Genomic DNA, 237,258 nt, shown 5'->3' on the forward strand with positions numbered 1-237,258 from the left:
ATCATTTCAGGATAGAAGAGGATCTTTTAAATAGACACAGAAAGTGCTAATCATAAAAAATAATAATAGAGAATTCTCTGGCAGTCCAGTGGTTAGGACTCCAGGCCCTCACTGCCGAGGGCCCAGGTTCAATCCCTGGTCGGGGAACTAAACTCCCACAAGCCGTGTGGCAAGGCCAAAACTAAAAAAATTTTAAAAATAGATAGATAGATAAATTTTAAAAAGCTAGCATTATTTAAATAAATAAATAAATATTAAATAACACTGAAATTAAGAACCTCTGCATATCCAATGACATCATTTAAGAAAAAAACAACATAAATATGAGAAAATATTTGCAACACTTATAACAGTGGACTTTCATCCAGAATACATATACTCCATCACAACAATATAGAAAAAGACAACCCCACAGAAAAATAAGCAAATGAAATAAAAAGGCATTTCACAAATAAACACAAATAACCAATAAAAAGATGAAAAAAGGCTCAATTTCATTAGTCATCAGGGATATGCAAATTAAGACTCCAATGATATACAATTTTAAGATACATGTAATGAGATACATATTTTATTATGCTTCACAACTTACGTGTGTTACATATACTCTGTTTGTTTGTTTGTTTGTTTGTTTATGGCCATATTGGGTCTTTGTTGCTGTGCACAGGCTTTCTCTAGTTGTGGCGAGCGGGGGCTACTCTTTGTTGTGGTGCACAGGCTTCTCATTGCAGTGGCTTCTCTGGTTGCACAGCATGGGCTCTAGGCATGTGGGTGGGCTTCAGTAGTTGTGGCACACGGGCTCAGCTGCATGTGGGATCTTCCCGGACCAGGGATCGAACCTGTGTCCCCTGCATTGGTAGGCAGATTCTTAACCACTGCGTCACCAGGGAAGTCCCTATACTCTTAAGTATATATCAAATAATTTATAAAAATAACACATACACACTATTATATATAAAAAAGATAAACAACAAGGACCTACTATATAGCACAGGGAACTCTACTCAATATTCTGTAATAACCAGTATGGAAAAAGAATCTGAAAAAGAATGGTTATATGTATAACTGAATCACTTTGCTATACACCTGAAACTAACACAACATTGTAAATCAACTATACGCCAATATAAAATAAAAATTAAATAAGTAAATGAATAAATAAATAATAAAAAATTAGTTGTAAAAGTCTTAGGAGGTCTTATTTCATTTTTGTCTTCCTGAGTTTTAAAATTAACTAGAATTACAAGACACCATGGGGTGAGTACACATGAGGTCATACTCACACCAGCTTTGTCTTATTTGGGGAGGATAAGTTCCTAGTTGACTTTAACTAGAGATTAGCACTGTATCTGGCAGAATTGCTAATGCAATCAGACTATTAACTCTGAACTTTCTTGTATTCATTCATTTATCCATACAGATGTGTTTACTGAGCACCAGTGATGTGCCAGACCTGCACTTGGCACCAAGGCTATAACAGAGAAGAAACATTGTTCCTGCCCTCATAGATCTTGCATTCCAGTGGAGAAGACAAAAGGAAAATTAACAGACAACGAATTAAATAATTATAATTTGTAATAAAGGGCTTCCCTGGTGGTTCAGTGGTTAAGAATCCGCCTGCCAATGCAGGGGACACGGGTTCAATCCCTGGTCCAGGAAGATCCCACATGCTGCGGAGCAACTAAGCCTATGTGCCACAACTGCTGACCCCACATGCCACAACTACTCAAGCCCGCACGCCTAGAGCCAGTGTTCCACAACAAGAGAAGCCAACACAATGAGAGGCCTGTGCACCACAACAAAGAGTAGCCCCCGCTCGACACAACTAGAGAAAGCCCACGCGCAGCAACGAAGACCCAACACCGCCGTAAATAAATAAATAAATAAATAAATAAATAACAATATGTAATAAATACTGGGGAAAATAAGCAACAGTGGTTAGAATGGGTCACTGAGAAGGTAATGTTTAAGTCAAGATCTAACTCAAAGAATGAGAAGCAAGAAAAAGCAAATCAGCCCTTCCCATCACAACTTGAACAACGTTTCCAATAGGAACTGTGCAGGACCATGTAAACAATGTTTCTATATGAAGCAGTTAAAATGATAATGTTCCTTTATTTGACAGACTGCTGCTTTCTCACCAAGGACATCCTCAGCACTACCTCATTCCTCCCACTTCCTGCTTCCTCAGATACCCAAATGCTGAAATGCTCCTGCTCTTTGACAGTATCCATTCCAAAACTGGTCCTTGGGACTTCCCTGGTGGTCCAGTGGGAAAGATTCCATGCTCCCAATGCAGGGGGCCTGGGTTCAATCCCTGGATGGGGAACAAGATCCTACATGCACGCTGCAACTAAGAGTTCACATGCCACAACTAAGAGCCTGCATGCCACAATTAAGAAGTCCAGGGCTCCCCCGGTGGCGCAGTGGTCGAGAGTTCGCCTGCCGATGCAGGGGACACGGGTTCGTGTCCCGGTCCGGGAAGATCCCGCATGCCGCGGAGTGGCTGGGCCCGTGAGCCATGGCCGCTGAGCCTGCGCGTCCGGAGCCTGTGCTCCGCAATGGGCGAGGCCACAACAGTGAGAGACCCACATACCGCAAATAAATTAAAAAATGTAAAAAAAAAAAAAAAAAAAAAAGAAGTCCACATGCCGCAACTAAACAAACAAAAAACTGGTCCTTGCTTCCCTAGCACAAGCTCAAATCCTGTAAGCCCCTTTCGACTCACTCTTACTGAGATGCCCAAGATCCTAGGGTGTATGGTTTCTCTTGCTGCAGCAAGCTAAGTATACCTAATTGTTTTTTAATCACGGATGTGTCCCTAATGGTCTGTGGTTGATAGGCCTTAACAGGAATTGTTAACCCAAAAAGAATGAGAGGAAGAGCATTCCAGAAAGAGGGAATTTAGGTGCAAAGATCCCAGAGGAAGAAAAGGCTGACATGCACTGAATTTAAACTGCTTTCAGAGGTACCAGGAAAAGGAAATGCAGATTTGGAGCGGGGACAATTGGTTAGGTATATGGGAAAAAAGAAAATTGGATCTCTACCTCACACCACACACAAAATCAATTACAGTAAAGACTGTAAAGTGAAAGACAGACAATTAAGACAGATAAGGCCTTTCCTATACCAGACCCATAGCTAGGAGTGGCAAGAGGAAGAGCATGGAGATAACAATTAGAAAAGCAAGAATTCGAATACAGTTTCATGGAAGCCAAGAAGGAAGGAAAAAAGCAACACTACTAAAAAGGAAGTTTCCAGGAAGTAGATTTCTAAATAAATTTGGAAGTGTTCCTATATAGGTTAAGTAGGTTAAGTCCTAGGACCTGAGTTTAGGTACTGCAAAATGGAGCTTTCTTAGAGGTAGACATGGGGTGCAAGCTCTCTGAACCTATATAGATAGTTTCTCTAAGGAGCTCTTCTTCCTAGGCCAGTGTGACAGGACAGGACTTGAGATTTCAACCTTGGAAAGAGATGCTTCCACACCCCTTAGAAAGCCACGCAGGAATCAGAGGGGCCCAGGGAAGTGGAGGTCACTGAGTCAGCACAGCACACCAAGGGCTCTGGAGTTCACAAAGGGCTTTGAGTCCAAGACCCAGCTAGTGATAAACTCCTTTGCCTGGTCTGACTCCTGTGCACAAATCTCCTTCTGTGCCCTAGCACTGGACTAGGTATGGCACCACAGAGTTCAAGATCCCAGGATCCCACTCTCTGTAACATTTACAAAGATTAGGTAAGTATATGCATAGCCAAATGGGACTTGGGCAAAGTTCTACCTGGAAAGGGCAAAACTCATACATCTGAATTAATGCCTCTCAGTAGTGGAAACCTGGTGCTAGTGCTCATTTCTAGAGCCAGACAGTCTCCCTTCACCAACAGGCAGGGTTTTAGCAAGTCTGCTGAAGGCTCTGTGATTGGTTAAGTGGCCAGCACCATGTTTACTACTTTCAAGTTCTCTGTCCTTCATCCTGGCTCATCCAGAGCTGAGTGGCCAGCATGTTATTAAACCTTAATAACGGTATGACTTTGGAAGACCTAGAGTTATGAGTTCAACCTCAGGACTGTGGTGAGTTTATAAAGGAAAAGACAGAGCAATAGGGAAGGTCCTTGCTACAGTGAAGATGGGTATCTTCTTAAACTGAAGTGGAGAAAAAAAATGAATGAAATTATCAAAAGCCCAAGAGACACAGAGGATTTTTTTTTTTTTAAGATCCCTTTAAATTTCCTTACAAAATGCCTAAAGCACTCTGATTCCAGGAATCATTTTACTTGGAGATAAAAGGTATGCTATTTAGCAAGTAAAAAGTCTTCAAAAATTTGGTCAGTGAAATGAACACTAGAGCAGAAGTTCTGGAAGGAAAAATATCAAAACCCAAGAAAAAAATCAGCTTAAAAAAAAAGGTTTTAGTAGCAATGTCAAAGCTAAAATAGCAAGAAAGATAAAGATCATGGGCAAAAGACATTCTGATCCAATAAACAATATTAGTCATTTCCTAGGAAGAGGTGGCATTGGACCAACTTAATAAGCAGGTGGAACTTTTAATCTAGCTGAATCTGCATGAACAGCGTAGGCAAACAAAGGAAGCAAAGTCAAGTCCTGATAACAGCAGAAAGCTGGTGATATAAAATGAAATATTTCCGCTTCCACTGGAGTGGCAAAAGTTGTTCCAGGCAAGGAGACAGCAGAGAGGACATATTTATTCCCCCTGGGCACCTGAGACACAGGATTAGAAATATCCTTACTAATTCAGAAACCTTTTAAAGGGCATTTGTTATTGGAGCAAATTGGGAATTAAGTGGAACCACACCCCCAAAAGACAGGAATCATAGGACTAAGAATTTTTAAAACAGGAAAAATAGCAGTAAAGGTATAGAGGTCAACACAAGGCTAAGAAACCTTTGGGATCCTGATGATGGAGAAGAGAATGAGCAGGACTCTGGAAATGGGGGAATGTTAGGCTATAAATCTGTTTAGAAAGTGGTCTGCTATAAAAGTAGGCTATCAGGTTCCTTAGAGAGCAAAGCTCCAACTAATGCAGTATTGGGGCATTCAGAACACAGGGGTTAAAGAGGAAACACAAACAGACATTTCAAAGTTTAAAAACCATGAGATGGAGGGAGTTCCCTGGTGGCCTAATGGTTAGGATTTCACTGCCATGGCCTGGATTGAATCTCTGGTCAGGGAACTGAGATCCTGCAAGCTGCACAGCTCCGCCAAAAAACAAAAACAAACAAACAAAAAAAAACATTAGATGGAAATGGACAAAGGGAAAGAAGCAGGCCTTAGGAAGTATAAGTAAGACTCCAAATTGCCACCACTGCACATGCCTAAATTCCATACAAAGGACTGGGCTATTTCAAATTGCCACACTCAGAAAGAGAAAGCAATTAGTATGATGTTGGAATTCATTTTCCCAGACAGGGATATAAGAGTGTCATAACCAACTTCTTGATAGATTTTTCCCAAATGAGTTTTGAACTTCCAGGTTATGGCCTCCAGTCAACTAGCAGAGATCAACTCTCACCAGTGTAAGACTAAATCACACACCTCCTATTTTTCTTCCTTCCATTTTGTTATCTACCCCCTTCCCTCAAATCACACCATGTCTTTAGGTGAGTAATACAAATGTGGCCCTAAATTGTATCTACTGAATCCAGGGAACATCATTTGTGCTACTGTATAAGAAAACTGGTGTTTACATTGCAAAACTGCTATAATGATAGCAGATTTTACTTGGCTTTTAAATTTTGTAGAAGTGGAGCTGGTTCTAAATATTCTGAAGTGCTCTCCCTGTTTATCCTCTAGAGTCTGGAAATACAGAACACAGAAAAGACTTTTGACTGGAGTAACCCACTTGCTGCTAAAGGAAGTATATGATCAGTCAATGTGGAAGACAGCCTCCCAACTGTGGATAATGAAGAAGGAAACTAGACCCCATACACCTGAATGTCCTTCTGAATGTGACTAAGTAGAAGAACTGGAGCTATATACAATTGGGGTCTTGAACTTTTCTGAGGAAAGAAGGAATTGCCTAGATAGTGGAAGAAAATTTATCAGTAAATTTTATAAGATAGCAAGAAATTGGGGGCATTTTCCTACCAACATAGTCTTATCTGGACTATGCTATTACCTGCTGTATAATACATTTACATTATCTAGTGAGCTTGGTATGACACTGATGCTGAGGATATTTCAAATGAAAAGTAAAATACAGAATGGCATATAATGTGGCCTTGTAATACATTTAATTAACATACTGTCCTGCTCCCTTGCAGAGGCTTCTGGGAGCACCAGTAAAGAGGCATTCACTCCCAAAGGTAGTAAGGGACTGATCTGGCCATCTGGTTGGTCCGTAGTAGAAATACTGAAAGGACAGATCCACTGGTGAGACACGCCCATGAAGATACAGTAAGGATGTTTCTGATTTATCCCACACAACACAGAGATAGAAACCAAAATATGAACAAAAAAGTTAGGAACACTGAGCTGTAAGCAAAACTCCAGGCACTACCTTCCCCCTTTCCACTACCAGAAGAAATACCAATTGTGAAGCTCAAGGATAATTATTCATCCTAGGAGCTAGAGGCCTGATCACTCTCCTGGGACGCCCTCCTTTGGAAGTCTCCCTTTTTCCCACTGGTCTCCCGGTAGGTCACTCCTTTTAGTGCTATAGCATTCGGTGCATATTCCCCTTTTAGTGTTAAGGCTCTTAAGCCACTACTTTGGGAAGGTGAAGGAAAAGGAAGGATTTGGACTCTGAAAAGGGGGTGATTAGACATAACACATTTCCTTGTTTACTGAACTGCCTAGTAAATTGAGTTGTACGAACAGAAATAACTCGAAACCCTTCTTTGAACTTCTTTCCCGGACCGTCAGTGTCATGGAAACATGTAATGGGAATTCACATCTATCACAGCCTCCTAGGTGGCAAGCGCTTTACCTCACCGATAACCCGGAGGCGGATACGATCCCTATCCCACTTACAGAAGAGGAAACCAGGGGTCGGAAAGGCTATCTCATCCAAAGGAACCGTGCTCATAAGGTGGGACTCCGGTGAAGTTCCCCAGTCTCCTGTGAGCCAGGAGCACCCTGGGCCCGAGCCGCCGTCCCCCGCGCCGCGCACGGCCGGAACCCCGGCCTTCACCCACGCGGGACACACTGACCTGAGGGCGGAGGGCCGGGAGGGACTGGGCCAGGCAGAAAGACAGACGCGCCGGCCTGCCGTCCGAAGGGAACCGGTGAGCGCAGAGAGCTCCTAGAAACTTTTTGGATAGCCACGCTCTGGCCGTTTCCGCCCGCCAAGGGAATCAAACCTCGCGCGCCGGAAGGGGCGGGGACGCAGCGGCGTCTGGGCGGTCGCAGCGAGGCGGGGCGCTGTCGCCCTAGGACAGCGAGCGGGACCAGGGAGTGGGATGGTTAAGAGGCTTCTGGAGCTTGCTGAGAGGTGAGTTAAGGCCTTGGTCTTCGACCTGGAGTGCCCCTCCCCGGAGGGCACGTGAAGATTTTCGTGGTGTCGTGAGCATACAAAGTTTTTACATAATTCAACTTTAAGTTCTCTTTCCTAAAATTGATTTGCAGAGAAGTCGCTAGTAGTCACAGTCTCATTTTCGTCCTCCCCTTGCCCAGTGGCCCTTCTCCCATCCAACAAAAGACAAGTATACCTCTAGTAAAAAAGTATACCTTTAGTAAAAATCTTACTAAAATATGTTGCCACGAGGAATAAAAACCCCAGGGGACAAATTGTCCATTAGATAGCTCAAGGTACCAGAAACACCTACCTAGCATCACAGGAGAAGTCCTTCTAATACGTTTTACTGTTTGGTCATTATTTATGTGACTTTCATGGGCTGCATGAATTACTACAATTGTAATGAAAATCCAGAAGGAAAAAAAAATTATAGCAAGAGGAAAGAAAAAAATATTAAGTATAAATTTATATATGTATTTTTTAAAGAGACTTTTTCTTAAAGAACGGTTTAGATTCACAGCAAATCGGAGGGGTACAGAGATTCCTCCTAAACCCTCTGTCCCAACCACATGCATAGCCTCCCCCATTATCAATATCCCCCACCAGAGTGGTACATCTGTTACAATTTATGAACCTATATTATCACCCAAAGACCACAATTTACATGAGGGTTCCCTCTTGGTGTTGTACCTTTTATGGGTTTAGACAAATGTATAATGACATGTCTCCACCATTATAGTATCATACAGAGTAGTTTCACTGCCCTAAATTTTTCTGCTCTGCCTACCTGTGAAGTGGAATAGTGTTATATGTGTATTTTTATTGCAATGAAGTGTGCTATTGCACTGGATAAAAGATTTTCAAGCAAAAAAAAAAAAAAATTAAACTAAGATAACATTCTGTGGAACCAAAATATGAGTTAGGAGAAAAAAGAGGGAAAACAAGCAAGTTAAAAAGTAAATTGTTTATTTTGTTCGTGTAATTTTTATCGGATAATAGTGGGTATCAAATCATTCTGGTATTTCCAATCCATTGCATATCTTTTAAGGACTTACAGCTTTACTTTCAGAGGTTTACAATAACCAGTTGTTTTAAAAATATTTACAATTTATCCAAAAATTAAAACCTTTGTGACTATTTAAAATTATAACAAGAGAATGCATGGTGGGAAGCCATTCAGTGTTTATAGCCTGGCCTCCAGCATTATGAGAATACAGCTGAAATGGAAAGGGCTGGATTTTGAAGATGACACCGCTGTAAAAAGCTTGGAGGCAGTGCGAAGGAAGCTTTGTGCAACTCTTGGCAGGAATGAGGGTTAGCAAGGCCTCCGTGGTTCACTGCTGCTAAGAAGGCGCAGCAGTACTGGTCGCCCTGCCATGAGGCAGAACAGCAGTCCCCAACCTTTTTAGCACCAGAGACCGGTTTCGTGGAAGACAATTTGAACATGGGACGAGAGGAGGGGTAATGCAAGTGATGGTTCAGGCGGTAATGCGAGTGATGCGGAGCGGCAGATGAAGCTTCGCTCTCAGTAGCTGGCCACTCACCTCCTGCTGTGTGGCCGGTACCGGTCTGCGCCCTGGGGGTTGAGGACCCCTGAGCTAGAATAGACGTCTCTATGGTCAAGTAGACACAGAGCCATTCCTCTCTTCCCCACCCAGTGGGGCTGCACATGAGCAGTAGCCACAGTATGGGAAAGATGGAGGAAGAGCAAAGAAGGAAGATCCCTTTGGTTCCAGAAAACCTCCTGAAAAAGAGGAAGGCTTATCAGGCCCTCAAAGCCACCCAGGCAAAGCAGGCGCTTTTGCACAAGGAGGAACAGAGGAATGGAAAAGGGCTCAAGTTTAAGCAACTAGAATGGTTTCTACATGATTCCTGGCAGCAGCTATGTGACAGGGTGCACCTCAGACGACTAGAAGTGAAACCTCATGGCTTGAAAGTGCCAGATAAATATTCTTTGGCCTTTGTTGTATTCATCCAAAGGATTAATGGGGTGAGTTCACTGGTGCAGAGGACCATTGCAAGACTTTGCCTGAATAAGATTTTCAGTGGTGTCTTTGTGAAAGTAACCCCTAAAACCATAAAAACGCTTTGTAGAGTGGAACCTTATATGACCTGGGGATTTACAAATCTGAAGTCTGTTTGGGAACTCATCTTGAAACGTGGACAAGCCAAGGTCAAGAACAAAACCATCCGACAGACGACACAGTGATTGAGGAGCACCTGGGGAAGTTTGGTTTCGTTTGCTTTGGGAGACCTCATTCATGAAGTTGCCTTCCTGAGGAAGAATTTTCAGTCGATCTCAGGGGTTTTGTGCCCTTTCCAACTCCCAGTGGCCCACCAGGCTACCAAGAATAGAGTGGGTTTCCTCAAGGAGGTGGGCTCACCTGACTATCGAGGAGAAAGCATCAGTCAGGTCATCCGGCAGCTGAACTAAACCCAGAATATTTGAAAGCACAGTGCATTTGGAAGCATGTGTTTTTGTTTTATGGAATTGTTACCCAGTATCTTCAAAAAAGATTATTTTCTACTATATCTTCAGAAACTGGAGGGGAAGTGTCAGGGAAAAGATGGTGATAGTCATGGCAGGCACTTTTCATCCCACGCCAGGTCCAAGGAAACATTCCTATGTATTTTCGGTGTTGGTCACCATCCACCTCTGAAACCAGCAAAAGACTCATGCCATGGACGAGGGATGCTTTGTCACATCTTCTATCCTGGGGTTTAATGTTGGTGAATGAATACCCAAGCATGAATACAAGACAGCAGTGGACCAACCCCAGGGACGTACTCGAGCCTAGGGGTTCCTAGGGCCTTGTTTTAGAAAGAATTGTAAGTACAGTTAGAAGAGCACAAAAGCAGTGCTCGGTTGTCTCTGCTGTGAGTCCATGTTCTAACTTCAGTGACAGCGTTGTGAGCTCTCAGACTTACACAGAGCTCTAAGTGTATATGATGGCTTCCTTATCCTTGCCTGCAGCTGGCTTAATGCTTTTCTTTAGCTCAGGATTTTAACCTGTTCTTGGATCTATGAGAAGGGAAGGACACTTTCCCCAGGAAAACATGCAGAAACTCCAATTCTGTCTTGGAAGTTTAGAGTATTTGTAGACCCTACTCAGGGACCCATGCACCTTATGTGAAGAAGTCCCGCACTATCAGGATTGGTCACCCAGGCTCTGACCTTCCTAGTCTCTTCTGGTTCCATGTCCTATGGAAGACCAGAGCTTACCAAGGTAGGTTTTTCCCTTCAAGCCAAATGAGTGTTTCCTTTTAAGAACATGGTGGTAGATTACTGAGTCCCTGTGCCATCTATGACTCAGGGAAATGGCCACCATTTAGTTCTTCCGGGCTTCAGGATGGAATTCTCTGGTTTCCCTGATGATCAGTCCTCTCCTTAAACCCAAATCAGGAAAGAGTGAACCATTTTCTTGGTTTGGCATGGATGAAATTAGCAATATTTGGTCTTTTAGGCTGCAGGCAAGCAACTTAATTGGACCCTTTCCTTATATATTCTAGACTCCAGAAGTATTGCCCTCTACCCTGCAAGTGATAATGTAGACCAACACTTGTGGAGATGTTAGACCTAAAAAGAGGGTCTGACACTGCTTGTGTTTGTCATCAGTGTCCACCCCTAAATGGGCCTTCCCTCTGCTCCTGTCACTCACTTAGTTGCCTCAACTTGCCATCTAAGCAGTTGGTGAGGGTGTGCCAGGCCCAGCTTAAGAGCTGAAAACATGCTTAACTATTGTGTCCCCTGGTCCTTTAAGATCAGCTCTGCTGGGGCTTCCCTGGTGGCGCAGTGGTTGAGAGTCCGCCTGCCGATACCGGGGACACGGGTTCGTGCCCCGGTCCGCGAGGATCCCACGTGCCGCGGAGCGGCTGGGCCCGTGAGCCATGGCCGCTGCGCCTGCGCGTCCGGAGCCTGTGCTCGGCAATGGGAGAGGCCGCAGCGGTGAGAGGCCCACGTACCGCAAAAAACAGAAAAAAAAGACCAGCTTTGCTGCAGTTTTGGTTCATGGGGCGCTCAAACATGTTACTGAGCCCAAGCTCATACTACTCGCCGCCCAACAGGCTAATAAATGGAGAGACGAGTTGTTGGGGCAAGGAATAGACACTTTATTCAGAAAGCCAGAAAACTGAGAAGATGGCGAGCTCGTGCCCCAAAGAACCATCTTGCCTGAGTTAGAATTCAGGCTTTTTTTTTTTTTTTTTTTCTCCAGGCTTCTTTTATACTGAAAGGGGAGGGCGTAAAGTCAAACACTTCCCGTCAGCCTCTGGAGGGGATGTGTTATTCGTTCACAGGTGAGCCTGGCCAGCTAAACAAAGGTATTTTAGCTTAATGCTCATTACCTGGGAGGCAGGGTTGCCAGAGATTGGCCGTTATGTATAATTTAAGCTTATAGGCAACATCCCTTTACTGATTAACTTGTACTAGAATACAAAATATTCTTCCCTATTACGAACATAGCTGTGAGATTGAATTGGAGGTATTAACAGTGCCTTAAAATGTGCCAGATTATGAGGTAATTAAATTGCTTGGCTCAGGAGTTAACCTGCCAGGATTAGATGTTACAGATGTCACTCTGATACTGTGAAACATTGTAAAATCAGATGACTTTAAAATGATGTGTCAAAAAGTAATGCGAAAAGAGCAGCTGTGAGTGTGGAAGCCCCGGGTTTATATCCTGGATCTGTCTTATACTAAATATGGGAATGTTTCCAGTCTTGCCTGTAAAATGGGGCTAATATAGTCAAGCCTGTCTGCCTCACATGGTTAAGAGTAGTAAGGAAAATTACAGTTTTTTTAACTTAGAATTCTATATAAATAAAGGAGGTTATAAAAATTATTACTAAAAGTATGGTGAGAAAATTTAGATATCTACTTAAAGTTTTTCAAACTTATGTTGAGTGTACATATTCAAAAGAGCTTGAGTATTACTGACTTAAGGAAAGTAATTAGGCTGCAAGACAAAACAGTCCAGTGCAAGGAGGCAGGGCTCTGAGCTGTGGAACCTGACCTGAAAGAAGTGCCTGCCCCTCTGTGAACCTGTTTCCTCAAATGGACAATAAGGAGATTGGATATGATTCTGCTGCTCCTTGTTTCTTGAGTCACTAACTGGGTGGGTCAGGCCATTTGGAATGTAACATCTCTACCAATAATAACACCATTAGCAGCAATAATAAAACCCTCTACAATTTTTTGAACGATTAATGTGCACTTACATGCATCATCTCTATAACCAAGTGTCTGCCTCTCTCACACAGGGTAATTCATGCTATTCATTCTTTTATCAGTCACCAGTGTCTACCCTATGCCTCACCCTGTTCAGGGCAATGCCAGAAAAGGGAAGAAAAGAGATGTGTCTTCTGCCCAAGGAATCTCAAAGACAGAATAGCCAGATCCATAGACAACCAACTTTAATAAAGGACCAGACAGAAGCACCAAATACAAGTGCACTCAGCCATGCTGTTTAGAGCTGGAAATGGGGAGCAATTAGTTCTGATCAGGGGATTGAGGTATTTTGTACTGGAGTTAGGCCTTGAAAAAAAAAGAAAAAGAAAAATTTGACGAGTGTAGAGCATTCCCCAGACAGGAGGAGCTCTATGTGCAGAAGCACAGAGGCAAGAAAACACAAGTCTCCTGGGAGAAAGGTATGTTGGGTGGAGCACAGGAAACAAGGGGTGTGGCAGGAAAGGAAGAGCCAGTAATCAGGGAACCCTTTGTGAAGGTCCTTGTGTGCCAGGCTAGAGTTGGGAGGGGTGCTAACCAGGAAAGGGAGATGAGCAGTTGTGCATTTCAGAGGAAGCCCACGCAGCCACTCTGCCAGCGTAAGAATATCCGAGCCTGGCAAGGCAAGGCGAGAGCTGTGCTTCTCTGGTGGTGGAATGAGTGCCTGATGTCGGCACCATTTGCGGCTGAGTCATCAGTAGGGACGGGAAGCAAAGGCTTCAGTCTGTTCATAGCAATGCTGTTTCTCTTCTGAGGCCAGTCAGGTTCGCACACCTCAGGCTACAAACCGTGCCTTGATTCTTATATCCAATCCAAGAGAAAATGGGAAGCCACATAAAGTTAAGTTTGGGGCCATAGTCCTACTAGAAAAGGAGATAGCTCCAAAAAACCTATTAAAAATATTTCAGGAATTTGAATTTGAAAACTACTTTGGGAATTTGCTAAATTTGCTAATTTCGATAATTAAATTATGGTTGTATAAGAGAATGTTCTTGTTCATAGGAAAACATGACAGTGGGGGAGAGGAGGAGGAGGAGGAGGAGGAGGAGGATGATAGGACAAAATGTAGAATTAGTGAATCTGGGTAAAGAGTATGTGGGAATTCCTTGTTCTGTTCTATCCTTGCAACTTGCCAATAACTTTGAAATTATTTCAAAATTAAAAGTAACCCAAGGGCTTCCCTGGTGGCGCAGTGGTTGAGAGTCCGCCTGCCGATGCAGGGGACACGGGTTTGTGCCCCGGTCCGGGAAGATCCCACATGCCGCGGAGCGGCTGGGCCCGTGAGCCATGGCCGCTGAGCCTGTGCGTCCGGAGCCTGTGCTCTGCAACGGGAGAGGCCACCACAGTGAGAGGCCCACGTACCGCTAAAAAAAAAAAAAAAAAAAAAAAATGTAACCCAGAAATGTCAGGAATATGTTTCTTAATTCCGTTTATCCCTTAGCACCTACCACAGGATCTTAACATTACTGTAAATAACAATGATTTATCTCTTGAGTTCCATTCTCTGCTAGGCACTACTAGGGGTTGTATACACGTTATTTCTAATCCTGCAGAGTAGGTATTCTTATTCCTATTTTACAAATGAGGAGACTGAAGTTCAAGAAGTTTAAGTATCTGATAAGAATAACAGCCAGGAATCCAAAGCCCAGGATTTTTCTGCTGTAATTCTCAGTTAATTTTTGTTTAATGAAATATGATAGAAGTTTGAATAATTTAAGGCACCATACAAACATAAGAGACTTTATGAATTACCGAGAATTATGATGAACACTCTGATCTAAAGAATACCCTCATCAATAGGAAAAGGCTAAATGTCAGTGGACTACTGTGCAACCAACTTTTCAAAAGAATTAGGTAATATACTGCCATTAGGGTTGCCAAAGAAAATGGCAACATGCTGGGACATATTTACACTAAGAAAATTATCCATTATCCAAAATTCAAATTCAACTGAACATCTTGCATTTTTATTTGCTATATTTGGCAACCCTAAACGCCATGAAACGATGTCTGTTTTCTAAGTGAACAAAATAAGCTACTGATATAAACAAAACACAGCCCCATTTTTGTTTAGAAAAATGTGTAAGTACAGGAAAATGTCTGGGAGGATATACTTTATAGTGTTAACATTCTGTCTAGAAAATGGAATTAGGATAAGGTATGGAAAGAAGATTTAGTGTTTACTTTCTATACTCTATTTTGTGTATTTTTAGTTGAAATCTTCATTGAGATAATTATAGATTTGTATGCAGTAGTAAGAAATAATGCAGAGAGTTCTGTTGTATGCTTTGCTCAGTTTCTCTCTAAATTGGAAAAAAAACACAAAACTCTTTTTTCTGTACTACTACTCACACTGAACACTTCTGACACCAGTTGGGTGTCTACAATTCAATTCAATTCTGACACTATCTACCTGAAATTGGCATTAGACCCCAATTGTTAAGAGCTTAGTCCCACAAAACTGCTCCCACTTCAGATGCCAATCTGGAATCCAGGCTTCCTGTACTTATGACCAAGCAGCTATAAATCATGGGTTCTCATGACCCCGTTCTTGAGTTCAATAACCTGCTAGAGCAGCTCACAAAATTCAGAAAAATTAGTTTATTTACTACATTACTGATTTATTATTAAAGGATACAACTCAGGAAGAGCCAAATGGAAGAGATGCATAGGGCAAGATGTATGGGAAGGGGCGCAGAGCTTCCATGCCTCTCCAGGACCGTCACCCTCCCAGCACCTTGATGTATTTAGTACCCTCTCCAAAAGCTTCAGTTAGGGTTTTTTACAGAGGCTTCACTATGTAGGCATGATTGATTAAAACTTCCAACCCTTGGGACCTCCCTGTGGTTAAGACTCCATGCTCCCAATGCAGGGGGCCCGGGTTCGATCCCTGGTCAGGAACCAGATCCTGCACACCACAACTAAAAGATCCCGCACACTGCAACTAAAGATCCCGCATGCCGCAACTAAGATCCGGCGCAGCCAAATAAATAATAAAATAAATAAATATTTTTTAAAATTCCAACCCTCTAATCACATGGTTGACTTTCCAAGCAAAAACCAGTCCCCCATCCTTAGGACCTTTCCAGGATCCTCCAGCCACTAGTCATCTCATTAACAACAAAAACACACTTACCACTTCAGAGATTACAAGGGTTTTAGAGCTGTGTGCCAGGAAAGGGGGAGTGGGGAGGGCAGACACAAAATATGTATTTCTTCTTATGTCACACACCACCAGTGGTAACATTTTGCAAAACAAATTCATCCAAGCTGTTGCATGCATCAATGGTGCATTCCTTTTTATTGCCAAGTAGCACTTCATGGTTGGATGTACCATAGTTTATTTAACCATTCACCTGTCAAAAGCCATCTGGGATGATCACAGTTTGAAGCTATTACAAACAAAGCTGCTATGAACATTTGTGTGCGGGTTATTGCATGCATTTTTAAACTAATTTTTAGATCTAAAAATAATAGATTATATAAAAATGTTATAACATCAATCTGACAAAAAATAAATAAATTGCAAAGCAAACAACAAACTGGGAAAGATTTATAATGTATACATAGACTGAATAAACTGGTAGCTGAGATGGCCTCTGGGGAACTGGTTGACCAGAGGAAAGGGAAGGAAAGGCTTCTCACCACTTTGGCTTTATACATTTTGAATTTTATACCAGGCTTGTCTATTACCCTTTCAAAACTGAATTGTTTTTCAAAGTAATACCTGCAGTTTAAACATAAATTGCAACAGGTATGATTACTTACAATTAAAAAAATCTTTTAATGAATGACCTTCTGGATGGAAAGAAAAAAAAAAGAAATCTGTATGTGGACAGTGGTTTCAGAGCTAGATAATCCTCTCCAAATGGCCTTCACTCCCAGAACCTGGGAACCTGGGAACCTGGGCAGGAAGTGTTGCTCTGATTGGAAATAACAGAATTTATGAAAATTACCAAAATTTAGAAACCTGGCCCACCCAAAGAGCAAGATTGTGTGTTGCCCATGAAATAAAGATGTTTCCCTCAAATCTTTACCAGGAGAACAAAAACCAGCCAAGTAAAAGGGTCACAATTATCAGAGAAACACTAATCCAGGAAAATAAGTTGTCAGTGACAAAAGTAGGGAAGGAGAAACAAAAGCAAAAATAAACAAATGAGACCTAATTAAACTTAAAATCTTTGCATAGCAAAAGAAACCATCAACAAAACAAAAAGACAATCTACTGAATGGGAGGAAATATTTGTAAATGATATGACCAGTAAGGGGTTAAGATCCAAAATATGTAAACAGCTCATACAACTCAATATCAAAAAGAAAAAAACCTGATTAAAAAATAGGCAGAAGACCTGAATAGACCTTTTTCCAAAGAAGACATACAGATGGTCAATAGGCATAGGAAAAGATGCTCAACATCACTAATCATCAGAGAAATGAAAATCAAAACCACAATGAGAGGGGCTTCCCTGGTGGCGCAGTGGTTGAGAGTCCACCTGCCGATGCAGGGGACGCGGGTTCGTGCCCCGGTCCCCACATGCCGTGGAGCGGCTGGGCCCATGGGCCCGTGGGCCCTGGCCGCTGGGCCTGCGCGTCCTGAGCCTGTGCTCCGTGACGGGAGAGGCCACAGCAGTGAGAGGCCCACGTACCGCAAAAAAAAAAAAAAAACCAAAACACAATGAGATATCACCTCACACGTGTCGGAATGACTATCATCAAAAAGGCCACAAATAACAAATGTCGGTGAGAATGTAGAGAAAAGAGAACTTTTGTACGCTGTTGGCAGTAATGTAAATTGGTGCAGCCATTGTAGAAAACAGTATGGAGGTCCCTCAAAAAACTAAAAATAGAACTACCATATGATCCAGCATTTCCACTCCTGGATATATATCCAAAGAAAGTGAAACCATTAATTCGAAAAGACACATGTACCCCAATATTCATAGCAACATTATTTACAATAGCTGATACATAGAAGCAACCTAGGTATCCATCAACAGATGAATGGATAAAGATGTGGTCTATATATATACACACACACACACACACACACACACACACACACACACACAATGGAATATTACTCAGCCATTAAAAAGAGTGAAATTTTGCCATTTGCAACAACATAGATGGACCTGGAGGGTATTATGCTTAGTGAAATAAGTCAGACAGAGAAATACAAATACTGTATGATATCACTTGCATGTGGAATCTAAAAAATAAAACTAGTGAATATAACAAAAGAGAAACTGACTCACAGATATAAACAGCAAACTAGTGGTTACCAGTGGGGAGAGGGAAAGGGGGAGGGGCAAGATGGGGATAGAGGATTAATAGGGACAAACTACCATGTATAAATTAAGCAACAAGGATATATTGTATAGCAACAGGGAATATAGCTAATATTTTATAATAACTTTAAATGGAATATGATCTATAAAAATTTTGAATCACTATGTTGTACACCTGAAACTATATTATATTGTAAATAACTACACCTCAATTTTTTTTTTAAGTGGAGAAGGAAAGGGACCTGAGTAGAGCATTGAGGAAAGAAGGCCAACTTCTAAGACATAAATACTGTGTATCCAGTCCCTGTGGGTGGAGGACTTGTCACCAGAGGAGAGACTGAGCAGGGCAGCAGGGCAGCAGGGAGAATTCTGAGCCCTTTCACAGCCAGAGGGGACTGTCCCACAGCAGCATCCCAGCACCTTGCCTCTAGCCTGCACACTCTGATCAATCTTCTGGGAGCTGAGAGTGGCCCACGTGTCTGTTGTCCTCCTGTGAAGGAACCTACAAGCTCTGGCTTTCTCTAGTAGTCTGGGAGTTTGGTGACTGCTGTGAACACCCCAAAACTGGGATCTTCTAAGTTTGTGAAGCCTGAGGTATAGTTCTCAGAAGAATGCATATTCCACCTCTGTGATCATACAGCGTTATGCTCACATCTCCAGTAGTCCACTTAGCACCAAGGCTCGTGGCCAACTGGTCGAGTGTTACTCCTCCAGAAAGACTCTGTAACTCTAGAGACCAGAGTCTGTGTCTATGTGGCTTATCCAGCCTAGGACACAGTAGGAGCTCAATAAACTTTCTTTTTGAAGTACTGTGTGTGTGTGTGTGTGTGTGTGAGGGGGGGGAGAGAGAGAGAGAGAGAGAGAGAGAGAGAGAGAGAGAGAACTCAGCTTAATTTTGAATTTAAATCCCCATTTTGCTAAAGGAGCAGAAACATAGTCTTTGGAGTCCACCCCTCAATTTCTCCCTCATCCCATTAAGATGATGGAGGTAAGCATCTGACCCTTGGTCATCAGCCCATGCCAGTGGCTCCTGCTACTGCTCTCATTCCTGACAGCCAGGCCTTCTGCCTGGAAGCTCTTTTCCCCTCTGTGCCATCTAAGAGTATGGGAATCGGTGCTCCCTCCTCCCAGGCTTCAGCTTTACCTCTTGGGGCTCTGTCCAGAAGGCAGGGCTTGTCCCTCAGAACGCCACTAAGGTTTCCATCATCAGGACTTCCCCTTTGTCTTTTCTTTTTTTCAGCCTCAGGGAAATCTCTTCTCTGTTTGAGGATGGGGTTCAGGAAGCCCTGCTCTCTCCCACAGAGATTTTGTCTATTCTTGGAGTCTTCTCTATGGAAATGCACACATTTTTGGACACCAAAGCAAGAGAGACTCCTTTGATTTTTCTTTCATCTCTGTCACATTCTTTCCATAAGGACAAGACAACAAAAAAGGCAGCACCTTGAATGAAGGAGGGTGTGGGGGGATGAGTTGAGGGGAGAGTAGTAAACCACATGGAGAAAGGAATATAGTTAAACATCACAAAAAATGTTATGTTATGTCATAACATAACAACTGAATACATAAACCATTAATGGAAAAGAATATAAAAAGAATGTATATATGTGTATAACTGAGTCACCTCGCTGTACACCAGAAATTAACTCAACATTGTAAATCAACTATACTTCAATTAAAGAAATAAATTTTTAAAAAACTCAATACATTTAAAATGGCATGTAAATAAATGAGCATCCACATCTGCCGAGGAAAAAGTGATATTGCGTTGTCTCCCAGCTCCCATTCAGCTGCAGCACTGTGCCCGAGAGCCGTGACCATCAGGAGAACTGGTCTTCTGGAGGGTCATCTTCTACAGTCACCAGAGCCCACAGGTCACCCTCCTTGGCTACAAACAGAATCTTAAAATAGCTTTAACTCTCTGTTCAGAAGCTATTCATGCCAGCCGGGATTCCCAGAATCTCTGAAGCTGGATTGGAGTGTGGAAAGCCCAACCTGTTCACTCCGAGGAATATTTCTAGGTTCAGGCAAGGCAGCAGATCCAAGAGCAGGAAGATTCAGACCAGTACTTTGGGACAAGATGGGCTGCAGCTGAGGCATTTTGCACCTGTCTGCTTGGCCTCTGTTGTGCACTCATTCCTCTGCAACAATTATTGTGGAGCCCTCCTTGCCATGAGTTCGTCACAGAAGAGCTTGCTTGGTTCTGCCTCCCCACCAGCAGAGCTGGCAGAAGACTCTGGGACGTGTGTAGATCTGAACTGAAGGAAAAATAGGAGGGCTGAGGTGAAGAAATGGCCGTGGCCACAGTAAGAAGGCTCATTGACAGTCTTATGAAACCTCCAACCCCATAGTCATGATACCACCATGCCCTTGAGAAGGGCTTGCAGATCCCTTAGGGGACCCTAGGGAGTTCACACACCTTCCACCCCCAAGTTCAGGAGGGGCCTGCACCAGGCTTGGAACCTTCAGAATCGGGGCCTGGATTCTAAGACACTCCAGTGAGCAAGCATATGACAAGTGCTTTCTGTGTATAGAGACAGAAATGAAAGTGATACCACTCACTCATTAACCCACTAGACAAATATCTACTGAGCGCCTGCAAGTCCCTGCTCTCAAAAAGCTTACCTTCTAGTGGGTGAGACCTTCTAGTGAAATCACATAAATAAGTGATTTCATTTTGGATTGTGACACATGCTGACTAAGAAAACTAAGTAGGGACAGGGGATAGAAAGTGATGCAGAGAGAGAGTTGCTGTTTTATTTTTATTCATTTTTATTGAGGTATAGTTGATTTATAATATTATACTAGTTTCAGGTGTTCAATGTAGTGATTTAGTATTTTTACAGATTATAATCCATTAAAAGTTATTATAAGATAATGGCTATAATTCCCTGTGCTATACAATATATCCTTGTTCCTCATCTATTTTATACACAGCAGTTTGTTTCTCTTAATCCCACATCCCTATCTTGTCCCTGCCTCCTTCCCTCTCCCCACTGGTAACCACTAGTTTGTTTTCTACATCTGTGAGTCTGTTACTGTTTTGCTATATATAGCAGCACTATTTACAATAGCCAAGGTATGGAAGCAACCCATGTGCCCATCAACAGACAAATGGATAAAGAAGACATGGTATATACATATACAATGCAATATTACTCAGCTGTAAAAAAAAAAAGAACGAATTTCTGCCATTTGCAGCAATGTGGATGAACTTAGAATATTATACTTAGTGAAATAAGTCAGAAAAATACTGTATGATATCACTAATACGTGGAATCTAAAAAATAAACTAATGTATATAGCAAAACAGAGAGCTGCTGCTTTTGATAAGTCCATCTGGAAAGGCCCCTCTGAGGAGGTGATGAGAGAGCAGAGGTGTGAAGGGCCAGAAATAGAGAGCCATGTGAAGATGGGAAAGAACATTCTACACAGAGGGAACAACAGAGACAGGTTCTGAGCAGGACCAGGCTTGGCATGTTCAAAGAAGGCCCACGTGCCTGGAATGAAGGCAGCAAGAGCAGAGAGGCTGGCAGATAGATGGGGAGGTGAGAGCCACCAGATTGCATAGGGCCCTGCAGCCCCATGAAGTACTCCAGACTGCATTCCAAGTGTGATGTAAAGTCACAACTGGGGAGTGATATGACTGATTTACATTTTAAAGACCAGAAGGCAGCTGTGTAGGCAATCAGCTGGAAATGGGAAGAGTTTAAGCAGTAAGACCAGTCAAGAAAGCTACTGCTGTCCAAATGGATGATGGTGGCTTGGATTTGGGTGACAGTAGTGGATGGTGAAAAGTTGTTGGGACACTGGATATATTTTGAAGGAAGAATCTTCTTGGGGAGTGAGGAGAAGAGAGGAGTCAAGGATAGCTCCAAAGTTTATGAGCTGAGCAACTGGGTGAATCGTGATATCATTGACTGAGATGGTTATATATAGGGGCTGGGAGGAGGTCTGGAATCAAGAATTCTATCTGAGGCTTTGTTAATTTTGGAACAGCAAGTAGGCAGCTAGATATGTGATTCTGGAACTCTGGAGATAGATTGAGACTACAGACAGACTGGGGAGTCATCCGTGCAGAGGTGGTATTTAAGCTCCAGGACTAGATGAGATGAGTAGGAAGAGAGTGGAGATGGAGAAGAGGTTTGTAAATTGCACACCAGGACATGCCACCACGATGTGGTCAGGAAGAGAAGGAGTGGCTGAGAAGGTACAAGGAGGAGCACATGGTGACTGGGAAGGCCTGGAGAGGAAGTGCATCAAAAGCTGCTAGGAGATTAAAAATAAGATGAGAACTGAGAGTTAACCATTTGCTAGGGAAGATGGAACCGGTGGTAACCTTTCAGAAAAGCGCTAAGGGGCTTGCCTCACTGAAGTCAACTGAGGAGAAAATGAAAGGTGAGGACAAGAGTGAAGAGAATGAGAGAATCCCAGCAGGAAACACGTGGCCCCTCCAGCTGCGCGGTTTTAAGAGCCATCTTAATGAAGATACTCTACTGAGGTAGGTGGAGTAAGAGTACTAAAGGGGAAGTTGAGACTCCCAGGGAATAGAATAGCAGGAAGCTGAGGCCTGAGGGGCAAGAGAGGTATTAACTGAAGCAGGGTGAAAAGCCATGGAAGAGGGGCCACCAGGCACAGAAGTTGTAGTTGAGGAAAGCAGCATTCGGAAACAGAGTGAGGTGGGGAAGAAGCCTGAAGAATAAATCGGGGTGAATTCAATTGGAAGTCATTGGAAGCCAGCAGGTAAGGCAACCTGGTGATAGAATCCACAGAAGCCAGCTTCCCAGAGCAGGGATGGGTGGAGAATGAATGGGGGTGGGGTATGGAAGGGAACACGAAAAAAATCAGTAGAGCTGTAAGCTGGGGGAGGACAGCAAGTACAGGTGACTCCAGTACAAACCAAAAGAGAAGGCAGCAGGCTGCAGAAATGGTAGAGAGGAAAAGCATAGACATCAAATCCTGGCCTCACCACTGTTTTACCATGGACACAGTGATTAGCATTCCTGGGAATTGTTAGAATTAAATGAGGAGACTTTCCTGGTGGTCCAGTGGTTAAGAATCCGCCTGCCAATGTAGGGGACACGGGTTCAAGCCCTGGTTCGGGAAGATCCCACATGACGCGGAGCAACTAAGCCCGTGCGCCACAACTACTGAACCTGCGCTCTAGAGCCCGTGAGCCACAATTACTGAGCCCACGTGCCACAACAACTGAAGCCCGCGCGCCTAGAGCCCATGCTCTGCAACAAGAGAAGCCACCGCAATAAGAAGCCCGCGTACCGCAACAAAGAGTAGCCCCCGCTCGCCACAACTAGAGAAAGCCCATGCGCAGCAACGAAGACCCAACACAGCCAAAATACATAACTAAATAAGTAAAATTTAAAAAAATAAAAATCATGGTGATTTAATGTAGATTCAATGAGGAAGACCTGTCCTGCCTTCTGGGATCTCTGCTGAAAAGTGTTTCTTGTTCTGCTGCTTGAACCTGTGGCTATGTGTGCTGTTACCACCTGGTGGCAGCATGCCCCAATCATGAGTTTCATTGGAGAGCCGACTCCTTTTAAAACGTTATGGACAGAAAGACAACCAGACATTATGGACCTCCTGATGAAGTGCACAGCACCACCTTTGAAGTAGCCTTGCCAAAAAAGCAGACCTGAGTCCAATTCAGGCTCTGGATCCAACTACCAATTTACAGAAAATACAGGGATGAAAGAGCCACGTTAAACAACCTCATGAGGATGCAAAGCAGCAAAACCAGAGTATGGAAATCTCTATGGGACAAATGCCTTAGTTTCTTAACAACAACAAAAACAAAAGGGCAAGGAAAAGACAAGGCTGGAAGAGGAATCTTCAGATTAAAAGAGACCAAAGAGGGCTTCCCTGGTGGCACAGTGGTTAAGAATCCACCTGCCAATGCAGGGGACACGGGTTCGAGCCCTGGTCCAGGAAGATCCCACATGCCATGGAGCATCTAAGCCCGTGCACCACAACTACTGAGCCTGTGAGCCACATCTATTGAGCCCGCATGCCACAACTACTGAAGCCGGCTTGCCTAGAGCCTGTACTCTGCAACAAGAGAAACCACCGCAATGAGAAAACCGTGCACCACAATGAAGGGTAACCCCCGCTCGCCGCAACTAGAGAAAGCCTGCGTGCAGCAATGAAGACCCAACGCAGCCAAAAAATAAATAAAGTAAATAAATTTTTAAAAAAAGGACTGAAGAGACAAGTTAACATATCACAATAAAAAAAGTGTTCAGGGAAATATGAATGCTGACTGGATTTTGAATAATATTAAGAAATCACTGTTGAATTGGGGGAGTGGGTTGGTCTGATGGTTATTTTTTTCAAAGGAAGTACTTTAATATCTCTCTTTTTTAAAAGATACATATTGAAATATAGGATGTATATTTGTAAAGATAGGATGTCTGATATTTACTTCAAAATAATCTGCGGAGGGCAAGGGGATGAGGAGCCAAAAGCAAAATTGGCTGTGAATTAATTATTGTTGAAGTTAAGTTATAGTACTTGGAGTTTCATTATTTCCTTGTGTTATGGACCGTATATGTCTTCCCAACATTCTTATGTTGAAGCCCTAACCCCAAATGTGATGGTATTAGGAAGTATTAGGAGATCATGAGGGTGGAGCCCCCACTAAGAGGGTTAGTGCTCTTATAAGAACAGGAGGAGACACCAGATCTCCCTCTTGTGAGGGTATAGAAAGAAGGCAGCTGTCTGCAAACCAGGAAGAGGGCCTTGACCAGAACTTGACCATGCTGGTACCCTGATCTCAGACTTACTAGCTTCCAAAACTGAGAAACAAATGTCTGTTGTTTAAGCCACTCAGTCTATGGTATTTTGTTAGGGCAGCACAAATATACGGTAGTTGTGGTCAGCAACATGTCAGTCACAGGGAAGCTTTTTAGAAATGCAGAGTCTCAGGCCCCACCCCAGACCTATGAGTCAGAATTGTAGTTTAACAAGCTCCCCAGGTGAATCATAGGAACACTTAATGCTTAAGAAGCATCAAATTACATTATTCTGGGTTGCCCTGGTGGCGCAGTGGTTGAGAGTTCGCCTGCCGATGCAGGGGACACGGGTTAGTGCCCCGGTCTGGGAAGATCCCACATGCCGCGGAGCGGCTGGGCCCGTGAGCCATGGCCGCTGAGCCTGCGCATCCGGAGCCTGTGCTCCGCAACGGGAGAGGCCACAACAGTGAGAGGCCCGCGTACCGAAAAAAGAAAAAAAAAATTACATTATTCTTTCTACTTTTGTGTATGTTTGAGATTTCCACAGTAAAAATATAAAAACTAAGAAATTATAAAAAGAAACTTTATAATGTATAGCAAACATTACATCAAAGATGCTCATTAAATATTGGTTGAGGTGAGCAGATGCTGCCCAGATAGCAAATATTTCTAATTTTCTTATCAAAAATAAGTGTATCATAATTTCAGTATGTTATGATTAAAAATACAGCACATATCAATATATTTGATCTTTGCAAAAGGCCTCTAAAGTAACCTTTTGTAACAGATTTCAGGGATGAGTAAAATAAAGTGTAGAGAGACCAAGTGACTCATCCAAGATCTCACAGGTTTTAAGTGGAAAAACTAGGACTTCTAACTCCAAAACCCATTTTCTTTCTACCACTACATCATAATTCTAGGAATTGAAATGTGTCCCAGGCTTTTGTAGTTTGTTTTTGTATAATTTGGTTTGGGTTTTAGTCTTATATATGCGTATTTTATTTATTTATTTATTTATTTATTTATTTATTTATTTATTTATTTATTTATTTATTTATTTTTGGCTGCGTTGGGTCCTCCTTACTGCATGCAGTCTTTCTCTAGTTGCAGCGAGCGGGAGCTACTCTGTTGTGATGCATGGGCTTCTCATTGCGGTGGCTTTTCTTGTTGCGGAGCACAGGCTCTAGGCACGCGGGCTTCAGTAGTTGTGGCACGTGGGCTTAGTAGATATGGCTTGCAGGCGGCTCTAGAGCGCAGGCTCAGTAGTTGTGGCGCACAGGCTTAGTTGCTCCATGGCATGTGGGATCTTCCCGGGCCAGGGCTCGAACCTATGTCCCCTTCATTGGCAGGCAGATTCTTAACCACTGTGCCACCAGGGAAGTCTCTATATGTCTATTTTTAAAGTTTCTTCTTATAGCATGGCTTGTTGGGCCACAATTATTTTTACTTCCCCCTTTGATCTCTACTGACGTTCTGCTGTGAATATAATACAGCTCTGGCTTTTAAATCTTACTTTATTCAAGAGACAATTATCTCAGTCCTTGAATTTATCTCATTCATAAGATCTTGAAACTTGAATACTAAAATGACGGAGTTATGAGAATGGCATCAGTGTTTCATGAATTTGTTTGTATGTTGAAATCACTTGGGGAACTTTAAAACTTCCCAATGAAAAAAAAACTTCCCAATGGCTAGAGTCTCTGAGGGAGGGATGCCGGCATAAATTACCCAGGCAATCCCAGTGGGCAGTCTGGTTTGAGAACCAGTGATCTAGCTATTCTCATTGGAAGCAATGCTACCTAGGGAACACTTCGGAAATATAGGGGGGAATTTTGATTACCAAAATATTAAAAATGGCTAAAATTTAAAACAATAAGTGATGGTGAGGATGCAGAAAAACTGGATCGCTCATACGCTGCTGATGAGAATGTAAAATGGTGCAGCTGCTCTGAAAAATAGTTGGGCGGTTCCTTTTAAAACCAAAAATGGACTTAACATATGACCCAGCAATTTCACTGTTAGGCATTTACCTCAGAGAAATGATAATTTATTTTCACACAGAAGCATGTCCATGAATGTTCATAGCAGCTTTATTCACAATAGCCCTAAATTGGAAACTGCCCAAGTGTCTTTTAATAGATGAATGGTTAAATAAACTGTGGTACATCCATACCATGCAAGATGGCTAATTTTATGTGTCAGCTTGACGAGCCACAGGGCACCCAGATTAAATGTTATTTCTGGGTATGTCTGGATGAGATTAGCATTTGAATTGGTGGACTCAAAGCAGATTACATCCCCCACCCCCGCATTTGGGTGGGCATCATCCAATCAACCAAGAGCCTAAACAGAACAAAGGCAGAGGGAGGACAAATTTACCCCTTTTTTCCTGCCTCACTGCTTGAACTGCTGGGACATCTCATCTCCTGTTCTACCCCTAGGATTTACACCATCAGCTCACCTGGTTCTCAGGCTTTGGGACTCTGACTGAATTACACCACTTGCTTTCCTGGGTCTTCAGCTTGCAGACAGCAGATTATAAGCCTTCTAGCCACCATAATTGCATGAGTCAATTCTTCATAATAAATCTTTCTTTCTCTCTCTCTCTCTCCCCCCCCCCCGGCGCTCTCTCTCTCTCACACACACATACATATCTCTATAATATATATACATATATATGTACATGTATATATATATATATATATCACTATACATCTCTCTATCTCTCTCTGTCTCTATTGTTCACCTGCCACCTCAAGGTGGCCTTGGGCAGGTCTCTGCAGCATCTTCCACTGCCTCAGCACCATCTGCCCAGCCCTTGACAATGTTCGGAACATGTCCTCATCCTCATGGAACTTGACTATGAAATGGGCAGGAATTAATGTGTCCATTTTACAGATAGATAAACTGAGACTCTGAGAGTTGCCTGCTCAAAGCGGCTGAGGACAGAGCAGAGAGTCTGGAGAAAGCAAGATGGGGATGAGGAAGATTTAAAAGTGTAAAGGTGAGGAGAGGAGGAGGAAAGTGTCATTGCTAACCCTCTGGTGGACCGTGATCTCAGACAGATCTCAGAATAATATATTATTGTTTTAACCACTGAGTTTTGGGGTGTTTGTTAGGCAGCAAGAAATAACTATTCTCAATGGCTCAAGGCATCCCCTGCTGGAAAGCAAATACTATTACCTTTAATAAAAAGGTATGGGTACCTTTTATAGGACAAATTTTCCAACATATGTATGTATGTATAATATATATATACCTAAACATCAAATTTCAACATATTTTGCATCGCCTCCAAAACTCTGGCAAATAGACTGCAAAGCAAGGACTGAGTAAACTTTGCAACAATACAGCCTTAAATAGTCGAGCCATTTCCAATTTTCATGATGTACATGCAAACTGTAATTGAAAGGACCATGGGTCTCAGCAGGCTTCCAAGTCAAGATTGGACTCTATCAACAGATTAATTCCAGCTTGGGAAACTGGGTACACAAATGGAATTCTTGAGAAAGACCTGCCAAGGCGATTTGCCTTATGAAATTCTTTTGGCCACTCCCATTGCTGTACTTTGTACCAGACCACCCATGTGGATATGCATATTTCATTGCAAGCCTTCCTGGAGATTGGAGACAAGCCACAGACACACCAAAAAGCACTAAAAACTAAGTACTACTGACTCCTCTCCAAATCACAGTTACCATTTAGGACGATAGCCTGAAAGGGAACTCCTAAGTTTTCACTGCTTTGTAGTGGCTTTCACCTGGAAAGAGAAGAGACATCCATAACTCACTAAGAGATACCCACTGTGAAGTATTCTTGGAGAACTGTGTGGATATGCAGGATAAATAACCCTAGGACTAGCTGTGTGAACTGGGAAACCTCAGAGTGGATCCTGCCTATAGGATTCCTTGCAGTCTTTACCTTACTTGTGATGGTGGTTTGCTGATGCCTACGTGGAAGATCTTCCTTCCGCCTCACTCACCTTCCCCAGCACACAGTGATGATGAACAGCAATTATCCCTAGAAAGGCATATCCATGGCCCAACAAATGCATAGGTATGTATTTGTGGATTCGTCTATCCCAACAGGGGAGAAAATGATGAGGAAAGCAGCCCCTTCCCAATGAAACACTGGAAAATATCATGCAGGCAAAACTCAGTTATCAAAAATATCTCTAATGTTTTGGGACTTCCCTGGTGGTCCAGTGGGTAAGACTCCGCCCTCCCAATGCAGGCGGTCTGGGTTTGATCCCTGGTCGTGGAACTAGATCCTGCATGCATGCTGCAACTAAGAAGCCCACATGCTGCAACTAAGAAGCCTACATGCTGCAGCTAAAGAGCCCACACGCCGCAAGGAAGATCCCACGTGCCACAACTAAGACCTGGTGCAGCCTAAATAAATGAATATTAAAAAAATAAAAACCTCTAATGTTTTACTCACCTGCACAAATACTATAATGCTTTTATAAGAATTCTAAATACTTTGTTGGACAAATAACTGATTTCTTTCAAATAAATGTTATTGCTGCTCTTTCAAAAAACCTTTTTAAAAAACAAAATAAGGCTTTTTATATTGGAAATTTTGAAATATATGTAAGAATGGACAGAATAATATAATGAACACATACACTCATCAACAAGCTACAACACTTATCAACTCATGGTCAGTCTGGTTTCATCTATACCCCTGCCTACTACCCTCCTGCCCAGATATTGTATCTTGTCTTATAAATATTTTAGACATCTCTAAAAATGAGAATTATTTTAAACCATAACCACAATGCTATTCTCACATGTAAAAAAGTTCATACAACTTTCTTAATATAATCAAATATCCAGAGTGCACATTTCCTTAATCATTGCATTTTTTTCCCAGTTTGCTCTAATCAGGATTCAAAGCATTAAGATCTATACTTTGTAATTGGTGGCAATGTTTCTTAAGTCTCTTTTAATATGTAATATTTAATTTTTCTTATTCTTTTTCTCTTGTGATTTTTAAAAGGAAATGGTACTATTTACCTATAGAGTTTGTAATCAAATAGTTTTGGTTTGGTTTGTTTTTTTTTTTTTTTGGCTGGGTTGGGTCTTCGTTGCTGCGCACGGGCTTTCTCTAGTTGCGGTGAGCAGGGGCTTCTCTTTGTTGTGGAGCACAGGCTCTAGGTGCGCGGGCTTCAGTAGTTGTGGCGTGCAGGCTCAGTAGTTGTGGCACACGGGCTTAGTTGCTCCACGGCATGTGGGATCTTCCCAGACCAGGACTCGGACCTGTGTCCCCTACATTGGCAGGCGGATTCTTAACCACTGCGTCACCAGGGAAGTCCTGTAATCAAATAGTCTTTTTGAAGTTTGCTAACTTTTGATTACAAGATGTGTAATTAATTACAGAGTGTCACAATGTCTCATCTGCCCTACCTGTGTCCAAGGGTTCTCCTCCAGTTCAGTAGTGTGATCACAAGGTACTTTTTGGAGGAGACTCTGAGGTTTTACTGCTGGATAAAAGAAGTCTCTATTTTGATGGGTTAAGGAATTAGAGCTTCATGATCCTAACCTCTGGCTGCAAAAGCAGCCATAAACAATATGTAGATGAACAGTTGTGTTTTTGTGTTTCAAAAAATTTTATGGACCTTGATTAATTCTTATTATTAGTCTCATTTTGACTTTTCTCAGTCATTTAAAATGTAAAAATCATTCTTAGCTCACAGACTTTAGAAAAACAGGCATTGTACTGGATTTAGGCCACAGGAAGGATTTGACCTACTGGCCATAATTTGCTGACCCTTACCCTAGATCATAACTTCTATACAGATTTTCCCAAATTTGAAATCTGGCTTTTGGGGGGATGGAACTTGGTAGTAAGTTACAAATACATGGGATGGCTCCACTTTAGCTTAAGACAAGAAATAAAGATAATTCTTACATCTCATTTTAACTGTTGGGTGGAGAATGTATCTAGAACTGAAAACTAAATCCTCAGTTTATTTCAAACATGATTATTATAGATGAGATGAAGTCTTGCGAGAATTATGAAGCCAGGAACGAAAAGCAACTGATCGTGGTCCACATTCTGCAGTTTGATACTTGATATTGCTAAATGAATAGAAATCTCCAGCTTCTCTAAATAACTTACCTATGTGAAAAAGACACCTAATATTCTGTTTAAATGAGCTTGATGGTTTAGCAAAGTAGCATAGCAGATGCCCAGTAATGAGTGAATGTCTTTGCTTTTAGAAAAGTGATTCTCAACCTTGGCTGCATTTTAGAGTCACCTGGAAAACTTCTACAACTCCAGATGCTGTGGCTGCACCACCATCATTTAATCACAGTCTCTGGAGATGAAAACTCTCCAGAGTTTTGGATAATTTGGATCCAATGTTGGGAGCTACTACTGTAGTATAATATTCAGAATTTCTGCTCTTTTTCCAGGCGCACTGTGTCATGTCCAATATCAAAAGACACAATTCTCAATGTTTACATGATCCTGTGTAGCCTAACTCCTAAGTAGATTCAGATTCTTTGATTATAGACACTTGGCCTTTCTTGCCTTGAACGCGTGTGCCAGCTCCAGGTGAACTCCAGGTGGGCTTCTGGATTCTGTATCTGTAACCTTGGCAACAAAGAATTCTACGTGTACAGATCAATTTAAAAAATAGCAAAAGACTTGAATAGACACTTCACAAAAGATCATATATGAATAAGCACATGAGAAGGTTCCCAACATCTTTAGTCATCAGGGAAATGCATATTAAAGCCAAAATGAGATATAATTTCGCACCCACTGACAATACCAAAAGACTAACAATGCTAAATATTGGCAAGGATAGAGCAACTGGAACTCTCATACAATGGTGATGAGAGCATAAAATGGCACAACTACTTAGATAAACTGCTTAGAGTTTCTTAACAAAGTTAAACCCTCACTTATCCCATGACCCAGCAATTCCACTCCTAGGAAATCAAAACAAATGTCCGCTAGAAATGTTCAAGAATGTTCATAGTAGCTTTATTCATAATAGTTCAAAACTGCAAACAACTCCAATTTCCATCAACAGGGAAATGGATAAACAAATTGTGCTACATTCATACAATGGAATACTACTCAGCAATAAGAAGGAATGAAAAATTAATGCACACAAAAACATAGATGAATCTCAGAAACATTATGTTGAGTGAAAGAAGCATGACACAGAATACATACTGTGTGATTCCATTTATATGAGGTTCAAAGAGAGGCAAAACTAATCTATGGTAATAGAAACCAGAGCAGTTGTTTTCTGGGGGATGGGGAGGTGCACAAGGATTGACTGGAAAGGGGCAGGGGAATGAGGGAAATTTTTGAAGTGACAGAAATATTCTAAAGCTTCATTGGACTGGTGGTTACCGTGTGAATACAACTGTCAAAACTCATAGAACTGGGGCTTACCTGGTGGCACAGTGGTTAAGAATCCGCCTGCCAATGCAGGAGAACACAGGTTCGAGCCCCGGTCCAGGAAGATCCCACATGCCGTGGAGCAACTGAGCCCATGCGCCACAACTACTGAGCCTGCGCTCTAGAGCCCGTGCTTCACAGCAAGAGAAGCCACCACAATGAGAAGCCTGCGCACTGCAAGGAAGAGTAGACCCCACTCGCCGCAACTAAAAGAAAAGCCCAGAAGAAAAGCCCGCAACGAGGACCCAACGCAGCCAAAAATAAATAAATAAACCTCATAGAACTGTATACTTAAGAGCAATGCATTTTATTGTATATACGTTATACCTCAACTTAAAAGTCACATAAGAAGAAGGCTGGAGGCCCTAAGACCACATATCATAGATTCTTGTCTCCAGGAGGCTTCTCGACCTTGGCTGAGGTGAAGATGGGCACGGGCTCTGAACAGCACTCTGACCAGGGCTGGGGTCCCAGAGCTTCCTCCCCACAAGGGCAAGGACCCAGAGGTGGCAAAGTGAAGGAGCGATTGGAGAATATCAAGTAGTGCCATTCTGCACACTGCAGTTCTGCTGGAGCACAGTGTATGTAAAGGGGAAGCTGGGAAACAGAAATGGCAAAGAGACCCTTGAATGCCAGGCTGAAGAGCTTGATCTTAACCATAGGTGATGCAGTCTGCTGGAGGTTTTGAGCAGAGAGCTTCTCAAATAAATGCCTTCTTCTTGAGGGTTTCACTGATTCACCTTTAATTCCTTCTTAATGCCTTTTTGAATTCAGAGGAATTCATGAAACTTATTAGCTGAAGTTCCTTCTTCTGGATTCTATCAAACTCATAACCTTATTCTTCTGACGATGAGCAAAAGCATGAAGGCTGCTGTTTGCTTTGGATTCAGACTTGTTTTATCCTTTTTCAACACCAGGGAGAAGCTTTCATGCAAATTTTCCCGAGGAGCTTACACTCTGGCTCCATTTTCCTCATTTCCAATTCACTACTCACACTCTGCAATCTTATTTTTCATTTCACTGTTCTTAAACCACTCTCACATAGAACCCCAATCCTGTTAATTAGGGCTCTGTATTAGTTCATCTAGCAACATGAAACAAATTACCCAATACTTAGTTTCATTAAAACAGTGATAATCATTTATTATCTTTCATGTTTTCTGTGGGTCAGGATATCAGATGGGGCACCACCAGAATGGCTCGTCTCTGCCCTTTGATATCTTGAGTCACAGCTGGAAGACTTGAAGACTAGAGGCTGGAATTAGCTGAAGGCTCATTCACTCACATCTACTGACTGATTCTGGTACTGATTCTCAGTACCAGCTGAGACCTTAGCTGGGATTGTTGGCGAGAACACCTACACGTGGCCTCTCCATGTGGCTTAGGGTTCCTTGCAATATAGTTGCGGCTTACAATGGCAAACAGAAAGAGAGAGGTGGAATCTGTACCTTTTGATACCTTAGCATAGGATCTCACACAGCACCACCAGGCCATACTCTACTGGTTAGGGCAGTCACAAGCCCTACCCAGCCTCAAGGGATGGGAACACAGACCCAGTCACATTGCAAGTAGAGAACGTACAGTGGGATAAATACATGGATACAGCCATCTTTAGGGAAAATAATCTGCTACACTCTTTCAGTTTTGTGTTATAGAAAACCCAAGACTAACTGGCTTAAACAAAGAAGAAATTTATTGAGTCACATACGTGAAAACTCCAGGGGTAGGGCTGACTCCAGGTAAGGCTTGAATAAGTGTTAAGCTATGTCATTTGAACCCAATTTCTCTTTTTTTTTTTTTTTTTTTTTTTTGCGGTACGCAGGCCTCTCACTGATGTGGCCTCTTCCGTTGCGGAGCACAGGCTCCAGACGCGCAGGCTCAGCGGCCATGGCTCACGGGCCCAGCCGTTCCGTGGCATGTGGGATCTTCCCAGACCGGGGCACAAACCCATGTCCCCTGCATCGGCAGGCGGACTCTCAACCACTGCGCCACCAGGGAAGCCCAAACCCAATTTCTCTTTATTCTCTTTAAGCCAGTTAGTCTTGGAGTTTCTGTAACATGAAACTGATAGAGTCTGTAGCAGACTGTTTTTTCCAGGGATGGCTGCATCAATATATTTATCCCATTGCACATTCTCTTCTTGCAATATGATTGATATGCCTCCCACCGAAGGGTGAGGTTATACTTCTCATACATCAGGAATTTATATTTCTCACATCATAAAACACCTAGAGTCACACAGCTACTGGTGTCTATCCAGTGAGCAACGATTCAGGACTGGTAGAGCTGTGATTCTCTTGATCTTTCTACTTTTTCTCACAAGATGGATGCCCCAGTTCTAGTCATCATGTCTGTCTAGACATTATGTCTCCTTTGCGTCACACATCGCATTGCCACTGCTTGCTATAAAGTAATCGGGAAAGTGAGTACAGGGCAGGGAGCAGGTAAGAGAGAAGAGGGATGGGAATGATGTTAGGTTATCCAACCCACAGTGCCACATCAACCCCAGACATGGAAACATGTCACCTTCATCTGAACAACATGGCTGCAAGTTTCTGCATGGCTGTCTCTTTTGTAACAAAATTGGAGTGCACTTACCATAAGAAGGCTAATAAGGTGCTGGATGGCAAACATGAGAAATAACCACTAACTCCATGTCCTTTTTTTAATTCTGAAAAAGTCTTTTCTTTCTGTGAGAAGCTAGAAGAAACTCTCATGACCTCTTGCTGGTAATTGCCAAATTCTGTAGAAATTTAACTAATTTTCTTATGGGATCTCTCTTTTGCATTTGATGCTGTTGGTTTCTCTCCTTTCTGCAACTCATTACTTCATTAAAACTCTGTTTCCTTGCTTCTGTGACACTGAGCTCTTTTGGTTGTCCTTGAACCCTTCTGACCATATGATTTATGCATTTGAGAGGCCCTTCTTCCTCACCCTGCCCCCTACCATGGACCTGACTGCAGCCGAACACCTTTCTTATTCTGTCTGCTCCCTTTTTTCATCAAGTTTCTTAACTAGACTACTCAGTTCAGACATTTCATTCTTATTTCTATAATAAGGAGATTTAAGGTTTTTAATCTTCCTGAAAGTAGAGATTTGGCCCATTCCCATAAGCTTTGTTATGTAGTGCTCTCCCTTTGGTAAATATCTAAATAGATTTTGCTTTCCTTGAATTTATTTTGTAATATGAATAATGCATATTCTGCTTTCTTTTTGTTTGGACTTGCCTGTTGTCTTTTCCTAAAGGTTATGTTTAATGTTTCTGCTCATTCATATGTTGCACACACTTGACTTAAACACACACACTTGACTTCCATCTAGCACACATATAGACCCGCTTTATTCTCTATGTTTATTAGTTTAAATACCAGTGGCACACACCCAGGGATTTCTGAACTTGTAGCCCACTACTGCAAACACTTTGGAGGCCCTTGATATACTTCATGGAAGAGATATTGAGGGAGCTGAATCAGGCAGGGTTCTTTAGTTGCAAGCAACAGAAATCAGCTCTGGCTAACTTAAGAAAAAATGATATGGGCTAGCTCACAGAAGAAAAGGAAAGGCTGAAGAATTGAACTCACCCATCACCCACAGGGAATGTTTCCCATCACCCCCAGTGAAATACTCAAATTCATTAAACATAGTGCAAAACAATACTTATTCCTTCCCCTGAGCCAGACACTGTTCTAGGCACCAGGTAGTCAGCGCAGAACATGATGGATATGACCCCTGCTTTTAAGACATGAATGTTTAGCATTGATCTAGACCCAAGGGTATGGCCCTCTTTTCCTGCCACTTTTCAACATACACCCTAAATCTCCAGCCATGCACTTCCTTGGTGCACCAGGTTCTTTAATGCTTCCGTAACTTTGATTATGCTTCTCTTGCTACCTGTCATGCCCTCTCCCACATCTTTACTTGGTGATCTTCTATTCAGTCTTCAAAAATCAAGCAAAATGTCACCACTGTTGGGAGGTTAATAAGTGACTCTCCCCTTTTCCCTGCTCAGTTCAGAACTATTTCAGATGTAGACAGAGGAACTGGCTGATTGAGAGTAAAATGTCATTTTTATTATTCATAAAGTCTAGGTTGGAGAACATGGCTTATGCTTGAGGCCAAATGACTTTGTTAATATTTGGCCCTGGAATTAGTCAGACTTTATTTCTTAATTTTTAAAATTTTATCTATTAAAAGTACTATTTCAAACATTATTTTAAAAATTAGTTTTACCTTATTTTATTAGTCATAGAAAAAAGCATTTGTTTAACCAATGATAATATTTTAGTGAGTACCATATATTGAATGTATTTTGCTGTTTTTAAAACTTTCAAAATAATTTGTGGTATAGATATTTGAAGGTCTATTCTCATTTCAGCTTTATTGGATATTTGTTTTGAGGCTGTCCTAGCTATAAAAGATGCTTCACAGCGATATGTAGATCCAAGACTTTGATATGTATATCGAAACCTGATTTCCTCTTTCAATTTTACACTCCTACTGCTTTTCGTTGAAATTCAGCTAATAAATTCCCATCTTCCTTTATGTTAATCAGTTTTTCCTGCAAACTATTTGCAAGATGTGGCATTACAATAATTCTAACAAATGAGTTTTTAAAAACCCGATGATGCTCTTTATCTCGAAGATTTTAAAACTGGTTAACCATTTTTTTCCCATGTTCTATGTGTGTATATGTAAATTTTATAGGTGACTCTCATTGATTTTTACAATAAAATCATGTTGTTACAGAAGATGCTTCTTCACAATCCTCTCTGCATTTACCTATTTAGTTTTTTCCCCAACTTTATTGAGGTATAATTGAGATATAATAAACTGTGCATATTTGTAGTGTACAATCTGATAGTTTTGACATTCCTGTATACCTATGAAACCATCAACACAATCAAGGTAATGAACATATCCATCATCACCCCTAAAAGTATCCCATACCCTTTTCTAATGCACCTCCTGCGCCTCTCCTCATTCAGCTCCCAGCAATCATTGATCTCCAGTAACACATGAGGTTTAAAGGAACAGTTCAGAATATCTGCCAGGTCCATGTGGGCTTGTGCCAAACAAAAAGCCCTGTCTGTGCTATTCCTTCCTCCAGACGCACCAGGCACAAGTCATAAGCCACTGCTTCTCTGTTTAAGGGGGTCCCTCCACTGGAATGCATGAAACCTGGGATAAGGAGGTTCCTTCCTCAGTAATCCCTGTGATGCTTTGCCCTCATCCTCATACAAAGTCCATAACTCTTCTGGACTCCCACTTTAAAAACACCTCTGTAAGAAGATGGAGGTAACATTACTCAGCAGAATTCCTGGAGGATTAGGAAAGGATTTGTTAAGACTGCTCTCTGTCAGACAAGCAGCTGGGAATAGGGTGTTAGAAAAGTGGGTTTTTAGAAGGTGGTGGAATGTCAGAGATGGAGCTCTCAGAGACAGCTTAAAGCTACATTTTATGTGATATCACCCCACCTGCATTTACTCTATGATAATAAGTCTAATTAGATTTTTTTATAGGTGTATTTATTTATTTTTGGCTGCGTTGGGTCTTTGTTGCTGCACGCGGGCTTTCTTTAGTTGCGGTGAGCAGGGGCTACTCTTCATTGCGGTGCGCAGGCTTCTCGTTGCAGTGGCTTCTCTTGTTGCAGAGCACGGGCTCTAGGCGCGCAGACTCCAGTAGTTGTGGCATGCGGGCTCAGTAGTTGTGGCTCGCGGGCTCTAGAGCACAGGCTCAGTAGTTGTGGTGCACGGGCTTAGTTGCTCCACGGCTTGTGGGATCTTTCCGGACCAGGGTTCGAACCCGTGTCCCCTGCATTGGCAGGCGGATTCTTAACCACTGCACCACCAGGGAAGTCCCGAAACTTGTTTTCTGTATTACCCAGGTTTTGCACTTCTAGGTCTGTATTTTTCTAACTCAACTGCTGGATTTCCCTAAAGGAAATGTGATACTGGATAGGGATGACATAGTGAAATTGTAAAGAAAAGCACTCCAATTTAAAAGATAGGCTGTGTTCCAGCTAAGGGAGGCAATTGGATCGGTCCTGGGCTTCCCTGTGCTTCCAGCTACAGTGATTCCTGGGACTGGTTCAAAAAGAAATACATTTCCTACAATCCTTCCACCTGCATGGTTCACTCTTACTGAGTTTCATGTTCTAAGGCCAGAGAAGAGAGTAGGGATGGAGGAAAGGAATGGGAGTGGAAGAAAGAGAGGAATGTTTAGATTCTCAAACTCAAATATTGTCAGAGCAGGGAGGGACCTTAGATAACACTCTAGTCCAATTTTCAAAAATCCTTTTTTTTTTACATTACAAAATTAAGATATACTTGTAACAGATTGCTATAAATAGCAAATAGACCTTCCTTCCTCTCCTGCCTTCATTTACAGGTGAAGAAACAGCTCATAGAGTAAAGTGACTATGCAATGTCATCTAGTGAGGGTGCAGGGGAAGTTTTCACAGAGACAGACACTGGGATTGAGCTGGATTATTTCCAGTAGAAATGGAAGAGCCTGGAATGTTGAGGAGAAGTTTTATTCAACTATCTCTTTTTATATCTGATAAGAGACTGGAAAGAAAAACAAAAAGACTAGGGCTGACTTTAAGTTATATATTGAGCGCTTATTACTATACTGTGCTCAGAGTTTTACATGCTATTTTACTTAATATTACCACTCCCCTGGGGAGGGGGTATAGTTATTCTCATATTAGAAATAAGGAAACTGGGGATCAGAGAGCTAATTAACTTGCCCAATGTCACACTACTAGAAATGTGGAGTAACTAGAATCCAGGTCTCTCTGACCCTCAAGTTTCAATCCTGTGTCACCTGTGTAAATTAAAAACAGGTGCCTCTGCCTCTGGGCACATGAAGCCCTGCACCAGAGCTCATGGATATGGGTACATCTGCTGTGCATGGGTCATGCATTGTGCTCCAAGCTCGTAGCCCTTAACCACTATGCAATAATGGTTTATCAAAAGAATGGTATTTTCATTATGGTGTCTGTATTTTTTCCTCTTTTTTTGTTAAAAAAATTTTAATTTGTATACAATTTTGAAAGCTTTCTTTCCATTTACAATTATTACAAAATACTGGCTATATTCCCCGTGTTGTACAATACATCCTTGAGCCTATCTTACACCCAATACTTTGTACCTCCCATTCCCTCATCCTTATGTTGCCCCTCCCCACCCCTCCCCATGGTAACCACTAGTTTGTTCTCCATATCTGTGAGTCTGCTTCTTTTCTGTTATATTCACTAGTTTGTTGTATTTTTTAGATTCCACATATAAGTGATATCATACAGTATTTTTCTTTCTCTGTCTTACTTCAGGATAAGCCTGCATTCATTCTGCAATTTCTCTCTTTCAATTTTTATTCTGAAGTGAGAGAATGGGAAATAGAGATACAGTACCTGTTGACATACTACAAGGAAAGGGAAGAGGGTCCTACTGCTCAAGACACAGTGGCACCATATCTTGGTCAGCAATGAAGAGAACCCTGGAGAACTGTGTTCTAGGGCTATCTTCCAGCATAAACTAGCTATTTGACTTGGGTCTTAGTTTTCTCATATGTAGAGTGGTACGAAGAAGGGATTGGACCAAATGAGTTCTGAGGTTCCTTCCAGCTGTAAGGTCTATGTTTCCAAGAATAGATAGAGGTGCCCAGTGGGAAGATGTTTTAAAATCAGCTAGAAACCTAACAAGAAAAAAAGAAGAGTAGAAGACAGGTAGACTACAGAGATCATCTAATCCAGTATCTGAAACATTGAAAGGTGGTATCTAGTCTCTGTAGAAATGAGCCCTTGCCTCAATGAGATAAGCCATAACATTTATGGCCAGTTCTGATAGTTAGAATTCCTTATAACGAGTCAAGGTCGCTTTCTTAGTCCTAGCTATGCCATGAGGACCACAGAGCCCATTTCAAATACACTTCCTCCGGACTTCCCTGGCAGTCCAGTGGTTAAGACTCTGAGCTCCCAATGAAGGGGGCGTGGGTTTGATCCCTGGTCAGGGAACTAAGATCCCGCATGTTGCACGGCACGACCAAAAATAAAATAGTCAAATACACTTCCCCAAGTTAGTGCTACAAATATTGGAAAAATAGTGAGTATACCTCCTCAGAGTTATCTCTTCTCCAGGTTAAATGTCCTCTGGACTGCCTCCCTCAAAGGACATGGTGTTAAGTCCCTTGACCCAGGCTCGTTCATTCAACAAACATTAGTCAAGCATATTACATGTGCCAGGTTCTGTGGAAGTAACTTAGAATACAGAAGGTGAATAAGATGCAGTCCCAGTACTCAAGGGGCTTAAATATGGGCCTGGTTCGTGGCACCCCAAAACAACTACATCAGTAACATCAAAGATCAATGATCACAGGTCACCATAACAAGTATAATAACTAAAAAGTTTGAAATATTATAAGAATTACCAAAACAGACACAAAGTGAGCTGTTGGGAAAATGGCGCCAATAGACTTGCTCAATGCACAGTTGTCACAAACCCTCAATTTGTAAAAAAACTCAGTATCTGCAAAGCACAATAAAGTGAAGTGCAATAAAACAAGGCATGCCTGTATTATCTAATGGGAATGACAGGCAAACAGAGAAGCTCCTAAACCATTGTACCAACTCTAGTAGAAAGTGTGCAAGTCTAGTGGGAGTCCAAGAGGAGACAGTCAATTCCACCCAGGAGGTCAGGAAGGTTCATGGAGGAGGTGAGACTTCTGCCTCCATAGGTCCATGTATAAATCATTTTGTCTTCCTTTTCATCTAAGGACTTTACCTCCTTCTGCCTTCTTTTCTTGGCATTTCTCTAACACATCCTTTTGGAGTGTTATGTTTCAGGAAAATTTTTTAAAATATATCCATCTAAAAAATATATATATATATATTCATCTGCCACCTTAGAAATGTTTTCATAAGAAAAAATCTAGCAGCTTGTGACAAGAATGACTATTTCAGCACATAAAGTCTGAGATAATTTCACCAGCTCCCATTTTTCTGACAGTCCATCTAACCTGGCTTCCTCTCTTTCATCATTCTTCTCTTTTTCTACCTCTCTCTTTCAGTCTTTCTCCCACTCTCCCTTTCAAGGCGTTTTTATATTCTCATAGTTATTCCTCACAACACAGCTTTTTAAAATAAATTCAGAGGGGTTAAGTGACTTGGTAGAGGGCACAAGCTGGGAAGTGGCAGAAGCAGGATTTGAACCTATCTCTTCTGATAAATATTCACATTCAATTACAGGAAATAGGTCACAAGGTTTTAACCTAACCCTTTGCTAATCCAAGAGTGCATATCTGAAAATCATAATCATTTCCATGACACACCAAAACTCAGGCCTAACTCTCCCATCTAGTTACCCTCTAACCTTCCTGAATAAAACATCCTCTCCTAACTGCTTTTAACCTGTTTCTACTAGATGTACATATATCCAACCATCCAATCATCACTTTCACATTAAAAGCTCATCTTCTCACAATGTCCTGAGCAGGTAAATTTATAAAAATACTTTATCTTATCTTGGAGGGATGCAGCATGATATGATAAATACAAAGTTTCCTAAACTTCAGTAATTTGTATACTTCTTTCATGATTTTTATCACATTCTGTTACCAGTTGCATGCCTTCTAAAAAATATTTTTATTTTAATTCATTCACCTTTCAACTTAAATTTTGAAGTAAACTTTAGATTACTATCTAATATCCCTATCCATAAAATCAAAGTTTAGTGTGCTTTTTATGTTTCCTAAACATTAAAATAAAGGCATAACTATTAGTATCCTTAAATGTTTGTTTGTCCTGAACTACTTAAAATAATCTGAGGAGCATGTTGGTAAAACCAGGGCTGTTGCATGCAAAAGTCTAAGGGTGCCATTTGCATCATGGTCACATCACAGCTGTTCAGGGCACAGCCTGTGGATGTACATGTTAACCCTGAGTAAACCTTGGGAACTTTAAAAATAGTGGAAAATAAAGAGAGTATTTAGTGGGAGCCTATAAACCTGTGCTCTAGCTGTGGCACTGCCACTGATTTGCTGTGTGACTGGAGGCAATCTTTCCACCTCTCTGGACTCCAGCTTCCAGATCTGAAAAATAAGGGGGTTGGATTGGAGGAGCTATAAAGTCCCCTTTTAGTTGCTATAATCCTTCTTTCGAGTAGCTCTAGTCATTTTGGATATAACTCTGGGGCTTTTCCTAGCTTTTAATCCCAGAGGAAAGCCTTGCTATTATTGTAATTCAGTCAAATGAGTACTTAGATACTGAGGAAAAGAATTTTCTTTGTCCTTTGCTTAGGAGGTAAGATCAGGTAAGTCTTCCAAGATGGGATTCATGTTGGGCAAGAGGGCAGCTCCAGGCAAAACTGTGGGTTTGATGTTATTGTACAGAATCAGATGCTATCACTATGGTTGTAGATATTGCTATTTGTGAACTTTTCCCCCTCTTGACTAGAGAGTAAACTCTTTGAAGGCAAGGACTGAAATCCTCATAGGGCATTAATGCAGTAGGATCTCAATAAATGTTTGAATATGGGAACAGAAGGGAAAGGAGAGGAAGGAGAAGGGAAAATGGGAGGGAAAGAAGGGAAAGGAAGGAAATGAGACCGAGGGCTTCCCCTTTTATTCCTTAGAGTAAGCTAAATCATTTTGGTTCATCACAGGAGTGACACCTAGATGTGAAGGGTATTTTTTCACTATTCCTGCTCCCTGTCTTAATTTTCAAGAATGCACTATTTCATATAGTGGAAATATCATGTAGGATGTTTTTCTAATCTTCACTATAGTTACGACTATTTTGAAATTTCCCTTATGTGTCTTTGACCTATTATTCATAAATGCACCCTATTTAAATGATTTAAATGCAATGCTAATGATTATATATTTCCATTAATTCATTCATTTATTCTAAAAATACTTTCGAACCCCTACTATGTGTCAGGAACCATGCTAGATATTGTTGAAAATATAATGATGAATACAATATGGTTCATGACTTCAAGGTTTTCATAGGCTATTTTGGGAGACAGGTAAATTAGAACAGACCTTGACATTTGTGAACTACTATTCATTGTTTCAACTATTCAATTCACAAACAGCCTCAAAGATCCATGACATGAATTTAATTGTATTGAGAATAATTACACTGATATTATGGGCTGTTGAAAGGATTAACTGAGATAATGCATTTTTAAGCACCTAGGATGCATCTATTTTTTAAAAAATAAATGTATTTATTTATTCTTTGCTGCACTGGGTCTTCGTTGCTGCACGCAGGCTTTCTCTAGTTGCGGCGAGCAGGGGCTACTCTTCATTGTGGTGCGCAGGCTTCTCATTGCTGTGGCTTCGTTGTGAAGCACAGGCTCTAGGTGCGCGGGTTTCAGTGGTTGTGGCACATGGGCTCAATAGTTGTGGCTCGCGTCTAGAGCAAAGGCTCAGTAGTTGTAGCATATGGGCTTAGCTGCTCCGTGGTATGTTGGATCTTCCCGGACCAGGGCTCGAACCCGTGTCTCCTGCATTAGCAGGCGGTTTCTTAACTGCTGCACCACCAGGGAAGCCCCCTAGGATGTATTTAAATCAAGAGCACTGTAAAAATCTTGTACAAGGGGACTCATGTGGCTAGCCAAGCCAAACACAGGGTAACTGGGATGGTTGCAAGGAGGAGGGACTATGGGCAGAATATCCATTCTCCAGTTTGGGGGAGAGATGACATATATACATATAACCAATAAAAACATGGAAAAATGGTAGAACATGAAAAAATATATGAAATCAATTGTAGGAATTGTAAAACATAAGTCACAGTCCAACTTCTTACATGGCACTATTTTTAAAAATCACAAAGTATTTATCAAGATTGAAAAGAAGGGGTTTCCCTGGTGGCGCAGTGATTAAGAATCCGCCTGCCAACGTAGAGACACAGATTCAAGCCCTGATCCGGGAAGATCCCACATGCCACGGAGTGACTAAGCCTGTGCACCACAACTGCTGAGCCTGCGCTCTAGAGCCCATGAGCCACTACTACTGAAACCCGCGCGCGTAGAGCCCACGTTCCGCTGCAAAATAAACCACCACAATGAGAAGCCCGCGCACTGCAACGCAGAGTAGCCCCTGCTTGCCACAACTAGAGAAAGTCCGCGTGCAGCAACAAAGACCCAACGCAGCCAAAAAAAAATAAATTAATTAAATATTTTTTTAAAAAAAAGGGTTGAAAAGAAGAAGCATGAGCACACTGGTGTAAATCCAGTGAAGATCATTCCTCCTGCCATTTCCACCTAGATAAAGTTCTGCTTCCCTGTCTGCACAAATATAGTTGTTCGTATCAATACTTACACAGCTTTGCATCACTTAGAACACAACTTTATGACTCATCTTATCTATCAATCTTTGTTAACTCTGATGACATTATTTGAAATTGTCAAAAGAAAACTTCTTTTTCCTCCTTTCATCAAAAATGTTCTGAGCAGCCTCTGTTCTCTGTCCATTTGTCTCTTTCAGCTCTTACTGTTTTTTTTTCCTGCTATTGCTTCTTCCTTGCCTCACCAGAATTGTTTGGTGAGGTTGCTCAGATAGAATGGGTCTCAGGACTTCCCTGGTGGCCCAGTGGTTAAGAATCCGCCTGCCAATGCAGGGGACACGGGTTCGAGCCCCGGTCCGGGAAGATACCACATGCTGCGGAGCAACTGAGCCCGTGCGCTACACCTACTGAGCCTGCACTCTAGAGTCCGCGAGCCACAACTACTGAGCCTGAGTGCTGCAACTACTGAGCCTGAGCGCTGCAACTACTGAAGCCAGCGCGCCCGGAGCCCGTGCTCCGCAACAAGAGAAGCCACCGCAATGAAGAGTATCCCCCGCTCGCCACTAGAGAAAGCCCGTGCACAGTAGTGAAGACCCAATGCAGCCAAAAATTTTAAAAAAAAATTTTTTTTTAAGAAAATAAAAAATTAGTGTCTCAGAGACTGGAGAGAGCAACTGGTGTCCTAGTGTGTTTGAAGGTTCAGGACCTTGGACAGCAACACAAGTGCCCTCCCCATTTAAACACTCATCATACTCTGCCTATACAGTCAATAATGAGCAGGAATCATAAATGTGTCTGTCAGGGACCTGCCATAAGACTCAATTTGATAAGTGTCATCCTAGCAGAATAAACAAAGTGCTGTAGGAGACTTAAAGAGGGAGAGATTTAACCTTCTTAAAGAATCTGAGAGGGCTTCCCTGGTGGCGCAGTGGTTGAGAGTCCACCTGCTGATGCAGGGGACACGGGTTCGTGCCCCGATCCGGGAAGATCTCACATGCCGTGGAGCGGCTGGGCCCGTGAGCCATGGCCGCTGAGCCTGCACGTCCAGAGCCTGTGCTCCGCAACGGGAGAGGCCACAACAGTGAGAGGCCCATGTACCGCAAAAAAAAAAAAAAAAAAAAAAATCTGGGAAAGTTTCATATAGAAGGTGATACCATACTGGGACCTCAGAGAATAACAGTCATAGTATACAGCTGTTTGAGCTAAAGTGGATCTCAGTTTTATACAAGTTTAGTTTAAAAACAAAGTTTTGCTTAGTGTTTCAGGAGTAGAAATGGCTACATACAACAGAAAACCTAAATAAATGACTTAAAAAACAAGGTAGAAGTTTGTAAAAAAGTCCACAGACAGTTGATATAGAGCTAATATGGAGAGTTCACAGTCATTAGAAACCCAAGATCCTTATGTCTTTCTCTTCCACTATCCTTAGTGGTTTCTTTTCTGAAGGGCAACTCATGACACAAGATAGCAGCTCAAACTTCAACTCTTCCATCTATATTCTAAGCAGAAATAAGAAGAGGGCAATAATGGTACCTCTATTATCTAAGTGAGCCTCTTTTAAGGTGATGTCCTGGAAGTTCACCCTACAACTTCCATTCACAACTCACTGGTCATCCCTAGCTACAAGAGAGATTGGGCAGGGGCTTCCCTGGTGGTGCAGTGGTAAAGAATCCGCCTGCCAATGCAGGGGACAAGGGTTCGAGCCCTGGTCTGGGAAGATCCCACATACTGCGGAGCAACTAAGCCTGTGCACCACAACTACTGAGCCTGCACTCTAGAGCCCGTGAGCCATAACTACTGGAGCCCGTGTGCCACAACTACTGAAGCCTGCATGCCTACAGCCTGTGCTCTGCAACAAGAGAAGCCACCGCAATGAGAAGCCCTCGACAACTAGAGGAAGCCCACGCACAGTAATGGAAGACCCAACGCAGCCAATAAATAAATAAATAAGAGATTGGGCAATGTAATATTTTGGATGGACACATTAAAGCCCATAACAAAATCAGAATTTTGTCAGTAAGAGAGAAGAGGAGAATAAATATTAGATAGGCAATCTGCAGTCTCTGCCACATTTAGTAAACCCCGTAAGTGACCTTGGGGGTCATGTTCCCTGTATCCCAGAGCCTAGCACAGTAAATGAAAATATGCATGAATAAACTGCATTTTGGGGAAATTGTGAGGTCTCTAATTCCTCATGGAGGGTTCTCCTCACTGCACTCTTATTTCCCAGAGTTTGTACTCACTGATCCTTGTTCCCCTCTGAAGTCACCCTGAGCAGATCTGCCTTTTTCTTACAGGGCAAACATTTAGATATCTGGAGACACTTCTCATGCCCTGTCCTCTTCCCCCCGATCTTTACTTTTCCAGGACCATGACCTCCACCCTCTCGGCCATTTCTCATAAGACACGACTCCTGGGTTCTCCCTTTCAATTTGGTTTTATGGCAGTTTTGTTCCAGCCTGAAGCCGGGAATGAATGAATCCATTTCAACCATAGGCAGGACTTAATTTCAGGTACTCTCTGGTCTCCAAACTGACTAAAATAAGGCCTTATAAATTATTTTATTAAATTTCCCTACAATTAAACCTCTTACAAAATAGATGGGGAAAAAATGGAGACACATGCGAAGTAAAACACCATCCTGAAAGCTGTTACTTGATATTCACAAAATATTACCTCCCCTGTGTTTTATATGAATAGCTCCTGGCATAGTAGAGATTTGCCTTTTGGTTCCAGCTCCAGGTGCTGCTTCCCTGCTTCCCGTGGGAGTTGATCATGCGGGTCATGTACCCCTATCTCTCTTCTCTTCAAAGCCTTGGGTCTCTCTGATTGAAACACTATTCACACACTGTACCATGGGGCTCGCACTCTCTACCCTGAAGAATCAGTGGGAGCTTTTCTAGAAGATACAGCCTCTAACCCAAGGCCTCAAATTTGCCTGATCTCCCATTAAACGTCCCACCCACCTTTGGGTCCAGCCTATCTTTCTGCTTCTGCATTCCTGGATTAACTCTGCTTTCACCTATTTTATGAATATATACACCCACTCATGTAACCACCACAGATCAAGACAGAATATTTATTGCTCCCTGGAAGGCTCCTTTGTACTTCCTTCCAGTCAATACCTACCCCTCAACAATTGCCACTATTCTGGTTAGTTTTGCCTGATTTTGAACTTCAGATCAGTGGAATTAGCCTGTAGGTACTTTTTTGTCTGCTTCTCTCCTTCACCATTATGTCAGAGAGATCCATCCATGTCGTGTGTAGCAGTGTTTTGCTCGTTTCCATTGCTGTGTCGATTGTGTCAAGTGATTCAAATATTTCAATTTGAGTCTAGTATGTGGCCAAGATTGAGAACTGTGGCTCTGGAGTCAGAAAAAACAGGGTTGGAATCCTATTTTCGTGACCTGGATTTGTTCCTGAAATGTCCATCAGCAGGTGCTCTTTGGGCTCGACTAGACATTTGGCCTCACTCAGTTACCATAGGCCTCATTTGGCATCACATTAACTAACAAGTGGCCAAGGTAAGAAACAGCATGCCAACAGGACAGCACCTGGTACTTCTCTTCAGCAGGAGTTCTTGTGGTAATCCAGCGGTTAGTCTTCTTTGGCTCCCCCGGCCCAAGGAGACAAAATCACACCAGTGAATGGGGCAACAGCCTTAGCTTAGAAATGCCCTGTCCCAAATAGGAATCAATCCCTTGTGTCCCACAGGCATAGCTCTCAGGTTCTCTGTGGGAGATGAACCTAGTCCCAAGAGTCACTGTGCTTAAGGTGGCCCAGAGCCATGGCTTCTCACCAGGTACTTATATATCCTGGGCCAGATGCACTTTACCAATCAGGGGTTATTTTTACTATAAGCAATGCTGCCTACTACTATAGCTGATATTGCACCTTTATTACACTTCCAGGGAGACAGAGCTGTAAAGTTAGCCCACATTTGTCCTAAGAGAAGGAGAACGTAAAATGCTCTATTCATACCCGCTTCAGCTGACATGCTGACCTTTATAGAATAGTTAACCAACAAGGTTAGGTCTGAAAATGTCCCTGTTCCTTGAGTTAAAATCAGTATTTGGCACATGAAGATGCTTAATAAATGTTTGTCAATGAGCAAATTAATGATAAATAACAACAAAACTACTTGACTTCTACGTTATCTTGGGCAAGTCTTACTTTCTGTTACATCCCTGCTACCTCTTTTGTAAAATGGGAATAATAATAGTTCTTATCTCTATAAGATTGTTGTAAGGATTAAATCAGATAAAGTATGTAAAAGATATTATGAACAGCTACACTTGAACTTTATTATTATAGATGGTGAGAGGAAGCTTAAAGAGAGAAAGGGATTTGCACCAGGTCACAAATGGTGGCAGAAATGCTCAGGTCTCCTGACTCCCAGCCCAGTGCCTGTCCATAATAGCACATGGCTCCTTACCCAGTTAATGTGTAGAAAATCATAAATCTCAAACCAATTAGTATTTTTGTCCAGGAGAGAAAACGTTTGTGAAGGTCGACTTTGCACGGCAGACTCGTCACCTGTCCTTCACAGAATACAGTCCATTCAGGGTACTTCTCCTAGCATTATGGGTGAAATCAAGATTTTTCTCAAGGGCATGAGAAAAAGTGAAAATTGTGTTCTTAGCTTGCTGCTGATTAGCAGACAAACGGCAAACAGAACCTCTAAGCATTCATTCTTGAAAGCTCTGGTTCCTTTTTCCTTTCCAACAGCCACTGCAGGGAGAGGGATGTAAAAAGCAATATGATCAGAATGTAACGAAGGAACAAATCTCACTAGGAGTCAAATACCATTGTTTTTTTTTAAAAAAAAAAAAAGGCACGATGGCAGAAGCCCAAAAATCAGAGGCTTCCCCCAGTGCTCTCTGAATCCATTCTTTTTAAGCTGTTAAAAACACCCTTAAAATAAACCTGCCATCTTGTGAGGACAGGAAGAAGGTTGCCTGTCTTTCCACCACCATCTGCAGGGCTAGCTCAGCTTTAGGCTTCCTTGAGCCACACTCCCCCGCCTCCAGCCTGTTCTTTACAACATGTCAGGGTGGGGTTGATTATAGTCTTTTTCCCTAACTTAGCAAAATTTAGTTCCAGTTAAAATTTGAAGTGAACCAAGAAGAGACCGTAGAGATTGTAATTCACTTCACAGTGCACTTTATTCTTGTAATTTCTCTTTCTCTAATAAAGTTGACCCTGGAACAACGTGGGAGTTAGCGGTGCCCACCCACCGCACGGTTGAAAATCCCTCTATAACTTATAGTCTGCGCTCCTCACCTGGAGTTCCTTCATATCCCAATTACTGTATTTCATATCTGCGGTTCCACGTCCACGGATTCAACTAACCGCTGATTCAACAGTGGATTTTATGGTATTTGAGAAAAAAATGCACATGTAAGAAGATCCTTGCAGTTCTAACCTGTGTTGTTCAAATGTCAACTGTAAGTTCTAACACTGTGCTTGATCCATTTGTATTTATCAGTCTGAGTTTGGCTCAGGTTAGTTTGTAAGTAGGTTCAGGGCTCGGGCTACGTCTAGCATTAGAGCTTGGTCTACTACTGGGGTCATGGCTCAGACTGTGGTTGGTGTCAGGGTTCACCGGGTAGCTGTGAGTAGGGCTCAGTCTGTGGTGGGCTATGAATGTAGTCTGTGATTAGGAAAGAGACCTGTCTGTGATCAGTATTAGGGCTCAGTCCGTACTGGAATCAGGTCTCAGCCTGCAGCAGAAATCAGATTTGTTTGTGGTGAGCGCTACAGTTCAATCCATAGCTGGGTTTATAGCAGGATAGGGCTCTCTTCCAGGAAAGAAGAGCAGGAAGCATTGATCAGGAGTAGGAAACATCCATTCAGGGGCTGTTAGACCAGAACACTGAGCAGATGGGGAACCAGAGAACCGAGGTGTGTCAGGGGGGATCAAGATTGAGTTGCGACCCCCATCAAAATGGCTTAAATTAAAAAGACTTACAGTACCAAGTGTGGGTGAGAATGCGGAGCATCTGAAACTTTCTTGTATTACGGGTAGGAGGATAAATTGTACAACAATATTGAACAACTGTTTGGCAGTATATATAAAGCTAAGTGTGCATATACCCTGTGGTTCAGCACTTCCACTCCTGGAATGAACAAACAACTGTTACATACAACATGGATAAGTCTCACAATATAGCGTTAAGCAAAAGAAGACAGACACCAAAGAGTAGATATTTTATGAGTCCATTTATGTGAAGTTCAAAAACAGGCAAAATTAAAAAAAAAAAAACAGGCAAAATTAATCTGCGGTGGCTAGGAGCCAGAATAGGGGTTATATTTAGGGGGTGGTATGTGCAGGAGATGCCTGAAGAAGCCTTCTGGAAAGATGGTATGGTATATATTTTGAACTGGATGGTGATTACACAGGTGAACATATATAAAAATTCACTGAGATGAACATTTGTACACTTTACCACATGTAAGTTATATCTCAATGTGAAAAAAAGAAACAATACAGAAGTGTGGTTGGTTAAAGACTAGCTGGGAGTTAATTCCACAGTCCTGACTTTTCTGCCATGACAATTGTGATGTTACTGCCATGGTTTGTTGAGCCTGGGGGGTAGGCCTGAGGGGTTTTGGGGATGAGAGGGTGCAGCCCTTGAAGCAACCGCATTGGGCAATAATGTAGTATAAAAAGCCTCAGACTTGGAGTCAGAAGTCCTGAGTTTGGATCTTAGCACTCTGCTTAGTATCTAATACAGTGGGAAGCACTGGTGTGTTGTAATCAGTCATGAGGTGAGTTACAAATTATTCATTGGTAATTATAAATCACTGAAGCTTTTAGGAATTTTCTCTCAATTTATTTGAATTCATAATACATGCACTTGATTTTTTTTTTTTTTTTTACATCTGATAGGAGGAGTATTTATTCAGTACATCATCACAAACCAGAATAATACAATAACAGTTCCAACAAAAGGTTCACATGTTTATTACAGAGCTACACAGTGAGCAGTGATGAGGAAAGCTCAAGAGGAGAGAGCATCAAACACAGGCAGCTGTTCCAGACACTAGTGATGTTCTGATAATGTGTGTGAATTCATATGTGAGGCTCATTATAGACCCAGCTTGGTTCTTCTCCAATGTCTTCTCTTAGAGTTGTACCTGATTTTATTACCAGTTTTCATTCGAATCCATTGGGGAATGGGACGATTCTGCTTTTGTTTCTTAGCCAGAAATCGCTTGATCCTGAAAGTCTTGTGAGAAGACATGGCGATGATCAAATCCAGCCGCAGATAGAATGGAGGACAAGAGAAAAGAGGATGCACTTGATTAAAAACAAATTAAATCTTATAAAAGAGTATACAGTGAAAGGTCCATTTTCCTCTCATCCTTGAGTCCGAACACCAGTCCCCCATTCTCTCTCTTGAGAGGCAACCATTGTCATCAGCTTCGTAAATACCCTTCCAGAGATATTCTATGCATGTTCATGAATGATTTCCTTGAAGAAAATCAGAGCAGTTTCAAGGTATGCATATAATAATGCTGCTTGCATACTGCATGCTTTATTTTCAAAACTGAATAAGGTTTTCATTATAAAAATAATACATGATTATTTACAAATCGTGTAAAGTAAAAGTGAATGCTCCCTCCATCCATTCTGCCACGTCTCACTCCTCAATTCCAGGGTTAACCACTATGAACGGTTTCCTATGTGGCCTTTCTGACAGCTTTAGGCATGTGTAAACATACATAGAATATTACTATAAATAGTAAATTTGCAATCTGATTTATTTTCATCAACAATATATCAAAGATATAGTTCCACATCAATTGCATATAGCTCTTCTTACCTTTCTTAAAGGCTGTGTAACATCAAATACTTTCCAAAGGTAGAGAAAGAGATGAAGATATGGCAGGAATTACATTGGGGAGTGTGTCCACCTGAAAGCATCATCTCTCAAAATGTTCCAGAAGAAAAAATGTTGAAAGCAGGTGATTTACTCCATTTGCGTCTCAGTTTCTCATCTGCAAAATGGAGACAATAATGAAAGCCCTGATTGCCTCACAAGATTGTCAAGAGGATTACACAGAAGGAGAATGAATGACAGAGTACTTCGAAAACTGAAAAGTGCTGTGCAGATGTGGGAGACTTATTCCTGGAAGGGAGAAGGAAGGGGCAGTAGTTCCAGGATCTAAAGTCTAACAACCACCACTAATAATAATTGCTTTTCCTGCCCTTCTTCGCCAAATGAACAGTTCATCTTTGCATAATAATTGTGAACATTTGTTAAGCTCTTACTTTGCCAGGCATTCTTCTTATATATATATACACACACACATATATATATATATATATACACACACACACACACATATATATGATATATATTATGAGATAGGTACTCTGATTATCTTCATTTGACTATGAGGCAATTAAGGCTGACTTGGTTGCCAAGTGGCGGTCTTATTTCTGAACTATGCCAAACTCTGTGCTATTCATTTTGAAGGCTTTTCCAGGCTTCAACTATGTGGTTGGGCTGAGACCTAGACAGTTAGGGATTATGCACTGAAGAAAGAAGGGGTTCATTCCACTGGTACTAAAACATAAAAAGCAACAAATGACTCAAAATCCTGGGTCTCATAGGTAGTCAGTCACACAGGTAGTCCATCACACAGGTGGTCACACTGCCGCCTGCTCCGAGACCTTTCTTTACTCCCCTCTGCTAAGTAAAAGCCAAGCTCCTAAGCCTGGTGTTCCAAATCTTCCTTAGTTCAGTCAAATAACCTTTCCAGGCCTTTGTTTTATACTACAGGAACTTCTAAACCTGTCGTTCATACCTTTTTGGGAACCTGTTAGAGGTTAAATTGTGTCCCCTTAGAAAACGTATGTTGAAGTCCAACACATACGTCAGAATGTGACCTTGTTTGGGAATAGCATCGTTGCAGATGTAATTCGTTATGATGAAGTCCTGCAGGAGTAGAGTGGACCCCTAATCCAATATGACCTATGTCCTTATGAGAAAATGACCACATGAAGAGACAATCAGGGAGAATGCCATGTGACCATGAAGGCAGAGGTTGGAATTATTGAGCTGCAAGCCAAGGAACGCCAAAGATTGCCAGTAAACCACCAAGGGCTAGGAAGAAGCAAGGAAGGATGCCCCTGCAGGTTTTGAAGGGAGAGTGGTCCATCCAATACCTTGATTTGAGACTTCTAGCCTCCAGAACCGGGAGACAATACATTTCTATTATTTTTAGCTGGCTGGTTTGCAATACTTTGTTACCACAGCCCCAGGAAACTAATGCAGAACCTCAGCCATTTAACCCCCTGATACTGCATCAAGCCAAGATGCATCAGGCCTTCTTTTTTCCTGTCCCATTCCTGTTCTCTCAGCCAGCCATAGCATCCTTGGCATTTTGCTAGTACAACACAGACAATCACAGCCATGACATTCCCCATCTCTTCTGGCAGGCAACACACCAATGGTCTGTTTACTTCCCGACACACTCTGCGCAGGGCCAGTCAGGTCCCCTGCCCCCTGCCTCTTCCTGGCTCAGGGCCAGCCCAGCCCCTCTGGGGAAACAGTAGATTGAAGCCCCCTCCTACGTTGCCTAGGTGACAGTGCCTGAGTGCCCTGGAGCCAAGCAGCTGTGGCTACAGGGAAGGGAGGGACCAAGGGAAGGGGGAAGGGAGGAGGAGGACTACAGGAAAGACCTAAGGAGAGTCCTTAAAAGTGGCTCTAGTACAAATGCAGAAGATGAAATTAAAACTGCCTCACCATAACCAGCCTTATAAGGCAAAATGCAAGATTTGAGATGGAGACGAAAGACTTTACTCAGAGGATTCTATACAGAGTTCAGCTCTGTGGGTCTTTGAGTCCAAACCCTGTTGAAGCCCATGCTTTGAGACCTTTTGACAGCATGAGAGATCAAAAGATAAAATTCAGGCAAATGGGGACTGGCATTTTGCATACTAAGAGCAAGTCTTCTATAAACTGCCTTAAGGTGCACAGTAAATGAAGAGAAAGATGCCTGTGATTTTTAGTTCCCCGTAAGTAATGCCTGCTGTGTGGAGGGAAACAGACAGGGTGCTGGTTAGTTGGGGAGGAACAAGAAGTTATACTTGCCCTCAAGGAGCACATTGTCCTTCCTTCAATAATTACTGCAGCAATGGACTTCTATAGTTGCATGCTGGAACATTCCAAGGCAATTTTTCTTAGTCCATGGGGTTAGGTAGGGCTTCAGGGGGGCATGGAACTCAGTCCTAATCAATCAGGTTAACACAGTGCCCTGGCCACAGATTTGTACAGAGGTGGGCACGCACCCAATCTTAGCCAATAATGAGTTGTGAGTCTTCTGCTAGGATTGCTGAGAGGAATACATGTTTTCTCTTCTGTGCTAGGAGCTACCATCACCATCCTGCCACCACATGGAATCTTGCATGAAGCCAACATGGTGGCAATCACAGCTGAGAGATGGAGGAAGATTGGGAGCTGATGACATCATTTGAGCCCCTGAATGAAGCCAATACATTCTATGTTTCTTAACGTGGTTTCTGTTACTTCCAATTCAAAATGTTCAATAAAAGATAAGTTAGAAACTCTTTTAACTGATTAACCAGATTAACCAATGCTTTTCATTCCCTATATAAAATACACTGATTTATGCCCTTGTATACTGAACACTCACAGCCAATGGCTGCTTTTCTGGTATTTTGTCCCCCAAACTGTTTATGTTAGTTGTATTTATTACTGCAATTTTGTTAATTAATTAAATATTAAGTAACTGCAGAAACACAAGTGCAAAAAGATAGACTTCCTGGTTCTATGAAAACTAAATTAAACGCTTTTGAAAGACTTGATATAAAGTATTTCAAAATTGCTTTGGGTTTAGATATGGATACACACATAGTTAAAAATGAAACAATAAAGATATGGATGGGTTTTACACTCATCTTTGGAAGGGTCTTTAGGTTCTTTTTCCCCTCTAAAGAGCCCAATGCTGGACATAGTGGATGATACATAGTGGATGAGGAGGAGACCATTAATTGTCTCATAAGAAGCCTTGCAGCTTTGACCTGGGACACTTGGAACATTTACTCTAGGGGGAGCCAGGCACTCTGTAAGAAGTCTATCTATCCTGAGACCACGGTGCTTTTAGGAAGCCCAAACTAGCCACATTGAGAGAAAAAGAGATGCCCTGTTAACTCCCAGCTATTCCAGCCATCTCAGCTTAGGGACCAGAAAAGTGAGTGAGGAAGCCATCTTGGATATCTATCCCAGTCGAGCTTTCAGATGACTCTAGCCCTAGCGAGAATCTGACTGCAACCTTATAAGAGATTCTGAGTGAGAAACATCCAACTGAGCCCAGTTTTCCCTCAGAATCATGAGAAATAATAATAACTTATTAATAATACGGTTGGTTTGTTATATAGCAGCAGATAACCAGTCCTTTGTGGATGAAAGGAAAGAGTTACAAGAAAAAGGAGGTGGCCTCTAATGTCAAATACCATCAAGAGATCATGGAGGATGAGAAAAGGCCATTGTGGTTAGCAACTGAGAAGTCATCATTGTCCTTTAAGCATTGCAGTTTCAATACAATGGTGGGAGCAGCAGCCAAACTGGAAGTGTTCTAGGGCAAGAGAGTGGTACGAAATTGATAAAATGGTAGATTGGTCTTTTTTCTTTCTTTCTTTTTTAATAGTTTAACATTCAGTGATGATCCTTGCCTGAATAAATTATCTTATTGGAGATTGCAAAATGGTGATTTTCCAATTCTATCAGTCCTTCTACATTTATTAGCTACATTCTTCTATAAAGGAGAGTTTTCCCTCATCAATTGGGAATGAACCTAATTTCTTCCAAAAATGGCAGGTTAAATGTTTCATTCTTTCTCTTTAATTATCAATTTCCTGACAAAGAAGTTGGTGTCATAGTATTTCCATTGGTGCAAATGAGTTTTTTTCTCCTTTCACTCGTTCTCTCTTTGAGTATCATTATGGACTCACATGTGGACTCATGTATCACATTTATTCAATGTGTTACAATCAATTACAGACCAAGTTAGTCTTTAAAGAAGTAATGGAGGATAGGGCTAAGAATGTGGTCAGAAAATTCCTGGAAGAATACACTGGTTAAAGAAATACACACACACACACTCTTATCCTTATCAGTAATCAAAAATGTAAATCAAAGCTATATAAAGGAGAAAAAACTATAACATATTCAATTCTGCTACTGGATATATAACCCCCCCAAATTCTCACAGGTCACAATAAGGGGCATATATGAATATATTCACAGCAGTATTGTTTTTGGTTGTTGGGAGTTGGAGACAATGTGGGTGTCCATAACTGAAGAAGTCCTTGAAAAAATGTGGTGGATAAGTACTATGCAGTAGTTAGAAGCAATGGACTAGATCTTAAAAACATGTTGCTGCAAGGAAGAAAAAAAGAAAAAATATATTTTATAATACTATCTACATAAGAAAAAAACACATGCATCTAAAACAATGGTACACATTTCAAATAAACACCTGCAGACAAAAGGATGTACACTAAACAGACTGGAATGTTTTCCTACAGTGAGAAAGGGGAATGAGGTTGGAAAATATGGATAAAAGAGAATAAAAAATAAATAAACTAATGTGAGAGGCTTTGCAAGTCAGGAATAAGATCAAGTTAATCCCCTCTATTTAAGTAAAAATAAATAAATGACTAAATAAATAAATTGCTACTACAATCATTCTGGAAAGTAAAATCTTTAAAAACATTGACCTAACAATTCCACTTTTAGGAATCTAGCCTAAGCAAATAGAAACTAACACTTGTTAGTGTTGTAACAGTGAGAAAAATGGTCAGCATGTGTTCCTTTGCCCTCACACACACCCTGCAATATATATCCCCAGGTGTTTCAGGGAAGCCTCAGAGGTGTTTCACAGGTGTTTGTGATATGCTTGTGAACAAGTGTAGTCACTGGTATTGGTACTTAAATTCATCATCTCCAGCTCCAGCCCCTTCCATTTGGCATTGCTATTTCCACTGCCTTTTCTGGGCACGGTTATGACTGTCACTGTCACTCATCTGGAGTCCTTCAGTTGCTAAGGTTTCAGAGTGTTATTCTGCAGCATAGCCAAGATTATCTTGCTCTTCTTTTGGTTTTACATATTAGAAGTCTATAATTGTGGGACTTCCCTAGTGGCACAGTGGTTAAGCATCCACCTGCCCATGCAGAGGACATAGGTTCGAGCCCTGGTCCAGGAAGATCCCAAGTGCTGTGGAGCAACTAAGCCTGTGTGCCACAACTACTGAGCCCGCGTGCTGCAACTACTGAAGTTCCTGTGCCTAGAGCCCATGCTCCAAAACAAGAGAAGCCATCGCATTGAGAAGCCTGCACACTGCAACGAAGAGTAGCCCCCCCTCACCCGCGCAAAGCAACGAAGACCTAATGCAGCCAAAAATAAATAAATAATAAAGTTAAAGTTAGTCTATCATTGTTACAAGTTTTCAGGAAATAACTCTTCCAGTATTTTCTTACAATCTCCCTCCTTTACCAACACGCCCCCAAATTTTTGCAAACCATGCTGGAAGACAAATGCAAGTAATAGATATGCTGGGCTGGAAAGTGAAATGGGAAATGTAAATCAAAACCACAATGAGATACAACTTCACATCAATTAGGATGGCTAGGCTAATATAAAAAATGGGGGCTTCCCTGGTGGCACAGTGGTTGAGAGTCCGCCTGCCGATGCCCCGTTCATGCCCCGGTCTGGGAGGATCCTGCATGCCGTGGGGCGGCTGGGCCCGTGAGCCATGGCCGCTGAGCCTGCGCGTCCGCAGCCTGTGCGCCCAGAGCCTGTGCTCCGCAATGGGAGAGGCCACAGCAGTGAGAGGCCCGCATACCGCAATAAAAAAAAAAAGGAAAGTAACAAGTGCTGATGAGGATGTAGAGAAATTGGAAGCTTTGTGCATTGTTGATGGGAATGTAAAATGGTGTAGCCACTGTGGAAAACATTTTGGTGGTTCCTCAATAAGTTAAGCATAGAATTACCATATGATGCACCAATTCCACTCCAAGGTAGAATTCAACAGAATGGAAAGCAGGGACTCAAGTAATACTTGCATACCAATGTTCATAGCAATATTATTCACAATAGCCAAAGGTGAAAGCAACATAAATGTCCATCGATGGAGGAATGGATAGACAAAATGTGGTGTATACATACAATGGTGTATTATTCAGCTTTAAAAAATGAAATTCTGATACATGCTATAACATGGTTGAACCTTGAAAACATTATGCTAAGTGAAATAAGCCAAAGTCAAAAGGACAAATATTGTATGAGGTACTTAGAATAGGCAAATTCGTAGAAACAGAAAGTAGAATGGAGGGAGGTACCAGGGACTCAGGGGAGGGGAGAGTGGGAGAATTATAATAGATACAGAGATTCTGTTTGGGATGATGAAAAAGTTCTGGAAATATATGGTAGTGATGGTTGAATATTGTGAATGTAGTTGCTATGGACCGAATTATGCACCACCCCCACCCCCCCACCCCCGCCCAATTCATATGTTGAAGTCCTAACCTCCCAATGTGATACGATTTGTAGATGCGGTCTTGGGGAGATTTTAGGTTTGGAGCTCATGAGGGTGGAGCCCTCAAGATGAGATTAATGCCTTTATAAGAAGGGACACCAGAGAGTTTGCTCTCTTTCTCCCCCCACCATGTGAGGACACAGTGGGAAATCAGCATCTATAAGCTAGGAAGGGAGCTCTCACCAGAAACTGACCACATTGGCATCTTGATGTTGGACTTTCAGCCTCCAGAACTGTGAGAAAATAAATTTCAGTTGTTTAAACCACCAGCCTATGGTATTTTGTTATGGCAGCCCGAACTAAGATAGTAGCTAATGCCACTGAGTTGTATACCTGAAAATCGTTAAAATGATAAAGTTATGATATGTATTTTTTACCACAATAAAACAAAATGGAAACAAAAAGTGAAAAGGGCAATTCTGGTATCTTTCCTCTCTTTGTAAATCTGCTGGTGCCAATCTTAGGACATTAGTAATTGTACAGTAGTGACCCTAGGCAACTCCCTCAGCCCTTCTGCCTTATATGAATGAGATTAGTGAGGATTAGAGAAATAAACTGAATTAACCAGGATCGTAGTTCTCTCTTCCCCATCCTGTATTCCCTACCTTCAGGAATGGCACCACTATCACCCAGTTGCCCAAGCCAAAAATCTGTCATCTTTGATTCTCTCTCACCTCCCTCAACAGCTATGTCTTGGTGATTCTACTACCTTAATATCTCTCTATTCCTACCATCTCTGCCTCAGTTTGGGTCACTTTCATCCCCTGCCTATTATGATAGCTTTTTACCTGGTTTTATTACCTCTCTTCATATTCCCTTCCAGTCTATTTTCTACAAAGCAGCCAGAGTCTTTCCAAAGTCTAATCTGATCATGTCACTCTCATTAAACCTTTCAATAGCTCCCTTTAGTTACTTGGGGTAAGTTCAAATGCCTCAACCCGGCACTCAAGACTCTTCATGGTCTTCTGGTCTATTCTTAACCCTCTAGTCTGATCTCTCAGCTCACCACCCAGGCTGTGCTCCAGCCCTATTAAACTTGCGGTTTCCTAAACACATCATGCTCGTCTCTCTTCCAGATCATTGCTGGAGGATGGAAATTTTCAGAGATAAAGGTCACAGGACACAAGGATGTCATCCATTCTTTCTTTAACTGTCAAGGTGAGGCAGCCCAGGGCCTGGCCTGGCCCTCTCCCTTGTTTCTTCCTGTCCTGCAAGGCAGCCTCAGTGGGCTTCTTTAGTTACTAGATCAAACTGCTTTCCTGCCCCTTTTCTTCTAGGGATGGTGGGCAAAACATGTGACCAAACTGAAGTTGTAAGAGCTGAAACTGGAGCTTGGGCTTTGGAGTGGAAATAGGCCTGATTTCATTCAAGGCTTGAGACCTATCAAAAGAGATAAGAACGCTATAGCTTATGGGCATTCTACAGTAGGCATTGGGAACCAAACCCAGCTAGTAATATGATGTTACCTGCCTTCTCTGCGACCAGAAAGTCAAGGGTGGGATTCAGGAAATACCAGGTGCTTTGGCTGATTATAATCTTAATGTCTTCCCCCAGTCTGCTCCACCTGGTAAACTCCTACTCATTCTTAAATTCTTAACTTCTAAGAATATATCTCACCAGCCTCCAAGGAGATGGTAAACTCTTTAAAGTCCTGGACTGTATCTCTATCAATGTATCCTAGTGTCTAGCATTGGTCACGATTGTATAAATGAAAAGATCATACACTTAGTTAAGTGTTAGGGTGTAATTTTAAATGTATGCTGCCGAAGATTCATCCCCACTTCTCTCATGCGGCCAGCCCACCACTGTAGCACCATGCCTTGTCAACTTGTAGCTCTCTCTCTACCTGCTCAGTCCCCAGTTGGTGGCTGCATGTTGGGAAAGGCTGAGCATCATATTTTATTGAAATGATCTATTCAGCAGTTTAGTTGCACTCCTACCCCCACGGCTGTACTTAGAGGCACTCCTAGTACAGGACTGAATTTATTTTGCTCCCCTATGGCTTTGATTTGAGAGTCAGAGAAACATGAAAGGAAAATGGGTTCAGTAACTAACATCAATCACATCCCAATCACATCCAAGGAGAGGAGGGTGCAAGGGGGTCATGAATCTGCAGAGTTCTTCTCTCATAAGAAAACTGTCAGCGCATCTCGAAAGCCTTTCTGCACCTCACAGTCTCTCCCTTTCTTGAGACTAGGCACAGCCGAGTTGGATGGCTTCCTGTCTTCTAACAACAAGGGGGTTTAAAGTAAGAAAGAGGAAGATAAAGTCAGAGAAAGAGGCGAGGGATCAGGCTGGCTTCTGCTCATAATTCAAGATGGGTCTCTAGACTCAGAGAAGGCAGCGCATCTGTTTCGTTTCTGCTTCTGCTACCCTCTCTGGGTCCACAGGGACTGATTTACCACTGAGACACAGCCCAAGAAGGGAAGGGAGAGTTTCTTTCCTAAGTGTCTGAAAAGGAAAAACTTTGAGGAAACAGCCAAGAGAGGGAGAGGAGAGAAGTCCGTGGCTCTAGAGTGGGGAGAAGTGGAGGAAGGAGGCCGAGGCGGCACAACCCGTGGAATGGGAGCCTGCGGGCGGGCGGGCGCGCCGGCGGGCAGCAGCTACCCGGGACAAGCCCCCGCCAAACTCGCGGGCGCCGATATCGGCGCCACAGGCAGCCGCGGCGGAGCCCCAGGCACCGCCGGGCCTGGGTGGCGCGAGGCCTTACCCCGGAGGCGGACCGGGGGCGGAGCAGCCCCCGAAACTGGGCTCTCCCGGCGGACGGCCCTTAGCCTCCCCGCCTCAGCAGCAGAAGATGCCCCACGGCGCCGCCCGCCCAGCCCGTGAGCCTCGGTCGGCCGAGGAGCTCGCCGCCCATTGGCGGCGGCGGCGCTGCGTCCCCACCCCCCCTCCGCGTCCCCGCCCCCTCCGCTGCCGCCGCCGCTTCCCGGCTCCTCCTCCTCCTCCTCCGGGAACCGCCTCCGTCGCTGCCGCTGCCGCTGCCGCCGCCGCCGCCGCTACCGCTGCCGCCGCCGCTGCTGCCGCCGCCGCCGCCGCCACCGCCACCGCCGCCACCGCCGCCGCCGGCCCGGGCCCAGCCAGCGCCCGCCGCGCCGGAGTCGAGTCGCAGCCGGAGCTGCTGCTCGCGGCCCCGCCATGAGCGGAAGCGCCGCCGCCGCGGTCGCCGCCGCCGCCGCCTCAGCAGCCGCGGCCGCCGCGCACTTCCAGCCTCAGTCGTCGTCTCCCAGGCCGGGCCCCGCCGAGCTCGGGCCCCCGCGCCGTCCGCGCCCCCTGCCGCCGCCTCCCCGGCCCGAGCCCGCTGCAGCCGGCCGCCTCAGCCCTCCGGGCCACGGGCCTCTCCGGGCAGGCGCCCAGGGTGGCGGCGCCTGCGGCCGAGCGCCGGGAGCAGGTACGGGGTCCAGGAGCGGGCCAGGCGGGGAGGGGCGTGGGTTGGTCTCGGGTGTGTGTGTTGGGGGGCCGCCCAGAGGCGTGTGGTCCAGCCGCCCGGCCCCGCGGCGGGGGTGGAGCGTTGTCCGGGTCAGGTTAGTCCGGCCCCGGAGCCCCTGTGAGCCCTGTGTCTCCGCTGCGCGGAGCGGCTCACAAAGCGTTTTCCCCCCTGGTGGGTAACCCCCTCCCCTAGGGTGGGCAGGGCAGGACCTCTCTAGGTCTCCTCTGGGCGGCGGAGGAAACGGAGGTTTACAGGGGGAAGTGACTTGCCCAAGGTCACATAGCCGGCGAAAGTCGTAACCTGGCTGGGACCCAGGGTCACTATGGGCCGGCGCGGGCCCGGAGCAGGGGGCGCTGGGAGGAGGAAGAGCCCCTAGCCCCGGAGAACCGAGAGAGATTGATCGTGGAGGAGGGGGCGCTAGGCCTCGGCCCCAGGCACGCCCACCCAGCGCTTTTGGGGCTGGCTTAGGAGAAAGGATCTCTTGCAGGCTGGGACGGAGGAGAGCGGCGGCTGATTTGGGGGATTCGTGGTGTCCTGGGGAGCCGCAGGGGGAGAGACTCCTGTGAGGTTGTCCTCTCTGGGAAGAGGGCTTTCTTGAGTGAGTGGGTCAGAGCTTCAGAAAGTTCTTACTGCGGGGACCATTTGGTCTCTGCCAGGCCACCTTTCCCACCACTGCACGGACGAAACCAATCCAGCTGGAATTAATAGGTGGGAGGCCTGCCTGCTTTTGTGGAGACGCCTGTAAGGTGTCTTTTTCACGAAATGGCCCGAGTTTCGTTCCTGCCCCAAACAAGTGTATATATGGCCCTAGTAAAGACGTTTCTGCCACAGAAAGCCAAATGAGGTTTTCCCAGGTGGTCTGGACCTGTCACACTTGGGGAACCCCCAGAGAAAGCACAGCTATCCCAGGCGTGAAGGGGTAGGAAGTGAGAGAATTGGGACAGGTCACCCACCTGCCTGGCATGGAAGAGGGCCATGTACTGCATGGGATTCCCGTTTTTCTTTTGGGTGGGTTGTTTTTATTGTGGATGCATCTTGGAAAGGGACTTGGGGTTCTAGAGGCAACGAGAGAGAGTAGTGTTATAGTCAGTGAAGAGGGTCCTGTGGAGTTAGAAAACAGAAGCTGTAGAATGGGGGAAAAGGAGGAAATTTAGTCATTGTGGGGGAAGGGAGATGGAAGGGAGATGAAAGGGAGGGGGACAGTGTCTAGTGTAGAGAAAAAGATTGGGCTGTTTTAAAGAGGGAGCCAAAGGTAATGAGCTTGAAAGGAGTCTGTTAGAGGTGGATGGTATCTTACAAGGTTGAGTAATAGGTATTGGTCTGCAATCACATCATTTTCTTTGAGTAAAGACAGTTGTAAGTACTTTTACATAATGTTTTGGGTACTCCCCATCCCCCCCATTCTCTCTCTTGTTCTAAGGCTGGGGGCCGTAGTATTGTCTTGGAAGTAAGCCTTGACAAAAGAGGGAAGGGAAAGACTAATTAGCAAATGCATTAATTAGGGCTCTTTGTCCAAGATGATTCCTTGTTTAAGTCAGCTGTTTTCTTGCTGCCCTCCGCACCTCAGCTTTCCAGTTGTGGTGGCTGTTGGCAAGGTTCTTTGGGAAGAGCTGCCCTGATTCAGACAAGATGGGTTAAATTTTTCTTAAAAACTGAGAAAAACATATTTGACAGATATATATATATGAAAATTTACTTCTCAAAGACTTAAAATCAGGGAACTGCAAATTGAAACATCAGTGACATGCCATTTCACACTCATCAGATTGGCAGAAATTAAATGCTGTGATAACCAAGTGTTAGTAAGGTTATGGGGAAATCACCTTTTATATACTGCTAGTGGGAATGTAAATAGATACAGTCACTCTGGAGAGTAGCATAGTGATGTCTAGCTAAAGGAGGGCAAGCAAATCCATTCACCTAAAATGCCCATTTCTGGGTATATACTTTAAGAAATCTTTGCACACTCGTCCAAGAAAATAAGTACAAAAGAAGTACAGGAATGTTTATTGCTGCTTAAATGTCCACCAATAGGGAAATACATAAATTGTTAGATAGTCCCACACAATTGAATATTAGAGCACTGTGAAAAATAAACTATAGCCACATGCATTAAAATGGTTGAATCTTACAAACATAACAGGGGCTGGGGGAGTAAATAACAGAAGAATTATTAGAGAATGTTTCCACTTGCATAAAATCTGAAAACATGCAAAATAATATTGTCTGTGTCTGTGTACATATGTAGTAGTAGTATAAAAACATTCATGGTAACAACTAACACCAAATTCAGAGTAGTGGTAACCTCTCAGGAGAGTGGGTGAGGAATGGGATTGATCCAGGGGTACACAGAGGGCTTTAGTTATATCTAGTATTCTATTATTAAACCTGAATCAGATAATTGCAAATTAAGATTTGCTTATCTTGGATGTAGGGTACAGAGATATTTAAATATTTTTCAGATGTTTGAAATATTTCTCAACATGCAAAATAATTTCTTGTTTACATAGCAGAGGGTTTTTGTCCCTTAATAGTGAAACTCTAGCTACAGCATCCAGCCCAGCACAGCCTGTTAGGCATGCTGGCTGATGATCCTTTTCTCACCCCATTCTGACCCGCAAAACCTAGTTTTGTGATGGATGACTTTTATTTTGGAACAGCTGATAGGCACGTGGAGGATTTCCCAGTCTTTCTAAACTTTCTGGTGGACCTAGGTCAGCAGTTTGAATTTTGTCAAAATATAAGTGCTCCAGGACATTCTGATCTGTCAAATGTAGGGAGGGACCCAGAAATCTGATTCTGAACATGTTCCCTAGTAGATTCTCATGCCCACTAAAGTTTGAGAACCACTGCCTTAAGGTTTCTTCTGACTCTGGGCTGTACTTCTTCTCAGCTTTGCCCAGCCTAGTCCCCAGGCTGCCTTCTGTTGCCCCTCCTGCATGACTGGGACTAATTTGACCCATGTGATATTTAGCTCTTTCGTAGGGCATAAAAGAGTGATAGGGTTGGAAGCCATTGAATGTTAAACCCTTCATAATCCAGGTTGTCTATTCCTCTTATTTTCATGCAGGTAGCTAAGGGGCCCACCACCCACCAGGGCTGTTTATCAGGTTTTATAAACTTTAACCACTTGTATCACTGTGTATGGTTTTATAGTCAGGATAGGAGCAAAAAAGTGTCTGACTGAGAAGGAAAACTAGCAAATTGGAGAAAGTAAACCCCCAAAGGTAAATGTATGTGATCATGCCTTTCTCTGCAGATGATAGTGATTGTTTGCATGTTTTAGCTTAGCACATGCGTTTGAAATTCAGCTATTTGAACCTGTAGTCAAAGATTGGGGGCTTTAGGAACAACATTATTCCTCTAGATGGAAGAGTTTCCTTTCTCTCAAATTTGCTAGTTTTCCTTCTTTGCTAGACCCTTTTTCCTCTGGTCCTAATATGTTTATGAATGAATTTATATTAACATGTGTGAGAATTTCTGGTAATGAAATTTGTGAAATGCTGTTTGTTGTTGGTGACGTTCTTCTTTTTGGAAACCTACTTTGGAGGTGCAGTTTTGCCCCAGGGCTGCTGATTAGGGTTGTATAGGTTGTTCTCAGCACTGGGTGCTTGTTTTGTTTCGCAAGTGGGAGTAGAAACCCATTTTGTGCTCCGCTTACCAAGATGAACACCTTGTGTGGAAACTGTGTCCCCTTAGTGGGGGCACCCTTTTCTAATCCTCACAAAGGTGCTCTGTGAACTAGCATGGCCCTGCGGCTTTGTAACTGTTGGTCCAGCTGTTACCCGTCCATACTCACCACAGGCTCTGTGAAGAGGGCTGGTCACTGCTAGGCCTGAGACTCCAAAAGAGTTTTCTCCATGTGAGCTTTTCATGGGAAAGGGCCTACCCCTGGCTTTTCATTACCATGCTCAGTTGAACCAAAGAGTTCAGCTCAAAATTGTAAAATTTGTTATGGGTCTGGAGAAATTGTACAGAATAAACAATTTGATAAATACCATTATTTATGGAAAGACAATGAGAAAGAAATCATTAAAAAGACAAAAGCATCTGGTAAGTGAAGGAGAGAAAGTAGCTACGCGCGCATTTGCTCATGCAGTCACATAGTGCTCACTTTGAGGGGGAAATACGATACTATTTTTCTCTTCCTATTTCCCCCTACACTAGTATTCCTGAATTTCTTAAGACCTCAGCCTTTTTAGCCAATTTTGAAAATATTTGCCCATTTGTATTTTCCATTAAGCGGTTGTTTACGCTTCCTGCTGTTTCATTTTTTCTTGGAGAGAGAGGAAGGGGGAGTGCTGAACCAAGGACAAGACTGGACTTCCTACTGCTTTTGCAAATAATGGCAGTGTGTTTTTTCAGAACAGTTGTCATGGAAGAGTGCTGTTCTGCGGGCTCAAGGGAGAGGTACAATTTGAAGTGGTTTCTATTGTCTTTTTTATTATTATTTTTAAACATGATTGAGGGTGATGGATAGAGGGTTCCATTGTGCTTTTGCTGCTGTCTTGAAGAAATTGTTTTTTAAAGAAAATGTATGTAAATAAAACTGAAAATGTTTAACAGAACTAGTCTTATGCCCACGCAAGGAGAATAAACAGTTCTCACCTATAAGCCTCACCCAAAGCAGTTTCAGGGTTTTTTTTCTGTTCTTAGTTTAAATGGATATTAGTGCTATTCTAGGGACTGCTTGGGACAGTTAACCATGTTGGGCAGGTGGAGGAGAATGATGGGATTATACTAGAGTTTATCAGTAGCCCCCTCCGGTCATGATATGGAAAGCTGTCACTGTATTGTCTGCTTTTGTGATAAAATATGTGTAGAAATGAGGGAGAGATTGTAAGTTTTGATATAACCATTTGACCCTGTTGAAAGAAGGGAAGAAGTGGTAAAGAGGAAGAAATACATGCATGGAAGAGAGAGCTGCAAGCAATTAAGTAGTAGAACATTTTGTAGTGCTTCTGGGATGTACCTTGAGTTGAAAGTCACCTGTCAGTATCTGTTCTGCTTCAGCACCTTTGATTTCAGTGTTTGCAGATGGTGCTCACTGATCTTTAGTTGAAGTCTGTTTTATTGTCAGACAGAGCTGGAAAGTGAGCAGTTTTGAAGTCTACATTGAAGTAGTAGGGGAGGCAAAGTAAAACAAGTATTCATTTCGTAATCACTTGTGCAACTAGAAGATGGGACTCTAATAATTTAAAAAAAGTATTTTCATTTGGCTTTTAGGCTATTTTATTTTTTAAAATTTTTAATAGATTTGTCTTCCTATGTAGATTTTTGCTGCTGCCTCTATACATGTTTGAGTGAGCACCTACTGGGTGCTGGTAATACCAGTACTAGCCACTGATTCATTGGGGTGATAGCTTCACTGTCAGAGAGTTCATTACCTGAAGTACTGAGAACAGCACAAAGGAGTATGTTTCAGCTCCTGCTTTCTTTTCTCCCCCTTTTCATGCTCCCTTCTGTTCCTTGGCCTTTTGGGCTTGGTGGTGATCTCTCCATCTGTCAGAACAGGTCCTGTCCTTAGTCTCCTCATGGGAGGGGTGCAGAGGCTTTGTAGAACCTTTGGGCTGGACACCCACTAGTAAAACCCCTCAAACAATATTGAACCAGACCCGAAGGCCTCCAGAGAGGCCCCAGCTCCTCTTCTTTCGTTGCTGCCTATGTTGCCACCACCCACACTTTGCTGTGGAGCCTGGAAGGTGCCCCCCTCACCCCCAATCATACAAAGAGGCTTTGTGCTCTGAGGATGTTTTAAAGGCGGGATCACTGTAATTATAATTCCCTAAGCACAACCAAGTAATGGGGGCAGACAGGGTAAAGATGGTATCCAAGTACTTGTTGGTAGGGAGAAGTCAGGCGGGGATTAAAAGCATCTGGAGACAGTACCAAAATGGATAATGGAGCGTTGTTGGTAATGCTGACAGGAATGTGTTTAAGTGAGTACATTTCAAGATTTTAAATTCTAATACTTGCAAGATACGTGAAGCTTTAAAAAGCACAAGACAGCCGGAACTTTTTTTTCCTAGTCTAAAACTGTAACTGAAAAGTACTTTACAGTGGGACTTCCGTGATGGCACAGTGGTTAAGAATCCGCCTGCCAATGCAGGGGACACAGGTTGGAGCCCTGGTCCAGGAAGATCCCACATGCCGCGGAGCAGCTAAGCCCGTGCGCCACAACTACTGAGCCTGTGCTCTAGAGCCCGTGAGCCACAACTACTGAGCCCACGTGCCACAACTACTGAAGCCCGTGTGCCTAGAGCCCCTGCTCCGCAACAAGAGAAGCCACCGCAATGAGAAGCACGCACACTGCAATGAAGAGTGGCCCCCAATTGCCGCAGCTGGAGAAAGCCTGCGTGCAGCAACGAAGACCCAAGACAGCCAAAAATAAATAAATAATAAATAAATTTTTTTAAAAAAGTACTTTACAAGAAGGTATGTAGAAATCCAGGCCTACTTTGTTTTATGCTTGTGTTGCCAGAATGATTGATTGCCCAAGAAAGCCAAATCATGGCATGTTCTTACTAATTTTTTTTTGTTTGTTTAAGTTTCTAAAAGTTAGCACTGACTGACATCTTGGGAAGCTGACTTCCCCCTACCACCACCAGAAAAAAATCAATGAATCTGGGGATATGTGTTTAGCCTCTTATATCAACCATCTTGTCATGATGTGCTTCTAAGATCTGTTGGCAATCAATCTTCTAGTGAACACTTTTTTTTACTATGTTAACTATTAGTATATTACTTTTACTAGTGTCTCAAATGTCTTTCTTCCTTCCTGCCTCCCTTCTTTCCTTCCTCCCTCCCTCCTTTCCTCCCTCCCTCCTTCCCTTCTTCCATTCCTTCCTTCCTTCTGCTCCCTCCCTCCCTTCCTTCCTTCTTTCTTTCCTTCCTTTCTTCCTTTCTCTCTTTCCTTCCTTCCTTCCTTTCTCTCTCTCTCTCCCTTTTTTACTGACAAATAAAATTGTATGTATTTAAAGTGTGCAGTGTGATGGTTTGATATTTGTGTACATGGCGAAATGATTACCATGGTCAGGTTAATTAATACATTCATCACCTCACATAACTACCTTTTTTCTTGGTGAGAATGCTTAAGATCTATTTTCTTAGCAAATTTCAAGTATACAGTACTGTTAACTATAGTCACCATGCTGTACATTAGAGCCTCAGAACTTACTTATCTTATAACTGAAGAGTTGTGCCTTTTGACCAACATCTCATTTCCTCCACTCCCCAGGCCCTGGTAACCACCATTCTACTCTCTGTTTCCATGAGTTTGACTTTTATATTAAAAACCAAATTATTATTATTATTATCTTTTTAGATTCTACATATAAGTGACATCTTAAAGTATTTGTCTTTCTCTCTTTGGCTTATTTCACTTTACATTATGTCCTCCAGTTTCATCCATGTTGTTGCAAATGGTAGGATTTCCTTCTTTCTTCATGGCTGAATAATATTCCATTGTTTGTATATACCACAACTTCTTCATCCACTCATTCATCAGACACTTAGGTTCTTTCTTTATCTTAGCTATTGTGAATAATGCTGCAGTGAACATGGGAGTACAGATATCTTGAGGAAATCTGCCTTAAATTTATCATCACATAAGAACACTGGGTAGTCCATTACAAAGATATTGCCCAAATAATCCTTAAGAAGACTATCAATCTGACAGCTAAATTTTATGAGATTTAAAAATATACAAGGTTCCATTTTATCTGCTTTTAATGAAAAGTAAGGGTGATTACCCCTGTTTTAGGCAAGTATACTGCTCAGCAGTGACTTAACATTTTACCAGCTGTTACTTGGCTGCTTCATTTGTAATACATATTTCTTACAATACATATACATATAACCTCTGACTGTTTACTGCACTGCTCTGGTGGCCAGTAAAAGTAACAATAAAATATTTATTGAATGCCTACTATGTACCAGACACAGTGAGGATTTCAGATTTGATTCAGATATACAACAGTTTAGCAATAGACTCCAACAGTGTGTTAGTTGACCAAACAAATTTTTGGGTTTGAGAACATCAAAATTGCATAAATAGTAGTGATGTGATATAATCATTATAATTAACATTGCTAAAGCACAGATCTGATCAGGTCACAAATTTAACTGGCTGCCTTGTAAGTAAAATATTTTTTGGTTTGGCCTTCAAGGCCAGCATAATTGGGTCTTCATTATTCCAGTCTCTACTATTCTTCGTGAATATTCTGCAGGGAAGTGTAATGCCCTGTTTCCATGTGTGTGTATCACTTTTTCACCTCTGTTTGTTTGATTGTTGCTTCAGCTTTAATTTTTCCTATCTTCTCCAAATCCTGCTTATTTTTGAATATCTAGATAATAGTGGTCACTTACTGTGTGCTTATTATGTGCAAGGCTCTATTCTAAGTGGTTTACCTGGATTAATTCATTTAATTTTCACTACAGTCCTCTAAGGTTGATGCTTTTATCATCTTTATTGTGCGGATGAAGAAACTGGAGCACAGAGAGGTTAAATAACTTGCTAAAGATGACGCAGCTATTAAGAGTGTTATCTAGGATATGAACCCAAGCCGTCTTATTTCAGAGTCTGTATTTTTAGCCATCATGCTTTACGTCTCACTTTATAGATAGCCTAAGCAAACATAGCAGTTAAGTTTTGGTAACAAGATTGAACATAAGCAAAGGTGACCACTGTCTTAGCCACTAGAGAGAATTTGCAGTCTTCAGTTTTACCTTTGTTCCTCCTGAGAAATGCACTCCTTTTAAGTTCTCAATTTTTGTGTTAGGATTATTTAATTAAATTTCTTTTTAGTCATTCACTACTTTTTCACATAATAAGGAGTAGGAGTACCTGCATTGGAGTGGGTTCACCTCAGATCAGGCATATTTAAATTGCTTCTTGGAAAATCTCCCATGTTCTGTGATTCTGAACATTGGTCTTAACTCAGTGCTTGTTTGGTCACTTAAGCAGATACAAAACTTCTCGTAGAAAAATTTGGCCCTATTCAGAATCCCACCTTTTTGTGGATATGAGTACCTCCCTCTCTGAAATTAGTGTAAGAAATGGATGTTAGACTTCTTTTTAGCCTTCTTAATTTCCATAATAAACTTTGATTTGTCACAAGCTAAAGCATAAATATATCCCTTTATTCAGTGGTATAGAATATGAATATTTCAGGCATCAGTTGGAGAGCCTGGTGCTGTGTTGATGCTGTCTGACATAGTAGATTATTTGAGGAAAATAATGTAGCATAGTGGTTCCCAAATGAACTACTTCAAACTTGGTTGGAATGCTTGTTGAAAATTCTGTCTTTAGGTGGCCCAAAGTTGGAATCTGAGATTAAATTTTCTCAAGCAGTTATAGTGTTTCTAATATTATTTCGTTTATGTTGTGGGCTTAATAGACATTGGTGGGCCATCCATTTAGAAAATGTTCTATGGGAAAATGGGATTCTAAGGTCAAAACGAGGTACAGTAGTTTTAGACTTTTGGAACATGTCCTGTTTTTGAGTTGAGCACTGCCAACTCAGTCTTTTTCTTTGTTTATGGATAGTTGGAAAAGAAAAATGAATTCTCCACCTTTCAAATTACTAAGCAATATGAGAATTAATTCATAGGAGGAAGATAGTCTTCTATTCAGGCAGGATAAAAGCTGATTAAATCCAGATAATTGAGGAATTTCCACCCATTTACTGGTTTGCATTTCTTTAAGAACCTTAGCATCAGAACACCTCTAGAGTTACAGTATGTTTGGGACTCTAATGGAAGACATTGTTGACTGTCTTTGCTGTATATGAAGAATATGAGTCATGAACTCTTGTGATCTAATTATCCAGTATTTCTATTAAAAACTATGCATATATTAAAAACAGAAATTACTATTCCATGATATTTTTGAGCTTTAACTTTAAATAAAAGCCACCGTTGTGTGCTTAACAACAACAACAAACAACAACAGTTAAACCCAAAACCCTACAAAGGCAACAAGTCAAAAGATTTGCTTTAAAGTGAATCTGTGTTTAATTCATGAAATTATTAATGTCCATGAGATAAAACTAAAGTCAGAATTTGACTCTAGAAAGTTTAGGTAATTCTGTACATATTTTGAGTCTAGCTTTTGGTAGAAGAAAATCTTTAAAAAATGAACTCTGTCTCAATTGCCATAAATGATTTTAAGAAACAATTGTGTGGGTTGGGGATAGAAATCAAACTAGTTTTACCATACCAAAATCTTTTTATAGCACTTTTGAGATGTAAACATGTTCCTTTCTTTTTTTTTCATTTTCTTTTTTTTTTTTAACATCTTTATTAGAAACATGTTTCCTTTCCAAATAGAATTGTTTGATAGAATAGTTATATTATTTTTCCTGATGCTATGTAATTAAAAACCCAAGGCCCAAATTTATCGTGTCTTGATTAAAACTTTCTTTGTGTGGAAGAAAAGTTATCAAATGGAAAAGGAGCTTTAGAAATTTTGATTTTGAGATTGCTTTAAGAAGGGAGAGGCAAGTCAAGTTGGGTTTGGGCCCCACAGAATTGACTGTGCTACTTCCTGTGTCAGGAAAGCTCAGAGAGAGGGGGCTGTGCTGCCTTGGGGCGGGGCATAAGCCTGGTAGGAGCTGGAAGTGAAACTGGAAGTGCCTTAAAAAAGCAGATCGTTGTGTTAGCCCGAGTCAGGCTGGCTAAGCAGTGAGACAGTAGGATTCTCAAGCACACATGTATATGTCGTTACTTTGGCAGATTTCCTGAGAAAGTCAACATGTTTGCCTGTGACTCAGGACAGACCTGAAGACTCCGTGGAGAAAAATGAGAGAAGAGCAAAGGAAGAGGGGCTTTAGGGTGCAGGTTTTGAAAGAAAATGTCAGCCTTTCAGGGAGGCAGCAGGAAGTTAAAGGTGGAATTCTGGGGACATTTTCCCCTCCCCACAAGCTATGTAGAGGTGGAGCCTGCAGTATGGAAGTGGAGGGTAGATACACTTGTAAATGTTGATAAAAGTATCCTTGTTAGAGCAGAAAAGGTGTATCCCTGCGCTTTGTTTTAAAATGATGGATTCCCATTACAGTATTAGTGATACAAACAGAGGTTAGCTATTCGTACGTAATTTTATTATGCCTGGGGTTAACATTCAAACTAACTTATTTTAAAAGAAAAATGAGAACTTATGATATAATATTGACACCTAAGAGCGGTACATTTCCAGGGTGGTTTAAAGGTAGTTATGTGCTGTCTGTCACGCACAAAAGACAACACTGCTAACATGCTCTGCCTAACTAGGGCATGCAGTGCTGATGTTTTTCCCACAGGAGTGATAGATTTAAATTCAAAGAGGTTAAAAACCACCGCTCTTTTTGCTGGCCTTCCCCCTTCCCATCCCCAGAAGCCACTCATAATACCCTGTGTGTAGATAGGTGCGGGTAATATGGATTGTGGTTAGGTTTATGGCTCAGAGGTAGACCGGCTTCTTAACACTTCAGTTTACTTACGCATCACCCCGGGATCTAGTTAAAAAGCAGATTCCTAGCAAGGGCACAGGTGATGGAGTAGTGGCACTCAAACTTTAGCCTGCATGATAGTCACGTGGAGGGCAGGTTAAAAGGAAGGTTACTGGGCCCCACTTCCTGAGCTTTTGATTCACTGTACTAGGGTGGGGCCTTTTAAACAAATTACTAGGTGATGCTAATGCAGCGGTTAGGGGAGTGGGGGGATATTTTGAGAACCACTGAGGTAGGGTGTAAACAACCCTGAGGAGATTTAAACTTTTCCTCTTGATTTCTTCAGCATTATTTTATAACTGAACTGAAAATGGTGAGAAAAAAAGGTTGCGGAAGGTAATAGGGTGATTAATACTGTTCATGTTGAGCAAACAACGCCTCCTAAAGCAATTCTGTGTGTTTTATTGTGGTGAGTGTGTGTCTGTCTAGAAAAAAGTCAGTGACAGACCCCATCAAAATGATGATAAAAAATAAAGATGATTACTTCTGGAGAAAGATCCAGCATTATGGAGGGTGGAATTTTAGCTTTCTATGTAAGTTTTTCATCTCTAATGAAGATATTTTACTTCTATTTATGTAATTAATTTTATAAAAAGGTAAAAGAAATCTGGGCCCGCCCGGTACCTTCTATTTACTTCTCCACGCCTGTCCTTCACCCATTTCCACCTGGTTCTCTGTCCCAGGGAAAGAGTTCCCAGGTCTTCTCGTTTCTGGTTGGGTTCAGCCTTAAGAGGATATTGAAGGGAAGAAGAATGAGGTCAGAATATTTATTCTCTCTCCACTCAGGGTAGCCGGCCTTATATTACCTGGGTTCTGGTACTCTCTGTGTCCTGTCTTTTTGGGAGCCAGAGTGATAATTGTTATGCTATAGCTAGTCCTGTTCATCCCCTGTCGTTTCTGTAGGCCTCACCTCCCAACTTTGTAATTATTACTTTTATAAATAAACCCCCTTCAGATTATTCTAATTTGAGTTTGCCATCTCTTCACTGTTGGGGTAATGACTGATGGACTCTCCATTCTTGTTCCTCTCCTTACTATAATCCCAGAGGTAGTGACAGTGCTATTTAGATATGTGTATCTTTCCAGACATTTTCTATACATAGCGTGGCTGTCTAATAAATAAATAAAACACAAGGGATCATATTGTACTTCCTATTCTTTACATTGTTTTTTTTTTACATCATACTATATTGCGACCAGCTTTCTACATCAGTGTAATCTACCTCATTTTTAATTGTAATATTCCATTTTATTTGATAATGGATGTACCACAATTTAACCAGTTCCTTATATATTTAACATGACATTTTAAATCATATACTGAATTTTCATTAATACTTAGATCTGTTTCTCACTCTGTTCTATTGATCTGTCAGTATTCTGGCACCAATATTATATGTTTTACTTATTGTAGTTTTATATGGATAAATGCTTTGTAGGGCATCTCCTTGTAGTTATTATTATTTTGAAAAAAGACTTTTGCCTTTCATTACATGCTTTTCCCCAACGTCCAGATATATATTTTTAAAAGTTTTTGTCAGGATTACTGCGAAAATCCCATTGATACAGAGATTGGAAAAGCATTAAATTTATGAGGTTGGAAATAGTTGATCTCATCGCACTGTTAACATCTGTCAATCTATTAACATGATTTCTTTCCCGTTTTCTTATAGTATGTGCCTTAGTAGGGCTTAAAATTTAATTCACATAATGTCAATTCCATAGTATTTTATGTTCTTTTTAAAAAAAATTTATTTATTTATTTATTTATTTATTTTGGCTGTGTTGGGTCTTTGTTGCCGCACGCGGGCTTTCTCTAGTTGCGGCGAGCCGGGGCTACTCTTTGTTGCAGGGCGTGGTCTTCTCACTGCAGTGGCTTCTCTTGTTGCAGAGTGTGGGCTCTAGGTGTGCAGGCTGCAGCAGTTGTGTCACTTGGGCTCAGTCGTTGTGGCTCGTGGGCTCTAGAGCGCAGGCTCAGTAGTTGTGGCGCACGGGCTTAGTTGCTCCGCGGCATGTGGGATCTTCCCGGACCAGGGCTCAAACCCGTGTACCTGCATTGGCAGGTGGATTCTTAACCACCGCACCACTAGGGAAGCCCCTCTTCTTACTTTTGACAGTGGGATGTTTTTCATCATATTTTTTGAGCTTTGCTGATGTTAGGAAAAGCTGTTGATTTTTGTATATTTATTTAAATACCTGCCAATTTCCTGAGCTCTTTCAGTCATTTTAGTAATTTTTCATAGATTTTTCTTGAGTATTCCAGCTGGACAACTCTATTATTGGACAGTGCTGCTAATTTAGACTCCTTTTCAATATTTTCCTCTGTTATTTTTCTTTCTTATTTCATTGGCTACACTGTAACATCCAGAAAATGTCATATTCAATATTTGACTGTAGCATAATGAGGCTGCCTCAGTTGTGTTTCACTGTTCATTGTGGGGTTGACTGTGGGTCTGAAAGCTAACAAGTTAAAGAAGTAGTATTTTTATTTATTAAGTGCTTTTCTTAGAAAGAATAAGTTTGTCAAATGCCTTCTAACTCAGTTATCTACCCTTGGAGGTTATGTCTCTTTTTACTTATTTATGTGCTGAATTACATTAATCAATTTTTAGTATGGAATTATCCCTAAATTTCTGTAATGGAGCTCATAGTACTGGATTGATTTGTTAGTATTTAGGGCTTTGGTATATAATCACAAGAGAGAAGGCCTGTAAGTTTCCTTCCTTGTACCATTCTTGATATAAGGATTTTGGTAGCAAGGAAAAATAGCCTTTTGGGAGGAAGGACAGTAACCATTTCTATTTTGTTTTTTAGCTTATTCCATTCAGTTTTTGGTTTTTGGTGTGGGTATGTGTGTTGGGGGGGGGTAGTCAATTTTGGCAGATTTTTTTTTTAAGAAAATTATAAATTCTTTTCCAGATTTAAAAAAAAGTATGAGTGAGTTCATTATGTTCTTTTACTTTTTAAAATTTTCTCTGTAAATGATTTTATGAACTTTCTTCATAAGCTGTATTTTGTTCTATTTTGATGAGATTAAAATCTCCCGGCCTATTTCCTCATCTGTAAAATAGGTATAATGAAAATGAGCTAATATATGTGCCAACTACATAGTAAGCAATCAAATGATTGTTGCTGTTATTTTTTTTTTAAATGATTATTTTTATTCTTGGATCTATTATTTCTATGTTTTTGTATACTGATTGAGGAATTTCTGTTCTTTATTAAATTCTGTCTGTACACCTTAAAAGATTTTTAAAATGTATACATTTATTGTCTTCTGATTATAAAAATGCACATTGCAAAAAATTCAAACATTACAGAAATATGTATCAGAGAAAATTAAGTCCCATTATCTGAATTCTTCAGAGATCAATGAGAACAGGTTTATGTGTATACTCGTGTGTGTGTGTGTGTGTGTTTTACTCTGCACGTACATATATGTGTATGTGTATAAATTTATAAAAAGTGGGACCATATTGTATATACGGTTTTGAAACTTTGTTTCCACTTTATATCTTGGATCCCTTTCCAAGTCAGTATTTATAGACGTAGTTATTCTTTGCTAAAACCTTTATTTGACATGTGATATATTTATAAAACATGCACATCTTGTAAGTTTGCCAATCAGTGAATCATCACAATGTGAACACACTTCTGTAACCAACAGTCAGGTCAAGAAATACAATATTACAGTTACCCCAGACACCTTCCATTGTGCCCCCTACCTCATTCTTTTATAAAATTTAACAGTTTTGTTGAGATATAACTCACATATCACACAGTTCACCCATACTAAGTGTACAGTTCAATGGCTTTTAGTATTTTGGTATATTCATAATTGTGCAGCCATCACTATTGTCTAATTCCAGAATCTTTTCATTGCTCAGAAAAGAAACCCTGTACCCACTGGCAGTCAGTCTCCATTTCCTCCCACCCCAAGCTTAGGAAACAAAGACCTACTTTTCTTTTTCTATAGATTTGCCTATTCTGGACCTTTTATAGTGGAATCATACAGTATACAGTCTTTTATGACTGGCTTCTTTCACTTAGCATAGTGCTTTCAGGTTCATCCATGTTGTAACATATATCAACATTTCATTCCTTTTCATGACCAAATAATACTCAGTGTATGTATATACTACATTTTATTTATTCATCTATCAATTGATGGACATTTGGGTTGCATTCACTTTTGGGCTAATATGAATAATGCTCCTGTGAACATTTGTGTACTAGATTTTGCATGGACATATGTTTACATTTCTTTAAGATACACACACACACACACACACACACACACACAAACACATACATCACCCCAGGAGTGAAATTACTGGGTGAAATTATAACTCTGTGTTTAACCTTTTGAGGAATTGCCAAACTGTTTTCCAAGGTGGTTGTACCATTTCATTTTCCATTTCCACCAGCAATGTATGAGAGTCCTGATTTCTTCACATTATCATCAAAACCTGTTACTATCTGTCTTTCTTATCCTAATCATCCTACTGGGGGTGCATTGGTAGTTCATTGTGGTTTTGATTTGCATTTCCCTAGTGGCTAATAATATTGAGCATCTTTTCATGTGTTACTGATCCATGTAGATTTTAAAAAGGCTTTTTTTTTTTTTAAACTTTCTCTAATTGTCAGAGGCAGAGCTAAATAGTATCTTTAGTGTCCTCATAATTTTTATACAAGCATTTCAGTACATCTATACTTCTCCACTCTTTATTTTTTCTATATAAATATAATCTATAGTTTTATTTATCTGTGTTGTTTTCATAAATTGCATATTTTCTTTTGAGAATGATTTTTTAAATGTTTTCATGTAATTATGTAGCCAGATTTACAATAGAATTTTATTTTATTTTTTAAATTTATTATTTATTTTTGGCTGCGTTGGGTCTTTGTTGCTGCGTGTGGGCTTTCTCTAGTTGCGGCGAGCGGGGGCTACTCTTCGTTGCGGTGTGCAGGCTTCTCATTGCGGTGGCTTCACTTCTTGCAGAGCACGGGCTCTAGGTGCACGGGCTTCAGTAGTTGTGCCGCGCAGTAGTCATGGCGCGCAGGCTTAGTTGCTCCGTGGCATGTGGGATCTTCCTGGACCAGGGATCGAACCCATTTCCCCTGCATTGGCAGGTGGATTCTTAACCAATGCACCACCAGGGAAGTCCCTTTACAATAGAATTTTAAATTGTTTTGCTGTTGCCTTCCATTCTTCGCTATGCAATAAATGTAAATCAATTCATTGGGTGAGTACTGTGAATCATTTCGTTGGGTGAGTACTGTAGTTTTCAGGATCCATGTTTTCACAGATTATGTTTAAGATTACATGAGTTGATCTATATGACTTATTTAAACATTTCAAAGGTATGGTTAAGATTTTCATTTCATTGATGTAATTCAGAGCTTTGTTTGCTCTAAATTCATCAGGAGTTTCAAGGTAATATTTTCCAGTCAGTTACCCTTCCAGGGAGAACAGCCTGAGGTAGGGGGTTTGCAGAGAAAAATGATATAGTCTGTTTCTTTGTGATCAGAGAGATAAATAGGGAAACCAGATGGACAGACCGGAGAGCATGGTTCCATTATTTGGAATAATCAACTAATCCCAGAGCATCATATCTACTTGCCTTTGTTCAAATATAATATGTATATATCTGTCTTCATATTTGTGTGATTCATCAGTTCCACTATTCTATCCATGACCCCTTTTCTGAGTTATTACAAATAGTTTTTGTCCAGTGTACTTTGCCTTAGCCAAAAGTTCATATTGAAAACAGTTCATATTGAAATCTAAATGGAAATACTCCTTGAAGAGTCTATAGGGGATGGCCCACAGGATGATATTGTGAGTTTTCCAAGGCATAGGGGCTAGTATTCAATTTCATGGGCCCAGAAACTGGGCTTTTTTCTGCATGTCTACAGGTGATCAGAAGACTCATGCTGTCTAAATAACAGAAGACTTATATCCATACTGAAAGTACAAGTTTGTTAATTTGTAATGTGAAAGGGCCTTTCTAATGATTTAAATGCAACAGATAAATATGAATGCCTACTGTGTACCAGGCCTACTTACTGGGTATACAGTAGTGAACAGAAACAGGTAAAACCTCTGCTCTTATGATGAAGCTTGCATTCTGATGATGTGAGACAAACAATAATTAATAAATATATAATATGTCATAAAGATGGTAAGTGCTAAGAAGATAAACAGAGTAGGTAAGGAAAGATGAGCAAAGAATGAAAGGAGCAAGTGCTATTTAAATCCATTGGCCAAAGAAGGCCTCTTTGTCGTGGTGACATTTGAACTGAGGCCTGAAGGAAGTGGGGAGTCAAACTGCAGGTGTAGGAGCCCTGAGGCTTCAAGGGGCAGGAGGGAATTCTGAGCGGCTAGAGGAGGAGAGTGGAAGGAGGTAGATAGTGACCTTCTAGGCCATTATAAAGACTTTCTTTTTGACTTTGTTCTGAGTGAGATGAGATCACTGAGCAGAGAATGTTGATATGATGTGACTTTCTTTTTAGCCAGGTCACTGGCAGCTGTGTTGATAATGGGCTGTAGAAGGGTAAGGATTGAAGGAGGAAAAGCCGTTAAGAGGCTGTTTTGGTTGAGCAGGAGATGAAGTGATTTGCCTGCTTCTTGGTTATAGCTGGGAAGTCAGCCCTCATCTACTTGACCCTTTTTTCTACTTCTGGAAACTGCTTTTGCCAAGATCAATGATGGTGAGTTGATGTGGCCTGTGGTTCAGGCCACATCTCAGTACGTGTCTTACCAGAATTCTCCATGGAATTCTCCCTCTTTCTTGAATCCTTATCTCTTGACTTATGTAATTACATAATCCTGGTTTTCCTCTCACCTTTGTGTGTACTTTTTGTTAGCCCCTTCCCCTCAATCGCTACAGGTTTGAGTTGCTCAGGGCTTGGTCCTGTACCCTCATCTCTTCTGTTTTCTCTTAATGATATCGTTTGTTCCCAAGGATCTTAAATATCATTTATATGCTGAGAATTCCCAAATTTATATTTTACAAGGAGCTCATATTTTACATGTCAAAAACTAAACTTATTATCCAGCCAAAACTGAGGGGGAACTTGTCTCCCCCGCTACCCCCCATTTTCCCCCTCAGATAATGGCATCCAGTTGCTTAAACTGGGAACCTAGGAGTCATTTCTGGCACCTTTGTTTTTCTCCCACCCCCTCCCTCTACATCCTTCACCAAGTCCTTTTCAACTCACCTCCAAAATGTATCTTGTACCCTTCCATTTCTTTCCATCGTATCCATCTCACCTTTCCCCCGAACTACCACTCTAGCCTTTCATTTGGTCATCACACTTCTCTGGCTTCCCTCCCATTTTCTCTGCACAGTAGCCAGAGAGCTTTTAAAAGACTGGGTCACATGGTTACTTAAAGCCATTCATTGGCTTCCTGTTGCACTTGAACTTACCCAGTTTTTCCTTTCCCTCTCACAAGCTGTTTTCTCTGCATAAACTTCTCATTCTGCCCTTTGAGTGCTCAGTTCCTGCTCATCCATTAGTGCTCAGCTTTCCTCTCAGGCTTTTCTTGGCTACCCTGTTAAAGGAGGTTCTACTTCTCTGCTCTCTTATTACATCCTGTTTTTTCCTTCATAGCACTTAAACACAATTTACAATTACTCATTCATGGGTTTGCATATGTGGCCCAGATACTTGTCTTGTCCTTTAGCAGAAGACTTTGGTCTTCATTGTAACTGATCACAGAGAAAGTGAATTCAGAAGAGGCTGCAAATAATTTTCCATTTTGTCTTGGGTGAGTTCCCAGAAGCCCATTCTCTGATCTTCCTTCCTTTTCTATAACCTTTTTTTTTTTTTTTTTTTTTGCCCAAGACTGGGGAGATCTTTGACAGCTTGTGTTCAAGCCTGGGTTGACTTGTTCCTGGCTTCAGCCAGTAAGGTGTTTTGATCATTATGTTCTTCAAAACTGAACATTTATAGGATAGACCATGACCTCCCTCTTACTTGGCCAGCTCTCCTAATATTAACTTTGGTATATTATCCGAAAGTACCTCCTTCTGACCACAAGTTTGGCATTGGGAAGAATAGAAGGAATGAAGGGGACTCGGGTCCCCCTATCCTCCCCCGCCCCTTTAGAAATTGTCTTCCCTGCTAGACTGTAAGCAGCATGAGGAGTTAATGTCTCCTGTTTTCACCATCATGATGTGCCCAGGGTTTATATAGTGCCTGGCACTTAGTAGCTGCTCCGTATAGAATAAGCATAGAATGGAATTAGAGCAAAAACAGGTAGTTCATCTTGTGAGAATTTCATCTCAGTGATAAGGGGCTTGATGAAAAATCTCTTCCTCTCAGCAGTAGATGCCTCTAGTATCCAGATTTGTGTCTGTCCTCTCCTCTGGGCAGAGCTGGACATGACACGAGTGGTCTTAGAACGTGTTTCTCATTGCTTATTGCCGCCTTCAGGTGGCCCTGTGTTTGTTTGTTTGTTTGTTTTTTTCGGTACGCGGGCGTCTCACTGTTGTGGCCTCTCCGGTTGCGGAGCACAGGCTCCGGACACGCAGGCTCAGCGGCCATGGCTCACGGGCCCAGCCGCTCCGCGGCATGTGGGATCTTCCTAGACCGGGGCACAAACCCGTGTCCCCTGAATCGGCAGGCGGACTCTCAACCACTGTGCCACCAGGGAAGCCCGTGGCCGTGTGTTTCTTTATATGTTATGTGTTTATGTCACTGATTAAGCTAGTTGCTTCTCCCAGTCCATTAAGTGTTCCTGGACCTAGGAAAAACCTGTTTTCTACCACTATGTTTTACTTTACTCTCTGAATAAACCCTGTTCTTGTGGTAGGGGCTGGTGTGGGGCAGGCACTTGCACCCACACACTTTGTTGTCACTCTTTTTACATTTACTCCAGTATGTATGTGTATATGATACCTTGACTAAAGCAATAGAAATGAAAGAAAGTTCTTTTTATTTCTGCCTCTGAATTTCCTGTTTGGTTGCTTAAGTTTTAGATTAGGTTAGTTTCTTCCTACTTACGGTCACTTACGCTAGAGAAGTAAACCATCAGTTTTGCAACTAGCACAACCTATTCTTCCTTCCTTCCTATTTATTTACTAATTTATTTATTTTTAGGTGTCATTGGTTTGTAACGTTATATACATTTCATGTGTACATTATATTTCTACTAACGTGTATACTATAGTATGCTCACCACCAAAAGTTTAGTTTCCATCCATCATCATACAGTTGATCCCCTTTATCCATTTCACCCTCCACCCCGCTCTTTCCCCTCTGCTAAGAACAACCTGTTTTTAATATTCTCCACTACCTTCTTTGTTTGTCAGACACCTGCATGGAGTTGTGGAGAAGGTGTGCAGGTAATTAACTCTGTGTGCTGTGTCAGACAATTATGCTGTGCCTATAAATGGGAGAATTGGAATTTCTAATGTATTTATTGGTCATTACAGTTTTTAATTTTCAATATTGTTTTGTAGGCAGTTGATCATGATTTTAATAAACCACAAGAAAAATGTTTTTTTAATTACATTTGTGATCTTTAATTGGAGGCATTGATTTTGGCCCTGAGTATAGTTTTCAGATATTAAGAGGCATGATTTTGGTGAATGAATTGAATTTCTCTGCCTTTTAAGTTAAAAAAAGTTTTTTTTTTTTTGCATTAAGATAAAAATTTTTCCTCTGAAGTGTTGGATAGCAATAGCCTAAAAATACATAGGTGTAAAACAGCATTTATGCTGATGTTACCAATCACTGGAGAATCTTGTGTTCACAGATTTCCTGACTAAATAATAATCCTTTCTTTATTTTCTTTTGCAAGAATGCTGAAATCAGTTAAAACTCATTCTTAGCATTTTACATGGTAGAAGAAGAATATGAAAATAAAAATTTCAAAACTTAACAGACCTCTAAAGTGAACAATTATTACTGGTGGTGGTGGAAGGAAAGGATTTCTGTGTAAGCAACATACAGTATTTAGAGTTAATGTTTTATGTGGTCTGTATGTGATGGAGTATGGAGTATGTACACATACTCTCTAATACACACACACATATATATACTTTTCCTTCCCTCCCTCCCTCCCTTCTTTTCTTCCCTCCCTCTCTCATATGCATCCAAGGTGTTAAATATAAAATAATTCTTCATTCTCAGAAAATTCTAAGGGGATTTGTGATCACACTTATAAAAACATGATAATTGATTTATTCTCACAATACTAAATATTCAAAGTACCAAATGAGGAAATATTCCATCCCCGATGTTTGACAAAGAGGTTTTATTTTTGGACAATAAAAGGAGTTAATATCTTAACACAGATTAGTAAATTTAACCCTAAGAGGTGGCAGTAGTAGTTGAGATAAAGTATTTTCAGGGTGGGCTTTTGCTGGTTCATGGATGCTGGAAGGCTCTTTACCTTAGGGACTCCCCCATCATGTCTCCACCCTTCCCCCATCTTTTTAGTGTGTGGCCACAGAGGGCAATCTTGCTTTCTTAAAAAATATCTTGGGGGGCTTCCCTGGTGGCGCAGTGGTTGAGAGTCTGCCTGCTGATGCAGGGGACATGGGTTTGTGCCCCGGTCTGGGAGGATCCCACATGCTGCGGAGCAGCTGGGCCCGTGAGCCATGGCCGCTGAGCCTGCGCGTCTGGAGCCTGTGCTCCGCAACGGGAGAGGCCACAACAGTGAGTGGCCTGCGTACCGCCAAAAAAAAAAAATCGTGGGTTTCCGTGGTGGCACAGTGGTTAAGAATCTGCCTGCCAGTGCAGGGGACACAGGTTCGAGCCCTGGTCCGGGAAGATCCCACATGCTGCGGAGCGACTAAGCCCATGTGCCACAACAGCTGAGCTTGCGCTCTAGAACCTGTAGGCCACAACTACTGAGCCCGCATGACACAGCTACTGAAGCCCACGTGCCTAGAGCCCCTGCTCCACAACAAGAGAAGCTACCACAAAGAGAAACCTGCACACAGCAACGAAGAGTATCCCCGCTCACCGCAACCAGAGAAAAACCTGTGTGCAGCAACGAAGACCCAACGCAGCCAAAAATAAAATAAATAAAATAAAATAAATTTAAAAAAATATCTTGATGCTCTTTTGTTAAGAGACTAAATGTGGTGATAGGTTGGTGGGAAGATATAGTGGACTTAGTGTATATAGTGGATTTGTTTCCCAGTCTTATGACCAAGGAACTTTTGGTCTCTCAAGATTACCACTCTGTTGAGGTTCTGCATTCCAGAAGGGTTGGTGTGAGTAAAGAGAGCAAACCTTTGTTGTTGGGCGTTCTGCAGCCAGCAGTGAGCTAGCTGCCTTGCCTCCACGGCCTGCAAACTTTGTTTTACTGAAAGCTGTGATGCTGATCTTTTTGATGAAGCTGTAGATCTTCTCTCCTAACACATGCATCTGTGCATATACACACAGAATTTTATGTACAGTTTTTTGAGAGTTCACAGATCTCCTAAAGTCCATTGATAAATTTTTTTTTTTAGGGCTGTGGACTTCAATGTGAGAACCTGTGCCTTAAAGATTAACATGAACGAGATTTACCATCAAATTTATACATAAGGGTTTTAAGTTATTTTGAACAAAGACATTTAAACTATTTAAATATTAACGTCTGTGCTCATTTGCAGACTTTCAGAATTCCATGGTGTGAGGTGTAGTTCTTTTGAAAGGATAGGTGCATGCTATTCTCTCATAACTCAGTAAAAAATGAGTTAAAAATTAAAAGATGAATTGCTGAGACTTCCCTGGTGGTGCAGTAGTTAAGAATCCGCCTGCCAATGCAGGGGACACAGGTTCGATCCCTGGTCTGGGAAGATCCCACATGCCACAGAGCTACTAAGCCCGTGCGCCGCAACTACTGAGCCTGCACTCTAGAGCCCGCGAGCCACAACTACTGAAGCCTGCGGGCCTAGAGCCCGTGCTCCGCAACAAGAGAAGCCACCACAATGAAAAGCCCGCGTCTCAATGGAGACCCAACGCAGCCAAAAATTAAAAAAAAGATGAATTGCCAATTAGATGGTTTAAATTCAGTCAGAGGGAGTCTGTTTAATGCATGTTCTACTCTAAACTGTTACCTATATGTAGAATGTGTGGTTCTGTGAGATAGTTTTATTTTATGTTTGTTTGTTTATTTTCTTATTTTGGCTGCGCCACTCGGCTTGTGGGATCTCAGTTCCCCGACCAGAGGCTGAACCCGGGCTATGAAAGTGCTGAATCCTAACCTGTAGACCATCGGGGAACTCCCTGTTTAGTTTAAATAGGGTTGATTCCTATGAGTTCAGTGTTTCCATGTTCTGGAAGAAAGCAGATACCTGTGATCAAGCTGGTCCTACCTTAATACAAGTTCACCTAGAAGAAATCAGAATTCAGGGTTTTATTGTCTTATTCCTAGAAGGACTAGTGTCCCTGAATTTAAAGAGTTTGGGTAAAATTTGGCACTCTTAATAGTCTTATCAGCTTGTATCTTATTGTATGATAATCTTGGAGCATGTGAATGTTCATGTAAGTAGTGCAAAAAGCACTTGTACTAGAAACCAGCAGTTCTGACTGTTAATATCTTTCTGCCAGTAAATAATCCTGTGACCTTGGATGGGTCACTTCATCTTCCTGGGCTTTTACTCATGTATAAAACAGGAAGATTGAACTCTTATCACTAAGATTTTCATATCTTATAATACTAAAACACATCCACCATTAAATAGGTAAACACGGTGAGTGGCCAAAACAACCCAGTCTGTTGGTCTTCATAACTGGCATAATGTGGATGTAGCCATTCTGGACCCATGGAGGTGTGGGGCACTTGAGCTAGCTAGGAACAGAAGCAGTGGGCATTCATTAGATTCATTGAGTTCAGTAGGCTGAGAGCTGAATTGCAGGAAGAGGCCAAGAGAAACCCTCAACCCAGGTGGGGAGGCAGTTTCCCTTGCAAGTCAGAGCTTAGGATAGATCATTGAAGAGAACAACCAAGAGCTTGGCATTCAGGAAAGCAAATGTCTGTCTCCCTTGATTCTACAGCAGCAAACATCAGAGTTTGATAATTGATGTTAATGATGATTATGTATACTGAAAGAATTTTAATTTTAATGTTTTATAAAGTAGGAGAATGCATATTATACTTTGGAATAATATCAGTAAAGATGGTAGAAATAAAAATTATTTGTTAGAACAGCTAAATATCAAGAAAATTCATCCAGGTGCAGCCTCTACTCCCTACTGATGCTAGAAAAATTAAAAATTACTGAGCTGACTTTTCTGTGATCTGGTCAACTGGCAATTTATGAAAGAAAAATAGAATTAAGGAAAACAAGTACAGTTTTATTTTTTAAAAATAAATTTATTATTTTTGGCCGTGTTGGATTTTTGTTGCTGCGCGCGGGCTTTCTCTAGTTGCAGCGAGCGGGGGGCTACTCTTCATTGCAGTGCGCTGGCTTCTCATTGTGGAGCACGGGCTGTAGAGCGCACAGGCTTCAGTAGATGCGGCACGTGGGCTCAGTAGTTGTGGCTCACGGGCTTAGATGCTCCGCAGCATGTGGGATCTTCCCGGACCAGGGCTTGAACCCTGACCCCTGCTTTGGCAGGCGGATTCTTAACCACTGCGCCACCAGGGAAGCCCACAAGTACAATTTTAAACTGACTTATTTGCCTCCTAGCTTCCTTCTCCTGGAGATGTTTGAGAGGCTCCTTTGTATATTTGTGCTTACTATTAAAGAAACAAAAGCTTCTTAATTGAGATAAAGTCCAATATTGCATTTGCAGTTACTCAGAAATTTATTTCTACATACATGTGGGAATTGAATGCTGATAAATTTGATTTTTCACATTTGTAGCTGATGAGGTTTAGTTGGATATAACACAAAAGTTTTTGTTAACTAGTTTAAATATGTAATCTTGGAAATCTGCCATCTAATTACAAGATTTAAAATTAATGTATAATCGATACTTAGGTATAAAATGTCTTCCCAGGTTTTAAAAATAGCTGAAGAAAAAAAATTATCTGTGCAATATTGATGTATATTTTGCTTTCTAGGGTTTAAAAATGTATGAAATCTCTGTATTTGTAATATTGTAGGCACACTTTTAATATTTGTTATAGAAAATTTCAAACATGTACAGATTTGGAGAGACTAGTATAATGAACTCCTGACCAGACTGTGACAGTTTTATTTCATCTACACTTTTACTTGCTTCCCCTATACCTATCTTGGATTATTTTGAAACAAGTTCCAATCTTGGCAGCCATGACACTCTCTTGCCACCTGGTGGCAGCATACCATAATTTGAAAGTTATTAAGGCCTTTGAGACTATAATTATAAAAATAAACGACAGGAGAATGAGGAGCTATTGCTTAATGGTTACAGGGTTTCTGTTTGGGGTAATGAAAATGTTTTGGAAATAGATAGTGGTGATGGTTGCACAACATTGTGAATAAAATCTATGCCACTGAATTATACACTAAAAAATGGTGAAAATGGTCAATTTTATGTCATGTATATTTCACTACAATAAAAAAATACAAAAGAGGGGGACAACCTCATAACAGTATATGATAGCATATAAATACATGAGGAGAGTCAGCAGTATGGTTCTTGTGAAAATAGCTAATATATGTTTGTTATGCTGTCTTCTTTTTTTGGGAGAAAGACCTAGTGAGCTTCCAGAATTACTTTGAACAGCAAAACATGATAAATAAAACACAAAATTGGAACTCCTTAGATATAGCGAGGGGTCTGGAAAGCTTCTTCCATCTAGTTGAGCAACTTCCCCCACTCACACCCCATTGTAGGGCCCAAAATGTTTTAAACCATGGCAGATCTCTGAGCAGTTCCTTTATGAACCAAAACCATTATTCACTAGAGTTAAAAGTATTTGTAGCGGAGATCCAGGTATTAGTTGGGTGTTTTAAGCAGTTTACCGTTCAGGTCTAGTTCAACGTGTGATAATCATATACTCAAAACTTTTATGGGAGGAGGGCATGGGACGTAGGCACTTTCTGGAGAACATTGCAAATGATAAGAAAACATGTTTAGTGTTCTAGATGCTTTGAGTTTCAGAGCTGGAAGGAATCTTACATTATTTAGTTCAACCTCTTCTTTTTAAAGATATGAAAACTGAATTCCAGAGAGATGGGCTTGAACAGTGCCTCACAGCGCGTCAGTCAGTGGTAAGGCCGGGCTGTTTGTACTGTACCATCACTACTTTATAGCATGTCTAGGAGCAAGATAGTATGTATTCATTCTGCTTTTTCCCTTTTCTCATGTTCTTTTTCCTGACAATAGTGAAGTTCAGTTACCAAAACAAACCTTTGGTAACCAGAAAATTAAATCAACTAGAATATGCAGTTTTTCTGAGAAGTTTGCTTGGGAAGATTTTGCTATATTTGATCATTTCAGTGTTGCATTTGCATAATACTTTGACACAGTTTATCACAATAAACACAAATTTAGTAGCTGCAGAGAGATGGTTTGGGGTAGTAAATCACTGGCTTCACTGAGCTTTAAGACCTGTTCTGCCCTTTCTCTCCCATTAGCTCTCTTTATGCCCCAGGGCAAGTATCTTGACCTCAGTGGACCTCAGTTTTGTGCTCAGTGGAAACTGGTAGAGGTAGATTTTTTGGGGGGGGAGGGGCGGGCCACACCGTGCGGCTTGTGGGATCTTAGTTTCCTGACCAGGGATCAAACCCATGCCCCTGCAGTGGAAGCGTGAAGTTCTAACCACTGGAGCGCCAAGGAATTCCCTAGATCTGATGAGCTTTAAAGGTTCCTTTCAGCAGTGCCATCCAGAGCTGTTAAGCTGAATATAGGCTTCAATATTGCAATGAAGAATCACCCTCTTCCATGCTTTTAGTTAAAAAAAAACTCTCAGGATAGAAGCAGCTACTCTTGGTTGCCCATGACAGTAATTATGCACATAGTGAAAACAAACCCAGTTTTGAAGTTCACATGAATAAATTTTTATTTAGGTCTCAATACAGTTAATAGATTTTTGAATGTGGAAATCTCAAGCTTCTTCTTGGCCTTGGTCCTAAGGTTATTGGGTTTGAAAAGAAAACAGAGAAAGTAAAAGGTAGTTGGCAAGACCATTTCCTTTCTGGGTTTACATTTCTGTTACTTATGCAATAGTTGTTTTGAATCCCAAGCCTGCTAAGGGAGCTCAAAAATTCAGAGTCCAGGGCTTCCCTGGTGGCCCAGAGGTTAAGAATCCGCCTGCCACTGCAAGGGACACAAGTTCGAGCCCGATCCGGAAAGATCCCACATGCGGCGGAGCAACTAAGCGCGTACGCCACAACTACTGAGCCTGCGCTCTGGAGCCTCGAGCCACAACTACTGAGCCCACGTGCTGCAATTACTGAAGCCTGTGAGCCTAGAGCCCGTGCTCAGCAACAAGAGAAGCCACTGCAATGGGAAGCCCGCGCACAACAAGGAAGAGTAGCCCCCGCTCGCCGCAACTAGAGAAAAGCCTGCATGCGGCAACAAAGACCCTGCATGATTAAAAAAAAATTGAAATGATTGTTTAAAAAAAAATTGAGTCCATAAAGTACACTTGTATTTTCTTTGCTTCTCTAAGGGCTTATTCCTTTCCTTTGTTATCTATTTTATCAGGTCATTTTTTACTTAACATTTACTAACATCACATTACCAAATGCCCACACATCTAGGGCTTGAGGTGTGTAGATATTTATTGCTAATTTGGAATCCTTCAGAGATAGCAGAATTTTAGTTAGAAATTTGTCTTCTGAATTCAGAATGAGTATCGTGTTTTTCCGTTCAGAAGTGTTTATTTAACATCTATTATGTGCCCAGCACTGTGTTGGGCTTGGTTTAGCAAAACATTAAGTCATGGCTCTGTTGTCACGCAGCTCCTGGTGTAGCAGGAGAAGCAAAGCATTGTGATGTGTTTTGACGTGTTATGCAGAGGTCTGTGGCAGCACAGAGGGGTATCTAGATCATGCTATTCAGGCACAGTGATGAGACTGGAGTCAAAATTTCTAACCACACTTCATTACAGAGCTTAATCAGTCTAATGTGCATCATTTAAACTTTATATTGAACGGTTTAGATTTCACTTTTATTTTAATGCAAAGAAATAAACAGTTGTCCCCAAACGATTCCCTTATTCAAAAATTTTTTTCCAAGAAGCATAGGGGAGAAAAAAAAAGCATTTCATATAAACTACTGTACTGAATTCACATTGTCCTCAGCTCTTAAGAAATTGTCAGGAAAATCCTCACTTTGTTTATGAGCCCTTTATATTAACTCCTTGCCCTAAAACTCCAGGAACAGAAAATAACCCTTCATGTGATAAAAATCAGTGCAACATTGCCAGAGCCTGTGCTTGAAGGGCCAGAAGTCCTGCCTGGAGGCTGTTAGCATAGTTAGGACTTTTGAGGGCTGTTTCACAGAGAAACTCCCTGACATGAGTGAGGTCCAGTTGTGCATGTGGACCACACAGAACAGCATGTGAGTTTTTAGTACATCACAAAGCCTGGTGGACTTTTTCTATGCAAGAGCCAAAACTTTGGGGGAAGGGGAGGAAGGCAAACAAGGACTAGTTTAGAGGCAGAATGAGTATGGGAGGACTAGACAACTGAAGTCCTAAGCATTGCACTGTGTGGGACTGGCTCTCATGTTCCACTTCAAGGTGATATGTTTCAAGCCTGGATGAAAGGGGGAAGAATTTCAATACATCTTTTTCTAGGCTGTCACTTCAGGTGACATGTTAAAGCTGTGAGTTGTTTTTGTAAAGGAACATGTTCACTGCTGGTGTTTATTGTTTTGTGACACTCCTTGAGATCAGCTGACACTCAGAAGTTCTAAATTGAAAACCTGGATTAAGGAGTTGTAGCCTGGCTTTCAGAGAGCCATGTGCTGCCGTGCTTAAGGAGAGTCTTTCAATAGCTGGTTCTGTCCCTCTTACCCTCCCCAGGTCTTTCTGGTCTATGGCTTGACTTCCCTGTCTTAGCATGGACTGTTTGCTTACACTTTCTCTCATCCCAACTCCATAATTTATTTGTAAGCATCTTTATACCAGTGTTGTAGCCTCCATTGCTTTGATACATATGGCAACCAGTTATCCAGTCTCAAATTGTGTACACCATCTGACAAAGGATATCTTGATTTATAGAACTATGAATATGAAAGAGATTGGAACAAGTGATAAATAAGTTCATTTAATTATTCAGTTAATAAGTAACCATTATTAAAAAGAAAAAAATTATGTGAAAATGTTTTCTCTCAAAGTTGGGGACACGTGGCCATGAAATCTACTTTGTATTTCTATTGTCTGTTTCCCTAACCATGTTCAGTTTCTCTGCCATGTATAAATTTTCTCAGAAAGGATCTCATGATTAATTTCTTCCCATCTGGAATTTGTTGTTGTTGTTTGCCTCTACTTGTTGGTTTCTTGTTGATAAGTTGTCTTTGAGTGTTCCTAAGTCACATCATTTGTGTGTACCCTCTCTGCCATTCTAGGGTGGGAGTATCATCATAACATGCTGTCCCATGATAAGAAAGAATGAGGTGGTCCACCCTTGTGGATGCTGAACCCTGGTGAGGCACCATGTGTCCTGGGTCAGCCAGTGTAGTTTAGGAGATTTTAGCCTTTGTGATCTAGGCAGAATTTGCTGGGGCCTAAAGGATAATGCATTAACCAGAGTGTATCATAAGTGATCTTCAGAGCTGGCTGTCAAAAGAAAGGAGAATGGTTCTTAAAGCTATATGAAATCATGCTTTGTTTTCAGGTTAATAAAGAGAAATAACAGCATTTGGGGAGGGGAGGGAGAGTATTCCTTTGTTTATTCAGATTTTACTTTTTTTTTCTTCTGAAAAGCTAAACTATACAGTTGTAGTATTTGTAAAGCCACGGTCTATGTTTGATTTTTAATCAGGGATATGCAGAAAATTTTGTTAGATTAGCAGAATTTTCTGAACCCTGATTTTTCAAAAATGGCAGTTTACTGAAGTATTTTTGCTACAAAGTAGCTGTCAGGTTATTGTCTCTTCCAGGCCTTTATTCTATCAGTGAATTTCTAGTGAATTGAATTCTTTGGACACTTTTCAGCCTTGATTTTTAGTTGAACTTCCTGTTTATCACTATTCTTGAAATCCTTCTGCCTTTGCTTCAGTGAACTGTTCTGTCCTGATCATTCACTGTCTCTGTTTTGTATTTCTTTTTAGGTGCTTTGGTGGCTTTTTCTTTGTTCATGCCTCAAATCTGCAATGGCTAACTGGCAATCTGTGGTTCAAATCTGGTTTGTTGACATGTTTTATTTGGCCCTCAGTGTGTTTTGAAAATGTTTATAGTAGTTGCCAATAATAAAAATATAATATTTTATATTAAGAATTTGAATGTAACTTGGGGGGAAGTGACCTGGCTGCACTGGGTGGCCGTTCCCCTGTGGCAGTGATCCTCAGAGCTGCTCCTCTGGGAGGGGCACATGTTTGCTCCAGTGCTTTGGCTCCATGCTGTGCACTTCACTCGTTTGTTGTCGTCTAGCATCTGTACATTGCATTTGCAGACCATCTTCCATGGTATATTCACCAGGTTCTCATCTGAGGCCTCTCCTCTCCTCTCCACATGCTCTTCCTGAGCACCTCTGCCTCTATCAGTCGCGAAAGCCAGGCGGACGAGTCTGTTTGCCATCTTAAGGAATGTGTTTTCAGTTCAGTGGTTATGCCTGCTTTTCAATGTTTGAATTCATTTCTTCTTTGCATTTTAATGATGTTCTTTTCGTTGCTTTCAGATCTATAAAGTTTGATAGCTTGAAACAATTTTCTGGCTATGTATGTTAATTGAGACTTTTTATCTGCTTGTAGTGATTTCCAACTGTCATTTGAGTCTACCATGTCCCAGCAACTGAGTGGTCGTCGTATTGTGCATATAAACGATATAAAGATTAAATTGCTTTTTACTTTTTAATTTAAGTATATGTACAGCAGCATTGTCATTTTTCTTACTCTTGCAACTTTCCTACCTTTGCTTTAATACCTTTGTGTAAAAACCTGTCTTTGAGGTTTATACAATATTGCCTTTACCCCTCTTTGTGATCATCCACTAAAACTTCTGGCACAGACATTTCTCTCATCCTGTTCCCCTCAATTCATGAGAGATTTTGTCATCTGGTTCATAGTATTGCTATCCTCACTCTAAATCTTGCCACTGCTATGCCTGTGGACAATCCATTTAATATGCTGCCCACTAGGAGCTTAAAATCTACTTGGAGATAACAAACGTAGTAAGTACATAAAAACAGTAAAAGTCTTACATAAAAATAACATTTTAAGTCATCTATAGAAGAAGTGGCATAGGTCTGTGTTTGATAAATTGCTAATAAAGTTATATAAGCAGTTTTTTGAAGGGTGGAAATCTCTTTCAGCCTAGATTCATGTTTCCGTGTAGAGGGATATCACTCCATGTAATTCCCTTGGCCCATCTTTGTCCAGGGAGGAGTGGCTGATCTTATTGGATAATTTGGGCAAGGAACTAGTCAGGGCCTAGCTCTCAGTCCCTCTCCTTTCTCCTTTCCTGGGGAGCAAGGTACTGGTAGCCTGTTCCTCTATGTTTTCCAGAAACTGACCTCTGTGTGGGGAAACCTGTGGTTTTCCGACTGTGACTGTGATTGCGCTGGTGAATTAGCTCAGTTCTTTTTTTAAAAAAATTAATTAATTAATTTATGGCTGCATTGGGTCTCCATTGCTGCACACGGGCTTTCTCTAGTTGCGGCCAGTGGGGGATACTCTTCGTTGTGGAGCACCAGCTTCTCACTGCTGTGGCTTCTCTTGTTGTGGAGCACGGGCTCTAGGTGCGGGCCTCAGTAGCTGTGGCTCACAGGCTGCAGAGCACAGGCTCAGTAGTTGTGGTACACGGGCGTAGTTGCTCTGCGGCATGTGGGATCTTCCCAGACCGGGGCATGAACCTGTGTCCCCTGCATCGGCAGGCGGACTGTCAACCACTGCACTACCAGGAAAGCCTGGCAGGTGGATTCTTAACCACTACGCCACCACGGAAGCCCTAGCTCAGTTCTTGGGTGAAGTTTTAGGAAGACATTGTTGCTATGCCTTTAAGTTACATTTAGAAATATGAGCTTTACCTGTAATAAAGCTGACAATTTGATCTCCATCTGTTTGACTTTTCTGTCTTGTTTCTCAATTATTCCAGAAGTGGGTAGGTAGGTAGGTAGCTGGGAGGAAGGGATTTTATTTAATGATCCCCTAAACCCCAGTGGTAATCATTGCTAAAATGTTCATAGGGAACATGATGCTAGCTTTTTTGAGGTTTGAGGTGAGTATTGAGAGATGGCAGAATTCAGGTAGGATTTTTTAAATGTGTTGACTTGAGAAATTCAGGCAGATGAAGATGAGTTCAAAGAACAGGAACTTGAACTCAAGTTCAAGCCGGCTTGAGCAAAAGGCTTTGGTAAGATGTTGGTAGTGATGAGACCAGGAAGATTGACCAGGGCAGATTGTATAGGACTTTGAATGCCTGATTGAGAAATTTGACTTTTTAATCTTATAAGTATCAGAAAACAATTGACAGTTCCTATGTAGGGGAATGTTAATGTTAAAGTTATATGTTAGGAAAGAGTTTTATGAATTGATGTTTCAATAAAGTATAATACATACAAGAATATATCATCATTAGTGTCTAAGAGTAGGCTAACATTCAGTGGTAACAGCTATAAGTACCACCTAATCTTCACTGTAAATCATTTTGGAAGCACAAATGATTTAATAGGAAATAATCTTTCTTGAAGGTAGTCATTCCTTAAGTAGCTGTGATTTCTTTGAACAGAAGGCTGCTTCATAGGCTGATTTAGATGGACTTGGAGTCATCTTTTAGCATTAGAATTAACTTCCCAAAGCAAGCCTTTTTGAAGGAGGTGTACAAGTTTTTTATTGAGGGTGGTTTTTATGAATGTATGTTGGACCGTTTGTAGTGTCTGACAAAATAAAACGAGATGAGAAAAATAGTTTTGGAATCCATCCAAGGTGATATGATTCAGTGTTAAGAAAGATTTGGCAGAGTAACCCTGAGCAGGTAAAAAGCCTGCTAAATGAAATTACATAAAGTACATCTTTACTTAGCAGCTGACGTTCATGGAGAGTTTGGCTATGTGTCATGTGGATGGCTGAGGCCACAATAGGTGCCTACCAGTGTGGGCAGAGACCATTTTGTAACCCCAACAGTACGGTGTGAAATAGAGAAGGGTGCTCGTTTTTTCTTTCTCATAATTTCTTCTACCACTTTCTCCTCTACCCACACCAGCACCCCATTCTCCCACTTCCTAGCCACTATCGTGGTTAAAGGAGCCATGCCCAGCTTTGCCTGGGCTGTGTTAGATTGGCTGGCAGATGGAACCAAAAATAAGTCTGCTCATGGGGTGTCAGACCATGAGCTACTTTAGGAAAAACATGTTTTGGGTAGAGAGGTTAAATCAGTATCTGGGGTTATATAAGTGCTTTGTACGAGTAATTTTCATTTTAGTTATACAGGTAATACCTTTTTCTCTTTTGTTATTAGTTTTCAATTATGCAAGTAGTGCTTGTAATTGAAGATGCAAACAATATAAAATATGTAAATACCCCCAGTCCCATTATCCTTTTCAAGGATAATTATTGTTAACGGTTTGTATATATTCCCAGATAAATTGGACCTTATTGTATTTATTGTTATGCAGCTTGCTTTTTTTCACTTAACAATATATCTTGGTGGCCTTTCTATGTCAGTAACTTTTAGGAATGCTGTATAATAAGTAGATCATAGGAAGGAATAGCAATGATTTACTTAACCACTTTCATATTGATGGATACTGGTAAGATTTTCCTAGTTACAGACTATGCCAGACAATTTCTGGAGGTCTGGAAAAGGAGGTTGGTACTTTAACTTTTTCTTTGATATATTATAAGAATAACCACTTATTAACCCCCTTTGTGCCAGACACAGTGCTAAATTTTTTACATACATCGTATAAACTTTGCAACAACCTGTGTCATAGGTGTTAACACCCCTTCCCAGGTAAGGAAAAAAATTGAAGCTCATTTGCCCAAGGTCTCACAGCCCATGAATGAAAGAACAAGGGTTAAAACCCAAGCCTGTGTCATCACAAAACCTTGCTCCTTTTCCACTTCTCATGTCTAAGTCTAAATATATTATTAGCAAGTAAAAAAAAATTTTTTTTCTGCCAGTGATGTTGTTAGAATTAGCTTGAATATAATTTTCATGTTCTAATTTAAAATTCACTTCTTGTTTATTTGTAGTTCTGTAGTTTTCCTCTCTGTTGCTTTTCATGCATAGCTCTATTCTGCGTAGATTTGAAATATGGCAATAGGAATTGGCCCCTGTGGCTCATTCTATCTCCTATTCTAGTTTGTGGGTTAGAGAGTAGCAGTATACTATGTAGCAGTATTCAAGACTGAGAGAAATTTCTATTTAATGATTCTTTTTTTAAATTGAAGTATAGTTGATTTACACTGTTGTGTTAATTACTGCTGTACAGCAAAGTGATTCAGTTATATATATATTCTTTTTGTAAAAAAATATCTTCCATTATGGTTTATCATAGGATATTGAATATAGTTCTTTGGGCTATACAGTAGGACCTTGTTTATCCATCCTATACATAAAAGCTCACATCTGCTAACCCCAACCTCCCACTCCAGCCCTCACCAACCCCATCCTCCTTGGCAACCACCAGTCTGTTCTCTGTGTCTGTGATTCTGTTTCTGTTTCATAGATAGGTTCATTTGTGTCATAGTTTATTTACTTTTTTTTTATTTTAATTTTTTATCTGCACTGCACGGCATGTGGGATCCTATTTCCCCGACCAGGGATCAAACCTGCACCCCCTGCATTGGAAGTACGGAATCTTAGCCACTGGAATGCCAGGGAAGTCCCTGTGTCATAGTTTAGCTTCCACATATAAATGATATCATATGGTATTTGTCATTCTGTTTCTGACTTACTTCACTTAGTATGATAATCTCTAGTTGCATCCATGTTGCTGCAAATGGCATTATTTCGTTCTTTTTTATGGCTGAGTAGTATTCCATTGTATATATGTACCACGTCTTCTTTATCCATTCATCTGTCCATGGACATTTAGGTTGTTTCGATGTCTTGGCTATTGTGAATAGTGCTGCTACGAACATAGGGATGGACAGAAGACCTAAATAGACATTTCTCCAAAGACGAAGTACAGATGGCCAATAGGCACATGAAAAGATGCTCAACATTGCTAATTTTTTTTAAAATAAATTAATTTATTTTTGACTATGTTGGGTCTTCATTGCTGTGTGCGGGCTTTCTCTAGTTGCAGCAGGCGGGGGCTACTGTTCGTTGTGGTGCACAGGCTTCTCATTGAGGTAGCTTCTCTTGTTGCAGAGCACGGGCTCTAGGCGCACGGGCTTCAGTAGTTGTGGCTCATGGGCTCTAGAGCTCAGGCTCAGTAGTTGTGGTGCACGGGCTTAGTTGCTCCGCGGCATGTGGGATCTTCCCAGACCAGGGCTCAAACCTGTGTCCCCTGCATTGGCAGGCAGATTCCTTAAGCACTGTGCCACTAAGGAAGCCCCAACATCTCTAATGATTAGAGAAATGCAAATCAAAACTACAGTGAGGTACCACTTCACAACAGTCAGAACGGCCATCATTAAAAAGTCTTTGAATAATAAATGCTGGAGGGGGTGGAGAAAAGGGAACCCTCCTACACTGTCGGTGGGAATGTAAGTTGGTGCAGCCACTGTGGAAAACAGTATGGAGGTTCCTCAGAAAACTAAAAGTAGAATTAACATATGATCCAGCAGTCCCACTCCTGGGAATATATCCAGACAAAAACTATAATTCAAAAAGATACATGCACCTAATAATAATTCTTAAGCTTCTGAGGTCTGCATTGTAAAACTTATTACCTTGTGCATTGCTTTGCCCTCCCCCAGGCCGTGGCACTCTAAGGTAGTGAGAGCAAGAGAGAGGGCATCTCTACCCAAGCAGGGGACGATGTCAGGCCTCTTACCTAGCCAGCTGGGTAGAGGGAACTTTTTTCCTTCCAGTTAGGAATGGCGTTGACACTTGCCCCACCCCCTACCTCTTTGGCTTTGTGGAAGTAAGTGAATCTGAGAATGAGCGTGCTTTCCTACCTCCAGGCCTGTTGCTCAGCTCAGTGAAAGCTCTTCTCTGTACTGTACTGTATGTCCTGAAGCTCTTCCTGCTTGTAAGGGGATTGGGATGAAGTGTGGGGGGAGAAATCTTGAATACTTGATTTTAGAGTAGTGAACCTGAGAGGATCTATTAAAAACCATTCACTTACAGTCCAAGTAAAACTTCTTGACAAGCTATTTTAGGGTCAACCTCTGATATTTAGGCCTTGTTTCCCTTCCTAGGTTGAAAGCTGCCTGAAGATGGGGACCATATTTTTGCTGCCTTTACCCTCCTTCCAGCACCAAGCTCAGTCTGACAGCAAGTAGCATTAATTGGCTTATCACTCATCAGGTGATAAGTGAACAACACTGGATTTTAGAGTGTTGCCCTTAGAAAGGTTTGAATTCAGGTGGAAAGGATTAGTTACCCAGATGGAGGATAAATATTTTACAATTAAGGATGTGCGAATAATTTTAGGCAAGATACAACAGTAACTGACCAAGCTTAGGTAGATTTTCCTCTGAGTTGATTTTACATACTGGCATTTATATTTGGTCTCACTAACATCATCATAGATAACCAAGAATTGATATAAGAAGATATTTTAATTGTAAGATTTGTTGAGAAAAAAAGCAGATAGTATACATGTGACCCATCTGATGCTGGGTGAGAAGTGGCATCTTCGATAGTAAGATTGACGCATGAATTCTCTCACTTTTCTTGCCCTGATCAGCTGAAATGCCAGGAGAGGGAGGGAGGGGCTGGCCATGTGCCACTGCAGCCTAAGTGGACTTTTAAGTAGCCATTCCTGTCCTATTTGCTTCCTCAATGTTTAGCTGTGTAGGGGCAACCAAAAGGGAAAAAGGAAGGGCCTGACTTTTTGCTGGTGGTAGAAGCTGCTTTCTTTCAGATCTAGCCGATCAGGAAACAAACTTCAAAGATTAGTGACCCAGGTTGCCATGGCAAGGCTAAAAGATGGATGATTATTCATTTTTATATTATTTATTCTTATGTTCCCATTCTTTTTTTTTTTTTTTGCGGGCCTCTCACTGTTGTGGCCTCTCCCGTTGCGGAGCACAGACTCTGGACGCGCAGACTCAGCGGCCATGGCTCACGGGCCCAGCCGCTCCGCGGCATGTGGGATCTTCCCGGACCGGGGCACGAACCCATATCCCCTGCATCGGCAGGCAGACTCTCAACCACTGCGCCACCAGGGAAGCCCATGTTCCCATTCTTTAGTGCTAATCTTATTGTGTCTGTTTCCTGCTATTGATTATGCTTCTGTAAATTAGAATATCTTCCACACATTACAGAAGGAAAAAATGGATATAAATGAATCTAAGATGATAATTCAAAATATGCTATTTAAGTTTATCATTACTATTTTAATAATGGGCAGTCATGTTTCAGAAAAGGAGCTGAGTCGTTTAGCTCTTTCCAAACTGAATTGGGCTGTCTTTTCGTTTGGATCATGAGTTTCATGTCAGCTTTCCCATGGAGATCATTTAGTACATCCCTGGATACTTTACAATGAACTTTCCCCAATTTTTTAGTTTTCTACTCACTCTTCACATTTTGGTACCTTCCTCATAAAAACAAAACAGAACACCCTGCTACCACTTAGGAGTGATCAAAGCCTAATTTTAGTGGAAGATTCATCTATAAAACGTTATTACACAATTATGAATATACCCTCAGAAGGCTATCTTTAGCATTAGGAGCTGACAGCATTATGTGGGAAGCTTAATATTTAAATGAATTGTTTTGCGATTTTGAAACAGGTGATTTTTTTTTTTTTTGAGGCAAGTCAGAGAATTTTTTTTTTTAATTGAAGTATATAGTTGATTTACAGTGTTGGGCTAACTTATGCTGTACACAAAGTGACTCAGTTATACACATATATACATTCTTTTTTTATATTCTTTTCCATTATGGTTTACTCCAGGAGATTGGATGTAGTTCCCTGTGCTATACATTAGAACCTTGTTGTTTATCCATTCTAAATGTCATAGTTTGCATCTCCTAACCCCAAACTCCCAGTCCATCCCTCTCCCTTCCCCCTTCCCCCTTCCCCCTTGGCAACCACAAGTCTGTTCTCTATATCTGTGAGTCTGTTTCTGAAACAGGTTATATTTTTTAAGAAATAAAAATCTCTAAGTCCTGCTAGGTAAGAAAACACAGAATTGCAAAGAACTAGATTATATTTGTTGCCTAGAAAACCCTACTCTTCTTACGAGGGCTTATCTGTTTCTGAAATTTCTATTACTATCATTTTGATACAAACACAAAATGTGACATAATTATGTTGGAGGACTGGGTGAGATAGGAAGTGAAACAGGAGGGATGGAAGAGTTTAGTCGTCTGATAGTGGCATGACAGAAATTCAATAAATAACTCATAAAATTTGATAGCCAAACAATCGTCATATATGCATATTATGTAGGAAAATTGAGGTCAGTACTGGAGGAAATGCCTAGAAGATTTGACGATACTTGCCTCTGGGAAGGGAGACTGGGTTGGGGGGGGCGGGCAGTGGAAGAGTTCTTTTTTCATCATAAACCACTTCATTCTTTTTTATTTTTTAAACTTATGTGCATGTGTTACTTTTACATGATGGCATTTCACAGAGTTGACTGGGAAATGCGTCTTTATAGAATTGGTTAAAATATAAGGTAAATGAAGGGCAGAGACCTTGTCTTATTTATCCCATGTCCCTAGGATAGACTTGACACAGTGAGGGTTTGATAAATACTTAATGAATGAAGCAATTGCAGAGATGAAATTTCTGGAGTATGAATGAGATTAGAACCTTCAGGATAGAAGACAAATGCTCTCCACTGAGCTGTAAACTACATAGAGCAAGGGGTCTTGCTTGCTTTTTGTTGTGTCTTGTACATAGGTGTCTGGTATAGAGTAGGTGCTCAGCAAATGCTCAGGGCTCTCTTTAAAATAGACAATTCAAGAATTATAGCCTTGAGGGCGAGAAGTAAGGGTACTTCCCTCAGCTTGTGTATTGTTGCATCTATCCAGCTGAAGCATACTCCTTGCCTCACTTGGTTGATCCTTTGTTAGGCATAAAATCAGAGCTAATCAATTGCACAAAGTCTTTGTATATTCAGTAAACTTTTTTAGTAGGGCTTTCTATGTACAAAACTTGGCATTAGGCTCTATAGAGGTTATAAAGATGAATAAGGCTCAGTGTCTGACTCCAAAGAAAATATAGTCCAGAAGGGGAAATCAAATTTCTATGTGTTTAACTATTCTGTACGAAACATATTATGAGGCCTAAGCAGCTTGTGTGGGAGAAAGGAGGAAGGCATAATTAAATCTCACAGAGGGTGGGAGGGTAGAGAGACTGATTAAAGTGCAGACCAGGGAAGGGAGGGGATGAATCAGGAAGGCTTCCTTTGCTTTCTGTTCCCCTCTCCTCCCCACCTCACCCCCGCCTTTCACTCTTTTATTTCCTTTCTGCCTTCCTTTGTTTCTGCATTTACCTAGTGCCTGCCATGAGCCAGGAAACGTGCTACCTGCCAGAATTGAAAGATAAATTAAGGATCTTATGGTCTGGTTGGAGAGACAGACATGTAACCAAAAAATTACAGTATGATGAGTGCGATGAAAGAGTTCTAGCAAAAAATTAAGGAGTTAGGCAGTGTCTCACAGGAAAATCAGCAGCCTTGGTTTGAATAGAAGTGTTATTTATAACACCATTTCTTGAATTACAATGTGCCAGGCACTGTGCTGTGAGCATTTTTATATATTTACTCTTAATAATAATCCTCAGAACAACTCTGTGAAGTAGGTATAAGTAGATATTACTCTTCCCACTTTAGAGATGAGGAAGGCATGTGATATGTTAAATGACATGCCTTAGACCACATATTCAGTAAATGACTGAACTATATCTAGGTCTGACTCCAAGGTTTATTCTATTCAAGAAACAACTAGAGGAATCCTTATATATTGCTGGTAGAATTGTAAAATGATACAGCCACTTTGGAAAACAGTTCCTTAAAAGGTTGAGTAGAGGTACATATGACCCAACAGTTCCACTCAAGAGAAATGAAAACAAACATCGACCCAAAAATGAATGTCATAACAGCACTATTCACAATAGTTCTGAAGTGGAAACAACCCACAGGTCCCATCAGTTGATGAATGGTTATCCATACACTGGAATATGTAGTCATAAAAAGGAAATGAATTGATAACATGCTATAACATGGATGAACCTTGCAAACAAACATTAAGCTAGGTGAAAGAAGTCAGTTACAAAGACCACATTTTATGATTTCATTTATATGAAATGTCCAGAATAGGCATATATACAAGTTAGATTAGTGATTGTCAGGGGCTCATAGAAGGGGAAAAGGAGGTAATGGCCTGGGGTTTCTTTTTAGGGGGTAATGAAAATGTTCTAAAATTGATTGTGATGGGTGCACAACTTTGTGAATATACTAAAAAAAAAACACTTTTAACTTTATACTTTAAATGGACGAATTGAATGGTATGTGTTTAAAACAAAACATTGTTTAAACAAAATAGTTTAAAACAAAACATCCTGAGACTCTGAAATTGAATTTTCTGCTCTAGGTAGCTAGAAGTATCATTACTTATTGTAAAAATAAATAAGCAACTGATCATCACTTACAGAGTAAGACTGGCTTTTTCCTCACATGTTATTTATCAACATTTACTTTACGTTAATGTCTTTTTTTTTCCAGCTGCTTTGGGTGTTAGTTGCTGCATGCGGGCTTTCTCTAGTTGCTGCATGCGGGCTTTCTCTAGTTGCAGCAAGCGGGGGCTACTCTTCGTTGTGGTGCACCGGCTTCTCATTGAGGTAGCTTCTCTTGTGGAGCACAGGCTCTAGGTGCACAGGCTTCAGTAGTTGTGGCTCACGGGCTCTAGAGCACAGGCTCAGTAGTTGTGGTGCACGGGCTTAGTTGCTCCATGGCATGTGGGATCTTCCCGGACCAGGGATCGAACCCATGTCCCCTGCATTGGCAGGCAGATTCTTAATCACTGCACCACCAGGGAAGTCCCTAATAATGTCTTAAAGTGTATTATTAGCTAATAGAGTTTGTCTAGTAAGTTTTAAGTAAGATTTCTAAAAATAGTGCAGCCTGTTTTGTAAGTTCATTTGGAGAAAGTTTGAAGCATTGAGGATAGATGTGTAAATAAAGTTGGGTTTTAACAATTGGTTGATACTTAAATCTTTGGAGCAGACATATGGAAATTGTTGGTTGTTAAAACTCGGAACCTTCCTGGCACTTTTCTTCAAAGCCATGCCATAGACTCTGGTATCCCGGTAGCAGTTGTGAAGGCTGCTGCAAGTGATGTGATTAAAACCCAGAGAGATCATGTTGCAGAGTGTAGCAGCCCCCAGGCCAAGTATTGGATAAGGCTCAATATGTTTTCGTGTCCTGCTACAAAATCAGGCACTTAAAAATAATTCTTTCTGCTAGAGTGAAAGGAAAAGAGCCCTGAATAAGCAGTAGATGGGAGCAGAACCAAAAAATTAGACTTAAGTGCTGAGAGTCTCTTTTGGACAGTAATTACAGTGACAGTTACTTATAAAGTACAGGCAGGTTCCTGGGGGTGGATTTTTAAAAAGTCTACCTGTCTGTCTTATTGTAGAATGAACAAAAAAGTAGCTGTTCGGTTTTTTTATATTATTGATTGAGTTCAGATGCTTTTTAGTATCTATGCCAATTATTTGGATTGTGGTGGCTGGTAGGCTAATTAAGTTTTCAAAAGACTGATTTGGAAGGGTTGTTAATACCTCAGAAAATGGGACCAGATTTCAGAATAATTAATTAAATTTATAGAATACCCACTATGTGCAAGGGCCTGTACCAGTGTCCTAAAGAATCTAAAAGCAGTGTAAGACCTAGCATCTTTTATCTGAATTTTACTGTCTCCTTGCTGGAACTTATAAATCCATCTGCTGCAATGCATAATTGAATTCTCCCTTGCTAATCTTTGGATTATCAAAGAGATTCTGTCTGAGACATGACTTCCATCTTGGCCCACTTGTGACCCTAGTTAATCACTTGACCTCCTTGGGATGTGTGGACAGTAGTTGTTCTAAGCCTTGATCATCATCTCATGTACTTAACTGGTATATAAAAAGCCCTAGGTAGATCACTGAGGCATGAGGTTCAGTCCTTACCTGCCCAATGCTGTCCTTGAGCCAGGCCAGGCGAGTGATTCTATCTATGTCTCTACTCCCAGTTCTCTGTATGTGTTTGGGGGAGGATGGGATGGAGAGGAGAGAGACATCACCTTTGAGGGGTTTCATGAACGAGCCAGGTAAGCGCTCATAGGTTGGTCTCAACTGCCTTCTCCAAGGTACTTTTGTCAGAAGCCATTACAGATTTGGACTGGAGCTTAATAACAAAAAGAATGGAGTAAAAATATCCCTGCCTACACTTAGGCTAACGGTTGCATCTTAGCAGAACATCCTAACAGTTGCCACCAAGATTATTTTGTAGACAGGGTCTCAAAGGAGATAGAAGATAATGGATAGTTAACCTCAAGAATCCTGCTCATGGTCATGGGGGTGCTGTTGGAGTCCTCTTTTTTTTTTTTTTTTTGGCCTTGCTGTGTGGCTTGTGGCATCTTAGTTCCCCAATTGGGGATCGAACCTGTGCCCCACCTGCAGTAGAATCTAGGAGCCCTAACCACTGGACTGCCAGGGAATTCCCTCTTTTTTTTTTTGAGTCTTTTTTCTTGAGTTTGTTTGTCCTATTTGGTCTAGTATTCCTAGGGATACTGGGAGCTAGCCTTGGAGTTAGGCCCTTTTTTTAATGAGCAAAAATAAGAAAAAAATTTCCTCCTGTTACCCAGGGATTACCATTGTTAGTATCATGGTGTATATTCTTCTGAACGTTTCCTTTGTATATCTGTGTACACATATACATATTTATTTAACCATCATGAAAGCATAGTATTCATATTCTCTATTCCGCTTTTTTAAAATCTTATTTATTTTTAAAATAAATTTATTTTTATTTTCTTTTTGGCTGTGTTGGGTCTTCGTTGCTGTGCGCGGGCTTTCTCTAGTTGCGGCGAGTGGGGGCTGCTCTTCGTTGTGGTACACAGGCTTCTCACTGCGGTGGCTTCTCTTGTTGCAGAGCACGGGCTCTAGGTGCACGGGCTTCAGTAGTTGTGGCATGCGGGCTCAGTAGTTGTGGCTCGCAGGCTCTAGAGCGCAGACTCGGTAGTTGTGGCACACGGGCTTAGTTGCTCCACGGCATGTGGGAACTTCCCAGACCAGGGCTCGAACCCATGTCCCCTGCATTGGCAGGCAGATTCTTTACCACTGCGCCACCAGGGAAGCTCTGCTTTTTTTTAAGTTAGCATTTAATTTCAGTAAGTTTTCATCTCATCTAATTTTACCATATTCAGATTTTTCCAATTCTCTCCCAAATATCCTTTTTAACTAGTTTATTTAAAGTAATATGCAATCGTATGCACATTGTATCTATTTCCTTTAATTTCTTTTAATCTAGCACAGTTCCTATCTTTTCTTTTTCATTTTATAATAATAATAACACTGACTTATTGAGAACTTCTGCAGAACCAACTTTTGGATGAGCTGATTGCTTCCTGTGATGTCTATCCCTTGTATTTCCTGTAAACTGCCAATTATATCCAATAGTTTGATGGAGTGAAGGAAAGTATTTTTTGCTTGGATGCCAAACAGAGCTTATGTCTGAATTTCACAGTGTATCACATCAGAAGTCACATCTGGTTGGCCCACTGTTAACGATGCCAAGATTGGCCATTGGATTAAGGTGGTGGGATTAGGTCTCTTTACAATGTAGTTAGGTTCTCCGTGCAACCATAGATAACGTGGGTAGCGTTACTTTGGCACTTTACAAACCCCCATCAACCATGCACTTAATGACTTTAGCCTAATTGGTGACCCTTGCCTAAATCAACAGTTTTATGGGGCTTGCAAAATGATGTTTTCTAATTCTGAAATTCCTTCTGTATCTATTAGCTGGCATTCTTCTGCAATGTAGAACTAGGGCTATTCAGTTACTCTAAAAGGTAGGATAAATGCATGAGTTTTAAAAAGTTGCTATTAAGGGACTCCCAGATTTTCATTGATACGTGTTTTGGTTAGCTACAGTCTTTTCTTGTTGTTGTTTTTAATGCTTAAACTGGTAAAAGTTTGGCCAGTGGGAGCCGCTTTTTAATGCTTAAACTGGTAAAAGTTTGGCCAGTGGGAGCCGCTTTTGGTCCTGTAGAACAGGTTTCAGAAAGCATGTGGTGCTTAGGTTGGTGCTATTGCTCTCCTCATTGTCCACTTTTGTAGCTCAAAACCTTTACTTTTAAATCCTCAAATCTTTGGGAATTTCCTGGCGTCCAGTGGTTAGGACTCCACGCTCTCACTGCCAAGGGCCTGGGCTCAGTGCCTGGTCAGGGAACCAGGATCCCGCAAGCTGCCTGGTGCGGCCAAAAAAAACAAACAAAACCAAAAATGAGTCTAGGAAATGCTTGAGAGGGGCTCACTTCATACTTCTAGATTAACCCACTACTATTACAATGCAAACCCCCATCCTCACATGTGCACATTGAGGAATAATTCTAACAGTGCTCAAAATGCCACATTTTCATGACAACTTAAAGAGCCTAACCACTTTTAAAGAGATGTGCACATTTTGCCCAAGTCTCTGCAGTTCAGTTTTGTGGTTTAATGCCCCTCATTTTTTATACCCAGATTTCGAGGAATATGCATATATCTCAACAATGGTTTTCTGCTGATGTTTATCTAAGAAGATAATATGTTAATGTTTCACAAACTCAGTACAACATTTTTTTTCTTCAAAGCAATATGCAGAAGAGCTTCAGTTATTGATACATTCCAATTATCCTTGAGAGAACATGACATTTGGAAAACCATGCTGCATGTCAACAAAGAGGGTGTGGGTTCTAGATGGGCCTGGCACTAAGAGGCCTTATTACTGCATATGAAGAAATGGTGTTGTTTGACAGTGTCTTAAGGATATAACATAATAGCATGATAATTTGCTACAGGTGTGTTTATTGTGTTTTAGTTCCCTTTTAGGAAAGAAGAAGAGGTAGGAGACATGATCAGGAAGGTCTAGGATACCTAGGTCATGTGAGACCTCATAGACCAAGGAGTAAGGACTTCGTATTTTATTTTGAGTGAGAGACGGAACAAGATTTTCAAAGGAGGAATGACATGATCTGTCTGAACCTTGAAAAGGGTCATTCTACATGGAAAATCGACTGGGGAGGAGGTAGGGAAAGTTCATGGGGAAAGAGTGGAACTAAGACCAGTCAGGAAACCATTGCATTAGTTCAGGCTTTGGCTTGGGTAGCCTCAGTGGATGATGCTGAGTAGTTATATTTCAGGCACATTTTTGAAGTGGGACCAACAGGATTTGCCAACTCATCAAATGTGGGATGTGAATTAAAGAGAGGAGTTGAGGAAGATGCCAAGGGTTTTGGCCAGAGCAGCTGGTGAATAGTTCTGCCATTTACTGAAACTGGAGGCAGGTTTAGAGGAGAAGATCAAGAGCTCAGTTTTGGACGTGTTATGTTTGAGATGCTGTTTAGATATCTAAGTGATTTCGAATAGGTAGCAGAATATGGAAATCTGGGTTTCCTTGGGGTGGGAGGTGGGAGAGTCAGAGCTTGGAAGTAAAGATTTCGGTGTCATCAGCCACGGGACTAGTTGGGATCACTAAAGGAGTGAATATAGATAGAAAAGAGAAGTCTGAGGATCGATCCTCGGGACATTCCAACCTTTGTAATGGGAAGATGAGAATCCAGCAAATGGGACTGAGTGGCAGTCAGTGATGTAGGAAGCTTTTGTGAGGCCAAGTGAAGAAAAGGGTTTCACGAAGGAGAGTAGGGTCAGCTGGGTCAAATGCTGCCGGTAGATCAAGAAAGGTTAGGATTCAGAACTGACCATTAGATTTTGCAGTATAGTGGTCTCCGGGAACATGACAAATAATGTCTCTGCTTTACCTCACTACCTTTATCCTTGTGGACTTAAAACACTATCTGATATTCTTGGCAGTTGCTCAGAAACTTCTCCACTTGCCACTGCTGTTTCAACCTCGACGTCTTTGTGTTTCCTAGTTCTAAACTACGGGCTTCATACCCCAACTTGAGCCCTCACTTCTGTTCTCTTCCCTCGATTTCACATACTTGTCTGACTCTTCCCAAGATGTTGCACATCTATTTTCCCTTATAATGCTCCTGATCTGGTTCTCCCTCTGGTCCCAGCACTTTCTGCTAACCATTTTGGGAGTTTGTAACTATTTTGGGTGTGTCATGGACTCCTTTGGTAATCAGATGAAGTTTATAGGCCCCTCTCCAGGAGAATACTTTTAATTGCATAAAATAAAATACATGAGATTACAAAGAAAACCAATCATACTGGAATGTAGTTATCAAAATATTAAAAACTAATTTGTGATAAAAATATATTTGTTATTATATTTAATGTATTAAATAACACATTCTAGCAGTGGGCCTAAGAGCTATTGTAAATTTAGAGTAATGATAAGTGTAAATGATATTGCAGTATACCTCCAGCAACTGTATTATATGAAAATATATGTGGTTTTTATTAGAGACAAAATCGCAGGTACTGTCAATCCTAATGTGGTTTGTTGTTGTATTCATAATAGAGTGGATTTTTTACATTTAGTTTCAAGTTAATGAAAATAAAGATAAAATTTTATTCCCATGTAAGTCTTGGTTAAGAACCTAGAGAGAGAACTATCATGCAGGTGTGAGGAGAGCACTGAGTGCTCACCAGGTGGAGGAGCAAGCCTGGTCTGCATGGAAGCATCCTGCCACATTTCTCATGGGGAGTGGAGGATTCAGACATTGACTTTATGCCTTGAGTAGTAGAGTGCCAGGGTAGGTTCTTGAGCAGGAATAATAACTTTATAAAATGCATTTGAAAAAATCAGAAAACCCATGGTAAACACTGTCATTTAATGTATGTTTGGCTAGATTCTTTCAATTTTCAAAAATTGGCTCCTTTATTTTAGTATAGAAGGTTTCTTCTTTTGCCTCTGTGTGCTTCTTTCCCTGACTAGCTATCCAAAGTTGCTTACGATCTGTATTTTATTCTTCAGGAGTTCAGTTTGAGTGATCTGTCTACATTCTTTTTCTTATGGGGCAGGGACAGCTGGAGAGGGAAACTGGTGCTTTTGTGCTTTCATTTGCCTCTAGGATGCTTCTGCATTGTTTTCCAGCAAAGGGCCCTTCCCTTTGTGGCAAAGGAGTGAATTCTGATATTCAGGGGAAAAAATCAGAGAGAAACCTTGCCCATTTAAAAATTGGGTTCTATTTTCTTCCTGTTGAGTTTTGTTTTTCGGTTTTTTCTTTTTGGCTGCACAGCTTGTGGGATCTTAGTTCCCCAAGGGATCAAACCAGGGTCCCGTTGTGAAAGCACGGAGTCCTAACCACTGGACCACCAGGGAATTCCCATTACTGTTGAATTTTAAGAGTTCTTTGAATACTTTTGGGTATCAGTCCTTTATTAGATACACATTTTGCAGATATTTTCTAGCAGCATGTGGCGTTGTCTTTTCATTTTCTTAAGTGTCTTTCACAGAGCAGAAGTTTTTAATTTTATTGAAGTCCATTTTACCATTTTTTTCTTGATGGATTATGCTTTGGTGTCAAGCCAAGGTCACTTAGATTTTTTCCTGTTATCTTCTAGAAGTTTTAGAGTTTTGTGTTTTACATTTAGGTCTATGATCCATTTTGAGTTAATTTTTGTGAAAGGTGTATGGTTAGTGTCTAGGTTCTTTTTTTTGTATGTGGATGTGTCTATTCACTTATTTTTAATACTCTCTTTTGGAAGAGATTTTTAAGTTGCTAAATAATGTATCTCAATCTTCATCTTTCCAACTACATGGAGTCCACGTTTTTGACAATGGTCCCAAATGGTGGTCTCCCTCATAGTTATTAGATGGTATTATGTGAATTATTTCTAACAAAGTTTCATTTTTCTTACATTGTGTCCAAGAGAAACACACATAACATGATACGTTAAATACAACGGTTTTGCATAAGAGTAAGATAAATGTCTGTTTTGGTACCTCTTTGAAAGGTATCTAAATGTATGCTTATAATCATCAGTTCTTAGGGTTCTTTTCACCAGTCTAACTTCAGTATTACATGATATTAGACTAATAGGAGACTGAAAGTATAATTTTTACTAACTCCTTGAAACTCATCTACTGAATTTTTTTTTTTAATAATAAAGTTTTTTTTTTTTTTGGCGGTATGAGGGCCTCTCACTGTTGTGGCCTCTCGCGTTGTGCAGCACACGGTCCGGACGCGCAGGCTCAGCAGCCATGGCTCACGGGCCTAGCCACTCCACGGCATGTGGGATCTTCCCAGACCAGGGCACGAACCCGTGTCCCCTGCATCGGCAGGCGGACTCTCAACCACTGTGCCACCAGGGAAGCCCCTATAATTCAGATTTTTAAAATTATTTTATTTTTATTTTTGGCTGCATTAGGTCTTCGTTGCTGCACGCGGGCTTTCTCTAGTTGCGCCCAGCGGGGGCTACTCTTCGTTGCGGTGCGTAGGCTTCTCATTGCGGTGGCTTCTCTTGTTACAGAGCACGGGCTTCAGTAGTTGTGGCACTTGGGCTCAGTAGTTGTGGCTCACAGGTTCTAGAGTGCAGGCTTAGTAGTTGTGGCGCATGAACTTAGTTGTTCCGTGGCATGTGGGATCTTCCCGGACCAGGGCTCGAACCCATGTCCTCTGCATATTGGCAGGCGGATTCTTAACCACTGTGCCACCAGGGAAGCCCTCACCTACCAAATTTTTGACAGAATAGTTTATGTTGTGATTAGATTTGTCATTCTACTATCCCAGGAGATTTTAGTATTTGGGGACATTGTCGTATATATATTCTTTCTTCCAAATTATGGTTGTAGAATATGTTAAATGATGTTAACTGTTATCAGTACCAGTGGGAACTCTATGGTTTATATTATTCTCATCCATAATTGTAACTTTTTGGCACCTGTACCTTCCGCCATCTCATCCTTCCCAGAATTGTCATCCAGTGGCAAAAACTTGTTAAGCTTATTAATATTTCCGAGAAATAGAAATTAGAAAGATCTTTTGATGTGATCAAACTTTTTAAATTGTTTTTTTATGCTAATACTTTGTTGATAAATTTTCTTTTATTGAATTAGTTAAGGAATCAGGCTGAGTAGATTATAGTGACACACTATATTACATATGCTGTCAGTATGCTATATATATATATATATATATATACACACATACACACACACATATACTGTATGCTACAACTTTATTTAGTATTTTTATTCCTGTGTTTCAGTGAAGTTGTTTTCTTATTTTGATCCTTTTTATATTTTATAATCAATGTTATATAAAATGAGTTGGGAAACAACAGTTTATATTGGGAAGTTAAGAATAGTCACTGTCACTGGGATTATTGATTCTGTACATTTGAAGAAATTATCTGGTAAAGTTATCTAGTAAGGATTGTTGTGTGTTTTTTTTGGCTGCACTGCGAGCCTTGTAGGATCTTAGTTCACTGACTAGGGATTGAACCTGGGCTCCCGGCAGTGAAAGAAAGCGCAGAGTCCTAACCACTGGACCTGCAGGGAATTCCCCTAGGACTTTTTATCCTTTGTAGTTTTTAATAATTTTCTCTGTTGTAACCAGTTATTTTCTCATTTTCTTTTTATGAATGCGTAAGAGTAATATATGATAAAAATCTGCCTTTGAAGTCTAAAAGAGTTATTTCAATAAGTGTAAAACCAAAATTTTTATTGTTAAGAAAATGTGTCAAAGTTTAGTTGGCAGCATTCTTTCTCAAGCATATAGAATAATTGGACATCTGATTTGATGGCATTGTAAATTTTATAATTTTATTTGTCAGTGTAATGTCCACAGGAGTGACAGGGGGATGTTTTCTTAGGTTCAACTAAACATTTGCACATTCAGACTGGTAAAACCACCATAGGTCTCCCTTGGCAACATTTATTCAGAAGAATATAGGACAGAAGCTATAACTTATCAGTAAGACAGTGGGAGTCCTTGCAGCAGTTCATTCTTCTCACAGCTTAGGTCTGAAGTGCTCTTCTCACAGCTTAGATTCAAAGAGGTGAAATCCACATTGTGTGGTGCAGAGAACTCCATGGGCATAGTTTCCAGGATCTTTTGCCAGGACATGCCTAATTAGGTAACATGTCACCATACTCAGAGAAGTTCAAGAACGTGGCTTCCTACTAAGTGGCTATTGTACTTCCAGTCCAGATGCAATTTACTAATTTGGTAATTTCTATCTTAAGAAATGTTGCCAGGTAACATAGGTGGTATGCTGTTTAATCAGGTTAACAGGGATTAACCCAAGGTTGAATTCTCATACATTGGGAGAACGGGTTTTGCTCATCTTTGGTCCACAGTCATGCATGCTGATTTTTCATTTACACCTTCTTCTTTTAGTATCATCTTTCAGAAGGTTTTTCTTACTCCAAGATTATTTTTTAAATGTCATTTGTTTTCCTATTGGTTAGAAATGTCACTTTTGTCATAGAGCAGTTATTAGGAGATAGTTCTTCAAATTAACAAATGGTTGTGTATATTAAAAATGTATTTTTTAAATTAATAAAAACCTATTTATAATCTTACGATTGTGTATTAGATTGTGTTATTTGTATGCTGAAAATTTATAGGGTCAATTTTTTCCTCAAAGAAACTATGTGTAGTCTGAAAAGCAGTATACTTTTTTCTAAATAGAAGTTTGCCTTATTGAAGGCTGTTGTGCTTTCTTAGGTGGCCTTACTCTGAAAACTAACCACTTAGTGTAGTAGAAAGTGGTGAATTAGGGGTTTGAATAATGGGGTTCTGGTTTCAGACCTGCAACTTCACTGATTGCTCCGTTGTGCAAGTCAGCCTCTCTGTGTTTTGTTTTGCTCAAACTGCATGAATAACAATCCCTATCCTGCCTATTTCCGAGTATTGTTGAGGATTGGATGGGATGATGGATATAAAGGCACTTTTAACTGGTAAAGCCGTTTAAATATAAGGAATTATTGCATCTTAACTTTTCCTCCCTTTCTCTTGTAGGTAGTGTTGGTGCTTCTTTTCAGTGCCAGTCCATCCATCACGACCACATTTGTCATGATGACAGTGACAAGGTGAGGTCCGTGTTGATGTCTACAATGGTGAAAATGCATGCTGCCCTTACATCACTGGATTCACTTGCATAACTGGTCGTAGGGGCAGAAGAGTGTGACTTGGGGGGCACAATGTTGAGATGCAGAGAGCCTTGCTGGTTTGTGTGCCAGCTCACTAAGACTGCTCCAGAAAACTTGCAGATAATTCCCAGGAGGTGGGCTGGACTCCTGATAACGCATTTCCTTACCCCCATTCCTGTCTCTGTCACTGCGCTTCTTCTTTTCCTGCACAGCCTGGATGGATTATCTTAATATATGAACAGGTGCTCCCAAAGCTGATAACTATTTCATCAATTTGTGTCTGTTTTCAATTTGAAATACCTCAGACATTCCGATTTGGTTTGTTTTGTGGTTGATTGTATTATGGCTTATTCTCATGCTTACTTTTTTTTGGCTGTTTCCAAAGCCCAATTTAAATGTTGAGGAATGACGGTGGAACCTGTCTGATTCATGCAAAAGAATCCTGCTTTGGGCCTTTTTTATTTTTTAAATCAGGTCCAGACTTTTGGTATTTTGCTTCTGTTCTTTTTATCTCTAAAGAAACTGGTCTTTGGGGGCTTTCCAGTACTCATCAGCACCCTTGATGGCCCAGCCCTTGAAGTAGATACTAATGTGGGCTTGGTGTTTGGAATGTCTGGCTGCTGATATTGGATGGGCTTAAATTTAGTCTTTTCCATCATCAGTTTCCAGTGGTCTCCCTCCCATTTCCTGTGTCTTGTATGCAGGAATGTATCAGTCCCCTGGTAGTTTCCCCAGGCAGACCAATCCAAGTGCCGTTTTTCTGCGCTGTTGTAATCAAGATCCTCCTCCCTCATCCTGTTGGAGCTTGATCAAGATGTTGGTTGATCATTGGGATTTTCCAAATGGCCTTTTTGTTCTGTGTGTTGCTCTCTCTGTCTTTGTGAGCTTTGCTCAGTCAGATTTCAGTCTGTTTACAGAGAGAGTGGTATGATTTTAGTATTCCAGATTCTCTCTTATTATGATAATAATCCAGAGGCATGGGTTTAACTTTTAACTTCTTTTAGAAGCAAGCCACTGAAAAAGACTTCTAGACTATATAGTTAGCTCCCTAAAATTCAGTATACCACAGATTTTAGACGAGCATTTGAAAATAAGACTGATAGAAAAGGCAAAATCACTTTTGGTCAGTAATATTACAAAGAATTGTGTTACATCATTGTAAAGATGTTTGGGGGTTAAAATTTCTTTCCGCAGCTAGGTATAATATGCCTCTATCCATTGTTCATTTACAGTGGAGAAGCCAGACTATTCTCTGTTCTGTCTCCAGGTTTAGAGTCAAGAGATGAGATTTCTGTCCATTTCTGCCAGATACTTTTTATCTACTTTAAAATGTTTTTCCTCCTAATTTCTGAATCTTTGTATGACTCATCTTGTGCTTTTAGGATGGGATCTTTCCTGAAATACATGGGGGGAGGGCAGAGAAATTTTAGGGATTTTTGTCACTTGATCAGCAGATCAAAGAACTGTCAGAGACTGCTCTCCTCTCCTGCCTACCATGTATATATTTATGATGGTTTACCAGAGGGAAATGGAGAGAATGGATTAGGGTCTCTTGACTATATTTATAATTGATTCAACTGATTCAGTCAGCAAATAATATTTGTTGATAGGCAGCTATGTTTCATGGCACTTAGGGAATATATCAGGATACAAAACAAAGATTGCTGTTTTTTCATGAGTGCAGTCTAACTGGGGGAGGCAGACAAAAAAATAAACATAACACATAAGTAATATAGTATGCTACAATAAGCACAATGGATTAAAGAAATGTACAGCAGAATAAGTGGGATGAGGACCACCATGAGTTGGATGTTACAGATTGCAGCTTTGAATAGGATCATTAGACATCATTCTGGGGAGGAGAGTGGTGGATAGGACAAGAATCAGATCTCTGTGTTTGTAGCAGCTTCTGACTTCTTTCTTTCTATAATAAATGGGTATTGGTTTTGCAAAAGCAGCAACAAAACCTGCTGCCTGATATCTGATATATGCCACTTGGATAGGTATGTGTGTTCTCTCTCTCTCTCTCTCTTTCTCTTTCTCTCTCTCTCTCTCTCTCTCTCTCTCTCTCTCTCTGAGAATTGAAGGGATTATAGAGCACAGCTAATTCAACCCTCTTTTTAAAATAAACTTGCAAGCTGTGACCCCAGTGGGAGAAGAGACTTGTTCAGGAGTCACCCTGGAGTGCTGCAGCTAGATCACATCTTCTATCCCTGATACAAGCCATGTAAAGTAATTGTCTAGCTATTCTGAAAACATTGTCAAAACACATATTGATGCTTTGCTTATTATCCTCACTTAGCTTTCAGGCATGGTCCATTTCTCAGATTTGGGAACAAAAGTTGATTTTTCTTAAACATTGTCTGAATTTTAACTAATTCATGTGTGATGTGGGTGGAACAAAGGAGAAAAAGGGCCAGTCCATTTGTCGGACCTCCATTCTACAACCTTGGAAGTGGTGGCAAGCCCCCAAATTCCATGGTTTGGCTTGTTTTCCAACTTAAGTTTCTCTGCTGCTGTACATCGGCTTGTCACTACAGTGTGGGAAGGAGCTGTTTCCAGCTCTGAGGTTTACTGTTAACTACTGTGAGTTACATACTCTCATGTTCAGTTTATATTGGGCATAGCAATTGACACAAAGCCCTCCAGCAATATTTTTATATTCATTCACAATGTCATACCCTATAATTTCCAGGTAGCAAACACTTATTATATATCAATATTTGAGTACCTATTATGAACTAAGCATTGTTCTAGGCATTGGGGACAGTGTATTGAACAAAACAGACAGGAATCTTTACTCTTATGGAACTTGCTCTCTGTAAGTGGGTTAGGGAGATGGCAAGACATAAATAAAGATACTGTTAGTTCATTTGTGTTATGAAGAATAATAAATCAGGTAAGGGATATAGGAGTATTGGGAGAAGATTACCTTCTAAACACCCTTTGAAATAGGGGTTGTTTTATCCCCATTTGTAGGTGAGGAATGTGAGACATAGATTAAGTAGTTTCCCCAAGGTTACCCAGTTAGTAAGTAGTAAAACTGTGATTCAAACACAAGCTACCTAATTCCAGAGTCTGTACTTGACCATCTGAAGAAATCTGTTCCTAATGTAGCTTTACCCACTCAACTCTGACATGCTCAGGGGAAAATATCTTCAAGTGGAGAAGGCCCTGGAGAATCACAGTGAACCAAGTCACTTGGCAGGTAATCTTTGCCTGTCAGTTTTTTCTTGCCCAGCTCCTTTTGGCCTCCATTGTGATTCATGACTATTTGTTACTCCAGGCTTCTCTAACCTGACACCCCTGCCCTGATTCATACTCAGAAATCTGTGCTTCTTTATAAGAAACCTCACATTGTGTGTTGCTGTATTGCACTGATCAAATGTGATGGTTATGTAGAAGCAGTTTAAAAGTATAAAGAATAACACAAAAATGTGATTGTGATAGCATATTTATGTTTCACTTAGATACTGAAGTTAACCTAAATCAGCTAATGTCACCTTGGAATTATTAAGTAGTCATCTTCACAGTGAGAACAAGCTTGACATGGGGGAATAGGTCTGTCCTGAGAATGAGATAAAACATTGAACAATATGATAAAAGGAGACTATTCCTTCAGGTGAGATGAATTAATTTGTAGCCTCAATGGTACACTCTTTCATAGTGGCCTGGTAATACTTCTGGGAAGTCTGGCCATTTGAGAGAGGGAAATGGAGAGTTCTTTCTAAACTGCATGTGAATGGCTCCTCAGAGCAGAAGTCTTTTCTGGACAAAACTTCCTTTTGCTAGCCTTCAGTCCCTTTGTCATGGAAGACGGTACCAATCTGATTTGTGTACAGGTATTCGCACACAGACTGCTTTCAGAAAGATGGGAAATGTGCTATACTGGTTTTTCTTCCATGACTGTATACTTCCTTTTATCTTAATTTTTTAAGTTTTTAGTTTTTTTAAAAATTACATGTTGATTGTAAAAAGATATGCAGCACTACCTTCAATCCCTCTCCCCAGAAGTAACAGCAATTGGAATTTTAGTATTAACCAGATTTTTTAAAGTTATATTTGTATAAAATATTTTTCATCTTTTCAAACAGTGGTTTTTAGTATATTCAAAGAGTTGTTCATCTATCTCTACTATCTAATTTTAGAACACTTACCACCACCCCGCAAAAAACCTATACCCATTAACAATCACTCCCCATTATTCCTTCCCGCCAGCTCCTGGCAACCACTAATCTTTCTGTCTCTATGGATTTGCCTGTTCTGCACATTTCATATAAATGGAATCACACAATATGTGGCCTTTTGTGTCTGGCTTCTCTCACTTAGCATGATGATTTCATGGGTTTGTCTATGTTGTAGCATAAATCAGTACTTCATTCCTTTTTATGGGTGAATAATATTCCATTGTGTGGATCTAGCACATTTTGTTTATCAGTTCCCCAGTTAGTGGATATTTGTTTCCGTGCTCTGGTTATTGTGAATAACACTGCTGTGAACATTTGCCTGTGAGTGTGTTTTTGTTTTCACATGATTTTAACAATTTGAGGATCTGCCAAACTTTTCCAAAGTGGCTGCACCATTTTGCATTCCAATTGAGGGTTCCAGTTTCTTCACATACTTGCCAATACTTTTTTCCTGGTTGTCTTTTATAAATTGATTGATTGATTGATTGCTACTTTGGTTCTTCGTTGCTGTGTGTGGCTTTCTCTAGTTGCAACGAGCAGGGGCTACTCTTCGTTGCGGTGCACGGGCTTCTTATTGCGGTGGCTTCTCTTGTTGCGGAGCACGGGCTCTAGGCACGCGGGCTTCAGTAGTTGTGGCACACGGGCTCAGTAGTTGTGGCTCGCGGGCTCTAGAGTGCAGGCTCAGTAGTTGTGGCGCACAGCCTTAGTTGCTCTGTGGCATGTGGGATCTTCCCAGACCAGGGCTTGAACCCGTGTCCCCTGCATTAGCCAGTGGATTCTTAACCACTGCGCCACCAGGGAAGCCTCTGGTTGTCTTTTAAATTATAGCCACTGTAGTGAGTGTGAAGTGGCATCTTATTGTGGTTTTAATTTGCATTTCTCTAGTGACTAACTATGCTGAGTATCTTTTTATATGTTTATTGGCCATTCCTAAATCTTCTCTGGTCAGTTAAAAAATGTCAGTTAAAAGTCCTTTTATTGTTCTTGCCCCTTGTGCTTAAAAATCTCCCTATGCCTCGTATTATTATTTTATTTATTTATTTCTTGCTTGCTTGCTGCGTTGGGTCTTCGTTGCTGCACGCGGGCTTTCTCTAGTTGCGGTGAGCGGGGGCTACTCTTCGTCGTGCTTCTCATTGCGGTGGCTTCTCTTTGTTGTGGAGCACAGGCTCTAGGCATGAGGGCTGCAGTAGTTGTGGCTCGCGGGTTCTAGAGCGCAGGCTCAGTAGTTGTGGCACACAGGCTTAGTTGCTCTGCGGCATGTGGGATCTTCCTGGAGCAGGGCTCGAACCTCTGTCCCCTGCATTGGCAGGTGGATTCTTAACCACTGGACCACCGGGGAAGTCCATATGCCTCGTATTATATCGTTACATGTGTTCCATTAGGGAAATGTGGGGAAATAGAATATGTCATAAGTAAACATACCATCTTTCAATAGATAACACTCTTAACATGCATTTTTTTTCTTCAAATTTTTCTTTGCATTCTCTGCATGGTTAAAACAAAACTAAAGCACTGATTATTTATGGCTGTGTAATTAATTATCCTAAAACTCAGTGGTGCAAAGCATATCTTTTGGTATCTTTCATGGTTCTGGGTTTTCCTGTGCTCAGCTAGGTGGGCTCTTGCTTGGAATTTCTCATGCAGTTGCAGTCAGATGGTGGCTAAGGTTGGAGTCATCTCGATGTCTTCACTCACATGTCTGATGGTTGATGCTGGTTGTTAGCTGGGACTTCAACTGGGGCCCTCAGCCTGAGCACTTATATGTAGCATGGGCTTCCTCACAGTATGGCAGCTTTGATTCTAAGAGTGACTGTCCCAAGAGGACCACACAGGTGCTGTATGGCCTTTTATGACCCAACTTCAGAAGTCACAAAGCTTCACTTCCACCATAGTTACAGGCCTTACCAAATTCAAGAGGAGGGAGCATCAATCCTACCACTGGGGAGGAATGTCTACATAATAAGAAGAGAATGAAGGATGGGAGAACGTATCAATGGCCATATTGAAAAATATAATCTGCACATTATATATACATTAAACATCAGTTAAAATGTCTACATAATGTTCCACCATAAGGGTACATGGTAATTTATTTAACTTGTCTTCAATTGTGGAGCTTTAGGTCATTTTTTAAAAATTGTGCATTTATTCATTCAGCAAATATTTATAAGTGTCTATTATGTGCCAGGGATAACTGAGTCACCAGAGTACCATGGTGAAAAGACTGACAAAGAAGGTCCTTGTTCTTTGGGTGCTTATTTTTTGCGGATGGGACAGAAAATGAACTGTATATGTAAACCAGTAAATAATCAGATACTCTTAAGTACTGTGCAAGTAATTGGGCAGTTGGCTACTCTAGATTAGGTGTTAGGGAAGGCCTTTAAGAAGATGACACTTAAGCTAAGATCTGACAGATGGAAAAGAACAAATCGAGACAATCTGGACCATAGGAGAACATGCTAGGGAGAGGAAACATCTAGTGCAAAGGCCATAAGGCTAGAAATTGAAACAAACAGAAGGAAAGCTGTTGTGCACAAGCAAGGTGGATGAGGGTGGAAGTGGTGGTATGAGATGAGGTTGAAGGGGTAGGCACAGACTAGATCAAGTGGATCTTGGTAAGCCAGGGAAAGAAGTTTCAATTCTGCGTATTATGGAAGCCTTTTGGAAGGTTTTAAGCAAAGGAGTGATGTTATATTTTTTTAAATATCCCTTTTCCTATTGTGATAAGAATTTTTTTAAATTGTGGTAAAATCTGCAATATAAAATTTACCATCTTAACCATTTTTAGGTGTACAGTTCAGTAGTGTTAATACGTACATTCACATCGTACAACCAATCTGTAGAACTCTTTTGGGTTGCAAAATGGAAACTATATCTGTTAAACAATAATTCACTCTCTTCTCCCCCCAACCCTTGGCAGTCGCCCTTTACTTTCTGTCTCTGAATTTGAGCGCTCTATGTACCTCATACAAGTGAAGTCATATAATAGTTGTCTTTTTGTGACTGACTTAGCATAATGTTGTCAAAGTTCATCCATGTTGTAGCATGCCTCAGAACTTCCTTCCCTTTAAAGCCTGAATAATATTCCATTGTATGTGTATAATACATTTTGTTTATTCATCCATGGATGGCCACTTGGGTTGCTTCCACGTTTTGGCTATTGTGAATAATGCTGCTGGAACATAGGTGCACAAATATCTCTTTTAGACCCTGCTTTCAACTCTTTTGGGTATATGCCTAGAAGTGGAATTGTTAGATCATTTCTTTCTTTCTTTCTTTCTTTTTTTTCTATTTTTAATGTTTTGAGGAACCACTATTTTGTTTTCCAAAGTGCACCATTTTACATTCCCATCAGGAGTGCACAAGGATTCCAGTTTTTCCACATCCTTGTCACCACTTGTTGTTTTCTGTTTTTGTTTTGTTTAATAGTAGCCATGCTAATGAGTGTGAGGTAGTATCATTGTGGTTTTGATTTGCATTTCCCTCCTGACTAGTGATGTTGAACATATTTTCATGTGCTTAACTGGACATTTGTACGTCTTTGGAGAAGTGTCTGTTTCAGTGCTTTGCCCATTTTATAATCAGGTTTTGGATTTTGTTTGGTTGTAGTTCTTTATATATTCTGGATATTAACCTCTTATCAGACATGATTTGGAAATATTTTCTATTCCGTAGGTTGCCTTTTCATTTTGAAGTAATCCAATTTATCTCTTTTTTTCTCTTGTTGCCTGTGAGTTTCAGAATGAGCTCTTCCTTATATATGTCCTAAGATTATAATTGTTTTTCTTTTGTTAGAAATAAGGAAAAGGGACTTCCCTGGTAGTCTAATTGGTTAAGACTCCATGCTTCCAATGCAGGGGGCATGGGTTCGATCCCTTGTTGGGGAACTAAGATCTCGCATGCTGCTCGGTGTGGCCAAAAAAAAAAAAAAAGAAAAGAAATAAGGAAAAGACAAAATCTGACAAGAAATCCATAACTACTAAAGAAATCTAATTCCAAGTTCAGATAGCTAACCAGGAAATTCTACCAAACATTTAAAGGAGGCATAACACCAATCTTATAGAAACTCTTGTAGAGAATAGAAAAAGAGAGAATACTCTGTGATTCATTTTCTGAGGCTAGCATAATATCTGTAACAAAACTTGATAAGGACATTACAAAAAATGGAAAATAACAGCTAATCTCACTTAAGAACACAGATGTAAAAATTCTAAGCAAAATATTAGCAAACCAAATCCAACAATATATAAAAAGAGTAGTGCAGTATGACATGATTTTATTAGGAATGTAAAATTGGTTTAACCTCCAAAAAACAATCGAGGTAATTCACCCAGTAACAGAAAATCCATGATTATCTCATATACAGAAAATTTTGATGAAATTAAATATCCATTTTATGATAAACTTTTAACAAATTTGAAATAAGAAAGAACTCCCTTGATTTGCTAAAGGAATCTACAAAAAACCTACGGCCAACATCATACTTAATGGTGAAATGTTGGAAGCTTTCCAGTTTTTTTTGTTTGTTTGTTTTTGCTGTATGCAGGCCTCTCACTATTGTGGCCTTTCCCGTTGCGGGCTCCGGACGCCGCAGGCTCAGCGGCCATGGCTCACGGGCCCAGCCATTCCGCAGCATGTGGGATCTTCCCGGACCGGGGCACGAACCTGTGTCCCCTGCGTCGGCAGGTGGACTCTCAACCACTGCGCCACCAGGGAAGCCCAGCTTTCCAGTTTTGGAATAAGATGAAGATGCATGCTCTCACTTGTATCTATTTAGCATTGAACTGGAGGTCCTAGCAAGTGCAGACAAGAGGAAACCACGTGGGAAAGAAAGAAATTGAACAGTCATTTTCTGCCAACAGGACTGTATATGTAAAAAACTGAAAAAAAATTAACAAAACTATTAGAATTAATAATTATATATAAAACCTAGAATAGACCCTAGAACAAATGTGCAAGACCTCTACAGAAAACTGTGAAGCATTATTGAAAAAATCAACAACTCCGGTAAATAGAAGGGTTCATCTTACCTGTTTACAGATTGAAGATTCAATATTGTAAAGATATCAATACCACCTAATTTATCTCTGGATCCCATGCTGCCCAATAAAAAAATCTTAGCTGTCATTCCCATGTGTTAGACTGGTAGGGCACCAGGGTAGACAATCCCAGTGACCAGATACATTGGAAGGAACTGCAATATTTTCCTCTTTGGTAAGCAACATACTGGTATATTTTTATTTTAGAAGTTGAGGGGACTTAAATGACTTAGGTACCCCAGGGAGAAGTTTTTAGTAGGCATTCACAGTTTTCATTTCTGTCATGAAAACGAATTTTAAAGGGCAGTCTTGGAGTCAGAATTCTCAAAAGTTCTTGCTACAAGCAACTACTTTTCGCACAAGTGCTGTACTGTCCCCTAGCCACATGTGACTGTTTAAACAATCCTGGTTAATGCATTAGTTGCACTAGCCCCATTTCAGGTGCTCACTCAGTAGCCATATATATGTAGCTAATGGCTACCTTTTGGATGCTGCAGATGTTGAACATTTCCATCATTGCAAAAAGATCCATTGGACACCTCTCCAACAAGGCTTCCCACCTTTTTGGACCGACACCAAGTAAAATTTTAGGTGGACTGGGGTTGAGCCACTGCTCTGGCATAATTTACTTCCTGCCACATTAGGTGGTCAGTGGCCCACCTTAAAACGTAACCCACTCATCAGGTGTTTATTAGCAGGGTACCAGATTTTCTGGTTAAGAAAATCAACTAGAAAAGAAATTGCAGTACGAATTTCCAACGATTCAACCTTGAGGTGTGGGGAGCATCGTTTACATGTAGACAGACTTCTTAGGTGAAGCCTTCAGATCCCAGTTAACTAAGATCTCAGCCATTTGAGAAGGGTTCTCAAAGAGTGCCTGACAAAGGATTGGCTGAAGCCCAGGGGGAATTCACATAAGCTTAAGGGTTAGGAACCCTGGAGGACTGTAATAGATATTTGCTGCTGAAATTCAGCACTTGAGGAACCTGACTCTTAGGATTGGACAGCTTCCAAATGGTAATTTCCCTCCCTGTTCCCAATTTTTGTCTCTATTTCCCCCTCTCATTACATAGCCCATGCCCAAGTAAACAAGAAAAGCTGTTTCAGGGTGGTCTGTATTATGTAAGGAAGCTTGTATAGCTGAGATTCTGTTGGAAGATCTGTAATGCTAGGTGAATCCACAGCAGTAAAGGGGGTATTATGGGGGATCCAGATGTTAGAAGTGGATTACATTGGATGCACCTAAAGGTGTGGTTGGGATTTATGACTCTGTACTGTGAAATGAGGGGGGGGAAAACCTTAAAAGTTTGAATGTAATCATCTCCAAATTGGCTGCTTTGGAAGACTAGCAGAGAGGGCTTTGGGAGAACAGTCAGCTAGATAACTGGGCTACATATGGTGGTGTGGGGCTGGGGGAGGGGACTTGTTCATGGGGGCCAGTTATCTCATTCTAGCCTCTCTTTGTCCAGGAGTTGTAAAAACCTGTGATGTTATTGCTGGAACTTTGAATTCAGCAGTTGCTAAGCACCTGCTGTTGTATTTCAGGCTGTAGGTTTAGACCTTAGGGTTACAGAGTCAAAACAGGTCGCCCAGTGTGATATGGGAGACAGATGTTCACAAATAATTACCCTTTCGTGTTATTCATATCAATGCATAGAGGTTCAGAGGGTCCTGGAACATCATTTTAGTCTGGTTCCCTAATTTTCTACAGGAGGCAGCTGAGGCCCACAGCAGGAAGGAGACTGGTTTAAGTAATGCCAAAAGAACCAGAACCTGGGCTTTTGATGATTGGACTGAAATATGATCACCATCCTTGAAGACATAATTCCTATCTGCTTAAAACCCACTTCTTCGATACTGTCCCCTTGACTGCCCTCTTTTCCTCCGATACCATTTAAACTATTTTGTCCTTGTATTTATTGCGCTTTTATGGAAGATCTTACTTCCTCTTTTAGATCTCGAACGTGATTAGGACAGGCACCATGCCAGCTTCGGTCTTCGTACCTATCTCATTTCCTGTTCTCAGCACAATATGAATAACTGTTTAATTGAGCCTTACAGTAGGACAAGTTGGGTTTGAACCTGACTCTCCATTGAGACACCTTGGCCAAAGACACCTTGGCCAAATCACCTCTCTCTACGTCAATAAAAATTCCTAACATTTGGGCCACATGAATACATACTATATTGGGAATTTGAGTGAGGTTAATTACTGTTTGATGGCTGAGTTTTGGAGGCGGTACGCACGGACTTGCAGCAGCACTTGGGGAGAAATATATAGAACTCGTAGGCTCGGCCCGCCCGCGGCCCGGCATAGCGGCAGCCTTTCCGGGCGCCAGGCACGGGGGGCGGGGCGGGGCTGCGCAGGGGTGCGGCGCGACGGCTCTGTTGCCGGAACTAGTCCGAGTCGCGCGCCTGGACGAGCGCAGCCCGCCCCGCCCCCTTCCCCCCGCGGGTGGAAACAAAGGGGGCTCCGCGCGCGGAGATAAGCCGAGGGGGAAAGGGGCGGAGCGACTGGCGGTCTCGCGCCCTGGGATCGCGAGGTTTGTTCAGGAGAGGGGGCGGGGTGGGGTGGGAGCGACCCAGACCCGAGAAGTGGGAGGGCCGCGTGCTCGCGCATCTTGCGGCCTAGCGGTGGGGTTGTCGCTTGCGCGCGCAGCGCAGGGTACTGCGCCGGCGCGCCCGGTCAGCGAGCACCGGGGAGGGGCGCAGCGGGGCGGGGCCCCCTCGTGCAGCGGTGCGGGGTCGTGCGGCGGCCGGGGCGGTTAGGGCGCGGGGGTCGAGAGGATGGAGCCCCCGAGGCGTTAGCCGACTTTTGTCAGCTCTGGGCGTGCAGCCGTCGTTTCTTGGCGCGGCCCGTGTGATGGTGCCGGGAGGAAGGAAGCGCCGTGATAGCGCGTCGGTCGGAGCCCGGGTTCCAGGGTTGAGAAGGCCCGGGAACAGAGGATCTGGCGAGCTGGCCGCTGGCTGGACGAGCGGTCACAATAGGAGGCGGTGGCCCAGCGAGGAGCCGCGGGAGTAGCCCCGCAGGGCGGAGCCTTCCTTTGCAGGTACTGGCTGCCGCAGCCGTTGGTTCCCGCACGAGGGCGGGACGGGCCGAGCCTTGGGCCGTTGGGAGCCTGCGGGGCCGCGCTAGAGATGAGGTTGCTTGGTGTTCAGCGGGGCGCGGCCGGGCCGCCTGGCGCTCTTTGTTCCCGAGGCAGCGGCGAGGAGGTGCGGGCACAGCCCTCGGGAGCGCCGGCCCGCCGCGTCTGGCAGATGGCCTCGCTCTTTCGCTCCCTCCCTTTTTGCTCAGGCGCAGGTGAAATGATGTCACTCAGGACAACGCAGAACCCAGTCAGAAGGGTCCTGTCTCCGTCCTTGTGACGCCGCGGGTTTCTGAACAGGCTGCGTTTTGTTCTCGGGTTGGGAATTCTTCCTTTCAGGGCTGAAGAATGGAAGAGGTTGGTTTTGAGCCGAGAGTTTTTCAAAGTATTGAGGGCCAAAGAGAGTAGAGTTTTCGTTTACGTGTGTAGGACTTGTAAGACCTTGTTTTTTCTTTATGCTGCAAAAATGATGTATACTGTTAACATTAAAAGTTGGGTATGTTAGTTCTTGCACCGTAAATAGAAACGAATAATGTAATATTGAATTGCCTTTTCTCTTTTCTTACGAGGCGCACTTAATATACGAAAATTTAAGTATGCAAATCATTCACAGTCGTTTATTACCTTAGAATTGCAGGCCTTTTTGGATACTATTTGGCCTCGATTGCAGGTACTGTTGTTAACACAATTACCGCAAAATTCCTTTAAGTAGGTAGCAGCCCTGGTAACTAGTCTAAATTTTTTTAAAAAATCCATTCTCTCAGTTCTTAAGAAATCAAAACTTAATGAGGATCTAGGGACAGTTGGGATCAAAGTAAAATTGTTTCTGTCTTCCATTGGAAGAAATTGGGTTTCTATAGGAGTAACAATACAAGACCAAATATAGAGGTCAGATCAGTTACATTGCAGCTGGCATGTATTCAATACTTGCAGTAAATAGATGAAAATTACTAACTGGATTTTTAAGTAGGAATTGTATCATTTAATGTACTCCAACTCTTGCTGGCTCATAAACGTATTGGCATAGTATATTTCACTTGAAAACTTATTAAACCTTAAATCTATTCATTATAGGGGTTCAATTTTAAGTTGATATTTGTAATTTTTTGTAAGGCTTGTTTCTAAAAGACTTGGTAGCCTTGAGAGGCTATAGTTGAATAAATTTTGCCACAAATTAGCCACGTGCTCCTCGAGTCCTCATCTGTAAAATATGAGAGTTGGATTTAAATGTTCTCTATGGTCCCTCCACTTCTGATATCTTCTGTGACTCTGCAAGGTAGTGTGTTTCTGTACTTGTTGAGTTTTATCTACCCATCCAATTTTTATAGCTAAACTTAAGTTGGAAGTTATTAATCTGAGTAACTATTGAGAATTTTCTGTACTAGAGCAACCTGAATTTTGAGCAAGGGTGGACAGAGGATGGCACAGTTAGACATAATTGAATATGTTAGCATCATAATGTGGAGTGTAGACCTGTTGTGTCTGCAGTTGCTTTGGATGAGGCTTTTAGTTACATCGCTAGACTGTTTATTTATTTTTGGCTGTGTTGGGTCATCGTTACTGCGTGCAGGCTTTCTCTAGTTGTGGCGAGCAGGGGCTACTCTTCTTTGCGGTGCACACACAGGCTACTCATTACCGTGACTTCCCTTGTTGCAGAGCACGGGCTCTAGGCGCGCGGGCTTCAGTAGTTGTGGCATGTGGGCTCAATAGTTGTGGCTTGCGGGCTCTAGAATGCAGGCTCAGTAGTTGTGGCGCACGGGCTTAGTTGCTCCGTGGCATGGGGGATCTTCCCGGACCAGGGCTCGAACCTGTGTCCCCTGCATTGGCAGGCGGATTCTTAACCACTGCGTCACCAGGGAAGCCCCAGTAAGGTAGTTCTTGATTAGTCCTGTGATTGTTGTGTAGTGTCTGGGTCTAGTCACTAGTTTTCTGGTTGTTTTCCTGCTAACCACATATATCAGGCATCTGTTTTCATGTCGGTTCATCTTTGGTTAAATCATAGTTTGCTTTATGTTTTCTCTCGACAGTGTATGGATTGTAAACACATATTTGAACTCTATAGTTGTAGTCTAGTTAATTTGTTCAGTAAATGTTAGATTCCTAACATCACGTTGTCTATCTGTAGATGAAGCAAATGCTTGAACTCTATAATGAATTAACGAGTGAGATTTGAGCAAGTAGACAAAGAGGGGCCACGTACAGTCTTATTTTTCCCCAGCTTTTCTGTCATTTCATGTTCCTTTTTTTTTTTTTCATGTTCGTTTTTAAAAGATCTGAACAGCTTTCCTTCTCCCCTCTATGTTAGGGGACCCTGTTGTCCTCATTTATTCCTGTTGAATTTGTCCCTCCCTAGACTGAATCTCTTTGAGGGCAAGAAATATTTCTTTTTGTTTTCACAGCATCTAGCACATGGTAGAAATGCAATAAGTATTTGAATTAATTGTGACTTTTATTCAGTAAGACTTACAAAGCACTCAGTCACACTTCATCTTTTCAAATGTGTGTATGTGTGTGTATATATGTATAAATTTTTTATTGATTTGGACTGGTCATGGTCTAGATATTTTCCAAATCCATGTAATTCTTAAGAGATAAATCTTGAAAAGATGGTTTAGAGCAATCTACTTTGAGGTTACCAGCGTAAGTAAAATGATTTTAGACATACTTCCTTCAGGGGAAAATAATCCTTGTGCATGCAAATCTGGATTGTAGAACTGAAGGAAAGAAAAATTCATTAAAAGAATGTGTAAATCTTAACTTTTCCTAACCTTTATGTTCACTTGCTCAGTACATGTAATAGTTAGAGACTTCCTTAGTTGCACGTGCCTCCCTTCCCCCCTTTCCCATTAATTTGTTGGACTGTGGGGTGAGAAAGGAGGGTGGAGCCTTTTGGCTATTTTCACCAGCCCTGGTTCTGCTCTGTTCCCAGAAAGACATGGGCCCAGTTTGTTGTTTGCCTTAACTCAAGAATGGGAATAATAGTTTATTTTAAAAAGACAGTGTCCCATTGCTGGACAGTAATGATCCTTCCCCGGTAAGTAGTACCAGTTCTTGAATGGTTTAATGACTGCATAATAGTCCGCCAAGCACACATACCATAATCTCACTTAAGAAATACTTATTTGTTAAACATTTAGGTTACTTCTAGTTCCCTTTTAAATTGTTGCTGTAATGTGATGGACATATTTGTGCTTATGGCTTTTCTCATATTTTGGAATATAATCTCAGAATTTGTCAGATGAAAGATCAATTATTCGAACTGTTAATTTGTTAATGAAATCTCCTTGATTACTTTCCAGGAGATTAATATTTGCCATCATGGAAGCAGTGAGAATATTTGGAGTTTTAGATAATTTGGATTCGACCTCTTCATTTTTTAGGTACCCAGACTTGGACCTAGAGGAGTAAGGCACTTGTTGGAGTCAACGTTGACCAAGCACCTAACTCATCATTTTTTGGGTTTTTTTTTTTCCCTTTGTCTGTTAGCCTATGATTTGAGTGCCTTTGAGCAGATGGTATGCAGCTTTTGTAACAGTGAACAATTTTTTTTCTGGAGAGTAATGTGGCCATTTTGGAGAAGGCTGTTTGGCCTTTTGAGCAATTTATTTTGTGGAAAGTACATTATTTAATACTGGCCTAGAGATCATACACCTGTATATCCTCTACTTCACTTATCTGAGAAAAATGTAAATGAAGGAAGCTGTCATCAGAAGTGATTTTGGAGGAAGCAAGTTCTGGGACAATATGTAGACCTAAGTCCAATGTTATTTTTAACACAATAACTGCAACAATTTGCCACGGTAACAATAATACTACACTCTTAACACAAAGGTTAAATTGTTGGTTATATTATGGTTACCAAGACAGGGAAAGGCCACATTAAACAGAAGATGTCCTTAAAATAGAAATGTGTTATTGCTTAAAAGGTTAAACTGTTTTCTATAATTCTAGTCTTGTGAAATAGAAAACAGTTATGCTGGGTGAATTAGTCATGTAGTTATATGTAAATAAACATTAGAAATGAGAAGTGTAGGGAGTTGCAGATTCAGTCCCATCTCAGGAATGTTTTCATGGCAGGACTTTTTAAATATAGGTGCATCCTGAGAGAAGGCTGAAGTTACCATGTCCTTGTAATGCTCAGCAGTTGGTAGATTAGGGAAAAATAGAACTATTGATTTTCATATATAGTATAATCTCAGTAATCTTAACTGAGGGAGAGTTAGGGAAGTAGTGGAAGTCAGAAGCAAGTTACAAGGAAACAAATTTATTTTTAAATGCTTAAAATAGCTTTAAATAGGCATTGTGGAATAGTTGTTCCTTACTAATCCAACTAGATAGATTATAAAGAAGAATGTTACTTTTAAAATTCTTCATTTAGAAGGTGGTTTAGTGGGTTGAGTCTGAACCTTAGAGCCAGATAGACTTGGCTTCAAATTATGGCTCTGGTGTTTATGAGATGTTTCGCTTTAAGCAAGTTGGTTAACCCTAACTTGCAGTATGTAAAGATCAGAAAGCCCAGCTTGGTTCCTGGCATGAAGTTTACTATTACCAGATTGAGGTTTTAAAAACTGCTGTATTGCTTAGATAAAAAGTCATCTTTCATAATTAAACTAATACAGCTAGAATTTTGGAGAAGAAACTCCTTGAGTGTGGCACAACAGTTTTTATTCTATTATGTACATGTATGTTATGTTAGTTTTCTATTGTGTGTAACAAATAACCACAGATTTAGTAGCTTAAAACACAAATCTGTTATCTCACAGTTTCCATGGATCGAAGTCCTTGTATGGGTTAGCTGTAGAGTCTTCTGTTCAGGGTCTTATTTGGCTGGAGCTGTGAGTTTTATTAGAGACTTGATGGCCTCTTCCAAGCTCACTGTTGTTGGTGTAATGTGGTTCTTGTGATTATAGGGCTGAGGTTCCCCCATTTTCTTGCTGGCTGTCAACTGGTGACCATTCTCAGTTCCTAGGTGCCCTCAGGTCTCTACCACATGGCCCCCTTCATATGACTTCTCAGAACCTAGCAGCTTAGTCTATAAGGTTGGCAGGAGAATCTCTTTAGGAAGGGCTCAACTTCTCTTTTGAGAGCTTTCTCTCATTAAGTCAGGCCTACCCAAGGTAATCTCCCCTTTGATTAACTTAAAATTCAGTGACTTGGAATCTTAATTATATTTGAAAATCCCTTCACCTCTGAAAGGGTTTGTGTAATTTAGGTCATATAATTTAACCTAATCATGGGAATGAAATTCACCATATTTACAGTCCTACCCACACACCAGGGAGGGATGGATTATACAGGAGATATACACCAGAGGTGGGAATCTTGGCGACCATCTTAGAATTCTCTCTTCCCTTCTCTCCCCTTACTCCCCCGCCCCCCCGCTTCCTCCTGCAAGGACCAGGGTTTGCCAGTTTTTTACACGTATTACTGAAATCTGTTTTCCCAGCCAGCTCTTGTACTAGCAGTTTGTGAGACTGCTTTAGCTATGATAGTTGAAGGTAGATGGCCTTGTTAAAACACTCTTCAAATGTACTTATTGTGCAAAGTGTAAGCTTAAGATTGCAGAAAGAACATGAAGCCTACATCAAGGAACAGAGACCATTTTGAGAAAGGAGAGAACTGTTTTAAAGTAGTAAAAGCACTCCTTACATTAAATGAGTCAGGAATGTGAAACTACTTCTTCCTTTGAAATATTTTCTACTCTTGCCCTCAGATAAACCCAGGGCTCCTACCTCTACTCTGATTTTTGCCTGTATTATGGCATTTAAAACATTATCCTGTAGTTGGCTGCTTGCATCTTTCTTTTTAAAACTAGAATAAGCTCCTTGAGCGTGGGATCCATGTTTTATTTCATTTTCTAACATAACTCTTTGCTTATAAGAGGAAGTGAGTAAATATTCCTTGATTCAGTCATTCATATTTCATCACAGTGGTAAAGGGTATTGGCACATTCATGTTTATAGTACAGAGAAAAGTTTTAGTTCATGTCCAAAACATTTTGTGGAGCAGTACTAATGAATTCTAAAGTTACTGCCGTCAATTTTGCTTTCAATCCTAGGAAGGTCTTTGGAAGTAATTTTACTGTTAGCAACAGGCCTGGTCATTTATCTGTTTACCAGGCTCGTAGCAAACCAGAAACAAAAATTTATAAAGGGGCTAAAGAAGGTTATTATAGCAGGATTATTCATGTAATTAGCATGCCACTTTATGATCTGTCTCTGCCTTCCTCTCTGGCTGCTTCCTTACTGACCAGTTACACTGAACATTTTGTAGTTTCTTGACTACACTGTTAGCAATTACCTCTCCAAAGCACCAGTATGGACCATTATCACAGAAAGATACTTTTTTTTTTTCTTTTTTTTTTTTTTTTGCGGTACGTGGGCCTCTCACTGTTGTGGCCTCTCCCGTTGAGCACAGGCTCCGGACGCACAGGCTCAAACTGCAATGGCTCACGGGCCCAGCCGCTCCGCGGCATGTGGGATCTTCCCAGACCGGGGCACGAACCCGTGTCCCCTGCATTGGCAGGTGGACTCTCAACCACTGCGCCACCAGGGAAGCCCGAAAGATACTTTTTTATACAGTGATTTGCTTTTGTTTCTTTTTTATAGCGTATACTTCTTGAAGGTAGGAAATCGTAACTATCTTTTGTTTTTAGTGCCTGTCACAGAATAGACACTTAACATGTAAGGGAATGAGTGCAGCAATGAAACTAAAAACAAGACAGCCTTAAAGACATGGTCTTTAGTGTAGGAACAAGCGGGTACATAAACCTTAACCCCCAAAGGCAGTTCACGCCACAGCACAGTGGAACAGGTGATACTCATGATGTCTGTGATCAAAAATGCTACAGATTAAGTATACTTACATATGAGTTTAAGGGGATTAACTCACAATCTAGTCAAGCATTTAAAACATGCAGTCATTTACTTTGAGGCTTATGATCTTGTCCTTTATTCATTAGGAAGGTTGCTAGGTTTGTGTTGAATAGAGCTGAGATCTCCACGATGAAAATCTTGTTTTCTATACTTGGGATCACTATAGAAATTTTGCCATAGATGTTCTGAAATCTCTCTTCCCTTGCATGATCATTTGGAATGTTAGCTTAAAAAGAGAATGAAAAATTAATCATCGCCAGGTAGACACTAATCTTTCTGTACTTAAGTGATTTTTACTTCAGGTTTTCTTGACATGAAGTCTTATCTGTCATTTAGGGTTTCAGAATTAATGCCAACAGAAAAGATATCAATAGATATTATATGGGAAACATAGGAAGGACTTTTCCTTCTTGAGCAGTGCTATTTTGCCTTTAAAGAAAGTTTTTATAAGTGAGATCCATTGCCAGAGGCAACCTTTGTCATCCTTATATTTGTTTTGATGTTTAAGATTAATTTTTTATTTCTTTTCAGTCTCTGCTAACAAAATCATCAGATACCTAGAAAATCCGGACTGTCCTTCATAGGCATGATTCTCCACATTGGTGCAGCTAGCCATGAACTATCCTTTTCTTCTCCCTCTTTTTCCCAGATATCTCCCGGGGCCAATTCAGCACCTCTACCTGGCCATCCTAACAAGGTGATTTGTGAAAGGGTGAGACTTCAGAGCCTGTTCCCTCTCCTCCCAAGTGATCAGAACACTACCATTCAAGAGGATGCTCACTTCAAAGCTTTCTTCCAGGTTCTTATATATTTACCCTTTCCCTTCATAGGGCTGAAAGCCACAAGATACATTCTAGGTTGTTTCTAGGAAGGCTTGAGACAAAATTCTCAGAATCTTCTTACTTCTTATTTTCTATTATATGTGGGAATAAGTATTCTTCTTAGAGGGAGTCTTTAACATAACTTTTTCAGCCAGCTTTTCTGAAGAATGTTTGTCTTGTCTTGAGTTGCTGTTACTATTTGACCACTTAATATTCTTGTTTTTTTATCTTTTGGTCTTAGTCACTTGTCCTAATAGGTCTAGTTCTGTAGGAGGGTAGAAGATATTACAGAATATGTGAAGTTGTATAGGGAAGGAAAAATGGAAGCATGTAAGGTATTTTTTAAAGTCATCACTACTTATTTGCTTAACATCCAGAGTTTGATAGTAATGCATATTTCAAAGAGAAAACATGGTTACTTGCCTTCTGTAACTTTTTATACCTGTGGGTAAAATGTGTTTAAAAATTTGGTTACATACAAAATGAAAACAAATTAAGGTATGAATGGATTTAAACTGTCATTAGGTTATTAACAAGAATACTAGGATGTGCTCACATAAATCATTGGCTACTACATTTACAATCCATTATTGCTAGAGAAGCAAGTTTTAGTAATGGAATTCGTTATTACCACAAAGGAAACTAAGTTACAGAATTGCTTTTGTATACTAGGGTTGTGGGCCAAGTCATGTAATTGTATACTAGGGTTGTGGGCCAAGTCATGTAATTGTACATGTGTATATAAACCTGAGGTAGTGAGAGTTGCTAATCAAATCTAGGACTTTTGGATAGAGCTAGCTCATTTTCTGTTTGTGTGGGAGTGACAGGTTGGGACTTGGGACTAGTTCTGAAAGAGAAATGCTTGTGACACATTAAATTGGAGGTGTAGGATTTCTGAGGGTAGGTGTTTAGGTGATCTAGGGCTCTTTAATCTGCTTTCTTTGTTAATATTTGTGCCAGGTTCTCTGCTTTGTGTGTATTGTCTCCTTTTGTTTTTAACCATCATAATAAACTAGTCCTGGATGGTTTTCTAGATGAAGAAATAGGCTCAGAGAATCTCGCTGAGATGCCCAATTACATATCTAGTTGTTGGCAGAACAGAAATTCAAATCCAACTTTTGCTATTTCTTGTCTACTATATCATACCAGCTTTGGATGTTAACAGATAATTCTGTAAACACAGTTCAGTGTATGTTAAGAGACATCATCTGTATTGAATTGAATGGCATATTGACTGCCATTTTGGATACAGCATTAGCTTGCAAGAGCTTGATCTTTAACAATAGACCAATATAGCTAAGGAAGAAATTGACTTTGTACCGTCGCTACTGCCACTAATAAACAGTTATTTGACACTTTGTGTTCTCCAGACCTCCTTTGAGTCTTTAAGCATTAACTCAATATTAACTTTAAACTCAAAGAGTAGCTGCCAAATGCAATAGATTAAACCCATGTTTCGGGACTTCCCTGGTGGCACAGTGGTTAAGAATCTGCCTGCCAATGCAGAGGACACGGGTTCAAGCCCTGATCCATGCCTACATGCCACAGAGCAGCTAAGCCCGTGTGCCACAACTACTGAAGCCCGCATGCCTAGAGCCCGTGCTCCGCAACAAGAAAAGCCACTGCGATGAGAAGCCTGCGCACCGCAACAAAGAGTAGCCCCCGCTCGCCGCTACTAGAGAAAGCCTGCATGCAGCAACAAAGACCTAAGCAACCATAAATATATAAATTAATTAGTTTTTTAAAAAAAGAATTAAACCCATGTTTTGAAGATAAAACCAAAAAGTTAGACTCAGTTCCATTGGATGTTGCAGAAAGGTGAAGGGTGTTACTGTTAAGTTTTTATTTATAGTCCTAATTTAACTTAAATCTTACTTTTCTCTAATTTTAGAATAAGGCCCTCAATGTACTTTGCTCCCAAGAGAGACTGGAGATTTTCTTTGCCCACTTATTACCCTCCCACTGTTCCACATGAAGCAAAGTAAATCCTTCTCATATCTCCTTCGAGATACTGTCAGATACCTTCAACCAATTCTGATACCATGATTAGGTGTGATTTCTTAGTTCCAGTTATGGTTCTCATCCTTATAAAACTTAGTTGCCATGTAAAAACGAGAACCTATGCAGCCACGTCGTATCCTCAGAAAGTTATTCCCTTAATGCAGTTTTCTCTCGGCTTTCCTCCAAGTTCCTTTCCTCCCAACTCTTTCTGCTTTTCCTTCCCCCTTGACTCCATCCATTCTAAACAGACTCACCTACCTCTTCCATTTTTTTCTTAAAACACCCTCTTCACTTCCATATTGTAGCTGAAACTAGTCTGTTTTACGAGGACATCATTTTCCCTGTAGCCTTTTCTAAGGGTAAAGAAATTACTGCTTTTTCCTGCTCCAAGCATGGGATTGGGTATGTAGCTAGTAGGTAGGATGGTCATAGAGGTGAAGGAAAGTGTTGATACACTCCTGGATCCTTGTTTTTAATCACTAGTCTTTGAACAAAAAGCTTATCCTGGTTTGTTTTTTTTTTGCGGTATGCAGGCCTCACACTGTCGTGGCCCCTCCCGCCACGGAGCACAGGCTCCGGACGCACAGGCCCAGCGGCCACAGCCCGCCGGCCCGTCTGCTCCGCGGCATGCGGGATCCTCCTGGACTGGGGCACGAACCCGCGTCCCCTGCATCGGCAGGCGGACTCCCAACCACTGCGTCACCAGGGAAGCCCCTCATCCTGTTTTTGATCTCTTTTTTCATCTCCACTACTTACCAAGTTTGTGTCACTGTCCTTGTTTATTAAAGACTTTTGCACTTTGCTGCTTTTTACTTGTTTTTCTAGTCAAAATCTTTCAAATTTTGTATGTTTTTTAATTTTAAAAATTATGAAATATTTCATATATGCAAGTTATAAAATATAAAGAAGACATATGTATAAGTTTTAAAAAACCACCATCTAGCTTAAGAAATCAACTATTGCCAATGTTTTTGAAGCTTCCATATTATATTCAGGTGCTGTCCCAAACCTGTGCCTTGGGTAAACCTCTGTTGAATTTTGTGTTCAGTATCTCTTTGCTTTTCTGTGTGGTTTTTACTACATATAGTATACCTCAATACTATACTATTTAGTTTCTGAACTTAATGTAAATGGTATCATACTTTGTGTATTTTTGCCATTGTGAAATTCATCTATATTGATTGCATGTGGCTGTGTCCTGTAGATTCATTTTCCTGCTTTTAGCTTTACATTTATATGAACGTACTGTACTATAGTTTATCCCTTCTCTTTTTGATGGACATTTGGGTAGTCTCCACTTTTCTATTATTATTATTAGAAACAGTGTTGCCATGAATATTCTTGTATGTTTCCTGGTGTACATTTATTTGGTATTTTAATGTTCCTTTAAAAATGATGGCTTTGTGTATTTCTTGCTCTTTTTTTTCCCCTACAAAAGAGGTTTAAGTAGATGCACATTTGCATCTCTATAAAAATAAGCCTATATTTAAAATTAGAATCAAAGTGCCTCCTGTAATTTTTTTAAATTAAAATTAAGGTATAATTAACATACAGTAAAATTCACCTTTTTCCGTGTACAGGTCTGTGAGTTTTGACAAACACATACAGATGTGGGACCATTACAATCAAGATATAGGATAGTTTCAGCACCCCCCAAAATTCCCTCATGTCTGTTTGCTATCTGCGCCCTATAATTTTAAAATTAGCATTTTCGTGCTACCAACCAATTCAGTGATTGTGATTGAAGATTGTATGCTTTCATTAAAAAGTCATGTACATCATGGGGAACTTGAATTTCAGGTGTGGCACAACCCTTGATTTCAGGTGTGTGTGTGTTTAACATACACATACATTCTTTTAAAAAATATTTTCCATTATGGTTTATCATAGGATATTGAATATAGTTTTCTGTGCTATACAGTAGGACCTTGTTGTTTATCCATTCTATATAGAAAAGCTAACCCCAGCCTCCCACTCCACCCCTCCCCCAGTCCTCTCCCCCTTGGCAACCACAAGTCTGTTCTCTATGTCTGTGAATTTGTTTCTGTTCTGTAGATAGGTTCATTGGTACCATACTTTAGTGATATCATATGGTATTTGTCTTTCTCTTTCTGACTTCACTTAGCATGATAATCTCTAGTTGCATCCATGTTGCTGCACATGGCATTATTTCGTTCTTTTTTATGGCTGGGTAGTATTCCATTTGATGGACATTTAGGTGGTTTCCATGTCTTGGCTATTGTGTACAATGCTGCTATGAACGTAAGGGTGCGTGTATTTTTTTTTCAGTATGCAGGCCTCTCACTGTTGTGGCCTCTCACCCATTGCGGAGCACAGGCTCCGGACACGCAGGCTCAGTGGCCATGGTTCACGGGCCCAGCTGCTCCGCGGCATGTGGAATCTTCCCGGACCGGGGCATCGGCAGGTGGACTTTCAACCACTGCGCCACCAGGGAAGCCCGCATGTATCTTTTTGAATTAGAGTTTTGTCTGGATATATGCTCAGGAGTGGGATTGCTGGATTGTATGGTAATTCTGTTTTTAGTTTTCTGAGGACCCTCCATACTGTTTTCCATAGTGGCTGTACCAACTTACATTCCCACCAACAGTGTAGGAGGGTTCCCTTTTCTCTTCAGGGCTGTGTGTGTATGTGTGTGTGCATGCACGCACATTTCTTAATACAGCTATTTGATAACTTTATTTTGTAAATTTACTAAAGTTAGGTGATTGAAATTTGCTGATTTATACATATAAAGAAATAGATTTCTGAAAGTACTGTAAAAATGTCTCTTCTCCAGCAAATTTATAGACTTAACAAAAATTTTAGCCAAAAAAAAAAGAAATATTTTATTTTAGAGCTTTACGAAGTTATTCTTTTCCTCCCCATTAATTAATTTATTTACTTTTGGCTGCGTTGGGTCTTCATTGCTGTGCGCACGCAGGCTTTCTCTAGTTGTGGTGAGCGGGGGCTACTCTTCTTTCTGGTGTGCAGGCTTCTCACTGTGGTGGCTTCTCTTGTTGTTGAGCACGGGCTCAGTAGTTGTGGCTCGCAGGCTCTAGAGCGCAAGCTCAGTAGTTGTGGCACACGGGCTTAGTTGCTCCATGGCAAGTAGGATCTTCCTGGACCAGGGCTCAAACCCGTGTCCCCTGCATTGGCAGGCAGATTCTTAACCACTGAGCCACCAGGGAAGTCCTAGAGTTATCCTTTAATTCATAAGATCATCAAAGGAAAGACAGGAACAAAAACTTTTCCAAAAATTGTCATAAAGGGAAATACACCATAAAGATACTAAATCATATTGTAAAGAAATAGTTTCAAGTCAGTGAGTTCCATATTGTTAAAACACAGTGGATGGGAAACAACCTAAGTGTCCATCATCGGATGAATGGATAAAGATGTGGCACATATATACAATGGAAATTACTCAGCCATAAAAAGAAATGAAATTGAGCTATTTGTAATGAGGTGGATAGACCTAGAGTGTCATACAGAGTGAAGTAAGTCAGAAAGAGAAAGACAAATACCGTATGCTAACACATATATATGGAATTCAAGGAAAAAAAAGTCATGAAGAACTTAGGGGTAAGACAGGAATAAAGACACAGACCTACTAGAGAATAGACTTGAGGATATGGGGAGGGGGAAGGATAAGCTGTGACAAAGCGAGAGAGAGGCACGGACATATATACACTACCAAACGTAAGGTAGATAGCTAGTGGGAAGCAGCCGCATAGCACAGGGAGATGAGCTTGGTGCTTTGTGACCTCCTGGAGGGGTGGGATAGGGAGGGTGAGAGGGAGGGAGATGCAAGAGGGAAGAGATATGGGAATATATGTATAACTGATTCATTTTGTTATAAAGCAGAAACTAACACACCATTGTAAAACAATTACACTCCAATAAAGATGTTAGAAAAAAAAAAACAGTGGATGTTTTGCAGCCCTCATTCTACATGACCTCTTAGTTGAACCCTTGAAACTCCATTACACTGGCTTTCACCACCACACTCCACTCTCCTCTCATCAGGTACTCAACATAAAATGTTGGAGCTTCTCAGGGTTCAGTATTGGGCTTCCTTTTCATTTTATAAACTATTTTGAACAATTTTTGTCAATGCCTGTAACTTCGTTGACGTACCATCTATCTGTAGTATACCAAAAAGTCCTGAATTAACATATCTAGTCTGAGCTTCAGTTGTCTGCAGAACGACTCCATGTGGAGGGATCCCTTGATTTCAGGTTGTTCTTAGCAGCTTTTCTGTTTTTGTTGGTTTCATGGTTATGCTTCAGATTATTTCATTGATCCTTGTTTATAGCTTCTGTGGAACTAAATATAGCATTTGAAAACAGTACAATTACAGCATCAAGGTAAATCAGTTTTTGTGAACCAGTGATGTTCTGAGAAAAATCTAGGACTTAAGGTTGTTAATACATTATTCAGAAATTAGCCAAACAGGCCTCCCTAAACTCAGGAAGCCACTGCTGGGTTAGCAGTTATGGCCAACGAATATAGAAACATAATATTTTCACATGGTATTTTATCCTCTTCATTATGATGGAATTGCAATATGTTATACCACTACATTCCCTTTGCAAGCACTCACTGCACATAAAATTGTTCTGTTCTTTGGCCTTTTATGAAAAAACACAGACTTGGACCATGTCAAAAAGCAAAGTTCTGATTTTTTTTTTTTAATGCATGGTATGGTAACTTTTGAAAACAGAATATTTGAAGTCTCTTTTCCCTCCCGTACCTACAAGTAAAATAACATTCCAGGAGGATGTACTGTTTGAGTGGTTATGAGGTTGGATTTTGTTCTGAAATCTTTTGAGCTGAGGAATCAAAGCTGTGCATTAGAAAATTAAAGTCCTTTGTAAAGTATATGAAACAGGACTATATATATGTTGTGTAGTTCAAAGGCAGTATATTCACTGAATTGTCTTTTGTACATCTTCACTAATAGAAACATATTTTACATAAATTTGAATATAGTTTAAACAAAGACTTTGTGGAAAATTAAATGAAAGAATGTGTAGAGATCATTTTGTACATTATGTGATTCAAATGTAAAGTTATTAATTATTATTTACAAAAAGGGATCTGTCTTGGTGGTTATTCTTTATTAGCAAGTTGCTTTATGTAGAGTGTTTCAGTTTTCTAAGTGCTTTCATGTCTCTTATTTTAAATGAATGGAATTCAGTAAGTATTTCCTCTCCTGGGCCATTTAAATTTAATGGTTGTGGAATGAGAAACTTAATCTTTTGTCAGATAGAATAAGGCAAATAGAGTCTGGAAGTTTAAAAGAGGATTGGGAACTCATAAATCTTGCTATGCTTATTTATTTGTAAATCTGAGATGAATGGTAGTCCTGAATAATGAGAGGAGAGGGGACCAGATTATTGGAGATTTTATCTCCCCGACTCTAGTTGCCCCCTTGTTCCTTTGAGAAGTCCTTGGGGCTCACTAGTGTTTGCTGAAATCAGAGGCACTTTTCAATCACCATTTTTAATCTAGGACTTGGAACCTGTTTATGCTTTGGGGAAAGTTTGCATTATCTTCAAGACTTCCTGACTGACATATATATAAATATTATTTATATTTTATGTGTGCGTGTTTATACATATGCACGTGTATTTGTTTTTTTTTTCTCCCATGGTATTTAGCATTTAATCATTTCTGATTTGCTTTTTTTGAAACTGTGGAATACTTTCTTATGGGTTGTTTTCACTTCTAATAATGATGTTTTGGTTATAAAGATTTGGTGTAACAGAGGTGTAATCCTGTACTCATTTTATCAGATGCTGAATACTGAGTATAAAAGCTAGCTGGCTAATTTTCTTCTGTCCTTCCTCCCTTGATCCCTGAATCTGCATCCGTATTCTGTACTGTAATATCTCTACAGTATTCTGTACCAGTAGAGACAGTACTAGTACCTGACTTGACTCAACATCTTACAGGTTTAAGTTGTCAACATCTGGTACTTTCTAGTCAGCCTACAGGCACAGAGTCAGCAGGGACAGGAGGGAACTGCTCCCCCCTGAGATTTCAAAACGTAAATTTTTCTGTAATGGTGAATTTATCCTTAGGGACTTTTCTTAAGAGAGTCCCTTATCTCTTAGTTCAGTGGTTCTCAGAGTGTAGTCACAGACGAGCAGTACCAAGCATCATATGGGATCATGTTAGAAATGCAAAATTCTTGGGTCCCAATCCAAACTGTCTGAATGAGAGACTGGGGAGTAGACCCAACAATCTGGTGTTTCTGATGCATGCAAAAGTTTGAGAACCACTGGCCTAGGTAATAGGAGTATTCCTCCAGATTCTGCTTTGCATTTACTTCTGTCAAGAGTCGTTGTGGTACCATAATTCTAGATCAGTTTTTATATTAATTTCTAAGTTTAGAGGTTCACAGACAACATGGGTAGTGAAAAATTTGAACCCCAGCCTTGGTGTGAGGAGCTAACCTGTGGTTTGAGTTCTCAGGGATGTGATCCCTTCTCCAGTTCTCAGTACATACAGAGTAGACACTCTGTGCCAATGGCTGACTTCTTCTAGTCTTCCCTTTTATTGAAAGCATAGTACTTTGGAAATTTTGGCCTTATGCAGGGGTCTCAGTGATAGGACCTTATCTTCTGTTCCTCCTGCGAATATCAAAAAACAAACCTGGTTTTCAGTTTTCCTCTTTGTTTCTGGTCCTTGGAAATTTCTCTTTTTCTCTGAATCCAGCAATACCTTTAAATTTTTTTTTTTTTGTATTTAAACCATTATTTCTAGATGTTTATGTTAGGATTTTCACTTCTGGTCCATGATTTTGTCACAGAAGTCGTTACAGTTACTTTATATCAAAGTTTATTTGATAAAATACTTATTTTATTATACTTATTTATACTTATTTCTGTTCTGTAACTACAACAGTGATCTTTCATGCCTTGTCCTATGTTGATTATAATAATTGAAAACCAGTAAACATTCTTCATAGTATTAGGATACTTGTATAGTCATTGCAGAACCAAGTAGCATGTTTGGCCCATGGAGGAGGAGTTGTAATCTTTTGACTACCTGTCCTACTCAGAGGATGCTTTAGGTGACAAAACGATATGGATTTGTTTTCATCTTTGTCCTCCACTCTCTGATTGCCTTTTTTAAAAAAAATATTTATTTTCTTTATTTTTTTGGCTGCATTGGGTCTTTGTTGCAGCACACGGGGTCTTCATCGAGGCGCGTGGGCTCTTCATTGGGGCACGCGGGCTTCTCTAGTTGTGGTGTGCGGGTTTTCTCTCTCTAGTTGTGGCGCGCAGGCTCCAGAGCACATGCGCTCTGTAGTTTGTGGCACGCGGGCTCTCTAGTTGAGGTGCGCGGACTTAGGTGCCCGACCAGGGATTGAACCCGCGTCCCCTGCATTGGAAGGCAGATTCTTTACCACTGGACCAGCAGGGAAGTCCCTGATTGCCTTTTTATATTTCTTATGATAAGAGAGCTGTGGGCTTAAGTTTTATTAAGAACTTGTAAGTTCTCAATCATACTGTTTTTGAATCCACATTGTGTATGGTATTTTTCTCAGAGTCCTCTGATTCTTTCTAATTTGTAATGATTGTTTTTCAGACCTGCTGTACTGCCATCACCCTGGGATTTCTTTTCATTGCACTTCTGGGTTACTTCTATTTCTTGGATCCTGTATTTATATATATGTCCCCAGGTGAAGGAGAGAGCATGCACGCATACATAAAAATCAATCAAGTAAAATTTTCTGAATGGATATGTGAGAAGCAACTTTGAATCTTAATACATCTGGCAAGGTCTTTGTTTTTTCCCTTATACTAGACTAATAGTTTGATTGGAGTATAAAACTCTATATTCAACATTATTTTCCCCCAGAAAATAGCATCTTTTGTTTTCTGTGGGAAGTCTAATGCTAATCTAATTCTTTTTCTTTGTAGGTTACTCCCCCTTTCTTTTTCTGGAAACTAAGAATTTTTTACACAGTTCCTTAGAGTATTAAAATTGATAAGGAATATGATGAAACCATATTGCATATAGTAAAATAACCTTTTAGTAATCCCATGTCACTAAATCCCATGTCAGTTGTGGTTTCCTGTTACTTTGAGTGAAAAAGTAAGGCTTATTACCATAATCCTAATGAAGAGCTCACTTCCACATATTTCCCTTCACTTCCTAGTCTTTTTTTTTTTTTGGCTGTACGTGGGCCTATCACTGTTGTGGCCTCTCCCGTTGCAGAGCACAGGCTCCGGATGCGCAGGCTCAGTGGCCATGGCTCACGGGCCCAGCCGCTCCACGGCATGTGGGATCTTCCCGAACCGGGGCACGAACCTGTGTCCCCTGCATTGGCAGGCGGACTCTCAACCACTGCGCCACCAGGGGAGCCCCACTTCCTAGTCTTTGTCTCCTCTTACACACTGAGAACCTTTCACAACACAAAGAGAAGGGATGGGAGACTTTCTCAGTCATCTTTCCTTATCTCCACTCTTAAAAGTAATGCATTTGTTGTAAAATAAGAATATGCTAACCCACAACCTGAACATCACTGAAAATATGTAAAGGTTGATAGCCTGAGTGTTTTTTCAATACTTAGTTATTTTGTGGATCTGTAGCATTCTCCTCCATTTGGGCAGTGAATTTTTAGAATTCAGAGTTCCATGTCTTAGCTTGCATCAAGCTTTGCGGTACAGGTTTATACATATGAAAGCCAATGATTATGATTGGTTGCTAGCATATTGTACCTCAGAAAGTCAATGTTAATCAAGTCTGTTTTACCACACGTGGAGATCACATTTCTAATGCTTATGTGTGGTTCATGTATGAGTTTGTCAAGTCTTAGTTGTTCTGTTGTTTTGTTTTAATCAGAATATCTAAATATTAATGGTTATTTTTCACTTTCTAAGTTTTAGGATTATCAGAACATAACTGATTTTCTTATTAAAATCAAGGGGTTAAAAACAACTACTTTTAATAGCACCATTAAATATAGGGAGAAAATAAGGTTAGTGTGAGGAAAGTTACAAGAGCATTTGTATATGGTTCTGAAAACTATTTTCTATTTTAGTTATAACAAATGTGAATTATAATATTCTTAAGTATAGAAGGAAAATGACATGGTTTTTTGAATACATCTGCTAAATAATTTAGAATGATCAAAAGTAACCATTTAGCAGTTTGCTTCATTCCCGTCAGTTTAATCAGTTCTGTTTTATATGCTTATATTTTAAAATGTAACATAGTATGTAACCTCATATATTCTTTAGCTAATATTAACATTTTTGTTGTAGCAGCAGGTGCCAATCAAAAGTTCCCTAATGCCCAAATGATTAGAATTTGCAGGAGTAGACTGGAGATAGGAGAGGCTCTATTAGAAAACACACAGCCCTCATCAGACTTTCAGTTAACTTGTAATTTTGACAGTTTTGATGAGAGACTCAATTGGAAAATTGAGTTGTGTGGGGAATCCTGGAGAGTTAATAATTCAGTTAAGTGATCCATACCAATTTTATAGCTAAACCCTTGAAAACTTGAGACTGTGCTTCAACATTAACAGGTATGGGTTTTTAATTATCTACCACTCCCATGATCTACCTGAAATGCCATGTCTTTCCCAAAGATATTCTATGACATTCTAGTTAAGAACTGATGAACTAGATCAGTTGACTGTTTTTTAATGTTTTAAATAAATTTTACTTTGTCCACATAAACATTATTAAATAATAAATGTAATGGCCTTAAATAACAGGAATAAAGAGGCAGGCAAGTGTGATTTTAAATCAAATCAAGGGCCTACTTAAATTATACCCCCTTAAGCAGAAACTGACACACCGTTGTAAAGCAATTATACCCCAATAAAGATGTTAAAAAAAAATTATACCCCCTCCTAAATTGATCTCTCAGCTAAGAATTAATGCCTAAAAGAATAACTGTTAACTGATGGGAGGACATAGTAGATTTTCTCAGCTGAATTAGAGCTTTAAAGAGGTGGTCAAGTACCATAGAAATTGTTTATTGCCCTGTTGTGTACCTTGTGTGTTGTTACCTGGTTAATTTTATGATATTTTAAAGAAAAGTTAACTTTTCATTTGATATTATTTACTGTGTATCTCCCTTTCCCACCCCACCCCACCCCTCGTTTCTTTTAAAGGTATTTAATTCAGGTTGATAGTGTATTTTTTCCCTCCTTTACACTTTGTGGTAAACATACTTAAACACCTATGCATGTAAACAGTAATGCAAAAATCCTTAAAAGATTTTATTCAGTTGATTGATTTTGTTGCATTGGCAGAGTGAAGATAGTCCAAGTCCCAAGAGACAGCGCCTCTCTCATTCAGTCTTTGATTATACATCAGCATCACCAGCCCCCTCACCACCAATGCGACCATGGGAGATGACATCAAATAGGCAGCCCCCTTCAGTTCGACCAAGCCAACATCACTTCTCAGGGGAACGATGCAACACACCTGCACGCAACAGAAGAAGGTTAGTTGGTTACAGTTACTTATTAAATTTGTGGTCATTGGTAGATTTGTGAATTTTTTTTTAACATCAGAAAGCATTTTTTCTGTAGGAATTTTATAAACACATCAACACCTTTTTACTTGTACGCTTACACACGAGAAACAACGTTACAAGTTGTTTAGATTTCTACAGTCCGTCATGAGAGTTCATTTAGCTTGTGACTGACAGAAGAAGGAATTGAAAGGCTAAATTGGTTTACCTAAAATCAATCCGTACCATTATATGTGAATTCAACTACTTTAAGGTTTAAGACTTTTTGTGGGCTAGCCTTCAATCCATATTACTGAAAAATGCATTTTATAGTTTATAACTATAAGGAAATATAGAACCATGGTCTTAGGAATGAGCAGCCTCTTTTTCATGCAATTCTTATCCACTCCATTCTTAGAAATGAATAACCTCTCTCCAGATATTCCTTCTGTATCCTCTAAGGCAACTGGGAGCTTAATTAAGTTTCTTTAAAATTGTGGAGCCTGTGATATGAAGAGTGACTGAAATTTAGTTTGACTTTCAGTCCTGTCTTCCATATAGGACTTGCCCCTTGCTTTTCCTTCCCAGGGGAATACATTTCCTGAGCTGCTTCCTCTTTAGTAGTTGTCTGAGGTCATACCTTTCTTCTTCCAAGGAAATAGAGCATACTTGGGGTGAGACAACTGTTTATATGTCCAGGATGTGGTATTACAGACTAAATGTTTGTGTCTCCTGAAGATCCATAGGTTGATGCCTTAGCCCCCAGTGTGGATGTATTTAGAGATGAGGCCTCTAAGGAATTAATTTAGGCTGAATGAGGTCATAAGGATGGGGCCCTGATCCAAGAGGATTAGTGTCCTTATAAGAGGAGACTCTAGGAAGAGAGCTCTCGCTAGAAACCAGCCATGCTGGCACCTTGATCTTGGACATAGTCTCTAGGACTGTGAGAAAATGAATTTCTATTGTTTAAGTGAGTCTGTGGTATTTTATTAGGGCAGCCCTAGGAAACTAATACTGAAGGAGTCTTAAAACCCATCATTCATTGTTCCAAATAAGACAAGATAAACCTGTTCCTGAGCTGTATTCTGTTGACACACTAAGACTTTTACATTATCTGGTGCAGTATTACCCAATTATATGGGAATGTTTAAGTAAAATAATGTTATGCCAACCAGGTAAAATATTTTATAGCTGTTAAATGTTATAGCATGAGGAAATAAGGTTGGTTGTTTCAAGGTTACAGCCTGAGCCCCTGCTGTAATCTTTCCTATTGCTTTATGGCGAAATGTGACGTACATTCAGGAGAACTTGTAAAACAAGTGTACACTTAAAAGGATAACACACAGGTGTGCCCAACACCTAGGTTAAAATAGAGCATTAAAAACCCTCCTTCTGATAACCCCTGTCCTGTGATTTGTCGTCACTCGCAAACATTTGAGGAAAGCCAACATTTGAGGAAAGCCAACAAAGTGAAAGAAGGGCACCGAAACTCAATACAAGAAAGAACTTGAAGAAACCATTAATAGAAGAAATAAAACAATTAAGAGAATAAACAAAATAGAATTTTAGAATAAGTGTAGCATGAGAGAAGTGGAAGAGATTGTATCCATAAAAATCAACTGGAAATCTTAGTTGGTAAAATTAATAAACAGGCAGAAAAAACATCTTGGTCCCTGGAAGATCAAGTGAAGGAATTTTCCCAGAATGTAGTGTAAAAGGGCAAAATGGAAAGTGTGGGAAAGAAATTTAAATATAGGCAAGAGTCATCAGTTCTGAATATGTCTAATCATATTTCCAGGCGGAAACAATAGAAGGGAACAATTTAGACAGAAATAGTACAAAATCATTTTCAGGAATTGAAGAGGGACTTCTCTGGTGGCTCAGTGGTTAAGAATCTGCCTGCCAATGCAGGGGATGCAGGTTTGAGCCCTGGTCCGGGAAGATCCCACATGCCACGGAGCAACTAAGCCTATGCGCCACAACTACTGAGCCTGCACTCTAGAGCCTGTGAGCCACAACTACTGAAGCCCATGTGCCACAACTACTGGAGACCGTGCTCCACAACAAGAGAAGCCATTGCAATGAGAAGCCCGCGCCACAACGAAGAGTAGCCCCCGCTCGCCGCAACTAGAGAAAGCCCGTGTGCAGCAACGAAGACCCAATGCATCCATAAATAAATAAATATTTTTTTAAAAATTGAAGAAAGACTGAGTGTTGAGCAAGATCTTGGTGAAATTTAAGAATATGCACAAACATTCAGAGATGAAGAATGTTGAACAATAAGAGATCCTCCCTGAATCATACATCATGATCAAGAGGGATTTATCCTGGGGTTGCAAGGATTTTTCAGTATCCACAAGTCAATCAGTGTGATACACAACATTAACAAATTGAAGAATAAAAACCATATAATCGTTTCAATAGATGTAGAAAAAGCTTTTGATAAGATTTAGCATCCATTTATGATTGGATAACTCTCCAGAAAGTAGGCATAGAGGGCACATACCTCAACATAATAAAGGCCTTATATGACAAACCTACAGCTGACATCATACTCAACGGTGAAAACCTGAAAGCGTTCCCTCCAAGATCAGGAATAAGACGAGGATGTCCACTATCGCCACTTTTACTTAACATAGTTTTGGATGTCGTAGCCAAAGCAGTCAGACAGGAAAAAGAAAAGGAATCCAAGTTGGAAAGGAAGAAGTAAAATTGTCACTGTTTGCAGATGATGTGATACTATGCATAGAAAATCCTAAAGATACCACCAGGATACTACCAGAGCTCATCAATGAATTCAGTGGAGTTGCAGGTTACAGAATTAATATACATAAATCTGTTGCATTTCTATACGTGAATGACAAACCATCAAAAAGAGAAATTAAGGAAACAGTCTCATTTACCATCACATCAAAAAGAATAAAATACCTAGGAATAAACCTACTTAAGGAGTTAGAAGACCTGTACTTGGAAAACTGTAAGGCACTGATGAAAAAAATTGAGGATGACAAAAACAGATGGAAAGATATACCGTGTTCTTGGATTGGAAGAATTAATATTGTTAAAAGGACCATACTACCCAAGGCAATCTACAGATTCAGTGCAGTCTCCATCAAAATGCCAATGGCATTTTTCGCAGAACTAGAACAAATAATTTTAAAGTTTGTATGGAGACACAAAATATCCTGAATGGCCAAAACAATCTTGAGAAAAAACAACAGAGCTGAAGGAATCATGCTCCCTGACTTCAGACTATATACTACAAAGCTACAGTCATCAAGACAGTGTGATACTGGCATAAAAACAGACACATAGATCAATGGAACAGGATGGAAAGCCCAGAAATAAACCCACGCAGTATGGTCAGTCTGTGGCAAAGGAGGCAAGAATATACAATGGAGAAAAGACAGCCTCTTCAGTAAGTGGTGCTGGGAAAACTGGACAGCTACATGTAAAAAAATAAAATTAGAACATTCTCTAACACAATATACAGAAATAAATTCAAAATGGATTAAACAGCTAAATGTAAGACCAGATACTATAAAACTCCTAGAGGAAAACATAGGTGAACTCTTTCACATAAATTGCAGCAGTATTTTTTGGATCTGTCTCCTAAAGAGAAGAAAATTAAAGCAAAAATAAACAAATCGGACTTAATTAAACTTAAAAGCTTTTGCACAGCACAAAATTCATCGACAAAATGAAAGGACAGCCTACTGAATGGGAGAAGATGTTTGCAAATGATATGACCAATATGGGATTAATATCGAACATATATAAACAGCTCATACAACTCAATGTCAAAAAAAAACTCAGTTAAAAAATGGGCAGAAGACCTGAGTAGACAGTTTTTCAGAGAGGAAGTGCAGGTGGCCAACAGGTACATGGAAAGATGCTCAGTATTGCTAATCATCAGGGAGATGCAAATCCAAACCACAATGAGATACCACCTCACACCTGGCAGAACAGCTATTATCGAAAAGAACGCAAAAAACAAATGTTAGCAAAGGTGTGGAAAAAAGAGAACCCTTATACACTGTTGGTGGGAATGTAAATTGGTGCAGCCACTATGGAAAATAGTATGAAGATTTCTCAGAAACACTAAAAACAAAACTACCATATGATCCAGCAGTTTCACTCCTGGGTAGATATCCAAAAAAACCAAAAATACTAATTCAGAAACATATGCACCCCAGTGTTCATAGCAGCATTATTTACGATTGCCAAGGTATGGAAGCAACCTAAGTGTCCATCAACAGGTGAATGGATAAAGGGTGTGTGTGTGTGTGTGTGTGTGTGTGTGTTCCACACAATGGAATACTACTCAGCCATTAAAAAGGCCGAAATTTTGCCATTTGCAGCAACATGGATGGACTTGGAGGGCATTATGCCAAGTAAAATAAGTCAGAGAAAAACAAATACTGTATGACATCACTTATATATATGGAATCTAAAAAATACAGCTAACTAGTTGAATGTAAAAAAAGAAGCAGACTCACAGATACAGAGAACAAACTAGTGGTTACCGGTGGGGAGAGGGAAGGAGGACGGAGAGGGCTAATATAAGGGTAGGGGATAAGAGGTACAAACTATTAGGTATAAAATAAGCTGCAAGGATACATATACAACACGGGGAGTATAGCCAGTATTTCATAATGACTATAAGTGGAACATAACCTTTAAAATTGTGAATCACTGTATTGTACACCTGTAACTTACGTAATATTGTACAGCAACTACAATTAAAAAAGAAATAATAAAAGAAAAAAAAGAGAACCTTCTTGAAAGAATTATTAAATACTGTACTCTAGGAAGTGGAAGAATAAATGTAAGAAGTAGGATTTAATACCATTTGATTAGGAAAGGAAACAAAAAAGACATACTGCTAAGTCTGAATAAAGGTCTGTTGTTCAAAAAAAAAGAAAAAATTTCAGGAAAGATCTGAATGTAAAATGGGGACAGAGCAGAGAGAAGTAAAAATGTGCAATCTAGATGTTTTCAGAAAAATTGAATTATGTGTTTAAAAATTCAAGTGTAGTCACTAGAAGAATAGAACTGGAACATATAGCTTCCACACAATGAAACAGATAACATATATAGAAAATGCAATCCAACAAAAGGCAGGTCAGTGAGACCAGGAGGGAAGAGCTTTGTGCTGTTCACAAGTGATACATCTAAAACAAAGTGACAAAGTAGTACCTATCATAGATATAAAAGTCAACTGAAAGAAATATTTGTTCATCTTATCACTGTTTATTATTTCTAGATTTTCCAATAATTCTGCTTTCTAAATGTTCTACTACAAAGGCATACATAACAGATTTAATGAGAGGCAATTCAGTAAAGACAAGGACCAAAATTGTCAAGGAACTTATGTGTCAGCGTGAGAGCTTGGGTCTTAATTTGTGTTAAGTTTGCGTTATTGAAATTATGTTTGAGTAGGGAAGTGAGAGCAAGAAGCAACAACAGAATAAAACAATATTAAAAGGGACCCTTAAAGTTTGTGGACAGGCTGAGTGTTTTTTCGGGAGATGAGTGATCTGGGCGTATATTTTCTATTTTGATTGTAAGGTACACATTTTTTCACATCATAATGTCTCTAAATTGATGGTATAGTATAATCTAATTGGCAGCTTTCCTCCTCTTTTTAGTGATACATTAAACAGTCCTTTAAAATATTTTTACAGGTATAAAGCTATGTACATATACGTGAATTAGTATACATAGATAAATTTTCTTGTTCTTTTCTCTTAGAGAGACTAGAAATAGTGTAGCAGTCAGCGCACTTACCTTCTAAATACCATTCCACAGTCAAAGGAACCAGGGCTCTGGAAAACTGGTTAATTCCAGAGTTGGTATAGGGAAAATACAAGATAAGCCTAGAGCATATTGTCTGTATAGTAAGGAACAGTAGTAAAAGGGCACAGGAGCTAAACTGAATGTGCTCCCATTGGACAAAGTTGAAATAATTTTAACAACAAAATAAAACAATAGTGTGGATTATAACCTAAAGAATAAAATAAATATCCATTAGCCCATACTCATAAATAAGTGAATAAACAAATAAATGGGAGAGAGGGAACAGTTCTTCCTTATGGAATTCCAATTAATACATGTGGAAGAAATGAGGGGAGTAGAAAATCACCATTAGAATATTATAATAGTGATAGCTGAAGGTCCATTCATGCATGCTAAAGTTATTGGCAAAACTTTTAGCAGAAGCAGAATATTTGCATGGTCTCAAAGTATCTCCCCCCCCCCCCAAGTATTTGGTAATTACAAAGGGAAGAATGGTGATTTTGTAGTAGAGGGTCTTGGCAGAAACCAATTTAGCCAAGTGATTGGTGGTAAATACATAGGCATGAGTGATGCATGTGATGTCATGTGCCCCTGGATACAATGCACTGAAAAGGGCCTATCACCTCTGTGATATCCTTTCCAGTAATGCATAATGTCATGCAGATCATGCGAAAACATCAGACAATTCTGGGTTAAAGGGTATTCTGCAGAGTAAATATGTCTTCAGAGGTATCAAGGTCGTGAAAGACTGAGGAACTGTCATGGATTGGAGAAGACTAAGGAACCATGACCACTATATGCAATGATGGGATCCTGCACTGGATTTTTAGACCGTGAGGGGATATTGGTAGAAAAACTGGGTAAAATCTGAATACATTCTGTTGTTTAGTTAACAGTATGATACCAAGGTTTATTTCCTAATTTTGATAATTATTCTAATGGAAGATATTAACATGAAGGAAAGCTGGGTGAGGGGTACACAAAAATTACATTAAAATTATCTCAAAACATTAAAGTGAGTTCGAAGGTGGATGGCATCTGAAAATCAGTGAATACAGTATGTCAGTTTTGAAGCAGAAATGCAAAAAAGAGTTATGCTGAAAATAAAGATAGAGGAAGCAATAAATGGAGCAAGAACCTGGGAGTTAGTTTTAAGAGCACTGTAGAGGAGTTGATGTTGCAAAGGAGTGTCCCTTTTTCTTTTTAAGACTGGGCAGTTGAGAGTGAGAAGAAACAGATTTAGAGGTGCAGAGTGCAACAATTAAGGGAAAGGTGACCTGTCCTCAGTAAATGCTGCTGAGGTGGCTGTGTGCAGCTGTGTCTTGAAGGGGGCTGTTCGTCCTCTTTTGCCTAATGTGGAGTACATTTTTAATGAGGCCTGCTGCTTTTTCGAATTGTTATGCGTGCTGAGGCATTGTAAAAAGCAGTGGAGCTGAATTGTGGAATTGTAGGGAAGTGGAAGTTGGAAGTCTACTCATGATAACTTGTTATTTGTGTTAAACTATGTCCATGACAAGTGCATGGGGAGTAAAAGTGGTTTCCTTCAGTAACCAGATTCTACCTAAAAATTCTGTATATTACTGGAACATTTATGCTGATGCTATTTTGCCATCATTTCCATTCTCGGCATTTACCCAATTACTCGATTATTTGCAATTGTCAACAAATTAAATGTGTTTTAGTTATTTTATGTATTTTCTACTCTCGTTTTTTAAAATTGTCATTTTGGGCATATAGGAACTATGTCTTTTCTATGTGTCTTAGCCAGATAGACAAACATAAAATGCCCATTAGTCATATGTGGATTACAGCCAAGGTACATATGCAAATTAAAATTTGTTCTAAAATGTTTATAAAATAAAGGAGGCAAAATAATAGGTTAAACCATATGAAATTGCTGATATTTGACTATATTTGCCTATAAAAGGATCAGTTTTATACAATTAAACCCCCTCCCCCAAAATGACAGTGATTGGCTATTGATTTCTAAATAATCTCAGAGCTGATTATCAATTTTGTTTACTTCTGTTATATTTTGAAAAACATATACATTCTATTTAAATTTGTAAGTGTTCAGAGCTGATGATGAACCACAGCAATTCTTTAATACTCAAGCCTACCTTAGCATATACTACTAATGGATTACAACGAGAGACAATACAGAATCCTGATGGATCACAACAGTAAACATTATAACAACCTTTTTGACATTTTTGCTATATTACAGTCCTCCTGTCAGGCGCCAGAGAGGAAGAAGGGATCGTCTGTCTCGACATAATTCCATTAGTCAAGATGAAAATTATCACCATCTCCCTTATGCACAGCAGCAAGCAATAGAGGAACCTCGAGCCTTCCACCCTCCGAATGTATCTCCCCGTCTATTACACCCTGCTGCTCATCCACCCCAGCAGAATGCAGTAATGGTTGACATACATGATCAGGTATAGTAACAGAATGCCCAGGAAATACAGATGCTGAAAGTTGGTAGCAGTTTATTGAGGTTGGTTGTTTTTTATTGTAGATTTCTTCTAATTTTACCTAAAAGGAAACAATTTTACCCAAAATGAAGCTATTTTAGGTAAGTTCATCATTCTTCATTGAGGATTAAAATTTAAATTCTACACAGCTTCCTTAGAAGAAGGTTGAACTTTAAAAAATTAGGATCAAGGTTGTGAAAGCTCAGAATGACTTCATTATAATAGTTGGTTTAAAATGACCAATACAGGATTTATAGCGGATATCAGACAGCTGGTGGTTTGAGTCTATATTCCTGTTTCCCTCTCCCTTCCGGTTTCTTCTGGAGTAATTTAGTAGGCAAGACAGTTGGGTGCATCTTTGATTACAAGTTTCTCTAGGTCTCCATGGAGATGACAGGTACAGAGCTTCCTTTCCCTTTGTTCCTTCCAGGAACTGAGGGACTAGCTGAGAAGAGGGTTTGCCAGTCCTTAGAGCCTGAGGCCAAAATTGTATGATTTTCTGAGGTCAAAAAAGACACAAATCTAGGGACTTCGCTTGTGGTCCAGTGGGTAAGACTCCATGCTCCCAATGCAGGGGGCCGGGTTCAATCCCTGGTCGGGGAACTAGATCCCACATGCATGCCGCAACTAAAAGATCCTGCATGCCAGAACTAAGAATCGGCGCAGCCAAAATAAATAAGTAAATAAATATTATTTTAAAAAAGACAAATCTAGACATATTCTTATAAAGTTTATGGATTTTAAAGATAAGGAAAAAAAATCTTCCAAGTTTATAGACAGCAGAAATTACAAAGGAAAGGAAATCAAATCAGACTGGCGTTTGATTTTTTTTTTTTTTTAATCTACTGCACTGGATGCTGGAAAACAATGAAAGTACCGTATACTGACAGTTGAAAGAAAATGTGATTTTGCTCAGACATCCTTCTTCCTTCAGCCATGTTCTTTCCCTTTATGTTCATGAAACACTTAAAAAAATTAATCACATAATAATAAGTTTTAAAAAGAAAAGTTTTTCCAGACCATATTTTTTGTGGTCATAATCTGATAAAACTGTAAATCATAAGTTTTAAAAAAAGATTTTAAAAAAATGACACTGAAATATTTGAGACAAGGTTGTAAAGGAAAAATCTTCATACCATAGTCAGTGGGACAGGCCAAAGCTGTTCTCCAAGAAATTTTATAAACCTTCATTATGAACACTAATTGCTTGAGTAATTAGGGTGAAATGTTACAGAATAAACCAAAAGGAATTGGGATGAATAACTTACCAGGCAAACAACTAAAATTAATGATTTGAAAATCTATTCTTTTAAAAGGGAAGTAGCACAAAGAAAACCCAATCCTAGTGCTTTGAAAAGTTGGTAAGGATGGCACACCTCTTCTGAGCTTGGTTATAGAAAAAAGAACAAATGTAAAGAAGAGTAGGAATGATAAAAAGATATATCTCTATATGTAGGAAACATTCAAAGAATTTTTTCAGTTGTAAAATGAAAATAGCACCTGTTTCATAAGGGGTGTTGAAAGAATTAAGAGTTAATCCATTCTGAGCACTTAAACTAGTGCAAGTGGTAAGTGCTCAAGTATTGCTTCATTATTAACTATTATAATGAAATTTTATATATAACCCTGGGGGGGACAAAAGAAAACTTGAAGTTCCAAAAATTGACCCAATAATAACAGGAAAATTTGAATTACCACAGAAGTGTGAAAGCTAATCAGAGATTTACCAAGGCACGGTGACAAGATAGCTTCACAGCTGTTTTCTCTAACCTTTAGAGAGTGCTCAAATAATTCCAGGCAGCTTTTTTTTTAATAAGTCAAACTCTATTTTGTGAAACCAGCATAGTTTTAATACCAAAAGCAAATAAAGATAGTAATCCCCCCAAACTCCCTAATGCATAGGCAGAATTTCTAAATAGATGTTTAGAAAGTACACTATAGCACCATATCAAAAGAGTAATAAACTGTGACCAAATAAGATCTATTCCAAGTAAGAGACGATAGTTTTGTATGAAAATCATATCGCATTAGCAAATAATAGAAGAAAAAGCATATGATTATAATCAAAAGATGTTGAAAAGTCAGTTAAAGTTTACTAAGAACTCTAACAAAATAGAGCAAGAAGGAAATTAATTATAATAAATAAAACTAATAGCAAGTATCCTAATCTGTGAGTGACAAATCAGTAACTAGAGAGATACTTGCTCTGTTCGTATTTATTCAGTGTTATGTTAGGAGTTCTACCAAATGCAGAATGATATTGTAATGGATATAAAACATTGAAAGAAATCATTGTATCTTTCTCCCTCTCATTATATAATTGTAGTAGAAGAAAACACAAGATATTCTAGTTTGAAAGAATTTGATACAGTGCCTAAATGCAAATTACATGTACAGAAAGCAATAACTTATGTCGATCAGCTGATGAATAGATGCAATACGGTGTATCTGTGCAGTGAAATATTACTCAAAAAGTAGTGAAGTACTAATTCATGCTACCACATGGGTTAACCTTGAAAACATGCTTAGTAAAAGAAGCCAGTCACAAAAGGCTACAGATTCACAGTTGTATGATTTCATTTATATGAAATGTCTAAAATAGGCAAATCCATAGAAACAAAGTATGAATGAAGTGATTGCTTATCATTAGTAGAATAAATTAGGATACCTTCATACCATGGAATGAATCTATTACAAAGAATTACTTAGAATTATGCCAGGAATGTGAGTGATATCTGCAAGATATGGTTGAGCAAGAAAAACAAAATTGAGGCAAGTGTTACGTTCAATTTTGTAAAACATGGTGATTAAATATTTGTATACATAGGACTCTGAACATAGAGAAAAATACAGAGAAATATATACTAGGCGTGAGGGGGGTGAGTGCTAAAGTGAAGGGAAAGGGAAGGAGGGTAGAGATGGAACCAAAGAAAGAAAAGGAAAAGACTTAATTTCAGAAAAGATGGTATCTCGTTTATGTAAAGTTACTTATTGAGTCTACATATTGAAAAATGAAACAATTGCATATGTAAACACCAGAACAATACAAGACGTAGAAAACCTGAACAGACCAATAGCTATGGAAGAAATTAAAGGCATAATAAAAAACCTGTCTTTATAGATTACATCTGAATTCTGTCTAATCTCTATAAAGAACTGAAAGTTCCAATTTAAACTATTCCACATCATAGACAAAGATAGAATTTTCAAAGTATATTTTGTGAAGCTTACATAACCTTAATAATAAAACCTCAGACAGTACAACAGATGAAAGCGTTCAACTAGTTTCCCTCTTGAATACAGGTGCAGATGCTTTAAATAATAAACCATAGCTAGTGTTATACTAAAATAGTCTATTAGCAAAGTTGAAATAATGATTATTAGAGTTTATCCTGGCAGTGCAGGATAAGTTCAACATTAGGAAAACTTTTTTTTACTTTGTTTTTGTTTTGGGCTGCGTTGGTGCTGCGTTGGGTCTTTGTTGCTGTGCGCGGGCTTTCTCTAGTTGCGGCGAGCAGGGGCTACTCTTTGTTGCCGTGCGTGGGCTTCTCCTTGCGGTGGCTTCTCTTGTTGTGGAGCACAGGCTCTAGAGCGGAGGCTCAGTAGTTGTGGCGCACAGGCTTAGTTGCCCCATGGTAGGTGGGATCTTCTTGGACCGGTGCTCAAACCTGTGTCCCCTGCATTGGCAGACGGATTCTTAACCACTGCGCCACCAGGGAAGCCCAGGAAATGTTTTAAGGTAATAGATTTCATCAACACTCTAAAGGGAGAATGTTTTGTTAATAGATGCAAAAATATAAAATTTAGCCATCATGTCCAATAAAAGGTCTTATAATGGAAGAGGGAGTTTTATTTTCTAGAGCTGGTAGGCAAGGTTATTGAGACCGTCCCCATTGATTGAGGACAATTGACCATACTAGATAAATTATTAATATCCTAAAAGCATCAAAAGAGCTTAAAGATCAGAAGGAATTGCCAGGTCAAAATTTAAGGGATAGTAGGGATGATAGTTCTATCCTGAAGGCATGTTGTTCATTTATGCAAACTTGAACTTCAATTTTAAGTCCCATCATGAGGCACAAGAGAACAGGAATCAGAGACCACTGTTTAAGGAGTCCCCTCCTACATAGGTGACCCTTCTTAGGTAAAATAGGCACCTTAAAGGGCTGTATCCTTAGAATAAGAGTGATCAGAAACAAATGTAATTTGCGGCCAAATTCATATCAGACTGTGAAATTAGTGAAAGTACTTGGGATGGCAGGGGCCTAGAAAACATGCAGATTCTCTTTGGAGGAAGAAATCTTCAGGCTAGTTTTCAAAAAATTCAGGGACAGTAAGCAGTAAACAAAGTTAACCAAGTATGTGAGGAAAAAAGGACTACAAATGAAAACCAACAGAAATAGATCTACAGTGAGTTCACATAATCTATTTCTTTCTTTTTTTTCTTGATCTTTATTGGAGTATAATTGCTTCACAATACTGTGTTAGTTTCTGTTGCACAACGAAGCGTATCAGCCTTATGCGTACACATGTCCCCCTATCCCCTCCCTCTTTAGCCTCCCTCCCATCCTCCCTATCCCACCCTTCTATGTCATCTCAAAGCACTGAGCCAGTCTCCCTGTGCTACGCTGCTGCTTCTCACCAGCCAGCTATTTTACATTCAGTAGTGTATATATGTCGATGCTACTCTCACTTTGCCCCAGCTTCACCCTCCAACCCCATGTCCTCAAGTCCATTTTCTGTGTCTACCTCTTTATTCCTGCCCTGCAACTACGTTCATCAGTACCTTTTTTTTTTTAAGATTCCATATATATGCATTAGCATACAGTATTTGTTTTTCTCTTTCTGACTTACTTCACTCTGTATGACAGACTCTAGGTCCATCCACCTCACTACAAATAACTCAATTTCATTTCTTTTTATGGCTGAGTAATATTCCATTGTATATATGTGCCACATCTTCTTTATCCATTCATCTTGTCAGTGGACATTTAGGTTGCTTCCATGTCCTGGCTATTGTAAATAGTGCTGCAGTGAACATTGTGGTACATGTCTCTTTCTGAATTATGGTTTTCTCAGGGTATATGCCCAGTAGTGGGATTGCTGGGTCATATGGTAGTTCTATTTTTAGTTGTTTTTTTTTTTTTTTTTTGCGGCACGCAGGCCTCTCACCGTTGTGGCCTCTCCCGTTGCAGAGCACAGGCTCCAGACGTGCAGGCTCAGTGGCCATGGCTTACAGGCCTAGCCGCTCCAAGGCATGTGGGATCTTCCTGGACCGGGGAACGAACCTGCATCCCCTGCATCGGCAGGCGGACTCTCAACCACTGCGCCACCAGGGAAGCCCCTATTTTTAGTTTTTTAAGGAACCTCCATACTGTTCTCCGTAGTGGCTGTATCAGTTTACATTCCTACCAACAGTGCAAGAGAGTTCCCTTTTCTCCACACCCTCTCTGACATTTACTGTTTGTAGATTTTTTGATGATGGCCGTTCTGAGCGTCAAGAGGTGATACCTCATTATAGTTTTGATTTGCATTTCTCTAATATTAATTAGTGATGTTGAGCATCTTTTCATGTGCCTCTTGGCCATCTGTATGTCTTCCTTGGTGAAATGTCTGTTTAGGTCTTCCACTCATTTTTTAACTGGATTATTTGTTTTTTTGATATTGAGCTCCATGAGCTGTTTGTATATTTTGGAAGTTAATCCTTTGTTGTTTCATTTGCAAATATTTTCTACCATTCTGAGGGTTGTCTTTTTGTCTTGTTTACGGTTTCCTTTGCTGTGCAAAAGCTTTTAAGTTTAATTAAGTCCAGTTTGTTTATTTTTGTTTTTATTTCTGTTACTTTAGGAGGTGGGTCAAAAAAGATCTTGCTGTGGTTTATGTCAAAGAGTGTTTTTCCTATGTTTTCCTCTAAGAGTTTTATAGTGTCTGGTCTTACATTTAGGTCTTTAATCCACTTTGAGTTTATTTTTGTGTATGGTGTTAGGGAGTGTTCTAATTTCATTCTTGTACATGTAGCTGCCCAATTTTCCCAGCACCACTTATTGAAGAGGCTGTCTTTTCTCCATTGTATGTTCTTGCCTCCTTTGTTGTAAATTAGGTGCCCATATGTGCGTGGGTTTATCTCTGGGCATTCTATCTTGTACCATTGATCTGTATTTCTGTTTTTATGCCAGTACCATACTGTCTTGAATACTGTAGCTTTGTGGTATAGTTTGAAGTCAGGGAGCCTGATTCCTCCAACTCCGTTTTTCTTTCTCAAGATTACTTTGGCTATTCGGGGTCTTTTGTGTTTCCATACAAATTGTAAAGTTTTTTGTTCTAATTCTGTGAAGGATGCCATTGGTAGTTTGATAGGGATTGCATTGAATCTGTAGATTGCTGTATTGTGATCTGTAGATAACAATATTGATTCTTCCAATCCAAGAACATGGTATATTTCTCCATCTGTTTATGTCATTTTTGATTTCTTTTGTCAGTGTTACATAGTTTGCTGAGTACAAGTCTTTCGCCTCCTTAGGCAGGTTTATTCCTAGGTATTTTATTCTTTTTGTTGCGGTGGTAAATGGGAGTGTTTCCTTAATTTCTCTTTCTGATTTTTCGTTGTTGGTGTATAGGAATGCCAGAGATTTCTGTGCATTAATTTTGTATCCTGCAACCTTACCGAATCCATTGATTAGTTCTAGTAGTTTTCTGGTGGCATCTTAGGATTTTCTATGTATAGTATCACGTCATCTGCAAACGGTGACGGTTTTACTGCTTCTTTTCCAATTTGTATTCCTTTTCTTTCTTTTTCTTCTCTGATTGCCGTGGCTAGGACTTCCAAGACTATGTTGAATAATAGTGGCAAGGGTGGACATCCTTGTCTTGTTCCTGATCTTAGTGGAAATGCTTTCAGTTTTTCACCATTGAGTATGATGTTTGCTGTGGGTTTGTCATATTTGGCCTTTATTATGTTGAGGTAGGTTCCTTCTATGCCCATTTTCTGGAGAGTTTTTATCATAAATTGGTGTTGAATTTTGTCAAAAGCTTTTTCTGCATCTGAGATCATATGGTTTTTATTCCTTAATTTGTTAATGTGGTGTATCACATTGATTGATTTGCGTATATTGAAGAATCCTTGCATCCCTGGGATAAATCCCACTTGATCATGGTGATCCTTTTAATGTGCTGTTGGATTCTGTTTGCTAGTATTTTGTTCAGGATTTTTGTATCTATGTTCATCAGTGATATTGGTCTATAATTTTCTTTTTTTGTGTTTTATTTTTCTGGTTTTGGTATCAGGGTGATGGTGGTTTCGTAGAATGAATTTGGGAGTGTTTCTCCCTCTGCAGTTTTTTGGAAGAGTTTGAGAAGGATCGGTATTAGCTCTTCTTTACATGTTTGATAGAATTCGCCTGTGAAGCCATCTGGTCCTGGACTTTTGTTTGTTGGAATATTTTTAATTATGTTTTCAATTTAATTACTTATGTTAGGTCTGTTTATATTTTCTAATTCTTCCTGGTTCAGTCTTGTAAAATTGTACCTTTCCAAGAATTTGTCCATTTCTTCATGGTTGTCCATTTTATTGGCATATAGTTGTTTCTAGTAGTCTTTTATAAAACTTTGTATTTCTCCAGTGTCAGTTGTGATTTCTCTTTTTTCATTTCTAATTTTATTGATTTGTGTCCTCTCCCTTTTTTCTTGATGAGTCTGGCTAAGGGTTTATCAATTATGTTTATCTTCTCAAAGAGCCAGGTTTTAGTTTTATTGATCTTTGCTGTTGTTTTCTTTGTTTATATTTCATTTATTTCTGCTCTGATCTTTATGATTTCTTTCCTTCTACTGACTTTGGGTTTTCTTTGTTCTTCTTTCTCTAGTTGTTTTAAGTATAGGGTTAGATTGTTTATTTGAGATTTTTCTTGTTTCTTGAGGCGAGATTGAATTGCTATAAACTTCCCTCTTAGAACTACTTTTGCTGCATCCCATAGGTTTAGGGTCGTCGTGTTTCTGTTGTCATTTGTTTCTATGTATTTTTTAATTTCTTCTTTGATTTCTTCAGTGATCTCTTGGTTATCGACTAGCGCAGTGTTTAGCCTCCATGTATTTGTGTTTTTACAGGTTTTTCCCTGTAATTGATTACCAATCTCATAGCGTTGTGGTCAGAAAAGATGCATGCTATGATTTCAATTTTCTTAAATTTTCCGAGGCTTGATTTGTGACCCAAGATGTGATCTGTCCTGGAGGATGTTCCATGTCCACTTGAGAAGAAAGTGTATTCTGCCACTTGCGGGTGTAGTGTTCTATAAATATCCATTAGATCTGTCTGATCTATTGTGTCATTTAAAGCTTGTGTTTCCTTCTTTATTTTGTTTGGATGATCTGTCCATTGGTGTAAGTGGGGTGTTAAAAGTCCCCTACTATTATTGTGTTACTGTCGATCTCTCCTTTCATGGTTGTTAGCATTTGCCTTATGTATTGAAGTGCTCCTATGTTGGGTGCATAAACATTTATAATTGTTATATCTTATTCTTAGATTGATCCTTTGATCATTATGTAGTGTCCCTCCTTAGCCCTGTTAACAGTCTTTATTTTAAAGTCTATTTTATCTGATACGAGTATTGCTACTTCAGCTTCCTTTTGATTTCCATTTGCATGGGATATCTTTTTCCATCCCTTCACTTTCAGTCTGTATTTGTCCCTAGGTCTGAAGTGGGTCTCTTGTAGACAGCATATATATGGGTCTTGTTTTTGTATCCATTCAGCCAGTCTGTGTCTTTTGGTTGGGGCATCTAATCTGTTTACATTCAGGTTTATTGTTGATATGTATGTTCCTATTACCATTCTCTTAATTGTTTTGGGTTTGTTTTTGTGGGGTTTTTTCTTCTCTTGTGTTTCCCACTTAGAGAAATTTCTTTAGCATTTGTTGTAAAGCTGGTTTGATGGTGCTGAATTCTCTTAGCTTTTGTTTGTCTGAAAAGCTTTTGACTGCTCCGTAGAATCTGAATGAGATCCTTGCCTTGGTTGTAGGTTTTTCTCTTTCATTACTTTAAGTATATTCTGCCACTCCCTTCTGGCCTTCAGAATTTCTGCTGAAAAATCAGCTGATAACCTTATAGGGATTCCTTTGTATGTTATTTTTTGTTTTTCCCTTGCTGCTTTTAATATTTTTTCTTTGAATTTAATTTTTGTTAGTTTGGTTAATATGTATCTTGGTGTGTTTTTCCTAGGGTTTATCCTGTATGGGACTCTCTGTGCTTCCTGGACTTGGGTGACTATTTCCATTCCCATGTTAGGGAAGTTTTCCACTATAATCTCTTCAAATATTTTCTCAGACCCTTTCTTTTTCTCTTCTTCTTCTGGGACCCCTGTAATTCGAATGTTGGTGCATTTAGTATTGTCCCAGAGGTCTGTGAGATTGTCTTCAATTCTTTTCATTCTTATTTCTTTATTCTGCTCCTCAGCAGTTATTTCCACCATTTTGTCTTCCAGCTCACTTATTCATTCTTTTGCCTCAGTTATTCTGTTATTGATTCCTTCTAGTGTATTTTTCATTTCATTTATTGTGTTGTTCATCTCTGTTTGTTTGTTCTTTAGTTCTTCTAGATCTTTGTTAAACATTTCTTGTATTTTCTCAATCGTGCCTCCATTCTGTTTCCGAGATTCTGGATCTTCTTTACTGTCATTACTCTGAATTCTTTTTCAGGTAGATTGACTTTTTCCTCTTCATTTATTTGGTCTTATAGGTTTTTACCTTGCTCCTTCATCTGTGACATATGTTTTTGCACCCTCTCTCTCTCTCTTTTTTTTTTTTTTTTTTATGAGTGCGATTGTGATCCTGTCTTAATGGTGGTTTGGCCTGAGGCTTCTAACACTGCGGTTTGTAGGCTGTTGGGTAGAGCTGGGTCTTGGTGCTGAGATGCGGAACTCCGTGAGACCTCACTCTGATGAATGTTCCCTGGGGTCTGAGGTTCTCTGCTAGTCCAGTGGTTCGGCCTCAGAGCTCCCACCACAGGAACTTCAGCCCGACCCCAGGCTTGTGAACCAAGATCCTGCAAGCTGCCTGGGGCACGGTTGGGGCGGTGGGAACCACAACAATAACAAAGTAAAAAATAAAATTAGACTAGGAAACTAACAGATGTTAGGAAGAATATAAAAATAAAAATATAGATGAAACAACAGCTGGAAGGTACATCAGTACCACAGTAGTAAAAAGGAGGGGGGAAAAGGAAAAAAAGTGGGGGGGAGGCCTTGGCTGTGGAGGGCGGGGCCTAAGCAAGGGTGAGGTTTGGGCGGTGGGTGGGGCCAATGCTCAGGACCCACAGGGCTGGAAAAGGCCCTGTGGGGGGTGGGGCTTAGGCTCAAGGAACAGAAAGAACCCAGGTATGCCCCCCACTTCTGGTCTCAGAGGGCAGGGGACCTCACCTGGGAGTCCAGAAGGCTTCCTGGGCTCGAGTGGGTGGGGCAAACTCCCTCCCACCTCTCCTCCTCTGGTCTGGGAGGGCCCCTCCCACCTGCCTCTCCTGATCTCCCTGGCCTGAGGGGCACTGATCCTGTCTGGCCTGCATTTCTCCTCCCCACTCAGTCCCCCTACATCCTACTAGTTCACTTTGGGGTTCCTCCCATCTCCTTGGCCATCAGAGTCCCCCACCAGCAGCTGGCAGGTGCCCTAGTTGTGGGGAGATGCTAGCTCCGCATATTCCCACACAGCCATCTTCTGTGTTTGTTCCACATAACCTATTTCAAGCAGCATAATTAATGGTAAAACTTTGAGTGCTTTGAGTGTTGTCTTTTAGAAATAAGTACTGAAACATTTATGAAGTGATAGGTTCCTAGGATTTGCTTCAGCAAAGTACAGGAAGGGGAGAAGTTGATGGGAGTGGATTGGATATATGGTTTTGTGGTTTTGGAGGCTATATGCTAGATATGGGGGTTCAGTATACTGGTATTGAACATGTTTGAAATTCCCCATAATAAATATGCAAATAAGAAAGTAAAATTGAAAAATCAAAATAATACAAAGGAAGTTAAGAATCTTTAAAAGATGTTCAAGCCCTCTATGTAGAAGATTGTAAAACTGTCTAAATACTAAAAGATTTGGCTTGAAAGATCAAAATTTGTAAAAACTGTCTGCTTTCAAAACTGACATACAGGGTGAGTAGAATTAGTGTACTCCCAAGTAAATTTCCAGTTAAGTTTTTTGATGTTACTTGAGAAGCTGATTCTGCAATTTCTATGACATTTTAAAGGACCTGGGATTATCCAGAGCAGGGAAAAGCAGAGTATTGCTGGCTGTTTTTGTAGAGTCTTATTGGAATACAACTATGCTTATTTATTTATCTGTCATTTGTGGCTGCTTTGTGCAGGGACCAGGATGGCCCACAAGCTTAAAGTATTTACTTTTCTGGCCCTATATGAAATAGTTGGCCAACTAACGCTCTGGTCTAGAATCTCTAAGGCCACTTGGTCCTCAGAGTATGTCTTGGATCAGCTGATCATCAGCAGCAGCATCACCTAGACATTTGTTAAAAATGCAGATTCTCAGACTATACAATAGACTTACTAGGTAAGGGATCCAGCAATCTGTTTTAACCCAGGTGATTCTAATGCACACTACAATTAAGAGAACCTCTGATGTATAATTCTGAAGTAGAACAAGGTGGGTAGAGTAGCTCTTCCAATTATTAGGACTAATTATAAAGCTATATGAAGGTATTTTTGCCAGAATAATTAAATATGCTAGTGAAATAGAATATAAGCTCAGAGATAAACTAACAGATTTAAGAATACTTTATATGTGATATATAACTGCAGATGAGTTGGGAGAAGACAGAATTTTTAATAAATGATGCTGGGACAATTAGATATCCAAATGAAAACATGAAACTGGATCCTTTATCTCATACCATCTACAAATGTCAGTTCCAGGTAGATTAAAGACGTAAATGTTAATGGCAATATAAGCTTTTAAGAAAGTAAAATGGGAATGGCTTCATGACCTTAAGTAGGGAAGGCTTTCTTTAAGACATAGGAAAAGCACTAACTATACGGAGACCTGTTGATAAATTAAAGAACTTATGTTCATTGTGAGAAATAGACTTAGACATATATTTTGGTCACTTAATTTTTGGCAAAAATGCCAAGGGAATTCCAGGAGAGAAAGGAAGGTCTTTTTCAGTAATGGTGTGAAAACAACTGGATATCTATGTGGATAAATTTGAACCTTGGCTCCTACTTCATATAGTACACAAAAATAAAGTTGGTTTCTAGATTTAAATGTGAAAGATAAAGAAAATAAAATAAAAGAGATGTCTTCATAAGGTAGGCAAAGATTTCTTAAACAGGATATATGAAGGTACTAGCTGCTTGGTAAAACACCAACATACTGGATTTCATTAAAATAAAAAATTTCTGCTCATCCAAAAGCCAGTATTTTAAAGGTGAAAAAGCAAGCCACTGTCTGGAAGAAAATATTCTCAATACTATTTCTGAGAAGGGAGTAGAATCCAGAACATTAAAGATTTTGTATACATATCCATTAAAATCAGATCTAAGATAGGTGCCTGTGAGCATCATTTTTGAAGGTTCTTCATTAGTAACGCAGAAAGACAAGAGTAATAATTGTGTTGAGTCTTAGCAAATATAGTTGTATACATAGAAAAGGAGATTGTAATTTTTAAAAGTACTAGAATTAAAAAATTGGATAACGTTGTTAGATTCGAGAAACATAAAATTAGTAACTTTTCTCATTACTAGCACTTAACCAATTTGACGTGGGGACTTCCCTGGCTATCCAGTGGTTAAGACTCTGAGCTTCCACTGCAGGGGGCAAGTGTTTGATCCCTGGTTGGGGGACTAAGATCCCACATGCCATGTGGTATGGCCAAAAAAGAAAAAGAAAGAAGAAAAAAGGCAGTTTGACATGGAAATAGAGAAAAATAATCTATCAGCAATATAACAAAGTCTACAAACTTACAAAAGAATTTTGAGGAATAAATTTAATAAGAATAATATAATCTTTATGAAGAAAACTAATTTCTTGAAGGTACAGTACTGTAGTAGTGAACATGTAATGACATGTATTCCAATGAAAAGCTGTAATATAAAATTATGTCCTTTGTAAAATAACATTTAATACAATTAATATAAATTAGGATTCCAGTGGGTTTTGAAACTGGATAAAATTACTTAAGGTTATTTACATAAGAATAAATGTGTGAAAATGGCCCAAAAATAAAATGAAAAGAAAGTATGGTAATGAGAAGAATTTGTCTTACTAGCTACTAACTTTTCTAGTAAGATACTAGAATTGACACAGCACAAATTTGGCAGGAAATAGATCCAGGTATGTTTGGGAAGTTATTGATGGAAAAAAGATGTATTTCAGTTTAGAGGAAAAGGGAGGGTTTATTTACCATTAAATAAAGGGTTTAACAGAAGATAAAACATGAACTGGGAAAATATTTTTGTTCCACGTATCTCTAATTAGAAAGCCAAACTATAATGTTAATGGACAACCTTGTAGAAAGTGGGCAGTGAGCAAAGGCTATAGATTATTTACATAAATATGTAATGGTTAATAAACATATTAAAAGATGTTGAACCTTTCTAATCAGAGAAATGCAAATTTAAAGCAAGCCGGTTGTGATATTGTTTTTTTTCACCTCCCCCATTCTTCTAGTAGGTAAGCATGCTTGTAATGCAAATACATCTACCTGGAATGGAGATGCTGGGAGTCCTATTGTTACTGTTGGGATTGTGACTTAATCCATCCAGACTTTTGCTAAAGTTTAAAATACATTCACCCCTTTACCCAGTCACCCCTATGAAATAAATGAAACTAATATGTAAGGATATATGTTCAGTGACATTTTTTATGGTTGTATTTGAATTGGTAAAAAGAGTGAATACAACTTGAATGTCCACTAGTATATAAATGATAGGACTGTGTTAAAGTGATGAGTGTACTTGAAATATCTTGTTAGTGTCAGAAAGAATGAATTGCTTTTAATTTCCTTGAAGAGATATCTACAATATTAATTGAAAAAAGTAAGTTGCAGGGTAATATCTCATTTCTGTTAAGAACAAAACCAAACATGACAATAGTTCATGGATAATCATGCTAGCATATGTTTATATACTCATGGAGAATGATGTGGGAGAACACATTATTAATATTGATTTCTTCCAGATAGGTAGGGTGGGAATAAAACTGGCCAGGAGAGAAGGAAATTATTTAACTTTTTAAAAATGCTATCAATACTTTACATTGTTTCACTAGTTGCAATTAAACAAAGTTTTTTTTTTCTGTTGAATGTCACCAGGTCATTAGAAGATATGTTTCATTTTTCCAAATGTCCTCTTTAGAAAAATTTTCTGCTCTTAAGAGCAGGCTAGAAGAGTTAATATAGCAATTCATTATTCTCCTGGACTTTTTAAGTCTTTTTGAGGGAAGACTTTAGACCCAGGTCACTGGGTATCATATAGTACTCTTGAAACAGTCACCTTTCTTTTCTTTTGATAAGAATATTTTGGTTGAAACTGTAGTACATTGTGAAAATATGTGCAGCGAAGAGGAGAATCAATAAATGCCCAGATCTTAATTTTTAATAGTTGATGTTTTATCCAAACAGCTAAAACTTCTAATGTTCTGTTTTTCTTTCCTAATAGCTCCATCAGGGCACCGTTCCTGTTTCTTACACAGTAACAACAGTGGCACCACATGGGATTCCCCTCTGCACAGGCCAGCACATCCCTGCTTGCAGTACACAACAGGTCCCAGGATGCTCTGTGGTTTTCAGTGGACAGCACCTCCCTGTCTGTAGTGTGCCTCCTCCAGTAAGTCTGTGCAGTCCTTCTTTAGAGTGGCTAAATGTGTTATATAAGCAAAACCTGAGAGACTTGTACCTTTTCAGTTTCAAGTAAAAAAGGCAATTTTATTGCAACAGAAATTTCAATAGCACCTGTACAGTAACAGTTTAATAAAATTAGCTTTAAAACTTGATAACGTTTTTACATTAATTAAATTACACATATTTTAATATCCTTTGAAGGTCAAAGCATGTTCCTCACATATCAGCACTTTATAATTAAACCTTGATAAAGACTGGGCTTGGGGTTTTAACATAGGATATTGGACTGGTTAGTAATAAAGTCTCAGAGACTTTAGTGATCAACATTAATAGTCTCAGCACTTACTGGGTTTTAACAGGCACTTTGAATACTTGGTCTTACTTATTCCTCACTATAGGAAGCCTGATGAAACTGAAAATGACTTGCTTAATATCATAAAGAAAAATTAGCTTGAGAAAACAGGGGTTCACGCTCACTTCTTTCTGCCTCTTACAAGCTATGCTTTATCCTTTACCAGCCCCCAGTCTATCCTCCTTATTTCAAAAATGAGGTTGCTGAAAACCAGAGGATTTAAATGACTTGTCGAAGGTCAATAATGTCTTCAAAGTAAATCACTTTGCTAAATCTTAATATAATCCTAATATCCGTGTTTGAATTTGAGATTAAAACAAACACATACATACAAATACCAACACCAATTTAACAGATTAATTTACCCATGCTTGGTTTCTCAGTAATAGATTATAGAACCAGTGTTCTAAATTAGCAGACTAAAATATTGAGAGACCATAAAGCATTTAGTTGTGAGTTGGGCTCTTAGAAATAAAATCTACAAGATTGAAAAGGAGAGCTTCTTGGAAAGTAGTAGTATCTGCTGTATTTTAAACCAAGTGGAAAGAGATTCCTCTTCTGTGCAGCACTTTCCCTCCATTTCATAGGTGTTACAAAAGCTTAAGTAAAAGGTACGTGTTTTGACTGGTTTATAAGAACTATATAAGATCCAGAATAATTACTAGTTACCATTATTTTACTAACAGATGCAAAATACACTAGTATTTCATTGTTAATATAGGTTATTAAAACGTTTTGGTATGATTTTTGGGAGGGATATGGCAGTAACATTTTAATCTCACTGTATAGGTTTTTTAAAATTAATTATATATTCTAATACTTTTAACAAAAAATAATGGTTTCTCTTACAGATGCTTCAAGCATGTTCAGTTCAGCACTTACCAGTACCATACGCTGCGTTTCCACCCCTTATTTCTAGCGATCCATTTCTTTTACATCCTCCTCACCTTTCTCCCCATCATCCTCCTCATTTGCCACCTCCAGGCCAGTTTGTCCCTTTTCAAACACAGCAGTCACGATCGGTAGGTATCTCTACTCTTACTTATATCCTTAACTTTCACAGAATGTTTAGACCTAAAAGACAGATTAATTCAGTAGATGTAAGTTGTTACCATTTAAAAATTATAACTTAGGCACTTCTGTGGTTCTTAAAAGAATTAAGGAATCCCCACTGATACAAATATATATAGATATAATTTATCTAGAATTATCTTGGCTTCTTAAGTTTTTCTAGTTATTTTATATGTCACTTATCTAATCAAATTTATTCTTTCGTATCTGCAGTCCTTTGGGAAGTAAATGTAAAAAAAATACAGTCTGGTTTTTCCTTTCATGTGTTTCTAAAATGGAAAATGAAAATATTATAGAATTATTTATACTCGTTAGAATAATATTTATATTCATTTAGGCAAGTAAATTAATCCTTTGAACCTCAACTGTTTTTTCCAAAGGCTGGTTTTCTACTGTGTTTTGATGAAAAGTATATGAGATAGTCTATTAATATAGTTAACTCTGTCCTGGGGATGGAATGTAGCTGAGAGGCATATTATTTCACCGGGCTGGAAGAGGTAAGCACTGTATCAGTGGAAGGAAAGACACAGGAAGAAGACCCCATTGTTTTTTTGGACAGGCCAAGTTGAACCATCTGAACCATCAGGCATTAAGGGAGAATAGGGGAAAGAACATATAGAAATGGTTAGAGTGGAACTGGAGTGGAAATGGTTGGCCCTGTGAAAGGAGCTTGACGGTTACTCTAGCAGAGCCTGACCATCCTTTACTTAGGATTTATGCCCCATGCTCGGTCTCAGGCAGAGGTGAGAGGTGAGGTTACCTGGCTAATCTGAAAAGTTAAAGTTATTCCTACCAAAAAATCTTTTATTAGAATCAGGATAGGATTCATGCCAGGATGTTCCTTAGGAAGCTTTTCCCGTACCTGGGAATTCAAGGTTAAAACTAAATTTAGTCATCATACAAGCATACATAAACTTCCTCTATCAAGCGTGCATAAGCTTCCAAAGTAAAGTGTTAGCAGTTACTTGTATTTGAATACTGTGTTGCCATTTTCTAACTGTGGAAAGAAGTTAGACTAACATTTAAGAATGTATGTTCCCAAGAGAATCAAAATGAAAATATTATCCCCAAAATGTCCTAATAGCCAAAAAGTGGAAACAGTCCAAAAGTCCATTAACTGATGAATGGATAAAGCATGGCATATCTACAGTTGATTATTATTCAACTATAAAAAGGAATGAAGTACTAATACACAAACTACACAAACACAAGATGGATAAACCTTGAAAACATTCTGCTAAGTGAAAGGAGCCAGATACAAGGGCCACATAGTATATGATTCCATATATATGAAATATCCAGAATAAGCAAATCTGTAGCAAATGTGTTTTGCATAGCACTGTGTGCTTTTTGAGCATTGTCTCAGTGTTCACAACACACTTTTTAAGTAGGCTGTGAACATATCAGTTCTGTAGATGATAGTATTGAGGTTCAGATTATAAGTAATTTATATATAAGCCACATGGCTCATTAGTTGCAGTACCAAGAGTTTGTCTAATGCCAAAGCCTGTAAACTTTCTACTATAGTGTACAGCCTGCTGTGTTCTATTCCATTTAGCCTTATTTAGTTCTCATTTACAATATGTACTGTTTGATTTCATCTGTTAAAGGTTGTTTCTGAAAACCTGATGTAGGTCAGTGTGCCATGACTAAAAAAGTAATATTAACTTTCATATAATTGGCTTACTACATGACTTTTTGTCTTTCCTTCTGTCATTTTTAAAGAACGTTCAAATAGTGAAAGAAATATTTAATAACATGTTTGAGAGATTTTCTTACTGAAATTCAGTTAAAGGCAGTAAGATTTTACTATAGGCTGTATGTCCACATGTATGAATTTAGATTGATGTAAACATCAAGAAATGCATGACCTTAAAGATGTATTTTGGGGTTTTTGATTTTTGTTACTATAAAGCACAATCTGTTTAAATATTGGAAGTATATTAGTTTGCTTTTTCCCACCCCTCAGCCTCTGCAAAGGATAGAAAACGAAGTGGAACTCTTAGGAGAACATCTTCCTGTAGGAGGTTTTACTTACCCGCCATCAGCCCATCCCCCAACATTGCCTCCATCAGCTCCTTTGCAGTTCTTAACACATGATCCTTTGCATCAGGAGGTTTCCTTTGGAGTAGTAAGTTTTCATTCATTGTTATTAATTTATTACTTGATTACTTGTTTTGAGTTCTGTTTCTTTTCTTTTCTTTTTTTTAATATTTATTTATTTATTTGGCTGCACCAGGTCTTAGTTGCAGCATGCGGGATCTTTAGTTGTGGCATGTGGGATCTAGTTCCCTGACAAGGGATGGAACCCGGGCCCCCTGCATTGGGAGCGCGGAGTCTTGACCACTGGACAACCAGGGAAGCCTCTCGAGTTCTGTTTCAGTATAACTCTACATGTTTAGAATTTTAAATGTATTCTTGCAGTCAGTTGGAAAATTATATTTAGAAGTACACTTAAGTGTACGTTTTAAACAAGCTGTCGCATCTGTGTTAACATTTAAGAAATACTAAATACCACTTGAACAGTAAACTTCCTAGGTTTTTAAGAAGAGACTTTATTCGACAGCTTAAAAAGTTGTGAACGTAGAATGATTTAAAATTGTTTTACCATTTTTTTCTCTACAGTCTTACCCTCCATTTATGCCTCGGAGGCTCACAGGACGTAGTAGATATCGATCCCAGCAGCCAATACCACCTCCCCCTTATCATCCCAGCTTACTGCCATATGTGTTGTAAGTTCTGTCTTTTTTATTTTAATGAGTTCTGAATTTTGACATCCTTGAGATTCTCTTTCCTTTATGAACATTTCTGTGTGGTATATATTTAATTTAGAGTGTGTTAGATATTTGTTTTTATTTAACAATATTAAGAGGTCCCCCCCTCTTTCAATTGTTAAGAGGTTGGGGTCGGGGGGACCATTTATGGGTGAAAGAAAGAGCAAGGACAAGGTAGAAGTTGGGGGGCGTGGGGGAGAAATTTGTGAGCCAGAAGATAGGTTTAACGAATCAAAAGATAGAGAAGTTTAAATTTTTTGCCTCTTTTACGGCTGGCATCACTTGCCACCTTCTTTTGGTTATCAAGCATTTGATGATGCTACTTCTCTCAGAGGAAGAGGGAGAAAGAAGTTGTATTTTTGTGCCTTAGAAATACTCTTCTAGGATTAAGTTTGTAACAGAAACACCCATAGCTTAAATATGACAATTCTTTATTTCTTTCTCATGTAATAAAGTCTAGAAGTAGGCAGTTCAAACATGGTTTGTTAGCTCCATAACCCTGAGGAATGATTCTGCTATCTTCAGAATTTTATGGCTTCCTCTGCATGATATAAGATGACTCCTCAGGCTCTAGCCATTACATCCACATTCCAGCTAGCAAAAATGAAGATGGATCTCTCTGCCTACCTGCCTCCTCTCAAGGATACTTCCTAGAAATTGCATGTATGACTCCTGCCTATGCCCCATTGGCCAGAATTTAGTCTCATGTCTGTAACTACCTTCTAGGAAGGCTGGGGAATGTTGTCTTTATACCAGAGGGCCATGTGCCTGTATCATACTATTTTGATAATTGTAGCTTTATTGTAAGTCTTAAAATCAGATGGTATAAATCTCCCAACTTCATTCTTAAACTGATTTTATTTAAAGTCTTTTTCATGTCCATATAAATTTTAAAATCAGCAATCAGTTTCTACTTTTAAAAAGTTGGCATTGTGGTAGGGATTACATGAAATCTGTAGGTGAGTTTTGGAAGAGAATTGACATCTTTAACAGTATTGAGTCTTCTGGGCTACTTATATGGTATATTTCTCTATTCATCTTTTAAAATTTATCCTAGCAGTATTTTTACAGTTTATATTATACAGGTCTTGCACATGTTTAGTTAAATTCATCCATAATGTTTCATGTTTTTTTATGCTGTTGTGAATGGTATTTTTTTAATGTCAGTTTTTAATTGTTTATTACTAGTGAAGTCAGTTTCTTTAAAAGGTTGTCACTGATCAACACTGACCATTCTTTATCCATTTAGCACTGGCCTTGTTCTTCTCATCCTGTTCATTGAAATAATGTATTAATGCATTATCAATGCTTGTGTTGCTTATTTTCATTGCAGATCAATGCTTCCAGTGCCACCTGCAGTGGGCCCAACTTTCAGCTTTGAATTGGATGTGGAAGATGGAGAAGTAGAAAATTACGAGGTTAGTAGGTGAAATGTGAATTAATTTGGGGAATTTTGTACGCATAAAAATATTGTGCTACTCAACTCATTGATGTAATTAAACATTTATTAGGTAAATCCATTGTATATTTCAAGATACAGATGTGGGCTTCCCTGGTGGTGCAGTTGGTTGGGGGTCCGCCTGCCGATGCGAGGGACACGGGTTCGTGCCCCGGTCCGGGAAGATCCCACATGACGCGGAGCGGCTGGACCTGTGAGCCATGGCCGCTGGGCCTGCATGTCCGGAGCCTGTGCTCCGTGGCGGAAGAGGCTGCAGGAATGAGAGGCCTACGTATCACAAAAAAAAAGAAAAAAAAGATACAAATGTGTCAAAAATACTGTTCATCCTTAAAGATATTTCAGCATGTACCACACAGTTATGATAACAAAATAGACTTTGGTGCTCTATTAGAATTACATACAATTCCTGTGAAAGAATGTAAAAGAAAATGGTGAATTATGAGTGGATGTTCTGAAACCATGCCAGTTCTGAACTATGGGAACTGCAAATAGAAAAGAGTACATCTTGAAAGACATTTTAACACTGGAATCAACAGGATTTGATCATTGAATGGTTTGTGGTAGTGTCAGGGTTATAAGTGGGAAGGTCGCAAGAGAAGATGCTTTGCAAAAGGACTACAATAGCTAGTGCAGAAGGCAAACTCAAAGATGATGGGGCAAATAGACAGTGTTGACATTGTCATATTATTTGAGGTTAGGAATAGGACAGACAGTTAAGGGTTGGAAGGCACATTTGGATTTGGAAATGTTGAATGTGAGTGACTATGTGACTGTTTTTGTACTGCCTTACCCCAGCCTCACTCTATTTATGAGTCTCTATTTATGCAGTATGAATACTGGAACAGGGTTTTTTTGTTCATTTTTTTAGGTGAATTGAACCTGGGAACAGGGAGGAAAGACACATATGCAAACACAGTCTTGCAGCACCTTTTTTTTTTGCATGTGGAAGAGATCAGGCCAAATGCTATCTATGTCCTTTTGTAATTTTTAAAATGCCATTATGTTACTTTCTGCATACAGTCACAATGCAGTGTCCTTTGGATTGCATTCTCAGATTTCTTGAGAAAGGGGCTATAATAATTTCCTGTTTCTACACTGTTTATGCTAGTTTTGTACAGAGTAGTAAGAAAAGGAGTTGGTTATCCTTTAGGCATTCTGTATTAAAATTAAGTCATAAGTCATGTTGCTGAAAAGGACAGCTCTTTGTTAAATCATATACATATCAGTGAAAAAACAGTGATACATACCATCCTAGTATAAGAAAAATATTTTGTGTTTGGCATTGGAGTCCCTTTCTTGTTTTTTTTTAATTTTAATTTTTATCTTTTGGCCCCGCCATGTGGCAGCAGGATCTTAGTTCCCTGACCAGGGATCAAACCTGCGCCCCTGCAGTGGAAGCGTGGAGTCTTAACCACTGGACTGCTAGGGAAGTCCCAGGAGTCCCTTTCTAAATTGTATTTTGGGTTGACTATGTTTAATCTTCTGCAAAGTCATACTTTAATCCAGTCAATAGTCTTGTTTACTTTTCTGGTTTTGTCTCATAGTATACATGCCTACAACACACCCTAGTCCAGAGTACTCACCACTTTTTGAGTCTGCCCTATACATCCTTGCTTCAGTGCCTTTATTCCCCTTGATTCTTCTGCTTAAGAACTTTTCCCCCTTCCTGCACATGGCCATCTTTCAAGAACCAGTTAAAAACCTGCTACCTCTGTGAAAGGCATTTCTAGCCCATTCCCAGGTCTATGTGAGTCTCTCCCTCCTTTTTGCTCTCATAGGTCTTATAAAACAATACATACTAATCATGTCCTGCCTTCAGTTGTCTTGCTTTCAGATCATGTAGGTTTGTTGAGGGCTCAATTATCATTACATTCTCCATCCAATAAGGGTTTAAAATAATGGTCATAAATTATATTACTTGACCTATAGAATATAAAATATAGGTGTAAAAGATATATCACCTCTATCATAAACTTTATAGCTAATTGTAATCAGCATCAATTAAATTTAACAAATTACCATCTACTTAGGGACATGCATGGGGAAGGGGGAGCAATTTATTTAGAAGACACAATTCTCCAAATAAAGCTGCACCAAAAGCAGTGTTGCAGCAGCATCATGTTAAAACACAGTTATCACAGCATTGATTATTGATATTATGGGAAATTAAATTTATTCCTCTCATTGTCCATCATTATTTCTTTGTTACCTATCCTCTTAACCCTGTGGCAGCCTTAAAAAAAATAAAAAAGAGGGGAAGCAGCATGCACATGGCTGCCTGATTGTAGGATAAAGCAAATAAGCAATTAGAGCCATTGAAAACTGGGAGAAAGGAGGTACTAGTGTAAAATCAAGCATAATAGCTGCAATGTGTTGAAACATATCAACTGTGTTAAAATCCATGAATTCATAAGTGATACTTCAAAAAATAAAAGAAAAACTCACTGGCCTTATCCTGCCTATTTTATATAAATTAAACTACTGAGTATAGTTTAATATGAGGCAACTGATCAGTGTAGAAGTATTTCATCTAATGAAGAAAGAGTGATAGAATACTACCGTTTTGCCATCTTTAATGAACTAATGGATACAGGCAGTGTTCCATCAGTGCTAACTAACATAACAACTAGACGTGCTGAGCCTTACGATGGAAATAGTAAAATCTTCCAATTTATAGTAAGTACAGGGGACAAGGAAGGCACGTTATTAAACCACACGAGTCAGGGATGGGGAGGTTCAGTCAGCAAAATTCAGACTACGAATTTCTATAGGCCATTAACCTGGTTTCTTTAACAAATAAAAGAGTAAAAAAAAATACTTGAGATGTCAAGCAGTGGTAACATGGATTTATTTGGATCCTAATTTGAACAAACTATTTCAAAAAGTGTTTTGAAAATAATTGAAACAATCAGAGGTATTTGACATTAAGGAATTACTAATTCTGGGGGTGTAATGATGTTAGTGTGGTTATATTCTTTTAAAAAGTGTTTTAGTTTTTAGATTGGTGGTGGTTCTCAACCTGGGGACAATTTTATCCCTTAGAGGCTATTTAGCAACATCTGGAGATATTTTTGTAGAGGCCAGGGTTACTGCTAAACATCCTACAGTGCACAGAAAAACGTCCCACAAAATTTTATCCAGCCCCAAATGTCCAAAATGCTGAGGTTGACAGACTGTCTTAAAGATAACAAACAGAACTATTTCACCAATGAAATACCATGTTTTAGTTTTCTTTCAAAATAATCTGGGGTTTAGGAGTGGACAGTAAAAGATGAAATAAATTAGCTGTGAATCGTTGAGCCTGGGTAATGAGCATATGGAAGTAGTTTCTTTATACTATTTCTCTACTTCTGTATGTATTTAAAATTTTTCCATAATAAAGGTAGTTTAAAATATATATATATTGGAATATAAAATTTAAAGAAAAATGCAGCTATGTCTCTCTTTCCCTCTGCAGGCCCTGTTAAACCTAGCAGAGCGACTGGGAGAGGCCAAGCCTCGAGGACTGACTAAAGCAGACATTGAACAACTTCCTTCTTACCGGTTCAATCCTAACAACCACCAGTCAGAACAGACTTTGTAAGTATATTTTCCTGACCTCATTCTGTGTTAAATTTCGTTTTCCACCTTTTGTGAATAAAAGCTTGGAAGTCAAAGATAACCTGATAAAGATAAGTAGTGACTATTTCATACTCTAGGCCTATGCTGTCCAGTAAGATAGTTGCTAGTCACATGGGGCTATTTAAATTAAATAAAATAAAAGTTAAAATTTTTAGTTGCACTAGCTAGTGATGCTATATCAGGAGATGTAGATGTAGAACATTTCTATCACCTGAGAAAGTTCTGTTGGACAGTGCTGTTCTGGATTTTTAGGTGGCCTAGAAATCTTATGGTTTTTAATTCAAACACTAGAATTATATTAGATTGAAGTTTCATACCTGTAAAATTTGAGGGTTTTACCTGAAGATTCTCCTTATTATAGTATCTTTTTTAATAGCAACTGTGCTAGATACAATTCACATTTAAAGTGTATAATCCAATGGGTTTTAGTATATTCATAGAATTTTGCAACTCTGAATTTGATTTGCATCATCACAATCAAGTTTACACCATTTTCATCACCCGCAATAGAAACCTCATCTATTAGTAACCACTCCCCATTTCTCCCCAACCCTCTAAACCCTGGCTCAGCCCCCTACTGTATTACTTCATTCCTAATTGGCTATACCATTTTACATTCCCACCAGCAGTGTATAGAAGTTTTCAGTTTCTCCACATCCTCACCAACGCTTGTTATTGTCTGTCTTTTGATTCTAGCCATCCTAGTGGGAGTGAAGTGGTATCTCACTGATTTGATTTCCATTTCCCAGGTGGCTAGTGATGTTGAGCTCTTTAACTATACTTATTGGCCATTTATGTATCTTTAGAGAAATGTGTATTCACATTCTTTGTCCATTTTTTAATTGGGTTGTCTTTATTGAGTTGTAGAAGTTATTTGCATATTATACATATAAATCCTTATAAGATTTATGATTTTCAAAAATATCTTCCATTCTGTGAGTTAGTTGTCTTTTCACTTTATAGATTGGCATCTTTAGAAGCACTTTTTTTTTTAATGGATGAAGTTCAGTTTATCTGTGTTTTCTGGTTGTTGTTTCTTGTGCTTTTGATACTATCTCTAAGAAACCATTGCCTATTCCAAGGTCATGAAGATTTACTCCTGTGTTTCCTTCTAAAAGTTTAATTGTATTTAGCTTTTACATTTAGGCTTTTCATTTTTTAGTTAATTTTCGTATATTGTGTGAGGTAGGGGTCCAACTTCATTCTTTTGCATATGGGTATCCAGCTGTTCCAACCCCATTTGTTGAATATAATAGTATCTTCAGTATTAAGGTTGTCTTGGATGTTAAGCCGGAAATTTTCTTGATGATCTCTCACTCAGTAAAGCAAAGCACTCCTACTAAATTTCTTAATATCATGCTTTTTTCGAGGTATTGATAGATTATTTTGTTTTAAAATTTAAATATTTTGATAAGTGAGACAGTAAGTGGTTTTGTAGGCTTCGATAGTTGTAACAAAATAGAAACCCCACTTGGTTTTATGGTTAAACAATCTTTTTGCTTTATTTTAGGTGTGTAGTATGCATGTGTGATTTTGAGTCAAGGCAGCTACTTAGAGTTTTACCCTGTAACCACGAGTTCCATGCCAAGTGTGTCGACAAATGGCTTAAGGTAAAATGATGGCATCTGAAGAGAATGACATCGCATTTTCTTTCTTATGCATCATAGTTTCATGTAGAGTAAGTCCATGGTTTGGTGGAGGGTGATTAAGGAGACAAAATTGAAACACAGCTTTCAGTATGATTTCTGCAAATTAAGAGAAAGACCAGTAGAAATGAACTACAATCATCAGTGTGGGAGTGATTGAGCAAAATCTGAAAATGGGTTTTCTGTCCTTGATAATCAATATGTCCTAACTTTCTTCTAAGAGTTTAGAGGGGACCTCACTGGAGGTTCTTTGTCAGAGATTTACATGAGAAGTAAACTTCTAGTGCTTTTACATAATTCTGACCATTTTCTCCTTTGTGTATATGGGTCGGGGGGAGTCCAGAGACACAAATTCTAATAGTATGCCAGGGTGAAATTATTTCAGGGACTTCTTATTTTCTATTTTTTATAATAGTAGGATAAAAATGTGATGAAGTAAAATAATTTAGTAAACTTAATGGTTTGTTTTAGATTATTCTGAGTAGGAGATGATAATACTGGCTTAGATAACTTCACGGTAGGTGAGGAAGACAGATGAGTTAAAATAAAATAGAATCAGTCCTCTGTGTGAGCACAGATTAAGGGTACCCAGTTTAGTCCAAACTGAATCCTGAAGGCAAAGAGTCTAGACTTTTTAGAAAAATGAGGTTATTATATATGCATAGCCCTGACATGTGAGAACAGAGAATGACCAGAAAATCACGGGTTCCATGTGGCTGATGGCTAGAGTGTGAGGGAGAGAGGCAAGAGAAGAGAGGGGTTCAGAGGTAAAACCAGGAGCCAGCTTATTGCAAAGTCACTGTGAAGTGTGCGGGAGTTTGGACTTGATCCTGAAAACATGTGAGAGGATATGTTTTAGAAAGATCACGGCCACAGTTTGGAGAATGGAATAGAGATAATTTCTGAGAGACAGATGAAATAAGGATGTTCTGGGCCAGATGGAGAAGAAACAGTAGAAGTTGGATGAAAAGAAGAGTACTTGATTTGAGAGCTATCATAATGTAAAAATGAGAGTATTTGATGAAAAATGCTTCGTAGAACGTAAGAGAGCAGGTGTTGCTTAATATTTCTGATTTTAGCAGCACAGCCAATGGTAGTGCCATTTGTTGAGATGGAGTTTTAAGCCAGTTATTAAATTTGTCTAAACTGGTGATGGGTAGTTTTGTCTGTATGTTGAAACGGACCTATTAAAAAATTATTCATAGGCTATTGTTTTTGAGGTTTGTGGAGTATATTTTGAAAGATTAAATGATTGCTTTGTACCTTCTTAAAGAAACAAAGAATGTAAAAACTATGTGGAAAGTAAAAATAGTTCTATTGCTTTTAATATGTTTCACCGTATAAGTCAAAATTCAAACAAGTTTTCTCTTCTGTGTTTCAGGCAAATCGTACTTGCCCAATCTGCCGAGCTGATGCTTCAGAAGTGCATCGGGATTCAGAATGACCAACTTAAGAGCACAAATTTAATTTGGGTGTTCCTTATCACATGTATATATGGACTATCCATTGAACTTAATCTGTGTGGCTTCCAGCCCTCCCTTTACCAAAAGGGTCAATGGACCTTTCTTTGCACTGTGTGACTTAATCAACTATAAAAGCTTACAATTAGTCTTCACAATTATGGGATTGTTATACTAACCGTGTGATTGGAACTCCAAAGACTTTTTCTTTAGCTTAATTTTGTGTGTGCACTAACATTCCCTGGTTTTCGTGTGATCATTCCGAGTGTTGCTGCAAGATTACAGTGGACGTGATCTTTTAGCATGTGCTTTTATAAAAAGTGGTAGCTCCAGATGATATAGCAATCTACCTTATATAGAGCCTTCAGAAACTGTGAGTGGAAATGAATGCAGCGTATGACTGTTGGTGATAAATGTATCTGTGTGTGTGTGAGAGAGAATGTGTGAAACTACTTGTGTGAGGGCATGGTAGCTCAAGTGTGTATGAGATCCTGTATACCAGCATGTACCAAGAATGTGTGTGTAGTTTTAATTATGCTGCAATGTATAATCTGGTGTGTTATTTAAACAGCACTAGTACTGTACACTGGTTTTTTCCCTTGTGTTTGCTGTTGCACACTGATTGATAAGGGTGCATCAATTATAAGCATTGAATACTCCATCCCCTTCCCTCCCAATGAATGGAATGAGAAAAGCCTTCTTCCTTTGCTTCAGGCAGCTGTCACCTTCTCTTCGTTGGTGATCCCACGTGGGTCACTTAAGGAAAAAAGTGTAACAGATTCTCACTCCATGAACCTGATAGTTTCATTCTGTTGTGAAAAAGAAATTTTTAAATCTCCAACTTGCTGTTTCCAAAAAGAAGGTGCAATATCATACATCATCAATTAGCAATATTAGCATTTCAATCAATGATTTGAATGTTGATACTCTCTTGTTTTCCCTTTACCTTTCCAGTAAGCTTCTTACCGGAAGTACTTGTGTTTTTTTTTTTTAATGTTTAGATTTGTAGTCTATTCTGAAGATATTTGAGTAATATATTTCTAAGAAATACCACTGGTCCCATGAAGTCTCACCTCCTCTACTTCCACCAGAACAAAATCTGTTAACTCAGCTTGACTTCTGATATGTTCTTTGTTCAAGCTCCCATAGGCAACTAAATTGTTTTCAGAAAACTATATTTCTGTCCTGCCAAGCTCCAGTTCTGAAAGTTGTCTAGTTCTTTTCCCCTCAGTAAATGTGCTTCTCATCGAAATCCTCATTCCCAGGATAGATCAAGTGCTGTGACAGCTCAAGTTCTTTAGACCTGATGTGCTTTGATGTTTTATTGCTTTTCTTTTTAATTTTTGTTTGAATGAGAAAAAGGTTAATTTAACAGGTGTCCAGAATACTTGCAGTATAAATGAAGATTTGATTTTTGTATAAAAAATAATGCTGTAAAACAGGAATTGACCTTCATTTAGTTGATCTGAAAATAATACATAGCTGTGTGGGTTTTTTTAACAGGTTCATTGAGCATAATTCAGATTGTTTAAAATCATTTTTCCAGCAATGTTTGGATTCCTCTCTCATTCTTCTAGTGTGCTCAACATTGCCTCTTCCTGCAGTTGATGTCCTTGCTCTGTTTGCAGTAGCACAAGCTGCATAACTCCAGTCGGGACTGTAATGACTTGCTGCCAGCCTCACTCAGCTTTCAGTTGGCTCTGTGTCCGTTTCTACTCAGTGTTAACTACTTGTTACTGCCGTGCTACTTGCCTTCCCTTGAAGACTCTATAAGCTCATCACAGCTTAGAGTTCAGTAAAGTCAATTCACACAGAAGCACAATTTTGCCCTTTTCCAGACACTGTTGCCTCTATTTAGTCATACAAGTAGGATTTTGTGTACCTTCTGTTTGCCCCTGTATTTGTCAGTGCATCAGAAATACATCTAAACAGTGGTAAAATGCACGTTACTTTTAAATCATTAGAATATCCTCCACCTGTTCCTGATGAATCAAGTGTGTTAAAGACCAAAATTATTGGCGTAATAATCAGCTACATTACAAATCACGTATAGTTTAATCTTTATTTTTTTTAATTAAGAAATCATGTTTAAAATGGCAAAAGCCCATCTTATACATAGACTTTTATATAGCTGCAAAAAATTTATATCTGTACAGATCTAACATAACACTACTACACTCAGTATTCATTTTATTGAAGCATGCAAGTAAAGCACTTTTTCTAATTTATATAGATACCTAATTAACAAGGCACATTGTACTAATGACTAGGAAAAGTAGCTCTTTCCTCCCTCCCTCTGACGAATTCTTAATACCCCTTTTCCATTAAAATTTTGAGAGGTTGTTGGCAATTTAGGAGGCAGCAGGGTCTATTTTGGTAAAATCCTGAATGAATTGTTGCACTCTCGTGACTGATCTGTCTTTGGGAATGTCTTCTTTGCATGGGGCTCTTAAGGATGTGTGCAGACTTGCTTATTAAGTGGTTAGTGCATATTAGGAGCATACGTGCATGTGTTCTGAACCAACTTAGACTAGACTAGCCACAGTGAGCAACTTTGTGGCTAGCAGAAGAGAAAGAACAGTTGATTCATACCCAGCTGTTGACACCTTGGGTGATACACCAGATAGCAGGCAGATGTTGGTTTGTTGCCTTCTTCCTCTTTCCTCCTAAAACAATTTTGGCTTTACCACCTTAACTCTGCTGTGTTTTTTGTTTTTCTATGCATGAATTACCATCTTTGTTTGTTTGTTTTTAGCTCCCCCTCTTCCCCAAACAGAACAAAACAAAAAACAAGTCCTCCAGGTATCAAGATCTCATTAGGATTTTCTGTCCTGAATTTTTTTGAGCAAAATCTGGAAAACGTGAAAGCATATTTAGATTTTATACACTCTCTGAAATGTGATTTGTTAAGATTCTTATATTTGGGCCTCTTATAACATTTTGAAAGAGATCTACCAACTCACTTATGAGAATATTTTTCACAGATATCTTTAGGCCTGTTAGAAAGCTATTTTCCCCCTGTTGGTACATTTGGTTACCTCATTTTGCTGTTTCTTTCAGATTATGAAAGCTTACAGGGGTGTATCTTTGGAATCATTTGCTGAGTCATTTCCTCAAATCATACTCCATTGTATCAGTTAACATAGTTTTAAATGTACGTATTATAAATATCTGTAACCAAATCATTTGAAGGCTTGATAAATTTTTAACAAAGTTTGTACATTTTTTATGAAAGTTACTAGTAATGCTTTACTAAGTAGTGCAATGAATTTTTATTTTTAATCCCTGTGCCCAATTTTGGAGTTGAGAGGGTTGTTGGTAATAAATGTATGATGTACACTTAAAACATTCGGTTGTGTTTGGTGTTACTGTGTTAGGGAAGGGTAGGGGTTGTGTATGTTTGGAGGGAGGGGTGTAGAGAGGGATTCTCACAGGAAGATAGAGCTCTTGAGCTACTAGCAGCCAGATTTAACTTTTAGGCAGTAATTCAGATTTTTGTTTCTGTGTTTGTGTATAAACAACTTAGAAACATAAAAGCAACTTGCATTGTAACTCATATGGTACATATTTATATCTTTACAAAGGCCAAGAAGATAGCTTGAGTGTAGGCATACACATGGTGTATAAGCTTATTGAACATTAAGGTTACATAAGTGGGCAGCTAGATTTCTTTCTGTGTATGTCAACTATAAGATGTAGGAAATAAGAGTACAAAAGATAATTGGGGGAGATGCAAGAGGGAGGAGATACAGGGATATATGTATATGTATAGCTGATTCACTTTGTTATAAAGCAGAAACTAACACACATTGTAAAGCAATTATACTCCAATAAAGATGTTTAAAAAAATAAACTATGGAAACCAAAAAAAAAGATAATTGGGCAGATTTGTTCACATTAGCTATGTCTGACTTGTCAATATAATATGGAAAGAGGAGCCTCTGCTTATCATTTTCCATACATGTTTGTGTAATTGCTTTCCTTTGACTAAAAAAGGAAGAAAGTAAAGCAGTCTATATATATGCTGAAAGTAGAAGTAAAATACCAAAAAAAAAATGAGGCTAATAGATCCCAATTCTCACTCTTTCAGGAAGCAGTCCTTTGGCTTAAGGTGATACCCTCAGCCTGGCTCCAGTCCTCCCTTGACAGAAGCATTCAGAAAAGGGACTAAGTCCTGATTGTTTCCCTCATTTTCCCAGCATACTTGAAAGAGTGAGTGTTTGTGTTGGACTTTGAATGACTCAAAACTTGTACTGTCTTACTGCAGAAGCATTTACTGCCCAGTCAGTACCTATGCACTCTCTCCCATCCCCCTTCCTGCAATAAGGCAGCGAGGCCTGTGCAGCTGGGTTTGACCAAAGGACTATAAGCTTAGGCCATGGGGGGAGCATTTAAAAGCTAGCTCTCTTTTCCTCTGCCATGTTGATGGCATCCCTGGATCCTGAGCCACTGTCTGGAAGAGAGCTGTCCTAGAAAGCCACTGGACTCCACAGATTTTCTGCTAACAATAAGTAGAGGTCCTTAAACTACCCTTCATCAGGACTTCATCTTTTCCAGTTTATTTCCCCCCTTTACAAGTCTTTTTAGTCTTATTCTAACTACATTTTGATAATACTAATCCTCAAATGTGCCAATTAAACATCACTGGCTACAGTTAACTTTTACTAGATCACGAGATCTGATTTGCACCACAGGATAAAATTCTTCTGAATGTTTGTGGTCAGATCACTATCAAATGTTTCAAGTCTCCTGGGTGCTTCAGACTAATGAACTATATAGACAAGGATGTCCAATAGAAGTGTAATTAGCCACATACATAATTTTTTAAATTTTAGTGGCTATGTTAAAAAATAAAGTTTTTAAAAAATATATTCAACCTAGCATACCCAAAATATTTCAATATGTAGTCAGTATAAAAGATTATTGAGATAACTTTGTATTTTCTCGTACCAAGTCTTTTAATCCAGTGTATAAATTGTATTTACAATACATCTCAATTTAGCTACATTTCAAATGCTCAAATAGCCACATGTGGATGGTGGCTACCATGTTGGACAGGACAGACCTAGATGCCAGGTTATCTGGTTTCCAACTAATTGAAGGTTACTCTTGATATCCCAAGGCTTCTTAATGTTTTCATTGCATGCCTTTATAAACTACAGTATGATTAGAAATATGTTACTCTTTGTAGAGTGGAATGTAACTCGTTGCTATATTCAATACATAAATACGTAAAAATCAGACTTAGTTCCTGTGAACATCGTATATAGCTTCCCTGGCTAACATTCAAGAACAAAGTTCCTTGTTTGTCAGTTAATTCCCAAATCAAACATTTGCTTATAGCACCTTCAGGATTCATACCTATTTAAAAGATTAACTTGCCAATCAGAAAATTGGGCATTCTGAAGAGAGTAAGAAACTTTGAACCCACACGGAGAGGGTGGGGTGGATCCCAGCTGAGATTGCTTTACATACAGTGCACATGCTCTTAACCTTTTTCATGTGGCTATCTCTTGCCTCCCAAACTGGCAGGAGATGTAGGAATAAGAAAGATTTGAAGAAAAAAAAATGAACATAGTGACAGCAAGGGATACTGAATGTCATCTTATATTTTGGAAATGTGCTGCAGAATCAGTATGGATGTTTTCTCACTACAAAGAGGGAGAGAATTAGGAGGAAGGAACCCACATTCCCTTCAGACCTCTGATTCTTGGTCTACACATGGAAACAAAGTATAGCGGCTGGTTAATAGAAGGACCTACAGCCCACGCCCAGCACTCTGCCAGTACCCAACCAGGTACACAGTAAAGGTGTTTACCAGCTGCCGCCTTAGCCTCCCTTTCAGTGTTAGAATCCCTTCCCCACAGCCCTCCCTTAATAGGGCTTAATAAGAGATTCTAAAGCAGCCTCTCTCTTCCCACTACCACAGTACTTTCAGGTTTAGATGAGAATAAGCTTTATATTATCCAGCCTTCTTGGTAGTTATTATCTTTTAATAAAGAAGAGTTCTCCAAACATGTGCCAAGTAGGTTTCTGACAGTGCCAACGTAATCCTGGTAATAATAGACATTTCTGTAGTCAGTGCAAGCAATATGGTGTCCACATGTTTTAGTTCTTTTTCTCCCCTTCTGCTTTTGGATATGTTCATACTGGACTTCAGCTAAATCAGAGAACAATAACCTTGCCTCCATTACCAAAACAAAGCCAGCCTTGCCAAGAAAAAAATGTACCTCAATCTATGGCGATTCAGGCTCAGAATGCCCCAGTTTGATATCAGTGAGGAGGAACATAGATTGCATTTACTCTAATTCCACAATATCTAAAAGAAACTTGGATCCTCTATCTAATCCAAGCTACTAAATTTTAGTTGGAGCAAATCAGAAAGGAAAAAGTGCAAGGTCAGTCAATTCCTGTTTCCCACAAAATAAGGAGAGATCCAAGTCCTTCCTAAGGAGTCTGCTATGAACAGACTATGCTACACAAGTTTTTATTAAGCACCAGCTTAGGCCAGGCAGCTTCAGAATCAGGAGGTCTTAATGTTTTAGTTTTCTATGACTGCCGTAACAAATTTCCACAAATTTGGTGACTTAGAACAAATTGAATCTCTCAGCTTTTGGGCCAGAAATTCAAAATCGGTGTTGGCAGCCTTGTTTTACCCTGGAGGCTCCGAGTGAGAATCTTCCGTGCTTCTTTCTCTTTGGAGTTCTTCGGCCTGTAGACACGAAACTCCAGTCTCTGCCTGTCTATACATGGGTCTTCACGTCTCCCCTGCATCTCTGTGTGTCTTCAACTGAATGGAAGTCCCCACACCTCTACATAGAAGTCAGCTATAGGGGTACCTCCAAGGGAAAGCCAGGTTTGTCCAATCTCAGTAAATTTTTTGAATCTGTTTCAATGAACTCAAAATTCCAGAATTTCTTTTCTATTTTTTTATACAATTTATTATTTTATTTTTGGCTGTGTTGGGTCTTCGTTGCTGCGCACGGGCTTTCTCTAGTTGCGGTGGGCAGGGACTACTCTTCGTTGGTGGTGCGTGGGCTTCTCACTGTGGTGGCTTCTCTTGTTGCAGAGCACGGGCTCTAGGCGCGTGGGCTTCAATAGTTGTGGCAGGTGGGCTCAGTAGTTGTGGCTCGAGGGCTCTAGAGCACAGGCTCAGTAGTTGTGGTGCACGGGCTTAGTTGCTCCGCGGCATGTGGGATTTTCCCGGACCAGGGCTCGAACCTGTGTCCCCTCCATTGGCAGGCGGATTCTTAACCACTGCACCACAAGGGAAGTCCCCCAGAATTTCTTGTAAAGCATGACCAAAATAATTTTGACTTGGAAAGTGTTGAAGGGGCTCCTTCCTTTATCTTCAGTTCATTCTTGCAGCCAAAGATAAACCTCAGTCATGCTCTCACAGATTGATTCAGAGTAGCACAGCTTCCTAGTATATCCATGAAATTGACTGTGAGAGTTCAATATGAAATGTACCGTCAGGTAAGTGAACAATTAGCAATTTTTTTTAAAGGGGGAGTGAATAAATAGGAACAAGCCTGCATTCTATGTCCCAGGTGTATGATTTGATCCATGAGGGTTCCTTTGTTGAATCAAAATCTGTTGAACCTTGAAAACATTATGGTAAGTGAAAGAAGCCAGATGAAAGGCCACATATGGTATGATTCCATTTCTGTGAAATGTTAAAGGCAGATCTGTAGACACAGAAAGTAGATTAGCAGTTGACTAGGCTGACTTAGGAGGGTTGGGGGTGACAGCCAAGGAGTATGGGTTCCTTCTTGGGGTAATGAAAGTATTCTGAAATTGTGATGGGTGCACAATTCTGTGAATATATTGAAAGCCATTGAATTGTACACTTTAAATGGGTGAACTGTATGTGAATTATATCTCAATAAAGCTGTTTTTCAAAAACACAACACAATACCCACCAGAATGTCTATAATTAAGAAGATTAACAATACCATGTGTTGGTGAGAGCATGAAGCAAAGGGAATTCTCATACACTGTTGATGAGAATATAAGTTGGGACAACCGAGTTAGAAAACTGCTTGATAGTATCTACTAAAGCTAAGCATATCCTATAACCCAGTAATTTCTCTCCTAGGTATACACCAAACAGAAATGCATACACAAAAAGTACGTACAAGAATGTTCACAGCAGACTCTAATAGCCCCAAACTGGAAACAACCCAAATTTTTACCAACTACTGAATTGATAAATTATGGTTGATTTTTGCAGTGGTTTTTAAAACAGCAGAGAGAATAAAGTACAAATACACAGAGCAACATGGATGAATCTCAACGAATATATTGAATAAGACACAAAAGAATACATACTGATCATTCCAATTATTGAAATTTCAAAGTCAAGCAAAATGGGTCTATGCCATGAGAAGGCCTGACAGTGGTTATCCTTGGCAGCAGTGGTAGTGACTGAAAGGAGCAGAGGGCACAAGGGGCATCTGGGCTGTTAGGAATTTTCTGTTTGTTAATCTATGTGCTTCTTTGCACAGTGGTTCTATTTGAGAAATTAATTGTAATCTGTGCTTACGATTTGTTCAGTTTTCTGTATATATCATTTTATGAACTTTATTTTAAAAATAAATGGTAGGTCCCACTCTGTGACCCTTTGGTAGAAGCACAGGTATAAAATGCACGTGGACAAATGAATTTTTATCATTTTTTTTTTTTTTTTTTTTTGCCACATGGCTTGCAGGATCTTAGTTCCTCGACCAGGGATTGAACCAGGGCCCACCTAACTGCTGGACCACCGCCAGGGAACTCCAAATTTTTGTCATATTAAATGAACCATACCAGGTACATCAATACCCCCAATGTTGCATCACATAAAACTTAAGCTCCCCAAATTAAACACTTCCCCATCCCAAAACATCTGTGTTTTGAATTTGCTTTTTAAGTTAAACAGAAAGTGTGAGAGCAGCAACAATATTTCCAGAATATTGCCTCCATGCTAATAAAAGGTAAGTATTTAAGCATGACATCTACACCAGGGGGCACTGTTGTACAAAACCAGGTTCCAAATAAAAGCCTTTTAATGTACAGGTCAGGACTGATGTGGTTATAAACATCCAAAATCTGTTTTAATGTTGCTTTTATTTACAGAAAGCATACATTAAAAAAAATCTGTTTCCCCGAATAGTACAGGATCACTACAGCTAAAAGACTCCTTTCTTCAAGTGCCTTTGGCTGTTACAGTCCTCTTCTCACTCCCATCTTCCTGTTTCTCTCTTGAGTTTCTTCTCTCTCCTGTCTCTCTGAGTTTCTTTGGCCTGCAGCTTTAATATCAGGGCTCCCTAGGACACGTCCCTCACCCTCTGGTTTTCTCATTCCGCACCCTTTCTCTTGAGTGACCGCATCCTGTCCTACTGATTCAACTGATCAGTCCTCATGACCCAGAGATTGACATCTCCGGTCCCAGCTTCTCTCCAGAGTTTCTGCCTACTGAACATTTCCTCCTGAACTTCCGCCTCCCCGTTCCGAACAGCCCACAGGCACTCAAACTCAGTGCATCCAAATGTGAACTTATCAGATTTCCCCCAAACTTGTTTCTCCTCCTGCATTCTCTGTTTCCATTGCTGACCCCACCACCCACCCAAATAACGCAGCCAGAAACAGGGAAGTCGTCCCTGACTCATCCATCTTGTGCCTCTGTGATATCTAATCAGTCTCCCCTTTGTCTCCTCCCCTTCCTCCACATCCCCCTAGTTCAGGTTCCATCATCTGCCTTTACAAGCTCTTGCTTCCAGCTATGCACCCCACCCCCTCATATTCAGACCTCTCCACAGCCTCCAAAACGAGTCCTTCAAAGTATTAATCTGGCTCCCTTCACCCCCATCCCCACCCATAGCCTCAAACCCTTAAAAGGCTCTCATTGCCTGCAGGACACAGTCCAAGCTTACAGCAGGAGCCCCTCTCCAACAAAAGCCCCATTTCGGTCTGCTGCTGACTGTGGTCCCAGCCTCAATGCTCAAGACCCCTTTGCCTTGTAACTTACCCTCTAACAGTATCAATCTGCTGAAGGTTCCCCAGACACGTCGTATTCTTTCTTTCTTTATATTTTCTCAAGCATACCCCTCTGCCCGGAAGGCCTCTTCCTCCCTTGCTCTCTACTCGAATGACTCAACTCAGGTATCACCAGAAGAACTTTCCTGGTACTGTAAGTCAGGTCAGGTGCTTTAACTCCTTCTGTAACAGCCTGGGATGAGCCATTTCTCTTCCCCAGGGTGTTGTCAGCACTTGTGGGGTTTGTTCGCTAGCCTCTGAGCATCTTGAGTCTGCACTGAGGCATGTCTTTACCTCTAGGGCCTAGCACAGAATCTGGCGCAGGGTAAAGGTTCAAGAAATGTTTCCTGAGTGAAGGAATGGAGAATGGCTCCCCAGCTTGAATGGTTAGGTAGGTGGCTGGTGGGAACAGTCACCCAAGGGATGAATCTGCACGAGGAGCAGTTTTGACAAAAGTGAGGACGGGAGACGAGAGCATGAAGGATGGGGGCCTGGCCTTTTAGACTCCCGGTGAAGTGCACACGCAAGGGCAGATGTCCAATGGGCAACTGGATGACCAGGTTTGGAGCTCTGGAGAGAAGCCTGGGCCATTGGGTTTTGGAAGCGTTCAATTGTGTCAGCTAAGAAGACAAGGCTGACTTCAGAGGCCTCAGGAGGGAGTCTCCTCAGGGCTGGCCGAGAGGTGGGGGACCAACCCTCCCTTCCTCATGAGCTAGAGCATGCTGACCTGGGCCAGGCTCCTGGTGGCTCTGAATAGTGGAAGATAAACAGACACTCCTTTACTCAAACATGCTAGGGAGAGGCTGCCCCAGCTGTCAGTGACTCTCCCAGTTCTGAGAGAACCGCACTTCCTGGATTCGCATGTGGGGTGAATTGGTTCAGGTCAACATTGACTCAGGCAGGTGAGAGCCTCGCCCCTCATACTGGCCTCACTCACTAGTAGACCCCGATCAGGAGCAAGCCCTGGCCTGGGCACCGAACACAGATGCCATCGGTTCTTTGATCACCTAGGGTCCAGCAGGGCCGATTCTCCAGAGAGGGCCTTGCTTGCCCCCCAGGGGATGGAGTGTTATGATCCTTCCCGGGAATCCACCACCCAAACTCAACCTGGATCCAAAGGCCATGCTGGAGGAAATGCCCCAGAATTTCTTCACGACACAACGTGGCAGAGAACTCTGAGGTCCCAAGTGACTATTTCATCACGGGCTCTCATCCACTTTGTGAATTGCACAATAAACAGCCACAGGGGCTGCTTGGACCAAATGCCCACAGAGTGAAAAAGTAAGCAACCAGTAGAAGTTGTGGGTTCCAAGCTCCTTTCTCAGCAACCCGCTAGCCGAAAGGTGTGATCCCTTTTGCTGGTCTGCAGAGAAAATACTGCTTCTGGGGTATCTGCTCAGGTCACCATGGCCTTACTTAGCTGACACCCATCCAAAGGGAGGCCAGGGGAGCGGCCATTTCGGATAACGTCATTCACCCCCTGTGTCGGGGTGTGCCTTCCCAGGATTTGGGGAGGAAGAAAAGGACAGTGACTTACTGGCCTCTTCTCCTGCCTCAAGGCCTGGAGAAGCAGAGAACATGTCTGCCGGAGGAGAGAAGAATGAAGCAGAAACACAGAAATGAGCGGAGACAAAAGAGAGTCTTGATGGCTTTTCAGTCCCTGGTTCTTTTCCCACCTGTGTCTCAGCCCTCAGGCTCCACGAGATACCCTTGCATCCTTACGACAAATGTCCAGGGTTTTGACTCGGCTAAGTCCACTCCAACTCACTGAGAATCCTAATCAGTCCTGGAAATGTGCCACTAATTAGCTCTGTGCCCATGGGTAATTTGCTTAACCTCTTTGGGCATCATTTCCTCGTCTGTCAACCGAGGATAATAAGGTTCTTCACAGGATCAAAGGAACTAAATCAGATAATGTAGTGCAAGGGAAAGTGCTGACGATAGTACCACCCACACAGCAGGCTCATGACTGATGACTTTCCCATCGACTCCTTCCCTAAGAGATCAAAGGCCCCACAAAGATCTGGAGAGAAGACTCCAGAGTCATTCACATATTGGTGATGGGTGGTTGAAACCCAGAATTGGATGAAAAATCAGTTCTTTTTCCCCCTAAAAGAGGACTAGAGCATTGAGTGTCTTCTGAAACTGAAGAGGCAGCATCTTTCTCTGTACTATGTTCTTAGGATGGCAGATCTAGATGCTTGCCTAAAGGATATTTTTCATTACCTACCATTCCCTCATTTTTCCTTAAAGTCCCCACCAACCTCCCCATGCAGCACACGTTCTCAGGAGGAAATGGACTTCAGTCCTGGCTCCAGGTGGGCCCTGGGTAGTTAAAGCCAGTGAGGACATTCCATTCCTCTGGGCACAGTCAGGGCTTTGAGGGGCAAGTTATGGTGAATCTCCAGCTCTTCTTTGGAATGTTGGTTCAGAAATGCCCTCTGTCCCCCTGGATGTAAACATGGATGTATGTGTCCCTTCTGGCTACCCAGAGTCATCCAACAGGGATTAGCCTCAGGATGAAGCTGACCCTGTGAAGGCAAAGGAGATTTGTAAAGAAATGGGACCAAAGTTCACTTTCATCTGACTTCTGGCCATGTGAGCCAGCAAAGCCCCTGTTCAATTTGGCTTTTCTGTAACTGGCAAAATAGGATCATAACTGATAGAACCGTGAAAACATCTTCTGGGGTTCATGATTTCAAAAAGATAACCATAAACAGTGCCAGTGTTTAAACAGAAGCAGCACTAGTATTTGAGATGAAGGACAATTTATGCAAATTTCTCCCCAAACATCAGAGTTCTCAACCAAAGTTTTTACCCCAAGGAAATTCCTCTAATCACCTGGATTTAGCTATTACTCATATGTCAATAATGATCAGATTTGTGTCTCTCCTGAGCCTCAGATTGGATGTCCCCTTGGCAGCTCAGAAAGAAGAGAGGTGCTGAAGTTGAAAGGCCTGGGCTGTTGATCAGGTCATCCTTCCAGAAGTTAGCCCTCTCAAATTGCAGTTGTCAGCAGCAGTAATCCTGAATTTCTGACCTTGTGTTAAAACCACATAGGGGTACAGAAATAGTTGCATATGGAGGCCCATGCCTGCCACGGTTACTTCAGCATAAATATTTAATAACCAGAAAGGCTAAGCGTGAGAGAGGTCAAGAGAAAGACAACCTGTAGTCAAGCTGTTTTATAAAAGAAACTGTGTTACAAGGCAGGGCATTAGTTTTTTGCTGCATAACAAATTATTCCAAAACTTAACAGGTTAAAATAATAAACATGTATTATGTCACACAGTTTCTGAGGCTCAGGAATCTAGCAGCGGCTTAGCTGGTTCTGGCTCAAGGTGTGATTTAAGTGATTCACACTTCAAGGTGTGAATGAAGATGTGATTAATCTGTCAGCAGGGGCTGCAGTCTCTGGAGACTCGACTGGGGCTGAAAGGTCTGCATCCAAGCTCATTTATGTGGTTGTTGGCAGCCCTCAGTCCCTCACTTATGGCCTCTCCATAGGGCTGCTTCACATGGTAGCTTGCTTCCCACAAAGCAAATGATCCAAGAAAGAGAACTCAGGTCTTTCATAACCTGGTAAGCTTATAACCTCATCTTGGAAGTGACATGACATCTCTTTTGCCATATTCTATTGGTCACACAGACCAGCCCTGGCACAGTGTGGGAGGGGACTACTCAAAGGTGTGGCTACTGGGAGGCAGGGATCAGCAGGGGCCTTCTTGGAGGCAGCACATTTCAAGATGTCCCGAGAGGCATAGGAGAACATCTCTAGGGGCACAGGAGAATAATTGTGCATCTCCTGGAGGTCTGGCACCAAAGTCCTAAGCAGCTAACTGCAAAGGAGAAATGTTCTTGATGTCTCCCAATTTATCCCTCTTGAATTAAATACTGAATAATTATGTTACATCACCTTTTCCACCAAAACTTTTACATAAATGAGATGCTCTCATAAACCCCGTGGCATACATTGGGTATGTCCAGTGCTAAGCTTCTCCCAGTTTGAGAAGCAGGGCAGGGGGACCTCTTCCAGGGCTGGTGGGATGGTCTGGGGAAGCCAAAATGACAACTGTTTAGAAGAATCAGCAGCTAAATTAAAAGCCTGCCTGTGGTAGCTCGTAAGCATATGTACACATACACACACATACCCTCTTTCCGTCTCTGTTTCAGCTGAGACCCCAAAGGCTGAGAGTACATGATAGAGGCTTAATTCTCCTGCATCCCAAGAGAGGAGCCAGACCACATATGCAGGACATGCTAAGATGTCCTGAAACCAGCCTTGCTGACATTAATGCTCACCCCATCCAGCCCACAAGGGACAGAGGGCTGGAGAGTTACTGGAGTGCTGAGGCTTCCTGTCCCCTCTCCCCACACTCCCCACAGGGAGGGAGAGATGCTTCCCCTTTACCTAAAGTAATGTGAGAGGAACCTTCAGGGAACAACTAGAGGGCTTACATGTGCCCTCTGGACTTTGGGGGACAGAGGGGACAGGGTCTGATGCCTGGCTGAGAAGTGTAGCAGGGCTGCGTGGAGAGGCTGGGCAGGGCTGCACTGGCAGGAGCTGCCTTACCACTGACAGTGCTGGACAGCAAGCTTGAGAGTGAGCTCCCTGCATTTGAATTTCTAGAAGGATAGAACCCTGAACATTAGCAGCGACTCTCTCTGCAGAGCGGAGTGGAATTAGGGGTCAAAAGGTGTGGAAAGAAACTCTGATGTTTTAATCCAAATACTTCTACATTGCCCAAAATAAACATGTTTATATGTTACCATAAAAGGAGAAAATAAAGGAATTTTTAAAAAGTACATACAGGGCTTCCCTGGTGGCGCAGTGGTTGAGAATCTGCCTGCCAATGCAGGGAACACGGGTTCGAGCCCTGGTCTGGGAAGATCCCACATGCCGCGGAGCAACTGGGCCCGTGGGCCACGACTACTGAGCCTGCGCGGCTGGAGCCTGTGCTCTGCAACAAGAGAGGCCGCGACAGTGAGAGGCCCGCGCACCGCGATGAAGAGTGGCCCCCACTCGCCGCAACTAGAGAAAGCCCTCGCACAGAAACAAAGACCCAACACAGCCATAAATTAATTAATTAATTTTTTTTAAAAAGTGACTGATTCACTTAGGATTAGACCAAAAAAAAAAAGTACATACAATGAACACATAACAATAAATGGTTTGCTCAAGGGGTAGTACTGAGAAACATTATTTCCAGTGATTTCAGATTTTCATTATGTTGAATTGTTTTACAATAAACACGTTTTATTTTTAGAAGCAGAAAAATATCCAGAGATAGCACTGAATGAATGAATGAAAGCTACCAGAAAGACCAGCTTTGCATCCCTCTTCTCTCTCATTTAAATGCAGAACTCTGACTAGTTGGGTAGGACGGCAGCTGGCCAGTCCCGATCTCTGCTGTGGGGCAGCAGGTGTCAGGCCCAGAGAACTCCTCTTTTCTCTGGCTGCCCACACCGAGGAGGGGGCTTTCAGCCAGCACTGGGAACGGGTCTGTGCTCCTGACCAGCCACCGTGGGGACACCAGCACCTTGAGAGTCCTGGCTGTCTCTGGCTGGGACTCTGCCACCTGCCAGACCTCGCTGCTCCCTCAGTTCTCCCCGTGTGAGCCTGGCTCCCCAGAACCGCACCCACCTGCCCCCTTGCCCCTCCTCCCTCTTCCTCTTCCACTGATCTTCAACCATGGTTAACCTTCTGACAGGGAAGCCGAGGCACCCTGGGATGAGAGTCACCCAAGGTTCAAGCAGGGAGTGAGAGGCAGGGCTGCCAGCTGCCAGCAGAGCCTCTGCCATCTGGTCCGCATCCCTCCCTGTTGGCTCATGGCCACACCCTTCCCTCCTCCAGGACTGACTTGGGTTAATGGGGTGGCCCCAGAGTCAACGTGTCCTTGACACATGGCCAGACTCCTCAATAGCCTTCTTAATGAAACGTGGAAGCTGCAAAGTTCAAGTGGGTGTTTAGTATTGAGCTTTGGCTCATACACTCAGTGATCAAATAGCAATAGACTCATCGAACAAAGACCATAAAGTTCATCTCAGCCTTCTTAAGGAAAAGATGTTTGGAGTCTGGAAGTTTTTCAGTAGGCTGGGCAGGTGTTAGAAGCAGCCTGGGAGTTTTGAGCAGACAGCTGCTGAGTCTGTGAGGGGTACCCAAAGGCTATGGGCTCTGAGCCTCTGCTGGTTCAGCTCTAACTTATGAGCTTGGATTCGGCTATACAGCGTGTTGGGGGACGGCAGCGGGGAGTATCGGCCATGATCTTCCCTTTCTGCATGTCTCCGGGGACCTCCACCCCTTCTGCTCCCGACATCTCCATCCTGTTCTCAGGCCTTCAATCAACTTTTGAGGGCAAAAGACATGAGCAGCAAAGGGCTTTGTGTCTTCTGAAAAGGATGTTGAAACGGAACTCAACATATATCTTGTGTTTTCAGAACCTCCCTTTGCTGGCTGCTGTTCTGAGCTCTTGACCTTTCCGTGTGCTCTGACTCACCCCTCTGGCAGGCCGGCGAAGGCTATGGACCTCGTCTCACATTGCTGATTCTAATGTAAAATAACCACAAAGGGCTATAGAGGGAACCGAGCATATGAGAATATAGTTATTAGAATATAAACAAATTTGTGATGTGGAAAAAATGCTAGTTTACTAATGCATTAAATGACACGATCTAGCAATAGGTCTAATTACGGCTGTGCTTTTGAAAAAGTGATGGATGTAAGTGATATTTCAGGATCTCTGGGACAACCAGAGTATGATGGTGAAAGCATCTGTGATTCTAGTTGTGACAAAGTCACAGGTTCTCTGAAGCATGTGGTTTGTTACCCACATGCTTAACTGAAGGGCAATGTAAATTGCAGTTAGAAGTTAATGAAAATCAGGGTGTAATTTTTTCCTTGCTAAGGAAAAACAGACCCTCTCGGTTCTATCTGTGGGCATCTGACTGTGAGCCCCCGAGTCAAGGCTTGTGCAGTGGGCTCTTTGCCTGGTAGTGCTGGCCTGGGTCTTGCAGCCTGGCTCACCCTTTATTTTCACCTCTTTCTCTCTCTCTCTCTCTCTCACCCTCTCACCTCCTTTGGCCTCTTCTAAGTGCTATTCATGCAGGGCTAAATGTTACATTTTCCGATTAAGATTGACTTGGCAAGAGGCAGGAATTATGTGTAACTTCCCCGAGCTTTCCATGAGTGTCAGACTCCAAACCCAGGTCTGTCAGTGTCCAAAATAATGTTCTTCCCACTAGGCCTGGGGCTCTTCCCCCCAGAAGAGCAATGCCTGTCCCTGGCTGTAGAAAGTGTTCATCTAAACAAAGAGTGGGGCCTGTGATAGGGGGATTTTCAAGCTGCCAGTGCACCTTGGGCAGCCGAGCGCTCCCTTGGCCTTGCCTGTCTGTTCTTCAAGCGCTCTGGCCTGGCACACCCCAACATGTGCGGGTTTCAAAATGTCATTTGGCAAAGATTTAAAAATAATGCTCCCCCCATCGTCGGCACTGCCAAAACTGGAGAAAAGGATCCAACCCCAAACCTCTCCCTCCAGAGGCCAGACTTGCCTATGTTTATTGTCTCCGTGTACTGCAAACATTAATCAGACAGCCTCTTTGACCAGACACAGGGAAAATAAAGGTCACACTATCTCCTGCACACAGAGCTCTGAGGCTGAACAAAGGCAGACCCACAAAGGCAGACGTCTGCTTCTGCTCTCTTTGCCTCAGATTTAAAAACCTGTTCATTAGACCTCTTTCTGGATGGCTCACCTGGCCCCCATCAACACCCTTGTCACCCTGCTCTAGTCCACTGAGGGATCCAGACGGCCACCTCAGGTCCATTCGTGCATCTATTCACCCATTCACCAAATGCTCCTTGAATATGAAGGTATGTGTGTATCCTGGCACTATGGGGATGAAACCAATCTCAGCTCACAATCATTGGATTAAATTCTCTTTTAAGAAGGTCTTAAAGCCATGTTCTTGTGGTGCATTTTTATTTTTTCTAGAAACACTTTTAAAAAGAAGGTAGCTTGTATCAGAAAGCAATTTATACATAACCTATACATTATGGGTGATTGTTATTTTATTTTATTTTTTTTTAACTTATTTAATTATTTTTATTTTTGGCTGCATTGGGTCTTTGTTGCTGCGCGCGAGCTTTCTCTAGTTGTGGTGAGTGGGGGCTACTCTTCGTTGCAGGGCGCGGGCTTCTCATTACGGTGGCTTCTCTTGTTTCGGGGGCTCTAGGCGTGCGGGCTTCAGTAGTTGTGGCACACTGTCTCAGTAGTTGTGGCTCACGGGCTCTAGAGTGCAGGCTCAGTAGTTGTGGCACACAGGCTTTGTTGCTCCGTGGCATGAGGGATCTTCCCAGACCAGGGCTCAAACCCGTGTTCCCTGCATTGGCAGGCGGATTCTTAACCACGGCGCCACCAGGGAAGCCCTGGCTGGTTGTTATAAATACAAAACAGACAGAGCTTTAGTTCTGATCTGAAGGACTAGAGGGTAGAAATCTGGCCTCCCTCCCCTGGCAGCCAGTGCTCTCTAGGCCACCACAGGGACAGTCCCATGTAAACCCTTGGCTCCAGGAGTTTGTGTCTGGCTTAGCCTTATACCACCACCCTCACAGGAAGCATGCCCCTGCTTCAGCCATCCTTTGAGGCCCAGTGGAGCCTTTCCTGTCCACACTGAAGTGATGCCCTCTCCTCTGCATGGACATACTGTTGCCTATGCTTTTTATTGGATGATGGTCTTGTGATTTTTATGACATTTCTTGCATTCTTGCCTTGCATGCATTTAACGTTGCTAAGTTATTTAATTCAGCTGTGCCTAGGTCTTCTCTCCAGGTTCTGAAGGTGCTTCTTTATAATATTTTTTACATCTGGACCCTTTTTTCAGTTAGCCCAAGTCCTTGTCACTTCATCCCTGAGTATAACCATTTATTTAGCATCAAGTGCCTACTTGATGCCAGGCCTTGTTCTTTTTTCTCTGCTTTATTGAGGTATTATTAACAAATAAAATTGTAAGGTATTTAAAATGTGCACATGATGATTTGTATATGTCTACATTGTGAAAGTACTCCTACCATTGAACTAATAAACACATCCATCACCTCATGTATTTACCAGTTTGTTTGTTTTTCTTGGTGAGAACACAAGTTCTTACTTTTTCAGCAAATTGCAGTTATACGAAACAGTATTATCAGTATAGTCCCCACGTCACATATTAGATCCTCAGGGCTTATTCATCTTATCTCTGACAGTTTGTATACCAGCCTCCATACTGTTTTCCATAATGGATGTAACAATTTTCATTCCCACTAATAGTGCAAAAGGGTTCCCTTTTCTACACATCCTCACCAGCATTTATTTCTTGTCATTTTCATAAGAGCCATTCCAACAGGTGTGAGGTGATATCTCACTGTGGTTTTGATTTGCATTTCCCTGATGATTAGTGATGTTGTGCACCTTCTCATATATTTGTTGGCCATTTGTATGTCTTCTTTGGAGAAATGTCTATTCAAGTCCTTTGCCCATTTAAAAAAAAATATTTATTTATTTGGCTGCGCTGGGTCTTAGCTGCGTCATGCAGGATCTTCGTTGCCGCACACGGGATCTTTAGTTGCAGCATGCGAACTCTTAGTTGTGGCATGTGGGATCTAACTCCCTGATCGGGGATCGAACCCAGGCCCCCTGCACTGGGAGCGTGGAGTCTTAGCCACTGGAGCACCAGGGAAGTCCCCCTTTTGCCCATTTTTAAATGGGGTTATTTGGGAGTTTTTTGCTATTGAATTGTATAACTTTCTTGTATATTTGAGGTATTACCACAGATATGTGGTTTGCAAATATTTTCTCTCATTCCATAGGTTGCCTTTTCATTTTGTTTTTTTAACTTTTTTTTTTTTTAATTTATTATTTTTTGGCTGCGTTTGGTCTTCATTGCTGTGCGCGAGCTTTCTCTAGTTGCGATGAGCGGGGGCAACTCTTTGTTGCAGTGTGTGGGCTTCTCATTGTGGTGGCTTCTCTTTGTTGTGGAGCACAGGCTCCAGGCACATGGGCTGCAGTAGTTGTGGCCCGTGGACTCAGTAGTTGTGGCTTGCGGGCTCTAGAGTGCAGGCTCAGTAGTTGTGGCGCACGGGCTTAGTTGCTCCATGGCATATGGGGTCTTCAGGGACCAGGGCTCGAACCTGTGTCCCCTGCACTGGCAGGCAGATTCTTTTTTTGTGGTTTTTTGTTTTGCGGTACGCGGGCCTCTCACTGTTGTGTCCTCTCCTGTTGCGGAGCACAGGCTCCGAACGTGCAGGCTCAGCAGCCATGGCTCACGGGCCCAGCCGCTCTGCGGCATGTGGGATCCTCCTGGACTGGGGCACAAACCCATGTCCCCTGCATTGGCAGGCAGACTCTCAACCACTGTGCCACCAGGGAACCCCTGGCAGGCAGATTCTTAACCACTGCACCACCAGGGAAGTCCCTACCTTTTCATTTTGTTGATGGTTTCCTTTCCTTTGCAGAAGCTTCTCAGCTTGATGTAGTGCTGCTTGTTTATTTTTGCTTTTGTTGCCTTTTCTTTTGGTGTCAACTCCCAAAAAAATCATCTCAAGACCAGTGTTAAGGAGCTTAGTCCCTATGTTTTCTTCCAGAGGTTTTACAGTTTCAGGTCAAGTCTTTAACCCATTTTGAGTTATTTTTTGTGTATTTTGTAAGACAGTGGTCCAATTTCATTCTTTTGCATGTGGCAGGCTAGTTTTCCCAACACCCTTTATTGAAGAAACTATCCTTTCCCCATTATATGTTCTTGGCTCCTTTGTCAAAAAGTAATTGACCATATATGCATGGGTTTATTTCTGGCCTCTCTAGTTTGTTCCATTGGTCTATGTCCATTTTCATGTCAATACCATACTGTTTTGATTACTATAGCTTTGTAATATAGTTTGAAATCAGGGTGCAGGATGCCTCCAGCTTTGTTCTTCCTCAAGATTGCTTTGGTTATTTGGAGTCTTTTCTTGTTCCATACAAATTTTAGAATTTTTTTTTCTGTGAAAATTCCATTGGAATCTCTAGAGGGATTACATTGAACCTATAGATAGTTTGGGGTAGCCCACTTAAAAACTGCTTCTTTGGGCTTCCCTGGTGGCACAGTGGTTAAGAGTCCACCTGCCGATGCAGGGGACATGGGTTCGTGCCCCGGTCTGGGAAGATCCCACATGCTGCAGAGCGGCTGGGCCTGTGAGCCATGGCCACTGAGCCTGCGGGTCCGGAGCCTGTGCTCCGCAACGGGAGAGGCCACCACAGTGAGAGGCCCGTGTACCGCAAAAAAAAAAAAAAAAAAAAAACCTGCTTCTTTGTTTGCTATTGTCCTGGGGGCCTCGTGGATGCAAGCCCTCTTGGCTCTCAGAGCTGGGTGATCTGGGGGACTGTCCTTCGGGTGGCAGCCCTAAAAATTGGGGTGTGGACAAACTCCTTCTAGGGAGGTACTGATGACAATGTTATTGTTGGAGCAACTGGTTGGAGAAGGCAGGGGAAGCGCCCACCAGCTTTCCTAAACTCCAGACTCTGGACTCTAGGAAGGATCGTAGCCAGCCCCTCGTTGTGGGCTAAATTAGAACCCAGACCCTCAGGCAGCAGCTTGTAAAGTAAGCAATCAAACCTCTTTCATGGAAAGCCTAGGAGGTGGGCGTTTTTTTGAGCTCCCTCTGTGCTGAGCCCTGTGCAGGGATAGCTGCGGGGAACGCTCAGGCACGGATAAGGAACGGTTCGTTTGTTTGCTATAGTACTGTGGGTCTTGTGGACACCGGCCCCATTGTCTTTCAGAGCTAGGTGTTTTGCGGGCCTGTCCCTCAGGTGGGAGTCTTAAAAGTTGGGGGGCTAGACACCTTGTTTTTAACCCAGTGAGACCCATTTTGGACTTCTGACTTCCAGAACTCTGAAATATGTGAGTTAAATAATAAGTATGTGTTGTTTTAAGCCACTAAGTTGGTGGTAATTTGTTGCAGCAGCCATAGGAAAATAACATAGAGAAGTGAAGGGGTGTCATGGAGACAACTTGGAGTGGTGGCATGGTGACAGTCTGGAGAGTGCCTACCCAACTCACAACTCCTGTTCAGTGCCAGCCAATATTTCTTAGAGGGAATAAAGGTTCAGAGTTGTCAAATTTTTCAATTTTCCAAATAAGGTGAAAATACAGATTTCTATGTGGAAAAAAAAAGTTGGGCGGCTAGATGTGTGGTGCAAACCATTCACTCCTCATAAGCAGTGAAATCACCTCCTTTCAAAACTAAGGAAATAGAAAGGTTGTGGAAGTGAATTGCTCAAGGTAACAAAACTTGCCATCAGTAATATTCCTTCTTTCCAACCTAGGACTTGCAATAGGAAAAAATTAACTATATGTGTGAATTTTATAAGGCGAGACAAATTGACTGTCAAGTTACTACTCTGAATTACACCCAGAAAACAAATATGCCCAGTATGGTTTATGACGGAAAGATCCTGGTGCTGTAGGAGGTGTCACATCTATGCAAACATTACACTTCAGAGCAAACAGAGGCCTGAAATTGCAAAAAAGAAGCTCAAAAGTTTTGGTGGTTTAAAAGAAAAGTCCCACATACCATGAGGAAAAAATCTGCTTTTTGATGAGGAGTTATTTACTGAAAGCCAGGGCAGGATTTAACCATTCATTTATTCTTTAATTTGTTCATTCATTCAGCAAATGTTCCCTAAACATCCCTTGAGGAGCTTACTTCAGCCATGGGTCAGAAGAGTAACCAGTAAATAAAATCTATGTGAGACAGAATGAACTAACTGGACGAGGCTCCAGTATAGAATTAGGAGAGCATCCAAAAGGAATAATAATAACTAATCTTCCTGGGCACTGACTACGTTCCAGGCGTCTTCTTATTTTCTTTTTTTTTTAAATTGTAAATCGTGTTTTTAAAATTTATTTATTTACTTAATTTATTTTTGGCTGCGTCAGGTCTTAGTTGAGGCATGCTGGATCTTCGTTGAGGCATGTGGGATCTTTTGTTGCGACGTGTAGGCTCTTCATTGTGGTGTGCGGGCTTATCTCTAGTTGTGGCGTGCAGGTTTTCTCTTCTCTAGTTGTGGCGCGCAGGCTCCAGAGTGTGTGGCCTCTGTAGTTTGCAGCACGCAGCCTCTCTAGTTGAGGCACGCAAGCTCAGTATTTGTGGTGTGCGGGCTTATTTGTCCCGCGACATGTGGGATCTTAATTCCCTGACAAGGGATCGAACCTGCGTCCCCTGCATTGTAAGGTGGATTCTTTACCACTGGACCACAAGGGAAGTCCCCAGGTGTCTTCTAAGTGTATTCGTTTATTTAATCTTCACAAAAACCCTGAGGTGAGCAGTAGTATTCTCCCCAAATTTACCTTAGAAAATTCAGGCACAGAATAGTTTCGTCACTCACCAAAGGTCACAAAACTAAGTGGATTCAGGCCACCTGGCTCCACAGCTTTCATCGTTCATGGTCTCACTCCAGCTGCTGAGAGGACAAGGCAAGTGATGAGGTCACATCTAGGGGATCAGGGAAGGCTTCGTGGAAGAGACGGTATTTTAGTTAAGCCCTGAAGGTGAAGGGAAAGAGCATTCCAGGTTGAGAGAGGAGATACAGAGATGCTAAAAAAAAAAAAAAAAGAAATGTATTGGGAGTAAGCATCCGGCTGGCAGGAGTAGGTAGACAACGTGGATGGGGAAGGTAAGGTCTCTGATAAGTTTGCATGTTATTCTGAAGGCGCTGGGAAGTCAGAGTTTTTCTGAGCAGGGAAGTTCTCTATTCTAACACCTTCTGTCTATCCCTTCAATCAATATTTGTTTAACATCTAATTAAACACCTGTTTGGACACCTAATATTGGGTGCTGGTAGAGGGGGATCGTTTCTGCTATCAAATAAGTATACCTTAATTGATGACAGAAGAAATCACTTTTAAAAATTGTATACAAAGCTGGGACGAAGTGAGAGAGTTGCATTGACATATATACACTACCAAATGGAAAATAGCTAGTGGGAAGCAGCCGCATAGCACAGGGAGGTCAGCTCGGTGCTTTGTGACCACCTAGAGGGGTGGGATAGGGAGGGTGGGAGGGAGACGCAAGAGGGAAGAGATATGGGGATGTATGTATATGTATAGCTGACTCACTTTGTTATACAGCAGAAACTAACACACCATTTTAAAGCAATTATACTCCAATAAAGATGTTAAAAAAAATTGTAGACAAGTTAAAAAATATGACACAAAAGGTGTTCCAAGGCAGTACATGCTAAATTGTTCAACAAACCATTTTGTGAAATTTGGCAAATTTCAGGGTCTGTTATTTTGTATGTATGTGTGTTTTTGAGAAGTATTTCTTCCTTTTTTTTAGTATTTATTTATTTATTTACTTGGCTGCATTGGGTCTTAGTTGTGGCACATGGAATCTTTCGTTGCAGCACGCAGGCTTCTCTCTAGTTGTGGCACGCAGGGTCTAGAATTTACAGGCTCAGTAGTTGCCACACATAGGCGCTCTCGTCGTGGCGCGCACGGGCTCTAGAGTGCATGGGCTCCAGAGCTTGTGGGCTCAGTAGTTGTGGCGCTCAGGCTCAGTTGCCCCACGGCCTGTGGGATCTTAGTTCCCTGACCTGGGATTGAACCCGTGTCCCCTGCATTGGAGGGCAGATGCTTTTTTTAAAATTTTATTTATGTATTTTATTTTTGGCTGCGTTGGGTCTTCGTTGCTGCATGCAGGCTTTCTCTAGTTCTGGTGAGCGGGGGCTACCTTCATTGCGGTGCGCAGGCTTCTCATTGCAGTGGCTTCTCTTGTTGCTGAGCACGGGCTCTAGACATGTGGGCTTCAGTAGTTGTGGTGTGTGGGCTCAGTAGTTGTGGCTCACAGGCTCTAGAGCACAGGCTCAGTAGTTGTGGCGCACTGGCTTAGTTGCTCCGCGGCATGTGGGATCTTCCCAGACCAGGGCTCGAACCCGTGTCCCCTGCATTGGCAGGTGGATTCTTAACCACTGAGCCACCAGGGAAGTCCCTCAGGGTCTGTTAATTATCTCTCGGGCTTGGGTTGAGGGTTTGCAAGGGTAAAGTTGGAGAGCAGTCTGGGAAGCCAGTTGGAGCAGTTTGTGGTGCTACATATATAGCTAGCCCTTGAGCTACAGAACACAGGAACAAAATGGTTAATGTCGGAACCGGCTGCCTCAGCACCCTCACCCTAATCCACATCATGGCTCAGGGAGAGGAGAATTCCTGTAATCAGAGACTGAGAGGGAGGCACTGGCTGTAACAGGGGCCTGGTCCCACGATTCAGGGTGAGAAAATTCCAAAGCCTCCCTCCTAGATCAGTCTAATTGTACAGGTATCACTGGGGAAAACTGTCCAAGATTTGGAAATGGACAAGAGAGATTACTAGGTTTCCTTTCAGTGGAATGCTTATTGTTGCCTGCTGGAATCTCTTGTCATTTTCTGATTCTACAGGTTTATGCAAATTGATTTCTTATTGGCCAGGCTATTTTCCATCTCTGGAGGAGTTGAAGTAAATTTATAAAAAAGTTTATAGTAATGCAAAAGGTTCTTGTCCTTAGCAATGCAAGTGAATTTTGTCTGGTGAAGATACAATTGATTTTTCCTCTGTAGAAAAGGTAACCCCAAACATATTTTATTGCATGAGAATATTAACCAGTTTTGCGTGTATTAGCAAAACCATTTTATCTTTTGTCATTGCTTCTCTGTTTCTCAAATTCTCCTTTGAAACAGTCTTAACATCTTACTGGTGTCTTCATTAATTAATGGGTACCAGTGTGATACCCACTAACTAATCTTTGACTCATTCATTTTATAACTGTGTAACCGTTATATTTTTACATTTTAAAAAATCATACTTTAACACTGTTAACTCCTGCAGGTTTTCCAGCATCTAGGTTAATCAGAAGAAAGGAATTGCCACAATTTCCATTACTGAGCCGAAAGTAGTTTCCAGAAATTCTAACTGTGGTGCTCGTTGGCAATTCTTTGAGAATCCTAAATGGAGTTCTCAAACAGATGCTTTATGAGAATTTAGAAAGAAAAAGGAAAAAAACATTTACTATTATATTGCCAATTACTGTGCTAGGTGATTTACATATATTATCTCAACCCTTGGGAAATTTTTGAAATAGGTATTATTGTCCTAATTTTTTTTTTTTTTTTTTTGTGGTACGCGAGCCTCTCACTGTTGTGGCCTCTCCCGTCGCAGAGCACAGGCTCTGGACGCGCAGGCTCAGCGGCCATGGCTCACGGGCCTAGCCGCTCTGCGGCATGTGGGATCTTCCCGGACCAGGGCACGAACCCGTGTCCCCTGTATCAGCAGGCGGACTCTCAACCACTGTGCCACAGGGAAGCCCTATTGTCCTAATTTTGCAGGTGAGTAAACAGGAAATATTTGATTAAGTATGGTAGCACCCATCTGCAGATCAAGTCACGTAAGTGGAAAATTACAGTAATGGTTCATGAACCCTGGCAGTTAAAAGGGCACATGGTAAATAAGGGTATAAAATTCAATAAAGATGTGAGTGAAAGGATAACCAGCAAGACTAAAGTCCTAAACAAGAAAAACTGGTGCCAGTGCTTGGGCCGGAGCTCTTAATTACATGGGTACAGCTTGAAGCCTTCTTCAGATATCCTGTTTCTTTAGACCTCATTTAACAACAGACCTGCCCACACACCCACCCTCTGCCATCTGTCCTCCTTCCTGAGAAGAGAGAGTGAATTTAGGGACCACTTCAGCTCCTGCCTTCCTACATCACTCTCAAAGGGATGTGTTGTCCACTCCCACAAGGCAGCCCCACTGACCATGGGGCTGATGGCAATGAAGCAGCTTCTTAGAAAGATTGGATCCACAGATCCACTGCGTCTGTGATACTTTCTCTCTGAATAAGATCTGATGCAAAATGGCATAATGCTAAAATTTTAAACCTGGGTTGTTATATTCTTCTCTAATTGCCTCTTATATTTCATACAAAATAAGTTTATCATTAAGAAGAAAAGGAGAATCTGGAGGGAAAGAGGTTTAACTTATTTGTTTTGATTTTGAGCCATGCTCTAACAGCAGAAACAGAGGCAGAGGGAGAGCAGGGACGGTGCCAGGTGCGCTTAACAAGCCCTGGGGATCTGGTGCTGCCCCCGCTGCTCCCAGACCACTGGCTCTTCTCATCCGTGTCTGGCCTGCTGGTCAACAGCCCTTTTTGTCTTCTACTTGACAGATGCCTCCTGCTTTTGGACACCGTCTCTTAGGAAGTACAGGACAGCTCCTGGAGATCCTTCAAGAATAAGATCTGCTGCTTTAGGCCACAAGAGTCTCTTCAGGCCTCATCTCCTCTGGCTCTCGGGTCCCGACTGCAGGTCTCCCTCCACTCTACCATCCGTCTCTTCTATTCCTCCCCTCTGTGTCTGCATGCTTTATTTTATATTCTCATAAATGTGTCCCCCATCTCACACACACAGACACACACACACGCACACATACACAGCCCAGACCAGTGTGTTAGGGGTTCTGCAACTTATTTACAAGTATTTGTTGGTAAAAACCACAGCCTGGGGCTTCCTGCCCAGTTATGCCTGATGCTAACTCATCCCCTCTGCCTCTGGAAGCTGCTGCTGTAATCGTAAACGGGTAGGTGGGAGCCACCTGTTTCTACTTCCTCATCACATTCCGGTGCGTCTGCCCAAGGAGTTTGAACGAGCTTGGGCTTCTCCAGCAGCACTTGAGCGCAGTTCTGGGAAAGCAGCCTTCGTTCCTCCCCGGGGCGCCTATTTCCTGAACAGTGGAGAGCTCTCTGCCGGCTGCATTCAGAACCCGCTGATGTTTAAAACAGGTATCGCCATTGCCTGATAAAAGGAGCATCTATCTGTAAGGGCCTCCGGGTCTGTGCAGCGTGGGTGGTTGAGGGAGCCTGAAGCAGCAACAGGGAGGGGGCCCTGCTCACCCGCCGTCCCTGGAGCACTTCCCGGGGCCTCTATTTTCCCGTCACCATTACCGGAGGAGGCTCAGGTCACCCTGACACAGTGTGGTGCCTCAGGAGCCCTGCCTTCTCCCTGGGCTCCATCCACAGGTGTTAAAGGTGAGAGGTTGACTTCACCCTCACCTGGCGCCCATGTTGCCTTCTCGTCCATAGTCTATGATGATAAGCTGTGACTGATGCCCCTCTGACCCAGGCGCCCAGGTCTGCACTCGGCCCTGGCAACTCACCAGTTGGCTCCCTGTTAACAGCGGGCAGGACGGCAGGCCTGTCGCGCCCTGTTCTTTAGGAATCTCCTCGTTCTTCTGGGCCGCCTGACTCCCGGGCTCACGTTACGCTTCCTTTCTGAAACCCTGAGCTGTTCCCACCGGACTTCCCAGAAGCCTGGTCATGAGGCTTTGGCCATTTCTATTTTTAGTTCTGGGCTCCAAGAAGGAAGGAGGACAGCCAAGCACGGCAGCCTTTCTCTCGTGGAGGCCGAGGGCCTGACACAGGGCGGAAGGGCAGGGGGCACAGACGGGGCTGCTGCAGGGGTGGACAAGGGTGGGGAGACAGGAGGGCCCTTGTCCTGCGGGAAGGAGGAGATGGGTCCGGGAGCCTTGAGATGGGGCAGCACGTGCTGGCGGCCAGGGAGGGTCCACGTGCCCCAGCCTGCTGGGGTCCATGAGGAGCCTGGGAAGGTCACTGCCAACTCTTAGGAGAGCCATTTCAGGAGGGTGGTGGGGCCTGAGGACAGACCGGGGAAAGTCAGGAACGAGCAGGTGGCTGGCAGACAGAGACCCTAAGTGTACCCCCTTCTCCCAGCATGCTGTCGTGAGGAAGGAGAGGCACAGCACTGACATGCGAGGGGCACGTAACAGGGAGAACTGGTCTGCACGGGTTGTGTTTGGTTTTGCCATAGAGAAACATTCTGGTACTCAAAGAGGAAGCGCTTGGAGAAAGGTACAGACTGAAAAGGTATTGACAAAGCCGAGTCCCCAGATCACGCTGGAGGTGGGAGGCACTGTGAGAGGGCAGGCAGCGTGTGGAACCCTGGGTGCGTCTCTGATGGGCACAGGTAAAGCTGGGCTGGGGCTCTTGGCTCAGCCGAAAGGTGGCCTCTCCTACGCTATCCCCAAATCTGAGTCTTGCCATCTTAAGGGGGCCTGGTCCTGCAGCCCAGGGCAGCCTTGTGAGAAGAATGTGGACCCCTGAGGAAAAGGAAGAGAGGGAGTGTGGCTGGCTGGCCAGTCACTGTGAGGTCCTGAGCCCATTTACTCATGCAGCTGCCCTGAAAGGGGAAACAAAGGGAGAGAAAACACACACACACACACACAAGATGGACAAACCCACAGAGCAGGCATGAGTCAGTTTTTCTTTCAGTCACCTATAAGGAAGAATCAGATGGAAGGCAAGAAGACACCCAGGGTCTAAAATAGATCCACCGCCCTTTCTTACCTCCCTCCCATTGCATGTGGGCAAACGCAGAGCAGAAGAAAGCCTCTGACTCGAGGCCTGGGATTTAGTACACCCCAACTAGGTACCTTGGTAAACGCTTGACAGAGCTTCCTAACCAGTGCGACTGACCCTCTCAGCCCTGGGAATGAGTGGCGTCTGGAGTCAACTGCCTTGCCTGGGTGCTCAGAGCCTAGAGCTGTGCCAGGCTGTTGGCACAAAAAAAGACGCTCTAATACCTGCTGAATGAATGACTACCTGAACGTATTCATCTATTGCATATTAGAAGAAAGATTTATAACTAGCCTGTTAACCCTACTGAGATCATAAAAGGCACCCTTGAATGAGTGACTAAGTGTATTTACTGTGCCTTGGAAAAAATATATATAGGGCTTCCCTGGTGGCGCAGGGGTTAAGCATCCGCCTGCCAATGCAGGGGACACGGGTTCAAGCCCTGGTCCGGGAAGATCCCACATGCCGCAGAGCAACTAAGCCTGTGCACCACAACTACTGAAGCCCGTGCACCTAGTGCTCGTGCTCTGCAACAAGAGAAGCCACTGCAATGAGAAGCCCACACACCACAATGAAGAGTAGCCCCTGCTTACCGCAACTAGAGAAAGCCCACGCACAGCAACGAAGACCCAACACAGCCAAAAATAAATAAATTAATTAATTAATTTAAAAAATATATATATAATTAGCAAGTTAAACCGATGATTTCACAAGTGTCTAGGACAAGGCTAATTAAAAAAAAGAATTGATTTAATTTCAGGAAAAAATATAAGTAAAATAACATTACAAGCAGATAGGGCAGTCATCAGACCAAGATGCACTGTTTCCCTCATTGCCTGCATTGCTCATGAGGGCCTTGTCACCATTCTGTCCTGGTTGGGGGAAAGGAAAGAAATTCACTGAGTGTCAGGTACTGGGTATACATTTGCATCAGTGTCTCCTTCAACCTGGTACCAGCCCTCTGAGTATTATCTCTTCAAAAGTACTGTCAGCCTTAGAAAAGTTAAGTAACTTGTCCAAGATCAATCAACTGTAAATGGCAGAGCAGAATTCAAGCACAGCTCTGGCTGACTTCACAGCCCTGCTCCTTTCATTATCCGCCAAGCAGGGAGAAGGGTGAGTCAGTCTATAGCAAATGTTCAGCTTAGGGTAGGAAGCAGGAGGGAGTTTCCTTGGAAGGTTCTCTGTCTCCATGAAGTCAGTGGTGAGTCCATCTGCTGAGCCACTGTGCGGAATTTGATAAGAAATCACCCTGACTTATAGAAAATTAAAAGAACTGGGAAAGGAAGACACTTAGAGAGTGTGTAACACCCATGGCACCCCACGTCAGGAACTAATAATGGATTTGTCCACTGCAAGATACCTTTACACTTATCCCCACATTCAAGGGAAGTCTCAAGTTTTCACAAATCCTCCCCTCCCCTTGGGTAGATGCTCGTGTAGTGGGTTGAATGGTGGTCCGCTGTGTTAGTTAGGGTTCACCAGAGAAACGGAACCAATAGGATGTAAATATATATATATAGAAAGAGGTTTATTTTAAGGAATCGGATCACATGATTATGGGGGCTTGGCAAGTCCAAAATCTGATGGGGGAGGCAGCAGGCTGGAGACTCAGGAAAGAGTTGTAGTTTGAGTCGAAAGGCAGTTAGGCTGGAGACCCAGGAAGAATAAATATTGCAGATGAAGTCCAAAGGCTGTCTGCTGGCAGAATTCCCTCGTGCTCTGGGGAGGTCAGCCTTTGTTTTATTCAGGCCTTCAACTGATTGGGTGAGGCCCACCCACAATATGGAGGACAATCCGTGAATAATGTTTGAGCACATATCTGGGCACCATGGCCCAGCAAAACTGACACATAAAATTCACCATCATATCCCCCTGTCAAATTCCTGGAACCAGTGAATGTTACCTTATCTGGAAAAAGAGTTTCTGGAATTAGGTATCTTGAGATGGAGAGATCATCCTGGATCATCCAGGTAAGCCCTTAATCCAATGACAAGCGTCCTTACAAGAGACACACAGAGGGGAGATGCACAGGACGGAGAAAGGCCACGTGGAGACAGACAGGAGACGAGAGTGATGTAGCCACAGCCAAATAAGCCACTAGGAGTGAGAAGAGGCAAAAAAACGATCCTTCCCTAGAGCCTCCAGAGGGGTTGCAACCCTGCCACCATCTAGATTTTGGACTTCTGGCCTCTAGACTGTGAGGGGATACATTCCTGTTGTTTGAAGCCACCCAGCTTGCAGTGACTTGTTACGGCTGCCATGGGAAACTAATTCAGCTGGACAATGGTGAGAGGCTCCTCTCCCTCACTTCTGTGCTGTGGTTCCTCACCCTTGCACCTGCACACACAAGAAGGAGTTTCTAGCAATTGCCACCTCCTGCTTAGTGCCTGCCCCTCCTCTACTTTCTGGGTGCAAGGGTCCCATTGTACGGGATATTAGAACCAGAATTTAACTGTGGACCCTCTTAAAAATGTACACGGTGTCATTTTTTGGTCTTTGCTGTGGAAGAAGCCATAGGCCAAATGGAAGTAAGGCAGAGGCTGAATTTGACACATGGAGTTACCAGTCATTATTTCATCAAAGCCATGGACCCAATGCTTAGTTGTGTTTGTATAAGAAAAGATAAGGAACAGGGCTTCCCTGGTGGCACAGTGGTTGAGAGTCCGCCTGCCGATGCAGGGGATGCGGGTTTGTGCCCCGGTCCGGGAGGATCCCACATGCCGCAGAACGGCTGGGCCCGTGAGCCATGGCCGCTGAGCCTGCGCGTCCGGAGCCTGTGCTCCGCAACGGGAGAGGCCACAATAGTGAGAGGCCCACGTACCGCAAAAAAAAAAAAAAAAGACTGAGCTGACCTTCAGCACCAAAGAGACCATTCTGCCTTTCTCAGGTTTCTTCAGCCTTCTCATAAATACCTCATCCCAACCCATTTTAATTTAATTCACATATTGAGTGCCTACTATGTGCTTGGCACTATGCAAGATTCTGGAAATACAAAGATGAACAAAATAGCTGTGGTGACCCTAATGGAGTTTACAGTGTACTCCCAGTGCCAGCCTGTTGAACTGTCGTGCACTGGAGCAGCGGTTCTCAAAGTGTGGTCTGGGGTCCGCCGGGAAAGGAGGAGGGGTCCCTGAGATGGGCTGTGTGTGAAGCCCAAACATACTGCTGTGTTCATCATAATACAGCCTATTCTCATTTTTTTGCAGTACGTAGGGTCTATATGGTTGCTGTGAAACGGCGAGTTAGTGAATACCGAACTGTTTATCACCCCTAAGAGAAACATGAACTTAGGTTCCTGTGAGCCCCTGGTCACAACATTTTTGTCCACTGGTCAATATATAACCTTGTTTGGTGTGTGTTTCTGTTTAAAAGACGTGAGAGAATGGGAGACGTGAGAGAATGGGAGACTTGTAACCCGTCTCCCACCTACCTCCCTACCTTCCCCGGGAGGATATCATGGCATGATTTCTTAGGTCCTCCAGGTTCTGAGGAGGAAGGGGCTTCCTGCCCCAATCCCCTCAAAATAGGGCTGCAGAATGTGAAACTCCTTGCTGTAGCCTAGAATAGGCTCCACAGCAATGGGGTGTCCCACATCTCACACTGCAGTCAATGGGCCCTTTTCGTCTCTGTGTTGTCCTGTTTGGTGTGTGACAAGGCCCAAGGGAGTTGGCACCATAAAAGTGGCTTGTTGTATCTTTACTCTTCATCTGGTCAGGCCCCGTCTTCGGCCTGCTGTGTGCTTGACAACTATGAGCAACCAATGGGCAGCTGTCGCCTGGGTGCCCTGCACAGGGACTCTGCTCATGGCTGAGCCGTCCGGCCCCCAGATACCTAGAACATTCTCCGAGTCAGCCCTCAGAGCTGAGCTTTAGTAACAGAGACTAGAAAAGGAGGGAGAGTGCTTTTTAAAATAGAGTTTTTAGTTAAGTGAGGAAAAGCAAACTGGATGTGAGGAAATGGATGGGAATGAAGAGTGGACAGTTAACAAAAAAAATGCTGCTGAGGGTTATGTATACCCTTCATCGTATTTGGGAAATGTAAGAAAAATTTTGAGTTATTTAAAAATTACTCTTTTGTGGCCCAGCTGATTTCTCCAATTGCAACACTGCTACAAGTTCAGACCATGGCTTGCTTCATAGTCTGTAAATATATAATGATTAACTAGGAATTTCTGTGCCTGGAGGGAGATCCATGATGCCTAACCCTCTTGAACTTCCCAACCAAACTGCAGAAGACAATTCTATTATTTTTTATGGAACTGCAAATTCCTTAAGCTTTCTACATATGGTGAAAGGAGAGTGGGCATAATACTTTAGCAGAATTCTCAGTGGAAATATTCCTGCCATTTGGGGCAGAATTTTTTAGTGTGCAGGACAGTTTCTGGCATTGCAAGAAAGTTCTTTTTACCCAGTGAAACCAAAAGCACCTGTTCTTCATTGTGATGGCTAAAGATTACCTGCCCCCGTACACATTTTGGAATATACCCCTTTTGTGTATGGAATTGCCTCCCTTGAGAATGACTGCCATCCAGGAGAAGATGGAGAATATCTGGGAAATTCAGCCCAAGCCTCCCTCTGCCTAACCTTATACTGTTTACTTCACTCCTACAGCCACCCCATGTTGATGGGGCCTGGTGAAGGGGGCCCATACTGAGAGGCAATGTTATGAACTAAACGTTTGTGTCCCCCCCAAATTCATATGTTGGAACCCCCCCCCCAAATATGATGTATTAGGAAGTGGGACCTTCAGGACATAACTAGGATTGGTTGAGACCGTGAGAGTGGAGCCCCTCATGAATGGAACTAGTGCCCCTATAACAGTGAGGGGAGGACTTCCCTGGTGGCGCAGTGGTTGAGAATCCGCCTGCCAATGCAGGGGACACAGGTTCAATCCCTGGTCCGGGAAGATCCTACATGCTGCGGAGCAGCTAAACCCGTGCGCCACAACTACTGAGCCTGCGCTCTAGAGCCCGCGAGCCACAACTGAGCCCATGCACAACTACTGGAGCTCGTGTGCCGCAACTACTGAGCCCACGTGCTGCAACTACTGAAGCCCGCACACTCTAGGGCCCAAGTGTCACAACTGCTGAGCCCCCGTGCTGCAACTACTGAAGCCCACGCACATAGAGCCTGTGCTCTGCAACAAGAGAAGCCACCACAGTGAGATGCCCGCGCACCGCAACAAAGAGCAGCCCCTGCTCGCCACAACTAGAGAAAGCCTGAGAGCAACAACGAAGACCCAATACAGCCAAAAAAAAAAAAAGGAAAAAAAAAGTGAGCGGAGCACTGGCTTTCCTTCTGCTCTCCGCCACGTGAAGGTACCACAAGAAGTGGAGATGTCCATAGTCTGCACCTCGAAAGAGAGCCCTCATCAGGTCTTCAGCACGCTGCCACCCTGATCTTGGACATTCAGTCTCCAGAACTGTGAGAAATAAATTTCTGTTGTTTATAAACCACTATGTGTTATGGTAGTGCTCTGGTAGTTTGTTACAGCAGCTCAAACAGACTAAGGCATCCCAGGTCCCAAATGGCAAGTTGGGTCAAATCTCCTCTATTTTTGTTATCCCTTTTAACCTGTCAACACCCCAGAGCACATTCCAGATTTCAGCCTAGAGAGGGGGAATGCAAGTCAGGCTCCCCTGAACACTGTCTCCCCGCCCCACTCCCACCTTCCTCCCGCCATCCAATGGGGCTGCAAGAAGTGGACTTTTCCTCTCTCGCATGAATTTCCCCTGCCTCATCTCCTTGCTGTGGTGGCGTTTGACCTCTCCCCATCCCTGGGGTCACAATGGCAGATGCAGTGGAGGAAGACAGGAGAGAGTGAGTCTGGAGGCATTTAAAATTTTTATTTTAGATGTTGTTGCATTCTACCTTTCGAAAATCTTGGTATCACACTTTGGCAGTGGCCAGGGGCTCCCAGTTTGGGAGGGAGGCTGGGGTGGTGGTAAGGTTCTTCCCCTCGCCCAGAGGTATTTCTACCCGCTTCCCCAGTGGACCTCCCTGAATTTGCCTGGCAACCTGAGCCTGGAGGTCCTGCAAAACCCAGTGAGCAGCTTCTATGGAGGAGGGAGGAAGCAGTGCTTGGAAAGGGGCTTCGGGATGCTGCTAACAGTCTATTTTCACCTGGGCAATGGTGACACAGTGTGTTCACCTTGTAACGATTCATGAGCTGTACACCTTATGATTTCTGCCCCTTTTTTGTATATGTGTTCTACTCCAAGTGAAAAAAAAAGTTTAAAATTTTCCTTTGGTCCACTAACAAAACTCCAGCCTTAACTAGAATACAGTAACTCAACCTAATCACCTGAACTTATCAAATTAGCACTTCCCTCTCATACTATCCCAGAAACTTTAAATATTGTGATATTTTCTTTTGTTAATCATTTTAAATTATGTCTATTATTCTATTGTAAAAGTACTGTATGCTAATTATAGAAAATTTAGAAAAGTATAAATAAGAAAATTACAATCTGCAATTTTACCACCCAACCAGTGTTATTTTCTATTTCCTTCTTAGTTTTTTTAATGCATACACAAACTTTATGTATAGTATATATAAACAGATAGATTTTTTTTTACAATATTAGGATCATTTTATTTAAAAATTTTTGAAGCCTACTTTTTTCACTTAATACATTGTGAACATTTTCCCATAATTTACTATAGTTTGAAAATAAAATTTTTAAAACAATGCATGCGCATACCTTATTTTTAAAAAAAATTTTAATTTTTAAAATTTTTGGCTGCCTTGGGTCTTCGTTGCTGCACGCGGGCTTTCTCTAGCTGTGGCAAGCGGGGGCTACTCTTGGTTGTGGTGCGTGGGCTTCTCATTATGGTGGCTTGTCTTGTTGCGGAGCACTGGCTCTAGGTGCGTGGGCTTCAGTAGTTGGGGTACGTGGTCTCAGTAGTTGTGGCTCACAGGCTCTAGAGCACAGGCTCAGTAGTTGTGGTTCACGGTCTTAGTTGCTCCGTGGCATGTGGGATCTTCCCGGACCAGGGCTCAAACCCTTGTCGCCTGCATTGGCAGGAGGATTCTTAACCACTGCGCCACCAGGGAAGCCCCAAAATAAAATTTTAACGCCTATAAAACATTTTATATTATCATTATGCTATTGTAGGTCATTTATTCATTCATCCAACCATTCTAGAATGAGTTTATTGAGTACTTACTATCCTCTAGGCACTGGCTAGGTGCTGTGAACACAGTAAGAACAAGACAGGCGTGGTCTCTTGTCATCAAGCAGTTTTCAGTCTACAGAGACAGAGAAATTTTAAAAATTAATTAAACCAATAAAAATCCCAAATGGAGTCTCTCATGGAACTTGGCAAGTTGATCCTAAAATTTATATGGAAAAGCAAAGAATAGGGTGTCATAATAGTAAAATAGTTAAAATAGTAAAGACTATATATCTGAATTCTCTAAGTTTTTAAGAGGCATAAATGAAGATTGGAAATCCTGTTTGAATTGTGCTTTTTTGAATGTTGAATTGCTTCAGGAATAAAACATGTGGTTTAATGACTACAATATGGTTAGTTACATATCCATACTTGTCTATAAAATGCATAGAATATAGATTAGATAATTTTTTACATACGTGGGATCACACTTCATATAGCTTTTTAAAAGATTTATTTATTATTTATTTATTTAATTTATTTATTTTTGGCTTCATCGGGTCTTGGCTGTGGCACACGGGATCTTTGTTGAGGCATGCGGGCTCTTCGTTGTGGTGTGCAGGCTTCTCTCTAGTTGTGGGGCGTGTTTTTTCTTCTCTAGTTGTGGTGCACAGGCTCCAGGGTGCGTGGGCTCTGTAGTTGTGGTGCACAGGCTCCAGGGCGTGTGGGCTGTGTAGTTTGCAGCACGCAGGCTCTGTAGTTGAGGCGTGGGCTCAGTATTTGTGGCACTTGGGCTTAGTTGCCCTGCGGCATGTGGGATCTTAGTTCACTGACCAGGGGTCGAACCCACGTCTCCTGCATTGCAAGGTGGATTCTTTACCACTGGAGCATCAGGGAAGTCCCTTCACATCGTTGTTTTTTTTTTACGGTACGCGGGCCTCTCACTGTTGTGGCCTCTCCCGTTGCGGAGCACAGGCTCCGGACGCGCAGGCTCAGCGGCCATGGCTCACGGGCCCAGCCGCTCCGCGGCATGTGGGATCTTCCCGGACCGGGTCACGAACCCGTGTCCCCTGCATCGGCAGGCGGACTCTCAACCACTGCGCCACCAGGGAAGCCCATTCATATAGTTTTGATGCTGCTTTTTCATTTAGTAATATGCCTTAGGAAGTATTCCATACTGATACATTCCATACTGATACAAAGGAATACTTAGGTATTCCTTTTAACAAGTACATGGTATTTTACAGTATGGATATTCTATATTTATTTAACCAGTCTCCTAGTGAGAGTTATTTAGGTTATCTCCAATTTTTTAAAGGTGCAATGATCGTAATTGTACATATATCTTTGTACACGTTAGCAGGTATACATGTATGATAGATGACTTGAAGTGGAAGTGAGTCAGAGTATGTACATTACAAATTCTGATAGATGTTGCCAAATTGTTCCTCCAACCATTTATACTCTCATCAACAGAGTATGAGAGTTTTCTTCCCCAACACCATCACCATTATTGTACATTATCAGTCCTTTTAGCTTTGTAAGATTTGATGGACAAAAAATAATTCCTCTTTGTTTGTTTTCATGTATATTTCCCTAAGTGCTAGTGAGGTTGAGCATCTTTTCAAATATTTATAGAAATATTTCTATTTCCTCTTCTAAGAATTATGTTTTTCTCCCCTGCCTTTTTTCTCCATTAGCTTGCTTATGTTTTGTCACATCTCTGTAGGAATTCTAGATATATATTACAGTTAATAAGCATTTGTCTGTGGTATATGTTGCAAATATTTTTCCCAGTCTTTTGCTCTGAGGAGTTTTAAATTTCTGTTTAATAAAATTTGTCTGGTTTTTCTTGACGACTGAGTCTTTCCCACCCCATGATTATAAACGTATTGTCTGGTGTTTTCTTCTATACTTTTGTAAATGCAGGTCTTGAGTCAATCTGGATTTTTTTCTGAGTATGGGATGAGGAAGTGATTCACTTTATTTTTTTTTCCTTATGGCTCCCACTGTCCTAGTACTATTTTTAGAGTAATCTTTCATTTTCCCACTGTTTGGAAATTCCACCTTTATCATACACTAAATTCCTTTGAATACATGGGTCAATTTCTGGACTCTATTCTCTTTCATTAATCCATATGTTTATTTGTTCTCTGACACTCCATTGTTTTAATTACTGTAGTTTTATAGATTGTTTTCATATCTGGTAGGGCAAATTCTCCACCTCATTTTTTTCCTCAATTTCTGTTTTTTGGTTATTTTTATTTATTTTCTATTCTAGAAGAACTTGATAAGCAGCTTTTCATGTTCAATTAAAAATCTTGTGAAAATTTTCATTGGGCTCCCCACTGAATGTGTAGATTATTGGGGAAGAATCAACATTCTTCCTGTAAGTTTTCCTCATATAAGTCTTGCACAATTTTTATTAGGTTAGTTCCAAGTACTCAGTTGTCTTTGTGGTCCTTGTGAATGGGATTTCTTTTTCCAGTTACATTTTCTTATTCGTTATTACTAGGGATTTTGTATCTAGTCACCTCAGTAACCTCTCATTCATTATAAGAGTTATTTTATTTGATCCTCTTGGGATAGCTAGGTAGACAACCACATAATCTACAAATAATAATAGCTTTAATTCTTACTTTCCAATATTTATATGTCATATTTTTCTTGTTGCACTGGTTACAACCTTCAATGCAATGTGAATAGTGGTGGCAATAGCATGAGAGGTTTTTTGTTTCACCATCACATGTGAGGCTTGCTACAGATTTTGGTAGTTGTACTTTAATGAGTTAAGGAAGTTTCCAGATATCCTATATGACAAAAAGAGCTTTTGTCTTGTTTTTTTTTTCAATTAGAAATGGGTGAAGCAAACGCTTTTTCAAAGTCTAATTTATTTAGTTTTTCTTTTTTGTTAATATAACATATTATATCAAAAGACTTCTAAAGCTGGATCATCCTCACAGTCCAGAGACAAACATTATTAGGTCATTTAGGTATTATTCTTTTCATACATAGTTAGATTTTATTTACTAATATTTTATTTAGGATTCTTTAAGTCAATTTCATATTTTGGTTTGTGCCAGCCTGTGCTAGTTCAGTAAATGTGTTAGCCTGTGCTAGGCTATATGCTCCCCATTCTGTTCATTAGTTTTTAAAAACGGCAGTATAGCATGTTCTCTTCCTAAAAATGGGTTACTTTTTTTTTTTTTTTTTGTCCAAGAGGCTTGTGGGATCTAAGTTCCCCCATCAGGGATTGAACCCCGGCCCCCGCAGTGAAAGCACCGAGTCCTAACAACTGGACCACCAGGGAATTCCCAAAAATGGATTACTCTTTTTTTTTTAACTTTTTTTTTATATTGGGGTATACTTGATTAACAATGTTGTGACAGTTTCAGGTATACAGCAAAGTGATTCAGTTATACACGTTACATGTATCTATTCTTTTTCAAATTCTTTTCCCATTTAGGTTGTTACATAATATTGAGCAGAGTTCCCTGTGCTATACAGTAGAAAATGGATCACTTTTAATTTTAGCTTTCCTTAAGTAGAATGTAACGTTATGTGGTAGAAAAGGCTAGGATGGTGATGTGTTCAAATGAACATATATCAATGAAATCAAAATAAGCAGATTATCAGCCTATATCCCTTGCCACCAATCTGGCTGTGGGGTCCCTGAGCACCAAAAGTATAAGGTTCCTCCTTTATAAAATGTAGCAACAGTTTTCTATCCTAATGTAGCTTAGATAAAGTGCAACAATATTGATTTTCCCTTCAATCTCAAGAAACTAAGGGTTCTAAGTATGTTGAGGCCTGTGACTATTAAAGAACCTTAAATCCTCTAGTTTAATCTCTTTTAGTTCTTTCCTCTAAGTAGCATATCAATAAATGTTTTAAATGAACCTGTGTGAAAACAACGTGAAAAGGACTATTGAGATTTTGATTGTAGATTTTTGTTTCTACCTTCAAGAAACTCAGAAGAAAATAATTTTCCTGGTGGAAAATAAAATTATCAGGTAGAATTGTGTATCAAAGACCGGAAAGTAACACTCAGACACTGACTGTCCTACTTTCAAGCTACTGTCCAGAAATACAGGAAGAGTTTAGAGTCATCTTTTTTTTTTCTTCCTTTTCAGAGAGCCGGGGCTGAAGATTTAGTCTGGAAATCAGATGCCTATTTATCACTGCTCTGTGGCAATTAAACCAAGAGAACAAATAGCTGCCCTCCTCATTGATTCAAACAACACGAGGTACGGAGCTTGTGCCACAGGATGGAAATCAATGTGTCTCCTCACCGAGTATTGTGCTTTCCAGGCCCTCATGTAAGTAACTTAGCAATCAATAGACCTTTATCATTGAAATTGCAATCAGGAAAAAAGGAGAAAATGACAAGGAGTAAGAGGAAAGCTTTGGTTTTAAATCTGTCACATCTGCCATTTTTTTCTAATGTCATTTTTTTTACTGCTAACTACTGGTAGTCACTCTCTGGGTGCTATTTGTTTCTCAGTGATGCTTTCACCACATAAAGAGGGTTAGCTTTTACTTTTTGAATCTTCTGCTTCATAAATGTAGTTTATTTCCGGAAATGCAGTGTTTACTGTGACTGTTTTTATTTTTTCCTTTGCTTCTGAAACATACAGAGCTGCCTGGCTTGGAGTACTTTTTCTCCCAGCTATTTACCTATTGACTTACTACATTGGTGAGGGGAGTGCATTTATTTTGAGTTAATTAGTATCTAAGCCAAATTAACTGGAAATTACCATGTTTATCAATATATAAATATGTCATATAGTGTATTATATTATAAGAGTTTATTTAGCCTAAAATTTTTATTGAGGCATATGGAAATCCAGATGTTTTAGGAAATCATCATTACATTTCAATTTGGTGAGTTTTTAAAAATTTATTTATTTTATGTATTTATTTTTGGCTGCATTGGGTCTTTGTTGCTGCGCATGGGCTTTCTCTAGTTGCGGTGAGCGGGGGCTACTCTTCGTTGCAGTGTGCAGGCTTCTCATTGCGGTGGCTTCTCTTGTTGTTGAGCTCGGGCTCTAGGCACACAGGCTTCAGTAATTGTGGCATGTAGGCTCAGTAGTTGTGGCTCGCCAGCTCTAGAGCACAGGATCAGGAGTTGTGGCGCACGGGCTTAGTTGCTCCGCGGCATGTGGGATCTTCCTGGACCAGGGCTCGAACCCGTGTCCCCTGCACTGGCAGGTGGATTCTTAACCACTGCGCCATCAAGGAAGCCTGGTGATTTTTTTAAAAGATGTCTATATGTATTCGATTTTAAAATTATTTACAGTTAAGGAATTGGCTTATAAGCACTTTTCAATCAAATGATGTCATTCTTGCACTTATTTTCAACACAGTCTACTTCTAGTTATATCACTAATGAGTAATTTCAATTTGTCTTCTTCAAAGAGAACTTATTATTTTTATTTTTTAGTAGCACTTGTACTTCATTTAAATTCAGGGTCAGATTTTCTGAGCTTCTAGTTGTAACTGCTTTGGGTTTTTTTCCTCATGTCGTCAATGAAGTGTAAGAAATGGTTGTCTCCTAGTTACAAAGGTAATAGTTGCTCTGACTCCCTTTTTTCAAGTGACTGACTTTTTAAAAAATGCACCTTGAAATTACCATTTCATCCATCTGCCTAATGTTTGGTGGTTCTCCAACCACATCAACTCTGAAATATTCTGTGCGGCCTTAATGTTACCTTCCAAGGTACTCTCCCACTTAATAATCCAACCATTTTCCCCAATGTTTCTCAACAAAACTTCTCCCACGAGGCTAGTCTCACTCCCTTTTTGTTATCTTCAACCACACTGTGTTCTCATCTAGGAAAATGCTCATTTAAAATGTAAAATAGGCAGATTTCCTGGCAGACTGAGTTTGAAAGAGAAAGGAGGAGAAGTCAGGGATGGCTCACAGGTTACTGGGAGGGTGACAATACCATCACCGATACAGAAGAGGAAGAAGAGGAAAATTCACTGTGGCAAGTTGATTTGAAATGTCTGTGGAACACATCCGAATAAAGGTGTCCTAAAAAGAGCTGGATATTTGGGTTTGGACTGAGAAGACTGGGCTAGACATTCAGATTTAGAAATAATATTAGTGGTTGTTTGTTAAGCCATGCAAGTGGATGAGGTCACACTAAGTGTGTACTAAAATGAGATGAAGGGAAGGCTTAATAGGGAATCCTAGGAAACATTAACTTTTAAGTGGGCATTTGGGGAAGTATAGCAGCCAGAGAGGTTGGAGGTAGGCGGGAAATCGGGAGATGTCATGAAGCCCGGGAAAAAGAAAGTTTTGGGCTTCCCTGGTGGCGCAGTGGTTAAGAATCCTCCTGCCAATGCAGGGGACACGGGTTCGAGCCCTGGTCCAGGACGATCCCACATGCCGCAGAGCAGCTAAGCCCATGCGCCACAACTACTGAAGCCTGCACACCTAGAGCCCGTGCTCTGCAACAAGAGAAGCCACCGCAATGAGAAGCCCGCGCACCGCAGCAGAGTAGCCCCCGCTCACTGCAACTAGAGAAAGCCTGCGCATGGCAATGAAGACCCAACGCAGCGAAAAATAAATTAATTAATTAAAAAGAAAGTTTTAAGAATAAAGCAGTGGCCAAAAGTGTAAAGAAGGGGTTGAGAGCATAGAAGCTGGAGGGCAGAAAAGATTATGTGCATGAGCAGTTGGATGAAGTGAGCTGGAAAAGGGGGAACATGGCCAGGAAACACCATGGAGTGTTTAACATAAAGTGCAGTAAACTGAAGTCCCTGAGCTTCCACAGAACTTCACTCTCTATGAAATTAAATTAAGTGATGTCTAAGAGTCCGATTGTCTAAGACTTAGATAACTACTATACGTAAAATATTATAAAAAGAGTTCTGAACTGGCCAAGAGTAAAAGTATAACAAACTGGGAGCCAGGAACATTATAAAAATCTGGTGAAACAGGTAGGACAAGAAATGTAGTTGGATGCCTCGGGCTAAGAGTGAGCAGGGTATTTCAAGACAGATATACATTTTATTGAGTGAGTTGTGCCTATCACAAGTCCGTCTCTCCAACCCATAACTCCATGTCCCCAATCTCATGCAAATGTCCTTTAGAGGCTACAAATTCAACATATGCAAATCAGGTCTCACTGTCTTCTCACCTACTCCAGCCCCTCCCCAACCTGCTTCTCCTCTATTTCAGGGAATAGCACTGGAGCCACGCTGTAGACTGAAGTGGAAACCTCTGTCACTCATTCTCTTCCATCGTCATCCCTCCGGTCTCATCTCTGTCATCAAGTTCTGTCCATTCTTTCTCCACCTTCTTTTGATTCCATCCTCTTGCTTTTCATTCCCACCACCACAGCTGCCACTGTATCCAGGTCCTGAAATAGGATTCCTAACTGGCCTACCTTCTGCTAGTCTCTCCTCCTCTTCCCAGTCCACCTCCACAACTCTAAGAAAGCAAATCTGCTCACGTCCCTCCACTGGTTAAAAAAATCTCCCAATTCCAGTGAGGAGAAAGAAGGTCTGACCTCCTTAGCATGACATCATGCGAGGCCCCTGCCAACCTGGCCTTGCCCCCTCACCTTCGCTGCATCGCAGTGACCTTCTGCCTCCACACATCTGTCTTAGAACACCGCGAAGTTTCTCCTTGTTCTTCAACCCACCCGCTCCTTGACGCTTGATTCACTCTAAAGCCTGAGCAAGTCTTGTGCTACTACGATCATAAGCTTGGGTGCTGGAGGAGGGCAGACGGGAGAAGTTGAATATAAGTGATTTGGACCAGCCATAGAGAAAAGAATAGGGGTAGCGGTGGCTCTCTGATGAGAGGTGTGATCCCCCCATTGAACTCAGTGCTTAGTAGACTATATTTCTTTTTTTTTTTCTTTTTTTGTGGTACCCGGGCCTCTCACTGTCGTGGCCTCTCCCGTTGCGGTGCACAGCCTCCGGACGCACAGGCTCAGCGGCCATGGCTCACGGGCCCAGCCGCTCCGCAGCATGTGGGATCCTCCCGGACTGGGGCACGAACCCGTGTACCCTGCATCAGTAGGCGGACTCTCACCACTGCGCCACCAGGGAAGCCCTATATTTCTTAAATAAATCACAATTCAAGGGAGACAAGTATACCTAATAGAGCTAACTGCAAGGAATTTATGATCTGATGAGAGAAATAAGACATATAGAATGTGAACTAATGTGATTGACTTTTTCCCATTCATTATAAAACATCGGATTCATTGCTTTACACTCATAAACATATACAGACATTCAAAGATACCAGATAATTAATAATAAGTGTGAAATAAGTAGTCAAGACAAGTCCTACAGGAATTTAGAGGAGGAAGAGATTACTTCGGGATGGGGTGTTCAGATAACGTTTCACAACAGACATAGGACTTGAAGCCTGAGTAGGGTGTACGTAGCAGGAGGAATAGCCTTCTAATTGTGGGGAATGACACAAACAGAGGCAGAGGAGGATGTGTTCACGGCAGAAAGATCTGGGTAGGGAAATAATGTTGGTAAGGACAGGAAGACATCAGGGTGTGATTGTGGTGTCCCTTCGATGCCCAGCTTGATCCCCTAGGCATACTTGCATACTTTACCTATCAGGGAATGGGAACCACTGAAGTTGTTTGTTCTTGTTTTTGTTTTTGCTGCATCGCACGTCATGCGGGATCTTAGTTCTCCACCAGGGATGAACCCGTGCCCTTGCAGCGGAAGCGTGGAGTCTTAACCACTGGACACAATGAATGCAGTCTTTTAAGGAGATTAATCAGGCAATAGTGTGCAGGACAGATTAGAAAAGCAAGGGAATGCAGGCCAGAAGAACAAGTAGAAGCAGTTATCTGGGTCTGAGATGCCATAGATTTTGATTCTAAGACTATTGACATGATAGATTTTTTTTTTTGAAGATGTTGGGGGTAGGAGTTTATTAATTAATTAATTTATTTTTGCTGTGTTGGGTCTTCGTTTCTGTGCGAGGGCTTTCTCTAGTTGTGGCAAGCTGGGTTCACTCTTCATCGCGGTGCGCAGGCCTCTCACTATCGCGGCCTCTCTTGTTGCGGAGCACAGGCTCCAGACGCGCAGGCTCAGTAGTTGTGGCTCATGGGCCTAGTTGCTCCGCGGCATGTGGGATCCTCCCAGACCAAGGCTCGAACCCATGTCCCCTGCATTAGCAGGCAGATTCTCAACCACTGCGCCACGAGGGAAGCCCAACATGATAGATTTTTGTAATAAAAAACTCACATTAAACGTATACACTGATTATAAAACAAATCTTTATTTTTAAGTATGTAAAATTACAAAAATGTAGGCATCTTAGAATTAAGGAAATAAGATGAAGATCTGAACTAAGGTGGTGATGGTGGGAATGAGAAGGGAAGAGTAGATGCAACAAGAAAAAACAAATCTTGAAGAATTTGAGAATTTGGATGTTAAAAGTCAGAGAGAGAAGATTAAAATATGACTCCATGGTTTTGAGTCTGAATGAAAGTGCCAAGTTGGTACCATTAAAAGAAATGGGGAAGTCAAGAGGTAAAAGAACCAAACTAAATTTTATGTATTGAGTTGGAGGTGAGGAAATATCTAATAGACAGTTGAAGATATGGTCTTAGAACTAGGAAGAAAGATCAGGCTAGATCTTTCTAGATAATAGATCTTGGATCTATTATCCAAGGAATTAGCTACACACAAGTCGGAATGGAAGGTCTGAGAGTGAATGACATTCTGAAAGGTCAAGCACGTAGAGAACCGGGGCAGAGGTGTAATCGCAAGGGAGTACCCACGTTTCGGGACAGGAAGCAGGGTAAGGAAGAAAAACAGAAATGTTCTGAAAGGTTGAATTAGATTCACTCCATAGTAGGGGCATGAAAGCCACGAGAAGAGGGAGGTTGAAGCCTTATATTCATGCTTAGGATTTACGGGTGCTCATCACGTGCATTTGGGTGTGCCTTAAGCCTTCACACTGGTGTGAAGAAGCCCACTGCAGTATTCCAAAGCAATGCTCGCTTGGGCCCCCACCTTCAGCCTTAGCTGGATGCTGACTACTAACTGTGGGCTATTCCTCAGCTCCAGGAGTTCTGGACCAGTACCTTGGCTGGTTCCTCAGCCTTTGTCGAGCAATCATGAAATTTCTCCAAAGGCTTGTTGCTAGTATCATGTGCAGTTAATCTTAGCCAGATCCTATAAAGTCCCAAAGAAAGTACTTCCCACGTAGCTCTTTAATGAGCAGTTATTTAAGAATGTAGTTTTGTTGACCCAAATGTTTTTTTTTTTTTTTTTTTGCGGTACGCAGGCCTCTCACTGTTGTGGCCTCTCCCGTTGCGGAGCACAGGCTCCGGACACGCAGGTTCAGCGGCCATGGCTCACGGGCCCAGCCACTCCATGGCATGTGGGATCTTCCCGGACCGGGGCACGAACCTATGTCCCCTGCATCGGCAGGCAGACTCTCAACCACTGCGCCACCAGGGAAGCCCCGACCCAACTTTTTATAACAGAGTCAAAGTTAAAGGCAAACTAGTTTTTAGCACTTTACCAGTTCAGCTGGAATAGCTGTGCCAGTTAAACTTTCTGAACCCCTATTAGTCAGGGATGACTTAGTTCTCTCTGTCTTACCTTATTTCCCTAGCAGACAGATAAGAAATAAAATTATTTATTGGTTTAAAATGTGATTCTTTCATAGCCCATAAAAATACATTTAAAAATTGTCCAATGAAGGGCAGTATTTCACAGAAAAAAACACATAGTCATTGAATTTTTTTGTAGTTTTCTTCTATAATTGGGAGAGCTAGCACAGGCATGTCTCACCATCACAGGAGCTCTAAAAAGCTGATTGGCTGACATGATTAGTAATTGGGAATATGAATTGTGATATATGATCCCGAAATACAAATTTCAAAAAGGCTTCTCTTCTTGTCATGAGTATCTTAATCAGGACGTTTGTAAGCATATCTTTCAATCTCATGCTCTTACAAACCTGAAGTTGACCCATACAGTTTAGATTGTTACTGAATTATTTTCACCTAGTGTAAACTTAATCCTCACATGCCTTTCCCAAGAGGAACAGAAGTGCTTTCCCCTCTGTGTAGTGAAGCCTCATCAGTTTAACAGGAGCAATTCTCTCTCTTGTGGGGAAGTGCCCATATGACTTGGCTAGACTGTAAAACATCTGGCTTATGCAGTCATATCTGGTTTGTAAGATGTGCCTTACCTCTTTATATGCTCAAGAGACTGGCCGTTAAACATGTTGTGGCTGGAGAGTCCGAACCGACAGCCAGGAGCCCGCACGCACCTCGCACCCTGAGACGGCGACGCGCCCCGCACCGCTCCGGGACGACCGGTCACTGGGTCACGCGCCCCGGCCCCGCGCCCCGGCCCCGCCTCTGCCGCTGCTGTGGACCGCGGCCGTGGCGCCAGGGGGAGGCCGCCGGCGAGGAGACGGCTCCCGCGGGGGCCTCAGTGTGCTAGGCGTCCCCGCCCAGCGTGGGCTCGGTGCAGGAGCTGGCTCAGCGCGCCGCGGTGGTGATGGAGGGAAATGCGCACCCGCCGCGGCGGCAGCAGGGGGGCACTCGACAGGAAGGGGGCGGCGGGCGAGGCAGGGGCGCGGGGAGGCGAGCGCCAGCCGCCAGCCGTGGGCCCGGGACCGTGCCCTCCTTGCCCACGGGCCCCGCGCCCAGCGTCGCCGAGGCCGGAGATGAGGCGCCCTATCTGGTGAAGGTGCACCAGGAGTGGGCGGTGAAAGCCGGGAGCTTGAAGAAGAACTCGCTGCTCAGCGTGCGCCTGGGGCCACCCCGCGTTCCCCTCCTGCGGGCGGCTCAAGGAGGACAGCAGGTATATCTTCTTCATGGAGCCCGATGCCAACAGCAGCGGCCGCCTTCCGAGCATCCTTCCCCCCTCTCGAGACGGGCCGGAACCTCAAGAAGAAGGTCTGCCAGGTGCTGTGCAAGCGGTGCGCCTTGCCTCCCCGTTTGGAAGAGATGAAAAGTCAGGAGTCTGCAGCAGATTCGAAACTAGTGCTTCGGTGAGAGACCAGTTCTGAATACTCCTCTCTCAAATTCAAATGGTTCAAGAATGGGAATGAATTAAACCCAAAGAACGAACCACAAAACATCAAGATACAAAAAAGGCCAGAGAAGTGAGAACTTCGCATTAACAAAGCATCACTGGCTGATTCTGGAGAATGTATGTGCAAAGTGATCAGCAGATTAGGAAATGACAGTGCCTCTGCCAATATCACCATTGTGGACTCAAATGAGATCATCGCTGGCATGTCTCAGCTTCAACTGAGACAACGTGTGTGTCCTCAGAGTCTCCCATTAGAATATCAGTATCAACAGAAGGAGCAAATACTTCTTCATCCACATCTACATCTACCACTGGGACAAGCCATCTTGTCAAGTGTGCCAGAAGGAAAAAACTTTCTGTGTGAATTTAGGCAAGTGCTTCATGGTGAAAGACATTTCAAACCCCTCAAGATACTTGTGCAAGTGCCCAAATGAGTTTACTGGTGATCCCTGCCAAAACTACGTAACGGCCAGCTTCTACAGTACGTCCACTCCCTTCCTGTCTCTGCCTGAATAGGAGCATGCCCAGTCGGTGCTGCTTTCTTGTTGCTGCATCTTCTCTCAGATTTCACCTAGAGCTAGATGTGTTTTACCAGGTCTAACATTGACCTCCTCCGCCTGTTGCATGAGAACATTAACAAAAGCAATTGTATTACTTCCTCTGTTCATGCCTAGTTGGCTCTGAGATACTCATAGGTGTGCGAGGCTCCGATGTTTCTGAAATTTATCTTGAATAATGTGATACAAAATGATCGTCTATATCATACAGTACGATGATAATAAAGGCATTTAAAAGTCTCACTTTTATTGATAAAATAAAATCATTCCACTGGACAGTCCATCTTCTTTATAAAATGACCCCATCCTGAAAAGGATGTTTGCTAAGTTGTAACCAGTACACACTTGAAATGATGGTAAGTTCATTTCAGTTCAGAATGTGTTATTTCTAACAAATAAGCAGAATAAAAAGAAAAAAATAAAAATGTTGTGGCTGAGATATAGAGTGGGGCGAGGGGAACAGCTAAGGGAAGGATATTTATTAAACTGAAATATCCAGCTTAATATGGTGATTAATTACTCAGTTTTTTCCGTCTATTGATTTCTTCATCATATGGGCTAAGAACAGGAATAGCAAGTTCATGGCACCATCCCTGCCTCTCTTCCACACACACCCCCGCCCCCACCAAAAAAAAAAAAAAAAAAAAAAGCCCGCATGGCAGACACCACAATACTCTTTTCCATTGAACTCAGCCTCAGAGTCATTTTCCATGGTTCTCCAGGCAGCCACTACCAGTTGGTTCCAGTGGGGAATTGAAATTATGAGGTTGGGGATTCTTTGTGGCTTACAGTTTTGGTGTTAGTATCTTCTGATTACAAGGAACAGGGAACCTTAAGAAAAAGAGGATTTATTTTAAGGATACACATAGTTTGGAGTCAGAGAGTTGTTCAGGATCCAAGGCAAGTCAGAGACTGGATTCTCACCCTATGGTCCACCTGTTCAACCTCTCATAACATATCTGTGTCTCTGTTTTTAATGTGCCCTCATTTCCCAACTGGCCAATCCTCTTTGTATTCCACAGTCTAAATGCTTCAGAGAGCTAATTTAACATGCTTGGTTAATTACCATTGTGTCTATTACTAAGCGTAGCCTTGGTGCCAGGTTTTGTCATGGGTCATGAATAGGCAGCCCTTGGGTAGGCAGCCCATGGATACTGGTAATGCTTTCTTTATCTTAGTGGTAGTTATCCAGGTGTGTTCACTTCATGAAAATTCAAAATTCAACACATGCTTCTTATGTGCAAGTTTCTTTGCTATATTTTAATAAGTTTATTTTTCTAAAAATAGTTGTGGCAAACTGATCTCATTTTCTTTTTTGAAGGCTTTATCAAACTAGTACATCAGGAGGATGTCATAGACATATATGTTCATCTTAAAGAAGACATCTTTTAAAATTTCCTAAGACCGTATGTGCAGTTCAGAGAGATGTGGGCTGGATAGTAGAAGAGTTATGTGAATTCTTAACTAGTGGAACAACTTATCCAAAAATTGACAATCAAGATCAACCTGAAGATAGGTTTCTGTCATAATGTGTGAGGGTTCTGTTTAGTATAGAGAGGAAATACAGGCTAAGCATGTGGGATCAAGGGCTGGGCTCTTCTGCTTAATAGCTGTTTGACCTTAGGGAATTTTCTTTCCGTGCCTCAGTTTTTCTATCAATAAAATGGGAGTGATAGAGTCTGCATCTTAAGATGGCTTAGAGTACTGAGTGAACACAGTGTTCAGAAAGGTAGGCCACTAATATGCAGGGAGAATTTGTAGAGTGGCAGAGTACTTTATAATTAAATCACCAAGTTAAAGAGCAAGACAAGTCCCTGTTAGAAGAAATGTCCCCAGAGTGTCCAGATGAACATCTATCAGGGATGCTGTAAGGAGGTCCCTTCCTTTAATGAGAAAGTTGGATTAGATGAGCTCTCAAGGTCTAGGATTCTTTGTCAGTTTAATTGTTCCCTAAATACTTGAAGTTATAATTCTGCTTGTGGAGTAATTCTATAGAATTACTTGCCAAGAGGAGATGGGGTCACCCATAACAAAATGGGCATGCTTTGGAAACATCTGAGGACTTGGAAAGCCAGTAGCTCATCTTTCCAATGTTGGGTGAAAACATGAGAAAGATACATAGCCACAACCTAGAGAAAAACACCGACCTGTAAAACTGAAGAAAGAAGAAAGAAACAGAGATTTGGCTGCTTCGTTTGGTCTTTAAAACGAACACCTGCCTTTACACATCATCTGAAATATACATTAGGCCCAATAGGAATATACACCTTCAGTAATCTGCCAACAATATCAAGGTAACTTCCTTGCTTTGTTTGCAAGAAGTTGTTTGCTAATTTTTTTAAAATCTGATTTTATTATACTACAAAGCCATCAGTACTTTTTTTGCAGCCTGTACAGCCCTCAGATTAAAGCCAAAGGCAATCAAACCAAATGAACAAAACTTAATGACTTGAGGAGTGGCCAAGATGGTGGAGCAGGAAGACCGTGAGCTCACCTCCTCCCAGAGGCACACCAAAATTGCAACTATTTATAGACAAAGTATCCATGAGAGCAACCTGAAGACTAGCAAAAAAGGTCTTTTAAGAGCTGACAGTTACAAAGAAGGAACCACAATGAGAAGGGGAGAAGGGACAAAGATGCAATTAGTCAAGACTCATGCCCACCAGGTAGGTGACACGTGAATGGGAGGATAATTACAATTGCAGAAGTTCTCCCGCAAAAGCAAGGGGTCCAAGCCCCACACTGGGCTTCCCATCCCAGGGATCCTGCACTGGGGAGACAAGCCCCTGGAACATTTGGCTTTGAAGGCCAGTGTAGGGAGACCCAGAGGTCTGTGGGAAATAGAGACCCCACTCTTAAACGGCACACACAAAATTTCACACACTCCAAGACCCAGGGAAGAAGCGGTAATTTGAAAGGAGGCTGGATCAAACCCACTTGCTGACCTTGGAGAGCCTCCTGAAGAGGCAGGAGGCAACTGAAATTCACCCTGGGGACATAGATGCCAGCAGCCGCCATTTTGGGGAGTTCAACCCACCATGAGGACACTGGCACTGGTAAGCACCACTGGAATCCTCCCTCTAGCTTATTAGTGCTGGAACCTACCTGCCCACCAGCCAGTCAGCATCCTCCTAGGAGGCCCCAGGCCAGGTGTCCCAGATGGGCAGGGACACGACCTCACCCACCAGCAGAAAGGACCCCCTGAGGCCCCAGCCCTGCCCCAGGACACACCCTCACCTACCAGATGGCCCAGGACCCAGCGCCACCCAACTAGTGGGCCTACACCAGCTCTGGAACCTCCAGCCCCTCAGTCAGAGACCCCAGGACCCAGGTCCACCAGTGGGCTGACACTAGCCTTGGGAAGAGGCCTCACCCACCAGTGGGGGGACACCAACCCCATGAACACCAAGACCCTCCAGCCAGCTGTGTCAGGACCCGGTGCATTCACCAGCAAGCTAACACCAACTCCAGGAGCACCAGGGCCCTGGCCCTGCTCACCTGCGGGCCAGCACCAAATCTGCAACCCCTGGCCCCCACAGCCAGAGACCCCAGGACCCATCTCCACCCATTAGTGGGCTAGCAGTAGCCCCAGGACCTGGCCTTGCCCACTAGTGGATGGGCATCAGCCCTGGGACCCCCCTGGGCCCAAACCCCACCCACCAGTGGGCTGACCAAACCCCAGGACCACACAGACCCACTGCCAGCCATGTCAAGACCACACCCACCCATTAGCAGGCCAGCGTCACTCCAGGATGCCCTGGGTCCTGGCCCTGACCAATGGGAGGACAAAAGCAGCTCCAGGACACTTTGGGCCCCTCAGCCATCCATGTTAGGATCCGGCCCCACCAAACAGTGAGCCATCACCAGCGCTGGGTCACCTGGGACCCTCAGCCAGCCATATCAAGAAGCAGCCCCACCCACCAGCGTCCCACACCAGCCCCAGGACACTTCTGGGCCATGGCCCTGCCCATCAGTAGGCCAACACTAGCTCCGGGACCCCCAGCCCAGCATTCAGCCACTCTGGGACCGAGCTCCACCCACCAATGGGTTAGCACTATCCCTGGGACCCCCAGGCGGGACCTGTAGACAGTTGCCTCATGACCTGGGCCTGCCCACTGGTGAGCTGGCACCAGGACCAGGACACCCCTCGCTGTGCAGTCAGCCATGCCAAGACCCAGACTGAACAAAACAGAGCCTTACAACCAACTGGAATGACAACCAGCAACACCTACCAGCATGTCCACAGTAGTCAGCCAACCACAACAGAAGGTCCTAAGCAGCCCACATAAGAGGGCACCCCTAAAGCAAGTAGCTCTGGTAACCACAGGAGAGTGTGCTGCCAGGCCCCATAGGACGTGTCCTGTATAAGGTCACTTCTCCAAGATTGGGAAACATAACCAACCAACTAAATACATAGAAATAAAAACAGGAAATTAGACAAAATGAGGCAACAGAGAAATATATTCCAAATAAAGGAAAAGAAAAAACCTCCAAAGAACTAAGTGAAGTGCAGATAAGCAAATCTACTTGATAGAGAGTTCAAGGCAATGATCATAAAGATGCTCAAAGAAGAGCCTCCTTCTGTCTCTCTCATCCTGTAAGACCCTTGAAACATCCTGCAGGTGGCTCCTATCTTGTGGGAAAGTTATTCACAGAAAATCATATCACCTTGTAAGGCCCTCCTCTGGTCTCAGGGAAGGTATAAAGGAAAGCAGGAGGGGCCGGACAGAGGGGTCAATGGTTGCCTGGAGAGGTGGCTCTTGACAGAACCACAGGTGGGGAGGAAGCTGTGCTAATTAACTGGATCTGGCTCTACAGCTTCCTTGGTCTCCTAAGCCCAGGATGATACCTGCCTCCCTCAGTGTGCTCTGGCTAAGCTTAGAAATGCTTCCTTAGGAGGAGACTGAATAAATTTGAGTTTTGAAGTCAGAGGCCCCAGATCTGAATACCAGTTAAGCCACTTCCTGGCTGGGTGATTCTACCAAGTTAACTTATCCTCTCTGAGTTTCAGTTTTCCCATCTGAAAATGTGTGTAAAATCAGAACCTCTCTCTGTGGATTTTTGGTGAGGATTAAATGAAAAAGTTCTGAGAACTGTGAAAATATAAAATGAGTACTAAATAAATATCATTAGTTGCTGTGGGGGAAAAAAAGATGCTCGAAGAACTTGGGAGAAGAATGAATGAAAAGAGAGAGAAGTTAGAAGTTTTTAACAAAGAGTTAGAAAATATAAAGAAGAACCAAACAGAAGTGAATAATTCAATAACTGAAATTAAAAATATACTAGAAGGAATCAACAGTAGATTAGATAATATAGAGGAACAGATCAGTGATTTGGAAGATAGAGTAATTACTGTCTGAAATTACTGAAACTGAACTGAAAAAAATAATAAAAAGAAATGAGGACAGTTTAAGAAACCTCTGGGACAACATCAAGCATACTAACATTCACATAATAGGGGTTCCAGAAGGAGAAGAGAGAGAGAAGGGGGCAGAGAAATATTTGAAGACATAATAGCTGAAAACGTCCCTTCCTGGGAAAGGGAAAAAGACATCCAGATCCAGGAAGCACAGTGAGTCTCAACATGATCGACTGAAAGAGAACCACACCAAGACACATTGTAATTAAAATGGTGAAAATTAAAGATAAATAGAAAATATTAAAAGCAGCAAGGGAAAAGCAGCAAGTTACATACAAAGGAACTCCTGTAAGGCTATCAGCTGGCTTTTCAGCAGAAACTCTGCAGGCCAGAAGGGAGTGACACAATATATTTAAAATGATGAAAAGGAAAAACCTACAACCAAGAATACTCC

At 41.1% G+C, this 237,258-nt stretch overlaps 2 protein-coding genes and 2 pseudogenes across 6 annotated transcripts; 3 read left to right on the top strand and 1 right to left on the bottom strand.

The window, feature by feature from the left end:
• The first annotated feature begins 9,138 nt into the window (after positions 1-9,138).
• Positions 9,139-9,903, top strand: LOC132597401 (large ribosomal subunit protein uL30-like; annotated as a pseudogene).
• A 41,481-nt stretch (positions 9,904-51,384) lies between these two features.
• Positions 51,385-51,733, bottom strand: LOC115867856 (large ribosomal subunit protein eL39). Its single transcript, XM_030884261.2, has one exon. The coding sequence runs from the start codon at positions 51,686-51,688 to the stop codon at positions 51,533-51,535; it is 156 nt and encodes a 51-aa protein (XP_030740121.1). The 5' UTR covers positions 51,689-51,733; the 3' UTR covers positions 51,385-51,532.
• A 10,584-nt stretch (positions 51,734-62,317) lies between these two features.
• Positions 62,318-185,638, top strand: RNF38 (ring finger protein 38). 5 transcript variants are annotated; one of them, XM_030884243.3, is made up of 13 exons: positions 62,318-62,404; positions 114,176-114,246; positions 134,143-134,292; positions 146,598-146,791; positions 154,827-155,040; positions 169,726-169,893; positions 171,111-171,281; positions 173,300-173,461; positions 173,956-174,062; positions 175,438-175,522; positions 179,021-179,142; positions 180,695-180,794; positions 182,212-185,638. In XM_030884243.3, exons 4-13 carry the CDS (start codon positions 146,685-146,687, stop codon positions 182,272-182,274), a joined length of 1,299 nt encoding a protein of 432 aa, XP_030740103.2. In that variant the 5' UTR covers positions 62,318-62,404; positions 114,176-114,246; positions 134,143-134,292; positions 146,598-146,684; the 3' UTR covers positions 182,275-185,638. The 5 variants fall into 5 exon arrangements, with proteins under 5 accessions (XP_030740103.2, XP_030740106.2, XP_030740108.1 ...); XM_030884246.3 differs by lacking the exon at positions 134,143-134,292; XM_030884248.3 differs by lacking the exons at positions 62,318-62,404; positions 114,176-114,246 and adding an exon at positions 126,207-126,582.
• A 44,602-nt stretch (positions 185,639-230,240) lies between these two features.
• Positions 230,241-231,731, top strand: LOC115867850 (pro-neuregulin-2, membrane-bound isoform-like; annotated as a pseudogene).
• The last annotated feature ends 5,527 nt before the right edge of the window (positions 231,732-237,258 follow it).

The sequence above is a fragment of the Globicephala melas genome, chromosome 6 (assembly GCF_963455315.2).
Source record: "Globicephala melas chromosome 6, mGloMel1.2, whole genome shotgun sequence".
Classification (NCBI taxonomy): domain Eukaryota; kingdom Metazoa; phylum Chordata; class Mammalia; order Artiodactyla; family Delphinidae; genus Globicephala; species Globicephala melas.

What these genes read in the sequence shown, in the direction of transcription:
- LOC115867856 (XM_030884261.2), bottom strand. Translation starts at nt 51,688, where the DNA reads ATGTCTTCTCACAAGACTTTCAGGATCAAGCGATTTCTGGCTAAGAAA.
- RNF38 (XM_060300747.2), top strand. An exon ending in AAACACAGCAGTCACGATCG is followed by an intron (nt 171,282 to 173,299) that starts GTAGGTATCTCT and finishes CCCACCCCTCAG; the next exon opens with CCTCTGCAAAGGATAGAAAA. An exon ending in GAGAAGTAGAAAATTACGAG is followed by an intron (nt 175,523 to 179,020) that starts GTTAGTAGGTGA and finishes TTCCCTCTGCAG; the next exon opens with GCCCTGTTAAACCTAGCAGA.